Source organism: Ostrea edulis, chromosome 1 (assembly GCF_947568905.1).
Source record: "Ostrea edulis chromosome 1, xbOstEdul1.1, whole genome shotgun sequence".
Lineage (NCBI taxonomy): Eukaryota > Metazoa > Mollusca > Bivalvia > Ostreida > Ostreidae > Ostrea > Ostrea edulis.
In genome coordinates, this window is record NC_079164.1 from 22,718,218 (window position 1) to 23,006,575 (window position 288,358).

Here is a 288,358-nt window from a genome sequence, read left to right on the forward strand (position 1 = left end):
TATTAACGGCAAACTAACAACTCTACTTCATGACAAACGGAATGATTTCAGCTTCTCCATCGTCAACTTCCCATATTCATGTAGCAATTTCCCATTATCACCTGCATATGGTGTGTATATCCCTCAACAGATTAGATACAGAAGAGCTTGTTCTGCTTATGATCAGCTTTTAAATTGAGGCAGGCTACTGACAAACAACTTGATGTTACGCGAGTTTGCACGAGCTACTGACGTATTACATGTAATCATGGAAATTCGCAAGATGTGCATTTTGATTAAATATGCTGAAGTAAAATAACATGAGAATTACCATAAAGATACAGTTGGCATATCACATATAGATCTTGTCATCACTCCGCCCAATGTGTACCGATAGAGTGGTCTAGAGGCAGAGCGTTCGCCCCGCATGCGGAAAGTCGGGGGTTCGAATCCCGGCCGCGATAGACCTAAGTCGTTAAAACAGGTAGTGACAGTTCCATCGCCAAACGCCCGGCATCAAGTGTGAATGTCACGGGTTCTCGGTAATGACCTCAAAAACGGACGGGACGTTACAGTAGGTGTGGCAACCAAAAAATCCTCACTGCTTAATGTCCATAAGCACCTAGCATAGGCCTACATATGAAGCCCTTCCCTGGTCTTGGTGACGTCTCCATATGGGTGACAAATTCTCGAGAGGGACGTTGAAAAGATGCAATCAATAAATCAACCACCCAATGTGAATTAAAAATAGATCTACCCCCACCCATGTTAGGCCGTTCTTGACACAATGATTCTGACTACGTATTACTCCGTTTACCTGATCAAGACGTAAGGCTCTCGGCGGCTGTGACCGGTCGACTGATGATGTATGTCCAGAGGTCTGTGTTTGCCCAACTCTTTATTTTCTTGTCCTTGTGGGAGTTATGAGATCGATCACTGTTCGTTATTTTCACCTTTCATAAATGTGATGTTTCTAAACTAACCTAAATAGAAAAGCAATCTAACACTACAAATAGACTGCAAAGGATGAGAAGAAACAGAACGTCTACATATCAAAACTATCGAATGTAATATGAGAGAAAAGTCTGTTTCTATCGACTATCACGACTGAACTGAACTAAACAGTCTTACAATGGATAGAGTTTAAAACAAAGAATAACTTAACTAATCAGTAATTGTAATCAACATCACGAACAATTCGAAAAGGCCTAGGGACGATTCGTCCCTTCATCATTCTAACTTTCGTCTTTCAAATCATATCATTGTATTGCTTCAGGTTTTTGATTTCCTAAAGAGTGATTCATTCAAATTTAATTTAGTGGTGAATCTAATTCAACGTACGATTTATCTTATCGGGTTGATGGTGGGTGTGACCAGTCGATCCTCCTAGGCACCCGATCCCACCTATGGTGTGTCGAAGAGTCCGTGTTTGCCTGGCCCTTCAGTTATATCTATATTCGTAAAGCTTTTTCGTTTGCCCTGAAGACGGGGCGGGTCGTCCCTCGAACTTATTGAATTGATCATGTCGTTAGTGATATCGATGCTTTTATGATTTGTTTAACGATCTTGTATTCACTATGTGGATCCGACAAATCTAGGATTGTAGTGCTGTTTTGTATCATTCATCAAATGCATAATCTTGACCAGGTTATTGGGAATTCGAGTTGGAATAGGTCCTCAGTATCCTTTGCTTGTCGTAAGAGGTGACTAAAAGGAACGGTCCTTCGGATTAAACCGCAAAAACCAAATCCCCATGTCACAGCAAAAGTGACACGATTAAGATCCCCCACTTTTCAAATGTTATTAGCGTCGAGCATATGTCTACATTTTGCAGCCCTTCACCGGCAATGGTGACATCTCCATATGAATAGCAATTGCTGGAGAGGAATATTAAAGAATATACAATCAATCAATTGATCCGCCTGAATATCTATTTTCCTGTTTGTTTCATAGTTTGTCTCAACTAACCTCCCCTTACACTTCATTTGTTTGCCATTTTTTTCCGTGTATTTGTCTTTGTCGTTTGACTCGTATCTATTGGTTGCCTCGCTTACATTTGATTTATCTAATGCCTAATACAATGTAATTGAACGTATAACTTGTCTTCGTTCGTTTCGGCCTTGGGTGTCGAACATGTGTTTTCATGTTGTTCCATTATTGTATTGTTCCAGATTCGTCCTCCAACACAGTGTTTTCAACGTGTAACTCAGTTTACTTCTTTTTGGCCTTGAGTATCAACCTTGTGTTTGTAAATCGTTCCATTAAATTTAATCTTTTCATGTATTATTGTCTTTTAAAAACAGCAATTCAAGCACAACTCATAATACTTCGTTTCGGCGGTGAGTTCGCAAATCATATTATCATTATTGTATTGTTCCAGATTTTTGTTTTCCTGAACAATGATTCAAGAGGTCAATTGAATTCAACGTACGACTTACCTCATCGGCCTTACAGCGGGTGTAACCGGTCGGCAGGAGATGCTCACTCATCCTAGGCACCTGATCCCATGTTTGGTGCGTCCAGGGTTCCAGGTTCGCTTGGTCCTCCATTTTCATTTATATTAGTATCAACAATTTCATTTGCTCTGAATAAGAGACGGGTCGCCCATAGGGCTTACTGAATTGCTCGTGCCGGTGGTCATATCGGTGTTTTTATGATTTTTAAAAATGATCTTATGCCTACTATGTGGATCCGCGACTTCTAGGTATCGGGTGTTGTTGGATTGTAGTGCTGTTTTGTATCATTATTCATCCACTGCATTATATATATATATATATATATATAATTTTGTTTAATGACCGTGTGTACACTATAGAGAGCCGCCACGTCAAACCCAGGCTTGTTGAGTTGTATATCATGATTAAGAAAACGATGTTAAAAGAAATGCAAAACCCCACGTATTGTTGTTGCATTTTGTGTTCTTATTTTCAACGTTGTTGATAATCTGCGATATCGAGCTATGTTCTTTGATTTGTTTGGTAATAAAACATGATTACATTGCCCTTTTCGATTTTTTGATGCAGAATCGTAAAAATAATATAAAGAGAGAAAACTTATAAAAATGAATACGGGTCTATGCATACACTTATATCGGTGAAGACTGCACAAAGTAACGGTATTTTACATGTACTTAATGCAAGCTAGCATCCAAGTTTTATGGGCTTTTGACTAGGGAGTCTGTTAAATCATTCGTATGCACAGTCAATGCACGACTTTAATAAAGTAAATATATTTAAGATTTAATATATGTATAATAATGGACTGGATTTGTCGAAAAATAATCCCAATTAACCGGGTGTTGCTAAAACGCGGTACGGAAAATGGTACGGGTTATTCTGGGTTCAAGTATTAAATGTCAATTGTTTGCTCCTATACATATTTCATTTTTTACTGCAAGCTGTGAACACAATCTTTGATTAGTTATAATAAGATATCTTTAAAACTACATGTATTGCTATTATTTTGATAAACAAAATGTATCCTTATATACCTTCAGCTATGGTGCTTATTTTCGTGCATATTTTGTGAATTCGCAAACGCATTTCATCCCCATATTAGAACACGCTTTCTAATTTAAATCATACCCGATTAATAATTGAAATGTAAAAATTAATTGATGTTGGTTGGTTGCTCGAGAACCTTTCACTCATATGGTCACGTCACCAATGCCGATGAAGGACTGCAAAATATAGGCCTATGCTCGGTGTTTATGGCAGTTGACCAAGGAGGGATCTTTATCGTGCCACAGCTGCTGTGACACGGGACCTTGGTTTTTGCGGTATCATCTGAAAGACTGCTCCATTTAGTAGCCACTTACGAGAAACAAGAGGTACCGAAGACCTATTCTAAACCCGGGTCCCCATAGGACTGAAAATCAATTGACGATTTTGAAAGAAAAAAAAAAGATTCCCACGACGTATTACGGATGTCGATTGTCATTTTACTGAAATACAACGTCAATTTGATATTGTCATTTGCAATGTTGATTGATTCATTATTTTGCTACCTTCGAGAATTTTTCACTCGTATTGAGACGTCACCAACTGAAAGTGAAGCACCATGAATTTATACCTATACTTAGTGTTCAGGGCCGTAGCAATGAGGGCTCTTTAGCGTGCTATGACCTGACGCGAAACAGGACCTTTGTTTTTAAGGTCATATCCGACAGACCCGTGATTCTCACTTTTAAATGCCGAGTGTTTGGTGAAGGAGCAATCACTACCTATTTTAATACCTTACGTTTGACGCAGAGCGGAGCTCGAACTCACGACCTCCCGGTTACGAAGCGAATGCTCTACCACTGAGGTACCGCTGAGGTACTGAGGTACCGCGACCGGGCATTCTGTGATACATATGCTAGAAGTGGTGTAAATCAAATGTGGATTCTAAAAAAATATGAAGAACATTTAGTAATTTTGAAATCGTAACACCTTTCTAAAAAGTCAACAACATCAAAATGTTTAACTTTTCAACACTTTACACGACCATTCTTCACGATAAATTAAAGACTATACTTCTTGACATCATAGACAGTTGCTTCTTTAACAATAATGGGAAACAGAAATATTCATATCTTATGATCAATCATCCAAAAATTACGTTGTTAAACACCATTCTGATTCCAAACACAAGAACTGTGAAGTTGAAATAAAGAACATGCTGGAGTTCCTCATTGACAATATCTTTGTAGTCTTCGCTGATCAGGTCTTCCAACAATCTGTTGGAATTCCTATGGACACGGAATTGTGCTCTTTTGTTAGCTGACCTGCTTTTACATTCTTATGAAGCTATAATTCATTCAAAACTTCTATGTGAAAAGAAACAATCTCTTGCTGTGGCCTTCAATGCGACATTTAGTTATATCGACGACAATTTATCTATTAACACTAATGATTTTAATTCATATGTCGATTCGATATATCCTTGTGAACTCGAAATAAAAGACACCAGAGAGTCGTCCACTTCTGCTTTATACTTAGATATTTTATTGAAAATAGATATTAACGGCAAACTAACGACCTTTCATCCATGCAGGTAAGAAAAGAGTTAAGTGTTACATGCAGTAAACATAACCAGTTTGAAACTGGCAAATTTACCACGAACATTGCTATTTTATGGATGATTGGATAGGATGATGAAGTTTACAATGGATCGAACACTCTATATCGGGTGAACCTCACTTCTGATGCAAGGTGAAGATAACGAACAGTGATCAATATCATAACTCCTATAAGCAATACAAAATAGATAGTTGGGCAAACACGGACCCCTGGACACACCAGAGGTGGGATCAGGTGCCTAGGAGGAGTAAGCATCCCCTGTTGACCGGTCACACCCGCCGTGAGCCCTATATCCTATCTTCTTATCCTATATGACAAATAAATATCACCAACATAAAGGGATGATAGGTAAATGCATCCCCCACCTTAGTCAAAGTCCGAGTAAAATGCCGACAAATTTATGTTTGAAGAAATAGAAAACTAATGTGATGACTAATCATCAGCGCCCACTAATGTACATATGGTAGGAGTATGTAGTAATCTCAAAAATAATTTTGCTGTCATTTTAATTACTAATTGATCAATGCTAGAATTTACGAAAACAAAATCTGTGAAGAAAAATGCAGAGGCCTTGAAAATAGGAACAATGAATTGAAATTCATTTCAACATATCCTTGTAAACTTCAGGCTTGGATATCAACCAAATCACGAAAATAAAATAAAACGATATAGAGATCGTATTTTGTGTGATGAAAGCGAACTCGTCACACGTTGACGCTGTTGATATATTGTCGACAATGATGTATTACTTGATTTTTTTTTTTTTTTTACAAAATTTTACACCTACGCTTGTAGATGGATAGATAGATATATCTCTATGTGTGTGTGCTTAAATTTTGACGTCCCACCCCGAAAATGAATACATTGAGGGGAGGAAAAGTCGTGATACAGACAGAAGGATGATCCCTGGAAATGGATTCCGTACCTCTATGTTTCCATTGAATCAATTACAGGAAAGGCGGACTTTTTACTTCAGTGAGAGGGAGAGAGGGAGTGCCATATTCTTGACTTATACATAAAAAAAGAATTGAACACCTTATACCACCAGCCCTCGTTCAACAACACTGGAAGAATAAAACATGTTTTTATTTTCCTTTTCATTGTTACACAGTGTATTTCAATCAGTTGTTTCATTTACGTGTATATTAACCAGTACTACGAATAGTAGATTCAATACTATCAATATTTTGTACATGATTACGAGGGTTCTGTTAGAATTAAATTATAAATAAAAATCTTAAATTTAATTTTAAATTTTATCTCCTACCCTTATCTTTTTATCTGCTGTTTTTCAGTGCAAGGTGAAGATAACGAACAGTGATCAATCTCATAACTCCTATAAGCAATACAAAATAGATAGTTGGGCAAACACGGACCCCTGGACACACCAGAGGTGGGATCAGGTGTATTGCGTTTCCCTGTGTCTGTTTTTAGTTATATCGAAGTCTCTTTTTTATGGGTTTGACAGTAGTCCCGTATTTCTAGTTTCAACCAGGTTTCGTAATGAATACCGGTGACAAGTCAAATCTGAGACTTCAAAATTAGTCAGTGACTAAGCCAAATTCACGACATTAGATCTGAGAGTGGACCTCTTTCGGATATGATATTAAAAGCTAAATAACCCTCAAACAATAGCCTTGAACATCTTGCATAAGTCACAAGTTATTGTAATTCTCCTTAAACTGGTAATCATGATATCTCTATACAAGTGCAAAATTCTGGAATGAAATTAGAACATGTTCTGCGTGTGATTAGATCGAGGCAGGTTACTGAAAAATGAGTTGATATTACAGGGGTTTCAACATCGTTGTTTAAAATCAGCATTTATAAATTATTTGCTTGCTATACACAGGCAAAATCGCAACATATACTTGAAAACATACGTTTACCTTGAGTGCTCTATTTACCAATTGCACTTTTGTTGCAATTTTATCAATGTACGGATCACTTTGTTTACCTGATCAACATATAAAGATCACAGCAGATGTGACGATCATTAGGGAATGACTTCTCTCCATACTACGCACCTGCTCCCACCTATGGTGTTTCTAGTACTAGTGGTCCGTGTTTTCTCTGTTCTCAATTTTGCATTCTTTAAATACGATTCATGAGATTGATTGGTGTTCGCTGAATTTACCTTCTTCATACTATTAAACTTTAAGTCAGAAAGGTGCATGGACTGACTTCAACATTTATTGTTAAGGGTTTTAATATCAGAACAGAATTACGTGATAAATCACCACATTTCATATACAGTGGAATAAATATTTGTTACATTATGTTGTAATGTTGTACATACATCTTATTCTTATGAGCTGCACCCCATGTTCATATACAATTATCTATTTTAAGTGAATAAATCATTGTCTTTTCTAAAGTAAACAAGAGATTCGCAAATTTCAAACAGATGTTGAGGTTCACACTTGTCACCCTTTTTCCACGGACACGCCACGTCCTAATGATAGACATAATATTGAACACCTGATGGAAACACTCCAGATCATGATGATAGGTGGGACACTGAACGCCTGATTGAATTAATCCACGTCATAATGGTACGCGGGGCACTGAGCGCCTGATTCAAATACTCCACGTCATAATAATAGGCGGGGCACTGAAAGCCTGATTGAAATATTCCACTTCATAATGATAGACATGACACTGAACGCCTGGTTGAAATACTCCTTGTTATAATGATTCGCGGGAAACCGAACCTCTGATTGAAATAATCCATGTCATGATAATAGACAGGGCACTGAACGCCCGATTGAATAAGTCCACGTCATAATAGTAACATAGCTCAATAAAGTGATTTCCTACACACAAAGAACACCAGAAAAACACTTATAAACAGATATATTCACAAATACACACAAGGGGTTAACAAATACAATGACTACAATGCTGCGCAATTAAATCCCCGTCCGCTTGCCTAGAGTTCGCGGGTAAGAGAGAGAGAAAAACACGTGCAGGCTCAGAGGACTCCGAGCCCGACCAGAAATACCAAAAATCCACCCCCCAAAATCACTACACTCCCCCCTCTTTTGAGGAGGAATGTCCCAATTCCGATAAATTAAACCTGCAACACTGTAGCTTACATTAGATACATACAATCTACAAATAAATGAATGAATTACACCTATGATTTACAGAATGATAAACTTTACTCTATAAAATCATAGCAATTTAGCAGTCCAAAATGTTCACAACACAGAAAGTCACGGTCACACAACGCATCACAGAAAATCCAGTAACAGGAAAGTCACATCACAGAGTCACATACGGTCACAAACTTTCCACATGAAAACGTCACACAACAGGCATCATCTTGGACATCGGACACGGCACATCACACCAGAGGACATCACATATTCCAGGTCAGCAGATCCGGAAACACCACAAGGAAATACACCTGCCCAAGAACGGGCTGGGTTACGGCAGCCTAATCTACCCTTCCCCGCATTTCGGGGTACTGTGTGCACGGAGGAGTTCACACCCCTCACATAACTCATTAACTTTCTTTCGTACCCCCTTGCGATGACCAAACCTGGGTTGCCCCTGGTTCACCGTCAGTTGAACCTGGGATGCATAGCCATCATCCCACGACCAATGGAAACTCGCGAAGCCACGAGCAACAAACACATCCCATTCATTGCTTAGACGTTTATCAGGAGGAAGCCTCTCAGTCAGAGAAGGAACACTGCTATCCCACTAGGCTGAACGGGACAGAGCCACAAATCCCGCATTTGCGGGGTCATCTCCACGAGACGCAACATACCTTCCATCAGACCAACACACAAAGGTACATTTATCAGGTGCCTTGGGGACAGACACCCCCGGGAACTGATAGGCCACTGCTTCAATCATGGCTGGGGCATTGGTAATGATTAGACTGTGCCCCTCAGCAACAGTCTCTAACACTACAACTGAGGCCTGCATGCTTTCACTTTTACATGGAATACCGACACAGCCCTCATCACAAACCTCCGCGCATGCATCGATTCCAACCTGGAATAATCCAGACTCACTAACATGACACTCAACTGCATCCTAGCCCCCAGACTCGTCCTCTGCATCCTAGTACTGGCCATCAACAGAATGCAAAAACCAGAGCCCGTGCCACATCAATTTCCCGCCGTCCAGCACTACTGGTCCAACCATACAAACTCAGCTGATCATGAGCTGAGAGACATGATATACCGACCACACCAGACCGTGCCTCAACCAGACATCCCGACTCGACTGTGGAAGGATCATCATCCACATCGCAGAACACATCAACAGCAATGTCAACATCAAAACCCAGAGAACACTCAGAGCTACCCCGAGAAGTCATAAACTATGACAACCAACACTATCCCCGGTGTTCTCCAGCCCACCACCCTGGTGACTAACACCTGCCTCAGTGTCCTCCGGCCAACCACATAACTTCTCATTTGCGCCTGGCAGCACTCCCGTCTGCGCCGACCCTGTGTCCCTGACGCCTACTTCACTCCGGGCCCTCTGAACAACCACACCCGTCGACAACAAAACACTACTGCCCACCACAGACTCACAACTACTCGGTTTCACTGGCATTCTGACCTCATGACATGCACTGTCGACTACTGACCTTGCTGTAATGGAGCTACCTAATAAGGGTTTACGGAGCACCTGCCCCGACCTATTTTGAGCCCCGACCAACTAACACGCACTGACTAGACAACTTGGGACCATCGTAACATTACCCCCCGCAGTACCCCTGTCACCCAGCGACCCCGTATCCCCTACTTGGGTACCCACCAAGCTTCCCTGCTCGACTGCCTTACCCCCCGGGATGCCCCCGTCACCTATCCATCTCGGACTAATCTGACCAGAATACCAGGTCATCAGAATTACTGCCTAGCCACAAACCAGAAAAATACAAGACAAGGCACAATAATTACATTTAACTATGTAAACTAATAAAATTAACTAAGAAATTCTAACATTTCAAAATGGCTCCCACCTGCGACCACGCGGCCCCCGCAATGATCCGCGGCACCGGTGGGCAAAATATCCTACCGGCGACGCCAATAAAGTGATTTCCTACACACAAAGAACACCGGAAAAACACTTATAAACAGATATATTCACAAATACACAGAACAACTTACAAGGGGTTAACAAATATAATGACTACAATGCTGCGCAATTAAATCCCCGTCCGCTTGCCTAGAGTTCGCGGGTAAGAGAGAGAGAGAAAAACACGTGCAGGCTCAGAGGACTCCGAGCCCGACCAGAAATACCAAAAATCCACCCCCCAAAATCACTACATCAACATTGAACACAGATTGTGTTTAAGTACAAAAAGATATTTGATAAATTTTAGAAAAAAATTGCGCAAGAATAAATACAAAATTAAAAGACAAACCAATCAAACAAATTAAAGACTCTCCACAATAGACTTTTTCACTGCAATTTATGATAAAAATCATTTGATGAAGACGACTGACCTAAACAATTAATTTTATTATTTTGTAAGTCCCTTTCCAACGTTTCTTGCATTAAATCCTTTCGAACTCTCTGATAAGGCAAATAGTTAGCGTGCTTTTAAGCGAACTTTAATAAAGAATAACAAGCCGTAATGCGAAAGTTTTAGATATATGTTTTGAACATTGATACACGTATCTTACAGTTTAATATGAACAATTCGAATTGTTCTTCCTGCTGATCTTACATTTGTTAAACAGATTGTTTTTTTTTTTAAACATTATGGTTAATACTTTACTGTTTAATGTCCCGCTTTAGGACTTTTCACTCATATGGAGATGTCACCATTGCCATTGAAGGGCTGCAAAATTTAGGCCTATATAATGCTCGGCGCTTACGGCCTTTGAGCAGGGAGGGATCTTTATCGTGTCACACCTGCTGCAGCATGGGACCTCAGTTTTTGCGGTCATATCGGAAGGATCGCCCCATTTTGTCGCCTTTTACGACAAGAAAGGGGTACTGAGGACCTATTCTAGCCCAGATCCTCGTGGGACGCCGACTTCCTTAATTCTGTTACTTGGCTATAATTATCTGTTACTGACAATTTGTTTTAATTTCATCTTTCTGATACTGATAATTGCAAGTGTCCTTTACTGACAAAATTATCTAGTTTTAATATTTCTTTACTGCATGACAGATTGTTATGATTAAAGTCATTAAACAAGTTTGAACATAGTCTGTGTTATGTGTATCAGAGAGGAATAAGAAGGCATAATAAATATGTTTGCAACAAAGTGAAAACGAGGTTTTACGTAGTATATGTTAATGCATTGTTAACTACAAAGCATGATAAAACAATACAGAGAAACTACTAAAATGGTATTTATCTATTCCTGGTAGTATCTATAAATGGTATTTATCTATTCCTGGTAGTATCTGTAAATGGTATTTATCTATTCCTGGTAGTATCTGTAAATTGTAGAATGAAAATTCATTTCATGGATAGTTTATTAGAAAATGAATATATATATATATATATATATATATATATATATATATATATATATATATATATATATTTATATTAGAAGTTGATTCGGCACAGTTGTAAATAAATATTGAAAATCAGAATGACACATTCCATAAAAAACAATCATTTACTGATAGCGCTTTCTCCATGTCTGCATGGTTCATCAGGCAGTTCAAATATGTATACAAAAATTGTTTAGTAACGTCTTTGTTATGACGTAAATTAAACGAGTCCTCACTAGGATCTTTTACTTGTTGTTTGTGCACCCTTACTCGCGCATTAAGTTTGTTCGTTTGTCCTATGTAGTTTTCTCCACAAGTTGGGCAAGTGGCACAGTAAATAAGGTTCTCGGATTTACAGTTCAGGTTGGCATTGACTTTCAATATTTTTCCGGATTTAAAAGTAATGGAATCACCCTCTTCTATGTATTCACACGTCCCGCAGCGTGGGTCACCACATTTTTTGACGTATTTGACCTTATTCAGGGAGAAATTGGCTCGAGTTAGTAGTTTTTTTAGGCATGGTGCCTGACGTCGGCTGTTAATAATTTGAGATGAATTCACCACATTTTTCATATTGTTGGATTGTTCCAAAATTGGAAAAAAACGTTTAGCTGTATTTAAGATATTGTGATTCCTTGGATTGTGTGTGACGACGAAAGGCACATTGTTGTTCTGTTTGGTATCTTTTTGGCAGGTTTTCCGAAGTTCTGAAATAGGTATTTTTTCTGCTTGTTGGATTCCAGTATCAATAAGGTTTTCTGGGTAATGCTGTCGTAGCAAATGTATCTTTAATTCTTCTAAGCGTTTTTTACGTAATGTTGAATTTGGAATTATGGTGCATATACGTCTGGCCATATTGTATGGGATATTACGTTTAGTGTGTGACGGGTGACACGATCTAAAATCTAGATATTGATGAGTATCCGTTTCTTTGCTGTATAAATCAGTGGTAATGTGATTGCCCTCTTTTATGATAAATAAATCCAGAAATGGTAGATTTTTAGTGCTCGCTTCCATTGTGAATTGGATTGATTCATGTAACACTAAAATATATAATATATGAATATTGATTAGTTATACATATACACAGTGATCGCAAAGTAATATGAAAAAGCGCCAATACATTGTTATGCTTTACTAAAGTTCCTATAACGAAATTGAAATATGATGATAATTTAAGAAATCAAATAATGAAAAGTAACCTTTCTATCGTAGAAGCCGACCCAGACATGAAAAAAAAAAATCACACGGCCTCTCACCTCTGGTCGGCGCGGGTTCGAATCCCGCTCGCGCCGTTAAGTGAGAACGTTTTCCAGTTTACTTTCGGAAGGTCGATGGTCTCTTCCCAGGTACATTGTATCTGAATTCTCTCTTCCACCAATAAAAACTGGGCGCCACCAGATAACTGAAAAACTGTGTGGCGGAAAACAGCAAAACAATCAATCAAATAATCCGAAGTAAACGATCGACAAAATCCTTCACTTAACTCCATACTAACCAGAGTCAGTTTTACCAGCAATATTAAAGAAACGCCTATCATCACTAGATGTAACAAAACCGAGATACGCTACGTGCCTGTCTATAACTCGAGAGTCGGAATGTTTCCTCAAAAGCGGAAGTAAATTTTCAGTGAAAACGTCAATCACATGTCTTATCTCAAACTTTGTTTATGTAATTACCTGTGCCGGATTCGGCGAAAATAACGTCGGTTAGACAGAACAGATTCGAAAATTTAAATAGCAGTCTACCCATGTAAGCGAACACATTAGAAATTGCACTAAAAACTAATCCGAGTTTTCCCGTTTATAAATTTTACGAAGAAACACCAGAAAAAGAACATGAAACAAAAGAAATAAAACTATTGATTAAAAATAGTAATCTTACTTTAAAGCTACATAAAGCTTGTTCTGAGTATGGTCAGTTTTTAAATCGAGGCAGGCTACTGACAAACAAGTTTATGTCACAGGGATTTCAACAGTCTCCTTTAAAGTCAGTATTTAACAAATTCTATGATATTTATAAAGATCTAGTTTGCCAATACAACCTAACTTTGAGTCAAATGATGTCTGACGTGTTTCATACCGAATGTTAGGCCGCTCTTAGTACATGAAGTTTGGATTACTCCGTTTACCTGATCAAAACATAGGGTTAACGGCGGATGTGACCGATCGACAAGGGATGCTTACTCCTCCTCGGCACCTGATTCCAAATCTAGTATATACAGGGAATCATGTTCTGAAATTTATCATTGTTCGTTATCGTCACTTTCTGAATTTAGTTTTACAAAGTATTGATTTTTACTTTCCCCCGCATTCATGCGATATTACATTTTTCCGTATTATTTTACGAACGTTTTATTATGACGTTATCTTAAAATGTAACAATGTATTGCGCTTTTGATATCACTTTGCAATCATTGTGTACATGTGTAATTAAGCAATACGCATATACTCCTGAAGAACTAGTGAAGCATACTAAACCGGGTTTGTAATATTTTTATCATTAATCATTGACCCAAATCGACCCCGAGACACTTCTGGGATAGACAAACACAAAAAATGCACACAGGTGATCTATCTAATGGAAAATTGCTAGTAACCAAGTACAAAGGCGGTGTTACCTTTATAAAACGACAAGTTTAAATACCTACACAGCATGTGCTGTCATAATAATTCAATAAAAATGTTGGCATTGAAATATTTGAACATGCAACATGATAAATTAAAGCCCGTGTGCTCGGGATTGGGCCAATTAATAACGGAATTCGATTCCTAAACATTGGTAAACATATCAATATATCACGCATGTAGTCGATGTGTATAATGAATATTTTGTAGTATTTCATAATAATGATTAACGCGATATAATGCTGGGCAAATTTGATAAAATGATGAAAATGATCGTATGAGCTGCAAGTGATCTGAATATACAAAGTAAAGAACTAAAGTTTTGTAACAAAGCCAAAGAAAAAAATCGTTCTAAATGCACCTGGATACGTGAATGCAGCAACTCAAGGTACGAATAAATAACGACAATATATGCGAACATGTGCCCTACATATGAAATAAACTGTATTAGATTATGGCGAAACATACATCAATAAATCATTATGCCCAAATTAGTCACAACCATGATACATGTACAAACATCCACACATACTTGAATATTTAATACACGTCCCCTGTGGATCTGATTCCTGCATAATCTATAACATTATCAATGTCAAAATCTAGGTTCACCCAATATCACATTCTTTGTTCATGTATGGCACATAAATATACAAGCTGAATAATATATATAGAATAACGAAGAATTATTTTCCATGGCACATATTACTAATTTTCCTTAACACTTATACCTAGATAAAATCAGTTCATCAGTATAATTCTATAGAAACAGGCAGTATAAACAACCTAAAACTTTACATCCATATGTTATGTATCAGCACTTCATACAATCATATGGACTAGGTACGCATTCTGTAAGTCTGATGACAAAACATTAATGATATCTTACATGCGTTGTTTTTACAGCCCAGAATAATTCAGAGTCTTTTATTCCTCCAAGAGTGCTTCATATCCCAAGAATATCCGACACAACTAGCTAGCAAAAATATCGGCCAAATTGTATAATGTGAAATACACATCCTCAATATGAATTCTTATGCAAGGTGAAGATAACGAATAGTGATCAATCCCATAACTCCTACAAGCAATACAAAATAGACAGTTGGGCAAATTAATTGCACTGGGGCATTGGTAGATGACAAATGATGTTCCTAGCACCGTCTCTTATGTAATGCAATAGTACTGTGGTCACAACGGTCATAAACGCCGAGTATAGGACTAATATATACTAACGCTATTATTGGTTTGTTCACAGGCTAAAACTTCTGTGGTTCTATCATCTTGGGGAGAAGGGAATCGGGATGATTGGTCAGGGTAGTACGCCTAGTAAAAACGACCTCAAAACTAATTCAGTACTGGTAAACATGATGACTTGGTACCAATATATCGGGTCACAGTTTAAGATCAAACATCAAATGTACATTCCCTCGAATGTTACTTATAATCGTCAATTAATGGGGGCGCCGGTAAGGACATGTATTGCTTATGCAATACTCTCAAAATGCTTGTTTTTATTGTTTTTGGCAGGCGATTTATTGTTCTTCACTGCCGATTTACTCAATTGTTCTCTTCTTGGCAGGCAGTTTGTTTTGTTCTTGGTAGGCAGTTTGTTCTGTTCTTTAGAAGCGGTCGAAAACTACTTCCCTCCAGCATCCAATTGTACCCTTTCCATCTGCACGATGGCAATGTCAGCCAAACGCCCGGCCTCATCTTTCTTCGTTACCTTGGTCTGTTTTGCTGTGTGTTTTTATCAAATTCCCGTTCTGAACAGACAGGTGTCTATGTTCTGGGAGGCTCGACGATCGAAATGTTCGGAGAGTTTGATAAGTTTACAGTTTCCTCCTCGTTTCAGTGTCGCTAAGTGTGTCCTCGAACAACCTCTTGAAAGATCTGGAGTCTGGAGAGACAATTGTTGTAAACTCATTTCCCTTAATGTTGGAAGCAGTTCGCGGTGGGGAATGCTCCGTTACATCTCGCGGTGAGGCGTTGGACCGATCTGCGACTGCTTCCAGAGGGGTTGCAGAGATGGAGTGTGATTGCAAAAACGTAGTTGTGCGGGCAGATATCTGGGTTTGGACCTGTCTCCTGGTCTTCCTCATATGGCGAAGTTCAATTGGATGTGTCCTGTTTTTGATCTGGCCAGGGTGCTAGGACTGATTATTGAAGATGAAATACAACTGTTTCATATACGGCTTTGTTTTCCTCGTTCCCTATGGAATGTCGCAAACTCCTTCGCCTCCTCTCAGGTCATGGTGAGTGCAGTTTTCTTAACCCTCTGAAACGTTTGGGCCCCACACCCATGCCGTTGGTATTTCCGCCCCATAGTCACCCCGAATGTTGTGCAACGAAAAATGAAGGCCGAATGGACCGTTGCCATGTGTCTCTCGCAATGCCCCTGCTATTAAAGTGAATTATCTGTGCTCCTCGCACAACCCACACTTAAACTTCGACCTAAAAGATTCAATAGAGATACTAAGGCCCTAATATTCACAATGGTAGGGATAGAAATACGAAGCGAAAACAAAATTTATATCTTTACGATAGGTGTTTGAAAAATACTAGTAAGCTTGTGAAAATTTTGTTTATTTTCCATCTTACTAATTAGGATAATTTTTTTCTTTATAAGACTTTATAATTAATAGATTATAGTGGACAACATTGGATTTACCATTTGTTGTTTTCCATATTTTGCAAACCATATCCTTTTGAGGTTAATAAGGTCCTAAACAATGACATTGTAGCATTGATCCCATTTGATTAGTATTATGGACATAGAACCACACAAGACCCCCTTCATTATAAACTTGAAATTTTTTCTTCGAATTGTATTATTTTTAGTTATTTTCATTTTATCCCTAACAAACTCGTGCATTTATCCATATTTTGAGACAACTTGTAAGCATATTCTGACATTTCCAAAACTAAGTCGGCTGGGAGAGAAACATGCATACCAAGCATCATCTCACATGGACTCGCACCAGTTGTCTCCTGCTGGGTAGACCTATACTGTAACATAAGCAAGGGTAAATATCCATCCCAATGTTTTTGGTTTTGGGATACAAACGACGCTAACATATTTTCTATCGTCTTACCCTCTCCACCATACAATCTATTTTGAGTTTCTAAGGTGAGGTTCGGATTTCCTCAGTCCCGTGTAGTGTACACATATCCGTAAAACATCTTACTCGAATAATCTCTCATGATCACTATGTATTTGCATGGGTGTCCAAAAAATGGAAACCATCAAGTTTATTAACTTTTGTGTGGTATAATTCAAATATTAGAGTGGGTATGAAAACACGGTTATCAAAAGCTGGTATAAAAAAGGTGTAAAACTCATTGACGATATCTTAGATAACAAAGGGAATCTTTTATCACATAACCCTTTTCAACAAAAATTTGATATCCAAGTTTATATATTACAATATAACAGTGTATTGAGTGCAATATCAACGCATCTGAAATTGTTTGAAAACAAAGGTTTAATCAATAGATCTTTTACATCTTATACTCCCTCACGCATAGCTCTTATCCTTAGACGAATTTGACTCCACTTTTTTGACACACTGTTTTTCCTATAATAGCTCTAAAACTTCATTGTTATTTCGGATTTCAAACATTTCGGACAGTGCGAACAAGAAGCGAGGGATTTAACCGTTACGCGTACCGGACAATCTGAGTATTGCCAATAGGCATGAAATTGCCCATAATTTATTATCATTACATTATGAATGTCTATATCAAAAGATCATCAATCTTATACGGTAGACCTAAAGAACAAAAAACACACGTGTATTTTGATCGGTTTGTAATAATATATAATAGGATAAAATAAAACAAAATAGTTCGAACAATGTGGTCAATGATGTCTGTGTTTGGTGTGATGCCGAGCGAAATATAACTAAAATAGTGTTTAATTCCCATACCAAATGCTTCAAGGTGTTTTGAAAGATGTATGTCACTACCATTTGTCCATTGTTAAAACAAATGTTTTACAAGGTGTAATGTTTTCATTAATGTCAGTTTGTATGTACGGTAAGTGGTTGCGAGTTATACTTATTTTTCCTAAATGATACATGAGATTTACATTATACTGCTGCTATCGACAACATCAAAACGTACGCTTTTAAGAGACTTTACACGACTATTCCTCAAGATGAATTAAAGACTAGAATTTTTGCAATTATAGACAGTTGTGTCGTCAACAAAAAATGAAAAAGGAAAGATTCATATCAACTGAGCAGTCATCCAAAAATTTACTTTGTTAAACACCACTCTTATTCCACACACAAGTACTCTGAAGTTGAAATAAAAGATATGCTGGAGTTTCTCATTGACAATATCTTCATAGGATTTGATGGTCAGTTCTTCCAACTGTCTCTTGGAATTCCCATGGGCACGAATTATGCTCCTTTGTTTCAGGACCTATTTTTATTTCCGTTTAAACCAGAATTTATTAAAAAGCTTCTATACGAGAAGACAAAATCTCTTGCTGTGGTCTTTGATTCGATATTTAGATTTATCGACGATGTTTTATCTATTAACAGTAATCATTTTCATTCATATGTCGATTCGATATATCCATGTGAACTCGAAATCAAAGACACCACAGAGTTCTCCACATCTGCTTCGTACTAAGATATTTTATCAAAGAGAAATATTAACGGCAAAGTAGCTAACCGCCGTGGTGGTCTAGATGTTAGAGCGTTCGCCCCGCATGCGGTAGACCGGGATTCGAATCCGCGACAAACCTAAGTCGTTAAAACAGGTAGTGACAGTTCCATCGCCAAACGCTCGGCATTAGGTGTAATTGTCACGGGTCCTCGGAGATGACCTAAAATACGGATGTCCCGTGTCACAGTAGGTGTGGTACGCTAAAGAACCCTCACTGCTCAATGGACATAAGCGCCGAGCAAAGGCCTAAATTTGAAACCCTTCGCCGGTCTTTGTGATGTCTCCATATGAGTGAAAAATTCTCTCGAGAGACGTTAAACAAGATACAATCAATCAATCAACACTCAACTTTATGACAAACATGATGATTTCAGCTTCTCCATCATCAACTTCCCATATTCATGTAGGAATATTCCATTATCACCTGTATATGGTGTTTAGATCTCTCAACTGATTCAATACGTAAGAGCTTGTTCTGCTAATGATCAGTTTTTCAATCGAGATAAGCTACTCACAAACAAGTTGATGTTAGAGGGGTTCAACAGTCTCGTTCAAAGTCAGTATTTCACAAATTCTATGGTTGTTATAATAATTTAAGGGGATATGATTGTGACGTTTTTGAAGTCATTGCACAACTCAAACTGACGTATGTCGTAACATTGATTGAATATGATTCTTGTTGATATTGTATTTTTTTTTTAAAGTATTGATACACAGAATTTAACAATAGAAACCATATCTTGATTAAATAATTTGAAGACAGTACCGAACTGATGTTTTAACGATTGTAATGTATAACGACACAAGCGTGTGATTTTCGGCACGGTGTTTACGTTGACAGCAGACGGAGATTGACAGATGGCTCGGTATCGCAAACACGTATTTAGGTCTGGAAAAAATGTTGCTAGATATTTTAGGATCTCTTCTATTCAGCAGAAACGGTGGACAAAGGAGCCACAACAGTCTGATCACAGTTACTGTGCCAACACGAACAAATATAGAGTCATATAGTTAGATCCGCCCACGTAACGATCAGTCGCTTTGTTTCGGTTCCATGAGAATGCAATAATGTAGACTAAAGTAGGACAATATTTATGTAAATACAATGCCTGGCTACAAGTCTATTGGTCTTTTTCACTGAGAAGTTCAATGCGAATGCACCGGAGGTTGTCAATGTCCTTGAACTACAGTGCATATAAACAGATAAATATATGTCTCATCAATCAGAGAAAATAATGAGATTCCGTGTTCATACTTTCAGAATATTTATTTGCAAACATCTATATAAGCTGGCTTCAAATATTTATTGTGAATTCAAAATTCTGTGACAAGTACTTCGATCTGAAATGAGAGATGGGGTTGTTTCAAAAACGGAGGAAATGCGGAATATACAAAACTAACATTTGTGCATTTTTTATATCAAATATCTTTGCCAAAATATCCAAACACAAACATTATTAACATGATTTAATGTAAATTACAAACTTACTCTATCATCAACTGCTTAGCAGCACTCATCAAATAATTAACAACTTCTTGAAATCCTACATAATTTGTTACATGTAGGACTAATTTACAGACATGAATTAACAGAATCCAGCGTCTGTATACAACAGGAAGTGGTCAAGGGGAGGTAACTAGCCTTAGAGAGTAGTTTTATTTATTTCCTATTGAAAACACATAAAACATATTTGCAAGTGATATTGCAAAAGTGTTTAAAAATCCCATTCAATAAGACACCCACCCACCCCACCCTTTATAATCCCCTTCCCAAAGAACATATCATCTAGCTCTCCCCAAACCATGAACCACCATTAAAAAAGAAATAGTGTTTGCTTGTTTTTTGGGGGAGTGGGGGTGGGTGGGGTGGGGATGGGGTATATTTGTGTGTGTGAATTCCTGTATGTTATGCACTTTAGATTCTGATTATCATTTGTGTTTGCAAATGTTTTGATATTACTAATTTTAATTCACTTTTAATTAATTCTTGCATTTATAAAAGATAATTTTTCTGTTAATGGGTATGTTTTAAAATTGAATTAATTAGCATGAACCCAAACCCCCTCGCCCATTTATAGAAAATATCCAGGGTTCATTTTCATATCAAAATAGCACCATCAGTACCCAGGAGTATATTACGGTAGTAATGGCAGTAACAAAATAGCACCATCAGTACCCAGGAGTATATTACTGTAGTAATGGCAGTAACAATATTTTTGTTAATTTATCAGCAACTGCTGTACATACTCAGCCTCATTAATTCTCAGAGATTAACTGTAAAATTATATACATGTAGTGGTACTATATTTTTTGTTGCGCAGTATAGTGGCTACTTTATTAGTCTTTAATCATCATATGGCACACTGATTTTGACTGCTGATAACTCCGTTTACCTGATCAGGACCGGTCAACAGGGGATGCTTACTCCTCCTAAGCACCTGATACCACCTCTGGTGTGTCCAGGGGTCCGTGTTTGCCCAAATATCTATTTTGTATTGCTTATAGGAGTTATAAGATTGATCACTGTTCGTTATATTCATCTTGCATGTATCTTTATATAATAAAGTATTCTATAATAACACATATGGATGGCATAGAATGGATGGATAAGGGGGATTCGCCTTCACATCTACCTCCTGCTGGTTCAGATTCCTATCTCCCCTTGTTTCCTTTTAAATCTATTCTTCCGGTTGTCTTTCCTCTTCCTAATGAAATTTGTGTAAATGTATTAATTATTCTTTAAATTCATCTGTGGATGTCATAGCAAACTAATTCGCATGATGTCAGTATTTTTTATGAATTGATAGTAATTAATATTTTGCAACAGTTTATCAAAACCCAGGACAGAATGTAAATTTTGATTATAATAACACTTTAATGTTTAATTTAGGTCCTGGTTTGTTAAATGTTCAGAGAAAGGAAGAAGCAAATGAAGACTGGAAATTGGGGAGGAGAATAGTAGAAATGGACATTCTAGCAAAGGGACTCAGTGCATGTGAGGGGTGTGGATTACCTTTGCAGCTCATCCACACAAAGGACATCCAAAGATGTGGTCTTGGATCACTTCTTAAAGTATGAATTTCATCAAAATTTTATCTATATTAACCATCTTGGATTTCTTAAAACATCTCAAAATTAAGTTTGAATTTTGATATTACATGTATTTGAACTGTCAAAATTTGAGTAAAATTTCAGACTTGAATTATTTTTTTTAACTTAATTGATTTTGTAGCCACAATTAATGGTTTTCCTTAATAACATATTATGTATCAATTTTCCTGTACCACAGGTCCAATGTTTCAATACCAGATGCATGGTGATTAATGTTATCACAACAGGCAAAAGGCATGGCAGAGTGTGGGACATTAATACAAAGCTAGCTACTGGTAAATTAAATACAGATTAAAGTAATATATGTACGCCAACGTAATAATGTGGTGGTCTTTTTAAAAATCCAATGGAAGCATCATTGTTCACATAACATGTATATCAGGGGCGTATCTAATTAAATCATACAAAGGGGGGGGGGATAAACCCAAGTTTGTATCTTTTCAACTCACATGGGGGAGGGGTGAAGACCTCAAATAGCTTAACAATTATGGCTATATCTTTTAGTTAAAAATCGACCAATGGGAGTTGGGGAAGGTTGCAACCCCTATAACTTTCTCCATCTAGATTCATTGTATTTTAATTAATAAGCATGTATGAGGTCATACTGTTTTCAAATAATTAATCTTGAGTGCATTAAAGTATCTTATTTTCTCATTACAAGCAAGAAATTGACTACTTGAACTGTCAAATAATAACAAGTTCATTTTTTATTTTAGATAATCCATCTATTATTTGAATTTCTTTCTCATAGATATAGTTCAGTCAGGATTTAGAGAGAGACAAATAAACAATTTACTTGCGGAGTTGAACATCCCACAGTAAGCCACTGCATGATAAATGCCAGGCTGAAGGAGATGGGAACTGTTTTGGAAAATTTTGCAAAAGAGACATCAATTGAGGCTATTAAGCAGGAAGTGGTCACCGTTGACGAGTACGTACTATACATTGCGGATGAGTTTTCAATTTTACATACAATGTGTTAAATTCATGTAGGAAAAAAAACCTTGAAGAATGGTTTTACATACATGTCATAATATACTGCAGTTAATCATGCGAGTCATGTAGGATTTTCAAAAAGATAAGAAAATGAATAATGTACATGCATTTTGATAGATACTGTTATTCATTATTAACATAGTTTAAACATATGAAAAAAACCCTGACCATACCATATTACACATACACTTAAAAAGGAGAGGGTACTGCTGTGTCTACTACCTAATTCAATTCAAGTCGTGTGTGTGTCGATCTGTGTGTGTGTTTTACTTTTAGCAAATCAATCATACACTGAGATATGCTAAATATTCGCATGGATATGTGGTTAGTGATGTATGTGGTTAGTAGGACTGTATGAATGGAATAATACGATATTGTAAAATGTTAAAGTTACACACCTGTACATCATAATTTAAGATTAAACAAGCAACTTCCTTTTAAACTTTTGTTGTCATATTACAGGAAAAATGAGAAGCTTGTGATTGCAGTTGATGCTAGGTGATAAAAGAGAGGCAGTGGGATATCTTATGATAGTCTCTCATGTAAGTAAGTTGTTTGTGTGGTAGGTCAATATATTTCGTAAATTTAAATACCACCTATATAACCAATACTATCATATTTTTCTGTTTTCTCAAAATTTCTCAGTCCCATTATAAGCTCTCACATGAGACTCATAAATTCCTTCATTAACATTCTAATGCTCCCTGGAAATTTTCAGGGGAGCATATAGTCGCTGCCATGCCCGTCCGTCTGTTCATTTGTCTATCTGAGTTCATATCTCCCAAACGTTTCATCAGAAATTGATCATAATTGATCAGAAACATTTCTTGGGATAGGGGACCTTTGGGCCAAGGTCATTTTGGAAATGTCAAGGTCACTCAGATTATTTACCTTATATATGGAAAAAGTACCTTATTTCAAAACGTTTTGAACAGGTATTGATTATATATCTCACTTATTAGTGACAGATAAATGGATTTCAGTCACTTGAAGTTAAATTGTTGAGGATGTAATTTAGGTCACTCAGAATATATATCTTGTATGTGAAAAAACCTTTATTTCAATAATGTTTCAACAGTTATTGATCTTGTGGACCTAGGTCTCTTAAAATCATTTGGAAAGGTCAAGGTCATTCGGAACATATATCATATATGAGTAAATAATTCCTGAGCATGCATCCATCAGTGTTACTGATATTCTTGTTTTCTTTGTTTGACATCAGTGGAACATGTTCCACTTTAAAACACTCTAAATACATGAAATAGTACAGTGTACTACAATTAAATTGGCAAGTCCTGTAGTCATCATTTTGAAATTGTGTCATTCAATTTATTTATCTAGGTCACTGCTCTATGGTGGGTACACAGACTGGAAAAATTATCAATTATTCGCTTTGATCCAAAGATTGCAGAGTCTGCACCTCAGCTGCTTCAAGAAATGAACTTGTTAGACAACACGACAGCTATCGTAATTGGGAGGGGAGTGCAAAGGCCATGGAAGCAGATATTATAACAGATATGGTTCTCGATATTCACAAACAAGGGTTCACAGTTTCTGCAATAGCTGGTGATGAAGATTCTTCAACCATAGGTTGCCTACGAGCAAATGTCAATGATAAGATAGAGAAAATATCTGATCGGTAAGTTGTATTACATGCGAATATATGTATACATATACTGATGCAAAAACAAAGGACATGTACAGCATCATAATTCCAATCTTAATTATCGCAATTGATTTGATTTGACAAAAATAAAGCTAAATGCAAATTTACACATCAATAAATCCAAAAGCGCTATGTATACATACACGCATGAAAGGATATAACATAGTGCGGAGAAACTATTTAAATTTTTGAAATTGATAATACAGGGAACGCAATGGAATTATAAGAATCAAATATTCTTTTTGCAAAGCACTTTTATTAGCTCACCTCAGCCAATGACTCAAGTGACTTTTTCTGATAAAAATTTGTTGTCTTTCGTCGTCTTCGGTGTTGGTGTCGTCGGCGTTGTAAACTTTTCACATTTCCATCTTCTTCTCCAGAACCACTGGGTCAATTTCACCCATACTTGGCACAAAGCATCCTTTTGTAGAGGACTTTCAAGTTTATTCAAATGAAGGGCAATGCCCCCTTCAAAGGGGATATAGTCACAAAAAAGCAAAATTAGGGTAGGGTCATTTGAAAATCTTCTCAACGATAACCATTCGACCAGAAGAGCTGAGATTTACATGACAGCTTCCTGACATTGTGAAGATTCAAGTTTGTTCAAATCATGGCCTCCAGGGGTAGGATGGGACCACAATAGGGGATCAAACTTTTACATACAGATATATAGAAAAAATCTTTAAAAATCTCCTCAAGGACCATTGGGCCAAAGAAGTTGACATTTACTTGAAAGCTTTCTGGCATAGTGTAGATTCAAGTTTGTAAAAATCATGGCCTCCAGGGATAGGTTGAGACCACAATAGAGACAAAGGTTTTACATGCAAATATATTTGGATAGTCTTCAGATATGGGCCAAGGTAACTCAGGTGAGCGATATGGCCCATGGGTCGCTTGTGTTAAGTTTGTGAGTAAACTGTCCGGCGTTTACATATCGATCAATTCTTCAAAAAGAATGTTTAATTCTATGATATTTTGTATTATAAATGGCAATAAGACACATTGAATAAAGCAAACCTTGATTTTTTTGTAGGAATCACCTTTGCAAGCTGTTGGGAAACACACTTTATTCATTGAAGAAACAACATCCGATGCTTACGGTCCACATTATTAAATATCTCCAGAGATGTTTTGATAACATCATTGCTCAGGGTGAAGGAGATCCACTTCAGATTGCAGCAGGCCGTAATGCTCTTACTAAACATCCTTTTGGTGACCATCAGTCTTGCTCATCAAGATGGTGCAAGTTTCTTAACAATTCAAAGTGTATGTATGTACAAGTAATTTCCTCGTGGAAAACCACTTTCCAATTTAAAACTCCCAAGAATCCCTGAAACAAGTTTTCTCCTTTTATTCGTCATTGCGATAAGCTCTCTCGCCTTGGTAGTACCCAAGCCAATGAAAGTTTCAACCGCATGGTAGCATCAAAAGCACACAAGAATGTTCATTATAGCTCTTCAGGGAATCTTTCATACAGAATTGCAACAAGTGTAGCGCACAAAAAAACAACAACACCACGGAACATAGATATGTTGTAAAGTAAGTACATTTTATCAAGATGGTTGGTTTCATTGATAATAATTAAAACGTTTTTGAAAGGCCAGTGTCAAAGTGGATTTATTAAAACGGCCATTAATAGTAGCACTTCATTAATAAGTATCCCCTCTTTCAGGGGGGTATTGTTTTTCTACTTTCTCTCCGTCCATCCATCTGTCTGTCTGTCACAAAATATTGATAATGCTTCTCCTCCTACATGTATATGGCTTATCTGATAGATTGGAAACTTTGTACAATGTTTCATTGCCATTTGTAGATGTGCATATTGTCGGGACAGGAAGATCCAATTGTTATCCTTAAAGTTATAGTGGATCTCAGGTGTGGAGGGTGTAAAATAGTTTGTGAACATATCTCCTACGTGACTTATTGGTTTTCATAATGTCTATGTTCCTGCTCATGCTTTCTCTTCCATATTATGCAGTACATTAAGGGATGGTTTCATTTGGAGCAATTCCAATTTGGGGAGACATTTGTTTTTCATTACTCTTGAGTATTTTCTCTGTTACATTGTGCGTTATGCATGGACAAACGATATAGGAAACAGAAGAGATATATGTAAAAGATCTATATATTTCAGATCAATCGTAGACTAGGGCTATCTCCTGGACATTTTACTGAGCGTCGTGCAAGACTGAGGGACTCGCAGAGGTTAAATCAAAGGGCAACTACAAACTCACATGCATTTAAGAGGAGGAGACTGCAAAAGAAATCAAAACAGTAATAATGATTTAATAGATATTGATTTTTACCAAAGAGTGAAAAGTATAATAATAATTACTTGTCATACATGTTCATGCAACCACTAGCTTGGATCATTAAAATTTAGATAAATAGCAAATCAGCTAATCTCAGGCATGTTCTTCAGTCCACTTTAAAAGTTACAAAAGATCAATCTCTATATACATGCCAAATAATGGATGCTTTAATTAATTAAGAGACAAATATTATTTGATAACAGACATCAGAAGACAGCCTCTGCAGAAATAAGGGAAGGTGTCTCATATCAGACAGGATGCACTCTAAATTCACAATTGTGCACTGAGATTCAGACCATTCCACAACCCCTACTTCAACATCAGTATGAGCCTGTTGATCCAAATATGATGAAAAATTATCACTTCATCTTTTTTGATATAGAAACTACTGGACTAGGTATTGTTTTGAAAAATGAAACTTGACACTGTGGTTTTCTTATTCTGCCAAGCATGACTGTATTTAATACATTGTATATTCTCTCTCTCTAGCAATAATGATACCATGAGCCTGCCACTGTCAGTTTTAGGACTGATAACATTTATCTATTATTATTTCATTAAACGGGACGTGATGAACACATTGTACAGCTGTCGACAACTGACACGGAAGGAACTACGTTTAGTACATACATAAGACCAAGACGACAGAGTTCGAAGAAGGCATCAGAGATCACTGGCATACAGTTTGAGAATGGAAAGATGTACCATCTAGATAAATGTGTTCCTTTTGTAGGAATTACAGAGACCCTTCAGAGTTTCATGCAATATTTAGAGGGATTTAGCAAAAGTACAAATCTTGTTGGACATAATTGCAGAGTGTTTGGCATCCAGGGAAATGAGACATAAACATCGCACAAAATAAGAAATTGTGTTTCGCTAATATTTCGCAATTCAATATCATCATTATCTGTCGCAAGTAAGAAATAAGAAAGGATAATTTCATACTTGGTTTTATCATATAATTATGTTTACAAACAAATACACTTGAATTTATGTCTGTCTTAACAATTGAATGGGAAATGGAGTAAAGTGTAAATGAAATGCCAGGAAATTAAATCTTACAAAACACACATATTTCGGAGGTATTGAGAAGAATGGTACCTCCTCGTAACCTCCCCGAAAAAACTAAGTCTTCTACTAGAAAATAGCTTTCGAAATATCCTAGGCTACTTTCCTTAAATGTTTTAATGGCAAATCTGCTGACGAATCATTAACAGCAGACGTGAAGTGCTACGTATTACAGACAATCCAATCCATTGAAAACACTACTTTAAAATAAGCGAAGAAAGAAAGGGCAAACATGGAACGATGCATCATATACTGCTAAAAATTACAAAGGTAAAGGTCGAACCTGAACCGATGAATCATGTTCTCATATAACTGACATATCATGTACTCATATAACTGACATATCATGTACTCATATAACCGACATATCATGTACTCATATAACCGACATATCATGTACTCATATAACAAACATACCATGTACTTATATAACTGACATACCGTGTACTCATATAACCGACATATCATGTACTCATATAACTATGTATCATTTACTTATATAACTATGTATCATGCCTAGGTTATCTATCCAAACATGACAGCATGCAACTGGTTTTGAGGCTAACACAGGACAGTCTAGGGGTCGTTTGCGGATCATTAACCGTCGTCCAGGCCCATTTTAGCCTTATTCGATGACTACCTATTATTGTGTTGGACAATGTTTACATATCACAGTGTATATATCACAGTGTACTTATCAAATTGTATTCATCACAGTGTACATATCACAATGTATATATCACAATCTACATGTCACAATGTACATATCACAGTGTACATATCACAGTATACATATCACAGTGTAAATATCACAGTGTACATATCACAGTCTACATATCACAGTGTAAATATCACAGTGTTTATATTACAGTGTATATATCACAGTGTAAATATCACAGTGTACATATCACACTGTATATATCACAGTGTATGTATCACAGTTATATATTACAGTGTATGTATCACAATGTACATATCACAGTGTACATATCACAGTGTATATATCACAGTGTATATATCACAGTGTATATATCACAGTCTATATATCACAGTGTACATATCACAGTGTGTATATATCAGTTTACATATCACAGTGTACATATCACAGTGTACATATCATAGTGTACATATCACAGTGTACTTATCAAAGTATATATATCACAGTGTACATATCACAGTGTATATATCACAGTGTTTATATTACAATGTATATATCACTGTTATATATTACAGTGTATATATCACAGTGTACATATCACAGTGTACATATCACACTGTATATATCACAGTGTATATATCACAGTTATATATTACAGTGTATGTATCACAGTGTACATATCACAATGTAAATATCACGGTGTAAATATCACAGTGTATCGATCACAGTGTATATATGACAGTATATATTTCACAATCTACACTTCACAGTATATATATATCACAATGTACTTATCGCAGTGTATATATCACTGTTTACATATCACAATGTCCATATCACAGTGTGCATATCGCAGTGGAAATGCCACTGTGTACATATATCAGTGTATATATCACAGTGTATTAATAACAGTATATATCACAATATATATATTACAGTGTATATACCAGTGTACATATCACAATGTCCATATGACAGTGTACATATCGCAGTGTAAATGTCACAGCGTACATATCTTAGTGTATATATCCCACTGTAGATATCACAGTATATATATCACAGTGTACATATCACAATGTCCATATGGCAGTGTACATATCGCAGTGTAAATGTCACAGCGTACATATCTTAGTGTATATATCCCACTGTAGATATCACAGTATATATATCACAGTGTAGATATCGCAATGTGCATATCACAGTGAATATATCATAGTAATAACCGTATATATATATATCACAATGTACAATGTATATGTTATAGTGTGCATATCACAGTGTACAAATCACAGTGTTGACATAATAGTGTACATATCACAGTGTACATATCACAGTGTACACATCACAGTGTATATATCACGGTGTATATATCACAATGTATACATCACAGTGTACATATCACAGTGTACACATCACAGTGTATATATCACGGTTTATATATCACAATGTATACATCACAGTGTACATATCACAGTGTATATATAACAGTCCACATATCACAGTGTACATATCACAGTGTACATATCATAGTGTACATATCACAGTGTAATTATCAAAGTGTATATATCACAGTGTACATATCACAGTTATATATTACAGTGTATATATCACAGTTTACATATCACAGTGTACATATCACACTGTATATATCACAGTGTATATATCAAAGTCACATATTAGAGTGTATGTATCACAATTTACATATCACAATGTAAATATCACGGTGTAAATATCACAGTGTATCTATCACATTGTATATATGACAGTATATATATCACAATCTACACTTCACATTATATATATATTACAGTGTACATATCTCAGTGTATATATCACAGTATATTAATCGGAGTGCATATATCACAGTGTGCATACCACAATGTATATATCACAATGTACATATCGCAGTGTAGATATCACTGTTTACATATCACAATCTCCATATCACAGTGTGCATATCGCAGTGGAAATGCCACTGTGTACATATATCAGTGTATATATCACAGTGTATTAATAACAGTATATATCACAATATATATATTACAGTGTATATACCCGTGTACATATCACAATGTCCATATGGCAGTGTACATATCGCAGTGTAAATGTCACAGCGTACATATCTTAGTGTATATATCCCACTGTAGATATCACAGTATATATATCACAGTGTAGATATCACAATGTGCATATCCCACTGTAGATATCACAGTGTATATATCACAGTGTAGATATCACAATGTGCATATCACAGTGTATATATCATAGTAATAACCGTATATATATATCAATGTAAAATGTATATGTTGACATCATAGCGTACATATCACAGTGTACATATCAGAGTGTACATATCACAGTGTACATATCAGAGTGTACATATCACAGTGTACATATCAGAGTGTACATATCACAGTGTATATATCACAGTGTATATATCAAAATTTATATATCACAATGTATTTACAGTACCCGCAACGTTATTTTTGACATTCCTATCGTGCTCTATCGTGCGTGTAACATATCGTATCGTATCGTATCGTGCGTGTGTTGTATTCTATTGTGTATCAGGTTTTCCGTTTTCTATCGTGTTTTGCGTTTATCAGGTCTATCGTGTATCGTGTTTTGTGTGTATCAGGTTTTCCGGTTATCGTGAAAATCATTTATTGGGTAGAATCGGAAACTATCGGGATCGTATATTAAATCTAATGAAAAAGTATGATACTTTCCGAAAGCTTTATTAGTTTTGTTAAAGAAGCTATTTTTTAGGAATCGAGGAAAGACAGTATATTTGAAGGAGAACATAAAGCTGTCGATTTTAAGGCTATTTGTCTGTCCAGAGAGGGTATCTCAATTTCATTCTAATTAGTTTGAAAAGTAGGCAGTGGTTTGCCGAGCAAACCGAGGACAGTAAAACTGAAAGCTCCTTCATCTGGAGTTCTTAAACATTTCCTTGTCTAGAAAAAATTATTTGTAATTAACACAAACAGAGAAATAGGAAGTTCAGATTTGAAAGGAAAAATCAGTAAATTACATTGTTTATTACATATATTTTAATAAAGGCTCTTTTTCTTCCGATTTTTTTCACCCGTATTCAACTTATATACCAACTACTGAACTTGTGAGCGTTCTTATCTATCTGATTTTGTGTATCACCCGTGTTTTGACAGTAAACATTCTCAGGGACATTGTATTTCACACATTTAGAAGATTAAGTTTTAAAAGAGTGCAAGGATGTTGGATCTCCCAAAATTCTGCTCAGTTGCGCACGATTCAGCTGTCATCTTTGTTTTTATTTGTACATGTACATATGTACCAATAGTCGTACGTGTAGATACTGGAAATTTATGCTGGTTTTGATGATTATTTGAATTTTTCACATGCTAAACACAAACATTTTAAGCGTTTCTAAATTGCGAATTTAAATGAAACCGGGTTTCGTTTGTTTTTTAATAGTTTATTCATTATTTGTTAACAAAATATCAATTCATATAAATATGATCCAATTACTCATGACTATCAATTATCACTCATAGTGTAGAAATATCTAACATATGAGCATATGATGTAGTGCAGTGGATTGTTTTTAAAGCGGTCATTATGAAAATAATTGTAGTTGTTGAATGAGCGATGAACTCAGAGCTTGATGCAAAATACCCCCCCCCCCCCTCGCTACAAATAAAATATTACTTGGTTTTATTTGATATTCAGGATAATAGACATTAGAATAAGAGAGCGTCTGAAGCATGATATCACTACATTATATTAATTTTTGTTAATTCCCTGTTTAATTGCTAAACGCTCGGCATCAGGTGTGAGTGTCACAGGTCCTCGGAGATGACCTTCAAAACGGACGCCCTGTGTCACAGTAGGTGTGGCACGCTAAACACCCCTCACTGCTCAATGGCCGTAAGTGCCGAGTATAGGCCTAAATTTAAAAGCCCTTTACCGGTCATGGTGACGTCTCCATATGAGTGAAATATTCTCAAGCGAGACGTTAAGCAAGATAAAAATCAATCAATCCCTGTATGATTCATATATTAAACATTAGGTGACAATATACGTTTTAGAATCATTGGCTGAGAAAATTCATATAGATATCAAATAATGAATTAAATACCGTATATAGTTTAGTTTTCTGATTTTAGCTGTAATGGCTAAAAAAAAAAAAAACCCAACACAAATAAAAAACTAAAAAAAAAACTATAAAAATAAATGTACGACCGTGGATAAAGAAATTATACGTTTTAGGTTTATAATGAATATTGAAATCCTTCAATATTATCATCAACATAATGTAATTATTTTATACGTATCACAATTTCGTTCTGTCTAAATTGTTTCTAAATTTACAACATTTCTATCAGGTTTTCCGTTTATCATGAAGATCATTTATCGTGTTTTGCGTTTATCAGGTCTATCGTGAAGATCGTTTATCAGGTTTTGCGTTTATCAGGTTTACCGTGTATCCTATCGTATCGTGCATGTATCCTAACCTATCGTGCGTGTATCGTGTTCTATCGTTTATCATATCAAGAATAACATTGCGGGTACTGTATCACAGTGTACATATCATAGTGTACATATCACAGTGTACATATCACAGTGTACATATCACAGTGTATATATCACAGTGTACATATCACAGTGTACATATCACAGTGTATATATCACAGTGTACATATCACAGTGTACATATTACAGTGTACATATCACAGTGTACATATCACAGTGTACATACCACACTGTACATATCACAGTGTACATATCACAGTGTACATATCACAGTGTATATATCACAGTGTACATATCACAGTGTACATATTACAGTGTACATATCACAGTGTACATATCACAGTGTACATATCACAGTGTACATACCACACTGTACATATCACAGTGTACATATCACAGTGTACATATCACAGTGTATATATCACAGTGTACATATCACAATGTACATATCACAGTGTACATATCACAGTGTACATATCACAGTGTACATATCACAGTGTACATACCACACTGTACATATCACAGTGTATATATCACAGTGTACATATCACAGTGTACATATCACAGTGTACATATCACAGTGTATATATCACAGTGTACATATCACAGTGTATATATCACAGTGTACATATCACAGTGTACATATCACAGTGTACATATCACAGTGTATATATCACAGTGTACATATCACAGTGTACATATCACATATTGTTTGAATATTTTATTTCGATGAAAGGTGGAGGAAAGGAACAGTTATCTAACTTTGAAATCACACACTCTGGTAGTATAAAACTCTCTATAAATTATTCAGTTCTTGAAAGAAATTCAAAACTATGAAAATGTTCATTATGTATGCCCTTATAATACACTTTAGACCTTCTTGAGATTGCTAACCCATCCCATTATATATTTGTATGATATGTTAAATTTCAGAATAATTTTAGTCACACCAATCGCTTCAAACTTCCTCATTGAATGTAGTCTTTAATCGCAATCGAGGATTTTCCCTGTTAAAATCCATTTTTCGTTTGGAAGTGCGACGCTCATGATGTTAATTCTAACACTTTTAGGACTACTGATGCTAAATGGGTATTCAGGCTACGGTAAGTTTAAATTATGCTACTTTTTTCGAAAGCAATACGCAAAACCTTAATGGACAGTCACATCTATCGCGCTGTACCATATGTATAGCTTTGTTTAACGATATGTACAACTCATTAACCGGAAAGGGGTGTTCCTTCAAAGACAAAGAATTGAAAGTACACAATAACACAAATTGTACGATTTATCTCATCCCCCCCCCCTTTTTTTTATAGGACTTTAGTAGTATTTCGTAGTATTTCACCAGCAGCTGTTCCATGTATGTAATCCATCGCAAACATGATAAAATGAGTAAAATTCAATAGTTGAAAATCATGTTCGTTCCTATAACGTCGGAAATATACATTTTATGGTCGAGTTGACACGATATAGATCCCTCAATACTACAGCCTTGAGAGCACAGGCCAACATTTGTGGCACTTCACATACAGTTCATGTCTCTGTGAAAAGGCGAAGATAACGAACAGTGATCAATCTCAATAAGAGGAAGAAAATTCGTGTCCATAATATTCAAAAGATTTAAACAACTTCGCTGTTTACTAAAATTTAGGCAAGTTCTATCCTTGTTCCCTGATATATGAATAAATGAATGTTTAAATGAATATATATATATATATATATATATATATATATATATATATATAGAGAGAGAGAGAGAGAGAGAGAGAGAGAGAGAGAGAGAGAGAGAGAGACGTTCGAGGGTAGGAATATACTTTATTTGATAAGAGAATGACAGATCTAATTGCTTAAAAGGTTGAAAATCTTATTTCTCATTAAAGTAGGACGTTGAGTTATTTTAGCAGATAATGTTACATTCAGAATCAGTATGTGTTTGTTAGGTTTCTTCAGTGTAAAGAGCATGACTTGCCATTACAAATTTCCAGTATATGTTTGTAATACCTACCTCACATCATCTCAAAACTGTGTGGTGCTTAAATAGACTGCCATCTTAAGTTTTTTATTATTAGTTTGCAAATCAGTCATTTCATTACCTCACATTTGATCCAGAGATTCCGTGAAAGTATTGCTATTTATTTTCGTTCTTACATGTTATCCCACCATAAAACAATAGTATATATTATCTCTGTGGTCAGGGTTTTTATGAAAATGCAGTAAAACATGACATAATAGGTGAGAAAGTGTATATTCTGTTTATAGGTAGTCTGTTTCATCAAGTCTTACATTTTAGCTCTTCCAATTACGTACAAGCATAATAGTAGGTGAGTCATTCTAAAATCATGAAGTTAAAATATCAACCTTGTATATGTATATTAAGATTAACCAGTAAATGGTATGGATAAGTCTACTTAAAACCTCTTCTAATGAACGGAAGCACACAGTCTATATAAGCTCTGAAAGTCCAACATGATTTATTTGTATACTCTAAAACTACTTATGATTTTGACGTATGAAGATGTTAGTGTTGGACACTTATTGTATTATTTCAGTGGAACAACAAAGCGATTTTGTGAAACCTTGTGCCCTCTCTAAAGTTTACAAATCTAATATAATTTCGAAATTATTACTAACATTGTTGAATACTGTTCGATTAAGTCTGTTTATAGATATAGATCTATATAACTTTTCCTGATGTTACAAGGTTAGATCAGAAATTTTCTTAAGGTCAGCAATAGATAATGAGAGCGAATTTTTTCAAGTGCTTAAATAAATGAAAAATGATATATCCCCTGGCAGTTATAAAGAGCTAGGTAGGTCATGACGTCGACGTTTATGAACAACGTTTTGGAAGGCAAAAAAAGTATTTCAAACTATCCGACCCTTAACGGAATAGAAAGAAATCTACAAAATAAAAGATAGGTATGTTTAGTTTTAATTTTGATCTGGATGAATACTATTAATCATATCTCCAGACAAACTTTTTATGAGTCTCTCCGAGGCTTGGCATACTATGAATTTTTGTCTCCCAAAATGTGAAAAACCAAGCAATTTCTTAAACATTGACGGCTTATCACTCTACTTAACGTGATACAAATCAAAATAAGGTTGTACTCGTCAAAATATTGAATGTGCCTTAGATGATCGTATTTCTAATATACAAACCGGCTTCATAAAAACCAGATATATAGGTGGAAACACCAGATTTATGCATGACCTTATGACCTACACAGAAACCCTCACACATTACAAATCTTACTTACGTGTATACATTTTCAGAACACAAGACATTTGACTCAAAGTCATGATCGTTTTATAAACAATATCTTAGAATTTGTTTGTTTTGGTAACAAACTAATTATCTGTGTCACAATTTAAAAAAAACCAATGAACAAGTGAAGATAACGAACAGTGATAACTGATAAGGTGAAGATAACGAACATTGATCAATTTCAGCACTCCTATAAAGAAGGAATAAGCATCCCTTCTTCACCGGTCACACTCGCCTCGATTCCTAGGTAAACGGAGTAATCCGAAGTCAATATCAGAATGTAAAGAATGAGTCAATGACTGGTATGAAACACGTCAGACAACGTTCGTCCCAGTGATAGATTGTATTTGCAAATTAGATCATTATAACGACCATGGAATTTGCAAATTGCCGACTAGACAGTTGAAAACCTTGTAACTCCAACGTGTTTGTCAGTAGCCTTCCTCGATTCAAAATTTGTTCATACGTAGAATATGCTCTTGCATATCGAATCAGTAGAAAAACATAAACATCGTATGTAAACTGTAGGTGATACAAAGATATGGAAAGTTAAGGATGGAGAAGATGAAGTCATCTCGCTTGTCATAAAGTGATGTTGTTAGTTTGTCGTTGAAATATCTCTTCAAACATGCAGTAGACATGGAAAACTTTGTGGTGTCTTTTATTTCGAGTTCACTGGGATGTTTCAAATCGACATATGGATGAAAATGACCATTGCTGATAAATGAAAGGTGAAGATAACGAACAGTGATCAATCTCATAACTCCTATAAGGAATACAAAATAAAGAGTTAGGCATATACGGATCCCTGGATATACCAGAGGTGGGATTGGGTGCCTAGGAGGATTAAGCATTTCCAGTCATCATTTATTTGAGCTCGAGTTTGCGCTCTGTTCACCTTTAAGGTTCGCTCACCGTTCACCAACCGTTCAGGAATCTTTGTTCAGTGTTCACACACTGCTCACTCACCTTTCCCTTTGCGTTCGTTCACTGTTCGCTTCCCATTCAAGAGGAAAAGTAGAACGTTTCAGGGATTGAGATTCGTTTCTACAATTCTTCTAAATCAATTGAAATAAATATTCCTAAAAGAGTAAAGTTTGCTAATCCAGGTGTAGCTTCCATCTTTGGTGATGGTAGATACCATAAGAAAACGCTTTGGAGCAAATTATTTCTTGACTGTTTATTTCTATCCCTGGTAGTATTGAAAAGAATTAAAAGTGATTTTCTGTGTTATCAAAGGTTCAAGATGTATCACCAGAATAGTTAGTATTGAAAAAAATTAAAAATGATTTTGTGTTATCAAAGGTTCAAGATGTACCACCAGACATTTTGTGTTGTTTATATCTGATAACTTTTCTTCCTCTGATATGCTTTTAATTTTGAATCTAATGTAAAAAGAATCAATTGACGATACCTTCTATGAATATATGTTCAGAAAGTGTTGCAGAACCGAAGAGGAGATGTAAATCTAATGTGGATTCTCAAAAATTCCAATGAACTATCACAACATTTTCCCAAATTAACAACATGAAAATAAATTACTTTTCATAACTTTCCACGAATATTCCTCATGAGGAAGTAAAGACCGGGTTTTCTCTCTGTTTTGTTTTACATCACATGAACCTGCCTTGTTAATACTAATAGAAAAAGGAAATAATTATAACGTGTGCTTAGTCGTGAAAAACTACTTTGTTAAACACCGCTCTTGTTCTACACACAAGTACTCTGATGTTAAAAAGATGCTGATGTTCCTCATCGACAGTAATTACATAATCGTTGATGATCAGGTTTCCCAACAACCTGTAGGAATGCTCATGGGCACACAATTTGTTCTGTTTTTCACTGACCTGCCTCGTATGCTTTCGAGGAAGAATTCATTCAAAATATCTCTTAATGTAGCCTTCAACTCCACATTTTGATATATCAATGATGTTTTATTCCATTTTCTTTTGCATAATTATGGAGATTATATCTATCAATTGATTCGATACGTAAGAGCTTGTTCAACGTATGATAAAACAAGTTGATGTTATAGAGGTTTCAACAGTCTTGTTAAAGTCAGCCTATCGCTGTCTGACGTGTTTCACACCGATTGTAAGGCAATTTTTTGCACACTGATTTTGACTACGGATTACTCTGCTTACCTGATCAAGATATAGAGCTCACGGCGAGTGTGACCGGTGGGCAGGGAATGCTTACCCTTCCTAGGCACTTGATCCCACCTCTGGTATGTACAGGGGTCCGTGTTTGCCCATCTCTTTGCATTCCTTAGAGAAGTTATGAGACTGATAACTGTTCGTTATCTTTATCTTTTGCTAATATCTTTAACATTTTCCCCACGCCAAATTTTCTATTACATATATGTAGGTACATAATGTATGCATGTATGTATGTATGTATGTATGTATGTATGTATGCATGCATGCATGTATGTATGTATGTATTTGTATAATGTAAATTCGTCTAAGGATAAGAGCTATGCCTGGGGGAGATAACCCTTAATTTTGAAATGAATTCCTAAATTTTATCACAGCAATTAAATATTCATTCGTATTTTCAAGCTAGTAACGAAGTACTTCGCTACTGGGCTGTAGAGACCCTTGGAGACTAACAATCCACTAGAAGAGGCCTCAACCTATGGGTCATAATGTAAAACTTATACGGTACCAATTTCGATGCACCAGATGCGCATTTCGACAAAGTAATGTCTCTTCAGTAATGCTCAACCGACACTTTTGAAATCCGAAATAACAATAAACTTGTAAGAGCTATTTTAGGGAATACAGAGTGCCAAAAAGTGGAGTCAAATTTGTCTAAGGATAAGAGCTATGCCTGAGGGAGATAATCCTTAATTTTGAAATGAATTTCTAAATTTTATCACAGCAATTAAATATGCATCCGTATTTTCAAGCTAGTGACGAACTACTTAGCTACTGGGCTGTAGATACCCTTGGGGACTAACAATCCACCATCAGAAGCCTCGACTCAAATGAAAAATAAAACATAGAACATGGAAGAGTCTAGCAGTAAGGGATAGATACATGTACAACGAAACGGAGTCGCTATATAGATGCTTGGACTTTAAATAGATACACAATACTCATACGATTTAGGTCTTTTTTCATTTAGTCCGCAAGTGAAAAGCCCATCTTTATCAATGCCTTTTTCCTAGCCGTATGAGTAGCTGTGTCTGGCTATATTTCGGCTTCAACAAACATGCCTCTGTTGTCTGTCTTTATGGAACTGACATTCTGCCATACACAGTCGGTCATAACAAATTAAAGTTCTTATGTAGTCTACAATAGCTGGATGGGTGTCTGTTCTCATGTGGTGCCTCTTGTATCACAAATCACAGAGTGGTTATTTGCCTAGATTTACCTCTCATATCCAGGGGTATGTGTTTGCCCAACTATCTGTATTTTGTTGCTTATAGGAGTTATGAGATTGATCACTGTTCCTTATTTTCGCCTTGCATCAACTGCTTTCACTCTTGAGTAATAAATACATCTTTGGTGATATTACGCGACGTATGTTGAAGAGAGTAGGGGGTTCATTATGGTTATCAGAGATAAAAAAGGAGAAAGAATACACCAGCAAATTGAAGATAGTCATTGTTGATAATGATCGCAACTAAAGTGACAGGACGTGTATTCATTTGTATATCTGGTGGTTTCATTTAGTGATATTCTTGTATGAAGCAATATTGAATATCGGAACCATTATTTCGTCCCCGATTCCGTCGCGGTTTTAAGATTCAATATGCGATACAAGATCATGTTTTCTGTGTTAACCTGAGTAAATTTTCAGTAAACAAACAGTTAGTTATAGAGCTAGTGAGTGTAAGCACAGTTTAGTGTCGTTTTTGAAAGTTGATTGTTGGGGGAACAAACGGAGAAAAAAGTGTCGTTATATTTGTAGGACAAATCTTAGAAAGAAAAACAGTTCTGTCCAATCCCTACAATCATAAAGGAGGGTGTGGAAGTGTATCCTTCAGTACATGCATGAGTTCAATTCATGGGTTCATTTCCACTACCCACTACCATTCACCAGTACCATAGCAAGTGGGTGTGATCGTTGAGTCGAGCGAATACCCTTTACATCTTGCAACAACGACTTTAGAATTTTTATCCGCCTATTCATTTAATTAATTAACGCGGGGAATATAACACAATCGATGTAAACAGCATTTTGACGTTATATATAAGTTGCACTGGTTTTTTCCCTGTCAAACCAAGCAACAACAAAACGTACGAATGTATGCGAAAGCTTGTCTGGGAATTTAAAAAATGGCTGTGGTACTTTCCAAACTATTTATTTTATTTACGGGTTGTCTATGAAGTATACCGAAGTGACGACGACATTTTCCACAAACAATTATAGTTAATCCCCTACATTTGTCAGCTGATGAAAAGCAAATCACGTGACTCCTATGTGTAATCATTGGATCGCGTATTATTTATATCATTTCAAAGCGGTAAGTTGTTTTAATGACTCGAGAAAGTCTCGTTAAGTAAATACCCACGTACGCACATACAGTAGAGGAAATAAACTTTGTTTTTTCTTAGCTATTAAACATCAGAAATTAAATTCAATAGCTAATGTTGTTGGTACTAGGGCATTCACTTGCAACATTCTGAAAAAAATAATCTTCAAGCCAGGCAGATATTTTTTTGTATCAGAAACATGTTGTCTTTAGCCATCACTAATTTGTATACAAGAGAAGCCCAAGTGACGCATAATTTTCGTAACTTCTTTTCCTGAAACGTTCCAAAATTATCTACTTCCGATACCTCGTATTGCTTAAAACTTTAATGATAATGCAATGGAATGAGATGATTATGTAATGTGTTTATCACTATCATCAATCATCATTACCACATCGTCACACAACGTAACTTACACATTTTAACACCATGCCATCACTAACATCTTATCATGACGGCAATAGTTCGATAATCTTTTTGCTACTAATTACTTAATTGTTAACACCTTAATGCAACATTTTTTAAACACGCCTCACTCTCTCTCTTTCTGATACAAATATTCACTGAAAATAAGGAGGGTGCAAAAAGTTTCACAAGATTTTAAATAGCATGTATGACCGCCATTTGCACCGATTCATTCTTCCCGACGCATTGAACGAGTCGAGTAATGCAGAAATGCCTGGGGAATGTTCTGTCATTTGTGCAAAAAAGAACAACACAAAGTGTACAATGTAGCAGGGGGTTTGGCTCTTGACGTAGACTTCGTTCAATTTCATCCCAAAGATGTTCTGTAGGCGATAAATCCGGTGACATCGCAGGTCAGGGTAGCGCATTCACGTGTTGCTGCTGTAAATAGTCACTAACAACGCGTGCGGTATGTGTTCGTGCGTTGTCCTGCTGCAGAAAGACATTACCCTGGTTGTTGTGAATGAATGGAATGACGTGCTGATGTACAATCTCGTTACGGTAGTTTACGCTGGTTAAATTAACGTCAACTATCCCCAAAGGGTTCCTTCCGTTATCATAATTCTACCCCAGACCATAACGCTTCCTCAGCTGAATTGTGGGCGCTGAATGACACAGGCGTCAGTCCATCGTCTTCCGGCACGACGGTAAGCCCAAACCCGACTATCACTGCTCTCAGGATGAAATATCGACTCATCCGTAAACAGAACCTCCGTCCAATCTCTGTTATTGAACCGACGATGACTCCTACACCACGCTAACCTCGCAACTTGGTGATGCCATAACATAACATGAGGACGGAAGTTGGTCTCTCGCAACCTGTTCCTTACGGTACATGCACTTTCCGTCGATACTCAGGGATCCGTCTAACGGCCAAAGAAGCTGATTGGAATTGATTATGCAAAGGTGACGTCCATATATATGTATCTTGCCGGTGTGACGTCACACACGGGCGTCCTGATATCGTCTCTATAAAACATTTACAGTGTTAATGTTAACTCCACACTGCCTTGTCATATTAATTTGAGACATCCCGGAATACCACTAGCACGCAAACGATCGTTTTTAATCATGCGAGGTATCTCTCAATCAAAATTGTATTTACAAAAACCAATGTTTTTCTGTTTCAATACAATACATACTGTCAATCAATGCAAAGAATCCTAATCGATTACTAACCACGTGTCGATTAGGCTCAAAATTCCAGAAAAGCGTGTTGTGGCCATCAAGGCGAATCGAGCACGATATTTAACAAAACGAGTACTCAAACACGCGTTTAGTATATTGAACTATGCCTTTAGGAATAACGAGCGATCAAAGAATACCTTTTATGTTGTTTTTTAACATTGTGTGTGAATAATTGTACAATTATGAGCAACCGCATTACGTCGGTTGATGAAAAATAATCATTTTTTTTCACATTATATTTTAGGTATCCCTGGTAACAAGGGTCTTATACTGGGGATATGGAATCCTGCGTCGCTAGCCACCATTACAGAAATACCGAAAAGCCGTGGAAGACACTTCAACAACGTCTCCACAACTCTTAAATCGGGAAATCTGATCACCAGCATTGCATCAGATCCACAAAAGAAAGTTGTTTTTCTCTCCATCAAAGATTCTATTTACAACATGAAGAATTTCAGTATATGGCAGAATACCTCTACCTCGGTTTCAGTCGAGCACAAAGGGAAGTCTAATGCGATAGGCCAAATCGCTTTCGACTATGTTTCAAAGAACTTATATTGGTGCGATTCTTTGCTGAAGTGGATTGCCATGAAACCAGCATACACGAACGATACGATACATAATGTCGTAGTGGATGAAAATTTGAAGCAACCGGAAGGATTGACATTGGACCCTGAAGATGGGTAAGTTGGAAGAAAATGTTGAAACTAACAGAATATGCATATCAGCAAGCCACCATTGTACATCCTTAACGCTGTGTAGAGGATACAATAGCAATTGCAAAATAAAGATAATGAACCTACAGAGATCATAGAGAGTTGTGAGTTCAGTGTTAATGAAAATAAACATGTACATAAGATTTATTTACCCTTCTTATGAAAATACAAATATCCATTTTGTATCAAGATAGCTCAAAATGAATGAAATACGTTTGTGTGGTAAAGCAAAATAATCACTATAGTTACATGTATTGATGTAATGAAGAAAGTGACGTGTTACGTGTGTATTTCCATTTTTTCAAAGACGTATTCTCATGATTATACTAATCTATTTTATGTTGTGAGTCATTATTTACATCTATCTTTTCTTATTCGTCTTTGATATTGACATTATGAACATGTCTCGTACATGTATTATATCAGAACATTTTATCATGTATTTTCAAATTATCTAATCTTAACAGATTGATGTTCTTTTCTGACAATGCCGCCAATTCCCGGATTGAAAAAGCCTCCATGAACGGAAAAAACCGATCTGTCATAGTACATACTGGTTTGATTAGAGTGCTGGCTCTCTCTGTTGACACTGGTACTAATGTACTCTACTGGGCAGACTATGCTAGACACACCCTAGAGGCCTGTAACTATGATGGATTAAGGAGAAGGGTGTTAAAACGTTTAAATCAGGTTTCAGTGACTGGATTGCAATACTATCAGGTATGTTACCACAATTGGATACCGTTCATTTTCTTGTAACAATATGTTTAGAGTCTCGGAGTTAATATACGATCACTTGGTTTTTGGATTGCTTTTCTTTAGTTCATTCATAGCAAAGAATTTAGATTGATGCATTTTAGAATTTAAATTCAACTTTTACACTCACAATAAGTAAATCACATTTTTGCAAGACCATTCGACATTCCCTTCTTACTTAAGAATTATTCACATTAATCTATATCTTTCCTAAATATTATTCACAATGATTTATATTCTACCAACACTTATCTTTCTTGATTTATTTCTTGACATTTTACATTATGATCCCTGGGTCGAGGCCTCTGCTGGTGGACTGTTAGTCCCCGAGGATCTCTACAGCCCAGTAGCTAAGTACTTCGTTAGTAGCTTGAAAATACGGATGACTATTTAATTGCTGGGATAAAATTTAGAAATTCATTTCAAAATTAAAGATGATATCTCCCACATGCATAGCTCTGATCCTTGGACGAATTTGGCTTCAGTTTTTTTGGCACTCTAGTTTTTATTTTATCTCTTACAAGATTGCTATTATTTCGGATTTCCAAAATTGTGGCTTGAGCATCACTGAAGAGGCATTATTTGTCGAAATGTGCATCTGGTGCATCAAATTTGGTACCGTATAAATTCTACATTTATTGATATTCTACCTAAGGATTTTCTACATGAATTCATGTGTTACTTAAGGATTACGTATGTACCCACATCTATCTATATTCCACTTACGGAAGTTAGCTCCTGAGCTTTTGAACCCAACTGCACAGGATGCAGCAACAAAGTATTTACTGGTTTAATACCGATCCTCACATCTATTACTGAACTCTATCCAGTTGAAAAAAAGTTGTGTCAATTCAAAATTTGAAAGGATTTTGCAGTGACTATATTTTGTGGCGGAAAGGATTAATTAATAAAAATAATAATCTGCGTGATATTACAGTTTCTGTTTCATCCAACATATCCTATAGGTACTATATTTTGTGGCGGAAGGATTAATTAATCAAAAAGTTCTAAATCTGCATGATATTACATTTTCTGTTTCATCCAATATATCTTTTAATTTTTACTCCTATACGTGTATTTCAGTTTTATAATATTTGATACAAGTAGTTGAAATGTGGAACTACATGTAGTTCAAATGTTGTCATTTATTTGGTTAATAAATTTTTCCAAACAGAACACCGATTTTTTTAAAAGTTCAAATGAATTTATTCGAAATTTTGTATAAAATTCAGCATTTTTGCCAATAAATAAACAACTTGGTCTTTGACCCTCACTGTTTTTAGTTCCTTTTTACATTTTAAGACAAAACCTTGAAAATTATGTAAAATTTTAGAAATTGACATTACTCCTAACATGTCCTTTTAAACTCTCAAATTTGATATAATGAACGTTTTCGTATATCAAATGCAAAAAGGTCATAATTTATTTCCATTACTAGTATTAAACTTTTTTTTTATCTCTAGTGTCAGAAGACATTATTATGTTCCCCAAACAAAGTTTGGGAACATATTGTTTTTACTCTGTTTCTTATTATTATTATGTCTCCGAACACAAAGTGTCGGAGACATATTGTTTTTGCTCCGTTTCTTATAATGTCTCCGAACACAAAGTGTCGGAGACATATTGTTTTTGCTCCGTTTCTTATTATGTCTCCGAACACAAAGTGTCGGAGACATATTGTTTTTGCTCCGTTTCTTCTTCTTATTATTATTTTCTTCTTCTTATTCTTATTATTCCTCTTCTTTAGTGAGAAATTTGTCCGTCGGATTTCAACCAAATTCAGTTTTTAGGGTTTTTTGAGAATCCTGAGTGCATACCTGGCATCAAAAAGCATTTCTGACATGGGGAGGTGTTCAGAGACATTTGTGTTGGCATCCCAACACAGTTATAGCTCGTTATTATGTCTCCGAACACAAAGTGTCGGAGACATATTGTTTTTGCTCCGTTTCTTATTATGTCTCTGAACACAAAGTGTCGGAGACATATTGTTTTTGCTCCGTTTCTTATTATTAGGGCTTTCCACCTTTCTGTGGAAAGTCCTATTGTTATTGTTCTGTTTATTAGGGCTTTCCACCTTTCTGTGGAAAGTCCTATTGTTATTGTTCTGTTTATTATTATTATTATTTTCCTGCCGTCAAAAAAAATTTTCGTCTTAAGACTTATCGAAAAACTTTAGAGTCCATCCTAGAGCACTTCTTGAGAAACGAATACATTTCACCCTGCGTCATGGAACTTTGACCCCTTACAGAGTTATCGGACCTGTTAGCAGAAATCATTGTTATCGCTACTCCTTTTTAACCGTAAAGGATAGGAGGATGAAACCTTTGCTGAAGCATAGAGGTCAATTAATAGAAGCGAAGAATTTCAAATGAAGGGATTCGGTGTCCCCTAAAGGGAGTTAATGCCCCCTCATGTTTTGCAATTTGTCCCCTACAAATTGACGACTCCTAAAGTCTTCGTCGTAGAGAGACGGAACCCACTGGGACGGGTTGGGTGACCTTGACCTTGAAAAACTAGGTCAAGGTCAAAGGTCAAGGTCATCCAGAATGGCCAGAAAATGGCACTTTTTATACGCTCTTTCACGCTTCAGATAGCATCGAAATATCACATGGGTCAGCTTGGAATTCTAGACCGGTCTCGGTATCACGAATGTCAACTCTGAACTTTGACCACTCTGCGAATGTCGGCGACTTAACGTCAAAAACCCCGTTTTCGCTACTCCTGCTAAACCGCAAGTCGTGGAGACCCGAGACCTTGACCGACGAATTCAAGATAAAACACTCTCGCACAGAGAAGTCGACCCAGGGAAACCGAGAACCCCGAAGCACGGTTCTCGCCCCCGAAAGTCTCCGAAGTCGTCGTTCGAGCCCACAACTTCTTCACGGATGTAGATGGAGACGCGGGACCACTTAAACGAAGCCCCGTGACCTCTCTGACCTTCAAAATGGGGTCAAGGTCAAAGGTCAAGGTCACACTTTCTCTCCCATGGGTTTTAAAGGTTTGACCTTGAAAGTGGGTCAAGGTCAAAGGTCACGGTCACACATCCAGGGGCCAGTCTCCACGAGTAAGGCCAACCCACCCATCGCGCCTGTCGTCCCCAAGGAAGAAATCCCCCACCCTTCAAGTGATCTGTCTGTGATCAGTTGTTTCAATACACTATTTTGACCGGTCTCATGCCATGCAACAATTACAGGATTCTAGCTAATCTGACCTACACCTACACATCTGACCTACACCCATTTCTTCCATTTCTTGACTGTCTTGTCAATCAAACATGAATTCCATTTACATTCATGAAAAGACATAGGCCAGATTCAATTGTCTGCCTACATCAACAAAAAGACTAATTTTTTTGTTGTTGATAATGATGATGCAACTTTACTTGACAGTTGAACTCATTGACATTCCATCCCGACTGTCATTGTAAACAAATAAACACTTACCTGCAGGATCAGATGGGATGCAGTACTCCTATTCTCCGTTCAGATATCCTAGATGCACTCAGACACTTTCTAATTCACCGGCCGCCATTTTGGTTGTTTGTTGTCAAAGCCTATAAATCCGTATATGCATGCCTCCTTGGGTGAAATGACTGAAAGACATTGTCTCCGTGAATTAAAACACATAGGATGAGCCATTAGAAACTGTATATTCAATTCCACAATCCACAACACACACGGTCAAATCCAGTGCATCTTCACAACATCTGACAACATGAGGCTTGTAGACTCCCAGCATGCACCAGCAGTTACTACAATCTAGGAAAATGGCACATCCGGTTTCTTTGCACCTCCAAATATCACATCTAACAGGTCTAAAGTCACCCCAAACACCTGCACAAGTCCTATTACACTTTTACCTGATATGTGCATATGTGCTGCCTACCCAACACCCACACCCCTTTTCTCCCTCAAATTTGACGGGTACTTAATGCGAAACCAAGCATTGAACACACCTCAACACTCAAATTTAGGCGGCAAATTTGAATTTCTTTTCTAGCCAAATCAATTTTTTTTTTGGTGAGAGTGGGGTGGGGTAGAGGGGGGGGGGGGGGGGGGGGCTTTTAGCATTTCAACACTACTGAAAAACCGCTAGAAGGTGGGAAGCCCTCTAATTGTTCGCGAACAATTAGGATCACTAGTTATTATTATTATTATTATTATTATTTTCCTGCCATCAAAAAAATGTTCGTCTTAAGACTTATCGAAAAACTTTAGAGTCCATCCAATAGTACTTCTTGAGAAATGAATACAGTTCACCCAACGTAATTGAACTTTGACCCCTTACGGAGTTATTGGACCTTTCGCAGAAATCATTGTTAGCGCTTCTACTTTGTAACCGTAAACGATAGGAGGCTGAAACCTTTTCTAAAACATAGAGGGTAATTAGTAGAAGCGAAGAATTTAAAATGAAGGGATTCGGTGTCCCCTAAAGGGAGTTAATGCCTCTTTATGTTTTGCGATTTATTCGTAAAACATGTCAGGCTTGAGAACGGTTTGTCGTAGAAACATGGGACCAACTGGAATAGGATCATTGACCTTTGACCTTGAAAATTAGGTCAAGGTCATCAGAAAAGAGGAAAAAATAGCACTTTTTATACTCTATTTCCTGCTTAAGATAGCGTTGAAATATTATATGGGTAAGTATTGACTTCTTGATTGGTTTTGATAGTATGCATTTCAACTTTGAACTTTGACCCTCCTGTGAATTTCGGAGACTCGCGTCGAAAACCTTGTTATCGCTACTCCTACTTAATGGAAAGTCATAGACACACGAAACCTTCGCTAATGAATTCACAGTAAAACCGTCTTGCAAAGAAAAAATAATCAAAGGGATACGAAAACCCTTAAGCATAGTTATTGCCCCTGAAAGTCTCCAATATCATTATCTAAGCTTATAACTTTTATATTAATATAGATAGAGACATGGGACCACTAGCATTAAGACCGATGACCTTTGACCTTCAAAATGAGGTCAAGGTCAAAGGTCAAGATCATCATCAAAATTATTTTTTTTCCATTTTCAATGTCATTCAAAGTATTTTTAGCATTGATAAGCTAACTGAAAGTAACCGAAAACCCCTAAACAAATTATTGCCCCTGAATGTCTTGATTAACATTTTTTAAGCTTATAGCTTTTACATTAATATAGATAGAGACGTGGGATCACTTGCATTAAGACCGATGACCTTTGACCTTCAAAATGAGGTCATGGTCAAAGGTCAAGGTCATCGTGAAAATTATTAATTAAATTTTCTTGTTTATTTTGAGTTTCGTACATCATCTTAAATATCTGTTTTTAAATCATTGTAGGTGGAAAGCCCTCTAATGTTCGCAAACAATTAGGATTACTAGTTCTTATTCTTATCCTTTTCTTCTTATTTTTCCTCTTCTTTAGTGAGAAATGTGTCCGACCGATTTTATGAACATGCTTCGACTGATCAACTTCAAACTTTGTGAGCTAATAAAGGGTCATTAGGAGGGGTGCAATCAACTTTTCAAATTTTCAAAATGGCCGCCGTTTCAAGATGGCGGCCAAAAAACGTCAAAAACTCAAGGTTGTCGGATTTCAACCAAATTCTAGTTCTAGGGTAATTTAGTGACCCCGAGTCCATTTCCACCATAAATTTTTTTTTTCGCCGCCATTTTCAAAATGGCCGCCATATACCGAAATATTTGAAAGTGTTAAAATCTGTACAACATTTGGGTTCTGGGGTAAATTGAGGGTCCACAATTCATTTCTAGCATCAGTATTTCCTTCCAATCATTTTTCAAATGTTTCAAAATGGCCGCCATTGAAGAAAATGGCGGCCAAAAATCAAGTCCGTCGGATTTCAACCAAATTTAGTTTCTAGAGTTCTTTGAGGATCCTGAGTGCATATCTGGCATCAAAAACCATTTCTGACATGGGGAGGTGTTCGGAGACATTTGTGTTGGCATCCCAACACAGTTATAGCTCGTTATTCTTATTATTCTTTTCTTCTTATTTTTCCTCTTCTTTAGTGAGAAATTTGTCCGACCGATTTTATGAACATGCTTCGACTGATCAACTTCAAACTTTGTGAGCTGATAAAAGGTCATTAGGAGGGGTGCAATCAACTTTTCAAATTTTCAAAATGGCCGCCGTTTCAAGATGGCGGCCAAAAAACGTCAAAAACTCAAGGTTGTCGGATTTCAACCAAATTCTATTTCTAGGGTAATTTAGTGACCCCGAGTCCATTTCCACCATAAATTTTTTTTTTTCGAAGCCATTTTCAAAATGGCCGCCATATACCGAAATATTTGAAAGTGTTAAAATCTGTACAACATTTGGGTTCTGGGGTAAATTGAGGGTCCACAATTCATTTCTAGCATCAGTATTTCTGTTCAATCAATTTTCAAATGTTTCAAAATGGCCACCATTGAAGAAAATGGCGGCCAAAATTCAAGTGCGTCGGATTTCAACCAAATTTCGTTTCTAGGGTTTTTTGAGGACCCTGAGTGCATATCTGGCATCAGAAACCATTTCTGACATGGGGAGATGTTCGGAGACATTTGTGTTGGCATCCCAACACAGTTATAGCTCGTTATTATTATTATTTTCTTCTTCTGATTCTTATTATTCCTCTTCTTTAGTGAGAAATTTGTCCGACCGATTTTGTGAAAGTGCTTCGACAGATCCACTTCAAACTTTGTGACCTGATACGGGGTCACTAGGAGGGGTGCATTCAACTTTTCAAATTTTCAAAATGGCCGCCGTTTCAAGATGGCGGCCAAAAAACGTCAAAAACTCAAGGTTGTCGGATTTCAACCAAATTTTATTTGTAGGGTAATTTGATGACCCCGAGTCCATTTCCACCAAATTTTTTTTTTATTTGAGCCGTCATTTTCAAAATGGCCGCCATATACCGAAATTTTTGAAAATGTTAAAATCTCTACAACATTTTGGTTCTGGGGTCAATTGAGGGTCCACAATTCATTTCTAGCATCAGTTTTTCCTTCCAATTAATTTTCAAATGTTTCAAAATGGCCGCCATTGAAGAAAATGGCCGCCAAAGATCAAGTCCGTCGGATTTCAGCCAAATTTCGTTTCTAGGGTTCTTTGATGATCCTGAGTGCATATCTGGCATCAATAACCATTTCTGACATGGGGAGGTGTTCGGAGACATTTGTGTTGGCATCCCAACACAGTTATAGCTCGTTATTATTATTTTCTTCTTATTCTTATTATTCCTCTTCTTTTGTGAGAAATTTGTCCGACCGATTTTGTGAAAGTGCTTCGACAGATCCACTTCAAACTTTGTGAGCTGATAGGGGGTCACTAGGAGGGGTGCATTCAACTTTTCAAATTTTCATTTTGTGTTGGCATCCCAACACAGTTATAGCTCGTTATTAAGGTCTTCCGTCTCAACGGAAGACCTTATAGTGATTCTTATGTTTCTTTTCCTCTATTATTATTATTATTATTATTATTATTGTTCTTTTTCTTACCGATTTTGTGCACGCGATTTCTCAGAAACCGCTGGATAGATTTTCATGAAACTTTCAGGAAAGATGTAAAATAGGATTGTCTAGAAAGATCTTTTTTGGTTTTGCAAAAATCACTTCCGGTCGCAAGTTACGGCTGAATTTCCGTTTTTCAAATGACATTTTGTCCGGGCGTTTTCTCCTAAACGGTTAAAGATTGAGACTTCAAACTTTCAGGGATGATAGATGGTGACTTGTAGTTATGTAATAGAGTATTATCATTGCCATCCGTCACTTCCGGCCGTCACCGGAAGTGAACAAAAGAAACGTCAAATTTCAAAATTATGCTTTTAACACAAAACTTGCATAGATTAATTAGATATCTTTCGGCGTTTCAGAAAATGTTAGTCTTACCGGAAGTTTAATCAGCAACTTCCGGTTTTTAGAGAAAAACTTCGATAAAATGGTCTTTCTTTGTCCTCGTATATCTCGTTTATTTATCAAACTTTTAATACGATATTTACAGATATTATTGACATTATCCATCGTAAGAGAACCCTGAACCACTATTTCAAAATTCACTTCTAGTCACAAGTTACGGCCGAATTTCTGTTTTTCAAATGATATTTTGTCCGGGCGTTTTCTCATAAACAGTTAAAGATTGAGTCTTCAAACTTTCAGGGATGATAGATGGTGACTTGTAGCTGTGCACTAGGGTATTATCATTGTCATTCGTCACTTCCGGCCGTCACCGGAGGTGAACAAAAGAAACGTCAAATTTCAAACTAATGCTTTGGAAACAAAACTTGCATAGATTAATTAGATATCTTTCGGCGTTTCAGAAAATGTTAGACTTACCGGAAGTTTAAACAGCAACTTCCGGTTTTTAGAGAAAAACTTTTAAAAAATGGTCTTTCTTTGTCCTCGTATATCTCGTTTATTTATGAACCATTTTATACGATATTTACAGATATTATTGACATTATCCATCTCAAAAGAACCCTGAACCACTATTTCAAAATTCTCTTCCGGTCACAATTTGCGGCCGAATTTCTGTTTTTCAAATGATATTTTGTCCGGGCGTTTTCTCATAAACGGTTTAAGATTGAGTCTATAAACTTTCAGGGATGATAGATGGTGACGTGTAGCTCTGTAATACAGGTTTATCATTGTCATCCGTCACTTCCGGCCGTTACCGGAAGTGAACAAAAGAAACGCCAAATTTCAAAATTATGCTTTTGAAACAAAACTTGCATAGATTAATTAGGTCTCTTGCGGCGTTTCAGAAAATGTTAGTCTTACCGGAAGTTTAACCAGCAACTTTCTGTTTCAAGAAAAAACGGCCTTTCTTTGTCCTCGTATATCTCGCTTATTTATCAACATTTTAATACGATATTTACAGATACTATTGACATTATTAATATCAATAGAACACTTTAATACTCTTTCAAAAGTCACTTCCGGTCGCAAGTTACGGCCGAATTACCGTATTTCAAATGACATTTTGTCCGGGCGTTTTCTTATTAACGATTAAAGATTTAGTCTTCAAACTTTCAGGGATGATATATGGTAAACTGTAGCTGTGTAATAAAGGTTTAGCATTGTCATCCGTCACTTCCGGCTGTCACCGGAAGTGAACAAAAGAAACGTCAAATTCAAAATTATGTTTTTGAAACAAAACTTGCATAGATTAATCTTACAGCGTTTCTGAAAATGTAAAACTTACCGGAAGTCTAACCAGCAACTTCCGGTTTTTAGAGAAAAACTTCGGGAAAATGGTTTTTCTTTGCTATCATATCTCTTGCTTATAAAGAAGGTGTTTTTGTGATTTTAACATATACATGTATAATTGACATTATCCATCTTCAGAGTATAGTGAATAATTGGTTTTTTTTTTTCAAAATTCACTTCTGTTCGTTAAATATGTACGATTTCCGGGTTTTTCTCTCCAAGTGTTTTCTCATAAATACTCAAAGATTGAGTCTTGAAGCTTTCAGGAAAGTTAGATAGTGACTTGTACATGTGACATACGTGTTTCAACTTTCTTCCTCCCACTTTCGTCATCCGCCGGAAGTACCATAAAAATATGTAATATTTCATTTTTTTAAATTTTAATCCTCAAAAAATTATTGAATAGTGTAATAAGCCATATCACTTCCACCGCAAGTTGGTTGTTTGAAACCGGAAGTTGGTTGTTCGAAACCGGAAGTTGTCCAAAAACTCAGTATTTTTTATGGAAATCTTTAGTGTGGGTTCCTACGTGGTTCAATTGGAATTTTTAGTCTTTTATGGACTCCCGAGATACTTGAAAGTGAATGAAACAAAACCGAAATTGTTTACAATTGATAAATCACGTCTTACATGTACGTGTTTATTTCTTTCATGTATAGTCGTTTTTCACTAATTCACTAATTGAATTCTTCCAGTCAAGGTCCTATCTCGTCAGAAATTGGACGGAATATCTATTCGTTGCTCGCAACGAAATCATTTCTAGTTCTTATTTTTCCTCTTCTTTAGTGAGAAATTTGTCCGACCGATTTTATGAACATGCTTCGACTGATCAACTTCAAACTTTGTGAGCTGATAAAGGGTCATTAGGAGGGGTGCAATCAACTTTTCAAATTTTCAAAATGGCCGCCGTTTCTAGATGGCGGCCAAAAAACGTCAAAAACTCAAGGTTGTCGGATTTCAACCAAATTCTATTTCTAGGGTAATTTAGTGACCCCGAGTCCATTTCCACCATAAAAATTTTTTTTTCGCCGCCATTTTCAAAATGGTCGCCATATACCGAAATATTTGAAAGTGTTAAAATCTGTACAACATTTGGGTTCTGGGGTAAATTGAGGGTCCACAATTCATTTCTAGCATCAGTATTTCTGTTCAATCAATTTTCAAATGTTTCAAAATGGTCGCCATTGAAGAAAATGGCGGCCAAAATTCAAGTGCGTCGGATTTCAACCAAATTTCGTTTCTAGGGTTTTTTGAGGACCCTGAGTGCATATCTGGCATCAGAAACCATTTCTGACATGGGGAGATGTTCGGAGACATTTGTGTTGGCATCCCAACACAGTTATAGCTCGTTATTATTATTATTTTCTTCTTCTGATTCTTATTATTCCTCTTCTTTAGTGAGAAATTTGTCCGACCGATTTTGTGAAAGTGCTTCGACAGATCCACTTCAAACTTTGTGACCTGATACGGGGTCACTAGGAGGGGTGCATTCAACTTTTCAAATTTTCAAAATGGCCGCCGTTTCAAGATGGCGGCCAAAAAACGTCAAAAACTCAAGGTTGTCGGATTTCAACCAAATTCTATTTCTAGGGTAATTTAGTGACCCCGAGTCCATTTCCACCATAATTTTTTTTTTCGCCACCATTTTCAAAATGGCCGCCATATAGCGAAATATTTGAAAGTGTAAAATCTGTACAACATTTGGGTTCTAGGGTAAATGGAGGGTCCACAATTCATTTCTAGCATCAGTATTTCCTTCCAATCAATTTTCAAATGTTTCAAAATGGCCGCCATTGAAGAAAATGGCCGCCAAAAATGAAGGCGGTCGGATTTCAACCAAATTTAGTTTCTAGAGTTCTTTGAGGATCCTGAGTGCATATTTGGCATCAAAAACCATTTCTGACATGGGGAGGTGTTCGGAGACATTTGTGTTGGCATCTCAACACAGTTATAGCTCGTTATTCTTATTTTCTTCTTCTTATTCCTCTTCTTTCCAGAGAAATTTGTCCGCTCGATTTTGTGAAAGTGCTTCAACAGATCTACTTCAAACTTTGTGAGCTGATAGGGGGTCATGAGGAGGGGTGCAATCAACTTCCGAAATTTTCAAAATGGCCGCCGTTTCAAAATGGTTGCAAAAAACGTCAAAAAATCAAGGTTGTCGGATTTCAACCAAATTTTATTTCTAGGGTAATTTAGTGACCCCGAGTCCATTCCCACCATCAAAATTTTTTTTTGTCGCCATTTTCAAAATGGCCGCCATATACCGAAATATTTGAAAATGTTAAAATCTCTACAACATTTGGTTTTTTTGGGTAATTGGAGGGTCCACAGTTCATTTCTAGCATCAGTACCTTCCCATCTATTTTCAAATGTTTCAAAACGGCCGCCATCGAAAAAAATGGTGGCCAAAAATCAAGTCCGTCGGATTTCAACCAAATTTTGTTTCTAGGGTTTTTTGAGGATCCTGAGTGCATATCTGGCATCAAAAACAACTTCTGACATGGGGAGGTGTTCGGAGACATTTGTGTTGGTATCCCAACACAGTTATAGCTCGTTATTATGTCTCCAAACACAAAGTGTCGGAGACATATTGTTTTTGCTCCGTTTCTTATTATTCTTATTTTCTTCTTATTTTTACTCTTCTTTAGTGAGAAATTTGTCTGCTTGATTATATGAAAGGCCTTCGACCGATCCACTTCAAACTTTGTGAGCTGATAGGGGATCAATAGGAGGGGTGCAATCAACTTTTCAAATTTTCAAAATGGCCGCCGTTTCAAGATTGCGGCCAAAAAACGTCAAAAACTCAAGGTTGTCGGATTTCATTCAAATTCCATTTCTCAGGTAATTTAGTGACCCCAAGTCCATTTCCACCATCAAATTTTTTTTTGAGCCGCCATTTTCAAAATGGCCGCCATATACCGAAATATTTCAAAGTGTTAAAATATCTACAACATTTGGGCTCTGGGGTAAATGGAGGGTCCACAGTTCATTTTTAGCATAAGTTTTCCGTTCCAATCTATTTTCAAATGTTTCAAAATGTCCGCCATTGAACAAAATGGCGGCCAAAAATCAAGTCCGTCGGATTTCAACCAAATTTAATTTGTAGGGTTTTTTGAGGATCCTGAGTGCATATCTGGCATCAAAAAGCATTTTTGATATGGGGAGGTGTTCGGAGACATTTGTGTTGGCATCCCAACACAGTTATAGCTCGTTCTTATTATTATTATGTCTCCGAACACCAAGTGTCGGAGACATATTGTTTTTGCTCCGTTTCTTATTATTATGTCTCCGAACACAAAGTGTCGGAGACATATTGTTTTTGCTCCGTTTCTTATTATTATGTCTCCGAACACAAAGTGTCGGAGACATATTGTTTTTGCTCCGTTTCTTATTATTCTTCTTCTTATTAGGGTCTTCCGTCTTCAGCGGAAGACCCTTCTATTATTCCATTGTTGATTTTTCACGTTTCTTCTTATTATTATTATTCTTTTTTTTTATACTTACCGATTTTTGTGCAGAAGATTTCTCGGAGATGGCTGGATCGATTTGCTTCAAATTGTCAGGATTGATGCGTTGCCATTTGAAGTTTGTACCGCCGTTTCAATTTTTGAAAAATCACTTCCGGTTGGAAGTTATCCCCCTTTTATCGATTTTCAGATGACCATTTTGTCCAGACATAAACTCAAAAACGATAAAAGCTAGAGTGCTGAAATTTTCAGTGATGTTAGACGACATGTTGTAGTTGTGCACCTGGGTTTTCAAAATTTCCGGAAGTGCCTAGTATGGAAGCTCGGTAGGGGTCGAAAATGGAGTTTTAAAAAGTGTCCAATTTTTTTTCCACGTTTTAAATCAGAACTTTTTACTCGTAAATATTTTGTTTAGATATATATAACAAAAGTTGTACAGTTTATTGAGATCTTTCGTGTCATATCAAGAAATAGGCCCATGGGCCTCATGGCTCGCCTGAACCATTGAATTTCTGTTACAATGATTAACTTTTTTCTCACGAAACTTTTGATAAAACATATAGAATAAAAGTTGTTCAGTTTTCCAAGATCTATCTAATGATGTCAAAAAATAGGCCTCCGGGCGTCATGGCTCGCCTGAACAGTCGAATTTGTATCGCAATTAATAACATTAATAACTTTTTTCTCGAGAAACTTTTGACAAGACATGTAGAACAAAAGTTGTTCAGTTTAGCAAGCGTTAACTAATGATGTTAAGAAATAGGCCTGCAGGTCTCATGGCTCACCTGAACAGTTGGGTTATTGTTGCAATCTATAACATGTTTGTCAAGAAACTTTTAATAAGACATCTAGAACAAAAGATGTTCAGTTTTGTAAGATTTTTCGAATAACATCATGAAAAAGGCAAACGGGTCTCATGGCTCGCCTGAACAGTTTGATTAGTTTCACAATCAATAACTTTTTTCTGGAGAAACTTTTGATAAGAAATGTAGAACAAAAGTTGTTCAGTTTCGCAAACGTTAGCTAACGATGTTAAGAAATAGGCCTGTGGGTCTCATGGCTCACCTGAACAGTTGGGTTATTGTTGCAATCTATAACATGTTTGTCAAGAAACTTTTAATAAGACATCTAGAACAAAAGTTGTTCAGTTTTGCAAGATCTTTCGAACAACATCATGAAAAAGGTGAAGGTGCCTCATGGCTCGCCTGAACAGTTTGAGGAGTGTCACAATTACTATTTTTTTTTCTCGAGAATCTTTTGATAAGACATGTAGAACAAAAGTTGTTCAGTTTTGCAAGATCTTTCAACCGATATCAAGAAAAAGGCCCACGGGCCTTATGACTCGCCTTAACAGTCTAATAAATGTCGCAATCAATAACTTTTTTCTCAAGAAAATTTCCATAGGACATGTAGAACAATTTTTGTTTCAATTTTGAGAGATATATCTAGAATGATATCAAATTTAGGCCTCCGGGCGACATGACTCGCCTGATCAGTCGATTTTTTATCACAGTAAATAACATTATTAACTTTTTTCTCGAAAAAAGGCTGACCCCTTTAATTAGTGGGCTAGAGGGGCAGAGAGTCTTTAATTTATAACACTTATAATTAAATGATCAATATTTGTAAAACATTACCGAAGCTAAATTGTACGTCTAGACAATATATCTGTATCATTATCTATGAACGAAAATCTCAGTCAAATTCTTATCTCATCACATCTAAAATTGGATGGAAGACCCACTCGTTGCTCGCAACGAAATCGCATCTAGTTATTATTATTTTCTTCTTATTTTTCCTCTTCTTTAGTGAGAAATTTGTCCGACCGATTTTATGAACATGCTTCGACTGATCCACTTCAAACTGTGTGAGCTAATAGAGGGTCATTAGGAGGGGTGCAATCAACTTTTCAAATTTTCAAAATGGCCGCCGTTTCAAGATGGCGGCCAAAAAACGTCAAAAAAATCAAGGTTGTCGGATTTCAACCAAATTCGATTTCTAGGGTAATTTAGTGACCCCAAGTCCATTTCCACCATCAAATTTTTTTTTTGAGCCGCCATTTTCAAAATGGTCGCCATATGCCGAAATATTTGAAAGTGTTAAAATCTCTACAACATTTGGGTTCTGGGGTAAATTAAGGGTCCACAATTCATTTCTAGCATCAGTATTTCTGTTCAATCAATTTTCAAATGTTTCAAAATGGCCGCCATTGAAGAAAATGGCGGCCAAAATTCAAGTGCGTCGGATTTCAACCAAATTTCGTTTCTAGGGTTTTTTGAGGACCTTGAGTGCATATCTGGCATCAGAAACCATTTCTGACATGGGGAGATGTTCGGAGACATTTGTGTTGGCATCCCAACACAGTTATAGCTCGTTATTATTATTATGTTCCCCAAACAAAGTTTGGGAACATATTGTTTTTACTCTGTTTCTTATTATTATTATTAAGGTCTTCCGTCTCCAACGGAAGACCTTCTAGTGATTCTACTGTTTATTATTATTATGTTCCCCAAACAAAGTTTGGGAACATATTGGTTTTACTCTGTTTCTTATTATTATTATTATGTTCCCCAAACAAAGTTTGGGAACATATTGGTTTTACTCTGTTTCTTATTATTATTATTATGTTCCCCAAACAAAGTTTGGGAATATATTGGTTTTACTCGGTTTCTTCTTATTATTATTATTATTATTCTTTCTTTCTTCTTGGGACTTTTTTGTCCACGAGTGTTCTCAAAAACTACTCAAGGGATCAATATGAAACCTTTTTAGGATGATAGTATAGCATATGTAGATGTGCGGAACGAATGTCATTTTGCATGAAAATGCATGCATGTGCATGCACGTGCATTGGAGTTTTTGTTTACAAACTTTGGAATGCGTCTAACTTTTTTATTTTTAAATGAAATCGTTTGCTATTTATATCGTAGGTATAACATGGGACCCTTAACTGTTTGGCATCGTCAAAATTTCAATTTTGCACGCGCATGCACGTGTGCTTCAATTTGATTGGATAATACAAAACCGTTTATAACATTCATACCAATTAAGGAAATTTAATGATATTTACAGGATCGGTAGACATGTCCAATATCTACAGCTCGATGTAATAAAAATTGCAAACGCGCATGCGCACGCACGTGAATTGTCTTTTGAAGGTTCAATTATTTCAATGACCCTAACTTTTTTGTTTTTTGTCAAAATCTTTTCAAACTTGTATTGTATATGTATCTTGATATTCTTAACAAAAGTGTATAGTCATAATTACCATCCGGCACGTGCATGCACGTGTCCTAAATTGTGATTGGACGATTTTCAAATCGCCATAACTTTCTTATAAATGATGGAAACAATATGAAATTTATACTGTAAGTATATCTATCAAATGTCTATTGAATGACATCAACATTGATGCCGAGTCATATTCACGTGCCCGTGTATGCACGTGCATAGCTTTTCTTTCATTTTTCGGGTACTAAAATGGTCATAACTATTGAATTAAAAACTGAAATGAATTCAAATTTACCCTGAGGATCTATGATATGAATGTCTGTGAAATGGTGTCAACAAATTTTCCATTATCAAAATCGCGTGCGCGTGAATGCGCGTGCATTGTAATTTTTGACGTCTAAATTCAAGTATTGGTCTATAACATTTTGAGATTGCAATGAATAGGTTTGAAAATTAGGTTGCAGGTATGTTTTGGGCCTCTCAATTTATTAATAGTCAAAAGATCACTTCCCTGCACACGCATGCACGTGAGCTTAATTCTGATTGGACGATTTTGAAATCCCAATAACTTTCTTACGAGTGAAGCGATCGATACCAAATTCATATAGTAAGTATATTGTTCAAATGTCTATTGATTAGCATCAACAAAATTGTTGTGTGGTACTCATGCGCACGTGTATGCACGTGCATTGATTTCGGTCTTTGTAGTTTTGAGTTGTCGTTAATTTCTCGTTTTTCATTGAACAGTTGTGAAACTTCTCTTGTACTCATATAGTAAGACTTCTAAAATTATTTATATGCACGTGCATGCACGTACGTGCACGTGCACAAAACTCTCAGATCTTTACAACTGATTTGAACTAGTATGAAATGGACTGAACGTTATAAGATAGTTATATATTCACATGCTACACAGTTTCCAATGGTCAAAACAACTTGTACTGAAATAAATGTCACCACTTACTAAATGGGGGAATGTTTGGGGAACATGTGTAACGGTCCCCGTTACAATAAGTACTAGTTATGTTCCCCAAACAAAGTTTGGGAACATATTGGTTTTACTCTGTTTCTTATTATGTTCCCCAAACAAAGTTTGGGAACATATTGGTTTTACTCGGTTTCTTATTATCTTCCCCAAATGAAGTTTGGGAACATATTGGTTTTACTCTGTTTCTTATTATTATGTTCCCCAAACGAAGTTTGGGAACATATTGGTTTTACTCTGTTTCTTATTATGTTCCCCAAACAAAGTTTGGGAACATATTGGTTTTACTCTGTTTCTTATTATTATTATTATTATTATGTTCCCCAAACAAAGTTTGGGAACATATTGGTTTTACTCTGTTTCTTCTTCTTATTATTATGTTCCCCAAACAAAGTTTGGGAACATATTGGTTTTACTCGGTTTCTTCTTCTTATTATTATTATTATTCTTTCTTTCTTCTTGGGACTTTTTTGTCCACGAGTGTTCTCAGAAACTACTCAAGGGATCAATATGAAACCTTTTTAGGATGATAGTATAGCATATGTAGATGTGCGGAACGAATGTCATTTTGTTTGAAAATGCATGCATGTGCATGCACGTGCATTGGAGTTTTTGTTTACAAATTTGGAATGCGTCTAACTTTTTTATTTTTCAATGAAATCGTTTGCTATTTATATCGTAGGTATAACATGGGACCCTTAACTGTTTGGCATCGTCAAAATTTCAATTCTGCACGCGCATGCACGTGTGCTTCAATTTGATTGGATAATACAAAACCGTTTATAACATTCATGCCAATTAAGGAAATTTAATGATATTTACAGGATAGGTAGACATGTCAAATATCTAAACATCGCTGTAATAAAAATTGGAAACGCGCATGCACACGCACGTGTATTGTCTTTTGAAGGTTCAATTCTTTCAATGACCATAACTTTTTTGTTTTTTGTCAAAATCTTTTCAATCTTGTATTGTATATGTATCTTGATATTCTTAACAAAAGTGTACAGTCATAATTACCATCCGGCACGTGCATGCACGTGTCCTAAATTGTGATTGGACGATTTTCAAATCGCCATAACTTTCTTATAAATGATGGAAACAATATGAAATTTATACCGTAAGTATATGTATTAAATGTCTATTGAATGACATCAACATTGATGCTGAGTCATACTCACGTGCCCGTGTATGCACGTGCATAGCTTTTCTTTCATTTTTCGGGTACTAAAATGGTCATAACTATTGAATTAAAAACTGAAATGAATTCAAATTTACCCTGAGGATCTATGATATGAATGTCTATGAAATGGTGTCAACAAATTTTCCATTATCAAAATCGCGTGCGCGTGAATGCGCGTGCATTGTAATTTTTGATGTCTAAATTTGAGTATTGGTCTATAACATTTTGAGATTGCAATGAATAGGTTTGAAAATTAGGTTGCAGGTATGTTTTGGGCCTGTCAATTTATTAATAGTCTCAAAATCACTTTCCTGCACGCGCATGCACGTGCGCTTAATTCTGATTGGACGATTTTGAAATCCCAATAACTTTCTTATGAGTGAAGCAATCGATACCAAATTCATATAGTAAGTATATTGTTCAAATATCTATTAAATAGCATCAACAAAAATTGTTGTGTGGTACTCACGCGCACGTGTATGCACGTGCATTGATTTCGGTCTTTGTAGTTTTGAGTTGCCGTTAATTTCTCGGTTTTCATTGAACAGTTGTGAAACTTCTTTTGTACTCATATAGTCAGACTTCTAATGTATCGAGATGGTCGAATTATTTATATGCACGTACGTGCACGTGCACAAAACTCTCAGATCTTTATAACTGATTTGAACTAGTATAAAATGGACAGAATGTTATAAGATAGTTATATATTCACATGCTCCACAGCTTGCAATGGTCAAAACAACTTGTACTGAAATAAATGTCACCACTTACTAAATGGGGGAATGTTTGGGGAACATGTGTAACGGTCCCCGTTACAATAAGTACTAGTTATTTTGTTCCCCAAACAAAGTTTGGGAACATATTGTTTTTACTCTGTTTCTTCTTCTTATTATTATTATTCTTTTTCTCCGGTACTCTTTTGTCCGGTAGTGTTCTCAGAAACTACAAAAGGAATCGATATGAAACTTTCCAGGATGATAGTATAGCGTTTGTAGATGTGCATAGTGATAGTCATTTTGTTTGCACGTGCATGCACGCGCGCGCACGTGCATTGCAATTTTGGTACAAAAAATGGAAAATCAGAATATTGAAGGAAGCGATATAAAACCTAAATAGGATGATAGTATATCATTTGTACATATGAAAAATAATAGTCATTTTGCCATCATGCGCACGCATGCGCGTGCACGCGCATTACAAAATTTGTACGCTAGCTTTGGAATCAGTCTAACTTTTTTGTTGTTCATTGAAATGGCTTGAAATTCATATCATAGGTAGATATTGAGACCCTTAACTGATTTACATGGTCAAAATTACCAATTTGCACGCGCATGCACGTGCGCTTCATTTTGATTGGATAATGCTAAAATGTTTGTAACTATCTTATTTATGAAGCGAATGAGATAATATTCACAGTATATATAGACAATATGTGTATCTATATGTTGGTGTAACAAAAAATGTCAACGCACACGCGCATGCGCGTGCAACGTTTTTTAAATGTTCAATTTTTAAAGGACGATAACGTTTTTGTTTTTCATCAAATTCTATTCATATTAGGGGTTTAGATGTATCTTGGTACTCCTTACAAATTGCTGTGGTTAGAATTACTGCTCAGCACGTGCATGCACGTGTGCTGATTTCTGATTGGACGATTTTAAAATCGCTATAACTTCCTTATATTTGGTGGAAACGTTATGAAATTCATACTGTGGGTATATGATACAAATGCCTGTCGAACGACATCAACAAAAATTCGGAATCATACACGTGTGCGCGTGTATGCACGTGCAACGCTTTCTTTCATTTCTTGGTACTGAAATGACCATATTGAACGTACTACATGTAATTAAAGGCTAAAATAAAATGATTTTTTCCTATAGATTCACAAGGACATCACTTTTTAATTGGGGGAGGTTTGGGGAACATCTGTAACGGTCCCCGTTATAATTAGAACTAGTTATTATTATTTTTTTTCCCCTTTCGTCTCCGAGACCGTTGGATGGATTTTCCTGAAACTTTCACAGGTTATAGGGAACGATGGTACCTCGAGGCATAGTTTTCATTTTTTCAAAATTCACTTCCGTTCGTCAGATACGTCCGATTTCCGGTTTTTGAAAGAAACTTTGTCCGGGGGTAAACTTGAAAACCACTAAAAATAATCGAATGAAACTTTCAGGGATGATAGATCTATTTTCTCTATGGTGCATGCACGTAATATTTTTTGTCGCCGTCACTTCCGGTCGTCACCGGAAGTGATCAAATAAATCATCAATTTCAAACTTTTTTCTTTCAAATTGAAACCTACTTTGGTTTACTATATCTCGTTCTAATTCTCAAAAAATGTTGACCCCACCGGAAGTTGAATCTCCAACTCCCGGTTATATCAAAGAAAGACTATTCATTCTCACATTTTTCAGTGCCATAAATCTCGGTCATGAAACTAGTTAATGAGTTGAGTTTTACATATATTATAGTCACTATAAATGTCTAGAGTAACGTCAAATATTTTTGTAAAATTCACTTCCGGTCGGCAAATACGGCTTATGAGCTGTTTTCGTTGTCAATCGTTTTTCTCAGAAACGGTAAAAGATAGGGTCACCAAAATTTCAGAGTTAATAGATCTCACATTGTAGGGGTGCAGTAGGGGGGTAAGAATGTCGGCCGTCACTTTCGGTCGTCACCGGAAGTGATTAATAAATCATAAATTTCAAACTTTTTTCTTTCAAATTGAAACCTATATCGGTTTATTAGGTCTCGTTCTAATTCTCAAAAACTATTGATCCCACCGGAAGTTGAATCTCCAACTTCCGGTGATATGAAAGAAAAACTATTCATTCTCTCATTTTTCAGTGCCATAAATCTCGGTCATAAAACAAGTTAATGATTTGAATTTTACATATGTTATAGACATTATAAATGTCTAGTACAAATTTAAATATTTTTGTAAAATTCACTTCCGGTCGTGAGATATGGGGTGGACATATTCAAATCTTGTTTTTTCAGTTTCTCAATAATGAATATAGATAGACGCTTGAAACTTGTAGAGTTGATCAACTATCATTAGTCCATTGAACACATACATTCAATTTTTTCGTCCGTCACTTCCGGTCTATACCGGAAGTATTTGAAAAATGTCGATTTTTCGATTTCTTCGAGTGATTTCTCAGAGATGGTGGATAGATTTTCTTGAAATTTTCAGGAATAATGTCTTATGAAAGGACCTTCCTATAACTATTTTTGTTTTTACAAAATTCACTTCTGGTCGGAAAATATGGCCGATTTTCTGTTTCTCAAAAGGAATTTTGTCCAGCATTTTTCTTGGAAAAGGTAAAATATAGGTTCATCAATTATTCAGGAATTATAAATCTCCGTTTGCAGTCGTGCAGTAGAGGGTTGAACATGTCGACCGTCACTTCCTGTCGTCACCGGAAGTGATTGAAAGAATCGCAAATTTCAAACTTTTTCTTGTAAATTGAAACCTATACTAGTTTATTAAGTCTCTTTGAAAGTGTCAAAAGAATATTGACTCCGTTGGTAGTCAAAACAACTACTTCCGGTTTCTTGATAAAATACCTTTTTACTTTTCATCTCTTTGTCACCATAAATCTCGCGTATATTTGAAGTCTTTCATATGATTTTCACATGTCATAATAAAAGTATCAACTTCTAGAGTTTGGATCATTTTGTTTTTCAAAATTGACTTCCGGTCGATAGTAACCTACTACTTTTTCTTTCTTTAGTCTACTTCTTTTTTGTTGAGAACTCTTTCAGATAGAGACGTGAAATTTTCAGGGAATATAGACAGTAAAGAGTCGCTGTCATTTATAGGAAAACGCATCATAAAAGTACTTCCGGTCATCACCGGAAGTTACGAGAAATGAGTAAAAAATTCGATAATACATTTCTCATTCATTGTTAAGGCACATTTTCTGATATATTTAAATGGTTTTCGTAGGAACAGAAAGCTCTTTACCGGAAATGATCTAACGGAAGACCTACTCATTACTAGTAATGAGTTTCTAGTTAGGGTCTTCCGTCTTCAGCGGAAGACCCTTCTATTATTCTATTGTTGATTTTTCACTTTTCTTATTATTAGGGTCTTCCGTCTTCAGCGGAATACCCTTCTATTATTCTATTGTTGATTTTTCACTTTTCTTATTATTAGGGTCTTCCGTCTTCAGCGGAAGACCCTTCTATTATTCTATTGTTGATTTTTCACTTTTCTTATTATTAGGGTCTTCCGTCTTCAGCGGAAGACCCTTCTATTATTCTATTGTTGATTTTTCACTTTTCTTATTATTAGGGTCTTCCGTCTTCAGCGGAAGACCCTTCTATTATTCTATTGTTGATTTTTCACTTTTCTTATTAGGGTCTTCCGTCTTCAGCGGAAGACCCTTCTATTATTCTATTGTTGATTTTTCACTTTTCTTATTATTAGGGTCTTCCGTCTTCAGCGGAAGACCCTTCTATTATTCTATTGTTGATTTTTCACTTTTCTTATTATTAGGGTCTTCCGTCTTCAGCGGAAGACCCTTCTATTATTCTATTGTTGATTTTTCACTTTTCTTATTATTAGGGTCTTCCGTCTTCAGCGGAAGACCCTTCTATTATTCTATTGTTGATTTTTCACTTTTCTTATTATTAGGGTCTTCCGTCTTCAGCGGAAGACCCTTCTATTATTCTATTGTTGATTTTTTTCACTTTTCTTATTATTATTATTATTATTCTTTTTTTTTCTCCTTACCGATTTTTGTGCAGAAGATTTCTCGGAGATGGCTGGATCAATTTGCTTCAAATTTTCAGGATTGATGCGTTGCCATTTGAAGTTTGTACCGCCGTTTCAATTTTTGAAAAATCACTTCCGGTTGGAAGTTATCCCCCTTTTATCGATTTTCAGATGACCATTTTGTCCAGACAAAAACTCAAAAACGATAAAAGCTAGAGTGCTGAAATTTTCAGTGATGTTAGACGACATGTTGTAGTTGTGCACCTGGGTTTTCAAAATTTCCGGAAGCGCCTAGTATGGAAGCTCGGTAGGGGTCGAAAATGGAGTTTAAAAAAGTGTCTCATTTTTCTCCACGTTTTAAATCATAACTATTTACTCGTAAATATTTTGCTTAGACATGTATAACAAAAGTTGTACAGTTTATTGAGATCTTTCGTGTCATATCAAGAAATGGGCCCATAGGCCTCATGGCTCGCCTGAACCATTGAATTTCTGTTACAATGATTAACTTTTTTCTCACGAAACTTTTGATAAGACATGTAGAATAAAAGTTGTTCAGGTTTGCAAGATCTATCTAATGATATCAAAAACTAGGCCTCAGGGCGTCATGGCTCGCCTGAACAGTCGAATTTGTATCACAATTAATAACATTAATAACTTTTTTCTCGAGAAACTTTTGACAAGACATGTAGAACAAAAGTTGTTCAGTTTCGCAAGGGTTAACTAACGATGTTAATAAATAGGCCTGCGGGTCTCATGGCTCACCTGAACAGTTGGGTTATTGTTGTAATCTATAACATTTTTGTCAAGAAACTTTTAATAAGACATCTTGAACAAAAGTTGTTCAGTTTTGCAAGATCTTTCGAATAACATCATGAAAAAGGCCTACGGGCCTCATGGCTCGCCTGAATAGTTTGATCAGTGTCACAATTACTAACTTTTTTCTCGAGAATCTTTTGATAAGACATGTAGAACAAAAGTTGTTCAGTTTTGCAAGATCTTTCAAACGATATCAAGAAAAAGGCCCACGGGCCTTATGACTCGCCTTAACAGTGATAAATGTCGCATAACGTTATACTCGTAAATATTTTTTTTAGACATATATAACAAAAGTTGTACAGTTTATTGAGATCTTTCGTGCCGTATCAAGAAATGGGCCCATGGGCCTCATGGCTCGCCTGAACCATTGAATTTCTGTTACAATGATTAACTTTTTCCTCACGAAACTTTGATGAAACATGTAGAATAAAAGTTGTTCAGGTTTGCAAGATCTATCTAATGATATCAAAAAATAGTCCTGCGGGCGTCATGGCTCGCCTGAACAGTCGAATGTGTATCACAATTAATAACATTAATAACTTTTTTCTCGAGAAACTTTTGATAAGACATGTAGAACAAAAGTTGTTCAGATTTGCAAGCGTTACTAACGATGTTAAGAATAATTCTTGCGGGTCTCATGGCTCACCTGAACAGTTGGGTTATTGTTGTAATCTATAACATTTTAGTCAAGAAACTTTTAATGAGACATCTAGAGCAAAAGTTGTTCAGTTTTGCAAGATGTTTCAAACAACATCATGAAAAAGGCGAAAGGGCCTCATGGCTCGCCTGAAGAGTTTGATTAGTGTCATAATCAATAGCTTTTTTCTGGAGAAACTTTTGATAAAACATGTAGACCAAAAGTTGTTCAGGTTTGCAAGATCTTTCAAACGATATCAAGAAAAACGCCCACGGGCCTTATGACTCGCCTTAACAGTTTAATAAATGTCGCAATCAATAACTTTTTTCTTTAGAAAATTTCCATAGGACATGTAGAACAAAATTTGTTCAGTTTTGCGAGATATATCTAGAATGATAAAAAAAAAAAAAGGCCTTAGGGCGGCATGACTCGCCTGATCAGTCGAATCTGTATCGCAGTAAATAACATTATTAACTTTTTTCTCGAAAAAAAGGCTGACCCCTTTAATTAGTTGCCGAGAGGTAGAGAGAGTCTTTAATTTATAACATTTAAATGATCAATATTTGTAAAACATTACCAAAGCTAAATTGTACGTCTAGACAATATATTTGTATCATTATTTATGAACGAAAATGTCAGTCAAATTCTTATCTAATCACATCTAAATTTGGACGGAAGACCCACTCGTTGCTTGCAACGAGATCGAATCTAGTTATTAGGGTCTTCCGTCTTCAGCGGAAGACCCTTCTATTATTCTATTGTTGATTTTTCACTTTTCTTATTATTAGGGTCTTCCGTCTTCAGCGGAAGACCCTTCTATTATTCTATTGTTGATTTTTCACTTTTCTTATTATTATTATTATTATTCTTTTTTTTTCTCCTTACCGATTTTTGTGCAGAAGATTTCTCGGAGATGGCTGGATCAATTTGCTTCAAATTTTCAGGATTGATGCGTTGCCATTTGAAGTTTGTACCGCCGTTTCAATTTTTGAAAAATCACTTCCGGTTGGAAGTTATCCCCCTTTTATCGATTTTCAGATGACCATTTTGTCCAGACAAAAACTCAAAAACGATAAAAGCTAGAGTGCTGAAATTTTCAGTGATGTTAGACGACATGTTGTAGTTGTGCACCTGGGTTTTCAAAATTTCCGGAAGTGCCTAGTATGGAAGCTCGGTAGGGGTCGAAAATGGAGTTTTAAAAAGTGTCCAATTTTTTTCCACGTTTTAAATCAGAACTTTTTACTCGTAAATATTTTGTTTAGATATATATAACAAAAGTTGTACAGTTTATTGAGATCTTTCGTGTCATATCAAGAAATAGGCCCATGGGCCTCATGGCTCACCTGAACCATTGAATTTCTGTTACAATGATTAACTTTTTTCTCACGAAACTTTTGATAAAACATGTAGAATAAAAGTTGTTCAATTTTGCAAGGTCTATCTAAGGATATCAAAAAATAGGCCCCCAGACATCATGGCTCGCCTGAACAGTCAAATTTGTATCACAATTAATAACATTAATAACTTTTTTCGCGAGAAACTTTTGACAAGACATGTAGAACAAAAGTTGTTCAGTTTCGCAAGCGTTAACTAACGATATGAAGAAATAGGCCTGCGGGTCTCATGGCTCACCTGAACAGTTGGGTTATTGTTGCAGTCTATAACATTTTTGTCAAAAAACATTTAATAAGACATGTAGAACAAAAGTTGTTCAGTTTTGCAAGATTTTTCGAACAACATCATGAAAAAGCCGAACGGGCTTCATGGCTCGCCTGGAGAGTTTGATTAGTTTCACAATCAATAACTTTTTTCTCGAGAAACTTTTGATAAGACATGTAGAACAAAAGTTGTTCAGTTTCGCAAGCGTTAACTGACGATGTTAAGAAATAGGCCTGCAAATCTCATGGCTCACCTGAACAGTTGGGTTATTGTTGCAATCTATAACATTTTTGTCAAGAAACTTTTAATAAGACATCTAGAACAAAAGTTGTTCAGTTTTGCAAGATCTTTCGAAAAACATCATGAAAAAGGCGAAAGGGCCTCATGGCTCGCCTGAAGAGTTTGATTAGTGTCACAATCAATAGCTTTTTTCTCGAGAAACTTTTGATAAGACATGTAAAACAAAAGTTGTTCAGTTTTGCAAGATCTTTCAAACGATATCAAGAAAAAGGCCCTCAGGCCTTATGACTCGCCTTTACAGTCTGATAAATGTCGCAATCAATAATTTTTTTCTCAAGAAAATTTTGATAAGACATGTAGATCAAAATTTGTTCAGTTTTGCGAGATACATTTAGAATTATATAAAAAAAATGGCCTCCGGGCGACATGACTCGCCTGATCAGTCGAATTTGTATCGCAGCAAATAACATTATTAACTTTTTTCTCGAAAAAAGGCTGACCCCTTTAATTAGTGGCCGAGAGTTGCAAAGAGTCTTTAATTTATAACACTTAAATGATCAATATTTGTAAAACATTACGGAAGCTAAATTGTACGTCTAGATAATATATTTGTATCATTATTTATGAACGAAAATCTCAGTCAAATTCTTATCTCATCACATCTAAAATTGGGCGGAAGACCCACTCGTTGCTCGCAACGAGATCGCATCTAGTTATTATTATTATTCTTTTTCTCCGGTACTTTTTTGTCCGGTAGTGTTCTCAGAAACTACAAAAGGGATCGATATGAAACTTTCCAGGATGATAGTATAGCGTTTGTAGATGTGCGTGGTGATAGTCATTTTGTCTGCACATGCATGCACGCACGCGCACGTGCATTGCAATTTTGGTACAAAAATTGGAAAATCGGAATGCTAAGGGGATCGATATGAAACCTAAATAGAATGGTAGTATATCATTTGTACATATGAAAAATGATAGTAATTTTGTCTGCACGCGCACGCATGCGCGTGCACATGCATTACAAAATTTGTACACTAACTTTGCAATCAGTCTAACTTTTTTGTTGTTAATTGAAATGACTTAATATTCATATCATAGGTAGATATTGAGACCCTTAACTGATTTGCATGGTCAAAATTACCAATTTGCACGCGCATGCACGTGCGCTTCATTTTGATTGGATAGTACTAAAACGTTTGTAACTATCTTATTTATGAAGCGAATGAGATGATTTTAACAGCATACGTAGACAATATGTGTATCTATATATTGGTATAACAAAAAATGCCAACGCACACGCGCATGCGCGTACGACGTTTTTCAAATGTTCGATTTTTTAAGGACGATAACGTTTTTGTTTTTCATCAAATTCTATTGATATTAGGGTTTTAGATGTGTTTTGGTACTCCTTACAAATTGCTGTGGTTAGAATTACTGCTCAGCACGTGCGTGCACGTGTGCTGAATTCTGATTGGACGATTTTAAAATCGCTATAACTTCCTTATATTTGGTGGAAACGTTATGAAATTCATACTGTGAGTATATGATACAAATGCGTGTTGAACGACATCAACAAAAATTCGGAATCATACACGCGTACGCTTTCTTTCATTTCTTGGTACTGAAATGACCATATTAAACGTAGTACATGTAATTAAAGGCTAAAATAAAATGATTTTTTGCTATAGATTCACAAGGACATCACATTTTATTTGAGGGAGGTTTGGGGAACATATGTAACGGTCCCCGTTACAATTAGAACTAGTTATTATTCTTTTTCTCCGGTACTTTTTTGTCCGGTAGTGTTCTCAGAAACTACAAAAGGGATCGATATGAAACTTTCCAGGATGATAGAATAGCGTTTGTAGATGTGCATAGTGATAGTCATTTTGTCTGCACGTGCATGCACGCGCGCCCACGTGCATTGAAATTTTGGTACAAAAAATGGAAAATCAGAATATTGAAGGAAGCGATATAAAACCTAAATAGGATGATAGGATATCATTTGTACATATGAAAAATAATAGTTATTTTGTCAGCACGCGCACGCATGCGCGTACACGCGCATTACAAAATTTGTATGCTAACTTTGGAATCAGTCTAACTTTTTTGTTGTTCATTGAAATGACTTGAAATTCATATCATACGTAGATATTGAGACCCTTAACAGATTTGCATGGTCAAAATTACCAATTTGCACGCGCATGCCCGTGCGCTTCATTTTGATTGGATAATACTAAAACGTTTGTAACTATCTTATTTATGAAGCGAATGAGATGATATTCACAGCATACGTAGACAATATGTGTATCTATATATTAGTGTAAAAAAAAATGCCAACACACACGTGCATGCGCGTGTAACGTTTTTTAAATGTTCAATTTTTAAAGGATGATAACGTTTTTGTTTTTCATCAAATTCTATTGATATTAATGGTTTAGATGTGTCTTGGTACTCTTTACAAATTGCTGTGGTTAGAATTACTGCTCAGCACGTACATGCACGTGTGCTGAATTCTGATTGGACGATTTTAAAATCGCTATAACTTCCTTGTATTTGGTGGAAACGTTATGAAATTCACACTGTGGGTATATGATACACATGCCTGTTGAACGACATCAACAAAAATTCGGAATCATACACGCGTGCGCGTGTATGCGCGTGCAACGCTTTCTTTCATTTTTTGGTACTGAAATGACCATATTGAACGTACTACATGTAATTGCTTGTGTTGTGTTGACACCAACAGACAAATCAAGTTTAATTAAATATATTTTAAGACAAAAACGTCAGGTAGTTGAATGTAATAGTGAATCACGAATTATCCGGGCTTCATTCGGCTTGTTGAACTTTGTATTCTTTTGTGGCTTTTCCCCTGTTCAGGGGTTAATCTATTTACATAATCTCTAACTTGCAATGATAGGTTATATATTTTGTATGGGAAAATATGTCGACCAAGTTTTTTGGAGCGTAGACGGACCGAGTTTGCGAGGTCCGTCCGCGACAAAAAACGTGGTCGTCATATTTTCCCATACAAAGTCTATAACCTTTTTATTATATGCTTTCAATTTCATTTAGAAACTAACAGCAATTATATTTTTAACGATTTCTTTATTGGTTAAACTGAGTAAAAGGTGAAAAACACGAACAATTTAAATAATTAACGGCGTAGTAATTTGCTTGTGAATTGATTGTGACGTACTGTTTGCATATATCGTGTGATATATCCTAGCAAACCTTTAAAGAAAAAGAAGAAACGAAATTGAAAGTATATGATAATATTGATATGTTTGCTTTTCCCTCTCCGTCTGTACAACAGTGCGACCTCACGTGTTTGTTTTCTTTTGTTTAGAATATGCTGCACGCTGTTAGCACTGGAGCTAAAACGGTGTTTGGTATAGACACGACACCAGGATCATCTCTTTACAGCTTAAAGCTCGAGTCAGCAAAGCCATTCGCTGTTCACGTTTACGATGAAGAGACACCCAAGCATTATTTAGGTGCTTATGTCTGAATTTACAAATATTCTATCATATTGTTAAATGAAAAGTGAAGATAACGAACAGTGATCAATCTTTTAACTCCTATAAGTATTACAAAATGGAGAGTTTAGTAAACACGGGACCCTCGATATGCCAGAGGTGGGATCAGGTGACTAGGAGGAGTCAGCATCCTCTGTCAACCGGTCACACCCGCCCTATATGAAATAAACAGATCCTAGTTACCATCTAATCATACCAACTATAGCTAGATAAACATGTCTTAACTCACATCTATCCTATGATGAAAAGGTGAAGATTATGAACAGTGACCAATCTCATAATTCCAACAAAGAACAGAACATTAAGAGTAAGGCAAACACGGGACCCTGGACACACCAGATGTATTGACATTGTGTAACACGGGACCCTGGACACACCAGATGTATTGACATTGGCTAAACCTTGACGAACATATCTCAACTTACAAACATTTCATCATGTTGTCTATACTTACATAAACATTTCTGAAGGATATACGCAACGTTTTCCAGTAATATATATTTTTCGTGACATTTCAAGTATAATTCACTTGCATTCTATCGTTTCTGTAAAACATATTGGGTTATATTACCAAACGTACTTTAGGGTTTAGCATATTTTGAAAGTCCCTGATTGTTGGAAGTAAAAACGTAAAATCATCTCTCATGTATTATAAAAGTTTATATACATGGACATTACAATGCTATTGTAGCACAGAAAGGAGAGCATCTTTGAAACACACGGGGATCAAACCCGGGTCCATTCATTACTAGTTAGGGGATCTAACCGCTGATCTACCCTGACTGATATACGAAGTTTGGTATTATTGCTACAATATAAAATTCGAAAACATACAAAAACTCCTCATACCAAGAATATGAAAAGTAATTTTGGAAAGATGTCAAAAACGTTGTGTATGTCTTTAATTTACACCTATAGAGGGTCTTAACCTAATTCATCATGCCTTTACTTATACCTATAGAGGGTCTAAACCTAACTCATCATGCCTTTACTTATACCTATAGAGGGTCTAAACCTAACTAATCACGGCTTAACTTACATCTATAGAGGGTCTAAACCTAACTAATTACGGCTTAACTTACATTTATGGAGGGTCTAAACCTAACTAATCATGACTTTACTTACACCTATAGAGGGTCTACACCTAATTAATCACGGCTTAAGTTACATTTAAAGAGGGTCTAAACCTAACTAATCACGGCTTAACGTACATCTATGGAGGGTCTACACCTAACTAATCATGCCTTTACTTATACCTATGGAGGGTCTAAACCTAACTAATCATGACTTTACTTGTACATATGGAGGGTCTAAACCTAACTAATCATGACTTTACTTATACCTATGGAGGGTCTAAACCTAACTAATCATGACTTTACTTATACCTATAGAGGGTCTAAACCTAACTAATCATGGCTTTAATTATACGTATGGAGAGTCTAAACCTAACTAATCATGACTTTACTTATACCTATAGAGGGTCTAAACCTAACTAATCATGACTTTACTTATACCTATGGAGGGTCTAAACCTAACTAATCATGACTTTACTTACACCTATGGAGGGTCTAAACCTAACTAATCACGGCGTAACTTACCGTTCGTACATTATCTGTACACAGGATAGACGTTTAAGTAAAATTATCAAAACCAAATATCTATTCAGCATTTTTAAATGATTTATAATTGTTAAATTTGTAGGAACTAATTTTCCTTTTATCGTATTTCATCGTATTATATTTCAAATGAAAATACTATTTGTTTATTTTTGTTTATTGTGAATTAGCACAGTGTGTGTTTGTTATACATGTAGTAAGTTATCCAGCCACCTGTATTGTTTATGATATATCGTAAAGGTATTCAGTTTTATTTAGTTTTGCGGCTATAACTAACTTATCATCAATGATAAAGGTTGAATTGTGAGAAATAACTTCTTGACTTTTTTTTAGCTTGAAAACAGAATCATCATTGAACTTAAAAAATGATGAGGAATTGGTATGCATTGCCTAACATGTAGTATTCGTTAGTAATTGATTCCTTTGTACATGTATACATTGTTATGTAGGAAAAGGTATACTTTTTTTCGTATAGACCCGTGTTCTTCTCGAGGCTGTCAACATATGTGTGTTAACACTCCTACGGGCCCCACGTGTCTCTGTGCCGAAGGCTCCCGACTCTCCACAGACAGCTTGACGTGTACAGGTAACTCAGATGCTTTCTCTGTTAAATGAAAAAATCCAGAGATTTGTAAAATGGCAATTTCATTTGCGTTATGGAATACGATATAGAAGCATAGATTCTTGATCACTGAAAAAGTATTCCATGCTTGCTGTAGGTTATCACATTTTCATCAAATTTGGTGAAGTTTAATAGACTGATACACGGAATACATCTACTTCATTATGTAATGACGTGTTTACTTATATTTGTTTTCATTTTCAACGAATTTCAAGATTGGTTTTGTTCATTCCTCAGAAAGTTCATGGATCAACGAAGATGGTTTCGTCGTAAATAATGCAACAACATTTTTCCTGTTTAGCGTGCTCTCCGTCAATGGAAGACGTGGCCAGATTCCGTATCTTAGCGTTTCATCTTCCTTCATCGAGACCTTTGCTGTCGATGCCAATTTGCATGTTATCTATTATATAGACAGCAAAAATAGAGCATTAAAGGAATTAAACATCGTCAATAAGCAGATCAGAAAATTGGCATCCGTGTCATCCGCTAGAGGTAAAAACACATGAAATATCGTGCGGCATTATCAAAGTTATCGGGATACGGTAAATTAGGTAACAATGGTATTTGCCATAAAGTCACAAGACTGTCTAACAATGTCCAGACAATGAGTAGGAAAGCAAAGTGTAAATTCTGGATGTCTTTGAGTTCGTTAGAACTCCCACTTTAATGTTACACACTTCACATAACGATGTTTAATCGTCTCTCCACTAGTGCAAAATGTTATGGCATCGAAAGTTAACTTAGTTGTATAAATTATAAAACGTGTTGTGGAGGTCCCGAAAAGTGTTTGCCCAAAGTATGAATATTGTCTTATTTGGTAGGTTCTTTTTTCAAAATAAGGATGAAAAAGTCATCAATTTATAAATCTCATATCAATCAATCAATAGCAAGACAAACACGGACCCCTGTACACATCAAAGAAGTGATCAGGTGCTCCGGAAGAGTAAGAATCTCCTATTGATTTATCACACTCGCCATGAGCCTTATATCTTGATCAGGTAAAGGGAGGCATCCGCAGTCAAAATCAGTATACAAAGAACCGCCTAAAAATGCGAGTGAAACACGTAACACGCGGATTCTAAGCAACGAAAGGTTTTATTTGCAAAGTTGATCATGGTAAAGACCATATAATATGCGGAATGCTGATTTCAAAGCATATTATTTCAACCCCAATATTTACATTTGCCAATGCGTTTCCTTTTATGATAATACTAACGAAATTGACATTCAATTTGTGATGACATGAAATCGGTCACGTGCTCAGAATTTCTTGTGTATGAATACAATCACCACTTCAAATGTCTTTCATCTGGCTCTTTGCTTACGAATTGCGGTAGCAGATTTAGATGAGGCCACCTCCTGTTATCGTCATAAATTTAGAAATAATGTGAGTAAAATCCCAGATTGGCACCCAAAATAGCTCCATATTTTGGCTAATAATTGACTTTCATATGTGTTCCTTTCAGAAATCCTGGATCTGCCACTGCAATGAAGGAAAATAAAAAAGAAACACGCATCAAAATTTCTATAAAGAATTTATTGTGTAAACAGACACACATTTCGTCAATTAATAAAACAAATATTAAACATACCGTTCAGGTGTTTTAAGATTTTAAATACCGCCTGCAACTAAGTTTAAAACTGCACCTTCTGCAACATGGCAAATTCATACCATGCTTTTGATTTTGGAAATGAAAAAGTGGAGGCAGACTTGATAATGATAATCTGCTATTTCCGGGCAACATTCATCACGACTATGAATGAGGCTGGTTTCGAGGCTCGAAAAATACGTTCATATCAGGACAACGCTGCGAGCATTCATTAAGATGTGAACAAAAACTCCGTCAGTTTGTGTTTATTTTCTCCTTTACACCTCTTGCAAAGTGATAAAAATATCTTGGAAATTAAGATAATTAATGCTCTTGGTCACAACATATCGCTTAGATAACTTGAAGCAACTTGCACCCCCACCCCCTTTGCAAACGACCCTGGCTCGGATCCTGCAAATGACAATGCATGTGGGTTCATAGCTGTTTTGCTATATTCTTCCTCCTTCTAGACATCCGATTCCACCTCTGATGTATTTGTTATACTTTTAATGACTTTTCTTTATAGCAAATTATATTCTTTATAGTATTTATTAGATTGATAACTGCTCGTTATTTTCACTTGCCGGATATATTATTGAAATACGTATGTAACGATCTGAGACCGCATGAGCGCTAACAACTTAAGATTATGATAAATACTTACTCTTCCGCAGGATATTGATAGATAATGACAGCTAATCACGTATTGTCTGAAACATACCTAAATATTTAGTTTAGATCGGCGGTTGCCCTTTTTTAAAAGAGGTTTTAGAAATTTGTGGGACACATATTTGTTCATAACGGTTGCTAGTCCAATGTCTCGTTATACACATGTTGACGTTATTGTGTTAAGTGTGACGCAAGGCCAATCGTGGTGCAATATATCATTCCATACAGACTGATTCGATATACCGGCCCTTTTATTTGTACAGCTGAATATTCAATGATACATACCACCACCCTTTTTATACTTGTACATTTGCGTGAATGTTGGAATTACGATTGCAATGGTTGTATGACCATGTAATGTTTACTGTCTGTGTGATATAGCGAGAAAAATCCATTGCATTATTGAACAATTCTAATATATCATGTCATTTTCCCGCGAGATAACGAATGTCCTCACTGGCACAGCGCACTATTTCATTGTGACATCATATACTACTGAGTACCTTGAAATTCGCATGATTAAATCGTAAATATTGTAATGAAGTTTATTTCATTGCATTATGATATTCTCTTTATTCGTTGTAATCCAAAGCCCGAAATTGAAACCAAAAGAATTATGACCTAGCCTTTATGTAGGATTTAACCATGAATTTAAGAATATGTTGAGCTGGGATTGAAATCAGAAACTATAGAATAGAGAAGTCGAACATAAAAGTACATTTTTATCGAAATATAGTCCTTTAAGATATCTGATTTTTTTTTATATCAAATTTAATAGAATATAATTCAACAATTCATGCAGATCTCATTTTTGACTGGATTTCCAATCTTCTTGGATGGATTGAACCTCACCAGTCTAGCATCAGGACCTTCTCCCTGAATTCTCGAACAATTTCAACAATCTATTCTGGACTTCAACGGCCCGTTTCACTAACGTTGGATGCACATAATGGGTCTGTTGAAATTTTACAATGTTTCACAAGCTAATTCTCTAATTCAACGTCAAAGTAATACAAGTATTGATTTCTCCTTCATTGTTTCATAGTTATCCAGTATCATATTTTGTCTATTCTAAAAGATTTAATTTCGATTCTAAAGAACCATCTGGATATAAATATATTTGAATACGGTTTAGGTATCTTTTCTGGATTTCCGGATCATCAGGGAAGTCTATAATGCGAGGGACATGGAACAGGGATACTCCCAAAATCATTGTGTCGTCTGCAAATATGGGCAATCCCAGTTCTCTCCATTATGACGTCACAAGTAGCAGGTAATTTCTAATTCTGTGGAAAATGAATGGATTAGCATTAGATATTTCAATGATGAAAATCGTTCAATTCGTATCTTCTATGCAAAAACTGAAGGAAGACAGTGAAAAGTTTACCATCATTCATCAAGAATGCAAAAACGATTTAAATCTTGGAAACATCGTGTTGACGATGTATTTCCATCAACACTTCTTGCTAAGTTTTCATCCTAGAATTACGTGATATCATAACGAACTATAAAACAATACAAAATTTTCTACATCCTTTTCAAATTTGAATGTTTTACTGAACAAAGATATTAGCGGTAAACTAACAACTAAACTTTATAACGAATGGAATGACTACAATTTTGTCACCGTCAACCTCCAATGTCTATGTAGTACTATTCCATTATCATGTGTATGGAGTCTTTCAACTGATTGCACACGCAATATCACATCTGTTTGTATCAAGTTCTAAACCTGGGCAAGCTACTGATAAATATGTTGATATTACAGGAGCATCAACATTGGAGTTCAGAAACTGCAGTTTGCACATTCTATGATCATTCTAATGATATCATTTGCAAACACAGTGTGTCATCGGTCCAGTGTTTTCTCACGTGTTTCGTACTAATTGTTAAGGTGTTATTTTCATGCTGATGTTTTACTACAAATTACTCCATGTCAAAACAGAAGGATTGATGTCGGTGTGACAATTCAACTGGGGATGCGAAATCTTTCTGAACAACTAATTCCATGTCTGGAGTTTCTAGGGGTCCATATTTTTCCTGACGGCATTGTGCGGTCGCACAGTGTTGTACACCAATCAAGCATGGGACGGTCAGAGTACGGGAGTTATGCCGAGCATGTTTGATCAATATTAACGACAGTGGATTTGCCTCTCTAACTAGTTTATATTTGAATGCTATAAGATTTTCACTTGTGCAGAAGCAATATATTGAAGGAACTTTGAAATGTATACACATCGGGTTACATGACTGATACGATCAGGTGGTAATATGAGATGTTCCTCTCTGGTATATCAAATGCTTATAATTTTGTGTAACTAATGAACATCCACGTAGCGATATAGGTTTTGGCTACATATTAATATGATAGAATTCAAGTAACGAACAGTGGGTATTCTCATTAATCCGGCAAAGAATTCAAAATCAAGAGTAGGACACACACGGACCCCTGGATATACTAGATGTTGTATCAGGCTCCTAAGAGGAGTAAAGATCCCGTGTTGATGAGTCACACCCGTATTGGACCCTCTATGTCCAGGTAAACGAAGTAGTCACAATACGTATAAGGCGTAACAATAGATATGAACCACGTTAGACAACATTCAGCCTAACATATTATATTTTTAAATTAGTTAATTTTTAAAGTATCAATTTTGATGATTTATATCATCCTGGTAAACTTCGCATCGAAAAACCACAGCGCTCTACAGAAATATACCTCATTGTACTTCACACTATATGACGTCACATTAAATACGGATGCATATTTAATTGCTGTTATACAATTTAGAAATTCATTTCAAAATCAAGGATTATCTCCCTCATGCATAACTCTTATCCTAGAACGAATTTGGTTCCACTTTTTGGCACGCTGATTTTGGCTATATTTAGCTCTAAAACTTCATAGTTATTTCGGATTTCAAACATTTCCGTTGAGCATCACTGAAGAGACATTATTTGTCGAAATGCGCATCTGGTGCATCAAAATTGGTACCGTATAAGTTTTACATTAAAAAGTACGTCACGAGGTATAAAGTAGTATCGAGGGGAAAATGTCACGTGGCAATAAAGATAAGACTTTTCTTTGGTACAATATATATTAACTGAAGAAAATTGACTTACATTGTAGCGATATGGAGTTTAGCAACATAATGACATATCTTCTTAAGTGTCAATTTTCCTAACTTTATAACGTTTGGGTAATCTTATTACTTCTGCATTCTCAATGGATCGGTGGTAAAGTGTGGTATCGTCTAATGTGTAAGTGTGAAGCTTGATTTTTGGTTGAAAACTCAGCAAAATTTTATGACATTTCTGGGATACTATAAGAAATAGTCATTGAAATTTAGTCTTTAAAAATGGATGTTAAACTAGGCAGTTACCCAAGCCGTAACTAAAATGCACTCACTAAATTTTCGAAGGATTTACAATCTTAAATCTGATATATATACATGTATTATACACAGTTTTATTAATCTTTTCAGAATATACTGGCTTGATGGTACAATTATTAAAAGCTGTATGGTCAATGGATCTGACATTAAAAGCCACATCATCGCAGTTGGTGCAACGCAGGCATTTGCATATAAGGTTTACATTTTCTGATTTAAAAAAAAATTCCTTTATCATTATTAAAATAAAATTATAGCTTGACTCAAACACTGGGTAAACAATGCATTCATGTGTATCGACATTCAAAATCTTGGAGGGAAATCAGCATGGAGCGAATTAAAACTGGTGTATAATTGACTGTCTGCATAGACACGAATATATTGTCCAAATAAAGAGGACAAATAGAGAGGGGTCAATAAAGATGCATGCTGCATTAACTCCCCTGGCTGTATAATCCTTACTATGATTTGGTTGCAAGCAAAAGTAAAGATACATGCTCAATATTTGAGAAAATAGTAGAACGTATAAAACGGTACAGATTGGGTTCTTATAGACACTGCTAGATGATAGTAAATGTCATGGCAAATGCGCTATATATAATTCAATTATTTGCTATAAGGATACACAATTAATCATAATTGATAAGTCATTTCTGTTAGTGACGCAAGGGAAGGAATTTCTGCGATTTGAAAATTTATCGAGTTATATATATTTGCATACAAGTACAATGAAAATATCTAAACCATTTTCTTTATATAGACTGGATTATTTCACATTCCCTTCAACTACATGAAAGTTAAAACTTCTCCAGAAAATAACCATCATACATATTATTTGAATTTTGTAGATTCATTAGCACAGTACCAAACACTCAGCAAAAACTTCTTATACACGCTTATAAACTTATAATTGTTGTAGGATTTCTTTGGTTGGATATTTGGGAACAAACTTCATTTTGCCAGAAAATCAGCATTGACTAAGGAGGTTGATGTGAATGCAGTAGAAAACGCAAAAAAAAGTCACCGTGTACGATTCTTCTCTACAACAGGACAGAAGAGGTTCATTTTATTCACAAAAGATTGGCAATATATAGTCTTGCAAATTTAGTGGTTCATTATATTCACAAAAGAATGGCAATAGAATAGAATATGATTTATTTCCAAATTAGGCCCTCTCGGGCATACAGCATACATGATTGTTAACATTTCAATGTGCAATGACGATAAAAAGAAAAACAAAACAAGAGTAAAATATGCACTATTAGTATGAGCAATGTTCATACACGAGACATTTGAACATGATAATACTTATTTGTATTATATGTAAGTACTACCGTGTATCCTAATGCAAAACAGTCAGAAATACACATAGAAAAAAAATATATATATATAGATGTCTATATATATATACATGTACATAACAACTCTACATGTAATAATAGTAAAGGTAGTATAAGTACATATGATTAACTCCACTGTAATGCAAAAGATACCACGGGACGGTGCATTGGTACTAGATCCACATGTTATGTTTATAATGAGTGCATATGTGCAATATGGTTTCATATGGTTCACACATAATATACAGTAATACTAGTAGTATGAGCTTAGACAATGTACTTAACATGAGACATTACTTGATGTAATATATGTAAATACCACCGTGTATCCTAATGCAAAACAGTCAGGAATGCACACAGGAAGAAAATAATAACAATATATGCAATGACACATAATAGTAATAGGCACGTAGTACAAGTACATATGATTGAATGTAATGCAAAAGATACCACGGGACGGTGCATTGGTACTAAGTCAACATGTCATGGTTACAAGGAGTGCATAATTATGTATAAACATATTGGTTTGAACTTTCGCATGTTTCAATTTATATTGCTTCTTTAATCAAATCGCAAAGGGCTACAAGTACATCAGTATTTTCACAATTGAGTAACCATATTAATCTATTCATGTTGTCAAGACTGGAAAAATGTTCACATTGTTGTTTTATAATTTCATACATGTTCTGCCTGAGTGAGTTATAAGTTAAACATTCAAAAATTAGATGAATTTCATCACCAATTCTACAAGAAGAACACTTTGTGCAAAATCTTAAATGTCAAGGGATTCCTGAATAACGACCTCGTTCTACTGGTAAATTGTGCGCTGATGTACGTAATCTTGCAAGTGCTTTACGTTGTGCAGGTGGTAAGAGTGTTAAGTAGTTTTCAAAAACAAAATTAGTTTTAAATTTAACATAAGTTTCAAGTTTTCCATATTGTAAACTTCTGATATGTCCCCATTCTTTCAAATAATGATTGCATAACAATTCCTTGCATTTTTTTCTTAAAAAATGATAGGTTATTGATTGCAATATGATTGTTTCTAATTCCAACAATTCCAAATAACTTTTGCACCACACCATACCATGATTGCGATTTTAATGTACAAGCATTATGCTTACTTTGCATATATGCAGCATTTAGTACAGAAGAAGTACCCAGATTTTCTAATCTGTTTACATATTTTATTATATTTTTCACTACATCAAAATGTAGTGGAAACCTGCCAAGTTCGGATAGTGTTGCAAAGTTTGAGCTTTTTCTATGAAGACCTAGAATAAATTTACAGAATTTTACATGCAGGTTTTCACATTTTAATTGAGAGTAAAAATCATGTAAGGAGATATCATTGCGATTGAAAAAAGAAGGGCGATTAAAAATTCCCCAAATCTCACTGCCGTAGAATAAAATTGGCTTGATTGTGTGATCATAGACATGAAGGGATGTTTTAATGCTAGGTTGTAATGATAAAAAATCTTTATGTAGTTTGAAATATGCTTTCATTACCTTTTTGTACAGATCCTCTTGAGCATTAGAAAAATTTCCAGCTGTATTGAAATATATTCCCAAATATCTGTAAGAGGGGACACACTGTATTTCCCTTTTCTCCAAAATAAAATTTTGCTTGAGAAATCTTCCTGCCTTGTTAAAGATTAAAACTTTAGTTTTATCAATATTGACTTTCAAGCACCAATCAGAACAGAATTTTTGCAATTTATCAAGGTTACATTGTAAACCAACTGCTGAGTGTGACAGTAATATTACATCATCTGCATACATTAAACAGTGTATTATTTTATTGTTTAGAACTATTGGGTCACTTGCATCTTTGAAGTACTCTGGTAAATCATTGATAAATATATTAAACAAGTTGGGACTGAGGTTGTCTCCCTGTTTTACACCGAGTTTAATTTGGAAAAAGTCTGTATGATGACTTTTTATCTTAATCATGATTTACTATTGTTGTACATACTTTTAATAAGCATATAAAATTGGGTTCCAACACATAATTTGAGTAGTTTGTATTTGATACCCGAGTGTATGACAGTATCAAATGCTTTTCTAAAATCTACAAAACAAGCATATACTCGCCCCTCTTTATTATGGCAATAAGTTTCAATGCTATTTTTAAGAATAAACATGTGGTCTGATGTCCTTGCAGATTTTGTGAAACCAATCTGGCATTCATTAATTATTTTATGCTTTTCAAGAAATTTTTCTAACCTCCTATTGAGGATACTATTTAATAATTTACCTATTGCACTAGTTATGGTTATTCCACGATAATTGTTTGGGTCATGAGCATCACCAGACTTATGTAGTAAAGTTATAATACCTTATGACCATTGATTAGGATAAATACCTCCCACTAAACAGCTATTAAATAGTTTATGTAAGCTATCGATACATGTACACGACACGAGTTTTATGCGTGTTCCACGCAACGCGGTGGAACAAATTTGTCCCTAACACGGTGGACCTTTAAAATTGTCGGCACCTTTGAAGTCCTATTTTTCCGCGCGAGCTAGACATTGAAGTCCACGGAGGATCTCCGTGGATGCCACCGCGCATCTCCGTGGATGTCACCTGTACCTCCGTCGATTCCACCGTGTACCTCCGTGTGATAAAACAAAGAAATAATTTCCGAAATGATTCACCCAAAAACCCTTTTCGCTTGGCCAGCATACATGCCCTCACCCCATTACTTATTTAGAAATTAGCTATAAATCATTCATTTCTTGTAATTGTTGTTTAATGATACGTTGGTGTTTTCGGTTCATATCCGTATGTAGACTTCCCTGCAGACGTTCACACCTTTTTATGAAACGCCCAAATTCTCTACATCCTGTATATAAACACCTGTGTTATTCCTACCACTCGTCGGTACATTGTTTCACGGCACGTGCAGCACAATTTCACCAAATAAAAGAAGGGTCATGAACAACGACAATCACATGCCAGTAATTTCAATTTGATAAACAGCAGTTCAAAGAAATGTGTACCATAAGCAATAGCTTATTTTTACGTAAAGTTTTCATCGTAATTAGGAATATGTGATTAAGGTCAGATATATACATGTACATGATTACATTGGATATGAATTTCATTATGTACTCAACTGTGAAGCAATGTGAGCAAAGAATCAAATTTTTATCACTTAAACAAATAAATATTAAAACTATCTTTACTTTTAAACAAACCTTTAGAAAACTCCGTACTTTCATTAAGAAAATTTCATTAGAATGCCCATACTTCACATTGATCATAACACGGTTTTTAAGGTTTTTTTTCTAACTTGATAAATACTTTATTACACGCATGTATTATTTACTAAATATATATATAACAGCTATTTGTCTTTATATTTTTGTATACCATTGCATAATGGTGATGAGATCCAATAAATTGAATTGAGTACATGTAGTCTTGAAATATCACAAAGTAAAGAGTTGACAACGATTGAAATAAAAATGCAGACGTTTTCTCGTTTATTCAATAACTCAATAACTTGCGCGTCTTCTGAATGAAAGTTGTAAAACAAACGTACTAGGTTTTGGTCAGTTATAACATAATGCGGGGGTAAAATTCATCTAATCTCCGCTAGCAATGGGTTTTGAGTCAACTGTACCTTCGTGCACGAATAATCTCGGCTAACGAAGATGAAAAAAAAAAGAAGCCTAGATAGTCCGCTTGCATTAACATGTATTATGAAGGTGCAATCGAAGAATTATCCAGTAAATCCAATGATGTTGCAGTATATATAGCATGCATTTATTTTATTTTTGACTGAGAGGGAGATAGACAGCTAAGCACGTAACATCGTTTTAGAAGGGGGGGGGGGGTACTCATTCATTAGTCCTAACCCGAACCAGCCGAAAAATTTAACATGTAAAGAAAACAAAATGGGAAATAAAAAAAATATCAGAATGAAAGGAGATGGATAATTAATCAGAAAGAAATTGTACTTTCAAGATTTATACTGAACGTATTAAACTTCCCGTATCTGCATACATTCATGAATATTATAATCAATGATTACCAATGCTCTCTCTCTCTCTCTCTCTCTCTCTCTCTCTCTCTCTCTCTCTCTCTCTTGCTTTCATTATCTAATGCATCTAAAGATTAAATTAAAGATTTTAATAATCGATAGCGTATATGAATAAAAGCAAATAATCGTTAAGTCATTTCTGTTTATATTTATATTAGTTTTTTTTTCTTTCGTGAACTAGTTGCATTTGACACCGAGGATTTACATCCTTAAATGTTGATACAAGCATGTAGAATCGGAGAGGGTGTACTTTGAAAACTTGAAAGGTTTTCGTAATCGGAAAATTTAAGCACCATTTTTGTTGTTATTTTATTGCTTGTCAAGAAATTTATACAACTTAACCGGCAACATACCCCTTCTGATACATTGAAAAATATAAGTAATGTTAGCACGGGGCTCTATAAAGTTCAATCTGCAGTTTGGTCATACTTCGTCATTCAACAACTCATTCAAAATATAAAAAAAAATGTTTGTCGGATTAGCGGTACTATGATGTATGACTATAACAATGACCTGTGTATAACTTGTACATTCCATGCAAATTCGAAGGGGTTTTCGCCTCAGTAGAACAATGGGGGTCAGCTAATCCGTGTATTTGAAATCAACAGAAGTGCTTAGCTTCTTGCGGAAAGTATGAAATATATTGGGTCGGCGTAAGATACTCGTGATCTTAGACTAGATCTGATATCGCGCCGACCCAATATATTTAACACTTTTCATGAGAAGTCAAAACCCAAACTAGCTAATCGTAATTTAGTTATACTGTGAGAAAGACCCTAGGAATTTGCATGGTATATACTTATTATACAAAATTCATTGCATTATCCAGACACTCCCTATGGACATTTATTTTAATGAAAACCTCTATCAAAGTACATCGAACATAAGTCTCGGTCAAATGTAATTAACTCGGGATTTTAAAAATAAATCATTCGATGGTTTGTATTTTTGCTTCTATTAATTACGTAATAAATTAATTCCAATTTGTTAATCATCGACAATGCTCTAATTTCTATATTGGATCACGTTATATTTGTCAAGATGCATATCAACACAATATGATGGAGGTAATTATGTTAAACAGCACATTTGTCACACACACACACACACACACACACACACACACACACAGAGAGAGAGAGAGAGCACATCGGTAATTATTAAATATCCCTATCACATGTTGTACATGTATGTTTTTCATTTACTGAATATACTAATTCACATTCAAAACAGGAATTGCCTGCAAGTACGCATTATTTAAACATAGAATTTAAGAATATTTTAATGAAGAAAGAAGACTAAAAGAAAAAAAGTCAAAACCAGGTTTTCTTAAAAACATAATATATAGTGTTTGGTATCGTTGGAATCGGCTCAATATGCTGAAAAACAATATAAGTATCATTTTTTCTTTTCTTAAAATTCCACCCTTATCTTGATTATTTGGCCTGCGGCACATTTTCACATCTCCCGCAAGGCGCCCGTGGCCAGAACAAAGCTCTTAGCAGCTGTGTGTATTCGCAAATAACACACACCGTGGAACACAGAGGACACGGTGTATTTCCGTGGATTTTCCACCGTGGTCTTTCCACGGTGGGGTGTATAAAACTCGTGTCGTGTACATGTAAGTGCGGTTTGTCCATGTTTCAGCATGTGATTAGTTATTCTTTCTAATCCTGGAGATTTGTTACATTTTAATTTACATATTGTTTCAGAGATTTCTGTTTTAGAAATCCTAAAGTCTAATTCATCAAAACATGCTTTAGATTCAAGTTTAGATACTTGTTCATCCAAACTAGCAATGCGAGATTTGAAAGAATCTGTAACAGTATTTAACATAATGAAATGGTGTAGCCAATCTTTAGAAGATATTTGGGATCCTTGGTCATCCACTTTCTCATCTGAGAGTTTCTTTATTAATTCCCAAAACATTTTCGGATTATTATCATGCAGTTCATCAATCTTTTCAAGCATGCTGTTTTTGAACTGTCTACATTTAAATTTCCTAAGTTTTGCATAGTTTCTCCCAAGTTTAAAGAAGTGTCCTCGAACCAAAGGATCTTTCGGGTATTTAGCAAAAATTTCTGCACATTGTAATAGATCTTTTCTTTTCTTAAATAAGTCGTTATCAAACCAATTTTTGGTTTTTTTAATGTGTGTGTTTTTATTGCTGGACACATTTCTTTTCTCTTTCAGAGATTGTTTAGCTGCAGATAGTATAATGGATGTCAAATCATCACAGGCTTTGTCTATTGAATCTTGTGTGTTTTCAATAATTTGATCATTCACAAAATAATTTAATTTCTTGCTTAATTCAGTGCTGCTAAGTGCTAAACAAAACTTCTCATCAGAATTATCATCCCATATAAATATAAAGTCTTACAAATCTAGTGGTTCATTATATTCACAACAGATTGGCAATATAAAGTCTTACAAATCTAGTGGTTCATTATATTCACAGCTGATTGGCAATATAAAGTCTTACAAATCTAGTGGTTCATTATATTCACAACAGATTGGCAATATAAAGTCTTACAAATCTAGTGGTTCATTATATTCACAAAAGATTGGCAATATAAAGTCTTACAAATCTAGTGGTTCATTATATTCACAAAAGATTGGCAATATAAAGTTTTACAAATATAGAGGTTCATTTTCTTCAGAATAAGTCTTACTAATCTAGAGGTTCATGTCCTTCAGAATAAGTCAATATAAGTTGCATTTTCTCGCATGAGAGTATGGCTTGCAATGTCCTTAAACAGAGCTTTATTACCCTTTTACTCTGATGCTTCAGTTTGTTCTTCAGATCCCAAAATCAACAAAATTTACACAAGCACGCGATTTTCTTCTTTTTCACTGTACACATCTCACGATCAATTTCAGTTATATTAGTCAGAGTAAATCCAACACGCTGAGTGTACTTGATCTTTGAGCTTATTACGAAATACACAGGAGATTGTATAGGACATTATTATATAAATGCCTCTCAAATGTATAAGTGTGCATCTGGGCAGTCTGCACTATAAATCTTCACCATCGTCGTAAGTGTGCAAATTGAAAGGTGATGAGTTAAAAGGCTCCTCGTCAAGTGTATGTTAAGTAAGTTTTATATAAATGCACGCCATTGTAGAAATCTATCTTCTCATGTTACTCATTCTAATGATCTAATTCATTTCAAGGATTCCTGATGACCGGTAATGATAGAATAAATTAATTTTGGTAGCGGGAGTGTTTGTTTGTTATTTTGCGCCCCATTCGAAATATTTTCACGTATATAAAGATGATACCGGCTTAAACGGAAGTGTCACAGATGTAGACCTATACATGACACTTAAAGAAGTAGTAGCTTGGTTCATAATTGTGCCAATGCCTTCCGTGACAAGATATTTACGTTCACTGTATCGTATTTGAAAGGATCGTGATATTCACATTCAATAATGACTGGCGGAATAACATTCATTGCCGATTTTAAATGTCTGCGTCTAGGAATCAATGAATGATCGAACCGAGATCTCAAACCGATCGCTCTAACCACGAGACTACCGCTATATTATGACATGATATCATCATTCAAGTCTGGTGTTATCGCAGCTACGTAATGGTTATCTTCTAGCATCCGAGTAATATTCACATTATCAAATAGATGGGCGGACAGGTCTTCTGTCACGAGTGCGCGGAGCGCACGAGTGATAGAAGGACCGCCCACCTCTTGATAATGTGAATTTTACGAGGATGCTAGAAGATAACCGACTTGTCACATATTTCAAAAGCTTCTCATTTTACATTATTGAACCATACATTCAATACAATGGTAGATTGCCATAGATGCATGTGTATATAAAATTCAATACGCTTTACCCGTAAAACAGCAAAACTAACTTAACGAAAATTGATTATCCCTGTAAGTATCAATCACATATTGGTGGCTTCATAAATGATTTTTCAGGAATTTAATTATATACATGTATTTTGTACAACTGTTTTAAGAAAACTTGTATCACACAAATATTAAAGTAGGGAATGTATTAAAGACTTGCATTAGCAAACTATGAAATGAGAGAGAGAGAGAGAGAGAGAGAGAGAGAGAGAGAGAGTTAACAAATACTGACTTTAACAAAACACGGTCACAGGTATGTGTATATCTGTTACATAATAATTCCTGTCTGCTTCAACACCCATCATCAATCGGCGCACGCTTTACCCGTAAAACAGCTTCTGTTTGAGATACCACATGGATTATAAATTCAAACAATAGTAAAAAAGCATAAATGAGTTATTGAGATATTTCTATTTATAATTTATCAGGGCTTTATATTGAGAGAGAGAGAGAGAGAGAGAGATAGAGAGAGAGAGAGAGAGAGTGTGTGTGTGTGTGTTACTGAGATATTTCTATTTATAATTTATCACGGCTTTATATATATATATATATATATATATATATATATACATAGAGAGAGAGAGAGAGAGAGAGAGAGAGAGAGAAAGAGAGAGAGCTATTGAGATATTTCTATTTATAATTTATCACGGTTTTATATTTATAAAGAGAGAGAGAGAGAGAGAGAGAGAGAGAGAGAGATTGAGCTATTTATAATTTATCACGGTTTTATATTCATAAAGAGAGAGAGAGAGAGAAAGAGAGAGAAATGTGTAAAACTGTAGCAATAATATAGATGAAATAATATGGCATGTTGCATACGTATGACAATAGTTACTCATTTAGTCAATGATTGAGAGTAAGGGAGAGAGAGAAGGGGGGGGGTAGACTAACTATGTGCCAACTTCTGTTTGGGATACCATCGTTACACAAACACTACGTCCACAGAAACCCTAAAGAAAGAGAGAGGAAGGGGTGTAGATTTCGTGTCAGCTTCTGTTTGGGATGTCATCGTTACACAAACACTACGTCCACAGAAACCAGAGAGAGAGAGAGAGAGAGAGAGAGAGAGAGAGAGAGAGAGAGAGAGGGAGTAGACTTCGTGTCAGCTTCTGTTTGGGATACCACCATTACGCACACACTACAGCTACAGAAACCCTACAGACGGTCTATATTGAGGGGTATCTTGATCATTCTTCATTTGGTTGTACATGTACACAGATCTACTTGGATTTATTCATTCTCTCGAAACATGGATATTTTACCTACTACACCCACGACACCGCGAACTCCCAGGACAACAGGAAGTGCCCGGAAAACGCCGGATAATATTATATTTAGGAAATTATTTATATACGATATATAACAATTTAATTAGAAGTTTTAAAAAGCAAAGGTTTAGAAATGGGCTAAACCTGTCATTTGCAATACATAGATATGACCAAGTTTGAAGGTTTACGGGAAATAGAAATGTGGTATGCATGTAGGTAGAAATTTCAATTTTTTTTTGCACAAATCAAAACACTAAGCATAATTTGTAATAACCTGAGAAATTTCCTGAGTATATCATAACAATATACACAACAACTATCTCTTGGCCAGGTAAATTCCAGGTAAATAACATTGACCATGGAAACTGATTATCCCTGTATCTATCACATAACACAAGAATTAAAGTGGGAAAAGGATTAAAGACTTGCATTAGCAAACTCTTTATAAAATGAGAGAGAGAGAGAGAGAGAGAGAGAGAGAGAGAGAGAGAGAGAAAACTATTTAACATTACTGACTGCAAAAACGGTCACAGGTATGTGTATACATGTATTTGTTACATAAGACTTCGCGTCTGTTCCAACGCCCCAGACATCGATCGGCACACGCTTCGCCCGTGAAACAGCAAAAGTAACTTCACCAAAACTGAATTATCCCTGTCTTGTTTCTACTGTGTAATTCTGATGTTAGTACCGCCCATGCGATAACAAGGTGGGGTGAGCTCGTTTTATTACATATGCGACAACAAAACCCTATTGATGATAACCAGATACAATTCCTGAACAACAAAAGAAACCACTGTAAGTATGTGACAAATACATTTATCACGTCTTCAATTACAGGTAGTTGTTATGTCCTGAACGGTGGTTGTGAAGATATATGTATACCGACACGGAGCGGGCGGAAATGTGAATGCGACCTTGGTCTTCAGCTTCAATCAGATTTGAAAACATGTGACAGTAGTGAGTAATAACTTAGTTTAGTATCCAACTTTTCAGACATTGTTGTCATGTTTTTATCCTTCTTTGTAAATTATGAAAAATGTGAAAAAGTATGTTCAAAATAATTAAAATCCATTAATAGCAAATTATATGTTTTGTTGCATTTTGTAGGCGTGTTCTCGACCAATTTCATTCTGGTCGCGGATTACTCACACGGAAGAATCCTACAGATCGACATTAGCACGGGGAATCTGGTTAAATTACCAATAAGTATAAGGACGGTTCCCGGGATCGCATTTGATAAAACAACAATGGAAATCTTCTACTCCGATACCACGACGAAAACTATTATGTCCACTTCGCTACATGGACAGAACACGACTCTATTCTACACAACAGGTATGCTATTATACATATACACATACGCGTTCTCCCCGGCCCCATAGCTATAAAGTGAGATCAAAAATCATTAAACTTTTCAATTTTATTAATGAAAAAGTGAAGATAACGAACAGTGACCAATGTAAAGGTGAAGATAACGAACAGTGATCATTCTCATAACTCATAATATGGAGTAGAACATAAAGATCTGGTAAAACCCGGACCTGGTATCACGTGCCTAAGAGGAGTAAACATCCTTTGTCGACCTGTCTATCTAATAAATTGTATGATGCAACTTTAAAAAGACAAAAACAACAACAATATATAGTTTTGCCAATTCCTAGTTACCTCAGTTTAATATCATTTATGTCTTTCTTATGTATTTATTGTTCTTTCATTTAGTATTCTGTTTATGTAAAGAGCTTTAGGGTAATTTTGTTGATTATATAAAGCTCTATATATGCTAAAAAATACTAATACGAGTACTGGTAAACTTTTGTAATTGATATGATACAAACCGCCCACATCTAACTTTCGTTTTCACAGGTTTTGCTTATGCTGATCGTTTGGCGATTGACTATTCAACAGGAATCATTTACTACACCGCAGTGGGACCAACCCCCAGTCAGAGTTATATTGGAGTGGTCCATCGAAAAATATCCCTTCATAAGACTTTGTTGTCTAACCTGCACAGACCAAGAGAAATTGTGCTATACCCATCAAAAGGGTATGTCCACGACTGGCAGTACTTGATCGTATATATGCACAATTTCATAGAATATCTACGTAAATAAGACTGGGTTTTAATAAATTACAACCACATTGAACGAGGACATTTATTCTATAAGCCTGTTTACTTTCATTTCTTCTTTCTGAGGGTGTGTAATAACTACAATAATTATTGCATCACGAAGGCAAAGTTACAATATGTAATTCTTTTGATTTCCTTTTCCATGTTTAGTTTCTTGTACTGGACAGAGTTTGGAAATATAACTGAAATAGGTAGAGCATATATGGACGGAACGTCGAAAATTTATATTGCAACAACTGATCTTAGATGGCCTAACGGTCTTGCAATTGATTATACATGTAAGGAAATACATCTCAAATCCTGCATTATCGTTGCTTTTTCAGTAATGCCTTGAACGAAATTATGTGGTGTAATGTGTATAATTCTGTTGTAGCTGAGAGACTCTACTGGACGGATGGACTAAAGAACCGCATCGAGTATTCTGATTTGAATGGCGGAAACAGACGAGTTCTGACGACGGATAATGAAGCTCATTTAATGAATATTGTGATGCATGGGCAATATCTGTATTACACTGCATGGAATCGACAGTCCGTATAATTGAAATAATAATTCTTATTATATCACAAATCGCATGATCTTGGTCGACTTGATAGTCTTGCTATATATGCAAATGATATGAATGATGGTAAGAAAATTAGCGTCTGGAAAATGCATGAGATGTATAGTATGATACTTGATTCATATTACGCCAAACGTTCTATGTTGTAGTGAGCACAACTTGTTTGAGGAAGAACGGCAACTGCAGCACATTTTGCTTTCCTACGCCATTCGGAAGAACATGTGGGTGTCAGGACAATGTGGATCTACAATCAGACCAAACCACGTGTCAAGGAGGTTTACTGTCTTGTCATTTTTTTTTCACAAAAATAATAAATCACTCCTTGACACGTGGATTTTTCCAAGATGTTAAAGTATGAGGGAAACTGATAAGATGGTATAACGTTTGTGAGATACAGATTTCAAACTTTTTACATGTATTTTCATATGCACTACTCTGTAGCCTGGACGATTGTTGAAATACACAGGTCTCTGGTGTTCTTAATCATTGGTACATTTGGTGATATAAAACTGCCAAAATATACATGTTCATCCCCCAAACACACCTCTCCTTCTGACAAATAATTAGCTAACCCTTAAGTTAAGTAAATTCACTACAAATAATGGTACAACGTGAGATGGGAATACTAGAATGCAGAGCCCTATTATTGACGTGGATTAGGTGAAAAAAAAGGGTTGATCTGTAAATGTTACGCTAAATGATAATACAATTCGTGTACTGTCCGATTTTCTCTTCTCCTTTTTTTTCAAGAAAAGAATTCTTAAAGTGGAAATAGGAAAGAGAGAATGACTGGTACATTAAAGTGGTTCGATTTGTTAAATTGTTGAATTGGGACTGTTATGATTTCACACTAGTGTCTGGTTTAGGGCATTTTGTGTCTATTACATAACACATCAGGAGAAAAACACTTTTATAATAACTACTTTTTTTTCCAAAAATAACTTGTCCGTTGGAAATTAGTAATGGTAATTTGTCTGCTTCCTGTGGAGGACGAGTCGGAGAACAATGCAGGGTCCTTTGCGCAAAGAATTTTGTATCTGTCTCTCTACAATTAGTTTGTACAAATTCAGGATCCTGGAATAGCGAAACACGCAATATTTGTATACAAACTGCTCGTATGTGTTGATAATCATGATCCTCGATTTTGTCCATTTCATATTGTTTAGGTTAAACTTTTCGGATACATTTTCAGTAATTATATGAATCCAAATCCTTAGCATTTGTATTATAATTGTTGTTCCATATTCTCGTTACAGAAAACGCAACTGCACAGCAAATTAAAGACGGCGTTCAAACGTACATTTATATCGGATCATCGATTGCGGGGGCTACTGCAATAGTGATTGTAATAGTTGCTGTTGCGTGTTACATCAAAAGAAAACCATATCGGTAAAATATGTGACATCACAAAACAATTAATGTAGTGTCTGACTGTATTGGAAAATAACACATACTTTCAGGTCCCCAGTCTACCTCTTTTGACCTTCTGTGATCTGTTTCTGTCAGTACTTATTCGAAAATATTTAAATCTTTTGAAACCACCTATCCCCTTTTTACTAATTTTGGTATTGCGATTACCAAGATCATTATCCCTTTTTAGCCTTGGGAGTGGAAACGAAACATGCAAATTAACAAGAGGCTAACGCAACAGTTACGTGTGTATCAAACAAGTAGATAAGATTAGTAGTGGTTCATGATTACATTGCAGTCATTGTATATTCAGACTCAGAGATGTAAGGGTTGTGTGTAGTGGAGGATACCATCAGAGATGTAGGGTTTGTGTGAATGTTAGGGGAGGAGACCATCATTACTTGTAATGTGTTTCTTCATTGCAACACTAAAGTCTTGATAAACGTATATCCAATGACTTTGACCTTGAAATAATTATTTTGGTTCAGGGGTGACGTGTTACACTAACTGGCCATGACGATATGATTTAAACTTCTCTGGAAAGACAAATATTTTACTAGTGACTTAGACCTTGATGATATATATTTTTCAGTGCTTTGGCACAGTTTTTGGTAATAGTAACGGTACATGATTTTAATGTGTTTCCATTACAAATATCATGATGACCATTTTTAATCAGGAATCCTGAAGACTTTCACTTGTCAAGAGATACCTCACGTGCACACATTTTTAGTCATAGATTTTTGCACTGAGTGGAACAGTCATGGTAACGTTTGTAATGAGGGTGCTTGTTTCGCAACCAGAACGTTAGGCTTCGGTTCTTGATCTCGGTGTCTCGAGCACACAACCGGAACGATCGACCTCGGTTCTCGATCCCTGAGTGTGTCAAACACAAAACGCTTAACATTTTCCAAGCTTCCGGGATTAGAAGTGAAGGTCACGAGTCTTTTGGAACGAAAGTCCCTCGTCATTGTATATATATATTGGCATGAGAAAAAATCTTCACTGCTATAGCCTCGAATAATCTTTACCACTGTAGTAGTTACTTGTATATTTAGAAAGAATTATTGCTATCTATCTTAAATGTTTATCACACACACACACACACTATATATATATATATATATATATATATATATATATATAATACAGAATTCTACCCGGATATTATAAAGCAAGGAAAGAAGGTCAAGTTAGGACTTCATTCCACGATATTTTGTTGATATCAAAATCATTCAGGAAGGAAATTAAGGGATTTTTAAAGAATACTCTCAAAACAAAAATTAATGAAGGGAGAGGTACAGATAGAGAGGGGAAGAGACACACAGAGATAGTGGAGTGTGAGAGAGATGATGATCAACAACCTAGGTCTGTCATAGGTCTTGGAGATCTCGAAAGCTTAACACTCTTATCAAAATATTTATGATCAGCATTATATATACAGTACAATGAAAAATTGCAGGTTAAGAAGTGTGATCAATTTCATAAATCCTATGAAGAATACAAAATCAAATGTAGGGCAATCACGAATCTCTGGATACACCAGAATTTGGGTCAGACAGCCGTTTCACTAAGCGATCGTAGATCGTGAACTTAGATGTAAATGTGAACGTAGTACTTACGACCGTTTCACTAAAAGTTACGAGTTCCGATTTACGACCAATATCAATCGTAACTCTACATTGTCGTAAGTGCTCCTACATGCAGTTAAATGAGCAAAATAGCCTCCATGATGGCTTTGCTCGATATAATTTTGTAGTAGTATTTACGTGACTGATTTTGTTGACACTGTGGAGGAAGAAAACAAACACATTGACTTGTAATCTACTTTTGTACGAGAATAGGGTGCTATCCGAGCCCGAATTTGAAATTAATTAGAGTTATCCTTCTTTGTTAAGAACAAATGTTTACAAAAGTAATACATTCATCGCTCCACTCTTATATTTCCATCACCAGTGATTACTACGTTTAAAAAAGTGAAGAGGAGCAGTCAATATACCGAACTTTGCATGTAAAAATCAAGAAAACAGTTGTAAAAAATGGAGGAGGGGTGTTGCTATATGTGCCTGCATCACCATTTTATTAGTGTACATATGTGTATAGTTATATCAGATTAGGCAGAATGTTCAAGATATCTTAATTCTTATAGACATGTTCAGAAGTGAAAACCTTTTTCGGTAACAGTTAATTTATATCGGAGACTGGTCACATTTATGATTGATATACCTTTGATGCAACTGACTAAATGCATAACACATATACATTCAACTGATACACAATACAAATTTGCAGCTAGGGAAATATGATATTATCATATTAAAATTCCGATTTTGCAAGTAAAACGTTTCTGAAGAGTTTTATGAAGGTCGTTAGATATTGAATATACAAACTAGATACACAAGAACGGGATGAGTCGTTGTCGGACCTTTTAAGCTCCAATCCCATGTTATCAGTAATAGTTTTTGATAAATAACATCACGCTTACATGACTAAATCATAAAATACAAATACAATGGAAAAATAAATTTCAAGTCATTTCAAGGGACAGGAATAACAATATTGATATGCTTTCTAGATACATACACCTTCATCTTTTCTTGGAACGAAATCAACTATATTTTCATACCGCCTTGTTTACAGGAGAATCTCAAAATAGAACATAGAGAACTGTTAAACACTGAAGTATATATGATATAGTGGGGGTCGTGAACAATGCTCAATCAAAATACTCGGCATAGTCTGATTTGATATCATTAAGATAAATCTCATATTTGTGTTATCAACACTTTTGGTATTAATACCTTGTTAGGTGATACTCAGGTGACCATGAAGACCCGAAGGTATCTTGTTTGATCACCAATCCTCAGTTTGATTGTCATTGACGGCTTCATGTTTAAATCTATATTTTGTGCGTCATATTACTAGTTTCAATCCCCATTGAGCATTAAAGTTGATATACATTCAAATATTTAACAAACGTACTTCAACGTAAATGAGAGGACCGGATACAGATGAGGGGAAAGGAAATTTAATAAGGAAGGGAATTTGGAAGGGGAAATAGGGAGGGGATGGAGAAACAGAAAAATAACGGAAAGAAATAGAGCTGGAACACCTATTCCTAAACACCAACCCCTATATTAATCGTGTTCTTACAGATGCTAGTTCAAAATTGTTTCTATGTCATGACAACAATGCGTCATTTCAAGTAGTCTGTCTGAAAAATACAGATGTTGATAAAGAAATCCATTGGGATCTTCATTTGTTCACTCATAAGGTATCATTAAGAACTCTATAATCAAAATAAAATTGTATCCAGATATTAGAAATATATAATTCAGTATTTCTTAATCTAGGTATTTTCTCTCTCTCCATCCATCGAAATCTGACGTTACCATATTGTTTTGTAGATGCGTTTACAAACGATCGTCTACAACGGATGCCAATTCTTTCTTAACGTTCAGAAATGGCGGATACTTGACAGGCAGTAACATGCCAGAACGTCCGGGTTCAGATCAGTACGTTACCATTGTCGACACATTCACTTCCGGTTACGAAGATCCAGTGAAAGGAACCTATCTCCACCCCATATCTGGTCTCTAACTGAAACGATGCTAATTCAACAGCATGTCATCCTTCGTATTTAATTTGAATGTTTTGATTTATTAAACTTGCTATTAAGTCAATGACCATTTAGTCAATCAAATCTATGGGATTTAATTCAACAACATCGTGCATTTCATTTAATAACATTGTTTATCATATAGCATATTAGAGACAGTGTGATGACCAATCATTTTCTATGTCATTTGTTTGGTTTTACGTCATTGGGATTAAGTTGTTTACTGTCCAATCTTTTTAATACCAAGATCTATCAAAGTTTTCACGTCAAGGAACTCCTTGTTTTATATGTATCAAGTAGGAGTGTTTACAAAGTAAGTTACAGTAAATTTGGAGTGTTTTGCTGCATCTTAACATCACTAGTGTTATGAGTTTGTTAAATGCAGTCAATTTGGAATGCTTTGCTGTATATAAATTTTACCAGTACTACGGGTGTGTTGAATATTTCCATTTTCAGTTCTGAAGATCTGTTCAATTTGCTAAACCAAACGAAATCTGTGAAAAAATCTTAGAGAATGTCCTTTAGCAAAGTATACCCCAGCCCCACAATATATTTAAATGTTAATTTAAAGGGGAATGGACACAATTTGAGTTGAAAACTTTTACATTTTATTTTTCCATTCTTACTGTTTACAATGCTTAACTAAAGTATTTATAATGTTCAACCAAAATAAACAAGGCTCGTGTCATGTTTTTGTTTACAATAGACTGCTTAATAGAAAATAGCGTGTTTATAACAAAATGAGATGTGTCAAACACTACAAACTATTTAATTGTGTTAAGAATTCACTTACACTGTATAAATTGAAAAATGAATCTGCTTTAAACGAAACTTTTACTCGTATATTTAATCTATGTAAACAAAAACATGGCATGAGTCTTATTTACATAGCAAGGACTTGTGACCTCTGTATCTCCCATGTACCTTGACTACTGACATTCAAATTTTTGTAAATCATTAGTAATATCTTTGTTAACATTCGAAACATTAAAAATCAAAAAATAAAATTTGAAAATTTTCAGCTCAAATCATGTCAATGTCCCTTTAAAGGTCACACTAATTATTTTATACACGCACTTTCTAAAGAAATTTCGGACATAGTGTTTGTTACTCTGATACTTCCGTCTGGCACACTTTTTTTCTTCCTCAAACTCATCTTTTATTTCAAGCAATAACCAATTAATTTTCGGAATTTGATAGGCGGTGCCATGTAGATATGCAATAAGGTTTCGGACTTTTTCATTTTACCCTCAAAATGGGGTAAAAAACGACGTTATTTCTACAAATACACCCGGGTTTCCAGAACTCCTCTAACAATTTACGCAGAAGCCACATTATCGATTGGAAAGTAATTGGTGGTTTCCCATATATGGTTTTACATGTATTCTTATGAAGCAGAATTTATTAAAAAACTTCTATGTGAGAAGAAAAAAGTATCTCTCTTTGGCCTTCAATACGACATTTAGATATGTCAACAACGTTTTATTCATTGAAAATAATAATTTTCATTCATATGTCTATTCGATATATCTATGTCAACTCTGAATAAAAGACACCAAACAGTCTACTTCTGCTTCATACTTAGATATTCTATTGGAAATAGATACCATCGACAAACTTACAACTTGACTCTATGATAAACGGGGTGATTTCAGCTTTTACATTGTCAACTTCCCACACTTTCGCGCAATATTCCATTATCACCTTCATATGGTGTTTATATATTTCAAATGATTCGATACGCAAGAACTTGTTGTGCATATGATCGGTTTTAAAATCGAGGTAGGTTACTTATAAACAAATTCGTGGTGCAGTGTAGAAACCGCTAATGAAACAATTACGCTTAATGATACAAACTACATTAAGGGGTGTATTTGCAACGCTTAATGATGCAAATTACCGCATTAACACACAATATAAACCGTTAATGATACAATCCCTACTAATGATTGATTGTATCATTAAGCGTTCTACTTGCAGTGTTGTTGCAAAGCTTAATGATACAACCACAAATTTGCAGGCCAAACAGCTAATGATACCCCATGGGAAAATTGGGTTACCAGAAAAAAAAAGTTCAAAGAAACACTGTATATTTGTAACGTTAAGCGTTGCTATTGTGGCGCTTAATGCTACAAATATGCAGTGTTTCTTTGAACTTTTTTTTCCAGGTAAACAATTTTTCTATGGGATCCAACCGTTTTTGGGGTGCATAGCAGTGATGATTTTTTTAACCCTCTATCCTCCTCCCTTCGCTAGATCTGCTACATGATTTAATTATCAAGCACACAGATCAACTTTTAGTTCGCCTGAGTCAAAGGCTTAAGTGAGCTTTTCTGATCAAATTTTGTTCGTATGTCTGTCTGTTCGTAAACATTTGATCTTTTCGACTTTTTCTGTATAAATGCTGGACCAATTTCAATCAAATTTGTCACAAATCAGCCTTGGGTAAAGGGGATTTAAGTTGTTCAAATGATGGAACATGCCTCCTTGAGAGGGGAGAAAATGAAGAAAATGCACAAATATGGAGGGGTCATTTAAAAATCTTCTTAAGAACTACTTATTCAGAAAAGTGGAGATTTACATGAAAGCTTCCTGATATAAAGTATATTCAAGTTTGATAATTAAATCATGTAGCAGATCTAGCGAGGGGAGGATGATAGGGGGTTAAAAGTTTTTACCACTGCTATGCACCCCAAAAACGGTTGGATCCCATCGAAAAATTGTTTACCTGAAAAAAAGTTCAAAGGATTCTTGAGACATTGAGTGGTCGATATATTCCTATGTCCAGTTTGACCCTTGACCTTTGACGATGTGACTTCAAAATCAATAGGGGCCATCTACTCCTTAAGATGTACCAAGTCTGATGTCTGTCAAGCAAAGCGTTCTCAATATATTGAGGGGATAGTATATTCCTATGTCCAGAGTATATTGGCCCTTGACTTTAACCTTTTGACCTGAAAAACAATAGGGGTCCTATTCTTTTCATATCCAACCCACATTTGAAATATCATTACGATCTAGTGAATGGTTCTCAAGATATTGAGCGGACAATATGTGGTCTACCGACCGACCAACCGACCGACCGACAGGGGCAAACCAATATGCTCCTCTTCTTTGAAGGGGGACATAATAAATCATTGATTTTTCAAAATCTGATGACATCACAGGAGGGTGGAATTACTTTAAATGCATACTTAATTACTTTAAATGACAAGTTATTATGGACCATATGCATTTGTGCATTTTCTCAATTTTTCTCTACTTATTGAATTGCATTGAATGTGTTGCGGAGTTTGTGTACAGTATAAAGGCGGGTCATTACAGCCTCCTGACATTGAATCTATTGCGGAGTTTGTGTACAGTTTCTATTGCAGAGTCTGTGTACAGTTTAAAGGAGGATCATTAAAGCCTCCCGATTTCTTGAATCATAAATGTAATCAAACGATATTCAAGTATTGCCTTTTTCACCAGGAGCGGATCCAGGATTTCAAGAAGGGGGTGGGGATAGTAGGTCATCGGAGGAAGTCCTAGTGGGGGGTCAAGAGTGAAGTCCACGGAAGCCATCGGATTCTAGTGCTTTTGTAAGGCAAAAATTTCAAAAATACATATTGACCATTTATTTTAGTCATGCATGATTAATGGTGAGCATGATAAAATTTACCCTAAATATGACATTTGTAGAGAGTCGTGCGCTGTGTGCATTCCCCCTTATCATTCCGCAACTGCATACTCTTTCTTTTTGATTTTTTCCCTAATTTTTCACCGCACAAACAATGAAGTAGTGTATGGGTGTACATGTACAAATGTAGAATTTATTCCGTTTCAAATTTTGGTTTATTTCTGGATAAATTTCGGAGATATTGATTAAGTTAATCATCGATAATAAACTCCTATTTGAAAACTTCATCCAAATGCAATGTGTATTTATTCAAGCAAAGAGACAATTTCTCGTCCGACTTGCGCCATTCATATACCAGCATTAACGCATATATATTTTAATAAAAACAGATTCTGAAAACAATCGGATAATGGTTGAAACACATGTATTGACGGAACGGCATCTAGCCAAAATAACTAAAGCAATCAGATACTTTTTATGCCCCCGAGATCGAAGATCGGAGGGCATATTGTTTTTGTCCTGTCTGTCATTCTATAAATCTGTCATTCTGTCATTCCGTAATTATGTCTGAAACTTTAACCTTGCTAATACCTTCTGAACAGTAAGTGATAGAGCTTTGATATTTTACATGGATATTCCTTGTGACAAGACCTTTCCTTTGGTACTAAACCTTTTGACCTTGATATTTGACTTACTTTAAAAATAATAATATTGGTCATGACTTTTAAATAGTAAATATTAGAGCTTTCATATTGCACATGAGCAGTTCTTGTGACAATATCTTTCTACTGGTACCAAAATATTTGTCCTTGTGACCTTGACCATCTTCGGAATTGGCCATTATCAGGGGCATCTGTGTTTCACAAACACATCCCTGTTGATAATTATATCATAGATTTATAAGTTCTTCTCAATTTGAAAGTTAAGTGCATGTAAATAAGGACAATTAACTGTCGATATGATTATAATGATTTTGAAAATTATTGTCAGCAAAAGATTAAAAATCAAAATTAAATTTCACTTGATTGATTCAAACTACAATTAAGCGTTGCTATTGCGACGCTTAATGATAGAACTTGTTGTATCATTAGCGGTTTGGACTGTCAATATGTGGTTGTATCATTAAGCGTCGCAACGACACTGCAAGTGGAACGTTTAGTGATACAATTGTTTCATTAGGGAGATTGTATCATTAACGGATTATACTGTAGACCGTTAATGCGATCATTTGTATCATTAAACGTTGCAAAGTTCTCTACCCCTAAATGTAGTTTGTATCATTAGGCGTACTTGTTTCATTAATGCTTTCTAAAGTGCAGGGATTTCAACAGTCTCGTTTAAAGTCAGCACTTCGCAAATTCTTATATTGTTAAAACGATCTATTTTTCAAATACAACCTATCATTGAATCAAATGATGTGTTTCATACCGATTGGTAGGGCGTTCGTGACACACTGATATTAACTACAGATAACTCCGTTTACCTGATCAAGATATAGGGCTCACGGTGGGTGTGACCAGTCGACATGGGATGCCTTTTCCTCCTAGGCACCTGACCCCACCCCTGGTATATGCAGGTGTCCGCGCGTGCCCAACTCTTTATTTTATATTACTTATAGGAGTTATAGGATTGATCAATGCTCGTTATCTTCACCCTCCATATATAGATGTGCAATAAGCTTTCTGAATTTTCATATTCATCTTGTGACCATATGGGGATAAAACACGATATTCTTCGACAAAGAAAATTCCTGGTTCCCAGACCTCTTCTTACATTTCATGCAATAGCCAAATCATCTTTGAAAGGTAACTGTTGGTATCCTATATATGTGTCATGAGGTTTCAGACTTTTAATTTTCGGGTGGTTCATTTATACATAAATACCATTTATCCTACGTTGTGGGGAGGTTAAACAATATGCAATCAATGAATTAATCCTACATTGCGTGATGTGCAAACATGACTGAACATCGAGTTAGTCTACATAAGAATATTAATTTTGACATAGAAGAAACCCATGCCAAAGTTATTTGTATTATGAATGTATAACAGCAATGAAAGGATGGAGTAGTCTATTTATATCCGAATATACAGAAAACACATGATGTTTCGCCATGTTTTATATTGCTCATCACCATGATACAAACAGCCTAAAATTCATATTATTTTCTTATTCATATATGAATATCTATTTATACCAATGTTCTATCAGTAATGATGTCACAACAACCGTCGCTAGTCTCATCAGTCAGGCAATAAAGACTAAAGGATCAATATATTTAAATTTTTTATCTATATATAAAATTGATCAATTTTACAAATATACAAAACATGCTATACTTTACAAATTATAAAAAAACAAAGAACACTAAAAGTCCGTAACACCGTGAAATCGCCAGGGTTGTCTGCCCTTCCTAGGCCTTTGTGTAATGCTCCTATGTTTCGTCATGTGAAGACGACCCCGCCCAATGCAATGGCTTACAGTGTTATTCAATGAATACAAAAGGAGAGTAATTTCATTGGAATGGTCCACTCATGGAAAACTGTTTGAAGATTACTGAAGTTAGTTAGAAGGTTGTTGGAAGATATACAGGGAACCTTGTGAACGAATGAGTACAATGAACCTTAAGGTAAAAGTTCTACATACATATTTCCTTATTGCCTTAACTGCGTACAATACAATCGTGCAAGTAACAAACTGTACAACACTCGCTGTACTACATCGTTAAGTGTATAAGACTCTTTAACGTTATAAAAAACAGTCAATACTTGATAAACACCGTATCAGACGGCACACTGCAAAGTTAGCAAACAGATGTAGCACGAACCGCTTGTAGAACAAACGGAAAATAAACATGTACGTAAACAATAACTAGAAAAATACAATCGAACACGTATACAACTAAAAATACCTTAAGTCTTAAAAAGTCACTCTACATACAAGACTTAAATCATTACAAAAATCGAACTTACCCCCACTGGGGATTGGTTAACCCGACTCGCTCACCAAGTGTATTTATAGTAGGCAAACAAGAAACATAGAATATCCCGAGTTAACCCCATTTTTGACCAATACCTGTAATGCCTAAAACGTGAGGCACCAAAAGGGTTACAAAATTTGAGATAGCCCATTGGAATATCTATTTATATATGAAAATGCATCTATTGATTGTGACAAATGAATATGACAAGTGGTGATGCAATATATCTTTGTCTCGATAAAGGAAATTACCATTCAACAAAACATAGAAACTTTATATACCTATAAAAAGAAACAAACAGAATTACGGTAATTTTATGAAGAATAATGAGGTGCTTTCATTAATGGAGATAGACAAATAATCGCCGCTTATGTAAATTGCCCATATATTTTCTTTGTTCTACACTCCCATATTACAAACAGCCTACAAATCTATTCCTTCAATATCATTGCATTTTATGAATCGCAATATCTTCATGGAGAGATTTCTCAAGTGAGGCTCCGGGTTAGTATATATTGTAGGTCCTCAGTACCTCTTGCTTGTTGTAAGAAGCGACTAAATGGTAAAGTCCTTCTGATAAGACCGCAAAAACCGAGGTCCCATGTCTCAGTAGATATAGCACGATAAAGAACTCTCCCTGCGCCAAGGTTGTAAATGCTGAGTAAAGGCCTAAAATTTTCAACCCTTCAACGGTAATGGTGACATCTCCATATGAGTGAAAAATTATCGAGTGGGACGTTAAATAATATACATTATTATTCATGGAGAAATGGAAACCATGATATAACAAATGTCAATTCAGAAGAATACATATTGGTAAATGTAAATAGTATTATTGATTTATGGTAATAATCCGTAGAATATTTAATATAAAATAGCCATTATCATATGTTCTATTTCTATACAATTAATGTAATTTGTTTTTCATTATTGATGGCTGATACAAAGTTATATAAATGAAGTATGTTTTCATTAGAATCAATACTGTGTAAAATGATTAATCATACATGATTTAATTAGCTTGCAAATGACCTTTTCCAATGTACTTGTACACTCGATATTATCAGAATATGCTATGTCATTATATCCAAAAAGATGCTGAATACACATACATGTATACATGTATATCATAATGATCAATCAATTTTCATTAAATGCTCAGGAAATTTGATGATCTAGAGAGGGTCTCTTCTAGGGTTCATGTATATATCAAAATTCGTTCTTCTTTAGGGGGTTTCTTTGGATTTTCCTTTTTGACAAACAATAAGTACGGTGATATTTTTTATCGACCTGTGTGTTTTAAATCATGTATCGCTAAATCAAATTCAATGCCTAATATCGCCTTGCAAATATTGCTACAGTGCAATTATGTCCATATCACTAATAACCACATTGTAAGAAATTAGAATACATTTATTCCTGTTGGGGTTTCTAGGTTTTGACTTTCGAAATATTGTTATATTGTGTTGTATTAAAACGCACATGCTTTTTAAAGGAAATATATTGTAAAATCTATTGAAAATTCCAGACCATTTGATGAAATAATTATTGACATCTAATTCAGTCTCTCCGTGACTGTACGGACGTGATCAGGCATCTGTTGACCTCGGGCTGGGCGTTGGCCAGCAAATGGCTAATCAGGTCGTATAGACATTTGTAACCCTATCAAAATTAAATAACTGTATAGTATACCCCCTTACATATTTTTAAGTACTTGTTAACAATAAATTAATTCCTAATTAGCACAAATACATACACAGTGACATTATTTTCTATGTATACAATCCTCTCTGTGACGAAGTCGATCACTTTTCACAAAACGTGTTCGAAGAATATCTAAGAATACACTGAGTATACATGTAAGTGTGTACATACTATTAGTACAGTATCGCAACTCGAAGAGTCGGATCACGACGTGTCTTGTTCAATTGTTTGATCTGTGCCTCCCACGAGATGTGATCCAACTCTTTCGATCAAGTTACTGTACGAGAAATAATGAATTCATTATATACATCCTTGTACAGTAAAACACGGTTCTAGCGAACCTCTACGGACACAAAAAAAAAAAAAAAGAAAAAAAAAAAAAAAAAAAAAAAAAAGAAAAAAAAAAAAAAGAAAAAAAAAAATCAGTTCGATATAACCAAACTTCGTTATATCAAATGAATATTTCGTTTATATTTTCCTCTCAGAGGAGAATAGATATAACTTTGTAATAAGCGTGAATTTGTTATGAGCGTGTTCGTTATAAATGTGTTTTACTGTATATTTCAAGGACTCATTTAGGAAAAAGAATTTGATTCTTAATAAGCAAAATAAACAACAACAAAAAATGATAAACAAACAGACAAATAGTGCAATTCTTTTTTTGTGTCCGTAGTCCTGTCTGAGAAGCGGTTGGTCATTTTCCCAAACAAAAATGTTTGTTGATGTTTTGTCACAATGGTGGTACGGGTTCAGAAAACTGCAATGTAGTCATATGGAAAGTCATCAATACATACAAAAAACATATCTGTACACGATAAAAATAAATATTCAGATATCAATCCTCATCAATGTTTGTTGATCTAATCTAAGAGATAATATTTTTACCGGACAATTTATAAATGTGTATCCTCAATATCCAGTTCGTCTGCTTGAATATAGTTTGAGTTTTCTTCAACTTCGTGTTTTTCAGGTAATCCATTAAAACGGAGGTGATTTTTCAAGAAAGACAACCATGCCTTACACACTTTCACATCCGAAGTTTCAAAAACTACATTCTCCTCTCTTAAGCATTGCAATCGTAATCCAAAATGACCTACAAAATTGTGATGTGAATATATTGAAACGGAAATCGCAATTGCAAGCATCAAAGTAATACTAATTTAAATCTTTAATGCCTGCTATAGTTTCATTGGAAAATTCAGATTTTATCTTTAAGATATTTGGGAATTTTTCCTGGACAAAAGGGTACCGATAAATTTGTAAATTGACAGCATTTGAAATGATATACAAAGACAGGATAACTTTAAATCAATGTGTATCACATCTGACATTTTTATAAATATCCAACAAAGCGTTTCCAAAAATTCCATATCACAAAATCGTTAGCACAAACGCGGTAAGATTTGCATTGAAATAAAAAATGGAAAGATAATTTTGTGGCGGGTAAGGGGACGGAAGATTTAATCATTTAATAGTGAAACTGTTTTATTAGTAAGAGGTCTTCCGTAAAATCTTCAAAATTAAATTCTAGAACTGTTTACCATTGACTTGCGACATGTGAACATCTTTTATTTCTGTCAGTTTTCTCTGTTTGCCTGGTTCTGTGCCCCATGAAATAACTGGAGGGAATCCACGTTGAAACGCCACAACAACAGGTTTTCTTTTGCCGTTGTGTTTGACCAGAAGAAAATGTCCTTGAAATAGATAGCATGGCATCAATATAAGATACTATCTATTTAATGTCGGGTTTAAAAATAGAACTAGCAATTCTTAAGAGTTATTGTCCTACTAATATATTCAAAATAGCAATGTCTCACCTTTTGGGGATGGGCTCATGCTTTTCTGTAATGTAGCCTCAAGCTGCAGCTGGTTCAACATTTTCGTTAAGTTCATAGGAATAGTCTGCATCAATTCCCAAATACAATCTGTCAATATGGACGCAGTATATGTTGAAACGCGCTGAGGGCAGAAATGGAACTCTATCGACATAGATTTTTGTGTTTCGTAATGTTGTACATGGAACATTGTTTCAAAACTTGGATCTCTTTCAGTCTGAGTTGAAATTAGATTAATGTACTGATGATCAACATTGTCCATTGTTTGAAACAGGAAGGCGTGCGTTTTGTGCAATTTGGTGTCGAATTCTTGAAGCTCCATTATGTCAGCAATTGAATAAAGACTATGTGAATTGGTCTCTTCTAGAATATTTTTGTTTTCATCTATAACATCTTTAATCGTTGCATCAGGTCGTAGAAAGTTTGGCGATACCATTGGGATGAAGTTGGTACAAGGTGAAATTTCCTCCTGGCATTCCTGAATATGTAAACGCAAGTCAACTTCCATCAATAGTGGTACTCTTTCTGCATTAGTCATTTTATGCAAAGCGATTTGAAATGCACTACATACAATAGTGCTCATCGTCCATTCATTATCCAATGCAAGATTCTGCAATATACGAACATCAGCGAGTGGGAGAGATATTTTAGTTATGTCATCATTGGAATCAAGCAGAGGAGCAATGCTTTTCAAAGTTGCTGAGGTTTTACACAAACGAAGTCGTTTCTTCCAGTAATCTTTGGATTTATCTGCAACAGCATGGACTGATTTAGTATACAACGAAAAAAAGTCCATGTTTACTTTATCAAGCCACGCAGGAACTGGCATTCCTGCAACGACATATGCCGAGATATTTTGTAAGTCTTTTTGAACAATTCTTCCACAAAATACATCACAGTGCGTTCGATTGCAAAATATATGAAGAATGGCTTTGTTGCCTAGATCTTGATATACAACAGATACCGGAACATCTTTGTCTATGATCTTCATTTTGAATGCTTCTTTCGTTTTAGCATGCTCGAATGGAAGAATGAAATCCTCAACGTCTACATAGCTGGTAGATAAATTCGCATGACCAGGTATATCTACTGCACCACGCAGTGTCGAATTTATTCTTATCATAAATTGCATTGCTACTCTCCATATTTCTGGTTTCCTCATGTTGGGGGATATTGAAAATGAGAATCCAAGACAAGATTTATGTTGTTGGACGTTTGCCATGTGTCTTGTAATCGGTGATAAACTCTTTGAATTATCTTGGCCATCATCCAACAATTCCTTTGAGTTGACTGTGGATATTTTATCAGATAGAAACCCTGCCAGTTCCTGAACGCTATAATCACCAGATAACAGCAACAGAATGGGGATCTTCACTTTTGTGATTGAAAATATGGCATTTATGATCTCAATAGCATTTTGCGAATCTAGTCCAAAGTGGTCTAATGTATGACTATCTTCTATTTCAGATGCGTCAATCATCAAAACTTGTGCTGAAGTTTCTTTTACAAGATTTAACATGTCTCCGGATTCATAGGTCTTTTCGTCTACAGACACTGACTTTTGGAGCGATTCGGTTTCAACAGGAATGATACCCTTGTATTTTGATTTTGACCATTTCAAGTTATTTGCAGTTAAAAACCTCTTGATATCAAAATCTACAAATATTCCCTGAGTTTGGTCTGACAGAAACATTTGTGTAAGGGCACGACATATTTGATCAGCGGATATCAAGTTTATACCTTTGTGAAAAAAGATGTCTTTCAATGTGGGGTCCGATCCCATTCCGATATCCAAGGCACCCCAGTTAATTACCTGTGCAGGGAGTCCTAAAGATCTTCTGTAGTATGCAAAGCTGTCTTGAAATGCATTTCCTGCTGCGTAATTTGTTTGCGAGTAGTTTCCAAACACAGATGCAATACTAGAATGCATGGTAAATATGTCAAGGTCCATATGTTTGGTAACAACATGGAGATTCCACGTACCAAGTACCTTTACAGTAAGCGGCAAATCAAATTTTTCCTGTGCCATTTTCGGTACTGTGCTGTCATTAATTACAGCGGCGCCTTGGAAAACACCACGGATGGGAAAATCTGGTATCTCTTGCTGAAGTGAGCGGATGACTTTTGTGAGATCGTTTAGATTTGTGATATCAACAGCTTTGTGAATGACTTCAACTCCATACAGATTCTTGATATTATAAATTCTCTTTTCCGCATCACGTGTTAGAGGGCGCCTTGATAGTGATACTATTTTCTTAGCGTTTCTTTTAGAAAGGTATTTGACAATGAGCCACCCTAAACCTGTTAACCCCCCTACAACAACGTAGGCACTGTCGCTTCTAATAAGACATTCCTGTGTTGTCCTCATCTCGACATTTCTTAAAATTTCTTTGATCTGCAATGGCCTTTCATGTACGGGAACGTCTTGTCCTTTTGTCTTTTTCAAAACAGACATTAGAATTCGGAATGCTCTTTGGGATACACCGCGTAATTGTTTGGGTTTAAATAAATCAGAGACGTCTATAAGACGAAACGTGATTGAACGATCTTCAGCCATCAACACTGATGGCAGAGTACCTCTTAAAGAGATACATTGCTGTGCATTTGGAAATAATAGTCGAAAAGTGTCCTTGTCTTCGTATCCATAACCCGATAACAACACTAGTTCAGTTGCACTTGTGTTTTGCGTGTTCTTGCTCCAGGGATTCTTCAGGTAGGATACATTGCATTTCTTATCCTTAAGCAGGTGAAAAAGGAAATTGAAAATTGCCAAATCTTTCTGATTGAAAGCTACAAACACGTTCGATTTCTTTTCTATACGATCAGCTATGGTCAATGCAATAATTATGGCATGTAGATGTCCAACTTTATAGCCGTCGAGACCCGATTTAGCAAGGACACAATTTTTGTCAATTTCCATTTTTGTCTTCAGTTCCATCTGACAGCATGCGACTACTTCGGTGTCTTTACTTCCAAGTTTAGCGGTGCCAATGAGTTCACATATTGTTATTTCTTTTCCAGTGACTTTGGTATCTGAACAATGCAGTTCAACAGAGTCATTATTGGGAAAGAAAAAGGTGCCTGCTGTGCATGGAAGTGCATGGGCTGGTATTACACAAATGGAATTAGAATTTGGAGTAATGGATACTGCTGGACAAGGAATGGCAAGGAAAGATGGTGCACTTCCATCAAGTTCATGTCGAATGTAAACTGGTTGTTGCACTTTCTGAAAACTTTGTTTGTATAAACATGTGTGAAAATTTTCAGGCATCTTTAAAAGTTCATTAGCATATATAGTATTTCGTCTAATGGCATATTCACACGGAACTTGCCTACTTGTCGCAGTTCCATGCATTTCGGAACATATTTTCATGATATTTTCCAGTGCAAATTCACTTAGACTGTCTATGTCTAGTAATGTAAAAGAGAGTTCTGTTCCCTCTTGCGACACAGATCGAACCATGCCCCATAATTCTGCTCCAACTACTCGTGTTGTCTTTGATACACAGGGTTGTGTCTCGTTTGTAACGACCAATATGTCCCACTTCTCCTTGAAAATTGATTTCAAAAGTTGTAAAAAAACATAGGTTGTTTTTCTCATGGAATCCATTAGGCGTTGCCCAGTTGTAGTTTCATCTATTCCTGGAAGCCCCGGGGCAAAAATGACAGAAATATTCGGTGTTTCTGCAATTTCATGAAGAGTTGACAATAATTCATTGTCAAAAGTTTTTGTTAGATGGAAGGAGCAAACTTTGACACTTTTTCGGGTTTGGCGAAATGACTGTTCTATACAGGAAAGGTAGTCTGTGTTCCACGACAGAACAAAGGTCGTCATTTCTGCAGGTTTCGGAGCAGTCAAATCGATTGGTTTCCAAGTTTCATAATACGATAAAGCATGTATATCATCAGGTGAATTAACCTTTTCTATCTCAAAATTGTACATTTCAGCAACAACAGTGCCATTCATTTGTATCAGGAGAATGTTGAAGCATGCATTATTTGCGTTGTCATACACAAGGGTTGTGTAGCAAATCATATGCTGCAATGGCCGCTGCCTCTGTATCAAATTCAAGACTTTAACCGGCAAAATTCTTGTTTTTTGACAATTTCCATTCACAGCTTTAATCCCAAAGCATGACTGAAACATGGTGTCTAGAATGACAGGGTGTAGACAGGTTCTGGGAATTTCTTTCATGACTTCATCGGAGAGATAAATTTCACAGACAGTTTCTCTGTCCCTAATCACACATTTCTTTATCGTTTGATATACTGGACCATGTTGAAATCCTAAACTTTGCAGCATCTTGTATACAATGCGAGATTCCTTTTCTGTGTTGAGCAATGAGAGGAATCTTTGGACATTTAAGACGGGAATTCTTGGTAAGTCAACTTCTGTTATTCTTCCTGATGACAATAATGTTTGACTTCCCGAAGAATATGCATCAAAGTGAATGACGTGTTGATTATCCTGCCTTGTCTTTACTACAATGTTTTGTTCGCTGTCTTTGACTATGAACGCCCTATGGATAGACCACGAAACACACACTTCTGTAATTCCACTTCTTGCTCCGAGATAATTCCCAATTTCCAAACCAATTTCCCCATAAAGGGCACCAGGAACTACTGTACTCCCGTCTACAACATGTTCGTGGACAAAGGGTGTGTTTTCTTGACTTATTACAATATCAAACTGCGCTGCACGTCCAGGGACCTGTGTTATCAGCATGATATTTCTATTGCTTTGTTCTCCATTGAGCAAACTTCGAATTTTCTCAGATTTCACCAGGTGTTTCCGTTTACTGAATTGATACTTTGGGATTGGAAGAATATTGTTCCGACATGGGACAATATTATCCCACCGAAGAGGAATGCCTTTTCCAAATATATCAATGAACGATTTTCGAAAAATTTCAATTTCGCAGTTTCTTTTCATAGAGGGAAGGGCTTCCTCAATAGAGTCAGGAAATATGTTTGATAAATGTGCTCGCAAAACCGGATTTGGTCCTATTTCAAGAAAAAAAGCATTTGGGTTTCTCCTTTTCGCTTCCTCTATTGCATGACGAAAGAGAACTGGTTTAAATACATTTGCAGACCAGTAGGATGGAGATCCGAACGTATCGTCTGCCAATCTTCCTGAAACTGTTGATATGACGGTCGTCTTTGGGCACTTCCATTCAAGTTCAGATAATATTTCCTCTAATTTCAAACTGGCATCTTTAATTAAATGGCTATGATATGCACATTTAACGTTCAAAGGAATGATTTTCGCCTGATGAGAAGCAAGTTCCATTTTCAACTCGTCAATAGCTGCAATGTCACCAGATACTGCACAGGAAAGATAACTGTGATAAACAGCTATGTTAGCTTTTCCGTATTTGAGATTACTGCATTTTTCTTCAATGACTTCAATTGGACAGTTCTGTACCACTATCATTTTGCCGACACTTTCGTTCGCCAAATTAAGAGAGCGAAAATAAATCACTCTAACTGCATCTTTTAGAGACAGTGTTCCACATGCATATGCTGCTGCCACTTCGCCGACCGACTGACCTACAATAGTATCAGGGCAAATTCCAGCATATTCCCAAAGGTGGGTAAGGGCTACTTGACAAGCAAATATTGCAAGATGATTTTTCAAAGGGTCTAAAATGTCCTCTTCGTTTTCAAAGATTGATTCTATCGACACAGTAGTCAAAGAAGACAGGTAATCGTCAATCTCTTGTGTTGTTTTCCTGAAGATCTGATCATAGGTAATAAATTCTTTGCACATTTTTCTCCAAGTTGTGCCGACTCCACAGTACACAAATATGATTTTTGGTTTTTCTTTCCAAACCACTTTCACTGGCAATTCTTCACTTACGAAGCTTTCAATTTCATTGGTTAATTCTGACATTTCTTCTACGACAAAAACTTTGCGATATCTATAATGATTTCTGAAATGTGTCGTTGTACTTGAAAGATCTCTAAGATCAACGTCTTTATGCAGCGAATCTAGTAGATGTTTAGCTAAATTGTACAATGCAATTAAATCCTCAGCAGATAAAATGACATAGCTTTTCAAGCTTAGACTCGTATTCATTCTGTGGATAATCATATTTTCATTTTTCTGAAAATCTGTTATTATTGCATGAGAATTTGTTCCTCCGAATCCAAAGCAATTAACAGAAGCTATTCTATTCCCCGTTTTGTTTTTGAACCATTTTTCAACCGATTGACATACTTTTAGTTTGCATTCACGAAACGGAATTTTAGGATTCAACGACTCAGCATGAATTGATGGCACCAAGAGTTCATGTTTCATCATCAAAAGAACTTTAATTAATGCAGCTGCACCTGCACCCGACTCCAAGTGACCAATATTTGTTTTGACTGAGCCTATCGGTATGTCTTGATGGGCATATTTGGAAAAGAAAGATCCCAATGCACTCACTTCCGTGAAATCGCCGACGGATGTTCCAGTACCTATAACCAAGGAAGATTTCATGTCTTTTTTATACACACATTCATATACTATATGTATAGTCAGTATCCATATATTTATAGGTAATGTAGAAGAAATTACTTTTCGACTTGATTAACTGAAATAAGAAGATAATGATATTTCAATATCTTCTAGAGAGACCGAAATCTGACATCACAAATTGTAGTATCTCTGTTCTTGATAGCATGTTAAACGATTTTTATTTATAACAATCCTGATGTTGAAACCAGTATTTGAATAGTTAAAGTTAATCATAAGCTATGGCGATACCATATGTTTCATTGATGAAAACTTTATAGAGGAAATATTGCATTGGACAACATCTTTTTTACGATCGCTTCGTTACTTAGACCTAACATCGGATTAATTTTGATTTAAAATTTTAAGCCAGTAACTCTAGAATACGGTGTGGTAAGTTTGATTGAAATTGGCTACATGGAGAAATGAAACCTTAACAACAGGCATCCAGGCAGATGAAAGACAAAATTAATTTTATCAGAAATAATTGGTTTTATTTAAGATATTTTAAGTATATGGCTTAGGTGAGGTAATTTTTTTCTAGATCTCCCAAGAGATAGAATTGAATCATTTCGATGCTATTGACTCTTTACTTTAGGTGATTATTGACAACAATGCATACATTTGAGAGGTTCATGTATCTACTGCAGATAGTATCGAATGTTTTCCTATACAACTATATCAAAACAAATACCAAAGCTGTTTTTTTGCAAAACAAAGATATGTTAAATCACATTTTTATCCTGAACACGACCTCTCCGTACATCAGACTAAATGACGTCACAGTGAAACAGTGCGTCACGGTTGTCAAATCCACTTCTACATCATTTGGAAAATGGCATACAATAGTAGCATTTAATAACGCAATGTATATGTATGTAAAACTTATACAGTACCAAATTTGATGCACCAGATGCGCATTTCGACAAATAATGTCGCTTCAGTGATGCTCAAGCCGAAATTTTGGAAATTCGAAATAACAATAAACTTGTAAGAGCTAAAAGGAAAACCAGAGTGCCAAAAACTGGAGCCAAATTCGTCCAAGGATCAGAGCTATGCACGAGGGAGATAGTCCTTAATTTTGAAAAAACCAAAGTGCCAAAAACTGGAGCCAAATTCGTCCAAGGATCAGGGCTATGCATGAGGGAGAAAATCTTTAATTTTGAATGAATTTCTAAATTTTATCTCAGCAATTAAATATACATCCGTATTTTCAAGCTAGTAACGAAGTACTTAGCTACTGGGCTGTAGAGACCCCCGGGGACTAACAGTTCAACAGCAGAGGGCTCGACCCAGGGGTCGTTATGTAAAACTTATACGGTACCAATTTTGATGCACCAGATACGCATTTCGACAAATAATGTCTCTTCAGTGATGCTCAAGCAACTGGAACCAAATTCGTCCAATCAATTGTATGCGCTACTGATATATCGTTCCAAACGGGTACAGACAATCAAAAAAGAAAATGAATTGTATGGAGGTGTGCGAATAAGGAATTTGCACATGTGAAAGATGGGAATAATTTCCTGATAGTTTTAAAGAATCCAACATGCAGAGGAGACAAGAATCTGAACGAATCTTGCTAGACAAAGTGTGATTTGTCGCTATGTTGTTTTAAAATTGATTTTAGTGCAGGTACTTTTAAAAATGACAATGTTTGATTCTATTTCTTCTAATTTTCTATAATTTCACCAGTACCTTTGTGTTGGTGTGATTGCGCTTTTTATTAACAGGATTTCAATTATCGAATAAATTTAACCAGCTTGAAATCTTGATTCTTCTGGTGGATAAAGAAAGCTTGTCAAAATTAAAACTGCCAAAATGACTATTCATATAAATATCGTAATGCTTTGAAAATAAAAATAGCACCAAAACTAAACTCTAGAAAAATTAGCCAAATATTCTCAACGCCGCAATTACCTGATCAACTGTAAGTTATATGTCAATTTAGTGGCATTTTCCATTGTATAGAGGCAATCCAATGTAGTATTATATCGTATCAGATGACATACTCGATCACGTGACACTGGATAATGTGTCCCCATGAAGGCATTAGCTACTCTGCACTTTATTTCAGTATGATATCCCATATAAAGGTATATATTTCGATGACAGTAGATATGTTAAGTGTCATTTTTACTCAATTAACACTATCTCGGGTACCCTCAATTACACAATATTGTCTTAAATGGCAGTATATTTTACTCACCATGGGCTTCTATGTACTGTACAGAGGTGGGTGGAATTTTACTTTTTCGAAAAATGGTTTCCATTAACTTCTCTTGTTGTTCACCAGATGGGGAAGTAATCGGAGAACTCAAGTGACCATCTTGGTTAAGCCATGTAAAAACCGTACCCCATATCTTGTTCTTATCGCGGATTGCCTAAAGTGAGACAATATAATAAATGTTAACGATTGGTTTTGTTGAGAACAGGTAATACTAATCTATTATCGCAAAATACACGTATCATGAAATACAAGCGAAAACATGAAATTTACATCTACAAGTCTTTTCAGTATTACAATCCCACATCCTTCCCCGCGGGCATATCCATCTGCATCCTTTGAAAACGCATGACACTTTCCAGTTGGTGAGGCCATTCTTGCTGATGATAAGGTTATGAAAGTTTCTGGGCCAAGGATAAAACTCACACCTCCAGAGATTGCTAATGAAATTTCACCTGAAGCAAAATGGGCAAATGTTCAAGAAACGACATATTCTAAACAACTAGTTTACTTTATCATAAGGATGGACTTAGAAACGTCTTGAATATAATTTATGTAATGAAATTCAGTTGCTGTAATGAATATTGCATTTGTTATCAAAATACCTTCAAACATTTTCAAATTTTACTACATATATTGAAGAACAGCAACAATTCGGACGATGTTTTGCGATAATTAAACATATTCATTTGTCCTACATCGCGACGATCTATATTTAGTATCAAACATTGCAAATGATTGAAAACCATTTTATGAATTCAAAAGATGTTCTATGCATTTTTGATGTTTATATCGCTCAACTGATTCGATAGGGAAGAGCTTGTTCTGAGTATGATCAGTTTGTAAATCGAGGCAGGCTACTGACAAACAAGTTGATGTAGAGGTGTTTCAACAGTCTCGTTTAAAGTCAGCATTTCACACATTCTATGGTCGTTATAATGATCTAGTATGCATATACAACATATCATTGGATCAAATGCTGTCTGACGTGTTTCATACCGATTATCAGGGCGTTCTTGTCACACTGATTTTCACTACGGATTACTCCGTTTATCTGATCAAGATATAGGGTTCACGGCGGGTTTGACTGGTCAATAGGGGAGGTTTATTCCCATGGCACCTGAATCCACCCCTCGTGGTTTTTATTCTTCCGATTTTCATTCCAATATCAATCAGTTGGAAGTTGTGTCTCGGCAACAAAATTATTTACGTAAAGGTGCTTTATTTTGATAAATTAAGAATATGTGCAGATCAAGAATCAAGATATTGTATCAAGTTTTGTCTATGGAGTCTCCAATCGATAGATGTAAATAGTAAATGAAGCTTCTACAAATTTAGTAGTCCGGGGTAATCGACAATCAATAAAGCGTACATCAGTACATGTTTAAGATATGCTTATCCGTGCGTATCCAGTAGACAGGAGATACTTACTCATCCTAGGCACCTGATTCCATCTCTGATACATTCAGGGTCCGTGTTTGCCCAACCCTCTATTTTGTATTCCTTGTGGGAGTTATGAGATTGACAAGTGTTCGTTTTCTTCACCTTTCATTGATATATTCAATTGACAAGAGTAAACATGTCTTTGTATACTATAGTGCATGAAGGAAATGTGATGATAAAGAAGAGTAGTCAGTCTCAACATTCCTATAAGAATACAAATTTCAGAGTAGGACAAACACGGACCCCGGGCACGCCAGGGGAGGGACCAGCACTCAGAAATCCTTGGATGTCTTGCCCTCGTTAATACGATAACATCCAATGATAAATTTGATGCATGTTTATCTATGACGCTACAGCCTACTGCACTACGTACAGAACATAGTGCAATAGGGAGCGATGTATTATTCCATACCGTAGTGCAGTAGTCTGTGACGTATGCATCAAATTCTCTCTTGGATGCAATCGTATTACATCCGAGGTCTATGTCCAGTACTCTAAACATCCGAGGAGCTCCGATTAATTTGACTGGGTACCCGGGAGGAGCAAGCATCTCCTGTTGAACGGTCACATACGCTGTGTGCCCTAAATCAGTTACCAATCTCAGAAATCTCATAAAACTACAAAATTAAGTGTAGGACAAACTCGGACCCCTAATAACACATGTAGTTGGGTAAGGTGTCTAAGAGAAGTAAGTATACCTGGCCATATCCTTGTATAGTTAGATCATTCAGTAGTGCATTGAATAATTGCTTTAATTTTGTCGTACGAATATCTGCTTACACTTGTATTAACACACCGATTAATCTAACATGTTTACAAGCATGAAAGGTGAAGATAACGAACAGTAATCAATCTCATAACTCCTATAAGCAATACAAAATAGAGAGCTGGGCAAACACGGACCCCTGGATATACCAGAGGTGGGAACAGGTGCCTAGGAGGAGTAATAATCCCCTGTCGACCGGTCACGTCCGCCGTATATGTATCTTTCGCTTTCGGTGCTTTCAAATTATTGATAGTTGTTAAATGTCAACAATGTTATGATTTATCAAATAGAACGAAATTAAGGACGTACATTAAAGATAATGGTTGTGCGTAAGAAGGTATGACAGATGCGATTAAGATTGATAGATATTGTGTTTATTTGGACGACTTCGATTGTATACAAATTATCCGAGTGATGTTTCACAATATTTAAATTTTCTGTTCGTAAATGTGTGCCAACTACACAATGCTATAGACGAAATTAAAAGGAGAGTTTACAAACGTCCCTATTAACAAGGTGTATCCCGTAGCGTGAATTATCTATTATTAAAATAATGTGAACCGTCATTTTGCAAATAGAAATATTTGATGTCGTAAAGTCAGTTAAGATACCATGGGACTACATATAAGATACATGTAAATGTGTGTGCTTTATTTCGCTCCAGCTTAAATATTTAGAGTAGTTATATGTATCTAATTCTTCTACAATCTTTGTCGGCCAATTTCTCAAACCGATCTTGGACTATTTTCAGAGTTGATTATCCTTAGAAATTTGACTTAAAAACACACATCCTCAATTGTGGGAATTCATACACTATGTTTTAAGATGTTCGATACATTTGATTCTCATTTCCAAACAAAACCTAATTTCTAACCGGGATATGCTATTTTTCTGCAAATCATGAAACGTTTTAGACGTACATTATATCTACGTTTTTCTTTTATCCTCTATTCTTCATTATAAATCTTATAACTGTGTCCTATACGGTAGCACTTGTGATAGGCGTAGAATATATCATGATCATACAATATCTAAGTAAAAGTGATTACCATTCCTTAACGCCTGTGATGCCGTATGTATAGCAACCATGGAGGAGGAGCATGCTGTTTCTATGGTCATTGCTGGTCCAAGTAAATTGTAGTAGTAAGCCACTCTTGCTGATAGAATACTACTGGCAGTACCTGTGACTGTTGTATTTGAACTGTTAAGTTTTGCTGAGCGTACCATGCAATCCCAGTCATGATTCATTGCACCTATGAGAAAAGAAATAATTTTATTTGTATGACAGGTGAAGATAACAGTGATCAATCTCATAACTCCTATAAGCAATACAAAATAGAGAGTTGGGCAAACATGGACCCATACCAGAGGTGGAATCAGGTGTGTAGGTGGAGTAAGCACCCCCTGTTGACCAATCACACCCGCTGTGAGTCCTATATCTTAATGAGGGTATGTGTTTGTTGTATATTATTTCGAGAAGTATTTGTTCACATCGAGACTTTAGAATTATGAGAGGTTAACTTTTTGACTTTGGGTGAAACGTTTTTCGTCGTTGTAACATATACCTATGATGACTTTTACGCTTTCCATACAGACCGGAGTATCCTTTTTCCAATCTCAAAATGAATCATTTTTCTACTTTGTTAATACACAAACGCACGTTTTCAAAATGGTTATTCATTTCTTATGCATTTGAGATCACCCAAGACTACGAAGATATTGTTAATGAGGAACTCCAGCTTATTTTCACATCAACCTCAGAGTGCTTTTGCGTATAATCTGCGTGGTAAATAGCAAAGTAAATTTTGAATGACTGCCAACTAGATATCAATATTTCCTTTCCCCATTTTTGTTGAATAAACAACAGTCTAAAACGTCAAAGAATCTAATCTTTGATTCATAGTGTGGAATAGTCGTATAAATTGTTGAAAACTCATAAGTTTTGGAGTTGGTGAAGTGAGAAAAGATTCGAAATTTACGAACTTTCTTTATTACAATTTTCTTCATTTCTCTCATTTACACCACTTCTTGCAGAGGTTGTGGCACAATACAGTTGAAGTTTCTCCTTCATAACAGGATCCGTGGGAATCCGGTTTAGAAGTCCCCAGTACCATTTGCCTCTCGTAAGAGACAACGACACGGGTCGGTCTTTCAGATGAGACAACAAAGACCGAGGTCCCGTGTCACAGCAGGTGACAAGATTGCTCCCTGCTCAAAGGTGGTAAGCGCCGAACATAGGCCTAAATTTTATAGTCCTTCACCGGCAATGGCGGCATCTCAATATGAGTGCAAAATTCACAAGCGGTAGGTTAAACCCTAAACAACAAACAAACATTCACAACAGTTAACATTTTGGTGATGATCAATGGATCAATGATTTGGGATGGGGTAGAGCATGTGTGTATTTGTTAACATGGTTAACCATGTCAGCATCCGTGTGTCATCACCTCAAAGATTCCTAATTTCGATTTGAATACAGTGATAAGAGGAAAATTAGAACTGGAGAGAGAGAGAGAGAGAGAGAGAGAGAGAGAGAGAGAGAGAGAGAATAACGATTGAATATATGTATGTAATAAACATTAGGTACTGAAAAATAAAATCAATTCTGATAACTACATGCATGAATAAACTTAAACTCTTTTTGGTGGGAGTTTTTTAAATGAAAGTGTATCTCTTTACTTGTTGGATAAACGGAAGTCTCCAATTAATAGTTTAAAATTGAGACATAAGGAAACATTGTAAATAAAACTTTTGAAAATGTTCGATCCATTTTCGGTGCATAAAGAGGAATGAGGGAGAGGAGGAGAGTGTTATGGTGTCGCAATCTGTGTACTAGTCGTTTAGTTTATTTTTAATTGTATGCTATAGTAACTAAATGTATATTTAGGCAGGAAGATATCACTATGTAGAAAAAGACATTTATAGTGATGAGTCAGTTTAGTACGAGTCGTTGAGAAAATGTGTTCTTCAAACTGTGAGCGCTGAAGTTATATCTGTGTGTCCTTTGTGGTGATAAAGTATTGCCTGTTGGTAGCTGTCGTTGTTTTTTCTCTTTTTGTATGCACACACCGTTACAGTTATATGAGACAGCATCTTTCAAAAACTAAAAATTGATAGCTTTGATCTACGCCGATCGGATTCTGCATAAACAGAGTATGTGTCCTAGGCAACGTTGTACAATATGCAGCTATTTTAAGGTTTCCCGAACTAAATAATTAAAAATGACACTTCTTAAATTTGTTATTATATTGCCAGAATCCATGTTGCCACGGAAATGATAGACGAAATTATAAAAATATTTGATACATCAGAGAGGACACCCTTTTATTGTCACACGATCGTATTAGTCACGTGACCCGATAATTATACAGTTGTACATTCTAAAGGTCTTGCAAGTAAAAGATCCCCATATCATTCAATTTTTCATGTTACACGCTTTTTCATTGGTTGAAAAATTACTGGAATATCGTATCCAACGAAAAAAAAAATGACCGGAACTACTTTCTATTGGAATGTTGGAGATTCCTCTGGATGCTCCATATTTATATATAGATTAGGGAATCCTGAAAAGAATAACTTAACAATTCTATCGATCTATATAAATTTATGAAACAAAAAACAAACAAATATCAAATACAAATAATAATTAATCATGCAAAATTAAATAAACATGGCTATTTGAGGACACCCCCCCTCCCCCAATATAACAAAACACGCCTGCTTCTGCAATGCCAGGCTGAGAGTTAAATGTATTCAACCGGGGATGAAAATAGTCCAGTTTGTACCTTGCGACAACTTCCTTCTTGTCATGTCACAAACCCAAATACCAGATACACCACACACTGCCTCAGAGATACTGCGATATCGTAGCCCTTGACGTTTATGGTTTCGAACTCCGGCATAGGTTTATTAGTGGGCACCGAAACGAGGCTTCCGTATGACGTTACAACAGCTGTGACGCCTTCGAAATTCACTGATAAAACACGGAAAACCCTCTGTAACACTCACTTGCCCACCTGGAAGCCGTGACAACCCTCAAGAGAACCCTACCCAGTGTTTGAAATTAACCATAGACCGATAGACCGAGTCTTTGTCAAATTGTCTATGCCGATTTTCTAGTCTTAAAGCAATAAAGTTATCCCAAAGGACCCCTACATGGTCAGTTGACATCTGATAAATGTTATGAGGAAAGGAGGATATTGTTATGGAAATGGAAAGAAAGTATGCTATCCAAGTATGCTTTCCAAGTACATTAGAAGTAAATGAAAATGTTTTTTTTTGTGATATTTTTTTTCAATGTTGCAGTCTATGCAAATTTGATAAGGTCTATGTCATCTTGTTTTGACATAGACCCGTGGTCTATACCGAGTTTTAAACCAATTTCGAACACCGCATACCTGGCATCCCACATTATGATTATGCACGTGTCACACGCTTTCCGTTAGTACCGACATCGAACTTTGCACTTAATTCCAGTTCCACTAAACAAAATTCCAGCAATTCTCTCTCAACAGGACTTATCACTAACTCATCCTTTTAAAACTGCATTCTTCAATCCACAAGAAACCCGTTTGCTCAACAGTACACAACGAAAAAAAAAAGACGAAAAACTTTCGCATCATGCGCTACGCGCAATAATGCAATCTTCCGTCTTTTTTTTTCGTGGTATACAGTACCTCCATCCAACAAAAAATAATAAATTCATTCCTTAAATCATTGAAATACAAAATAGTTAAAGCGGTAAATCGTGATTGAATTTGATTGAATTTGCTTTGGAAATTCATAAACTCATGCGTTCTTAGAATCGTTAATGCTAGAACAAAATTGTTGAATATCATCAAATTGGAGGTTATTTTTCGTAAACAATGATCGATTACAACAGTACTAGAATAAAGCGTACCTTTAAATAAAGCGCAAGATTCAGACAACTACTTGCTCTCTGTCCTAGTTTCACATTTTCAGTAAACCTGCATCAACTCGTTAATTATGTGCACATGATTGACTTATCTTATTCTAAATGCCCATACCTAAGTGCATTGGGGTAATTGCTATTGGCCGATTTAAAGGGCGCAGCCGGCGCCCCCCCCCCCTCCCTAAAATTTTCAAACTTAAAGTAAATTGTGGTCTCTCGTTCAAAAAATTGTAAACGATTAATGTAAACAGAGATTTCTCAACTTCTTGAGAAGTAAATGACAAAATCTTTTGATTTTATGAATTACCTTTATTGGGATAATTTACGGGTTTTTTTCAACAACAAAAATCAATTTGCGTCATTTTATCAATTTCATATTATTAAAATGACAGAAAATAGTAAAAATGACTACAAACTAACAACTCAACTTTATGACAAACGGGATGATTTCAACTCCTCCATCGTCTACTTCCACTATTTATGCAGTAATATTCCATTATCACCTACATATGGTGTTTACATCTCTCAACTGATTCGATACGCAAGGGCTTGTTCTGCGTATGGTCAGTTTTTAAATCGAAACAGACTACTGACAAATAAGTTGATGGTGCAGGGGCTTCAATAGTCTCGTTTAAAATCAGCATTTCGCAACTTCTATGGTCGGTATAACGATCTAGTTTGCCATTACAACATATCATTGGGACAAATGCTGTCTGACGTTGTTAGGCCGTTCTTGGCATACTAATTTTGACTACGGATAACTCCGTTTACCTGATCAAGATATGGAGCTCACGGCATGTGTGACCGGTCAACAAGGAATGCTTACTCCTCCTAGGCACCTGATCCCACCTCTGGTATATCCAGGGGTCCGTGTTTGCCCAACTCTCTATTTTGTATTGCTTATAGGAGTTAGGAGATTGATCACTGTTCGTTATCTTCATCTTTCATAAGACACATATTACAAGCCCTATAAAATCTTTGAAGTCCAGGAGCTCCCGGGGGTTTCGTCCCGTGGGCCCCCACTAAGGATTCGCCGTGGTCCAACTAGGGGCCTCAAGACCCCAGATACCGTCTCATAAAGTTGTGCTCACCCTAATCGTAATTCCTGGATCCGTCTCTGATTTCAAGGTGACAATGCAAAATCGCAATTAACGTAGCGCATATTATATATTAGATTGTAAATGTTTCATTTGTGAAAGGAAAGGCCACCATAACGAAAGTGATCAATCTCATAACTCCTATAAGCAGTACAAAATAGAGAGTTGGGCAAACATGGACTCCTGGATATACCAGAGTTAGGATCAGGTGCCTTGGAGGAGTACGCATCCCCTGTCGACCGGTCACACCCTCCGTGAGCCCAATTTGTGTAAAGAAATTTAGTGAATAAATATATTTCTTATTTATGTTTGTTTTTTTCGCAAACCGAGGTTTAGTTTAAAAACAATGGATTTTGCTTAACTCTTACCAAAAACTGTGACACATACGAACAAGCGTACGAAAAAAAGAAAAACCTTACCTATATAAACTCCGGTTTCAGAGCCACTAAGTTTCTCTCTTGTTATCCCACTGTCTTCAAGGGCCATATGAACAGTTTCTAAAATAAAGTGCTGTTGTGGATCCACGTGTTCAGCCTCCCTATCACTAATTCCAAAGAACTTGTTATCCCATTCGTCGAATCTAAATCATAAATATGCAAGTGTAACGATTATGAAATAATTCAGTCACCTAGTGAATAAACGGTTAAAGATTGAGTCTTGAAACTTTCCGGGATGATTGGTGGTGACTTGTAGCTCTGTAATAAGATTTATCATTGTCATTCGTCACTTCCGGCCGCCACCGAAAGTAAATGCAAGAAACGTCAAATATAAAATTTACGCTTTTGAAAAAAAAAATGTGCATGGCATAACTAAGTGTCTTTTGAGTTTCAGTAAACGTTACACTTACCGGAAGTTTAAACAACAATTTCCGGCTTTTAGAGAAAAACTTCGAAAATATGGTCTTTCTTTGCTATCATATCTCTCGCGTATAAATCAAGTGTTTAATATGATTTTCACATATGTAATTGACATCATCCATCTTTAGAGTATAGTGAATTATTATTTTTTTTCAAAATTCACTTCCGTTCGTTAAATATCTACGATTTCCGGGTGTTTTTCTCCAGGCGGTTTCTCATAAATAATCAAAGATTGAGTCTTGAAACTTTCAATAATGTTAGGTGGTGGTTTGTAAATGTGACATACGTGTTTCAATTTTTTTGCCGTCGCTTCCGTCATCCACCGGAAGTATGTTAAAAATATGTTTTTTTAAATTCTAATGCTCATAACATTATTTAATAGAGTGTAATAAGTCATACCATTTACACCGGAAGTCAGATTTTCAAAACCGCAAGTTGTTCCAAAAGTCAGTATTTTTCATGGAAATTTTTAGTGTGGGTTCCTATGCGGTCCATTCGGAATTTTTAGTTGTTTTATGGACTCCCGAGATACTCGAAAGTGAATAAAACAAAAGCGAAATGGTATATAATTGATAAATCACGTCCTACATGTACGTGTTTATTTCCTTCATGTATAGTCGTTCTTCACTATTTGAATTCTCGTAGTCAAGATTCTATCTCGTCATAAATTGTCACAAAGATTGAGTCTTGAAACTTTCAATAATGTTAGGTGGTGGTTTGTAAATGTGACAAAGTGTCGGAGACATATTGCTTTGCTCCGTTTTCTATTAAGGTCTTCCGTTCTTCACGGAAGGCCTTATAGTGATTCTACTGTTTCTTCTTATTAAGGTCTTCCGTTACCAACGGAATACCTTCTAGTGATTGTACTGTTTATTACGGTCTTCTGTCTCAACGGAAGATCTTATAGTGATTCTTATGTTTCTTTTCCTCTATTATTAAGGTCTTCCGTTCTTCACGGAAGACCTTATAGTGATTCTACTGTTTCTTATTATTATTAAGGTCTTCCGTTTCCAACGGAAGACCTTATAGTGATTCTACTGTTTATTATGTTCCCCAAACAAAGTTTGGGAACATATTGGTTTTACTCTGTTTCTTATTATGTTCCCCAAACAAAGTTTGGGAACATATTGGTTTTACTCTGTTTCTTATTATTATTAAGGTCTTCCGTCTCCTGCAGAAGACCTTACTATTATTGTTCGCGTTCTTCTTCTTCATTATTAAGGTCTTCCGTCTCCTGCGGAAGACCTTACTATTATTGTTCGCGTTCTTCTTCTTCATTGTTATTATTATTATTATTTATTATTATTATTATTATTTTCCTTGATAGTACACGCGTTTGTCTCAGCCATTTCTGGTTCGATTTTCACGAAATTTTCAGGAAAGATGTCTTTTGGTGACGAGACTTTGCTTGCAAAATTTCGTGCTTGACGTCACTTCCGGTCAGGAGTTATCTCTCTTTTAGTGACTTTTTGAAGGGCCTTGTTGTCCACGCATCTCCTCCGTTAGTTTTGAAGCTAGAGTCTTGAAATTTCTACACAAGATAGAGTAAACATTTTAGAAGATTTGTGGGGGATTCGATTTTACCGGAGGCGATTTGCCTAAACGCTCGCCTGGACCTGAAAAAATGGATGCCAAAATTGTTCGCCGATTTCGGCGATTTTTGACCTTTGATCTCCAATATCTTTTTTCTTGCAAATATTTTGTTAAGACATGTAGAACAAAAGTTGTGCACATTTACGAGATCTTTTCGAAAATATCAAGATTTAGGGGCTAGCCCCTTAAATTAGGGATCTAGAAGGGCTCAAAGTCTAGATCAAATATTTCAAAAATCGTTAATATTTTGGTATAAGTCAAAGAACAAAAAATGTTCATCTCAACAATCCAAATCTATTAATATAAAAATTTAGGTCATATGTTACGTAATAAGGGATTTTAAGGGCCAAAATCATCAATAATTGACGCCTCATATCTTGAAAACGACAAATATTTTGAAAAGCATTATTGAACAAAAGTTGTTCAGAATGATAATCTAAACAATATGTACATTTCGTTTTTTCCCTATGTGGCCCCGTTAGGGAGCTACAGTTTGGCCCCTAAATATTTCTTGTAGAGATAACTCGAGAACGGTAAAGAATTTCTAAATACTTGTTGAGCAAAAAATGTTTATAATGACAAGGCCTTTCTTACGATATCAAGCAAAACGGGCTGGCCCTTTAAATTAGGGGTTCAGAAGGGTCCAAATGTTTTTGAGAATATCTCAGAAACTATTAATATTTTATAATAAGTTGTAGAAGCGGAAATGTTCATCTCAACGAGCTTGTTCTTATCAAATCAAAAAGTAGGTCATATATTACGTAATAAGGGATTTTAAGGGCCAAAATCATAAATAATTGACGCCTCATATCTTGAAAACGACAAATATTTTGAAAAGCATTATTGAACAAAAGTTGTTCAATGTGTCATAACCTATCGATCAATATCAAAATATGGGTCTGTGGGCCTCATGGCTCGCCTGTAGAGTCGATTTTTGTCGATATCAGTCGATTTCAAAAACTTGTAACTGGTAAATATTTTGTAAGGACATATTGAACAAAAGTTGTTTAGTTTATCGAGATCTATCGATTGATATCAAGAAATAGGCCTATGGTCCTAATGGCTCGCCTGTAGAGTCGATTTTTTGTCGATATCGGTCGATCTCAATAACTTTTTACAGGTAAATATTTTGTAAAGACATATAGAACTAAAGTTGTTGAGTCTATAGAGGGCTAACAAATGACATCAAGAAATAGGCCCGCGGGCCTTATGGCTCGCCTGGAGAGTCGAATTTCAAACGAATTTCACCGCAACTTTGCTTCAGAAGCTTATGATATGAAAAATTGATTATATCTAAAGTGTCTTAAAGTCGGAAACTAAATTGGGACTCATTTGTCTTTTTTTTTTTTTTTAACTCCGAGTGCATCAACAAATCGGAAGGAAGACCTACTCGTTGCTCGTAACGAGATCGTGTCTAGTTATGTTCCCCAAACGAAGTTTGGGAACATATTGGTTTTACTCTGTTTCTTCTTATTATTATTATCATGTTCCCCAAACAAAGTTTGGGAACATATTGGTTTTACTCGGTTTCTTCTTCTTCTTCTTATTATTATTATTCTTTCTTTCTTCTTGGGACTTTTTTGTCCACGAGTGTTCTCAGAAACTACTCAAGGGATCAATATGAAACCTTTTTAGGATGATAGTATAGCATATGTAGATGTGCGGAACGAATGTCATTTTGTCTGAAAATGCATGCATGTGCATGCACGTGCATTGGAGTTTTTGTTTACAAACTTTAGAATCAGTCTAACTTTTTTATTTTTCAATGAAATCGTTTGCTATTTATATCGTATGTATAACATGGGACCCTTAACTGTTTGGCATCGTCAAAATTTCAATTCTGGACGCGTATGCACGTGTGCTTCAATTTGATTGGATAATACAAAACCGTTTATAACATTCATGCCAATCAAGGAAATTAAATGATATTTACAGGATAGGTAGACATGTCAAATATCTACAGATCGATGTAATAAAAATTGCAAACGCGCATGCGCACGCACGTGTATTGTCTTTTGAAGGTTCAATTGTTTCAATGACCATAACTTTTTTGTTTTTTGTCAAAATCTTTTCAAACTTGTATTGTGTATGTATCTTGATATTCTTAAAGAAAGTGTACAGTCATAATTACCATCCGGCACGTGCATGCACGTGTGCTAAATTCTGATTGGACGACTTTCAAATCGCCATAACTTTCTTATAAATGATGGAAACAATATGAAATTTATACTGTAAGTATATCTATCTAATGTCTATTGAATGACATCAACATTGATGCTGAGTCATACTCACGTGCCCGTGTATGCACGTGCATAGCTTTTCTTTCATTTTTCGGGTACTAAAATGGTCATAACTATTGAATTAAAAACTGAAAGGAATTCAAATTTACCCTGAGGATCTATGATATGAATGTCTATGAAATGGTGTCAACAAATTTTCCATTATCAAAATCACATGCGCGTGAATGCGCGTGCATTGTAATTTTTGACGTCTAAACTCAAGTTTTTGTCTATAACATTTTGAGATTGCAATGAGTAGGTTTGAAAATTAGGTTGCAGGTATGTTTTGGGCCTCTCACTTTATTAATAGTCCCAAAATCACTTCCCTGCACGCACATGCACGTGCGCTTAATTCTGATTGGACGATTTTGAAATCCCAATAACTTTCTGATGAGTGAAGCAATCGATACCAAATTCATATAGTAAGTATATTGTTCAAATGTCTATTGATTAGCATCAACACAATTGTTGTGTGGTACTCACGTGCACGTGTATGCACGTGCATTGATTTCGGTCTTTGTAGTTTTGAGTTGCCGTTAATTTCTCTTTTTTTATTGAACAGTTGTGAAACTTCTTTTGTACTCATATAGTCAGACTTCTAATGTATCAAGATGGTCGAATTATTTATATGCACGTACGTGCACGTGCACAAAACTCTCAGATCTTTATAACTGATTTGAACTAGTATGAAACGGACTGAACGTTATAATATAGTTATATATTCACATGCTACACAGTTTGCAATGGTCAAAACCACTTGTACTGAAATAAATGTCACCACTTACTAAATGGGTGAATGTTTGGGGAACATCTGTAACGGTCCCCGTTACAATAAGTACTAGTTAAGGTCTTCCGTCTCCTGCGGAAGACCTTACTATTATTGTTCGCGTTCTTCTTCTTCATTGTTATTATTATTATTATTATTTTCCTTGGTAGTACACGCGTTTTTCTCAGCCATTTCTCGATCGATTTGCACGAAATGTTCAGGAAAGATGTCTTTTGGTGACGAGACTTTGCTTGCAAAATTTCGTGCTTGACGTCACTTCCGGTCAGGAGTTATCTCTCTTTTAGTGACTTTTTGAAGGGCCTTGTTGTCCACGCATCTCCTCCGTTAGTTTTGAAGCTAGAGTCTTGAAATTTCTACACAAGATAAAGTAAACATTTTAGAAGATTTGTGAGGGATTCGATTTTACCGGAGGCGATTTGCCTAAACGCTCGCCTGGACCTGAAAAAATGGATGCCAAAATTGTTCGCCGATTTCGGCGATTTTTGACCTTTGATCTCCAATATCTTTTTTCTTGCAAATATTTTGTTAAGACATGTAGAACAAAAGTTGTGCACATTTACGAGATCTTTTCGAAAATATCAAGATTTAGGGGCTAGCCCCTTCATTTAGGGATCTAGAAGGGCTCAAAGTCTAGATCAAATATCTCAAAAATCGTTAATATTTTGGTATAAGTCAAAGAACAAAGAATGTTCATCTCAACAATCCAAATCTATTCATATAAAAATTTAGGTCATATGTTACGTAATAAGGGATTTTAAGGGCCCAAACCATAAATTTTTTACCCCTTGTATCTCGAAAACGACAAATATTTTGAAAAGCAATAAACAAAAGTTGTTCAGAATGATGATCTGAACAATATGCATATTTCGTTTTTACCCTATGTGGCCCCGTTAGGGAGCTACAGTTTGGCCCCTAAAAATTACTTCTAGAAATAACTCGAGAACGGTAAAGAATTTCTAAATACTTGTTGAACAAAAAATGTTTGAAATGTCATGACCTTTCTTACGATATCAAGCAAAAGGGGCTGACCCTTTAAATTAGGGGCCCAGAAGGGTCCAAAGGTTTATGAGAATATCTCAGAAACTATTAATATTTTGTAATAAGTCATTGAAGCGGAAATGTTCATCTCAACGAGCTTGATCTTATCAAATCAAAAAGTAGGTCATATGTTACGTAATAAGGGATTTTAAGGGCCAAAATCATCAATAATTGACGCCTCATATCTTGAAAACGACAAATATTTTGAAAAGCATTATTGAACAAAAGTTGTTCAGAATGATAATCTAAACAATATGTACATTTCGTTTTTTCCCTATGTGTCCCCGTTAGGGAGCTACAGTTTGGCCCCTAAATATTTCTTGTAGAGATAACTCGAGAACGGTAAAGAATTTCTGAATACTTGTTGAGCAAAAAATGTTTAAAATGACAAGGCCTTTCTTAAGATTACAAGCAAAACGGGCTGGCCCTTTAAATTAGGGGTTCAGAAGGGTCCAAATGTTTTTGAGAATATCTCAGAAACTATTAATATTTTATAATAAGTTGTAGAAGCGGAAATGTTCATCTCAACGAGCTTGATTTTATCAATTCAAAAAGTAGGTCATATGTTACGTAATTAGAGATTTTAAGGGCCAAAATCGTAAATATTTGACCCCTCATATCTTTAAAACGACATATTTTTTGAAAAGCATTATTGAACAAAAGTTGTTCAATGTGTCATAACCTATCGATCAATATCAAAAAATGGGTCTGTGGGCCTCATGGCTCGCCTGTAGAGTCGATTTTTGTCGATATCAGTCGATTTCAAAAACTTGTAACTGGTAAATATTTTGTAAGGACATATTGAACAAAAGTTGTTCAGTTTATCGAGATCTATCGATTGATATCAAGAAATAGGCCTATGGTCCTAATGGCTCGCCTGTAGAGTCGATTTTTTGTCGATATCGGTCGATCTCAATAACTTTTTACAGGTAAATATTTTGTAAAGACATATCGAACTAAAGTTGTTGAGTCTATAGAGGGCTAACAAATGACATCAAGAAATAGGCCCGCGGGCCTTATGGCTCGCCTGGAGAGTCGAATTTCGAACGAATTTCACCGCAACTTTGCTTCAGAAGCTTATCATATGAAAAATTGATTATATCTAAAGTGTCTTAAAGTCGGAAACTAAATTGGGACTCATTTGTCTTTTTTTTTTTTTTTTTTTTTTTACCTCCGAGTGCATCAACAAATCGGACGGAAGACCTACTCGTTGCTCGCAACGAGATCGTGTCTAGTTATTATTAAGGTCTTCCGTCTCCTGCGGAAGACCTTACTATTATTGTTCGCGTTCTTCTTCTTCATTATTATTATTATTATTTTCCTTGGTAGTACACGCGTTTTTCTCAGCCATTTCTCGATCGATTTTCACGAAATTTTCAGGAAAGATGTCTTTTGGTGACGAGACTTTGCTTGCAAAATTTCGTGCTTGACGTCACTTCCGGTCAGGAGTTATATCTCTTTTAGTGACTTTTTGAAGGGCCTTGTTGTCCACGCATCTCCTCCGTTAGTTTTGAAGCTAGAGTCTTGAAATTTCTACACAAGATAGAGTAAACATTTTAGAAGATTTGTGGGGGATTCGATTTTACCGGAGGCGATTTGCCTAAAGGCTCGCCTGGACCTGAAAAAATGGATGCCAAAATTTTTCGCCGATTTCGGCGATTTTTGACCTTTGATCTCCAATATCTTTTTTCTTGCAAATATTTTGTTAAGACATGTAGAACAAAAGTTGTGTACATTTACGAGATCTTTTCGAAAATATCAGGATTTAGGGGCTTGCCCCTTCATTTAGGGATCTAGAAGGGCTCAAAGTCTAGATCAAATATCTCAAAAATCGTTAATATTTTGGTATAAGTCAAAGAACAAAAAATGTTCATCTCAACAATCCAAATCTATTCATATAAAAATTTAGGTCATATGTTACGTAATAAGGGATTTTAAAGGCCAAAACCATAAATTTTTTACCCCTTGTATCTCGAAAACGACAAATATTTTGAAAAGCAATAAAGAACAAAAGTTGTTCAGAATGATGATCTGAACAATATGCATATTTCGTTTTTACCCTATGTGGCCCCGTTAGGGAGCTACAGTTTGGCCCCTAAACATTACTTCTAGAAATAACTCGAGAACGGTAAAGAATTTCTAAATACTTGTTGAACAAAAAATGTTTGAAATGTCACGACCTTTCTTACGATATCAAACAAAAGGGGCTGACCCTTTAAATTAGGGGCCCAGAAGGGTCCAAAGGTTTATGAGAATATCTCAGAAACTATTAATATTTTGTAATAAGTCATTGAAGCGGAAATGTTCATCTAAACGAGCTTGTTCTTATCAAATCAAAAAGTAGGTCATATGTTACGTAATAAGGGATTTTAAGGGCCAAAATCATAAATAATTGACGCCTCATATCTTGAAAACGACAAATATTTTGAAAAGCATTATTGAACAAAAGTTGTTCAGAATGATAATCTAAACAATATGTACATTTCGTTTTTTCCCTATGTGGCCCCGTTAGGGAGCTACAGTTTGGCCCCTAAATATTTCTTGTAGAGATAACTCGAGAACGGTAAAGAATTTCTAAATACTTGTTGAGCAAAAAATGTTTAAAATGACAAGGCCTTTCTTACGATATCAAGCAAAACGGGCTGGCCCTTTAAATTAGGGGTTCAGAAGGGTCCAAATGTTTTTGAGAATATCTCAGAAACTATTAATATTTTATAATAAGTTGTAGAAGCGGAAATGTTCATCTCAACGAGCTTGATCTTATCAAATCAAAAAGTAGGTCATATGTTACGTAATTAGAGATTTTAAGGGCCAAAATCGTAAATATTTGACGCCTCATATCTTTAAAACGACATATTTTTTGAAAAGCATTATTGAACAAAAGTTGTTCAATGTGTCATAACCTATCGATCAATATCAAAAAATGGGTCTGTGGGCCTCATGGCTCGCCTGTAGAGTCGATTTTTGTCGATATCAGTCGATTTCAATAACTTTTTACAGGTAAATATTTTGAAAAGACATATAGAACTAAAGTTGTTGAGTCTATAGAGGGCTAACAAATGACATCAAGAAATAGGCCCGCGGGCCTTATGGCTCGCCTGGAGAGTCGAATTTCAAACGAATTTCACCGCAACTTTGCTTCAGAAGCTTATGATATGAAAAATTGATTATATCTAAAGTGTCTTAAAGTCGGAAACTAAATTGGGACTCATTTGTCTTCTTCTTTTTTTTAAACTCCGAGTGCATCAACAAATCGGACGGAAGACCTACTCGTTGCTCGCAACGAGATCGTGTCTAGTTATTATTATTATTATTCTTTCTTTCTTCTTGGGACTTTTTTGTCCACGAGTGTTCTCAGAAACTACTCAAGGGATCAATATGAAACCTTTTTAGGATGATAGTATAGCATATGTAGATGTGCGGAACGAATGTCATTTTGTCTGAAAATGCATGCCTGTGCATGCACGTGCATTGGAGTTTTTGTTTACAAACTTTAGAATTAGTCTAACTTTTTTATTTTTCAATGAAATCGTTTGCTATTTATATCGTATGTATAACATGGGACCCTTAACTGTTTGGCATCGTCAAAATTTCAATTCTGGACGCGTATGCACGTGTGCTTCAATTTGATTGGATAATACAAAACCGTTTATAACATTCATGCCAATCAAGGAAATTTAATGATATTTACAGGATAGGTAGACATGTCAAATATCTACAGATCGATGTAATAAAAATTGCAAACGCGCATGCGCACGCACGTGCATTGTCTTTTGAAGGTTCAAATCTTTCAATGACCATAACTTTTTTGTTTTTTGTCAAAATCTTTTCAAACTTGTATTGTATATGTATCTTGATATTCTTAACAAAAGTGTACAGTCATAATTACCATCCGGCACGTGCATGCACGTGTGCTAAATTCTGATTGGACGATTTTCAAATCGCCATAACTTTCTTATAAATGATGGAAACAATATGAAATGTATACTGTAAGTATATCTATGAAATGTCTATTGAATGACATCAACATTGATGCTGAGTCCTACTCACGTGCCCGTGTATGCACGTGCATAGCTTTTCTTTCATTTTTCGGGTACTAAAATGGTCATAACTATTGAATTAAAAACTGAAATGAATTCAAATTTACCCTGAGGATCTATGATATGAATGTCTGTGAAATGGTGACAACAAATTTTCCATTATCAAAATCGCGTGCGCGTGAATGCGCGTGCATTGTAATTTTTGACGTCTAAATTTGAGTATTGGTCTATAACATTTTGAGATTGCAATGAATAAGTTTGAAAATTAGGTAGCAGGTATGTTTTGGGCCTCTCAATTTATCAATAGTCTCAAAATCACTTCCCTGCACGCGCATGCACGTGCGCTTAATTCTGATTGGACGATTTTGAAATCCCAATAACTTTCTTATGAGTGAAGCGATCGATACCAAATTCATATAGTAAGTATATTGTTCAAATGTCTATTGAATAGCATCAACAAAATTGCTGTGTGGTACTCACGCGAACGTGTATGCACGTGCATTGATTTCGGTCTTTGTAGTTTCGAGTTGCCGTTAATTTCTCGTTTTTCATTGAACAGTTGTGAAACTTCTCTTGTACTCATATAGTAAGACTTCTAATGTATCGAGATGGTCGAATTATGTATATGCACGTACGTGCACGTGCACAAAACTCTCAGATCTTTATAACTGATTTGTATTAGTATGAAATGGACTGAACGTTATAAAATAGTTATATATTCACATGTTTCACAGCTTGCAATGGTCAAAACCACTTGTACTGAAATAAATGACACCACTTGCTAAATGGGGGAATGTTTGGGGAACATCTGTAACGGTCCCCGTTACAATAAGTACTAGTTATTATTATTATTATTATTATTATTATTCTTTCTTTCTTCTTGGGACTTTTTTGTCCACGAGTGTTCTCAGAAACTACTCAAGGGATCAACATGAAACCTTTTTAGGATGATAGTATAGCATATGTAGATGTGCGGAACGAATGTCATTTTGTCTGAAAATGCATGCATGTGCATGCACGTGCATTGGATTATTTGTTTACAAACTTTGGAACGAGTCTAACTTTTTTATTTTTCAATGAAATCGTTTGATATTTATATCGTAGGTATAACATGGGACCCTTAACTGTTTGGCATCGTCAAAATTTCAATTCTGCACGCGCATGCACGTGTGCTTCAATTTGATTGGATAATACAAAACCGTTTATAGCATTCATGCCAATTAAGGAAATTGAATGATATTTACAGGATAGGTAGACATGCCGAATATCTATAGATCGATGTAATAAAAATTGCAAACGCGCATGCGCACTCACGTGTATTGTCTTTTGAAGGTTCAATTGTTTCAATGACTATAACTTTTTTGTTTTTTGTCAAAATCTTTTCAAACCTGTATTGTATATGTATCTTGATATTCTTAAAGAAAGTGTACAGTCATAATTACCATCCGGCACGTGCATGCACGTGTGCTAAATTCTGATTGGACGATTTTCAAATCGCCCTAACTTTCTTATAGATGATGGAAACAATATGAAATTGATACTGTAAGTATATATATCAAATGTCTATTGAATGACATCAACATTGATGCTAAGTCATACTCACGTGCCCGTGTATGCACGTGCATATCTTTTTTTTTTCATTTTTCGGGTACTAAAATGGTCATAACTATTGAATTAAAAACTGAAATGAATTCAAATTTACCCTGAGGATCTATGATATGAATGTCTGTGAAATGGTGTCAACAAATTTTCCATTATCAAAATAGCATGCGCGTGAATGCGCGTGCATTGTAATTTTTGACGTCTAAATTTGAGTATTGGTCTATAACATTTTGAGATTGCAATGAATAGATTTGAAAATTAGGTTGCAGGTATGTTTTGGGCCTCTCAATTTATCAATAGTCTCAAAATCATTTCCCTGCATGCACATGCACGTGCGCTTAATTATAATTGGACGATTTTGAAATCCCAATAACTTTCTTATGAGTGAAGCGATCGATACCAAATTCATATAGTAAGTATATTGTTCAAATGTCTATTGATTAACATCAACAAAATTGTTGTGTGGTACTCACGTGCACGTGTATGCACGTGCATTGATTTCGGTCTTTCTAGTTTTGAGTTGCCGTTAATTTCTCGTTTTTCATTGAACAGTTGTGAAACTTCTCTTGTACTCATATAGTCAGACTTGTAATGTATCGAGATGGTCGAATTATTTACATGCACGTACGTGCACGTGCACAAAACTCTCAGATCTTTATAACTGATTTGTATTAGCATGAAATGGACTGAACGTTATAAGATAGTTATATATTCACATGTTGCACAGTTTGCAAAGGTCAAAACCACTTGTACTGAAATAAATGACACCACTTGCTAAATGGGGGAATGTTTGGGGAACATCTGTAACGGTCCCCGTTACAATCAGTACTAGTTATGTTCCCCAAACAAAGTTTGGGAACATATTGGTTTTACTCTGTTTCTTCTTCTTCTTCTTATTATTATTATTATTCTTTCTTTATTCTTGTCACCCTTTTTTGTCCACGAGTGTTCTCAGAAACTACTCAAGGGATCAAAAGGAAACCTTTTTAGGATGATAGAATACTCTATGTAGATGTGCGGAACGAACGTCATTTTGTCTGAAAATGCATGCATGTGCATGCACGTGCATTGGATTTTTTGTTTACAAACTTTGGAATGCGTCTAACTTTTTTATTTTTCAATGAAATCGTTTGATATTTATATTGCAGGTATAACTTGAGACCCTTAACCGTTTGGCATCGTCAAAATTTCAATTCTGCACGCGTATGCACGTGTGCTTCAATTTGATTGGATAAGACAAAACCGTTTATAACTTTCATGTAAATTAAGATTATATGATGATATTTACAGCATAGGTAAAAATTATAGATATCTACAAATCTATGTTTAAAAATTGAAAACGCGCATGCGCACGCACGTGCATTGACATTTGAATATTCAATTCTTTCAATGACTATAACTTTTTTGTTTTTTGTCAAAATCTTTTCAAACTTGTATTGTATATGTATCTTGATATTCTTAACAAAGGTAAACAGTCGTAAGAACTATCCGGCACGTGCATGCACGTGTGCTAAATTCTGATTGGACGATTTTCAAATCGCCATAACTTTCTTATAAATGATGGAAACAATATGAAATTCATACTGTAAGTATATCTATCAAATGTCTATTGAATGACATCAACATTGATGCTGAGTCATACTCACGTGCCCGTGTATGCACGTGCATATCTTTTCTTTCATTTTTCGGGTACTAAAATGGTCATAACTATTCAATTAAAAACTGAAATAAATTCAAATTTACCCTGAGGATCCATGATATGAATGTCTATGAAATGGTGTCAACAAATTTTCCATTATAAAAATCGCGTGCGCGTGAATGCGCGTGTATTGTAATTTTTGACATCTAAATTTAATTATTGGTCTATAACATTTTGAGATTGCAATGAATAGGTTTGAAAATTAGGTTGCAGGTACGTTTTGGGCCTCTCAATTTATTAATAGTCTCAAAATCACTTTCCTGCACGCGCATGCACGTGCGCTTAATTCTGATTGGACGATTTTGAAATCCCAATAACTTTCTTATGAGTGATGCAATCGATACCAAATTCATATAGTAAGTATATTGTTGAAATGTCTATTGAATAGCATCAACAAAATTGCTGTGTGGTACTCACGCGCACGTGTATCCACGTGCATTGATTTCGGTCTTTGTAGTTTTGAGTTGCCGTTAATTTCTCGGTTTTCATTGAACAGTTGTGAAACTTCTCTTCTACTCATATAGTAAGACTTCTAATGTATCAAGATGGTCGAATTATTTATATGCACGTGCATGCACGTACGTGCACGTGCACAAAACTCTCAGATCTTTATAACTGATTTGTATTAGCATGAAATGGACTGAACGTTATAAAAGAGTTCTATATTCACATGTTTCACAGTTTGCAATGGTCAAAACCACTTGTACTGAAATAAATGACACCACTTGCTAAATGGGGGAATGTTTGGGGAACATCTGTAACGGTCCCCGTTACAATCAGTACTAGTTATTATTGTTATTCTTTCTTTATTCTTGTCACCCTTTTTTGTCCACGAGTGTTCTCAGAAACTACTGAAGGGATCAAGATGAAACCTTTTTAGGATGATAGAATACTCTATGTAGATGTGCGGAACGAACGTCATTTTGTCTGAAAATGCATGCATGTGCATGCACGTGCATTGGATTTTTTGTTTACAAACTTTGGAATGTGTCTAACTTTTTTATTTTTCAATGAAATTGTTTGATATTTATAATGCAGGTATAACTTGAGACCCTTAACCGTTTGGCATCGTCAAAATTTCAACTCTGCACGCGCATGCACGTGTGCTTCAATTTGATTGGATAATACAAAACCGTTTATAACTTTCATGTAAATTAAGATTATTTGATGATATTTACAGGATAGGTAAAAATTATAAATATTTACAAATTTATGTTATAAAAATTGAAAACGCGCATGCGCACGCACGTGCATTGACATTTCAATAATCAATTCTTTCAATGACCATAACTTTTTTGTTTTTTGTCAACATTTTTTTAAACTTGTATTGTATATGTATCTTGATATTCTTAACAAATGTAAACAGTCATAAGAACTATCCGGCACGTGCATGCACGTGTGATAAATTCTGATTGGACGATTTTCAAATCGCCATAACTTTCTTATAAATGGTGGAAACAATATGAAATTCATACTGTAAGTATATCTATCAAATGTCTATTGAATGACATCAACATTGATGCTGAGTCATACTCACGTGCCCGTGTATGCACGTGCATATCTTCTCTTTCATTTTTCGGGTACTAAAATGGTCATAACTATTGAATTAAAAACTGAAATGAATTCAAATTTACCCTGAGGATCCATGATATGAATGTCTATGAACTGGTGTCAATAAATTTTCCATTATCAAAATCGCGCGCGTGTGAATGCGCATGGATTATAATTTTTGACATCTAAATTTAATTATTGGTCTATAACATTTTGAGATTGCAATGAATAAGTTTGAAAATTAGGTTGCAGGTATGTTTTGGGCCTCTCAATTTATTAATAGTCTCAAAATCACTTCCCTGCACGCGAATGCACGTGCGCTTAATTCTGATTGGACGATTTTGAAATCCCAATAACTTTCTTATGAGTGAAGCAATCGATACCAAATTCATATAGTAAGTATATTGTTGAAATGTCTATTGAATAGCATCAACAAAATTGCTGTATGGTACTCACACGCACGTGTATGCACGTGCATTGATTTCGGTCTTTGTAGTTTTGAGTTGCCGTTAATTTCTCGGTTTTCATTGAACAGTTGTGAAACTTCTCTTGTACACATATAGTAAGATTTCTAATGTATCGAGATGGTCGAATTATTTATATGCACGTGCATGCACGTACGTGCACGTGCACTAAACTCTCAGATCTTTATAACTGATTTGTATTAGCATGAAATGGACTGAACGTTATAAAAGAGTTCTATATTCACATGTTTCACAGTTTGCAATGGTCAAAACCACTTGTACTGAAATAAATGATACCACTTGCTAAATGGGGGAATGTTTGGGGAACATCTGTAACGGTCCCCGTTACAATATGTACTAGTTATTATTATTATTATGTTCCCCAAACAAAGTTTGGGAACATATTGTTTTTACTCTGTTTCTTATTATTATTATTATTATTATTATTATTCTCCGGTACTTTTTTGTCCGGTAGTGTTCTCAGAAACTACAAAAGGGATCGATATGAAACTTTCCAGGATGATAGTATAGCGTTGTAGATGTGCATAGTGATCGTCATTTTGTTTGCACGTGCATGCACGCGCGCGCACGTGCATTGCAATTTTGGTACAAAAAATGGAAAATCAGAATATTGAAGGAAGCGATATAAAACCTAAATAGGATGATAGTATATCATTTGTACATATGAAAAATAATAGTTATTTTGCCAACACGCGCACGCATGCGCGTGCACGCGCATTACAAAATTTGTACGCTAACTTTGGAATCAGTCTAACTTTTTTGTTGTTCATTGAAATGGCTTGAAATTCATATCATAGGTAGATATTGAGACCCTTAACTGATTTACATGGTCAAAATTACCAATTTGTACGTGCATGCACGTGCGCTTCATTTTGATTGGATAATGCTAAAACGTATGTAACTATCTTATTTATGAAGCGAATGAGATGATATTCACAGCATATGTAGACAATATGTGTATCTATATGTTGGTGTAACAAAAAATGCCAACGCACACGCGCATGCGCGTGAGACGTTTTTTAAATGTTCAATTTTTAAAGCACGATAACGTTTTTGTTTTTCATCAAATTCTATTCATATTAGGGGTTTAGATGTATCTTGGTACTCCTTACACATTGCTGTGGTTAGAATTACTGCTCAGCACATGCATGCAAGTGTGCTGATTTCTGATTGGCCGATTTTAAAATCGCTATAACTTCCTTATATTTGGTGGAAACGTTATGAAATTCATACTGTGGGTATATGATACAAATGCCTGTTGAACGACATCAACAGAAATTCGGAATCATACACGCGTGCGCGTGTATGCACGTGCAACGCTTTCTTTCATTTCTTGGTACTGAAATGACCATATTGAACGTACTACATGTAATTAAAGGCTAAAATAAAATGATTTTTTCCTATAGATTCACAAGAACATCACTTTTTAATTGGGGGAGGTTTGGGGAACATCTGTAACGGTCCCCGTTACAATTAGAACTAGTTATTATTATTTTTTCCTTTCGTCTCCGAGACCGTTGGATGGATTTTCCTGAAACTTTCACAGGTTATAGGGAACGATGGTACCTCCAGGCAATTTTTTCATTTTTTCAAAATTCACTTCCGTTCGTGAGATACGTCCGATTTTCCGGTTTTTCAAAGAAACTTTGTCCCGTGGTAAACTTGAAAACCACTAAAGATAATCGAATGAATCTTTCAGGGATGATTGATCTATATTCTCTATGGTGCATGCACGTAATATTTTTTGTCGCCGTCACTTCCGGTCGTCACCGGAAGTGATTAAATAAATCATCAATTTCAAACTTTTTTCTTTCAAATTGAAACCTATATCGGTTTACTAGGTCTCGTTCTAATTCTCAAAAAATGTTGATCCCACCGGAAGTTGAATCTCCAACTTCCGGTTATATCAAAGAAAAGCTATTAATTCTCTCATTTTTCAGTGCCATAAATCTCGGTCATGAAACGAGTTAATGAGTTGAGTTTTACATATATTATAGTCACTATAGATGTCTAGAATACCGTCAAATATTTTTGTAAAATTCACTTCCAGTCGGCAAATACGGCTTATTAGCTGTTTTCGTTGTTCAGCGTTTTTCTCAGAAACGGTAAAAGATAGAGTCATCAAATTTTCAGAGTTAATAAATCTCACTTTGTATGCGTGCAGTAGGGGGTTAAGAATGTCGGCCGTCACTTCCGGTCGTCACCGGAAGTGATTAAATGAATAATAAATTTCAAACTTTTTTCTTTCAAATTGAAACCTATATCGGTTTACTAGGTCTCGTTCTAATTCTCAAAAAATGTTGACCCCACCGAAGTTAAATCTCCAACTTCCGGTTATATCAAAGGAAGACTATTCATTCTCTCATTTTTAAGTGCCATAAATCTCGGTCCTAAAACAAGTTAATGATTTGAATTTTACATATGCTATAGACACTATAAATGTCTAGAGTAAATTTAAATAATTTTGTAAAATTCACCTCCGGTCGTGAGATATGGGGTGGACATATTCAAACCTTGTTTTTTCAGTTTCTCAATAATGAATATAGATAGACGCTTGAAACTTGTAGAGCTGATCAACTAACATTAGTCCATTGTACACATACATTCAATTTTTTCGTCCGTCAATACCGGAAGTATTTGAAAAAATGTCGATTTTCCGATTTCTTCGAGTGATTTCTCAGAGATGGCGGGATATATTTCCTTGAAATTTTCAGGAATAATGTCTTATGAAATGACCTTGTAAGAATTATTTTTGTTTTTACAAAATTCACTTCCGGTCGGAAAATATGGCCGATTTTCTGTTTCTCAAAAGGAATTTTGTCCAGCATTTTTCTTGGAAAAGGTAAAATATAGGTTCATCAAATATTCAGGGATGATCAATCTCCGTTTGTAAGCGTGCAGTATGGGTGTTGAACATGTCGACCGTTACTTCCTGTCGTCACCGGAAGTGATGGAAAGAATCGCAAATTTCAAACTTTTTCTTTTAAATTGAAACCTATACTAGTTTATTGACTGTCTTTCAAAGTGTCAAAAGAATATTGACTCTGTCGGTAGTCAAAACGACTACTTTCGGTTTCTTGATAAAATACCTTTTTACTCTTCGTCTCTTTGTCCCCATAAATCTCGCTTATATTTGAAGTCTTTCATATGATTTTCACATGTCTTAATAAAAGTATCAACTTCTAAAGTTTTGATAATTTGGTTTTTCAAAATTGACTTCCGGTCGGTAGTAACCTACTACTTTTTCTTTCTTTAGTTTACTTCTTTTTGTTGAGAACTCTTTCAGATAGAGACATGAAATTTTCAGGGAATATAAACAGTAAAGAGTCGCTGTCATTTATAGGAAAACGCATCTGAATAGTACTTCCGGTCGTCACCGGAAGTTACGAGAAAGGAGTAAAAAATTCGATAATACATTTCTCATTCATTGTTAAGGCACATTTTCTGATACATTTAAATGGTTTTCGTAGGAATAGAAAGCTCATTACCGGAAGTGATCTAACAGAAGACCTACTCATTACTAGTAATGAGTGTCTAGTTATTATTATTTTTTTTGGACCAAATTTATCTCGAAAACTATACAGTGGTTTTCAATGAAACTTTCAGGAAAAATGCATTATATTATGAAAGTTGTTAATCACAAAACAAATTTGGAAAATTCCATTTCAGTTCCAAGTTATGGACAATTTTCTGATTTTCAAATGAAACTTTGTCCGTGGGTGCTATACAGGAAGGGCTAAAGATATGAACTGGAGATTTATTAGAGATCATAGAACATGACTTGTAGATTTGCGTGAGCACTATTTCGTACGTCGTCATCACTTTCGGTCGCTACCGGAAGCAAATTTAAATCAAAGTACTTAAAGTACTCGTGGGAGTTGAACATTGTGGAAATTCAGTTAGAAAAGATAGTACTGGAAGGGTAGGGGGATAAATGACTGAATATTATCTTGATTTTAGATACAAATCAACTGTTGTTGTTTCAAAACGTTACAACAGCAAACATGGATAATGGAAGGCCCATGGGCCACAACGCTCCTCGAGTAACTGAAGTCGTGTTGTTGTTTTCTAGAATTTCACCCCTTTATATTCTCATGAAAAATGTGACCACATATTATGGCCCAAACATTCAAATCAATATGGTTATCAATGTCTTGCAGTTATGAAGAAGTTTTTCCCCTGTATATATACATTCAAGTTTAATCCTAGTTATAGCTAATTCTAAGGATTCATTACTTGAAAAGGTAGTCCAATATGCTAAACTGTCACCTGAGTATACTACAGTCCTGTAGAGGATCAATGGAATGGTAAATAATTGTATAATAACTCAAAATAAATGAAATGCAAAAAAAATTAAAAATTGTCGGGCATCGGAAATGCACAAGTCGAGTTGCGCAAGGAATGGGCATAGAGGGAACCGGCAGAAAAGTTTTCAAGAATTATCAAGCAGGGAGCAAAATTTTGCGTACATAAATTTCAGCCGACTTAAATCCTTTGTGACCTTGACCTTTAACCCTTTGTCTCATCAAGGGCGATAATCCATCTAAGTTTAATTGAGATCCTATAATTTGTTAAAAAATTATAGTGCAGAAAACAAAATTTTCTCCAAATTTCAGTCTATTGTGACTTTGACCTTGTGACCCCGGAATCGATAGGCTTCTTGTCTTACTTAATCGATCTAAGTTTGATTGAGATCCTATAATTCGTTCAAGAGCTATGGTGCGGAAAACAAAATTTTCTCCAAATTCCAGTCTATTTATAGCCAGTGACCTTGACCTTTGACCTAGTGACCCCAGAATTGATAGGCTTCCTCATCTTACTGAGGGTGACAATCCATCTAAGTTTGAATGAGATCCTATAATTTGCTCAGAGCTATGGTGCGGAAATGAAATGTTGATGCGTGCCCGCCTGCCCGCCCAAAGGCACTTCATCAGATCATATGCCGAGTTCGACTTCATCGCAACTCCGCTAAAAATGAAACACTAGTCAAATAATGTTATTTATTGCCAAGGTATTTGGGATATTATACTGTGGCTCAAACAGGGGGTGAATGAACCTGACAGTATGGAAAGCATATAGTGGAATCAGACTTGTGATGCTGGAAATCTATAGTGATTAATAAACTATACATGTACAAGATCCATAACTCTTTTTTTTTTCAGTTTGTGAGGGAGAATCCTCATGTCTCTTTCATCTGTAGACAAATAAACAATGTGTTTTGACCAGAGCAATTTCCAATCCTTTTTGCAGCATAAATTCAACATTGTGGCAACTGGGTTAAACTTTGATAGTGAAGTAATACATGGCAGCACCTTATCCCATGCTCTTAAAATTTCTGTTTGACACACTCATGACATCCACTCAAACATTACAGAGTGCAGCAAAATCCCATTGTAATAGGGGATTCAAAATGGATAACTGGTACAAAATATGGTACATACTATTCAAAAAGGATAATGAATTTGACATATTGATGTCTTGGAAAAGGAAATTCTGACGTCGGGGCTCTAAGCGTTTTCAAACATTGTCATTTGATAAAAGTGTTCTACATTTTTAAAAATAGAGATTAATATGTCTTTACATACATAGGTGAGAAAGTTTCCATTATTCCTAGCCGAGACATACCATGTATGCGCAAAAAATTCATAAACAAATATCACACTACTCACGTAGAAAATGTGGACCTTACCGTCAGATCATCAAGCGCAGCGAAACACGCCATTTCGAGATTATAGTCGACGAAAGCTCGGTAACAGTAATGAATAAGGTACACTCATTTTGTATCTATTTTGTGACTTTCTTTATTAAAAGGAACAGTTCTCTAATGTGTAACGTGCAATTACTACGTAATTCAATAACTTGAAGCATGAAGCAGTTTCACTTTGCCACCGGATATAAGAAATTTTATTTCGTATTCCGATCCCAATCGAAAGTTGTTGACTGGGAATGACATGTTTCAATTCAATCTACATGTAATATCAAGCATTTTTCATATCACATTAAAAAAAAAACCAAATATATACACATACACAATGTTGTAGAGTTATTTCTTGTAAATTTTCTGAGGTTTCGCACCATATTCGATATTTCGCGCCACGGTGTCAATAGGGCTTGTGTGCAGTTGTCGTTCGTTTCCCTATCAATGTTTATAGGTGACGCTGTGCTACAAACGACAATTTTCAACCTTATCTTTTATTTTTCTATGTCTATCAGTATCAATTTGATCGAAATCTTGTATTCAAATTGATTTGAATACAATATCATTGCATTTATTTACATGTCAATTATCAAAATTAGATTAATTCAGAAAAGTTACATGGATTATTTAATGGCGGATGTTTATAAAAGTTTATGTTGATTTACCTAGGAGTAAATCAGCTGACACAGAACCCCCGCTGACGACCACTATACAAATCAATACAAATTACTGCGCAGAAAAGTGCGTGATGACCCAGGGAGATTGAACATAGTTCAACTCCCAAAAATGGATTTATTCAACTTTTTTGTTTTTTAATGTTTTTCTTTGATAAAGGTAAGATAAATAGAGACTCTTTATAGAATGCTGAATATGATATTTGTTTTTAAATTGATCAAACCAAACTCTAGATATTCGTAGTTTTAATTTTGAAGCGAGGTCCTCGCTAGCCTAATGGTTAGCGTGGTGGATTTCCATGCGGGCGACCCGGGTTCAATCTCCGAGATTACTCGAATATTTTTTTCCCACTTTATAACAAATGAAGAATCTAAGGTGATCTACTGGACACGGAGAGCACGGAAGACCTTCTTGTTGCCATGGCAACAAGTTTCTAGTTATTATTATTATTGTTCTTTTTCTTACCGATTTTGTGCACGCGATTTCTCAAAAACGGTTGGATAGATTTTCATGAAACTTTCAGGAAAGATGTAAAATAGGATTGTCTAGAACGGTCTTTTTTTGGTTTTGTTAAAATCACTTCCGGTCGCAAGTTACGGCTGTATTTCCGTTTTTCAAATGACATTTTGTCCGGGCGTTTTCTCATAAACGGTTAAAGATTGAGTCTTCAAACTTTTAGGGATGATAGATGGTGACTTGTAGCTCTGTAATAAGGTTTATCATTGCCATCCGTCACTTCCGTCCGTCACCGAAAGTGAATAAAAGAAACATAAAATTTCAAAATTATGCTTTTGAAATAAAACTTGCACAGATTAATTCGGTGTCTTTCGGTGTTTCAAAAAATGTTATACTTACCGGGAGTTTAACCAACAACTTCCGGTTTTTAGAGAAAAACTTCGAAAAATTGATATTTTTTTGTCTTCGCATATCTCGCTTATCTATCAACTTTTTACTACGATATTCACAGATATTTTTGACATTATCCAACTCTGGAGTACCCTTTAATCCTTTTTCAAAATTCACTTCCGGTCGCAAGTTACGGCCGAATTTCTGTTTTTCAAATGACATTTTGTCCGGGCGTTTTCTCATAAACGGTTAAAGATTGAGTCTTCAAACTTTTAGGGATGATAGATGGTGACTTGTAGCTCTTTAATAAGGTTTATCATTGCCATCCGTCAGTTCCGTCCGTCACCGAAAGTGAATAAAAGAAACGTCAAATTTCAAAATTATGCTTTTGAAATAAAACTTACACAGATTAATTCGGTCTCTTTCGGTGTTTCAAAAAATGTTACACTTACCGGAAGTTTAACCAACAACTTCCGTTTTTTAGAGAAAAACTTGGAAAAATTGATATTTCTTTGTCTTTGCATATCTCACTTATCTATCAACTTTTTACGTGCATGGAATAATTAAGTCTCTTTCGGAGTTTCAGAACATGTTAGACTTACATCCTATCTCGTCAGAAAGTGGACGGAAGACCTATTCGTTGCTCGCAACGAGATCATTTCTAGTTATTATTATTTTTTTTTCCCTTTCGTCTTCGAGACCGTTGGATGGATTTTCCTGAAACTTTCACAGATTATAGACAACGATGGTACCTTGAGGAACTTTTCCATTTTTTCAAAATTCACTTCCGTTCGTGAAATACGTCCGATTTTCCGGTTTTTGAAAGAAACTTTGTCCGGGGGTAAACTTGAAAACCACTAAAGATAATCGAATGAAACTTTCAGGGATGATAGATCTATTCTCTCTATGATGCATGCACGTAATATTTTTTGTTGCCGTCACTTCCGGTCGTCACCGGAAGTGATTAAAGGAATCATGAATTTCAAACTTTTTTCTTTCAAATTGAAACCTATTTCGGTTTACTATATCTCGTTTTAATTCTCAAAAAATGTTGACCCCACCGGAAGTTGAATATCCAACTCCCGGTTATATCAAAGAAAGACTATTCATTCTCTCATTTTTCAGTGCCATAAATCTCGGTCATGAAACTAGTTAATGAGTTGAGTTTTACATATATTATAGTCACTATAAATGTCTACAGTAATATGAAATATTTTTGTAAAATTCACTTCCGATCGGCAAATACGGCTTATTAGCTGTTTTCGTTGTTCAGCGTTTTTCTCAGTAACAGTAAAAGATAGAGTCACCAAATTTTCAGAGTGAATAGATCTCACTTTGTACGCGTGCAGTAGGGGGTTAAGAATGTCGGCCGTCACTTCCGGTCGTCACCGGAAGTGATTAAATGAATCATAAATTTCAAACTTTTTTCTTTCAAATTGAAATCTTTATCGGTTTACTAGGTCTCGTTCTAATTATCAAAAAATGTTGACCCCACCGGAAGTTGAATCTCCAACTTCCGGTTATATTAAAGAAAGACTATTCATTCTCTCATTTTTCAGTGCCATAAATCTCGGTCATAAAAGAAGTTAATGATTTGAATTTTACATATGTTATAGACACTATAAATCTCTAGAGTAAATTTAAATAGTTTTGTAAAATTGAATTCCGGTCGTGAGATATGGGGTGGACATATTCAAACCTTGTTTTTTCAGTTTCTCAATAATGAATATAGATAGATGCTTGAAACTTGTGGAGTTGATCAACTAACATTAGTTTATTGTACACATACATTCAATATTTTCGTCCGTCACTTCCGGTCTATACCGGAAGTATTTGAAAAAATGTCGATTTTCCGATTTCTTCGAGTGATTTCTCAGAGATGGTTGGATACATTTTCTTGAAATTTTCAGGAATAATGTCTTATGAAATGACCTTGCTAGAATTATTTTTGTTTTTACAAAATTCACTTCCGGTCGGAAAATATGGCCGATTTTCTGTTTCTCAAAAGGAATTTTGTCCAGCATTTTTCTTGGAAAAGGTAAAATATAGGTTCATCAAATATTCAGGGATGATCAATCTCCGTTTTTAGGCGTTCAATAGGGGGTTGAACTTGTCGACCGTCACTTCCTGTCGTCACCGGAAGTGATGGAAAGAATCGCAAATTTCAAACTTTTTCTTTTAAATTGAAACCTATACTAGTTTATTAACTCTCTTTCAAAGTGTCAAAAGAATATTGACTCTGTCGGTAGTCAAAACAACTACTTCCGGTTTCTTGATAAATTACCTTTTTACTTTTCATCTCTTTGTCCCCATAAATCTCGCTTATATTTGAAGTCTTTCATATGATTTTCACATGTCTTAATAAAAGTATCAACTTCTAAAGTTTTGATAATTTGGTTTTTCAAAATTGACTTCCGGTCGGTAGTAACCTACTACTTTTTCTTTCTTTAGTTTACTTCTTTTTGTTGAGAACTCTTTCAGATAGAGACATGCAATTTTCAGGGAATATAGACAGTAAAGAGTCGCTGTCATTTATAGGAAAACGCATCTGAATAGTACTTCCGGTCGTCACCGGAAGTTACGAGAAAGGAGTAAAAAATTCGATAATACATTTCTCATTCATTGTTAAGGCACATTTTCTGATATATTTAAATGGTTTTCGTAGGAATAGAAAGCTCATTACCGGAAGTGGTCTAACGGAAGACCTACTCATTACTAGTAATGAGTGTCTAGTTATTATTATTTTTTTCTTATTTTTCCTCTTCTTTAGTGAGAAATTTGTCCGCGCGATTTTATGAACATGCTTCGACTGATCCACTTCAAACTCTGTGAGCTGATAAAGGGTCATTAGGAGGAGTGCAATCAACTTTTCAAATTTTCAAAATGGCCACCGTTTCAAAATGGCGGCCAAAAAAACGTCAAAAAATCAAGGTTGTCGGATTTCAACCAAATTCGATTTCTAGGGTATTTTAGTGACCCCGAGTCCATTTCCACCATCCAATTTTTTTTTGAGCTGCCATTTTCAAAATGACCGCCATATACTGAAATATTTTAAAGTGTTAAAATCTGTACAACATTTGGGTTCTGGGGTAAATGGAGGGTCCACAATTCATTTCTAGCATCAGTATTTCCTTCCAATCTATTTTCAGATTTTTCAAAATCAAGTCCGTCGGATTTCAACCAAATTTAGTTTCTAGAGTTTTTGGAGAATCCTGATCTGGCATCAAAAACCATTTCTGACATGGGGAGGTGTTCGGAGACATTTGTGTTGGCATCCCAACACAGTTATAGCTCGTTATTATTATTATGTCTCCGAACACAGAGTGTCGGAGACATATTGTTTTTGCTCCGTTTCTATCGGAAGACTGGCTATGGCATTTAGTGAGTCACCCCCTTTGAGGGGTGGCTATATCCCCTAACCCTAGTAGTGAAACTTCCCTACATACACATACGTGGTTGGTTGCAATTTCATTTATATCTTTGATATATTGATTAAAGGGGTAAATTCTTTTGGCAGTCGTTGAACTACTGAATTGAATGCTCATTGCGCTTATGAAGGATCATTTTTTAATAAGATGCATTTTGCTATATAGCCAAATTTATTTAGGGGTAATACTGATAGTTAGCCAGGTTTCTGGTGGATTTGGTAGGGCTGCTTTATAGCCAGAAGTTCGGGGGGGGGGGGGGTAAATAGCTTGGGGGAAAAGCTATTCTTGTACTCTGTACAAGGACACAATGCATGAGCAGACGAATACATTTACTGTATATGTACATTTTCAATATCCACGCTTCGTCTTTTCATCAGACCTTATTTTTATTTGATATTATTGTGTAACACATGGCATATTATGAAATCCAACTTATACTATGACATAGAAATTGTTAAAAAAAAACGGATATTGAACCAGTATTCGTGATTCGATGAAAGGCTCTATATTGTCGAATGATAAATGAACCTTTTTCAAAATTTATGTCGGGGAAAAATACGAGTTTTTCTTTTATACCAAACACATAAAAAAAAAATAGTTTCATCTCAATATTTAAAAGGACTTTCATACAACGATAGACGATTAATAAAATGGTAAATAGAAATGTTTTAAATTTTAAACCTAGGACGTAAATATTCATCTGGATCCTCCATTATCCTAAATTCTCTGAAAGTAATTACTAAATGGCTAGGCATAAAGCAAATTTTCCGGAGGATGAACCTACTGAAGGGGGTATACGCTACAACACCGGGTGTCTCATCCCATGCCCCACCAGGGCTTAACCATGGACGCACTGAAGGCATAACGTCGGACTATTAAGACCCATTGCCTCTGAGGATTGTTACACGTCCTCCAACCCTTGCATCCACTCCTTGGTAGAACATCAAATACCTTTAATTAACTTATGATCAAATAGATAGGTTACAAGGTGACACTTCAAACCGAGGCCCTCCTTCGGATATGAAGTCATTGAAATATGAAAATATTCATTGCTAAACACAACCTCATGCACTGGCTGAGAAGCCATATCGTCTTATATAAAAACTAGTTCTTTTAAAGGTACCAACTTTCCGGATAATATTTTGTGATAAACTGAAGTAAAACAATGCATAAAGACTTGGATTTTATTTCAATAAACACATGTAAATTATAGCGAACAGGACTATTCCGTATACTAAAGTAAAGCCCCCCCCCCCCTTACTTTAGTATCCGGAATAGTCCTGTTTGCTGTAAAGGGGGAGACTGTAAAATAAAAATTGTTGGTTTTTTTTTTAAATGGTTGAAATGCTTGAGTTTCCTGTGCTCTCAATCAATCGCCAGACTAAATGTAGTGACTTTCGGGTAATATATCACGTTTAAACACTCTGTAGTGAGTTCCCCATGTGTTCACATGAGTCATGTGACACCGTGTCGTAGGTATCCGGTGTAAATTCAATATTTTTAGAGAGGGCTTTTCTATATTTCAAGTATCAGAACAATATACAGATGTCCCACATTACGTAAAAATGAATTTATATTCTGGTTATCATAACTAGAACATAGTGTAGTCTTGTGTAGTGAGTTTCGACATTATACACATGTGTGTGTGTGTGTGTGTGTGTGTGTGTGTGTGTGTGTGTGTGTGTGTGTGAAATACAAAAAAAATCCATCAAAATTTGTTTCAGAGTTTTGAGTAGTGATCAAGTCTCAGCAATCATCAACAGCTAGGGTATGAATCTGTACACTCCTCTCTGTTAATTTCTAAGTGATTTAAAAATACTTTTGCATTTCAAAGTAGTCAAGTGTTATGTGAAGGAGATTTGAGGAACAGATGTTCCTGCTAAATGTTTGTGGTCATATATTTGGGGTGTCAATGGATGGAAAATCATCTGATTAGAAGATGTTTTGAAGAAATTGAAATACTTTTTTGAATATAAATTAATCTTATTTTCATTCTAAAATCATGTACTCAATGGAATTTTCTTTAAATTACATATGTAAGTGCATTAAATTGAATTATTTTTCTATTTCTGACTTACATTTAACAATTATGTTTTTCATTTTGTTTCTCAAAATAGAAAATATTTTCATGTAGATTTTTCTTCCAAAATTAATATTTATTAGATTTCAATTTAGAACTTTCAAGTAAAAGAAAATAAGACTCTAAAAAAGGTCTCCATGTGGCTTGAGAGACGGAAACGGAAATTATAAATTCTGTGGTGAAATTAAATTTCATTTCATAATTTTGCTAGCTATAATAAGGTATGATATGAGATTCAGGGTGGTACATTTATGTGCCTACATTTTATCTCCAATTGAAAATGGATTGCTTTAAATCAATTTCAACAATATGAATATCCTATAAAAGCAAAACACCATGAATTAAAGTTTAAAAAACACATTGTTTCACTCCTGAAACCTTGACTTCACATGGATATTGGTATTTAATGTTGGTAGGTTTTGGTTCTTTTTGGGTGGATTTTGGATAATGTAGTGAATTTCAGTTAGTTGTAGCACTGTAACATGGATCGAGCGTGCTTGCTTCCTGATATCTAGTCAATCACTTTTTAAGACATACATATTTTTCAAACTCGCAGTGCACATATTTGTTTACATTTTTTGCAGGAGTGTTTTATATGCTCACTATATATGTCATCTTCATATATATATGTATATTGTTTGAAAAATAGATGACATCTAAATTCCTGATAAAAATGATAATAACAATTAAATCATAATTGTGCACCACATGTACTTTTTCCATGCAAAATCATTTCATATAATTATATGCTTTTTGTACTTTCTGTCCATATCTGTAAGTCTGTCTGTCACAAAGTCTTGCATGTGCATTAACGCTTCTCCTCCTGTATGGATTATCTGATATAAACTTGAAACTTTGTACAATGCTTCATTGCCATTTGCAGATCCAGTATAAAAAGGTGTCACTCTGTGGAGTCTATAAGGGACACAGGCTCCTACAGATCGGTTGGTGTTCCTCGGATTATCCTTCGAGATATCAAAGATTTGTCGTATGTACAATCGTCAGATTGTCAGCTTTGGTACAGAAACCAAAATTCTTATACCCAAATTAAAGACTGTTATGTTCCTTTAAGAGATATATTTGATAATTCCTTTTCAGACCTCATGTGTTCAACCTCAAAATGTTCTGTAAAAAATTACAAAACTTGTGATATACTGATCACTAAAAATTCATTTAATAGTAATCTAACTGGACGTAGTTTCTGTACCAAAACGTTTGATAATCTGACTTGTAAATCTTCTAACGTTGTCTACGCCATTGAGTGTAACCTGTGTGGCTTAAATTATGTGGGAGAAACCAAGGGTTCACTTAATAAAAGAATATCGGGGCACATATTTCAAATTAATAATGGTGGTAACCAACTTCTTTACAAGCATTTTAATGCACCGGACCACTCCATCTTGTCCATGAGGGTAAGGATTTTAGAAAAAAAATTATCATCACACAAACAATCCTACATTAAGCACCCCTTTTCGTAGACAGCGAGAAGATCACTGTATCAGGACCCTAGGCACTGCATTTCCATATGGATGCAATGATAATGTATATGATATGGGAAATTTGACTAGTCCACAAGGAAATAACGTTAATGTGATGGGACTCTTTCCCAATACCCAAAGACGAAAACGCAGTCACGGACATCGTTCATATAAAAGACCAATTATAAATGATGTCACGTTTGATTCACTTTTGCCTCACGTCAACAGACAATTGGGTCCACATCATATTCGTACAAAACTTTACTCTATTCCATTGAGGGTTTTACATACGTTAATTGAAGAAGCTATGGCTAGTCTATACTTGGATTTTTCAACACCTGAATATAGACTGAACTCTATGATTATGGATGTTGTCTACCACAGGCTATATAAACCAGCACGGACCATGGATGATATTCCTTCCAAATCATGCCGTCAGTTCCATAAGCTCAAATTTACAAACAAAGGAATAGATGCCGTCAACATAAGCAACATTCTTCGTCATAAAAGGGTTCAGTCGTGTATTCCAACTTATTTCAAGTTCAAGTCTACACCCTGTATTTCCTACAGCTATACTTCTACTATTGCATCCAAACTTTTTAATTATAAACAAACTTTGCAGTGCTTAGATATAGACCATCTTATACGTAATCCACCAACATGTTCTTGTTCTTCATCTTCTTTCAACTACAGTCCAGCTGGACATGTCATTACTGGTGATGTTGATATAGTTGAAAATGAGGACCTCAAATCACTTATTCTTAAAGGTCCTAAATACAGAGAACCTCGGTCTTTTAATTGGCGACAGAACTTCATCTCTATTATGAGTTCTATCGAAGATTATGCCAGACGATGGGCTAAATATGAAAAAGAAGAACTTGATACATTGTCAGAATGGGTTAAAAGCATAAGAGGGAAATTAAAATCCCGCATTAGACACATGAAAACAAAAGTACGTACCATCTATCCTTCTGTGTTTAGTAAACCAGAAGTGATAAAAGAATTAGATAGGTTACATCAGGAATATGTTTTGGTTCCAGCTGACAAAACTAGTAACAACATTGTCTTTGTTTGTAAGGCTCATTATTACAACTGTATTTTAAACGAACTTGGCATTAATTCCACTTTTGGTAATCATACTTATACTCCAACTGTCCTTTCAAAAGACAAAATTCTTCAAACCCATGCTTCAATTTTAGACACATTTAATATTCCAGTCAATGGGTCGAATGAATATGAGTTACCGTACCTATACTGGATTCCTAAACCACATAAAAACCCTTACAAACAAAGATACATTGCTGGATCCAGTAAGTGCTCTACCAAGCCCCTATCTTTGCTCCTCACGAAAATGTTAACAGCTTTGAAGGAGAAACTTCAAACTTACTGTGCGACTACATATGCCAGAAGTGGTGTTAATCAAATGTGGATTCTAAAAAATTCTAAAGAACTTTTAGTAAACTTGAAATCACAGAATTTTTCCCAAATCAATAGCATTAAAACCTATGACTTTTCAACACTATACACGACCATTCCTCACGATAAATTAAAGACTATACTTTTTGACATCATAGACAGTTGCTTCTTCAACAAAAACAGAAAACGGAAATATTCATATCTAGTGATCAGTCATTCAAAAACTTACTTTGTTGAACACTACTCTGATTCCACGTACAAGTACTCTGAAGTTGAAATAAAAAATATGCTAGAGTTCCTCATTGACAATATCTTCGTTGTCTTTGGTGATCCGGTCTTCCAACAGTATATTGGAATTCCCATGGGCACGAATTGTGCTCCTTTGTTAGCTGACCTGTTTTTATATTCATATGAAGCAGAATTTATTCAAAAACTTCTACGTGAGAAGAAAATATCTCTTGCTGTGACCTTCAATTCGACAATTAGATATATCGATGACGTTTTGTCTATTAACAATGATAGCTTTCATTCATATGTCGATTTGATATATCGCTGTGAGCTCCAAATAAAGGACACCACAGAGTCGTCCACTTCTGCTTCATACTTAGATATTTTCTTGAAAGTAGACATTAACGGCAAACTGACAACTCAACTGTATGACAAACGGGATGATTTCAGCTTCTCCATCGTCAACTTCCCACAATTATGTAGCAATATTCCATTATCACCTGCATATGGTGTTTATATATCTCAACTGATTCGATATGCAAGAGCTTGTTCTGGGTATAGTCAGATTTTAAATCGAGGTAAGCTACTGACAAACAATACAACCTCGCATTGGGTCAAATGCTGTCTGACGTGTTTCATACCGATTGTTAAGCCGTTCTTGGCACACTGATTTGACTGCGGATAACTCCGTTTACCTGATCAGGATATAGGGCTCACGGCGGGTGTGACCGGTCAACAGGGGATGCTTACTCCTCCTAGGCACCTGATCCCACCTCTCGTGTGTCCAGGGGTCCGTGTTTGCCCAACTATCTATTTTGTATTGCTTGTGGGAGTTATGAGATTGATCACTGTTCGTTATCTTCACCTTGCATGTGTACATTGTTGGGAAAGGATTCATTGTTATTCTAAAAGTTGTAGTGGATCTAAGAGGAATGGGGGTGTAAACTAGCTTCTGAACATTTCTCCTATTTGCAGATATATTGGAGAGTCTTGATTTTTTTTTTTTTTTCAATACTTCATTATCATTTAATGATGTCTAGATTTCTCTGACCCAGGGATCTAATATTTCTTACAGTCTACAGTGGATCAAAGACGAGTATTTTGAAGTTTTTTTTATGTATATTAAAGGATTTGTTCACTTTCCTTAACTGGTACTAATTAAAGCATGACATAGAGAGAGAAAGAGAGAGAGAAAGCAATGGGCTGGTGAACTGAAGATCTTGAGTTCAAATCCGCCAGTCTTTTGTTCAGATGTGTTGAGATAATATTTTTGAAAATCATGCTTTTATCCAAATTTGCATTTTTGCCTGTTTGACATATATACTTATCGTATATCATCATATCTTTTATGATTAAATCAATTTGTACTGATTTGAGAAACTATTTCAGAGTGTAGTGAGCCACCTTAAAAGTACGGAAGCCGATAGGTGCCAGGGTATAGAATTAATATTTATTTAACTGCCGGCCGCCACTTATTATCTGGCCAGTTAATCTATGTGGAGGCCGCCAGTTAATTATATGGCGGTCGCCAGTTAATTTAACTGGCGCCCGCCATATAAATTAACTGGCGGTCGCCAGATAAATTAACTGGAGACCGCCACTTAATTTATATGGCGGCCACCAATCAATTTAAATCATTTATATGGCTGTCACCAGTTATTCAATTCCTCTCTCTTTCTCTATCTCTCTCTAAAAATGAAAGGGGTGTAATCCTTCCCCAATGCTTAGTAATATGTATGTGATATAGGCCTATATATACAATTAAGAGCTTTAAATTATTGTTTTTCGATTGTACTGTTAAATACGTAGACCACGGGGCTGACCCTCCATTTTTTTTATAACGTTGAATTTCTATTTTTTTCACATGCAAACTAAATTATTTTCACATGTGAAATAAGATTAATTGGCGGATTGGCCCCCACCCCATTCTTTTGGTGGTAGTAATGAATGGTAAAAATGTAATAATAAATGAACTGATCAATTGAAGGATGAACGGAGCCCCCTCCCTCCAATTTAGAAATACAAAGTTTGGACAAAAGAGACAATTTAGGTTCCTTTTCTGCTTGTTAACAATTGTAGAAGACAATTTCGCCTCCGACTGTCCCTATACACTTTGAAAAAACGACGCTGCGTGTTTGCGTACTATTCTAAATATTTCCAAAATAATCACTCAGCGATACGAATTACATTGTTTTTGCAATTGGCAGCCGTCATATATAAATTAAGTGGCGGCCGCCAGATAAAATAACTGGCGCTCGCCAGTTAATTAATATGGCGGCCGCCAGTTAGATTAAGTGGCGGCCGCCACATATATTAAGTAGCGGCCGCCAGTTAAAGAAATATTAATTCTATACCCCGGCACCTATCGGCTTCCGTATAAATGTGAACATAAAAAAACTCGAGTCTTTGTTTACATAACACAGAGTTAAGGCTAAAATATTGTTTTTATTCTTGCATCCAGAAGGTTAAAAGTTTGGCTGTTAACACAAAATCAGTTATATTTTTAATGTTTAACATTAAAAAAAATGAAAACAAAATTTTCAAAAAAAACCCAACCCGTAAACAACGTCCTGCTTGAGAATGTTTCACTCGTATGGAGACGCCACCATTGCCAGTGAAGGGCTGCAAAATTTAGGTCTATGATCGGTGCTTACGCCCCTTTGAGCAGGGGTGGATTACTATCGTGTCACACAAAAAGATCTGGACACATTTAGGTAATGTCATATAACTGTAAACAATGTCTCTAGAGGATTTTGGGTGTTGCTCAACTGGAAATTTAATAAATTAATGCATGAGATTGGACCACACTTTTTTTGAACTAGAACATCCAGGACTGAACTTTCTTAGGGTCGAGATGTCTGTTAACCGTTTATTTGTATTTACCTGTCAAAGTCGTTTTGACACTTGGGGTAATATTACTTGAGAATGAATGTGATTGTCAGAGGGAGAATGATGGACCGAAACATGTATTTTGTAAATTGATTCTTTTGTTGTTAAATCTTCGAGAATCTTGTTGGAGATGTCTGATTCGGTTCACGAAACAACTTAGCATCATCTAGCAGTAGCAGATTTCACCGTAACGGCGTAAGCACTTCACACTAAATTTTAATATGTATACGGTGTGACCGTTGGACCGAGCGAAGCATGTACGTAATGGTCATTGGAATGTCCCAAGTGGTAATCATAATTCCGTTAAGTACGATAGATTATGATTCATTTAAAATATATATATATATATATATATATATATATATATATATATATATATATATATATATTGAATGACATTTCCTTGCGCTAAACACCCAGTAACATCTCAATAATATGTATACGGTGTGACCGTTGGACCGAGAGAAAAATGTAATGGTGATTGGAGTGTCCCAAGTAGTAATCATAATTCCGTTAAGTACGGTAGATTATGATTCATTTAAAAATATATATTTTGAATGAAATGTTCCTTGCGCTAAACACCCAGTAACATCTCAGTATTAAAGGGGTTTATATGGGGACAACAGTTTTACGGGATCCGCCTGTTCATTAAACGCGGGAAATAAAACGCAAGGCGACGTAAACTGTGCATCGTGACGTCAATTTAGCCTCGACGTTTTTCTATTTTTTCAAAACAAATAATTATAAACAACAATAATACATTCCGTATGCAATGAAAAAGGCCGTTAAAACTAAACAAAATTAACCAATGAATTCAAAATGGTAAAAAAGTAACAGCAATTTTATCGTATATTCTTATTCATAGAAACTCATGAACTCGTTCATCTATTTAGTCATATTACGGTTTATATGTATTGATGTGCTAACACCTATTACAATGATAATCATACTATTCACTTTGAACAAACTGAGTGTTTGAATTAGAATTGCACGTCAGAGTCTTCTATTATTGGCATTCAAAATAAAACACGAATAACTGTTGAAGCAGGTCATGAAAAAATAAATGGCGGCGCCCATATGGATCACGAAAATTTCAGTGAACGTATATAGAGATTATCTCTTTTTCTTTTGCTGATTTTGACTAAATTACATGCTTGTTACCTTTAAAGCCTTGCTTCGCGGACGGGCCTTTGGCCCGTCCGAGCTTCTTTTATATATATATATATATATATATATATATATATATATATATATATATATTCATTTATTTCTCAGAGCCTACTCTATAACAATTTTAAAATAACTAACTAATATAATAGGGCAGCTGCCAGGGATGGGGTCCTGACTAAGCTCCCTCAATATATAACAAAGTTTTTACTAAAGTACCACGCAGGGTACATATTAACTAATTTAGATGTACATTCATTGAATACATAAATTTCATTGCATGTCAGAGTAATATTGTCATAGTAGACATTTAAATATATAGGTTATACAGTATTCATATTGTATGATGATCAATGTAACAATGAGTTAGTAGATTACAACAATGCCATAATGTTAAATATAATAAAGCTAGGGATTTTCTTAAAACATAATACCACTCATCCTGCCTCAGGGTCCACACACACACAAACTAGAGTCCAGAGATGACCCTAGGGCAGCCTAGCCGGGATACCATTTTCTCCCAGTAGAGGTGGATTTATATCATACGTAAAACTACATTTACATAATTAAATACATGTTGTACGTGAACATATCGATTACAAATAAATACAGATATACGAATAGTAAGAAATATATGTATATTAATTAAAAGTATGTTACAATACTGATAATGTCTCACTCATTGATTTAGTTTTATTAAAGTTTATCCGAAATTCCTAATATAATGTCTATATAATTCGAGTTATGAGTGTTACATTTCTTAAGTACTTTATGATATGTTAGCAATTCATATTTTATATGTTGTTTAACTCTTTCTTGTGTTTCATTTTTGCTATTGAGTCTACATAACATTTTGAATTTGTATATACGATAAGCAATGGAAGAAATTAAAATATTAAGAACTGATATTTTGTCATTTGTTTCCTGATAGAAGCCAATAACAATATGTTTCCAGCTAATTTCAAATTTTAATGAGAAACTTATCAAATTCCAAATATCTTTGACATTTGAACAATCAAATATTAAATGTTTACAATTTTCTGTTTCATTTGGACATGAGTTGCATTTACTGCTTATGTCTTGGCAGCATTTTCTTAAGAATAAATTATTGCTGAGCAAGTTGTTCAGAAGTTTATAGTTGAACTCCGCAACCTTTTTATCAAAAATATTTTCAATTTCATGTCTATATATTTTTACCCATGATGATTTACACTGAATATGAAATTCCCTTTCATAGAATGACTGATAAATAGGTGTACGTGATTTTTTATTGCATGAAATTTTGTAAAATATTTTTGAAATACCTTTGCTTAAGTCTAATAGTTTGTTACCGTACTGAAAGCAAGGGATTATTGGAGAGTCTGTGATAAATGGAACAATTGAAAGATCATATTTGTTTATAAATTCTCTAAAGACTGAATATAAAATCTTATATTGGCAAATCTAATTACTATTGTATTTTAAATTATCAAGAAACCATTTAGCAGGTTTTTGACCACTTGAGTCACAAATATCTTTGACATAGAGCAGATTACTTTTAATCCAATCAGGGAAATATAGTGTCTTACCTTTATATGTCAATAATTTATTATTCCATATTGGTTGTTGTAAGAATTATGTAGCTGATAAATGCATTTGTCTCTGTTTACATTTATTGTAACATATAAAAATTTGTTGATAGAAAATTGGAAAGTTTTTGATTAAGCCATACTTTTTCAAATCTGTTTCATTGGTAATTAGAATATATTTAAAGTAAATATTATTTTTCAGACATAAGGATTCTACATATGACTTCAATTTTCCCTTTGAATTTAGTAATTTTTCAACCCAAGATACTTTTATTGACATTAATTTTGACTCAACGTCTATCACACCAATACCTCCTTCATTAATGCTACGTATTAAAGTATTTCGTTTTATACGATCTGTTTTATTCCATAGGAACTTAAATATAAGTATATTCATTGTTTTTATTTCTTCATTGCATGGTAAAGAGAGAACAGAGATTCTATATAAAATCTTAGATAGAGCTAACGTGTTGATCACGCAAGTTTTTCCAAAAAGAGTGAGGTTTCTTGTTTTCCAAGCCTCAAAAAGTTTTTCCATGTCTTTTATACAATTCAAAATATTATTTTTATAACAAAGTGTTTGATCATGACCGATGTAGATTCCTAAAGTTTTTACACAAGAGGAATTTATATTTATTCCACAAATATTATCCGTATAATTATGTTCTAGGTTTCCCATTAAGATACTTTCCGATTTGGATGTGTTAAGAATCATTCCCGAAACGGAGCTAAATTTATTTATGATATCTAGAGCATTATTCATTGAGACTTCATCTTTTAAAGGGAGTGTGCAGTCATCTGCATGTTGGACAATTCTAATTTCATTATTTTTGTCATTATTAACCATGTTAATACCTTTGATGCTATTGCTTTCTCTAATCTGAATTGCAAGAATTTCAGTAACAAACAAAAATATTATAGCAGAAATGGGACAACCCTGACGGATGCCCCGGGATATTTTACAGGGTTTTGATATCCACCCATTATTTTTCATTCTGAATAAAGGCTCTGTATATAAAATGTTCAGCCACTTTAAGAAATTAATACCGAAATTAAAGGATTTAAGTGCTTTAAACATAAAATTCCATTCCACTGAATCAAAAGCTTTTTGAAAATCAAGAAATAATAATATTCCGTCCTCATTACAATTTTCACAATATTCAAAGATATCAGCTATTATTCTTGCGTTTAATCCTATAAATCTACCTTTAATATATGCAGACTGGTCATTTGATATTAAATTATTAATTACTTTTTGTAATCGTCTTGCAAAAGTAAATGCGATGATTTTGTAGTCAGTGTTAGTCAAACTAATTGGTCTGTAATTTTCTAGCAAATTTTTATCTCCTTTTTTGTATATAATGGATAAAACTGACAATCTCTGAGAAAGTGATAATTTATTATCATCAAAAGATTTTTGAATGGTAGAAAAGAAATGTTTTTTAAGTTTAGGCCAAAAACATTTTATAAAACTCACTTGGTAGTCCATCAAGACCAGGGCTTTTATTATTTTTCATTGCAGAAAGTGCATCTGAAAACTCTTGTAATGTTGGGAATAGTTCAAGTATTTGTCTATCATTTTCATTCAGGATATTTTCAACACTTACATTGGAAAAATATTCTTCTATCTTATTGTCTTCAATATCGTAAGATTTATAAAGAGTTTCATAAAAAAACACTCATTTTGGGTAGTATTTCATCGTTATCAGTAGTTAAAGTATCATATTCATTTCTTAGCTGTTTAATAGTATTGCATGTTTGCCTTTGATTCTCCAATCTTAAAAAGTATGAAGTATTTTTTTCACCCTTTTCTACCCAATTTGCCCTTGATCTTATTTGCGCTCCCTTTGATTTCTCATTTATGAGGTTTGATAAAGATTCCTCTAAGAAACGTTTTCTGTTCATATCAATTTCACTAGAGTGTAATATTTCAATTTTATTTAGTTCATTTTCAGCTTCTTTAATTTTTAGATTATATGATTTTCTGATTCGCTTAGAAAAGTTTATACAAAATGTTTTGATTGAGGTTTTTAATTTTTCCCAATGTGTATGTGAGTCATCATCACTATCTTGAAAGTTTTCCAAAAATGAGTTCATCGAATTTATAAATTCTTTATTTTCAAGTAGAGATGTATTAAATTTCCAATACCCTGGCCCACGTATGTTACCTGATATATCTAATGTAAGTTTTAAACACATGTGATCAGACATTCTAATACCATTGGAGTGAGAGCCAGGAACTCTCCTCACAGTTACATTATTTGGTATAAAACATAGGTTAGAAGATATGAAAATGTAGTCGATTCTAGAGGTTGGTATATTGTCACCATTGCACCATGTAAAACCTTCTTTATTATACAGTGATCTCCATACATCACTTAATTCAAAACTATTAATAAACTGTTTGAGTGTACATGTATATAAACTCTTATCTGCACTATTTTCATTGTCTAACTCACAATTAAAATCCCCTCCTATGACAAAATTTTCTTTGTTAATTGTATATTGATTACACCATGTTGAAATTCTTTTTTAAAAAGCATTTCTTTCTTTTATCTGATTTGGTGCATAAATATTAACAAAAGTCCGAGCTTCGCTTGGTATTAAAGGAGTTTATATAGGGACAACAGTTTTACATGATCCGCCTATTCATTGAACGCAGGAAGTAAAACGCAAGGCGACGTAAACTGTGCATTGTGACGTCACATTTAGCCTCGACTTTTTTATTTCTTTTTCAAAGCAAACAATTATAAATAACAATAATACATTCCGTATGCAATGAAAAAGGCCGTTAAAACTAAACTAAATTAACCAATAACTTCAAAATGGTAAAAAAAGTAACCGTAATTTTATCGTATATTCTTATTCAAAGAAACTCATGAACTCGTTCATTTATTTAGTCGTATTACGGTTTTATATGTATTTATTTGCTAAGCCCTGTTACAATGATAATTATACTATTCACTTTGAACAAACTGAGTATTTTAATTACGAATTGCACGTCAGAGTCTTCTATTATTGACATTCAAAATAAAACACGAATAACTGTTGAAGCAGGTCATGAAAAAATAAATGGCGGCGCCCATATGGATCACGAAAATTTCAGTGAACGTATATAGAAATTATCTCTTTTTCTTTTGCTGATTTTGACTTTTTTCTTTTACATACGTGTTACCTTTAGAGCCTTGTTCGCGGACGGGCCTTCGGCCCGCCCGAGCTTCGCTCGGTACTATTATGTAAACAAATTGTAAGCTAGGTTATTCCAAAATTCCACAACATATCACAGGAACCGGTAATTTAGCCTGTACATAATGATAAGAGTAAGGGTCTATACCATACCCCCTAATAAAAGCACTTGGATTACTGGAGGAGAAAGAAAATTGGTTTGGGTGACGATAAAAGCAGAATTTTCTATCTATTTTGAAGCGAAGTTTTGAGTAAAAAATTGGGTCATTCCTTTTGGGTTTTTTTCCATTGGGGATGGTACCATAGGGCCTACTATTATTATTACAGACAAAAATACCGGTTCCTGTGAATATTTACACCTGACGACCTGTGAAGGTTGTAAATAGTGAATGTGAACAGCTGCATGTGAATGAGTTAGTGTTCTTGCTGCATACTTTAGTAGTGTAGTAATTCTGGGCAACTCAACGTAGGTTGAGCTGTCTATACCAACCGGAAGTTCAGTGTGAACTGTTAGTACCCCAGTTGATTGTGATTTTCCTACCAGAGCAGACGTGTTCCACGGACCAGTTTCCTAATACGCCGCTGCCCTTGGGATACTTCTTGTTTTGACAATAATTTGGAGTGAAAGGAAGCCAACCATAATTCTGCCATCATATTTTGTTTTGACAATCATTAATATGTAGTATACTAAACCAAATGATCATAAAGCTTATTTTTATTTAATCTCTTTTTAAAAATCAAAATAATATTTTACAATAAATATGATAAAAGGAATAACAATTTTATGATTATCAAAATCTCATAGAAAATATAAATTTTGCATATATATTTTCTTAAATTTACAAAAAGAACGATGTTTTAAAATATATTTAAAAAATCAATACTTTTTATTTTCTTATAAACTGTGACTTTTTGTCCTGTGATATTTTGTCCTGTGATATTTTGTCCTACTTTTATAAAATTTCTTATTGCGACTTTTTGTCCATGGTCATTTTGTCCGTGTCTTTTTGTCTGTGACTTTTTCTCCTGTGACTTTCTGTCCTACATTCGATTGACACACGCTTTACCCGTGAAACAGCAAAAGTAACTTCACGAAAACTAATTATCCCTGTTAGTATCAATCACAGATTGGTGGTTTCATAAATTATTTTTCAGGAATATAAGTATATATATGTATTTGTACAAGTAATAAAAAAACATGTATCACGCAAATATTAAAGTAGGAATAGGAGAGCCTAGCATCATCAAACTCTATATAAAATTTGAGAGGGGGGAGATAAAACGTGTAAAGTGAAGACAATTTTTAACCATTTGACAAAAATCTGCCCAAGTTACTTCCATAAACGTGACCCGCAGCATACGAAAGATGTAGATACAAAATGTTAGATTAGAGGGGACAAGTGGTGTGAGGATCTGTTCTAATTAATATTCTCCCAAAGCCATTTTTTCCCCAATTCGAAAGAGAGTATTAGATAGGTGTCCCTATAGCTATACCTAACACAGTACATTTTTGCCTTTACAGTAACATGCGTGTATTCTCTTCTAGAGATTGTGAAAACGTCCTAACTTAACAGGTTTCATTGTGTAAAGAAAGTCTGGGTTATGTGTATATCTGTTACATAACACTTCCTGTCTGCTTCAACGCCCCAGACCAGATAAGACAACATTAGACTAGCCACACGAACACCGCTTGGTAATCAATACAAATAAAGCATCAATCTAATTAAAATGAAATATTAAATGAATCAAAATTCTCAAATTTTAATTACATTTTTGGGGCTTTGGATATCTGAGAGAGAGGGAAAAAAACGCAATGCATATTTTAAGGGAGGTAATATTATAACCAGGCTAAAGCTAGCAGCCACTAACCAACTAACCAGCAGCCAATAAGCACGTAGAAGCTAGCAGCCACTAAGGAAAATCATCAAAGGACTGAAAGTACTCATAGAAAAATATTTAATTTGAAACCTATTCCAAAGGAAATTTTTAATTTAATTAATGTTTTGAATTAATAAATGTCAATCGCAACACTCATGGGCAATTTAGATCACATGAGAGATTGTACATCAATGGTGAAATGAATTTATATCAGTCATTTGTAATGAAAGGATGAAAGGAAATAAAATTGACCACACATTTCATTTTCTGATCTTTTTGAACAATTAATTTCTCAGCTTACATGCACGAAAGTATGTGCACATTGATAATTTAGCTACCAGAATATTACAATCTTAGTCATTAAGTACCTATGAATAGATTGATATGATAGGGAAAACTATATGATGTGGGGTGCTTTATTATCTCAAGACTGATCCTATTTTCATGTGCCAATCCATTTGAAATCATATTGCATTCAAAAATCTTTTCTGTAAATTAGCTCACCTGAAGAGTGATAACCATTGCTTTGTAACAAAAGAAATCAACAAAGGAAATCTTTTGAGCAAGTGGTGTAAGGAAGCAGGATTAAATAATGAAACAAACACTTTCTCTATGATATCTGGTGAATAATACCTCCATCCTGTGAGACTGCTATCAAAAATTGTGCATTAGCTCACCTGATTTTGACATTGCGCATAGCCTACTGAAAAAAGTATAGCACAAATTTTATGACTGCTTTTAGAGTTGTAATGTATGACGACAAGGCAGAAGGAACATCAAGGCAATATAAAGGACCCCTAGAACTATCATTCACCACTTTCAGGTTTGGGCCGTAGTGGTACCACCCGGTGGCTCCCGAGGGTCGGGACAGATTTCGAGTCCCCATTTGTACTCTAGGAGGGGTGACAAGGACAATGTATCCTTTGAGGTAGAGAGTACTAAGGGGTACTCGATGTCATGTAAAGAAGAGCTCTGGGATACCCGGAGGTATTGTTTAGCTCACCTGAACTTTGACATTTTTCGTTTCTCGTAATGAAAGAGGGGGTTTTATTACTGCTTTTAGAAAATTAATCTTTGAAGACAAGGCGGAAGGAACATCAAGACAAGGTAAAGGACCCCTAGGACTATCATTTACCGCTTTCAGTTTGGGGCTGTAGTGGTACCACCAGGTGGCTCCTGGGGGTCGGGACAGATTTGGAGTCCCTATTTCTGCTCTAGGAGGGGTGACAAGGACAATGTATCCTTTGATTGCGGTTGAGAGTACTAAGGGGTACTCGATGCCATGTAAAGAAGAGCTCTGGGATACGCGGAAGTATTGTTTAGCTCACCTGAACTTTGACATTTTTCGTATCTCGTAGAGAATAAAGGGGTTTTATGACTGCTTTTCCAGCATTAATCTTAGAAGACAAGGCGGAAGGAACATCAAGGCAAGGTAGAAGACCCTTAGGACTATCATTTACCACTTTCTGTTTGGGGCTGTATTGGTACACCTCGGTGGCCCCCGGGGGTCGGGAAAGATTTCAAGTCCCTATTTCTACTAATTGATGGGAGACAAGGACAATGTATCCATCGATTGAGGTAGAAAGTACCACGGGGTACTCGTTGCCATGAAAAGAAGCGCTCTGGGATACCCGGAAGTATTGGTTACCTCACCTGAACTCTGACATTTCCCGTTTCTCGTAATGAAAGAGGGGGTTTTATGACTGCTCTTCCAGCATTAATCTTTGAAGACAAGGCAGAATGAACATCAAGGCAAGGTAGAGGACCCCTAGGAATATAATTTACCGCTTTCAGTTTGGGGCTGTAGTGGTACCACTCGGTGGCTCCCGGGGGTCGGGACAGATTTCCAGTCCCCATTTCTACTCTCGGAGGGGAGACAAGGACAATGTATCCATTGATTGAGGTAGAGAGTACTAAGGGGTACTCAATGCCATGTAAAGAAGAGCTCTGGGATATCCAGAAGTATTGTTTAACTCACCTAAAGAAGAGGTTTGTGATACCGGAAAGTATTGTTTAGGTCGTCTGAATTTTTCATACATAATTATATCTCATGTATAGAGACTACTTGGTATAATGCATTTCGTCTTTCCATCGTAAAGATTCTCCATTTCTAGACTTATCAATCCACGCATTCTGTTTGAAGCCGTAGAGGTACCACGTGGTGGCCCTAATGGGTCGTGACAGATTGATGGTCTTTACTTCTAGTCTTTCATATACTCAGGAAGGGTAAAAGAGAAATGAGGTGATGGGTCGTTGAGGAACAAGCAAATTATTAACAAAAATGCAATGATTTTCCTTAGAAAATTGTGCGTAGTACAACGTATCCCTAGTATTGTGAACGAACATTGGTAGGTACTATGGAGAATTGATATAGATTTAGCTAACGACCGCCATTTAAATGAGCTGGCGACCGCCATTTAATTTAAGTGGTAACTGCCAATCATTATCTGGCGGCGCAACTTAATTTAAGTGGCGGAAGCCACTTCTTGTATGACAACCGCCACTTATTATCTGGCGGTAGCCACTTAAGCTGAATGGCGTCCACCACATAATTCACCTGTTGTCTAACTGCCGGCTGTCACTTAATTCAGTTGTTGGCCGCGAATTGAGGGACTATTGACAATGTGTCCTTTTTTTTTTAGTTTTCTAAAGTGTTTCCACTTAAATTTGGGAAAGGGTAATTGCATGGGGTTCCAAGTAACAGTTAAAAAAAGCCATGTTGTTAAGATAGGGGTAAACTCGGGTATCATTCTTTTGTAAACATGATAGAAAGAAATATCACTGGGACTCTAAGATTAGGACAATTTTATAAGTCACGATCGTAGTCAAATTGAACATTAGAAACGAAAAAAATCATAACACACCGAATGCAGTATCTATGAGATATTCCTTCTCTACAAAATATCTATGTAGTCTATTAACCACGTGAAAAGTAGGAGAAAATAGTGTAAGTTTCCTCCTCGTGACAATTGTAATTTCCCCGTCCTGTGACCAGAAACAGTTTTCGGAATTTGAGATTGCAAGCGTGAATAATGGGTTGAGGTAAAAAGCATGGTTGAAATATAAAGAGCTTGTTATTCATTGCAGAAATATTTGACTGCAACTTGATATCACAAAGGAATTTTTAAGTGTGACAGTGCAGGTTTTCCCGATGTAATGATCAGGGTCCAGTTTCAAAAATGAAATATTTGATGACAAAAATCTTTAGACAAAAGTAGTCATAAGATCCCTTCATACCTGTACCAGGCTGAAGCTAGCAGCCACTAACCAGCAGCCAATAAGCACGTAGAAGCTAGCAGCCACTAAGGAAAATCATCAAAGACTGAGAATACTCATAGAAAAATATTTAATTTGAAACCTATTCTAAAAGAAATTTTTAATTTGATTAATGTTTTGAATTAATAAATGTCAATCGCAACACTCATGGGCAACTTAGCTTGGTGAAATTTTAACATATCTGTTAAACATGTCTATAAAAAGTGGTGTGGTTGCATCCGAATGGAAAAAAGCTAGAGTTACCCCTCTTTTTAAATCTGGTGACAATTTTATGGTGAACAATTATCGACCCGTGTCAGTTTTAGCAATCGTGAGCAAAATTATAGAAAGGCATGTTTTTAACTCATTTTACGAGTATTTGGATAAAAACAATCTTTTAATTGAACATCAATCCGGTTTTAGACCAAAGCATTCTTGCGAAACAGTACGTCAGAACATTATTGATACACGGTTAAGTAATATAGATAGTGGCAAATTAACAGGTGTTCTTTTTATTGATCTTAGTAAAGCCTTTGACACTGTAAACCACCAGGTATTGTTACACAAGCTTTTATCATTTGGTATTTGTCAAAATTCTTTTAAATGGTTTCAGTCTTATCTTAGCGGAAGATCACAATGTGTTAGATGGAAAGGTGTTTTGTCAGATGAAAAAGATGTTACAATAGGAGTGCTTCAGGGGTCCATATTGGGTCCATTGTTCTTCATCTTATTTGTTAACGATTATCCTAAATGCCTAAAGCACTCAAATGTCTCTATATATGCAGATGATACATCTCAGGATGTTTCACATCAATCTACAATGTATTGATGTTATTGAGCAAAGGTTACATGATGATCTTTTAAACTCTATGAAATGGATGGAAAGTAATAAACTTACGATGAATTTAAAGAAAACACAATGTATGTTGATTGGCACTGCACAAAAACTCTCAAAGTGTAGAAAAATGTGTATCAAAGTAGGAGATATTGTTTTAGATACTGTTAAAACGGCCAAACTTCTTGGTGTACAAATAGATGAATGTCTAACCTGGTCTGTACACACTGATTCTTTATGCAAGAAACGTTCACAGAAAATAGGCATTTTACGTCGTCTGCAAACTTTTATGTCAAATGCAGCATTATTGAAAATTTATAACACTGTTATATTTCCTCATTTTAACTATTGTTGCACAGTTTGGTGCTCAGCCAAAAACAGGGTTTTTATTGACAGACTTTTTAAATTACAGAAAAGGGCAGCCAGAATTATATTGAAGGTAAAGGTAACTCAGACGTCTACAGCTGATATTTTTAGTGTTCTTAAATGGATGCCTGTTCATGATTATGTTGTATATAGAAAACTAGTGCTTGCTTTTAAGGTTCTTAATAACATGGCACCAGAATATATGAACGTTTTTAGTTTTGTCAGCCAAGTTAGTTCCAGAACAACAAGAAGTAGCGATAGTGGCATTTTATATTTACCAAAAGTTCGAACTGAATATTATAAACGGTCTATTAAGGTATCCTCCACAATTTTATGGAATCAGTTGCCCGAGTCTGTCAGAAGCTGTGGTTCTATTACATCTTTTAAATCAGCATATTTGCAGCATTATTACTCAAATAAGTGATATATAGATATGTATATATTTATTTTCCCCCAGTGATATCGTGTGTATATTTTATGTATATATTTTATATTATGTTATCTATTTTTATATTCTCTCATTTATCTGTCTGTGAATATGTTTTATACAGGACCACAATTTAAACTAGTCATGTGTACTAATTGTGTTATCCTGTCAAAATAAAGAATTTATTATAATTATTATTATATTAGCTCACATGAGAGATTGTACATCAATGGTGAAATGAATTTATATCAGTCATTTGTAATGAAAGGATGAAAGGAAATAAAATTGACCACACATTTCATTTTCTGATCTTTTTGAACAATTAATTTCTCAGCTTACATGCACGAAAGTATGTGCACATTGATAATTTAGCTACCAGAATATTACAATCTTAGTCATTAAGTACCTATGAATAGATTGATATGATAGGGAAAACTATATGATGTGGGGTGCTTTATTATCTCAAGACTGATCCTATTTTCATGTGCCAATCCATTTGAAATCATATTGCATTCAAAAATCTTTTCTGTAAATTAGCTCACCTGAAGAGTGATAACCATTGCTTTGTAACAAAAGAAATCAACAAAGGAAATCTTTTGAGCAAGTGGTGTAAGGAAGCAGGATTAAATAATGAAACAAACACTTTCTCTATGATATCTGGTGAATAATACCTCCATCCTGTGACTGCTATCAAAAATTGTGCATTAGCTCACCTGATTTTGACATTGCGCATAACCTACTGAAAAAAGTATAGCACGAGTTTTATGACTGCTTTTAGAGCTGTAATGTATGACGACAAGGCAGAAGGAACATCAAGGCAAGATAAAGGACCCCTAGAACTATCATTCACCACTTTCAGTTTTGGGCCGTAGTGGTACCACCCGGTGGCTCCCGAGGGTCGGGACAGATTTCGAGTCCCTATTTGTACTCTAGGAGGGGTGACAAGGACAATGTATCCATTGCTTGAGGTAGAGAGTACTAAGGGGTACTCGATGTCATGTGAAGAAGAGCTCTGGGATACCCGGAAGTATTGTTTAGCTCACCTGAACTTTGACATTTTTCGTTTCTTGTAATGAAAGAAGGGGTTTTATTACTGCTTTTAAAGAATTAATCCTTGAAGACAAGGCGGAAGAAACATAAGACAAGGTAAAGGACCCCTAGGACTATCATTTACCGCTTTCAGTTTGGGGCTGTAGTGGTACCACCAGGTGGCTCCTGGGGGTCGGGACAGATTTGGAGTCCCTATTTCTGCTCTAGGAGGGGTGACAAGGACAATGTATCCTTTGATTGCGGTTGAGAGTACTAAGGGGTACTCAATGCCATGTAAAGAAGAGCTCTGGGATACGCGGAAGTATTGTTTAGCTCACCTGAACTTTGACATTTTTCGTATCTCGTAGAGAATAAAGGGGTTTTATGACTGCTTTTCCAGAATTAGTCTTTGAAGACAAGGCGGAAGAAACATCAAGGCAAGGTACAGGACCCCTAGGACTATCATTTACCACTTTCAGTTTGGGGCTGTAGTGGCACCACCCGGTGGCTCCCGGGGGTCGGGACAGATTTTGAGTCCCTATTTCTACTAATTGATGGGAGACAAGGACAATGTATCCATCGATTGAAGTAGAGAGTACTAAGGGGTACTCGATGCCATGTAAAAAGAGCTCTGGGATACCCGGAAGTATTGGTTACCTCACTTGAATTTTAACAGTTTTCGTATCTCGTAGAGAATAAAGGGGTTTTATGATTGCTTCTCCAGCATTAATCTTTGAAGACAAGGCAGAGTAAACATCAAGGCAAGGTAGAGGACCCCTAGGACTATCATTTACCGCTTTCAGTTTGGGGCTGTAGTGGTACCACTCGGTGGATACCTGGGGTCGGGACAGATTTCGAGTCCCCATTTCTACTCTCGGAGGGGAGACAAGGACAATGTATCCATTGATTGAGGTAGAGAGTACTAAGGGGTACTCAATGCCATGTAAAGAAGAGCTCTGGGATACCCAGAAGTATTGTTTAACTTACCTAAAGAAGAGGTTTGTGATACCGGAAAGTATTGTTTAGGTCGTCTGAATTTTTCATACATAATTATATCTCATGTATAGAGACTACTTGGTATAATGCATTTCGTCTTTCCATCGTAAAGATTCTCCATTTCTAGACTTATCAATCCACACATTCTGTTTGAAGCCGTAGAGGTACCACGTGGTGGCCCTAGTGGGCCGTGACAGATTGATGGTCTTTACTTCTAGTTTTTCATATACTCAGGAAGGGTAAAAGAGAAATGAGGTGATGGGTCGTTGAGGAACAAGCAAATTATTAATAAAAATGCAATAATTTTCCTTAGAAAATTGTGCGTGGTACAAAGAATCCCTAGTATTGTGAACGAACATTGGTAGGTACTATGGAGAATTGATATAGATTTAGCTAACGACCGCCATTTAAATGAGCTGGCGACCGCCATTTAATTTAAGTGGTAACTGCCAATCATTATCTGGCGGCGCAACTTAATTTAAGTGGCGGAAGCCACTTCTTGTACGGCAACCGCCACTTATTATCTGGCGGTAGCCACTTAAGCTGAATGGCGTCCACCACATAATTCACCTGTTGTCTAACTGCCGGCTGTCACTTAATTCAGTTGTTGGCCGCGAATTGAGGGACTATTGACAATGTGTCCTTTTTTTTTTTAGTTTTCTAAAGTGTTTCCACTTAAATTTGGGAAAGGGTAATTGCATGGGGTTCCAAGTAACAGGTAAAAAAAAAAAGCTATCTTGTTAAGACAGGGGTAAACTCGGGTATCATTCTTTTGTAAACATGATAGAAAGAATTATCACTGGAACTTTAAGATTAGGACAATTTTATAAGTCACGATCGTAGTCAAATTGAATGTTAGAAACGAAAAAGTCATAACACACCGAATGCCGTATCTATGAGATATTCCTTCTCTACAAAATATCTATGTAGTCTATTAACCACGTGAAAAGTAGGAGAAAATAGTGTAAGTTTCCTCCTCGTGACAATTGTAATTTCCCCGTCCTGTGACCAGTAAACAAATTTCGGAATTTGAGATTGCAAGCGTGAATAATAGGTTGAGGTAAAAAGCATGGTTGAAATATAAAGAGCTTGTTATTCATTGCAGAAATATTTGACTGCAACTTGATATCACAAAGGAATTTTTAAGTGTGACAGTGCAGGTTTTCCCGATGTAATGATCAGGGTCCAGTTTCAAAAATGAAATATTTGATGACAAAAATCTTTAGACAAAAGTAGTCATAAGATCCCTTCATACCTGTACCAGGCTGAAGCTAGCAGCCACTAACCAGCAGCCAATAAACACGTAGAAGCTAGCAGCCACTAAGGAAAATCATCAAAGGACTAAGAGTACTCATAGAAAAATATTTAATTTGAAACCTATTCTAAAAGAAATTTTTAATTTGATTAATGTTTTGAATTAATAAATGTCAATCGCAACACTCATGGGCAACTTAGCTTGGTGAAATTTTAACATATCTGTTAAACATGTCTATAAAAAGTGGTGTGGTTGCATCCGAATGGAAAAAAGCTAGAGTTACCCCTCTTTTTAAATCTGGTGACAATTTTATGGTGAACAATTATCGACCCGTGTCAGTTTTAGCAATCGTGAGCAAAATTATAGAAAGGCATGTTTTTAACTCATTTTACGAGTATTTGGATAAAAACAATCTTTTAATTGAACATCAATCCGGTTTTAGACCAAAGCATTCTTGCGAAACAGTACGTCAGAACATTATTGATACACGGTTAAGTAATATAGATAGTGGCAAATTAACAGGTGTTCTTTTTATTGATCTTAGTAAAGCCTTTGACACTGTAAACCACCAGGTATTGTTACACAAGCTTTTATCATTTGGTATTTGTCAAAATTCTTTTAAATGGTTTCAGTCTTATCTTAGCGGAAGATCACAATGTGTTAGATATAAAGGTGTTTTGTCAGATGAAATATCTTAAAAACTACAAAAGTTACAAGTGTAAATGTTGGTGCATGTCTTGTGAACATAAAATCCCATCTTTTTTGTAAAGGGTTTATTTGTATCCTTAATAAAAGGGTTGGCGAAACTCTGGACTTTTGTCGTGCCCAGAGTTAAATGTCGCACTGTTAAATATGAATTATCACATAAAGAATTCGTGAAAGATATCTCACTGAGTGACATGTGTTCCCTTTATATTTGTATGTACTGTTAACTTAGTATTTGTTTTCCAGCACAGACAATTTCCAAAATTCCATCCATTATTGTGTAAGAGTTTGTAATATTGTCATTCTTTGGAAGTATACTTTTGATTTCTACATTGAGGGGAAATTAAAAAAATCAAAAAGAAAAACTTGGGTTATATTGCTTGCTTTTAAGCTACAATGTGCTATCCTTTACCTTATTGCACTTAGAATTTACTTTTTTTTGTGTGCATAACCTTCAATTGTCTGTTGGTGTCAGCAGAATATAAGCAATACAAATGAATCAATCATTAAATCAATCAAATACATAGGCGTACATTCTAACAATATAGATATAGTAGATTGGAAATAACTAATGATATTTTTACAATTGATATATCGAAAAAAAAAATCATCATTTTGAATTTGAATACTGACTAGAACATATTAGTAATAATGCCGATTTTTAAAACTTCACTCAAATTACAAAGTCTTGTCTTAGAATGAAAAAAAAGTTTTTAACCTATTTTTGAATTATTGTTGAAAATACTGTATTTTCCTATTTATTTTGCTGTTTGTTTGGAAAATATATCAAAGTAATGAATTACAATATTCAAATCAGTTGCAAGTATTAACTTCTTTTATCATAAAGTATGAATTTGAAATACGCACCTATTGGGTATACATATTGAATATATATTGGATAAATCAGAAACTGTAAAATCGCGTGGATTTAGCGCATTTTGATTGAACAATCCTTTTGCCACGAAATGTAGTCCTTTTCAAAGCATTTTAAAATCTAAATTCACATAACATTTTAAGTGAATATTTTGGACCAAAGAAATAAGAAGTGAACCATTATCTACACAGTTATAGCATTCTGTGCATTGTCCTCAAAGACTGATAAAGTAGTTTCCTTAATCACCAAACCTTTCTGTAATTGTGCAATAAGAATACTTATCCTAGTATGAAATGGGGCTCACGGTGGGTGTGACCGGTCAACAGGGGATGCTTACTCCTCCTAGGCACCTCATCCCACCTCTGGTGTGTCCAGGGTCCGTGTTTGCCCAACTATCTATTTTGTATTGTTTGTAGGAGTTATGAGATTGATCACTGTTCGTTATCCTCACCTTGCATACACTTATATAAAGCCATGACGAACTCAATCTAATCTCCATGGATGGGTACATCCTCATTTACATAAAATCAATAATATGTCAATATTTTAGAAAGTCGATTATTTGGCAATATATCAGGATAAACCAAATGGTGAATATAATGGTTTAACGGCGATAAAAAGGGGTGTGTTCTCCTCAAATTATTCATATCTTCAATTTGATGACTCGTACTTGACAACCCGTGTATGCCGACCAATCGTAACTAATCTTACTGAAACATGTTTCAAGACAAAAACGTAAGACGCCCTCGTAAATCTTTTGCGATATCAAACGCCATGAAATTGGAGCTCCAGGCTCGTATCAGAAGACAGGGCAAGATTACATATCTATGTTCAAGATGAAAACATTTAGTGTTAAAAGAAATTAAACAAATGTTGCTCTTAAAATACTTTGTTGTATTGTTGACTTTGTATAATATTATCTATATTAAGTGCTTTGTTTGTTTGATATTCGTGGGATTGGTTAACTATATATCGTTAACCGATTGGTTTATTTTTAAACCACGGGACAACCCATACGTCCCATACGGAGCATATGTATGTTACTACAACACACTTCATCTTCACTATGTTGGTGCATTTGGGAGGTGTTGGAGGGTGAGGCTGGATCGCAATGAGATGGATAGTATTATGGCAGATAATACAGTCACCATTTGGTTAACGATATATAGTTAACCAATCCTATGAATATCAAACAAACAGAAAATAATTTGTTGTATCGTTTACTTTGTATCTATAATACGTAGCCTTTATCATTATATTTAAAGATTTTGGGGTTTTAAGGGAAAGTGGACATTCGTATTTCGTAATATGCCAAACTGAGACAATTTTTATAAACCATTTCCAGAACGTATCCAATTTTTGCGACATTCTTAGACAACCTTTGCTGATCTAAAGTCTCTAAACTTTAAGAAATCGGTATCTACACGTAGAATTGACGCACATGAATAAGGACTCCTCATCATTCACAATATGTTTCTATTTTATTCGAATTGTCAAGGATACGCGGTTTTTAAAAACCACATACTGTTAAAACTTTCGCGAATTGTAGCTTTACAATATAAAAGAGTTTGATGTGTATATATTTATGTTTAATTTTTTAAAGTTTACATTGTTCAATTTTGACACAAAATAAAAATCAATGCGAAAGCTGTTTTTGTTCAATATCATACAAACAGGTATGTAGCGAATGGTGACTGAAAATTTGGAAGTTGAAATAAATTCTAAAATGAAAATACATCTACTTTTTAAAAAAAATGTTTGATACGATTATTTTGTAGTAAATAGACAGATAATTTTAATAATGAAATCCGCATTTCACATTCAGAAATATTTTGTTGTTTGTTTAAATGCAAATTTTCCAATTTATCAGTATGCAGTATACATGGATCTAAATTCATTTTCCTAGAAGTAAATACATTGTCACAGAGAGAACATATATCCTCTGTTTATTTCCTTACTGTTTACTTTTAGTTTTGAAATCGGGGCAGGCTATTGACAAACAAGTTGTTGTTAGAATGGTTTGAACATTCTTATTTAAAGTCAGCAGTTTGCAAATTATATGGTCGTTATGATGATCTAGTTTGCCAATACAACCTATCATTGGGTCAAATGCTGTCTGATGTGTTTCAGTCAATTGTTAGGCCGTTCTATACAGGCTGATTTTGGCAGCGGATAACTCCGTTTGCCTGATCAAGACATACAACTCACGGCGGGTGTGACCGGTCCACAGGGGATGCTTACTCCCAGGCACCTGATCCCACTTTTGATATATGTAGGGGTCCGTGTTTGCCAACTTTTAATTTTGTATTTATCATGAGAGTTTGAGATTGATTGCTGTTCTTTATATTCACCTTTCATAGTAAATGTAAATATCAAAATACACTTGATGAAGAACCCGTAATATAAAGAAGGGAGGACAGCGACCCTCCATGTCCGTGAGTTCGTTTCCATTAGCGAAATGAGAAGTCGGGCATATAAGGACACATGGATGCTAATAGTAAAGGATGACAATTAAGTCATAAACTGATAGCACTATTTTTGATTTTGAATAGACAAGATTCATACCGGTATATTTTGCACATGAATTACGTCAATGGCCAGATCTGAATGGTATCAATCCAATGTCCAATATAGACCTTTCTGGTATTTGAAGCAAAATTATTATTCCCAAAAAGTATAAGAACATTTGAAAGAAAAGTCATGTTATTCATTTTATGTGCCTACTATAAAAATTCATCGAAAGAGACGGAAGCAAAGGACATGGAATTCGTTTTTCAAACCATATCAATAAAAAACCATCGTAATAACATGGTTACAAATCTTTCAAAACCCCTGTATCATTTCTAAACTAATTCACACACAATGTACTATATGTAAACATGTCTAATGCTATAAACAATCTTTTGAATTAATTTTGACTAAAACATCATAGATATACAACCGTTACTATGTATTTTACTTTGTAATATTTCTGTGCATGACATCATACATTTTTAATGTGAAGAATTAGTAAGTTGTGAGAAAGTTTTTCCGATCATATATCAATATACAACATCTTCAAATCAAATCAAGCAGTTATTCAAATCAAAATAAAGATATCTATTGTTATGCTGAAAATCTTTAAGAAATAATCCGAAAAATCAAAACCTTTTAATGAGTCCAGCCTTTCTGACGTAGGTCTTGCGAGGGTTATCGGGATCAGCATCATAGAACGCAGCAGTGTTGAACCTTTCTGGGGGAATATCCTGAACATGGTCTTCTCCATTCACAAGAACTCTCCAGAACTCGTCAATGTTGTCAGCTCCTGGAAACATGCAACCAATGCCAACTACGGCAATGGTCGAGTCTTCATCCATCGCTTGAATGTATATTGAAAATGTGTTGATTTTACATTGCAGAACTGTTTTACTCCATTTGAAACAAAAACGACTTGATACGATTGGAACATATTAATGTTACTGCACCTTACCGTGTATTTAAATATATAATGCTTCGCAGAATTTATGACGTTGGAATAATTTCACGGGTCATTCTCATACAAATTATAAATTTTCTCCTCTTGAGTCACTACATTACGTAGCTCCCTAACAGGACATAGATGCTTTTTTCATAACTAAGGGAATGACTCACCTCGCAGTAGAACATAACTGAGGATTGTCAATTCTAAATTTCTTGTTAAATAATTCATTTAATGAATAAAAGCCCTTTCTTATCAAAACAAGGGGATTTAAACATTGCTCTAAATCACAACTTACATTAGTACTACATGTAGTATCAACCCGCTTCTCATTATCTACAGTGTATCATAATGTACGTTTCATACTACGAAAATATGAAAGATAATACTACGAAAATATGAAACATACCTGACTTCCAAACAACGGCAGTGTCAATAGATACATGTACTCATTCTGCTCACCTGACATTGGTAATTTTGTATATACTAGAGGCACAGTAGAGATTGGCTATCGTTATTTTTCTTGCATTAACTATAAATTTGTCATGAATTATGGTATCAACAAACCTACTGACTTCACCAGGATGAATACGGGCTAAACCCTTACTAGATTTTAAGCTTCATCTAGACCTACTCGTCTGATCATGTCCCTAACAGTGGTACTATGACCATTTTTGAACAATTTTTTTTTCTCTTTTCAATTCTGTTTACAATCAGTCCATCTTTTTTATTTTTTTTGAATTTCATAACCGATTGCTTACATGTAAAACCCATTTATCAGATTCCGTGATTCTATGTTTTTCTTACACATCTACCCTAGACATGATCAGTACGGGAATGTCTGATGTTGATTCAATTTCCTGGGCTGCCTATTCTTTGTTTTTGTTTGGAGTTGGTCCATTTTGTTAACTTATTCAAACTTGTCGTTTACATTATCTTTCTCTCAAACTTTGTTCATCTCTTACTTCGTTTACATAGCTTATTTTCATTTATTTATTTATTTTTTTTTTTTTTGTATTTGTTACTTACTATTATCTTTTATAAATCATGCATGGTTAAAATATAATCTCTCTGGGTACGAGTTAGCTTTACTATTTGTCAACGTAATTGGGTTAACTCGTTCCACTTGAGATTAATTAAGTTTATCGTTTTTCTTTTCGGACATTTTGGATCAACTCTTTGGACAAATAAGGCATGTCCTAATTCGCTCCACTTTTAACATAGACTGGCAAGCCTAAAGACCAAAAACATGTAGTCTGCGTTGTAAATACGTTTGTAGATTAGTGTAGTTGTAGTGCTAGATGCATTTATATGTAGTTTTTGTTATTATGCTCTGTTGATATTGACCACATTATGTAATTGTTTTCGTTTGTCCTGAAGAAGGGACGGGTCGTCCCGAAAATTTGACAATCTCGTTGTTCGTGTCGTTGGTCATTTTAGTGCTTTGTATATATATATATATATATATATATATATATATATATATATAACGTCGCCTGAGAACCAATCTGTTCTATCACCAAAAACTGATTTTGAGAAAATTGACCTCAAAGTTTGGTACCCTATATTTGTTTATCCTTATGGCGTGGTGAAGCAAACTTTTAAAGATAATGAATCAAAAGGTGTATATTTCGCAAATTTAAATCCTGATTGATTGTACAATCTCCAGAAATACAAAATCCAGAGCCTTTCAGTTGGAAATAGAACATTATTGCATTCACGTTTTGCACTTTTGTTGAGAACTATTTTGAGTTTGGAAATAGCACACAATGGTTCTATGTAATTCATAAACAAAATAAGATGTTACTGGAGTTACAACATTTGCTGTTTACAGTAAAGTTTCCTTTCTTATCATATAATATGTGTATTTCAAATCAGAATTAAATATACGCTTTGGGAACAATATTATTTGATTTTTTATTATTCACAAAATTATGGTAAATTTAAACACGTAATGTTATGTAAATTCTGATATTGATTCACAGTGATTTTTAAAAAGAAAAACGAAACCTTTGACAAATCCTTAAAAATCAACTTTTAATACCAAAACATCAAAACACAGAGTTAATTTACTCGCTTTGCATTATCCTAAATATGAACTTTTCAACAACAAGAAACTTCAAAACATTGAAGTTCAAAGAAACATGAAACATTTGTACATAATCAGGTTTTTCGCCATCAATTTTCTGTTCGTATTACTTAGCACATTTCTTGGTTTTAATTTTTTTTTTCAATTGACAAAAAAAATCTCAAAGATTTCACGATCTTGAAAGGGCATGAATTTCAACATTGATCGGAAATATGTTTTCTTCTCTTTAGAAAGTGCTGGGGACTTTGTCATGTTCTTTGGTATGGGAAGAAGTACATTCGGTCATGGTTCCTTATTTCTGGTAGCTTGTCCTCTGATTGATACTTCTGTGAATTCCTTGTCAACAAATGATGTTTTGAATTGTACATGGAATGGTTTCTCTGACACATACGAGAGCTCTTTAACCTTCGAATATGGCACTCCGCAAAATTTCATTGTTTTTGAAACGTTCTGAAAATTGTAGAAAATTGTTTTTTGTAATTGCATCTCTTTTGAATGCTTAGGTCTAATGTTTCTTAAAACACGTATCAAACTGACAGGACTGTAGATTTCGGATATCCGAAGGCCCTTCTCTAGATGACTGTGGATGCTGTCCACCTCCTGTGTTGATGAGTGTCCGGGGGTACAGTACTTCTGTATTATCTGTGTGATAGAAGGATTCTGTATCATGAAAGTTTTCAAGGCTAGAACCATAACAGAATTACGATTCTGAGGAACGCAGTAATCTGACCAAAGAATGATAGAGTCCACTGTAGGGTGGTCCTTCAAAATAGTACAAAGAATGACTTGAAGGGCACTTGCTATTTCATTTGCCCCTCTGCCTGCAATACATTCTGCCCAGAGAGCATTATAAGCTTTTTTGTCAAGTGAACAGTGTGCAGTCAAGTTGTATATGTTTAATTCTCTTTTGTAGAAAAAACTAGATACATTTGCCCGAGGACATGTGATGACATTCTGCAAATCGAAACAAATAATAGCTTCGGTTGTGCTTTTTGATTTCCTATCCTTTTCTCTTTCTTCTTGAGTCTCAGCCCTATCTTTCTGGTGACCATCAAATTTTTTTTGAAGTGCTCTTGTGACTCTGTTTGCGTCTGTCTGAGTCTCATACTCCATGCACTGATCACACCTATCCTTCTTTGGAATATGGAATCCTATGTTAAACTCTGTATTCATTATAACGATCTAGTTCGTCAATACAACCTCGCAATGGGTCAAATGCTGTCTGACGTTTTTCATACCGATTGTTAAGCCGTTCTTCGCACACTGATTTTGACTGCGGATAACTCCGTTTACCTGATCAGGATATGGGGCTCACGGCGGGTGTGACCGGTCAACAGGGGATGCTTACTCCTCCTAGGCACCTGATCCCACCTCTGGTGTGTCCAGGGGTCCGTGTTTGCCCAACTATCTATTTTGTATTGCTTGTAGGAGTTATGAGATTGATCACTGTTCGTTATCTTCACCTTGCATTAAAGAAATTGCGATAAAAGTGAGACTTCACAGGTATCATGCCATTTTCAGTACACTTCTCAACATACAGATTGTACATCTTTGTCAGGTTCAGATCTGCATCCTTGGAAAAGACTCAATATGTTCACTTACGAACGTTTTTGCATTATCTGCAGTTCGTGATCTCGTGTGTTTATCCCTCTGGTTTGTAAATTCATTGCGAGCTGCTTTGTCGTGGAACCATTTTATTCTCTTTTGACTGATATCAATGGTACTCAAGTAAAATTCTTTGCAAACTCGAACATTTGCCTCATCCTTTATAAAAAAGTATTTCTATGAGTATTTTCTTCTCGATTTGGTAGCTGAAGTCCGTACCCGTTCCTTTACCGCCCGTTCGGTTGTTTTGGCATAGAAAGTCTGTTTTCCATCATCTGATAGATTCCAAAACTCAGAAAAATAGCTTTTCTTTCATCAGCTGTAATATTTAAACTACATCTAAATTTACATTTTCCTTCACAATCCTTCTTGCTTTTCACCTCCCTTTTTCGTTGTACATTTCCCTTTGAATCCTTGTACTGTTACCCTGACTGACGTTGTCTTTTCCTGATATTCTTTCTCCATTGATATCTTTTTCATGTCCGCTTTATGCTTCTTTTATCATTAATACTGGTATCCTCTCTTGTGTCTCCATTAACAAGAGAATCATTCTGTGAAGTATCATGCCCGGTGTTGTCTATTTTCTGTGTATTTTCCGGAAGAGGATTTTGCAATATTTCACTATCTGTCGTGACTTCATCAGTAGTATTCACGTTAGTATCATCATCGGATAAATCATCTGCTTCATTGCTGATACTATAATCTGGGTCATTGGGGTCTTCAATAAAGTTTTCTTCGAGACTTTCAAATAATTTTTTCGGATTCCTCAATGTTAAAAGAATTGTTGTTGGTGTCGAGTGTATTAGAAATAGCATATTCTTTGACAGGATCGAGTGGAAGTTCGTCTTGATTGTTTATAGGAAATGTTTCATCAGAATTCAATGCAATAACAGGGTCAACTTCATATGTCTTATTGTTTGAGGGGTCATTTTCACATAAGCGGTCAAGCAACATCAACGCTTCTTCCACATTCATTTTCGGAAAATGTTAAATTGACAATCACCAAAAACTGATATGATTCCACGTTCAAACGAAAAGGAATCGACCGATGAAGCTAATGATAATGAAAAGTACTGAAGGTTTCGGCAATTCCCATTTAGAATTTTCTCACACACCTGCATATGGTGTTTATATATCTCAACTGATTCGATATGCAAGAGCTTGTTCTGGGTATAGTCAGTTTTTAAATCGAGGTAAGCTACTGACAAACAAGTTGATGGTACAGGGATTTCAACAGTCTCGATTGAAGTCAGCATTTCGCAAATTCTATGGTCGTTATAACGATCTAGTTCGTCAATACAACCTCGCAATGGGTCAAATGCTGTCTGACGTGTTTCATACCGATTGTTAAGCCGTTCTTGGCACACTGATGTTGACTGCGGATAACTCCGTTTACCTGATCAGGATATGGGGCTCACGGCAGGTGTGACCAGTCAGCAGGGGATTCTTACTCCTCCTAGGCACCTGATCCCACCTCTGGTGTGTCCAGGGGTCCGTGTTTGCCCAACTATCTATTTTGTATTGCTTATAGGAGTTATGAGATTGATCACTGTTCGTTATCTTCACCTTGCATTCAGCTGTATACCACACCCGTCCAATGTAATAAGATTATGTTTTGCTGTTATGTCCACAAATGTTTTCGGTGTTATATTTGTAAATGATAAGTAAAAGTGGTCTAGATTGACACAGTTATGAATTTCCTATAAGTGTTTTAACTGCCCTAGAATTACGAAACAAACTGATGTATGTTATATATGAAAGATTCATAGGAATGTAATAAGCAGACTATCTGGAAGAACGCCTAGTCACCGTGATTTTCTGTGTGACAAATGCAGACATATATGCAGGTCCCATGTATAGAAATACGGCAAGTCAAATCCAGAACTCAAGAGGAGTAATCTGTCATCTATAAACCAACCATCATTTTCTACGTCCCTTAGTCCTCCTTCTGTTCAATTGTCATTCCCATGTACAGCTAGAGGTCACTCTTCTTGCATACTTAAGATATTTATTTTAGTTGATACAAAAACTTTACGCGGTAGCCGAGAGGTTAGATCGTTCGTCCTGCATGCGGTAGGCCGCGTCAGACCTAAGTCATAAAAACGGGTAGTGACAGTTCCATCGCCAAACGCTTGGCATCAGGGGATATCCCATGTCGCAGTAGGTGTGGCACGCTAAAGAACCCTCACTGCTTAATTGCGGTAAGCGCCGCGCATAGGCCTAAAATTTGAAGCCCTTCACCGGTCTTGGTGACGTCTCCATATGTGTGAAAAATTCTCGAGCGAGACGTTAAGCAAGATATAGTCAATCCATCAATCAATCAAAAACTCTAATATCTTATGTATAATACCGTCTATTTAATGATAAGAAAGGATGATATCATGAATCTGTATCTTAATACCAATAGTTCATAACCAAGTTTTTAAATGATTAACCCAGCTAGTCTGCAATTCTGCATATATTTGCATAACAATAAAATATCATCAAATGATATAAATATATAAAAGTCGCCGTTTTATACGTTTTAATTTTCACCCACTAATAACATTTCGCTTAGAATTTATTTCTTTGTTTTATCACACGGAGGTGCACAAAGGAGGCACAGGTGACGTCCACGGAGTTCCTCCGCGGACTTAAAAGTCTACTTCGCTCAGAAAAATGACTTCAGATGTGCCTACAATTTTAAAGGTCAACCGTGTTTTATAAAAAAAAAAATGGTTCACGAGGAGAATGTTTCAAAAATCCATTTTCCTAATCAGTTACTATAATTACTCAAGTTTAACGAAAATTATAGAGTTGTCTCTCTTTTTATCATCAATTTAATGGAAATTGATATAAATAGATATACAACTTTAAAAAAATAAACTCGTCTCTGAGGTAGACGGTAAAACAATATTGTTTACTGTGGTCCTTTCACCGCATGGAATTTTGATTTTTGATCACGATTTTTCAATTTTGTCCAATACAGCGAGAAAAAAATGTAAAGTGGGGGGAGGGGGCAATATATCTCAAATCTAAACGTCGTGATAGAAAATATACAAGTTCCTAGTATTTTAACAGTTCTGATTTACAATCAGAATAAGCCCCAAAAATATATATTAACTTATACGTCCATTTTTTTTTGGTGTTTTACACTGTGATTCTCATAACGTCAACACCATGACGTAAGCATCATGACGTTATTTAGTTTTCATGCTGAAAAACAATACAAAGTTTAAACGACTGTAAAACGATAACTAGAAAAGATATTGTTATAAAATAAATTGTTCTATGACCTATAGATCTTAGAGCATCATCTGTGAAAGTCTCATTTATTTTTGCGAATGGGCCAATTGTAGTACTTTGTGGCTCTAGTCCTTTGCAGCCTGTAAGGTCTAACACATCTAGTTCAGGTGTCTTTTGAAGAAACGTAGTGATGAAATTGAACTGTCAGATAGGTCCAGCCAATATAGGTACCTACACTTCTCCAATGAACTCTCAATCAAATTATTAGGAACAGGGACTTCAAAATGAGGGTGTGGCAATAAAAACCTCATGAAACAGCTTGAATGCCGTACTATTCTTTTAATATCAGAAGACTTCACATAAACTTCTGAGTCAAAATCGAAAAATCGCCACAGTATAGAGTTTTCTTCAACAACTGAGTTCAGCCGTTTGCATGTCCTGTTCACAACTTGTAATAAAAATCGTAAATCCAGAAATTTTAGAATAGATACCAATACGTTGTCCGGTAGTTCTGTTATTTTGAGCCTAAGGCAGATAAAACATGTATGCATAAATTACTTTTAAATGTTCTTATCGAAGATAATAACTTTTTAGAAAAAGCAATATTCATAGAGAATAGTATTACTTTAAAATCAAAGTTACTTTAAAGACTAATTGTTCTAACTACTCTAATAAGTTTGAAAACGTTAATGACATAATGTTCTATCTCCATTTAGAAGTTTCCGAGTGTCTATGTTGATCTTACTGCATCTTTCAAATATGTGAATATAATTTTATACTTTTAACCATTATCTCTCTTGTAATTTGAAATTTTGTTAAAAATAATGAAATATAAACTAAAATCAATAGCATTATACTGACCCATTCTTGCTGTCTTTCATTTTCATTGAAAACATATAGTCACATGCAGTCAGGGTGTTCTGTCATTGGTCCATGGACACAGAACAGTATGGTTTTGATGAATTTATGAGTTAAGGAAATAGAACAGAAAAGAATTGCTTATATCTCTAAATTTATCATTGGTTGACTATACAGAGTAGTGTAATATAATAGAGCTGATTCTGAGGTTTACAACGATATATAGAACTCATGTTTTTTCCAAAATGGCACATAGAACACTATGGTTCTCAGGCGACGATATATATAATTTAATAAAACAGCGGGAACATATGCAGTTTCAAAATATATTTAAATCACTAGCGCTTTCTGGATTTTAACATCCATCCTCAGGTGAATACAAAAATTGAAAAAAAAGTTGTTTATCTTAGAGAAAACTTTGTTTTCAATTTTCGTGACCTGCATATGGTGTTTATATATCTCAACTGATTCGATATACAAGAGCTTGTTCTGGGTATAGTCAGTTTTTAAATCGAGGTAATGGTACAGGGATTTCAACAGTCTCGATTGAAGTCAGTATTTCGCAAATTCTATGGTCGTTATAACGATCTAGTTCGTCAATACAACCTCGCAATGGGTCAAATGCTGTCTGACGTGTTTCATACCGATTGTTAAGCCGTTCTTGGCACACTGATGTTGACTGCGGATAACTCCGTTTACCTGATCAGGATATGGGGCTCACGGCGGGTGTGACCGGTCAACAGGGGATGTTTACTCCTCCTAGGCACCTGATCCCATTTCTGGTGTGTCCAGGGGTCCGTGTTTGCCCAGCTATCTATTTTGTATTGCTTATAGGAGTTATGAGATTGATCACTGTTCGTTATCTTCACCTTGCATGTAGGTGAAAAATTGTCATTCTTTGAATTATTTCTCAAATCGGTTTGTAAATTATCGCAAATTCTTTCTGAACTCTACACTTTAACAAAAATCCATTTAAGATTTAGCATATTCATTTTTCACAAGAGTCTAGACATAATGACACTGAGGTGAACCCTTGCATAATAGTTAACAAATATTTCAAAAACATCGGCAAAGTTGAATTTAAATCATGGTCCTTCCACTGTGAGATAACAAAGGAGAAACCACCAAATCGTGACGGGTTCTATTCATAAATGACTTGGATCCGGGTGCAGTCTATATATTAAAATCGTAACATTTTTAAATGTCTAGATTTTTAATAGCTAATAGTACACCTGCTTGTCTTGAAGCCGGGTGGATTATACAATCTGACAATGGCAGGTCAATATGAAAGCAGCGTGGGGGGAAGCAATTTGAAGGAACAAAACAAAATCGGCACAGCACTTCGCATTTAACGACCTTTTCTAAAATTAATGTCTCGACTTCTCATCAGTTGATTTGCATTCATGTCATTACAATATATAAATGTATTCTATTTTCATAAATGGGTGCTCTCCTACCAGCAATTTATAAATTCACTGAATAGATTATCCAATTCTTTTTAAATTGGCATATCTTTTATCCTCGACGATGAATACAAGTTTGTTGCAACTTAGTTTGATCCGGTTTCTTAGTATCACCTGTTCGTGGAATCATGACCAAATATGGAGCGTCGTCAAGGTCAAAGGATGTACTGGCTGTTCTGTTTAAAGTAACGAACTGGTCAACAATGTGGTATTTTAGGTATTTCAATCTAGTTTATATTTTGCATAATGTAGGTTATGTTAAGATGTTTTTTAACAACAAAAAGCAAGAAAAAGTTCATAACACGCATGAGCCGTTTATCCTTTGTTCTGCAATGGTTGTTACATTCATCACTCGGTTAAACAAGAAAGTTTATAAATCGTAATCCACAAACAAATCTGATAAGTACATCGCTGAATTCGGTTGTGCGGATCTACAGTCTCTCACGGGTTTTTTTTTCTGAGCATGTATTTTGAATATTTCTTACATTTGACCTGTTCATGAATATATACAAATGTCGTATTACACTGTTGGCAAGATCATCTTATTTGTAATCATAATTAGAGTTTTTTATTTTTTGTTTATTTATTTGTACATGGACTCTTTAATATACAGCCCCGAAATGACCCCCCAAAAAGACACGAGTGACTGATATATATCAGAGATGTATTTAAAATGGGTGGTTTGTTTTGTTTATTGATTTTAGTATAGTCAGTATTTTGGGAATAATAGGGGTATAATGACTTGTCAAGAGTTTTACATTTTATTCAACGTTACAAAGTTTTAAATTTGTCTGCTTCAAACATTATTTCTACCCATCAAAATTATTATAATCATGTTTTTAAATCACCTTGATCGTGTTGAGTTTGATATTAGGTATTTAAATATTTTATGGATGCACTTATAACTTAGATTCTACATCTGTTCCACATTTTGTGTCTGTATATTACTGCTGCGAGAATGTGTGTTTTCAGGACCACAATGTGATCTAAGTTTGTAACCTAATTGTACAATTATGTATGGATAAAGCGCATTATTATTAGCACATGTATAATTATTTCTAATTCGAAAATTAGAAAAATAATGCTGAATCTCAAAGGTAGACAACTCATCAAGATTTCATTAATTCAGATATAGATACAAGATTTTAGATACCAGTACAACAATAGACTGAGAGTAAAGATGTTATCATTTTAATATAGCTATTCACATTATAGAAATATTATGAAATTTGTTTTTTGCAATGCATTGAAACAGAAATGATTTCTTATTTGCAGTATAAAGCAACCCTTACCTATTGTAAAGAATATAACAGATTAGTGCATTGATTCCCTATAGTGAAATTCTACTACAGTAAAAAGCAACCTTTACTATGACAGTTCAGTACATGGATTAAGTATAGTGAAATTCTACTACCGTAAAAAGCAACCTTTACTATGACAGTTCAGTACATGGATTAAGTATAGTGAAATTCTACTACAGTAAAAAGCAACCTTTACTATGACAGTTCAGTACATGGATTAAGTATAGTGAAATTCTACTACAGTAAAAAGCAACCTTTACTATGACAGTTCAGTACATGGATTAAGTAGAGTGAAATTCTACTACAGTAAAAAGCAACCTTTACTATGACAGTTCAGTACATGGATTAAGTATAGTGAAATTCTACTACAGTAAAAAGCAACCTTTACTATGACAGTTCAGTACATGGATTAAGTAGAGTGAAATTCTACTACAGTAAAAAGCAACCTTTACTATGACAGTTCAGTACATTGATTAAGTATAGTGAAATTCTACTACAGTAAAAAGCAACCTTTACTATGACAGTTCAGTACATGGATTAAGTATAGTGAAATTCTACTACAGTAAAAAGCAACCTTTACTATGACAGTTCAGTACATTGATTAAGTATAGTGAAATTCTACTACAGTAAAAAGCAACTTTTACCTATTATAAATAATTCGACAGTTTAGTACATTGATTAAATATAGTGACATTCTACTGCAGTAAAAAGCAACCTTTACTATGACAGTTTAGTACATCGATTCCCTATAGTGAAATTCTACCTTGAGTTACTACAATGCAGAACATTCTTTGTGTATATTATTCACTTTGACTTACAAAGTAAAATATAAAGTTTGAAATCTCTTTTAGTGAAAGGTTTCATTATTAAATACGTGGATAGTCAAACATCACACACAATAACCGATCTCAAAAATCTTATCATTTGCAAGCATTTTTTAGGTCATTTCTAACTATCGTTTTGACAACAAATGAATACGACCCGTTGATCTTAGATGAAAGTGTTCATGACAGTGACCAGTCCGGAGGATGACCACTCCCCCAAGGCACTTCATTTCACCTCTGATGTTTTCCGTGTTTTCCCTAGGCCTACTTCATCATGATATTTATGAGTTTGATCACTGTTCGTAATATTTACTTACTTTCATAGGTAGAATGGGTTGTTATTAAAACAAACTAGCAATCCATGATTATTAGAATAAAAACACTGATATTCAAAGAATTTTGAAATTATTGACTTTGAAAACGTGTAATGATCAGACTATTTTGTATTCTGTTTAATATTGTCCGCGAATTTAATGCAAGCTAGCTGTTCATTTGAAAGGGGGGAAACTTCGGAATAGTTAGTAACGTTTCTTAGGATGATGGGAAATTCAACGAATGAAAATTTTTGCGATCATTTGTCTTTCTCTCATTTCCTCCACATCAAATTATATTTAAAATATATTACACTGATATATGTTTTTTTTTTCCTAATGGACATGGTTTTGAAAATTTTATACATAAATTGGAAAACAATGACAATGTTTTAATTTTTCATCAAAAAAAAAATATTTTAAAAAATAGGACATCTATTTGAGTTGGGTGAGGCATTGTTTATTCAAATCAAATCACAGCAAATGTTTGATTTTAGAATCTCGTATTTGCAAACAAAACACAGTTTTATCATTCCGAACAAATCACAAAAAATTCATGTAAAATAATTGAAAGCTTTATTCCCCGGTGTGTCTGAGCATGGCAGAAAGGAAATCCCTCACTGCTACAATCCTAAGCATATCGGTAAGTTGTTAGCATATCACCTTAACAGGTTTATATACATATGTATATATATATATATATATATATATATATATATATATATATATATATATAATAGGTGCACATTTATAGATACACATATATAACAAAGGCAATTGGGCAGGATGTACATGTGTATATATACATGTTAAGATAAAAATATTCAGACACCGTAGTATCGAGGAGGGGTTGTCCCTCCATTTCAATTCGGGGGGGGGGGGGGGGGGGGCATGTCGACCATTTCCTTGCTATGGGAACAACTTGACCAGCCTGATGACACTTCAAGTTTTATCAATCTTTTAAAATATATAATATATGTGTTGTGATGATTGTTACTAAAAGTTTATATTAGTATTGACGTACGCCCCCTCCATGATTAGGAACACTGAGTATAACTGAAAGGTGAAGTAGACACTTACACGAAAATGGGATATCATTTTCTTTGGTACATCAAAACACGTGAAGTAATATGCATGTAACTTCAGATGGTATATTTCATATAGCAAATGTATTTAAAAACATCACAAAAATGTGTCCGTGTAAATATCTTTACATACCCCTAAATGGTCAACAAAGAGTAGTTCCAACTCTCTCTCTCTCTCTCTCTCTCTCTCTCTCTCTCTCTCTCTCTCTCGTCAAGGTGTTCTGCATAGTCCTGGCCCGCACATTGAAAAACGAAAAAACATGCATGGTATTTATTAAATTCATTTTTGAAGGAGGTGTGTTGTAGTTACATATACTGTCTCTTGGAAATAGACACTTAGCATCATTTATCGGGGGGGGGGGGGGGGGGGGGAGTCGGAGGATAAGTTGGTAGTTAATTTGCAAATGAAAAAAAAACTTTCTGCCTGATATCTTCGAATTCTTAAATCGAGAGGGAGGGGGGTATTTCACTCAATATATCCTTATTCGCATATGGAAATAAGTGCCCTGGAAAAGCTGTTAAATATACCACATTGTCTATACATGTACTCAAACAGCTTCCCAGAGTCCGTTCTATATTTAGACTGAATATCGGTAGATACAATGACATGCCCACTGACTGATGTCATTTTCATTTATCAAAGACGAACACTTCCTGGAGACTGGAGAGAGAGAGAGAGAGAGAGAGAGAGAGAGAGAGAGAGAGAGAGAGAGAGTTGGAAATACTTTTTGTTGACCATTTAGGGGAATGTAAAGATATGATTACGGACACATTTTTATGATGTTTTTAAATACATTTGCTATATGAAATATACCATCTGAAGTTACATACATATTACTTGACATGTTTTGCTGTACCAAAGAAAATGATATCCCATTTATGCAACATAAATTTGCATCGTTTAGTACATGCACATTATAACAATTTATTCAATATATTTCGTAAATACCCACAGCAGGCAGACATATTTTATTCGTATGTACTAAAACATGTATATTGCATACACATGTAAACAGACCTGTTATATAGTCCTTGGTGTACATGGCATAAACGACTCTATCAACGTTTTTAATCGAAGTGTTTATAGTTATAACCAAAAATAAAAAAAAAAAAACAGTAAAAAGAAAATTTAAGAGCCATTTTATTTTCCAGATTTCATTTAAATAGGAGGACATTGAACAGTACCTTCGAAAATATGAATGCGTTCTACTCAACAATTGTTGACAAATACACGCATTATTTTCCTCACTCTAATTAACACAAGAATCTTCCGCAAAATGTCTATGACCACGATAAAGTTACATGTAAATGAATAATGTATTTTCAATAGGATGCCAGTTTTCAATAGTCTTTGATCTCAATGAGTATTTTTATATAAAAAGTTAAAATTGTAACTTTTAGAAAAATATTCTAGAAGAATAAGGGGACTGCAGATCTTATAAGGTCGATGAGGTCGTTCCGAAAAAGCGACCGTTGGAAGATAGCGTCAGAGTTAACAATGCAATATTGTAACGTTATTTTCTAAATATCAGCAACAAGTAAATGGTACGTGCTATATATGAATGAAACGAGAAAATTATCACCTTTCTACCTGCAAAATATGGTCGTTTTTTGAAGCGCGGCCAATTTTGGCCAATAACGTCCCTTGTTCTTACTTATTATCATTAAATAGGTATTAAACATTAGATACATTTCTTGTATCCACCACTGTAAATTCTACCAATCTGAATACAAAGGAGTGTCACAAATCACAAATAATTCATGTACAATAATTGAAAGCTTCATTCCACGGTGTGTCTGAGCACGGTAAAAAGGAAATATCTCACCGCTACGATCCTAGGCATCATCGGTAAGTTGTTAGCATCTCACCGTACATGTAACAGATGGTGAAGTCTCACCATGAGTGAACTATTTTCTATTGGGACCCAAAACAGGAAAAAAAATTGGAAACAACCGCTATTTGGCTTAATCCCTTGTATATTTCATTCCTTTTTATAAAAAAAAAACCCCAGCACTTGGTGACTTCATCTTTCAGTCTCCCTTCTTAATGAAAACTAATAACACAGCTCAATCTTGCAACTTTATTGAGAAAATTATATATACAAATATAATCCAGAATTAAGTATATGAAAATCTACACAAGATGTACAATAATAAAAATATCACAAAGCTGTTTTAGTATACGTTATTAGTTCCTTTACTTCTTTAAGAGTATTATGGATATATATATATATAAAAAGCACAGACATAGCAATGAACTCTTGAAACTGCCCTAAGTGAAGAAATATTTAATATAAAGCACAGAGAATTTCACTTTATTTGGATACCCACTTCCGCCCCTACCCGGGGTTGAACTCACGACGTGCAGAACCAAATCTCCTAGCAGCATGTAACCAGCGCGCTAGACCATCTAGGCAAGTCAAAAAACTTGCTTTTGATGACGATGGAATTCTCGTCACGCTGTCACACGCGTATTATCAACCATGGATATATATATATATATATATATATATATATATATATATATATATATATTATACACGTCCAGGTAATTTGTATCGAATACTCAGAATACAGCCATAAAAGTGTTAGGCTATTTCACCAGTATCAAGATGTAGATTTCTTACCCTTACTAAAAAAAACCCAGATATGTTTAATCTCATCAATCCTATCAAGAATACCAAACTTAATAGTATGGAAAACACGGATCCCTGGACACACCAGAGGTTGGATCGCGTACCTAGGAGGAATAAATATACCCATTTATCTAATTGTTTTGAATAAAAGTTGCAATACATCTAACATCAAAATGATTAAAAGACATAAGTATACTTCGCACGTTTACTATTGCCCCACCATAGTTTTTCTGTAGGGTCTACATTCAAAACTATTTATAAATTGATTGTACAAACTGTACGTAAAACTCTTTAAGTGTACCTGATTGCATGCATGTCAAACTTGAATCGATATGAGTTGATACACACTTTGAAGTATAATCACGATTATGATTTATCGCTTCTCCTACATCTCTATGTTAAATAATCCCAGGGGGGGGGGTCCGAGTTAGAATATATCATCAGAACCTCTTGGTTGTTGTAAGAGGCAACTATATAAGGTGGTCCTTCAGATGATACCTCAAAAACCGAGGTCCGCTGTCAGAGCAAATATGGCACGATAAAGATCCATCCCTTGTGAAAAGTCGTGAGCGTTGAGCAAAGACTTAAATTTTGCATCTCCATTTAAGTGAAAGATTCTCGAGAGGGACGTTAAACAATATAAAAGCTATCAATCAAATATATGTTAAATTTGCTGCGCTTTATTAAGAGCAATGTTCATATCCTCACTCTATGATTCTTTGTGTTTGAATATCAACCAGTGGGAAATGGCAATATGAAGTGTAGACAGTTTAAACAAAATGTTACATAAAAAGAGGTACGGTGGATATACTTTGATTTAATATATAAACAAAATATTGTCAAACTTTAAATGGATGTTATATATTGTTTTGCTCAAGATGCGTGATTTTTGTGAGGTTGGTACATCTTATACCCATCACCGATATCTTTAACTATGCCTTGTGGAATGTTTTCATCATGTTGAGAACGACTGTTAGGTCTCGACGAGTTTGGTTTTGGTAAAGGTTTTGGTAAAGGCCTTGTTTGAGATACCGGTATATCTCCATTCATAGAAGATGTTTGCTTATCAATCGGTGTTTCCTTATGTTTTTTATCGTTGTCAAATGATGACCAAAATACTCCTGACGAAGCTCTTTGGGACCTAGAATCGACTGACGAATCGATTACTCTTCCAGAGTCTATAGTGTGAAAGCAGGGCAACAATGCATATAGTAATAAAGGAAGAAAGAACGCCGCATGTATCAGTCCGAATCCAATTACCAAAAACATCAGGATACCGAAAGATTGAAAAATGTAGCTACTGGAAAATGCAAGCATCAGTATCCCCAATAGCGTGGAAAAAGCCGCGTTGACGACAGGGCCACCGGATCTATCAATAGCGTTTTTTAGGATTGTGTCGCGACTGTTTCCCTCAACAGACATGAAGGCGTGACAAATGTGGACGCTGAAATCGACAGAAAACCCTACACTCATTACCAAATGAATCATAGTTATTGAGCTCAATGTCAGATCCCAGTAGTACATAAAACCCAATATTCCGGACAGGATGCTGATAAGTGTGATGCATACAATGGCAACGACTCGCAAATTGGGCATGAATATAAACGTTACGATCAGCATTGCAGCAACTGCAATACCCAGAGTTTGGAGAGTACTAGGCATGATTTGTACGTATTGTTCGAAGAAAACGAAAGCCGGGGTATAGAGTATACAGGGAAGTGCTGTATTCTCCGTGATTTCCCTCATACGTTTCATGAAATCCCCTTGTTCATTTGATGTTTTCATATTATTTGCCTTAACATAAAATTTGGATGACAGCACTTTGCTTCTAGAAGAATCAAAAACAATGTCGTTTTCAAAGGATTGTCCACTCTGTGTCGCCAAGAAGTCCTTCAGACCACTAACAAAATTTGATTCGGTGGCGGCATTATAATGTGCAGATTGCTTGTAACTTGTAAGCCAATTTATCTCAACATTGTCATCAATATAACTGTCCAATTTAGTCTTGGATAACACAGAATTTATAAGATTTCGTGTTTCACTCCTGTGGTATTCCTGTTCTGAAGTCACACAAAGCGTAATCATTGGTTCAGTGGTGAAATAATTTTCGTCCCACACACTATACTTGTAGTAATAGGAATCTTTTGAAACTAAATTGAATAGCTGAAGGCCTTGTTGAAGATTTACACATCCATATATTGAAGAACTTAGGTAAGCGAGGAATACAACAACGACGACAAATTTCCCGATAGTATGATTTAAAATGAAAAGGATAAACTTTTTGGGATATTTTTCCATTGGACTTTCCACATCAAGTCTCGTCTCAGGGGGCAATCCAGGAACACATAAGAGAAAACATTTCGACTTATTTTCATATTGGTTTCTCGGTTTTACAGTTTTACAAGAACAACAGAAATGTTTGCTCCCCTTCGTTCTATGTTCATTAATCGTTATAGCCGGACACAAAAAGAAAAGTTGATTTAAATAGCAAAAGAACACCGACACACCTGAAAGAAATGAGATATCAAATGAAATATAATTTATTAAGAAAGCATTCAAGCATCATCATATTTTGAAGGTGTATAACTTAAAACCAGGCCTGAATTTCTCTGGGGGAAAATGGAAACGAAACTTTGCGGGTATGTTAAGGCAGGTCATGCTTCATTTATGCACGTATACTGCATAATTTTTAAAATCTGTCTTACACAGAGAGAGGGAGCTACTAACTTTTAAAAACTATTTTGGTTGTTTACATGAGAACATGTTGTATCATAATAACATGACAAACATTCGCTTCTGCATGACGTCATTGCATGACTGTTATAAATAGATCATGGATGTACCTTAATAGAAAATGGAAAAGTAGCACGCTACCCCAAGACTTAAATATTGGTCTAACTGGCGATAATGACGGTAAAACACCCATAGTATATCAGAATTACTGATATAATCCTACCACTTTCAATAAGAAATAATTATTGAACATTTAAACACGAAACCATCTAGCCCATGGTTTACATTTTGCATTGGTGCTATGCAGTTTTCTTTAAAAGTTTTCTTAACAGACAATTCTATCAGTAATTGCCGTGTACATTAGTTAATGACCTTTCACACGATGTATATAAAGCCTCTAAAAGTATGCGGCCTAATGTGCTACTTTTGCAGTTTTATTTCAGTGTGTGACAGAGAAAAATCGGATCGACATGCTAACTGGAATGTTTTCCCCGTTAAACAAAATTGTCAATGAATGATATCAACATACCTTCTTAATATCATTAAATTCTCAGCGTTTCACATCTATATTCTATATATCCCATGTCATATAGATTTCAAATACTCCACATTTTGTCGATAATTGCATGGCACACATAAACAAATTCCTTGCATGTGTCAACGTCACTCGATGTATAGTCATGACGTCATCAGTTTACTTTCATTATTGATCAGACAGAAATTGCACAGCAGCAGTATAACATTTCGAATTTCGTTGGATCTTAGTAGCTGCATGGCTTATCTTATGCATCAATAAAACTTTAATAAAAAATAAAATCGGAATTTAATATATACTTAGTGATATACTTATTTCAATTATGACGTCACATTGTTTCGTGGATTTTATCCCAGTAAAGATTTTCATAACGTGCCTTAACGTACCCGCGTTGGACTTAAGTGTGGTATTTGTTATAAATTTTGACTGCTTAACGTAGTTCCACACTCCTGTGACGTCATAAGATTGTGCAAAGTCAATAATTTAATGACTGGAACATAAATTTTGTTGGAGTCTTTTTCAATAGTTATTGTAAAAAATCTTGTTAGCCATAAAATATTTCAAAAGTCTTAGTTATATTTGAATAGTCAATGATGCGTTTCAAAATATTGAATCCAAGGACAATAACTCTGTTTTCATTAAATTATTTATCAAGTCCATTATGCAATAGATTTCCTATATTTTTCACAAACATTTTACCAAGGTGATAAGGAATCATTATCGGTGTCTTTTCATGAAATTACATAAAATTTTAATCCATGAGTGGTTTTGAATAGCTCAGTTGTATGGTGCCAGACTTAGGGTTTTTATGGGGGTATACATACTCTGGAAGCTATAGATTTGAAAGTATTAAGGAAAGGTGTGGATGTTTGTTCATAAATAACTATAACAGATGTACATTTATTAATATAAACAGAAAAAATGATATGTAAACCATGCTACAAGAAAATTGTGTCCGTATTTGATTGTTTTTTAACATTTTGGAGAATAAGGCTAATTCGATAATTTTGCACTTATTATACTAAAACTTGATGAACATATTGAAAATGACATGTGTTTTAGTTATTGACATGTTTACTGATCAATAAATGCAATTTAAAATTGTTGTTGTTGTTTTTATTTTAAAATAACAACAGATAACTCTTTCCAATGGATTTCATAAAAATCTACATAGGGGTACATTACTTCAGTAGTGTCTATAATGAAAATAAATCTGGAAATCCTTAACTAATTTGCCTTTTCTCATTACTCTGAATGTTAATATATTGATTCCAAACAAAACAATTGCTACCTAAACCCCAAAAATCCAGGACTAAGGACCCACCTTAAATGATAGTTAATTCAAACAGAAATTCAAGTCGGACAAACAAAAGAATTATTGTACCTGTGTAAATGCAGAAATTCCGAATACTTTTGAATACCGACGATGCTCCAACGACAAAAGCCAGCAAATCTGTCAGTGACGTAATCGTTATGGCAACTGCGCCCTTCTGCATCATGAAGATCACTCTTTGTTTAATGGATACTTCAGACAGAGGTGGGGCGTCCGCCATTCCGGACATGAGGATGAACATATCATCTATACCAATCCCTGCGATAATTGGAGACATGGGTAAATAATTGATATCATTTTAATTGATACTTCACTTAGAATTTACACTTCTAAAAATTATTTTTATGAAGGAATGGTGGGGAATGTAGTTGCACAATGTTGCTCCATCTCTAGGCTTCTCAAGTCCACTATTAATGTTTTGCTTTGTTTCATTATCTATTTATTCTGCCTAGTTTTTAATGATTGATAAAATGTATAAAATGTTGGAATGTATTACCTAATGTTTAAAACGGTAAATAAATGAACAATTGTTAATGATGATTGTTTTAAAGTATCATTCAAGAATGTAGGGGGGGGGGTCACAAGCTGTAAGCGACACTGATTTTGATCAATGAATATTGGCCCCAGGTTCATGGAAGTGATGGTTTGTTATCGTGTGAACATCCAGCTACCATGACACGGGACCTTTATCTGAAAGATCCATTATTTTTCGTTTTTACTACTTGCCGTTTGGTAACGGAACAATTACTATCAGTGCTAAAAATATTCTAGCTTTAACATAGAAGCCGGAAAAAAAACCCATGACTACCCGGATGCGAAGTCAATACCCTAATCGCTAGACTACCATGTCATTGCTATTAAATGGAAATGAAAGTATTAGAATCATTCACAAATGCCTAGATAAATGCACAAATAAGATATCAATAAGATACATAAAAGATTCTAAAATGAATAAATAGCTAAATAAATAGAAAACATAAGGAAATAACACACATAAAAAAATAAATGGTAATCAATCACACTGACAAGTGATTCAACGTCTATATTTTTACAATATACATGTAGCCAATGAAAATGACAATTTTTCTGAATAATTTCATAACAGGGGATGCTTACTCCTCCTAGGCACCTGATCCCACCTCTGGTGTGTCCAGGGGTCCGTGTTTGTCCAACTATCTATTTTGTATTGCTTGTAGGAGTTATGAGATTGATCACTGTTCGTTATCTTCACCTTTCATAAAATAACCTATGGCTAATTTATAGAATCTATTAAAACACAGATGTCTTCAGTTTGTGGTCTCATTGTCCTATTTTTGCTGAGCAGCAATACATATTTCATGCCTGTAAGAACATCACACTCAATGACATCATTCCATTCTTACAAAGGACTTTACAGGTAAATAAAGTGGTAAAGGTTGATGTCAAAGATCCAGTAGTCATCATTATCCATTTTTGGTAAAACTTTAAACTTCAAAAAGAGAATTAATGTCCATATGTTTTATAACAAATGCTTTAGATTTCATAATAATCAGAGCAAGAATGAATTCATAAATTTTTGCCTAAAAAAAGGTTTGTTGCAATGAAATATATAGCGTAAAACACGAAAGTTTACTAATTTACGGCACTATGCTGTATATAGCATAACATCGAGAAGCATAACATGCAATATTTTCTGACACATTTTTACTATACATTTTATTTAAAAACATTTGTTTAAAAGATATATTACAATTTTCATAAATATTTAATTTTATTCAATCTATTTATCTAACAGCTCTATCACATTTTTAGTAAATGTTGCATTTTATTCAATCTATCATCGTTTCATGCAGAATGTCATATATTTTTTAAACATGATAATTATAGACTTAGGTACATATTAGTAATGAATTGCAAAATAGTGGCCAGGTAGCTCAGAGTAATATTTTCGATCAACACTTTCACTATGAAAGACGAACATAACGAACAATCTCAATATCGTATACGGAACACAAAATAGAGAGTTGGGTAAACATGGATCCCTGTATATACATGTACCAGAGATGGGATATAATCCAATATATTATAACCTCAGCTATTCTAATCAAGATCCAAGCAAATCACTATTATTGATCTGTAATCCTTTTCTTTGAAAAATGTTTTTTGAAATATTTATAAATTATCATTATCAATTCATAATCCTAATGAAATTATGGTCATTATTATTGAATTATTAACATTAATTTATAAATGCAATTTTTTTTTCAACATAATTTGCTATGACTTATAGTACAAAATGAAAATATACGCATACATATTGCATTATACTGCATATTTGTGCAGCATCATGTACATAGGTGTACAGTGTATATGAAGAAACTTACCGACAACCAAAAACGGCATTACACCAACGATGTTGGTGAACTCCACTCCAATTGCACTCACAAATCCGAAGGCTGAGGCGATGGCCAACACGGGGGCAATGACACCTGCTATTCCTAAATTCATACGATTAGCTACATTGTTGCAATTGATGGTCAACGAAGCAATAGATGCGTATGTCATCATGAGCGTAAACGTAACGGAGAAAAATTTTATGTCGCTATTTGTGTTTTTGTCCAATTCTGTTCCGAGGGAATCTGAGGATGTGTAGGCAATATCTGTTAGATTTGTTTGCAGGTTTTCCATTTTGGTAACAAATGCCTTTTCCCATTTCTTTGAAAGTTCCTTTACACTTGTCTGACTTTGTCGAAGATAGTACTGCAATTTTACTCCAATTGCAGAATTTAACATTCCGCTAGCAGAACCTGCATGCGCAAGAAAAGGCGACAAGATATATTCCCCATAAACTGGGTAGGTTATATTAGGGATTATGAAATTGTCTTGAAATGTATTCAATAGTACAACAACACTAGCGATTCCTTCGTTAGGATTCGAACCTGCACTCAGATCATCATAAGTATAGGTTTGTCCAGAGGAATCGCTAACAATTATAGTGTTTCTGATTATAATATTGATGTTGTTTATTTCATCAACATAGGCTTGGCTCATTATTGTAGTCTTATTTTTAGAGAGAATCATTACATCGCCATACAGTCCAAAGTCTGAAAGTTGGTAAGAACGAAAACTACTGTTCGTGGAATCTCCGTATAGGTTTCGTAATACAGACCGGTCTTTTATTGCTTGACTATCCATCGGAGTATAGAGTGTTTCCACATCATTTTCGACTTCTATATTCATGATTCCAATGGTCAGAAGCAAGTTGACAACAATACACACGATCATTATTTTCACGGAATATGATGAAATGAAAGAACCGAGCCTGCCAAATGCATTCTCTATCAAAGATTCCCATTTTCTGTGACATATCGAACAACAGGAACAACACGAACTTCCCTCGCATGCCATTGTCTGAAAATACAGCATAATTATTCTTGAATCATTGCCATTTCTGCCAGTACTATTAAGGTTGATCGATCCTCATGTGATGTCATAGGTTTATACAAAAATCTTAATAAATTAAACTTTACACATGATAGAAATATATCTTTCTGAGGAATGTTATTCTCTGGATATAATAAAATATCTGGTAAACTAATAATACTGAAAAAGTTTATATTTTCCATAGATAATTAAATATTTATGATTAAAAAAATGTTGCCAAGGGCAATAACTCCTATGCCGGAATTTCCTCTACTGGATGTCTATTATACATTGATTTCCCTAATATGCACAATTAATCTATACATATTTATGAATTAGCAGTTTTTTAAAACTTGATATTCAAATTTGTCATTTCAACAAGTTTTTATCTATTTTTATTATTCTGTTTAACGAAAATCTGTGATTTTCTGATGTTGATATATATTTCTGTTTTTGTATGTCTGACATCTTTAAAAAGGTGGTAACATATATATTTTCTTTGGTTATTAATTGAATTAAACTATATCGAGTGGAAATTAATTAAGTTTTTCCACTTTTAACCATTAATATTGATAAGTCACATGAGGATGGAGCTACCTTAAAATCAATCAATGAAGTATATGAGGTAAGCTACTGACAAACAAGTTGATGGTACAGGGATTTCAACAGTCTCGATTGAAGTCAGCATTTCGCAAATTCTATGGTCGTTATAACGATCTAGTTCGTCAGTACAACCTCCCATTGGGTTAAATGCTGTCTGATATGTTTCATACCGATTGTTAAGCCGTTCTTGGCACACTGATTTTGACTGCGGATAACTCCGTTTACCTGATCAGGATATAGGGCTCACGGCGGGTGTGATCGGTCAACAGGGGATGCTTACTCCTCCTAGGCACCTGATCCCACCTCTGGTGTGTCCAGGGGTCCGTGTTTGCCCAACTATCTATTTTGCATTGCTTTTAGGAATTATGAGATTGATCACTGTTCGTTATCTTCACCTTGCATAGTCCTCATAAAAAATCAAAGTGTATCAAAAGTTTATTAACAGTAATAGAATCATAGAATTTATCCTGATCGTTTGTATTCAGCAAACCATTCAAGTTTTTATATTTCTTTGCTTCACTTTTTTTCGTTGATAATTTACGTTTTGAATAGCTGAAATGTTCACTCGATATGAATATTTCATCAAGTAAAAATTATATACTGCAGATAATTTTATTTCACGAGACCTATGTTTTCGTATGAATTTAAAAATGCATGTATTGAGGAGACAAAATGTTCAAATTCACACATTATTAGCAATTGTTTAAATCTTCTATTTGCAAGAATTTAGTCACAAGAAATGAATTTTCGTTAATGGCTGAATAATACGTATATGGTGTTAATGGAAACACTCGTGATCCCTTTAAGTCCTTATTATGAGTTATATAACAAAATATTGTTTGTCAATAAATGATCAGAAGCTACGACAACAGGTTATTTATAATGGGATCCAAGCTATAGAATATGCGACAATAACTTAGTTCCAATGAGTTACAGATAATGTATGGTACAATATAAAGCAACTTAACGAATGTATAGAACAAAAGTACCATTTTTGGCCTACTTTATGTGAAATGCTGTAGCCTATGTATAAAGTTGTTTTATATATTTTAAAAAAATACCGTTGAATAAAAGTAATGACAGATGGATTCAAGTGATTGATGTCGTTGCTTAAGTAACTAGGTTAAATCAATTGATTAGAATAACAAAATAATTCATTAATGAAAAGATGAATAAAGAAAAAGCACAGTTACACGAGACACGTTACAACTACCTGTCCATTGTACCTTTATATAATGATGACCTGTATGTTACAATTTCAACTCTAATTCATACTTACCTGTATATTATGATTATATGTATACGATTTTTATACATATTTACAAATACCTGTTGTACACAATGATAATAGCATTCCTTTGTTTATAGAGAAGTGCACAGCTAGTTATACAAACTAATTTATATCGTGGATCTATTTTTAACCTATCTAGTTATCGAAAACATCCATCATAAAAGATGCAAATATAACATATAATTCACATACATATAATCTACATACATGACATTTGTAGGTCTTAATCCAGTGTCAAGATATTTGTGTCTTATCCTGTATAAAATCCACGGCCTTGCAGGAAGTTGTCACTAATGACGGTGGATACGCATAACATTATACGGTGTATAGGGCTATGCGCACGAATGAACCCGGGAATGAAGGACCCATTCACAATTACAATCGATATTACAGATATAGACCTCCAATGATCACGTGTTCTACACTAATTACCAATCTCGAGATTGTTTGTTAAATCAGGCTTCTAAGATTGTATATCCTTAATTCTACATCAATCATACATATTTCTGTCCATTCTTGTTATGCCCAAGTCTTCATTGAAACAAATATCTTCAAATTTATATTATCTCCCTCGTGCATAGCTCTAATCCTTGGACGAATTTGGCTCCACTTTTTTGGCACGCTGTTTTTGGCAATATATAGCTCTAAAACTTCATAGTTATTTCGGATTTCAAACATTTCGGTTGAGCATCACTGAAGAGACATTATTTGTCGAAATGCGCATCTGGTGCATCAAAATTTGTACCGTATAAGTTTTACATTATGAAGTGATCGATAAAAATGGCTGATGTAGTTTTTAACAGACACAACTCCCGCTACAACAACGTTTGAAATGAATAAATGAGTTCAGTAAAAATTTTATCTCTGTTCTATAATAGTTTATATTTTGTGGTAATCACACGATTGTATTAATACTTTACTATTATAGTTACGTCAAATCTCTTAAAGTTATGCATGATTTGGCTTTGCAAATTGAAATATTCAGCAAAATTCATCGTTGTTGTAGAAAGATGATAAAATATATGTGTCTCTTTGCCCGCTAGAATCGGGTTCAAAGACACAGCTGAGGGATCCGGTAGCAGTGCGTATAGATATATTAACCTATATCGCACCTGAGATACACGTCATATATAGGACACGTGTATTGGAAATCAATTGTACGTCATCTCTAATGCTTTGTCTTTTTTTCCAGTTCACAAATGGCTTGCCTTAGCAACACACTTTGTTGTCAATAGTGTACTGAAAGTAAAATTTACTAAATGTCATGTTTTCCTATCGCGTTTGAGTTCTTTTTCTTTTCTTGGTTTAATGGATGTTTCGGAAATATGATGCTTAAGTTTTCTTTGAAATGTTTATGTACATTATGTTATGAAAACATTATGCAAATTCCTTTATTTTATTAGCTTTACGCAAATTGACAAACCTATGGATTGAAAGTATGACAAGGGCAATAAATCCTATTTCAAAACCATGCACTTTTTAGCGTTACGGTCACACGTAAGATAAACCATCAATACACATCTTCAATTGATACTTGAATTTTAGGAGTCTGTGTGTCATGTAAAAAAAATACTTCATCGTTAAAAAAGATATTCACAATTTATTAGATACGCGAGAGTGTATATTTCTGTTTTAAATCGAGACAGTCAATTGCCATAAAAGTTTATCTTAGAAGGGTCTCATCAGTCTCAATTAAAATCAGCATTTCGCAAAGTCTATGGCCGTTATGATAACCTTACTGGTATGTACATGATGCCATTGAGTGAAATGCCGTCTTACGTTTTTCATATCAGTTGTTAGGCAGTTCTTTAACTACTGATTTTAAAGCTGACATGAATTAATAAATACGTACACCTTTCTCATCTTATCCGCCATATTTCTTTCAGGTAGCCTAATTTACTCTACCCGTATATACCCCAAATGTGATTGTCACACCTGAGTGATTTTTCTAGGTGGACTCGACCAGTGCACATCTCCGATAGTATTATATAGGGAATGAGAAACAAATAAAATAACATTTTATAACATTATGCTTTGCTCAAAATTACAAAATATTGATTGTATACTAATGCAACATTCTGGACGTTTAGATAAGTTAGACAAAAATGCAAAAAAAAAAAAAAAAAGAAGCTTTTCTTGCATACTTGTAAGTGCATGCAAGTATTTGCATTTTCTAATAAAATGAATGCGGATAAATCATTTGCCAATTATATACTGATAGAATGAAATAGGCAAAGAGCATAAAATATATTATTTATATCAATTCTTGCAAAATAAAGGTGCATGCCATATGCATAATATGCAATGCACAAGGTATAATTGCCAAAAAAAAGTATCAAATACAGGCGTCTATTCAACAGGTATCGGAGATGTGCACTTACCGAAAATATTAGATTCTCTTTATTCTGATAAATCCACGAAACAAAATGATAAACTCCATTTGTTTCTCGTTAGAACTTTACAACACGTTATCATTCCATTAGACAAACTGCGACACACTTCACCCGTGCCAAAGTGTGTCTTCAATCAGGGGAGATGTCAGAGTCGAAAATTGTTCCTGTATTGAATGCTTGTCTGGTCGAGGTTTTGCAGTTTATAAAAATCGTGAATCTAATATCTGGTTGGATATATTGCGTGCACAATTCAAAATTTCTCGATGATCATATACAAACTTGGATATACACACTGCTTGAAAAAAAAAACGGCTTTACAAAACGTTACTGCAGTTGTAAATTTCATTAAAGGTGATTCAAAAGCAAGTTCATCTTTTGTATTAAATTTACTTAAAGAAACTATGTAAAGTTCATCTTTACAATGGCTTTACAGAAAGTAAATCTTTAAAGGTCATATGTATATTACCTTTACTAGACGTAAATTTGTAAAGGTCATGTTTGTTTATTAACTTTACGGAAAGACGACCTTGCCAGTACTAAAATACAATTATTTATGTACTTAGGTTCTATCATAATAAACCATATAATGGGCATTTTCTGCAGTTGTACATTTTTGCGGATAGAGAAAATCCACAAAAATTATCGCACTCTCTCTCTCTAGAGATAGAAATGTTATAAAACCGCAGAATAAATTCTGCTACCTCTTCTGGATCGAATCGCAAATTTTCATCCGTAGGAAATGTCCCTTATACGATATGTTTAGGGTAGGGCTGTGCGCAATTTCACACACACACACCTGTGTGTGTACACATATGCCTTCATTTGGTAGATCAGCATTTTCATATCTATTTATCCACTTTTTCAATTTCGTCATATTGATACTAATGTATGAGTTTCAAATTATTCCACAGTAAAATCCAAGAGGCCCATTGGCCACATCACTCATCTGAGTCACCTTATCTAAGACTTCCATTTATGTAAAACCTTAGTCCCTATCGTGGCCCCAACCTACCCCTGGAGGCCATGATTTTCATAAACTTGAATCTGTACTATGTCAGGAAGCTTGCATGTAAATGTTAACTTCTTTGGCTCAATAGTTCTTTAGAAGAAGATTTTAAAAGATTTCTCTATATATTTCTATTCAAAACTTTGATCCCATATTGTGGCCCCAACTTATCCCTGGAAGCCACGATTTGAATAAACTTCAATCTGCACTATGTCAGGAAGCTTTCATGTAAATTTCCACTTTCCTGGACCAGTTGTTTTTTGAGAAGATTTTTAAAGATTCCCCCCATATATTTGTATGCAAAACTGAACCCCCCCCCCCCCTATAATTTACTTGCGCATCTTGAATTCAGTTAATATTTCTAAATTGAACACATAATTCACACACCCATTTCATGTCTATTATTTCAACATAGTATACATTTACTTCACACCTATTTCATGTCAATTATTTGAATATTGTATATTTACTTAGTACATATATATTCAATAAAATAACAAAATTCAAAATGGTGAAACAACATAACAAAGATTAAGTCATGCTTTTGTAACAATTACAAAAATTAGCAGGAATTTTTTTTAACTTTAATACTAAATTTGAATATGGATCATACAAATACCAGGTAAAATATGTTTTTTTAAAAACATAGAAATAATATTTGTACATTGCAGCTTTTGAAGATAAAAATAACAATCACTGCATGAAAAAGTGTGCCAATAATGAACAAAATCATGAAAATGGACACGTTATGTTAAAAATGTAAAAAAAAAAATAATAATAATTATGAATATGTATCAACATGTATATTGGATACATTTATTGTTTTTATGTGTCAAGCTTCATACTTGAAAAAGTGTGTGCTGACTTCACAAAGCGGTATTGTGTATTTGGTGATGAAGTGGCTGTGTCAATACCATGTGCTCTATGTGTCAAGCCTCACACTTGAAAAAGTGTGTGCTGACTTCACAAAGCGGTATTATGTACATGATGCCGTGATAAAGTCAAAACAGTGCCTTACGTTAAGTAAATGAATCGTGTTTGTGAATATATGTTGTCCTTGCCTGAAACATTTATGCATAAAAATATATTTTTCTAGACTGCCAACTGTGTTTCCAACAATGCCAACAATACAGGAATCCATAAACATAATATCACATAATGTTTGCATAGCAAAAGTACACATCATTGTAACGGTCTAGTGGTTCGATCACTGGATCGTGAATTTATTTTATGAGATTACTGTTGTTGTAAATATAATTTAACAGACTCAACAGAAACAATTGTTAAATGTCGAGTATATTAGAATATATCGGTTGATCATTCGCGATGAACTTCACATGAACATAGATTAGTGCTTCACTGCACAAAAAACAAGTGTTCTGAAAAATTGTCTAGTGTCTAACAAAAAGGTACGATATAGTGCTAATGTGACTTAATTTAAGTTCCGTATTTCCTATAATGCATTGTTTTTTTCCCAAAAACTAGGTATTTCGTCAATAATCATCTCCAAGGCAACTCTTATCCAAAGCTTCTACTATCAAGTATCTTCAATGTGAGTTCGGGTATGCATCTTCTGAGGGCATTGGTTGCTGAAAAATATATAACATACATTAATGATCAATGATATACATTTTTAACATAAATCTTTAATTTTGTGAAATAAGACACCACATTACAATTATCTTTAATAATATCAATCTTCTAATAAACAAGTTATTCAACATTATAGTATACAATGACCAGATATTTAGATTTTCCTAAAACATTCACTGATCTGAGAAATTCACTAGTCCATAACTTTAAGGTAGACCATCCATAACTGATCCATTTTGTATCTAATAAATGGATGGTGGGATTTTTCTTATCTTTGTATCATTTTGAAGGGTTGGTAAAATCAAAATATTCTACCACAGGATTTCTCAAAATTTTCATTACTAATCGATAAATCACGCCTTAAAGTTTACATCGAAGTATGTGGGAAAAGCATATTTCATTCAAATAATTTTTAATACGATTTGACTTTAATCCAGATAATTTGGTAAAAAGTTGCACAAACTTACTCTTTTATCAAAATATGATTTCAAATTAATAGTTTACCACAGAAATATTTAGAAAATTTTGGTTTTTTCCACTTCTTATTTTCTAAACGGCAGATAACTGTTTAAAGTAAAAAATTTAAAAAAAATTTAAGTAAAAAAAAATCAACTTCTAATCTATAACTAGTCCGAGAATTTCGTTAAATTCACTTTCATAAAACGCATTCAATTTGCTTTCAATCATTAAGTACACGCTTCCTTCCAAAATGTTTTCATTGTTTTACTTTTAAAATATTGTTTTCTGCTTGATACTGCTGGTCTGACGGACTATTGGAGGCAAATGGAGGGTGAAAATTAACTAGTCCACCCCATAAACTTTAGATCGCAGACCTCGGACCACTGTATTTTAACATGACATATATACTATGAACCATAAATTATTTATGGAGCATTATCAATATACACAAATTATAATTAACATTTGAGAACTGGACTGTAAAATGTGTGTATTGCAGAGAATACAGTGTGCATCTGAAATATGATACTTAGTTCTCACCCATTTCAAAATGACAGCTCTGCCAGTGTTCACACGATCTTCTTGTTGGATCAGATGCTTTCTCTTACACACTAGTTTGCGAGTCTCAGGACTGGCGGGCCATAATGCATGTATGATATCTGGCACTGCAATAAAACACCACCTGTTTACTTGATAATTTCCATTTTACTGAGGACATTATGATAAAAGTAAACATACAACTTCATCTGACTGTAAAATGTAAATCACCAATTCTTTTCACCCAACCACAATGTAGCTATTGTAAAGATGATGACCTGTGAGCCATTCTCCCAACTGTTGAGCACATGATGTATATTGGCTACTCGCTTGGCTGTCATTTACTAATTTTGTTTCAGCCATTTGCACAACCGTCGTGTACTTATTTCATATGAGTGTGGCTACATACACAACAGTCGTGCACTTCTTTCAAACTGGCTGTCTTCACGACTATGATCAAACCATAATAAATAAAATTACTACCTATATGTATACCAGGTGGTCATGTAACATTACTATACATAAATGATACATATCACCGGTCAAGTTCACTGTCATGTCCATGATCAGCTGATGATAAGATACCATAAGCAATGATAAGTGACTATTCTAAAGTTTAAGTAATAAATTGGTGTTGTTAATATATATGTACTATGTCATGTTATCACCCTTGCCGCGTTTTTTAAAAGTGTGACCCACCTCTCAAGATCCGCCCTTGATGAAATAACCACACATTAGGTTGATGCAAGTTGGCACTCAGTCACAAGTCACAGAAACATTGAACCCACTACACGTATCAGACTCTCTAGGCACTGAGTGTGTACACCGTTTATATCTAGCACCAATTGTTCAATGCAAAGCCTGGAACACATGCTCATGATCCTGAGGTCAGTATTTCCCTTTATCTACAGGCCTACAAATACAATCAGTTAGATTGTGAAGCAATATGACCCAAATGATCTGAAGCTTCATATCAAAGAATAAAAAGTAGCATCGTGGAATAGCACGCTTTTGTACTTACTTTTCTCCCTTTGTCTTTGTTCTCTCATTTTGGCGGATTATCTTGTTTACATCCAATAATGCATTTCGGTTCGACAATCACATTCATTCCTTTGGTAATTCGGTTTATTATTTCATTAATCAATTTAATTCAATACGTCTACATATTCCTGTGAAAGTTCGGTAAGATCTTATAAAATGTCTAAATGATATAAATTTGGATCATCTCAATATTTTCCCCACTCCACTCCTTATTGAATCTCACATGGGTTTAAACTTTTGTTGGATTCATCGAATTAATATTTGAACGAGTTAGCAACTACGTTGTTTACCTCACCATATTTGGTGCATTGGAATTCAGACTCAGAGAACCAATCAATTTTAAACGTGCTTTGCGCGAATTGCGCTGTTTCTTAAAATGTGGAAAGAAGACATAGAAAGGGGTTTTTATCTACTGAGGTGGAGACTCCCATCGATCGACTTCGGGAGACCAGGTAGGTAGCTGAAATTTGTTTATAAACAAGCACTTACTATTCAGGGCTCGAAATTAACATATGCCCGCAGTGATTTTTTGGGGGCTAAAATGCCACTTATATTCGGCTGTTTCCCCTCACTAAAATTAGCTATTTTTTCCCAATTATATATATATGTTTTTCCCAATTTCAAATCTAGGGAAATTAGGCCATTTAAAAAAAAGGTTACCGTATATTTCTGACAGAGTAAATACGTTTTTTTTTCTTCAGTTTTATTCTCCAAACCACTGCACATGCAAAAGGTTTTGTAAAGAATATGTAAAACAATAGAGGCATCCATATAAGCAGATATACAGCGAAGTATATAGCTTCCAGATGCACATTAAGCCATATTGTTTACAATTTATTTTGACCGCCATTTTTTGTAGGGTCAGGCTAATAACAAGAAGTGGCCAACAGTATAGGGTTTTACTAAAATTCGAAAAATACAAAACAGGAGAGACATTCTGGAAACTTGATTATTAATATAATACTAGTATTTACAAGATTATGGGTACAAATGCTGGTGAATTAATAATTTATTATTTTCTTTATGAAATTAGACAATAAGTATTTCTTAGAAAAAGTAAATAATATATATACAAGGTGTGACACCTTCCAATACATATTTAATGTTAAATAATGATTTATTTTATGATTTTAAATCAGATCTGAAATAAAACTCAAACAACAAAAAAATGTTATTTGATTATTTTATGCATGTTTACCATTTTCATTTGCTATGAATGATTTTTCCCAATTTGAGGAAAATGTCGCTAATTTTTCCCAATTAAAAAGGAGGGGTGGTAGTTTGAAAAACAAAAAAAATCAATGGCCCGTCAGTCTGTGACTGGTTAAAAGTATGGCGGACTGACTGACATTTGTTTTAGTCAGTCCGATGAGACTGGTTAATTTCCTAAAGCATCATTTTGGAAAATATACTTATGAAATTTTATACACACATTTGACATGCTTCGATCTGTAGAAATCAGACGAATCTGATTCGTAAATATAAATCCCACATTTAAGTGTTACAATATTGTCCGAGGCATATTGAGTTTAATTTCATTTTAATAACATTAACGAAATATGTTTAATTATTTCTGGAAAACTCTGTTGGACTGGTAAAATTTTCTGCGGACTGGTTGAAATTATACCCCATCAGTCCGACTAGACTGGTGACATAAAAAGTTAGCTTCAAGCCCTGCTATTACTATTAGAAAGGAGAGTTACTCACTGTAACAAAGACTTTTGACAGTCTGATATATGTATAACGTCGAACGTTAGTTCCTTTCAGAGGACGTGTTAACGCAGGGTTGGTATAACATAGTGGATTGGTATAAGTACATTGTATGATTTATTAATCCGAGTTTACTCATACATTTCTTGTCCATTTCCACTACAGTTCTGTATTACTATTATCTTGCATGTACAATGGGTGATCTGGAAAGGTGGTGCTCCCTACTTTTGTTGAATATTTTTAACAAAAATGTAAATTAATTTATCATGTGTCATTATCTCCTCTGAGGACGAAAAAGGTACATTTAAAACCCTGTGAAAATGTTCTAGATCCGCTTCTGAATTCTATATAGTGCAAGTACAAGCGAAACAATGGATTAATAACTGATTTACTTCTTAGCCGTATTGTGGAAAAATGTAAATATTCATCAGCATATAATATCGCACCTTTTATTTCTATTAACAGGTTCTTTTTCAATAGCCATCACAAACTAGAATATTGAAAAATGAAGGGAGTGGAGCTGCTTAGCACTTCAATGAGGTAACTTATGAATTTGATATTCTATATGTAATGAAAAGTAAATATTTGTAGTAGTTAGAGCTATATGGACCATGAATATCGACTTTGGTAGCTCAGTAGTTAGACCACCTGACTAGTAATGCAGGGGTCCCAGGTTTGATTCCTGGTTCGTTCATACATTTGATTTCCTCTTTTCCTTTATTACAGTTAAGCCCAATGTCTTGGTATACTGAAGGTAAACGTTTAAAAATTAACCATTAGTTTTTATTTTGTAATTTAGCAAATTAAGGTACAAGATGAAAAGCTCAATGTCTGATGAAAATCTTAATTGAAATAGTTTGGGGGAGGGAAGGGGGTAAAAAATCCCACAAGTTTCGGTCACTCATCCAATATTCTATTTATTATAATACATGATATGAATAATTGCAGCACTTCAGCAGGAAGAAAGTGATCAGGACTGAAGTGACCTATTGGAAATTTGGAAATAACATTTATTACATTTTGATGAACATTTAAAATAAGAATTAGAAAATGTATATAGTCTTATTTAGTACTATTGTGTTATTGCATGATAATCGATTTGGGTCAACATGAAAACTGTGAATTTTTTTTATCAGACTTTGAACTTTTGATCTTGCCCAGGCTAACAATGTGTCATATTTACCTGTATGCATCTAATATACCAGTATATATATGTAATATTACTCCAAATTTTTATTTCAGTTCAACTGAAATTTGATTTACAAGAGTAACTTGGAATAAGAGAACATTATAATAAAGGAGGACAGGTAAATGGTTAAAATACTCTTTGTTTTAACGATTACAAGCTCTCAAAGTAATTCAATACAAATCAATCATCTGAATATAACTTGAAGATTTGATGCAATGCACTGAGTTGTGTACATGTTTAATATTAAAGTTATTAACATACGATAGTCACCATTTCTATTTTTACATACATGTACACATAAAAAAATCTAAAGTAAATAATCAAGTACATCCTCTAAAGTAATATATTGCAATCGATTACAGGGCAAAGTTGACTGTACTCAATTAGTAATCAATTGCACAAAATTTCTTTAAATTGTTGATTATTGATCGATTACATTTTTGAGTAATTGTGACTGGTCGCAGTAGCTCAGTGGTAGAGTGTTTGTCTCGTAACCGGGAGGTGGTAAATTTCAGCCCGCTCGTAGCCATGTCAAACCTAAGATGTAAAGATAGGTAGTGATTGCTCTTTTGCCAAATGCTCAGGATTTTGAAGTGAGAATCACGGGTATTTCGGATATGACCTTTAAAAAAGAGGTCCCATGTCGGGGCAGGTGTTGGCATGTTGAAGAACCCTCACTACTACACCCATAAGCGCTATGCATAGGTTTAAATTTGTGGTACTTCACCTACAACCGATGACGTCTCAATATGAGTGAAAATTTCTCGACGGGACATAAAACAAACAACCCATGCCTATTCCAAATATAGTACAGTTTTTATTTTCCGTATGAATATAAATGTTCATTTGTAATTACAGAAACCAAGAAATGGGCCATTGGCAAAGAAAGTGGACAGAAGGGAAGAAGAAAAAGGTTACAAATTTTACAAAATCCAAGTGTGCTAATGGAATAATGCCAAGCAATGAAGAAGATGACGAGGGCTTCTTGACATACCGATATTCATAGGAAAGCAACTCCTTTAAAACATACATAGAAATTTGTCTTGCAAGAAGAAATAGACTCGTTTAAACAAGAACGGGGGATCTATAAAAGACAAAGACAAACCCAATGCTGCAGATGAGTTCTTTTGGATAATTAGATGAGATCTTCATTGGGACTTGGACAATAAACCTATTTTCTGTATAAATACATATCACAATATTTGCACCATGATCCATTTTATATTAATTAAAGAATCCGCCTGATAGATAAAACAAAAAACAAAAAACAAAAAAAAGTGGCTGCAATAACAGTCCATGACTCGTTGCAGTGAATAACAGACACAAGCAACGTTTACCAATTTATTCATATAACAGCAATGACACATTCGGGATATACTGAAATGGACAATATCGGCCGCATGTGAAAATTTTGTGGGGTAACTGGGGAGTCGCCCAGTGAGCCAGTTTAACTTAACTTGTAAGGGGTACACTGGGGGGCCCGAGTAAAACATTCAGTGCCCAGACCTGAACGGACGCCAGCGTTCTAAGGAGGTAAGCGAGACCCGCCCTTCTCACCCTGTCTCCTGCAGTGCTACCTGGTATGTACATTATCATGTTGGACATAAGCCCCAAACATGCATCAGACTGTAGCATCCCCTCACTGAAGTGATGTGGATGTGGGCCCAACCGTCCCCGGTGGTGGCTCCACTATTAGTTTACTTGTTTTAACTTGTACGACTTTTAGTACTGTAAATTGCCCCCTGCTTTAGAAGCAGGTGGGGGAAACAACCAGGTTTTGGAGCAGAAACAGTCATCACATTTCATTACCGACTCCCCAGTCCCCAAACCCCCCTTAAACATGCGACAGTCTAATTAATTAGACTCAAATACACTGTATCAACAATTTGCCTTAAAATTAAAAATTCCCCCTTAACATTTAAAAAGTTGTTATTAAGGCACTCCATCCCGAATGGCAATGCAGTCACACTTGGTGTGGTCCAGGCTTTACCATTTACGTTATCCAGGTAACCTGTTGGGAGTCTTCGTCTGTTGCGAAACCTATGAAAGAGAAGAAAACAGCAGAACCAAAAGGAAAGAACATGTATATACAAATTAAAATTGGAGGAGGGTGGGTGGGTACTTCGGTTGGAAAAAGTCTAATGAATGGGTTCGATCACAGGGAGTACCGAGTGTGACGTAGTGCATACAAATTAACTTGTACATCTAGCCGCTAAAGTCACGTAGACCCGACCTACAGGATGTATCAAAATTAATACGGACTATTTGATATAAACTCAAATAATCTCGATTAATCTGATTTTGACATTTACAAAGGTGTTCTTTATACATTTATTCACTATTTTGAATAATTGGTCTGAAATTATTGCTACAGTAACTTTTGTAAATGTTTTCATCTTAAATTTGATGTTTTCCTCACATTAATCTTCAAATCAAAATACTGAAAAATGATAATTTTGATTACAGGCAATTTTCTTTGTGAATTGACAATTTGAAAAAAGAGTAATGTGACAAGGACTTAATTGTATTTTAGTTTGCCCTGATACAAGTATATGTATGTTGTACTTAATAATAGTAGAATAAATATTTTTATATGTACCAGAAAATATCTTTGATAGTTTACTTTGAATAAAAAAAGCTTATTGAAATCTCATTTTTTGATCATTTTTGATTAATCTGAATTTGATAAGTTGAATGAAAGATGACAAATGATCAAATTTATTTTTAAGTAATGATCAAATTTACTTTCAAGTAATGTCAATTAAGAATAATTAAAGATGAAATTTACTTCCAAGTAAAGCCAGTTAGGAATATTAAAGATGTGTAATGATGAACTTTACTGTCCAGTAAATTCAGCAGAAGTTAACTTTATGACAAGTAAATGTGAAATTTCAGGACATCACATATCTGCTTTACTTGATTAAATACTAAGTTTAATGAACCTTAAAGTCCCTGAAATTTCATATTAAATTTACATTGAAGTAAAGTTAAGACAATGTGGGACATTATATTACCTTTAAGTCAAATTAAAGTTAATGTTTACCAACTTTGCCTTAAATCAGCAAAGTTATTCAAAGGCAATGTAAATATTCAATTTACATTGCATTTACTTGCTTTGTAAAGCCGTTTTTTCATGCAGTGACGTATTTTGTTTCGCCATCCTGTGTAACATATTCCGAATTCGAGAGACAAATCTGCTGGTTTTCTTACATAAGGCAACATAACTAAACATTTACATTTAGTGAGGTACACGTGTAATCGTCAGTAAATTCATATTTTTTGTTTTGTTATATTTTTGTTTTGTTTTTGTGTGTATGAGTGTTGTTGTGTGCATGCGTATGTATGAGTGTAGACGTTACTTGCTATATTAGTGAGCACGATAATAAACTTATTTGCACATACTCTTGATCTTTCTTCAAAGACCGGTTTGCAGCGAGGGATTATTTCCATGCCATTATCACAAGTTGTGATAGCGAAATAATCCTTATTTATGAAATAAATTTCTAAATCTTATCACATCAATTGAATATACATCCGTATTTTCAAGTTAGTAGCGAAGTACTTAGCTACTGGGCTGTAGAGACCCTTGGGGACTAACAGTCCACCAGCAGAGGCCTCGACCCAGGTGTCGTAATGTAAAACTTATACGATACCAATTTTGATGCACTAAATGCGCATTTCGACAAAGAGAAATGGCGGATGCACCTTTTGTGACGAAAGATGAAATTCAATTAGTTCTTGAATTTAGGGACAGAAAGAACATTAAAAAAATATTTGTTCATCTTTTACTAGAATTAATTGTATAAAAGCAAATTTACATTCTTGTTAAAGCTGTTATACGTAAGTCACGTCATTCTTGGTCTTCTGATTTGTTTACGTGATGGTTTGACTGATGATGAAATACAGAATTCATTAGATGAAAAGCAGAGCAGATACACGAAAAATGTTATTATCAATTAATTATTGGGTATTTTTTCTTTTAAACTAGTGGAATCGGTGACAAATGTACACGATCACATTTTCCCGTTTAACGTTCGAAGTCAATAAAGCCGTTAAGACAGGCGACAAATTGTTGCCAAGTATTTCAATGTATTTGTCGGCATTTATACCATCTTCTACATCAGTCAGTGTTTCATTTTCTTTAATATGCTGTCTGACATGTTTCAAACTGATTGTTAGACATGTTTCATACCGATTGTTAGGCCGTTCTTGGCACACTAATTGTGACTACGGACAACTTCGTTTACCTGATCAAGATATAGGGTTCACGGCGGGTGTGACCGGTCGACAGGGGATGATTACTCCTCCTAGGTACCTGATCCCACCTTTGATGTGTCCAGTGGTCCGTGTTTGCCCAACTATCTATTTTGTATTGCTTTTAGGAGTTATGAGATTAATCATTGTTCGTTGTCTTCACCTTTCATACAAATACAACCCAAGTTCATGACACTTATTCTTCGTTGTGATGAGGGACACACCAGTTGGGCAGTATGCGTTTTTCATTTTTTCCAGATATAAGCGTTATCATTTTTATAATTACAATCTGACTTTCATCATTAAACACCCATATATTCAATTCGTGATCAACTTTCCAATTTGTTCTTTCCTTACGCCACTTTCTTGTTGACCTCGCGAATCAATTTTTTCTTGGCAACACTTCGTTTGTATTCCATCTCCTGACTTTTTCCTTTTATAGTTTTGGTACAAAGTCTATGAGTGTTTCCCTCATTCACAATACCAGTTATTTGTTAGTAAGATTTTCGTCTATTTCTTTAACTTCACATGAAAGTTTGTTCATATCTCTATCTGTAAACACTTTCATCCTTCCTTTTCCTCGCTGATTTTGTTATGATGCTACGTATTGTAGATTTAGGTATTCCTAATAGTCTCTCCAAATCTGTTGTGTTTCCATTCTCTATATACGCATTTACAATCACATTTCGGACGTGAATGCTCAATTCTTTTCCTTTCCAACCCATGTTGTTTTTTGAAACGTTATAGACAAACAGTATAGCAGACGTCATAAATCTTATGCATATGTCATCAATTTTAATATGACTACACAAAGATAAGAAATAGATTGGAGATATATTGTATCTAAAGATAGCGCGTAGCCCTAGTTCTGTGACCATGCAAGAAAACGTGTCGCGATTTGCTCATAAGTGGCGAATAATTATGTTCCTTGACTGTAGTTCGAGAAAGAAAAACAATCACAACTTAGATAATACCGTATATTAGGTTTTTTCCGCGTGTATCTAATTTCCGCTTTGTTCGCGACGATTTCCGAATCGCGGAAAATAAATCCGCGTAAATTTGATACAAAGTTTTGTTTTTGTAATAGAGTTATATAGCATACATGTATTAGTACGGTGGAAGTTCTGTGTTCAGTGTTTTGTTTCCCTTATACCCGAGAAGCGCCAGGTAACGGGTATGTAAGCCTCGGTGTTTATTCAATAAAGGACAAACTAATTAAATGGGCCACGTTCTGTGCTTCAATCACTGTATAATTATACCCGAGCAACTCATACATGTAACGGTACATGGTGTATAGTTGTTTTAAACTGAAAATAATTATCGATGAATATTTTGTATTAGTACCATTATAGCTAACGAACAGTGATTTACGTTACTATACCACCAAATTGCAATATACTTGAGTGTAAACAAAAGTGAAAAATTGTTTTTGAAAACTGGTACGCGGCACAGATGTGTAATCAGCTGAGCGTGTCTTCCTAAACTTGGAGGAAAATGGTTGACAAAGCTCTATGATTACATGCGAACAAAACTCGATATCGTCAGATATGGATTCAGAGAAGCAGGGATATCATCCTTATTGAGATTTGATTATAATTGCTAGAGTAAGTCAGAAATCAAGTAAATCGTTTCATTGACTGAATTTTTGCATCAATCATTAAGAGTTATACGCACAGGTGCTTGTGGACAGGACTTCCGGTACCCCCTTCTTGTATTTTTCAATGTTCAATTCCTTGGGTATTTCGGACGTATTTCCGGGGGTACCGGAAGTCCTGTCCACAAGCACCTGTGGTTATACGTACTGTTTTCGGTTCTGATTCGCAGAAAAACATGACGCGGAAAAACCTGATATACGGTATGTTATGTCCTTATATCCTTATCGTTATTTAAATATTTACATTAAGATCTTAGCTCGTATCTTATGTGATGTCCAAAATTGTTGCAAAAACCTTTACTCAAATATTATCCTTTGTGCTTGATAGATATATATAATTTGTAGGAATTTTAGTCACTAGCTACAATAAAAAGGTAACCTATTTGATACTAAAATTTTTTCTATTTATTATTTATATTGAAAAACGTTCAAGGTAATAAGTCCTATGTTACCATATTCTTTATCATTCGCCTCAATGATTCGCCTGATTGTTTTAATTGTTGAATGTAAAACTTTTTCATTTCGACTGTTTCTTTCTCTTTCTCACCCTCTATCTCTTATCACTTGCTTACTTGAACCAAAGGCTCTAGTTAGCTTTTCTACTACATATTTGTCCAGCTTTTGTTGTTGCTGTTGATGTCGTTATCATTAAATTTTCGCAAGAACAGTGCCATGATTAATGATATTGATATGTAAATATCGTCAGGTGGTTCAGAGTCAATTTTGTTTAAATTGTGGTCTCCTGGGGATCCAATATTTTACATGCAAATATTAAGAGAAATACATTTTAAAATCTCCATGTCATTAACCGCAGGACTATGATTTATCATATTGGTATACAAACATCCATAGGTAAATGACATTCAAGATTGTTCAAATCATGACTTCGCAGGGGTAGGTGAGACTACAATAGGAAAGTTTTATTTTAGAATATGAGGAAAAATTGTTTTTGAAAAACAGCAAGTCATAATTAGTAATGAAAGGCCAATATAACGAAGAGTGACAATGCTTCCCCAAGTAGTGTAAATTTAATTATTTTTAACTCATGACTCCCTGGAGTAGGGTAGAATTACAATAGCGATCAAAGTGTTATATGAGAATAATTAGGGAAACATATTTAAAAAATATTCTCAAGAAGAGCAAGACATTGATTTGTCATATAATATGTTGATCGAGCGAAGCATAAAATGGTCATTAGCGTGTCATAATTGATAATCATAATTCGGTTGAATACTGTAAATTTGAATTCACTTACAATATATATTATCTTTGAAATTCCCCTTGCGCTAAACGTCAAGTAACATCTAAATATCAAAGGAGGAATATATGAGGATAAATACATGATCCACCTATTCATTTAACGTGGGGAAGATAACGACAGGCGACGTAAACCGTCCATTGTGACGTCACATTTAGCCTCGACTTCCTTTTCTCTTTCAAATCAAACAATTACAAACAACAACACATCCCATTTTCAATTTCAAAGACAGCTAAAACTAAACAAATGTAAGCAATAAAATTTTAATTTGTAAAAATGTAAGCGTAAATATATCGTATATTTGTATTTGAAGAGACTCATGAACTCATTCATCATTCTAGTCGTATTACTGTTTTTCTACTTAATGAAAAGTAAAGATAAGGAACAGTGATTTGTTACAAACTGTTACAATAATAATACTACGACTTAGTTTTAACAAATTGAGTGTTTGAATTCAAATTGTAAGTCTTGTATTTTTGGAAATCAAAATTTAAACACTAAGAACTATTGAAACAACTAAGGAAGAAAAAATTTTGGCGTTGATATGGATCACAAAATTTCCAGTGAACGATGGTAGAGATTATATCTATCATTTGGTGAGTTTGTCATTTTTTCTTTTACGTGTATATACACGTTACCTTTAGAGCCCTAGCTTGTTTCGTGGACGGGTTGTGGGTAGAATGGTACCACAATAGGATATTTTTTTTAGTTTTATATAGAAATATTCATGAAATTAATTAAAATATTCTATTCAAGAGTAGCAAATGGTCTTAATATGTGTAGATTCAAGTTTATTTTTATCCTTCTACGAAAGTTGGAGGCATATTGTTTTCGTCCATCTTGTCTGTATATGTGACCACATTTTATAGATTCCTTGTAGCAAAACATTACGTTTCATGTCATGATCTTTGACCTTGTGACTAAGGATAATTCCGTTTACCTGATCAGGATATAGGGCTCAGGGCGGGTGTGACCGGTCAACAGGGGATGCTTACTCCTCCTAGGCACCTGATCCCACCTCTGGTGTGTCCAGGGGTCCGTGTTTCTCCAACTCTCTATTTTGTATTGCTTATAGGAGTTATGAGATTGATCACTGTACGTTATCTTCACCTTTCATTGACCTCTGTTCGTGATTTTCACTTTTTCATGCTTCAGAATTCCTAAACATTACAACTAGCGGGATTTGTCTACGCTGGAATATTTAGTACTATGGAAGTTATGCAAATATAGACAAATAATCTGAAATGAATGATTCGTCAGTCCATTCAGTAAGGTTTTTAGGCTTTCGGTGTAAGTTCAGGTTTGATTTTGAACAGCCGCCCATTTTGTATCGATATTCAATAACATTTGTACTCTAAATTGTCCTCAATATTTAATTATACGCAATCACTTTTAAACACAACTAGATAGATTTGAACATGCTTGAATAATGATACAATCTTTTGAATAGTTTTAGTGTTGACAGGTAGTTCAGAAAATGACCTTCTTCACAGTAACAGGACACTGTCTACACACCATGTATAGGATTGTAATTATAATTGTTCACATACTAGTATTTCAAAGTTTTTGCATTAAACTGGAGGTGAGCTATAAAAACTTAATATAGGACTTTGTTAGACATCTTATGTTTTCCTACATCAAACTAATACGATTTATAATCCATGTTTAACCAACTCTCACACTCGTGGTCAACTGTTGGCCGGACAATAATCTGCCCTATGTTTATTGGCTGTCACATCATTCTCGGTCAGCTGCTTTGTTTACATAATGACAAGGTTTACTGATTTGATGGTAATGAAACAAACAGCAGAGATGCGAAAAATGTAATCAACGTTACATAAAATATATTCAAACTTTATATCAACAAAAAGCTGTTATATTAATTAGAATATTGGGTATATTTTCTTTTATACGAGTGGATACAGTGATGTGTCCAGGGTTCCGTGTTTGCCCAACTATCTATTTTGCATTGCTTATAGGATGAGATTGATCACTGTTCGTTATCTTCACCTTTGATGTACGCAATCAAACTGTACTGTTTAACATTCAAAGTCATGTGGATTTAGGAAAAACAACATGAAAAGTAAAAATGTATAATAAAACAGTTGTCGACTGTGTCCTCCGACAGCTGTTTTTGTTTGACACTCGAATGGATCTGCAACAGGGCCGTTTTCTGGTCAAACAGATAGCTGTTGTCCTCGGACCCAGTCAATAAATGTATACCGTTGCTCATTAATCATCGTTAAACCCTGTCACAGTGTCACTGAATATTTCCTGATCTTTGTATATATTTTCACAGAATCTACAAAGAAATGAATGCGACCAGTCCTGTCTTTGTGTGCTGTTGTGCCTATTATCAATTTGTTGCATCTCGGAAGGTATGAAATGGTATTGAAATAAGATTGTACCATTTTTAGGAAAGCAAAGGGTTTTGATTTTTGAAAAATGTTATTAAACACCCTTTAAAGAATTTCAATATCGAAGGTTCATTGTTAGTAGATGTTGGAAGAAATGAGTTATTTGAAATGAAAATGTTAGTCCATTCATGTAAATAAAAATCTTTCACTATAAAAATGATATTCCACATTTTGATGAAAGATATATCATCTCTTATTTTCAGCTACTCAGGAAATATGTACAACGGATACTGATATATATGGCTGTGATGAGTTGGTGGTGCATGCCCTCTATTCATTAGAGGAGTACTTAGTTACACGTTATCTCTTTCCTCCTCTAGGAGTAACACAAATCATTGCAGAAGCAAACTCCCTGGCAAAGAAAATATCATACCGTGTTTTTTATAAAGCTTCTAAAACTGGATCAAAGATGGAAACGTTTTTTCGTTTTTGTTATAAACTGTAGACACTCTTTTTGATCTATACTTAGAAAATATGGTTTTGTCACTTTTTAAAAAGGTTGCAGGTGTAGTCCCATTTGGTCGAGATATTTTGGATGCCATTCACTATCTTAATGCTAAATTAATGGCGAATCCTGTTTGTCAAGTTGCGAGGTTGATTATCTATAAGATTACAGATCGACTAACATTCTTTGAGAAATTTTCATATCGACTGAATAATTTCTACATTTGGGTTGTGGAAAAATTGAGAAGATTTTGATAGATATCAATGGGGATGAAATTAATCATTGAGGTGTTTGTAAACGTTATTCTCTATACGGATGCAAGATGACAGTCTGAAAATTTCGGTGTATGTTATGTTGTTAAAGTATTTGTAGTTAATTGTTTCCAGTCAAAACTTTAGTATTACATCTAATTTAATCTGCAGGATTGTCAAAAGTATCTATAAATTTCCTGTAAATCATGTTTTTATACATTTGCTATGAATAACAAAATGTTAAAGAAGAATTAATCACTATGCGTTAGGCTAAACTTTCGAGAGGGTCGTCATGTAAATTAGACACAATCTTTGAAGGACATTTATGGTACACCATACGAAGGTAATGGATAACTTTCTTTAACCTAAACGATAAGTGTTGTTAGAATTCAGATCGAAAGAGCGGATCAGAGCGGGGAAATGGAGAAGCATAAGAAGAAAAGAAATTGGTCGAATTTATTAAAAATATATCAAAATTAACGAAATTTTATATGATCTAAACAAATTAAACTGGGTCAATCTTGCTGTTTTTGTTTCACTTCACCAGAAGTACAACCACCTAACAGGAAGTTTCAGAATCCACATCACTATAGAGTTGGGATGAAAAAAAACCGTCATAATAAAATTGCTATGGTGTTAATGTAACAATTCTCATGTTTTGATAGTAGTGCTATTTTAGGTAAACTTTGTATTAATATGTATATATTTTATTAATATTTCAATATGCGTCAATTATGTAATTTACACTTATTAATAATGTTATATAGTTTTATATTAAAAGGGCTGGATAAAGGATTGGTTTTGAGTGCACGTGAATTAATTTGTAGAATATTTTTGTTAAATGCTGTCACTGTTTCATTGACTGTGTACTACTTGAATTGTCTTATCCTATTATTAACAATTTCGAACATTTGTACTTGGGATTTAGACTTACTCTATCTCGCACTAATTGTTACTTTGTTTTGTAGAATCACTCTTGTACACTGATTAAATCTGAGTATAAATTAACTTAGTGCATTGTTCGCTTTGTTACATAATAACATAAGGCCTTTATTTATCCAGGATTACATCTTTAGCGATAACACTAGTTTTCACTATGGTCCTGCATATAGCATGGTGATGTTGATATAGTTGAAAATGAGGACCTCAAATCACTTATTCTTAAAGGTCCTAAATACAGAGAACCTCGGTCTTTTAATTGGCGACAGAACTTCATCTCTATTATGAGTTCTGTCGAAGATTATGCCAGACGATGGGCTAAATATGAAAAAGAAGAACTTGATACATTGTCAGAATAGGTTAAAAGCATAAGAGGGATATTAAAATCCCGCATTAGACACATGAAAACAAAAGTACGTACCATCTATCCTTCTGTGTTTAGTAAACCAGAAGTGATAAAAGAATTAGATAGGTTACATGAGGAATATGTTTTGGTTCCAGCTAACAAAGCTAGTAACAACATTGTCTTTGTAAGGCTCATTAATACAACTGTATTTTAAACGAACTTGGCATTAATTCCACTTTTGGTAAGCATACTTATACTCCAACTGCCCTTTCAAAAGACGAAATTCTTCAAAACCATGCTTCAGTTTTAGACACTTTTAATATTCCAGTCAATGGGTCGAATGAATATGAGTTACCGTACCTATACTGGATTCCTAAACTACATAAAAACCCTTACAAACAAAGATACATTGCTGGATCCAGTAAGTGCTCTACCAAGCCCCTATCTTTGTTCCTCACGAAAATGTTAACAGCATTGAAGGAGAAACTTCAAACTTACTGTGCGACTACATATGCCAGAAGTGGTGTTAATCAAATGTGGATTCTAAAAAAATTCTAAAGAACTTTTAGTAAACTTGAAATCACAGAATTTTTCCCAAATCAATAGCATTAAAACTTATGACTTTTCAACACTATACACGACCATTCCTCACGATAAATTAAAGACTAGACTTTTTGACATCATACACAGTTGCTTCTTCAACAAAAACGGAAAACGGAAATATTCATATCTAGTGATCAGTTATTCAAAAACTTACTTTGTTAAACACCACTCTGATTCCACGCACAAGTACTCTGAAGTTGAAATAAAAAATATGCTAGAGTTCCTCATTGACAATATCTTCGTGGTCTTTGGTGATCAGGTCTTCCAACAGTCTGTTGGAATTCCCATGGGCACGAATTGTGCTCCTTTGTTAGCTGACCTGTTTTTATATTCACATGAAGCAGAATTTATTCAAAAACTTCTACGTGAGAAGAAAAAATCTCTCGCTGTGACCTTCAATTCGACTTTTAGATATATCGATGACGTTTTGTCTATTAACAATGATAGCTTTCATTCATATGTCGATTTGATATATCCCTGTGAGCTCGAAATAAAGGACACCACAGAGTCGTCCACCTCTGCTTCATACTTAGATATTTTATTGAAAGTAGACATTAACGGCAAACTAACAACTCAACTGTATGACAAACGGGATGATTTCAGCTTCTCCATCGTCAACTTCCCACATTTATGTAGCAATATTCCATTATCACCTGCATATGGTGTTTATATATCTCAACTGATTCGATATGCAAGAGCTTGTTCTGGGTATAGTCAGTTTTTAAATCGAGGTAAGCTACTGACAAACAAGTTGATGGTACAGGGGTTTCAACAGTCTCGATTGAAGTCAGCATTTCGCAAATTTTATGGTCGTGATAACGATCTAGTTCGTCAATACAACCTCGCATTGGGTCAAATACTGTCTGACGTGTTTCATACCGATTATTAAGCCGTTCTTGACACACTGATTTTGACTGCGGATAACTCCGTTTACCTGATCAGGATATGGGGCTCACGGCGGGTGTGACCGGTCAACAGGGGATGCTTACTCCTCATAGGCACCTGATCCCACCTCTGGTGTGTCCAGGGGTCCGTGTTTGCCCAACTATCTATTTTGTATTGCTTGTAGGAGTTATGAGATTGATCATTGTTCGTTATCTTCACCTTGCATACATACATACACACATACATACATAGTATTACATACATACATACATACATATATACATACACACACATATATACATACATACATACAGAGAAGTAGAATACATATAAACTTAAGAAGTAATTATGAATGTAAGATAAATAGGTACAGAATAAAACTTAAAAAGTATGGCGATGATCTCTAAGATGATAGGTGAAGATAACGAACAATGACCAATCTCATAACTCCTATAAACAATACAAAATAGATAGTTGGTCAGAGACGGACCCTGGATATACCAGAGGTGGGGTCATGTGCCTAGGAAGAGTAGGCATCCCCTGCCGACCGGTCACATCCGTTTTGAGCTTTATATGTCGATCAGGTAAACGGAGTTATCCGTAGACAAAATCAGCGTGCAAAGAATGGCTTAGTAATCGGTATGAAACACGTCATACAGCAGTTGACCCAATGATAGGTTGTATTGACAAATCAGATCCGTTATAACGACCATAGAATTTGCGATATGCTGACTTTAAACGAGACTGTTGAAACCCCTGCACCATCAACTTGTTTGTCAGTAGTCTGCCTCGATTTAAAAACTGATCTTACGCAGAAGAAGTTTTTGCGTATCGAATCAGTTGATGTGAATTTCATCTACTTCACTTTCATGATTAATTGACAAAAACATTAATGGTAGTCTAAATCCTTCAAAATTTTTCATTATCCTTTCGTTATACATTGAATAATAAAAATTAGGTCTTGAAACTACTATACATTAACCCGTGCATGAAAGTTAATTTTAATGAATTTGGAAGTAAAACTCAGACATTGAAGTTTTGAAGCCTTAATTGAATAAAAGTAGAAATTACATATAATAAATTATTATTTAATTAAAAATGGAAGTAGTGTACTGAATAATCCATAAATGTGAGGTTTCCTTATAAGTGAAATAGTTTTAAAATGTTATAAAACTATCTTTTCATAAAACCTATCTTTAACATTATTGAACATATTCCTAAACGAATAAAAGATACGTTAAATTCAATAAATAAACATTGATTGACTACGGATAACTCCGTTTATTATATACCCATCAATGTTTTTTGATACTCTAGATTTCACAGAGTGTGATCCAGTTTTTTACCTGATCAAGATATAGGCTCACGGCGGGTGTGACCAGTCGACAGGGGATGCTTACTCCTCCTAGGCACCTGCTCCCGCGTCTGGTATATCCAGGGTCCGTATTAGCACAACTTTCTATTTTGTATTGCTTATAGGATCTATGAAATTGATCACTGTTTGTTATCTTTACCTTTCATTGATTGAATTTTTAATTCGAAATAGGTAAATTTTCTTGAAATTCACCTGTTGAGTTCCTATATGTCCACCTGCACTACATTTCCGCTTGCACTAAATGTCCGCCCAATTTTGGTCTAAACTGTCCTTATGTGTCCGCCTGCATTATATTTCCGTCTGTATTAATGAGGAAGCAATGAATTATTTTACGACATAACAACCCCTCACACTTAAAGTTTTTTAAAAAAAACATATATACGTAAGGAAACATAACACGGTTGCATCACACTCATTCAACTTAACATTACGTTATTCTATAACAAAACAACGACTCATAGTTCATGTTTCTTATGATGTGCGTTAGGGTACCAAACATAACGTAACACCACCCCACGCATTTAACAACTCCAAACAATCGATGGGAATATGGTTTAGTAAAACTACACTAAATTGTGATGAAAAAAATCATCGAAATGCGACAAAATTACCTGGAGTGAATAAGGTATTATCAGTAAAATATCAGACAAAATAATCTGTGACCAATGATTAAGTGATTTTAAGAATTGTCAATTGATGACTTTTCTCCACGTTTGTTCCAAAATAAATATCAGGAAATTAATTCAACCACATTAAATATGGAAAAGTGCTGAGCGACTGTTATTTGTTGTCATGAATATAATGGATTTATTGTAGAATTGAATGTTTTAAGTTCTTGCAATCTTTTCTGTTGATAATTCCAATGGTATTTTTTTTTTTTTTTACAATTGTTTTGATTGGACAAAAATTAAGCTAAATGAGAATTTACACATTAATAAATCCGAAAACGCTTATATACAGGCCTGAAAACAAATAACAGTGCGGGGAAACTATTCAAATGTTTAAAGTTGATGAATTGAATACAGGGAACAGATTGGAATTGTAAGAATTAAGCATTCCTTTTTAAGAATTTATCGATGTGTAAAGTCGATTTATCGATGGAATTTGGTTTTGTAAAACTTCATTTAAATTTGATGAAAAAAAATCATTGAAATATGACAAAATTACCCGTCTTCGATTTATGCAAAGCACGTTTATTCAGTTTGTGAACAAAATGTCAAGAGTTTACACAGAGACAAATTCTTTTGATAAATTCTTCAAAAAGAATGTTTAATATCTAAATAAAAATTTTCAAGAGGAAGGTTAATTGATTGATTGAATATTGTTTTACGTCCCTCTCGAGAATATTTCACCCATATGGAGACGTCACCACTGCCGGTGAAAGGCTGCAAAATTTAGGCCTATGCTCGGCGCTTATGGTCATTGAGTAGGGAGGGATCTTTATCGTGCCGCACCTGCTGCAATACGGGATCTCGGTTTTTACGGTCTCATCCGAAGGACCGCCCCATTTAGTCGCCTTTCACAACAAGCGAGGGGGTACTGAGGATCTATTTTAACCCGGATTCCCACGGGATTTTAAGAGGAAGGAGTCAACTTTACAATAACTCATTATATACTGATTATCCGTAACTCACAAATTACAGTGTATATGTATATTCTAATTAATATATTGATAATGCACTGTACAATATTTCACATTTAATGATATGACATGTCAACAACATTAATATTTCACGCTTGTACGAGGCATCCTGTTAATCCTGCAGATTGCAGAGTTGCTAGATAGACTTTTTGAACCAGAACCCTTGCTCCGTGACGGCATATCAGAATTTACTGCTTTCTTGCTCCCTGTGGAGTTTGATACTGGTTGAATTCTTCTGCGGTCATTTTGAAACTGCCACATGTTGGGAAGCCCTCGGGTACAGGTTGCATGTCTGAAATATCGCCCTCCTGGAGAAGGACGGCCATACCTGCGATTTGATGGAGTTCGATGTGGCAGTGCATAAACCAAAAACCTGAAATAAGCACAGCAGAGTGATAACATCCATTCCTGGTCATTTTTACTCACACTGTGTTCTTGAAACCCAAGACCTAGATAGATATGAGTCTTTGTGGAAAATATCAGGAAAACATTTGTGTGGAATTAAGAGAAAGCGCATTGTCCAATTAAAAAAATCCATGGATAGTTTTCTCAAATAAAACATGTACGTGTACATGTGAATTGGTAGCTCAATAGGACTTCATATCTAAACGTTGAATCTGAAAAGAAATAAAATAAAACGGCGTTTCAATCAACAGTTACCTGGATTGTCCGCTTTCAGTCTGAGTACAACGTAGCCATTTCTCGGCACTGCTATCGTGTCCTTCTGTGGTGGATCCTCAAGATTCAGTCCAGGAACATTTCCAAATCTCCAACTTTCATTTCTCCAAGTTGCATCGTTACAACTTTTAGTATTACATAGAATGTCTCTATTTCTGTTCACAAACCTCCCAGAAGTGGCATTGTATGCAGGATATCCAGTCTTTACGACATGAAAATGGTGACCGTGCATATGAACGTGATGTGGCATACCAAAAAATGCATCATCTGTATATAAATAAACATGCGTAAGTGATAATAGTCAATTATTTATTACATTTTCCTTCATACAACGAATATATAAATCTTTAACTTCCCTTTTAAGAGAGAAATACTCCAAATGACTGTTTGCATTGACAAACTCAATAGAAAATAATTATTTATGACCAGCACTATCCATACCCATATTGAGCAGAATCATTTGAACCGTTTTATCTTTTTCCAGATTCACGATATACGTGCATGCACAGTGATCTGTGCAATCCAGCGTATCGCAGTTGACTGTTGTGTTGGCCTGCTTTGGGTAGATCTGCAAAACGTACACGAGAACCATTATCATACAATTCAGAATTGACCCCCCCCCCCCCCCCTCGAATTTCATCACAGTTCAACATGCAACAATTTGTTACATTCGGTATATGGAAGTCATGTTAAATCCTCTAAACCGGACATTCCTCCCCACAGTGATTTGTCATTACAAATGTCTGATGTACGGAGTGTTGATACAGTAGCGTATCAGTATGAATTGTTTACCTGAGGTGGGGATGTGGGTGGAACAAACACCTGGCCGTTTACTGCCGCGGTAAAGGGGATTTTTGCAGTAGCTAGAGTAAATGAACAGTAAATATACATAAAACTGAATGGGATGAATTACACTTTCTGTAATAATGCTCAGTGGCCTGCATCATCAATTCATTTCTTTGTCATACTATTTAAGCGCAAATCTATTTCTCATATGTAGCACTCAAATCAATTCAGTAATCTATTCTTTAAGATATATGATTTTTAAAAAAGATTTTCGCAAATCAAACTATGTCAATTGACACTGCTCAACTTACAAGAGAAATGAAAGTTCAGAAATATTTCTTGAATCTCATCAGCAGACGTGGCGATAGGAACTGGATGGGCCTGCAACTGTTCTGCTGTTGATCGCAGATCGGAGGCGGCAACACACTCAATAGTGTGGCTATCGGGATACTGTCTGCAAATAAGACATATATAAATTATAATGAGCGAATCATTGAATTTCATGAAGATAAAGTAATATAATGGTTAACAGTAATTAGGCGTTAGACAAATAAATAATGATCATGTAGGAAATAAGGTTATTGAGTATCACAATAAAAAAAATCTTATTCGTCATTGTACAGCGAATCGTCGATGTAATGAATTTTGGCAACTAGAATGCATTTACTGAACGCTTCTGGGAGAAAGATGCTTGGAAAACTAATGTGAATCTAATATTCAAGAACCAACAACAACAGAATAACACATTTTGAATATTCTCATGAAGCAAAGTTTATTCAAAAGATTTTACAAAAGAAGAAAAAAAATCTCTTGCTGTGACCTTGAACTCGACATTTAAATATATCGACGTTTTTTCTGTTAAAAAGAATCATTTTCATTTACATATTGATTCGACATATCCCCGTGAACCCGATTCCAGATAGTCCTCCACATCTGCTTCGTACTTAGATATTTTAATGAAAATAAATATTAAAGCAAAATAACAACTTAACATTATGACAAACGGAATGGTTTTAGCTTCTCCGTCGTCAACTTCCCATATTCATTTAGCAATATTCCTTAATCAGCTGCATATGATATTCATGTCGTTCAACTGATTCGATACATAAGAGCTTGTTCTGCGTATGATCAGTTTTTTAAATCAAGGCAGGCTACAAACAAGTTGATGTTACAGGGGATTCAACAGTCTCGTTTAAAGTCAGCATTTGGTAAATAGTATGGTCGTTATAATGATCTAGTTTGCCAATACATAATATCATTGTGTCAAATGCTGGCTGGCGTGTTTCATACCGATTGCTAGGTCGTTGATGACACGCTGATTTTGACTAAGGATAACTCTGTTTACCTAATTGGGGTGTGACCGATCGAAAAAGGATGCTTAATCCTCTTAAATAACTGATCCCACCTCTGATGTGTCCAGGGGTCTGTGTTTGCCCAATTCCCTATTTTGTATTTCTAATAGGAGTTATGAAATATATCACTGTTCGTTATCTTCACCTTGCATATATGTAACAATGCTGCACAGGTAACGTTTGTGGATTGTGTATAGGTAACATATAAACACTTGTTTTTATTCAGGGGTGTGTGTGCTAAGATTTTGTTAGAATTCATTAATAAAGCAATGTATGTTGCATAAGAAGAGTTTTACTCACCCAAAAGGGCAGTTGATAACCCGACAGGGATCTCTGGGTCGGCATTGGTTTCTCCTACTTCTCGGATTAACATCACGGGTGCCGTTATATCTCAAAATAGCGAATCCAGTGTTAGGATTTATAGGCTGAAAAATGAAAAGTTAGATATTTCATTTGAGATCTTGAAATCTACATTAAAAAGATGAACAACTTAACGAGGTAAAACCACCCCTGCATTGTTGGCTGCTTCCAGGGTCTCCATACGTATCCAGTAGTTGTTGATGTCCTCTGAAGCCAACACTATGAAATCCACTCTCTCACCTCCAAACACCATCACCGATTCGGCGCTAGTCATGATTACCTCATTGCCATCCACAGATATCAATTGGATATTATGCTAAATGTAAGAAAAAGTGAGACAAACGAAAGATGAATTGACTATAGACATCCCAAGGGGATGAAGGTGAAGATATATAAAATAAAAATATTTTGTTTAAAGAAGTAATGTTTGAATATGATTAACTAAATCGGTTACCTTGTCTACTGAAACGCGGAAGCCATACAGCATGCTGACGTTGATGACCCTGAACCTGTAATAACCGTACCGGTTAACGGTGAAGGATTCCAGCGGTAGGTCGGGGATGCCCGGCTGCTCCAGGTTATCTTTGTTGAGATAGTGATTACCTAACAGAAAAAAAGCAACAGGTGACGTAAATAATTGATACTATGAATTGTGTATGAATGTTCAATGCAACTACATGGTATTTCTAAAGCTATTATACTGTTGATCACTGTACGTTATCTTCACCTTTCACTGTTATCAAATTGTTTCCCATATAGGGCTCATGGAGGGTGTGACCGGTCGACAGGGGATGCTTATTCCTCCTAGGAACCTGCTCTCACCTAGGGTGTGTCCAGGGGTCCATGTTTGCTCAACTATCTATTTTGTATTGCTTATGGGATTTATGAGATTGATCACTGTTCATTATCTTAACCTTTCATTATCATCACAGTGCCGGATGCATCATCATTGAGTACTCATAGCTTAAAGACTATATTATATATTGACAATGGGCGGAACGTGTTTAAGCTCGATGGGATGTACATTGTATATACATTACATAGTTCTTTTATCTGCTAGAAACATTTGTCGGCGTCGAGTCAAATATTAAACATTAAAAGTGAACAAAGGTGCCACAAAGATTTTTTACTCGCTAGTAAAAGGTGAAAGTGCAAATTTTGAAGAAATTGACTGTGTGAAATTGGACAAAAGGTTAGAATATGTTTACATGGATATGCGTAAAGAGGATGAATTAAATTGGAAAGTGAATTCACTGGACACAATTTCATATCGTGATTTTCAGGAAACTTCGTGTACAGACAGTAACAAATGTTTGAGAGATATTTTATCTGAAGCGAAAAGAATTAGAAAGGGGAATTGGTTCACCGCCCTTTTTATCTCAGACACTGACTTGCAAGCGCTGTATATTAGTATGAACCTTACGTTTATCGTCATTACCATTGAAATTTCAGTTTTCTAAACTGTTTATATACAAACATACTGTTGAAATATTGGTTTTTATTAACAGAATTAAATACAAGTACAGTTGTAAGAAGAACACCATGGCTAATGGCGATAGCGAATTCGGAGTTTTAACGAGAATTTTAAGTAATAGGAAATTATTCTTAGTAAATAGCGTTATAACGAAATTGAGTGGCGATAATGAAAGAGGTAACTCTACATCATTTAACTATCCGATCGAGAATTTTTCTCATATGGAGATGGCACCATTGTCGATGACGGGTTGCAATATTTAGGCATATGCTCGGCTCTTAGGGCCTTTGAGCTGGGAGGGATTTTTATTGTGTCACGCGTATGCGCTCAAGTATATTAATTTACCTACCATACATGTACATGTTAAAAACATCAAATTTGACGATTCCCACGAAGCAACCTTATTTTTCGCATTGAAACCGGACTGTATATTGTTTAACGTCCCTCTCGAGAATCTTTCACTCATATAGAGGCCGTCACCATTGCCAATGAAGGGCTGTAAAATTTAAGCCTATACTAGGCACTTATGACCTTTGAGCAGGGAGGGATATTTATCGTGCCAAACCTACTGTGATACGGGGTCTCGGTTTTTGTGGCCTCATCTGAAAGACCGCCCCATTTACTCGTCTCTTACGTCAAGCAAGGGATACCGAGGACATATTCTAACCCGGATCCCCACGGTTTCAGAATGAAAGGTAAAGATGACTAACAATAATCAATATCATAACTCCATGTGAAAGTAGAATATGAAAGAATTTCTGTTTGCCATTAAGTTGAGTTATTAGTTTGCCTTCAATATCTATTTTCAATAAAATATTTAAGTACGAAGCAGTTGTGGAGGACGCTGTGGTGTCTTGTTAGATTTTATAACTATATAAGATGTTCGTATGATTTTTCGAAATATGAAAATTGAATTCATCTACTTCATTTGATTTCGCGTCGACTACAAGAAAAAACTTAAACTCCCCCAAATGAAACTCATGTGATAATTTTCAATGACGGTAGAGGATTTAATGAAATGTCATGTATTTTTTTGTTTACTGAATAAAGCCATGTGGATATCATCTTACCTCTACCGTTAATAAGAGCTGATTCGAAAGGAAACAAACTCACTGACCCACCAGTCGTATCAGAGGTGATTCGGTAACATTCCGTTTCATTGAATCCTTTAGAATATCTGTTATGAAATATGATACAATAAAAATAGATTTATATGTAGAGGATGTCTTTACATACCTTTTTGTTTAAAAATTCTAAAACACCTACCTGTTCAGACCCCAACCCGTTTCGCTTATGATTTCAATAGAAGAATCCAACTTCCAATCTGCCAGTATCATGACGAAATCACCTGCGACTTCCAGTAAATCACTGCTTGTGCTCTGAAATATTTACATTCTTCAATTTTTTGTCGAAAAGAAGTATACAAGGTTTTCGAAATATCATATTTTCTATAGAAACACAGACTTCATTTCGATTGAAAACTTAGATCATAATATAACTGATGCTAGGGAGTAATTTACTTATGTCGGTTTCCGTTGTACTTCCATAATGCCAATAACCAAGGTATTTATTCCTCGAATAGCTCAACACGAAATTTCATTGCAATCGAATCAAACATGTTTATGATGTTACATCACATAAAGTTAAATTTACATCTAAACATATAACACGAATTCAAAGAATCTATGACTAACCTCTGGATTGTTCGGGTTAGGGAGCACGACAAGTGCCCCTGAGATTCCATCAGTACGCTCTGTACCTAAGTGAGAGTGGTACCAATGTGTTCCTGGTGGATCAGCCAAAAACCTTTCAAGGGATTTATAAAGAAAACAAAGTCACATAATATTGGAATTCTTTTTTTTAAAAGCGCTTACTCACTCTCGTGAATATCAGTAGGACCATGTATTGACTTGCCTATACTGGAATGTCTCACCCGGGTTAATAGGACAGTGTGACACAGTTCCAACTCCGTCCATCCAGGGTGTGTGCCACTGCACCATTCCATGCCAGTGAATAGTAATGCCCTCCATCAGTAAATTGTTCTTGATATTCACAACCACCTAGATCAATTTCCAGTGATCATGGTAAATTCAACTTTGAGTCACGTCGAATTGGTTTAGCGTTTAAGGCATTTATGAATGTTAAAAAGCAAATAATACAGAAAACAGCTACAATACTTGTTAGCTTTGTTTTAATTCACGAAATCTCTTTTTACCTGTTGGCCTTCGTATACTACAACTGAAGGTCCCGGATAATTACCATTGATGCCGTAAATCAACTTATAAGATCCGTCTGCAAAAATGGCTTTATTCGCGTCTATGGGAGATAAATGAAAATATATGCAAGGTATCAGAGTAGTTTATTGTTCGTGTACATTTTAAACACCATTTTCTACATTAAATATCTGCTGTTAACAAAATATTAGACACTCTTTCCTTTATATCTCCATTATACAAACAAACCAGATATTTAGCATAAAACTACTAGAATGAAGGACGATCATTTCTGTAAATGAAAGCAGAATAAAGAATCAAAGAATTTACCTTCATTGATATGAATTGGAACAAACTGATTACAGCCTGTCCGCTTAAAGAGAGAACCATTTCGGACAACAATAGGTTTTCCGGAGCCATTTTCATCGTAATAGATCATTGTCTCGATGTAGTCGATGACCCAATCAAACTCACAGATTTCTTCATCTGGAGGACAGTGCGGTTTCACAGAATGATCAAAACCTAACACAGTTCTAGAAGTAAAGAGAAGTAAAATAGATATTGACAAGAGAGTGAGTAATTTCTCCATATCGAGACAACTTCCTATGATGTGAGATACAGGTGAAACATTCAATTTATATTGTTTGAAAAGCACGTTATTCACGTCAAGGATAAAACTGAATACATGTACTATAATGTAAAACTTAAACGGTACCAGTATTGATGCACCAGGTAAGGTAGACAAAATCTCCCCACTACAAAATATCTAGTATCCATTAAAGGTGGTAATAACATTAGTGTTTGAAATACCATACATTAAACCGTTCATGCACTTGTGAATTTAAGATAATTACAATGAATTTGGAAGTAAAAGTCAGGAACTGCAGCTTTGAAGCCTAAAAAAGTAGAAAGTACACATATCATTATTATTTACATGAGGGTTTGTTGTGATTGGTGTGTATGAAAGAAAGTTTATACTGAATGATGCATCAATGCATCTGCTAAGTACTTAAATATTTGATTGAAAATGGATATTAACGGCAAACTAACAACTCTACTTCATGACAAACGGAATGATTTCAGCTTCTCCATCGTCAACTTCCCATATTCATGTAGCAATTTCCCATTATCACCTGCATATGGTGTGTATATCCCTCAACAGATTAGATACAGAAGAGCTTGTTCTGCTTATGATCAGCTTTTAAATTGAGGCAGGCTACTGACAAACAACTTGATGTTACGCGAGTTTGCACGAGCTACTGACGTATTACATGTAATCATGGAAATTCGCAAGATGTGCATTTTGATTAAATATGCTGAAGTAAAATAACATGAGAATTACCATAAAGATACAGTTGGCATATCACATATAGATCTTGTCATCACTCCGCCCAATGTGTACCGATAGAGTGGTCTAGAGGCAGAGCGTTCGCCCCGCATGCGGAAAGTCGGGGGTTCGAATCCCGGCCGCGATAGACCTAAGTCGTTAAAACAGGTAGTGACAGTTCCATCGCCAAACGCCCGGCATCAAGTGTGAATGTCACGGGTTCTCGGTAATGACCTCAAAAACGGACGGGACGTTACAGTAGGTGTGGCAACCAAAAAATCCTCACTGCTTAATGTCCATAAGCACCTAGCATAGGCCTACATATGAAGCCCTTCCCTGGTCTTGGTGACGTCTCCATATGGGTGACAAATTCTCGAGAGGGACGTTGAAAAGATGCAATCAATAAATCAACCACCCAATGTGAATTAAAAATAGATCTACCCCCACCCATGTTAGGCCGTTCTTGACACAATGATTCTGACTACGTATTACTCCGTTTACCTGATCAAGACGTAAGGCTCTCGGCGGCTGTGACCGGTCGACTGATGATGTATGTCCAGAGGTCTGTGTTTGCCCAACTCTTTATTTTCTTGTCCTTGTGGGAGTTATGAGATCGATCACTGTTCGTTATTTTCACCTTTCATAAATGTGATGTTTCTAAACTAACCTAAATAGAAAAGCAATCTAACACTACAAATAGACTGCAAAGGATGAGAAGAAACAGAACGTCTACATATCAAAACTATCGAATGTAATATGAGAGAAAAGTCTGTTTCTATCGACTATCACGACTGAACTGAACTAAACAGTCTTACAATGGATAGAGTTTAAAACAAAGAATAACTTAACTAATCAGTAATTGTAATCAACATCACGAACAATTCGAAAAGGCCTAGGGACGATTCGTCCCTTCATCATTCTAACTTTCGTCTTTCAAATCATATCATTGTATTGCTTCAGGTTTTTGATTTCCTAAAGAGTGATTCATTCAAATTTAATTTAGTGGTGAATCTAATTCAACGTACGATTTATCTTATCGGGTTGATGGTGGGTGTGACCAGTCGATCCTCCTAGGCACCCGATCCCACCTATGGTGTGTCGAAGAGTCCGTGTTTGCCTGGCCCTTCAGTTATATCTATATTCGTAAAGCTTTTTCGTTTGCCCTGAAGACGGGGCGGGTCGTCCCTCGAACTTATTGAATTGATCATGTCGTTAGTGATATCGATGCTTTTATGATTTGTTTAACGATCTTGTATTCACTATGTGGATCCGACAAATCTAGGATTGTAGTGCTGTTTTGTATCATTCATCAAATGCATAATCTTGACCAGGTTATTGGGAATTCGAGTTGGAATAGGTCCTCAGTATCCTTTGCTTGTCGTAAGAGGTGACTAAAAGGAACGGTCCTTCGGATTAAACCGCAAAAACCAAATCCCCATGTCACAGCAAAAGTGACACGATTAAGATCCCCCACTTTTCAAATGTTATTAGCGTCGAGCATATGTCTACATTTTGCAGCCCTTCACCGGCAATGGTGACATCTCCATATGAATAGCAATTGCTGGAGAGGAATATTAAAGAATATACAATCAATCAATTGATCCGCCTGAATATCTATTTTCCTGTTTGTTTCATAGTTTGTCTCAACTAACCTCCCCTTACACTTCATTTGTTTGCCATTTTTTTCCGTGTATTTGTCTTTGTCGTTTGACTCGTATCTATTGGTTGCCTCGCTTACATTTGATTTATCTAATGCCTAATACAATGTAATTGAACGTATAACTTGTCTTCGTTCGTTTCGGCCTTGGGTGTCGAACATGTGTTTTCATGTTGTTCCATTATTGTATTGTTCCAGATTCGTCCTCCAACACAGTGTTTTCAACGTGTAACTCAGTTTACTTCTTTTTGGCCTTGAGTATCAACCTTGTGTTTGTAAATCGTTCCATTAAATTTAATCTTTTCATGTATTATTGTCTTTTAAAAACAGCAATTCAAGCACAACTCATAATACTTCGTTTCGGCGGTGAGTTCGCAAATCATATTATCATTATTGTATTGTTCCAGATTTTTGTTTTCCTGAACAATGATTCAAGAGGTCAATTGAATTCAACGTACGACTTACCTCATCGGCCTTACAGCGGGTGTAACCGGTCGGCAGGAGATGCTCACTCATCCTAGGCACCTGATCCCATGTTTGGTGCGTCCAGGGTTCCAGGTTCGCTTGGTCCTCCATTTTCATTTATATTAGTATCAACAATTTCATTTGCTCTGAATAAGAGACGGGTCGCCCATAGGGCTTACTGAATTGCTCGTGCCGGTGGTCATATCGGTGTTTTTATGATTTTTAAAAATGATCTTATGCCTACTATGTGGATCCGCGACTTCTAGGTATCGGGTGTTGTTGGATTGTAGTGCTGTTTTGTATCATTATTCATCCACTGCATTATATATATATATATATATATATAATTTTGTTTAATGACCGTGTGTACACTATAGAGAGCCGCCACGTCAAACCCAGGCTTGTTGAGTTGTATATCATGATTAAGAAAACGATGTTAAAAGAAATGCAAAACCCCACGTATTGTTGTTGCATTTTGTGTTCTTATTTTCAACGTTGTTGATAATCTGCGATATCGAGCTATGTTCTTTGATTTGTTTGGTAATAAAACATGATTACATTGCCCTTTTCGATTTTTTGATGCAGAATCGTAAAAATAATATAAAGAGAGAAAACTTATAAAAATGAATACGGGTCTATGCATACACTTATATCGGTGAAGACTGCACAAAGTAACGGTATTTTACATGTACTTAATGCAAGCTAGCATCCAAGTTTTATGGGCTTTTGACTAGGGAGTCTGTTAAATCATTCGTATGCACAGTCAATGCACGACTTTAATAAAGTAAATATATTTAAGATTTAATATATGTATAATAATGGACTGGATTTGTCGAAAAATAATCCCAATTAACCGGGTGTTGCTAAAACGCGGTACGGAAAATGGTACGGGTTATTCTGGGTTCAAGTATTAAATGTCAATTGTTTGCTCCTATACATATTTCATTTTTTACTGCAAGCTGTGAACACAATCTTTGATTAGTTATAATAAGATATCTTTAAAACTACATGTATTGCTATTATTTTGATAAACAAAATGTATCCTTATATACCTTCAGCTATGGTGCTTATTTTCGTGCATATTTTGTGAATTCGCAAACGCATTTCATCCCCATATTAGAACACGCTTTCTAATTTAAATCATACCCGATTAATAATTGAAATGTAAAAATTAATTGATGTTGGTTGGTTGCTCGAGAACCTTTCACTCATATGGTCACGTCACCAATGCCGATGAAGGACTGCAAAATATAGGCCTATGCTCGGTGTTTATGGCAGTTGACCAAGGAGGGATCTTTATCGTGCCACAGCTGCTGTGACACGGGACCTTGGTTTTTGCGGTATCATCTGAAAGACTGCTCCATTTAGTAGCCACTTACGAGAAACAAGAGGTACCGAAGACCTATTCTAAACCCGGGTCCCCATAGGACTGAAAATCAATTGACGATTTTGAAAGAAAAAAAAAAGATTCCCACGACGTATTACGGATGTCGATTGTCATTTTACTGAAATACAACGTCAATTTGATATTGTCATTTGCAATGTTGATTGATTCATTATTTTGCTACCTTCGAGAATTTTTCACTCGTATTGAGACGTCACCAACTGAAAGTGAAGCACCATGAATTTATACCTATACTTAGTGTTCAGGGCCGTAGCAATGAGGGCTCTTTAGCGTGCTATGACCTGACGCGAAACAGGACCTTTGTTTTTAAGGTCATATCCGACAGACCCGTGATTCTCACTTTTAAATGCCGAGTGTTTGGTGAAGGAGCAATCACTACCTATTTTAATACCTTACGTTTGACGCAGAGCGGAGCTCGAACTCACGACCTCCCGGTTACGAAGCGAATGCTCTACCACTGAGGTACCGCTGAGGTACTGAGGTACCGCGACCGGGCATTCTGTGATACATATGCTAGAAGTGGTGTAAATCAAATGTGGATTCTAAAAAAATATGAAGAACATTTAGTAATTTTGAAATCGTAACACCTTTCTAAAAAGTCAACAACATCAAAATGTTTAACTTTTCAACACTTTACACGACCATTCTTCACGATAAATTAAAGACTATACTTCTTGACATCATAGACAGTTGCTTCTTTAACAATAATGGGAAACAGAAATATTCATATCTTATGATCAATCATCCAAAAATTACGTTGTTAAACACCATTCTGATTCCAAACACAAGAACTGTGAAGTTGAAATAAAGAACATGCTGGAGTTCCTCATTGACAATATCTTTGTAGTCTTCGCTGATCAGGTCTTCCAACAATCTGTTGGAATTCCTATGGACACGGAATTGTGCTCTTTTGTTAGCTGACCTGCTTTTACATTCTTATGAAGCTATAATTCATTCAAAACTTCTATGTGAAAAGAAACAATCTCTTGCTGTGGCCTTCAATGCGACATTTAGTTATATCGACGACAATTTATCTATTAACACTAATGATTTTAATTCATATGTCGATTCGATATATCCTTGTGAACTCGAAATAAAAGACACCAGAGAGTCGTCCACTTCTGCTTTATACTTAGATATTTTATTGAAAATAGATATTAACGGCAAACTAACGACCTTTCATCCATGCAGGTAAGAAAAGAGTTAAGTGTTACATGCAGTAAACATAACCAGTTTGAAACTGGCAAATTTACCACGAACATTGCTATTTTATGGATGATTGGATAGGATGATGAAGTTTACAATGGATCGAACACTCTATATCGGGTGAACCTCACTTCTGATGCAAGGTGAAGATAACGAACAGTGATCAATATCATAACTCCTATAAGCAATACAAAATAGATAGTTGGGCAAACACGGACCCCTGGACACACCAGAGGTGGGATCAGGTGCCTAGGAGGAGTAAGCATCCCCTGTTGACCGGTCACACCCGCCGTGAGCCCTATATCCTATCTTCTTATCCTATATGACAAATAAATATCACCAACATAAAGGGATGATAGGTAAATGCATCCCCCACCTTAGTCAAAGTCCGAGTAAAATGCCGACAAATTTATGTTTGAAGAAATAGAAAACTAATGTGATAACTAATCATCAGCGCCCACTAATGTACATATGGTAGGAGTATGTAGTAATCTCAAAAATAATTTTGCTGTCATTTTAATTACTAATTGATCAATGCTAGAATTTACGAAAACAAAATCTGTGAAGAAAAATGCAGAGGCCTTGAAAATAGGAACAATGAATTGAAATTCATTTCAACATATCCTTGTAAACTTCAGGCTTGGATATCAACCAAATCACGAAAATAAAATAAAACGATATAGAGATCGTATTTTGTGTGATGAAAGCGAACTCGTCACACGTTGACGCTGTTGATATATTGTCGACAATGATGTATTACTTGATTTTTTTTTTTTTTTTTACAAAATTTTACACCTACGCTTGTAGATGGATAGATAGATATATCTCTATGTGTGTGTGCTTAAATTTTGACGTCCCACCCCGAAAATGAATACATTGAGGGGAGGAAAAGTCGTGATACAGACAGAAGGATGATCCCTGGAAATGGATTCCGTACCTCTATGTTTCCATTGAATCAATTACAGGAAAGGCGGACTTTTTACTTCAGTGAGAGGGAGAGAGGGAGTGCCATATTCTTGACTTATACATAAAAAAAGAATTGAACACCTTATACCACCAGCCCTCGTTCAACAACACTGGAAGAATAAAACATGTTTTTATTTTCCTTTTCATTGTTACACAGTGTATTTCAATCAGTTGTTTCATTTACGTGTATATTAACCAGTACTACGAATAGTAGATTCAATACTATCAATATTTTGTACATGATTACGAGGGTTCTGTTAGAATTAAATTATAAATAAAAATCTTAAATTTAATTTTAAATTTTATCTCCTACCCTTATCTTTTTATCTGCTGTTTTTCAGTGCAAGGTGAAGATAACGAACAGTGATCAATCTCATAACTCCTATAAGCAATACAAAATAGATAGTTGGGCAAACACGGACCCCTGGACACACCAGAGGTGGGATCAGGTGTATTGCGTTTCCCTGTGTCTGTTTTTAGTTATATCGAAGTCTCTTTTTTATGGGTTTGACAGTAGTCCCGTATTTCTAGTTTCAACCAGGTTTCGTAATGAATACCGGTGACAAGTCAAATCTGAGACTTCAAAATTAGTCAGTGACTAAGCCAAATTCACGACATTAGATCTGAGAGTGGACCTCTTTCGGATATGATATTAAAAGCTAAATAACCCTCAAACAATAGCCTTGAACATCTTGCATAAGTCACAAGTTATTGTAATTCTCCTTAAACTGGTAATCATGATATCTCTATACAAGTGCAAAATTCTGGAATGAAATTAGAACATGTTCTGCGTGTGATTAGATCGAGGCAGGTTACTGAAAAATGAGTTGATATTACAGGGGTTTCAACATCGTTGTTTAAAATCAGCATTTATAAATTATTTGCTTGCTATACACAGGCAAAATCGCAACATATACTTGAAAACATACGTTTACCTTGAGTGCTCTATTTACCAATTGCACTTTTGTTGCAATTTTATCAATGTACGGATCACTTTGTTTACCTGATCAACATATAAAGATCACAGCAGATGTGACGATCATTAGGGAATGACTTCTCTCCATACTACGCACCTGCTCCCACCTATGGTGTTTCTAGTACTAGTGGTCCGTGTTTTCTCTGTTCTCAATTTTGCATTCTTTAAATACGATTCATGAGATTGATTGGTGTTCGCTGAATTTACCTTCTTCATACTATTAAACTTTAAGTCAGAAAGGTGCATGGACTGACTTCAACATTTATTGTTAAGGGTTTTAATATCAGAACAGAATTACGTGATAAATCACCACATTTCATATACAGTGGAATAAATATTTGTTACATTATGTTGTAATGTTGTACATACATCTTATTCTTATGAGCTGCACCCCATGTTCATATACAATTATCTATTTTAAGTGAATAAATCATTGTCTTTTCTAAAGTAAACAAGAGATTCGCAAATTTCAAACAGATGTTGAGGTTCACACTTGTCACCCTTTTTCCACGGACACGCCACGTCCTAATGATAGACATAATATTGAACACCTGATGGAAACACTCCAGATCATGATGATAGGTGGGACACTGAACGCCTGATTGAATTAATCCACGTCATAATGGTACGCGGGGCACTGAGCGCCTGATTCAAATACTCCACGTCATAATAATAGGCGGGGCACTGAAAGCCTGATTGAAATATTCCACTTCATAATGATAGACATGACACTGAACGCCTGGTTGAAATACTCCTTGTTATAATGATTCGCGGGAAACCGAACCTCTGATTGAAATAATCCATGTCATGATAATAGACAGGGCACTGAACGCCCGATTGAAATAGTCCACGTCATAATAGTAACATAGCTCAATAAAGTGATTTCCTACACACAAAGAACACCAGAAAAACACTTATAAACAGATATATTCACAAATACACACAAGGGGTTAACAAATACAATGACTACAATGCTGCGCAATTAAATCCCCGTCCGCTTGCCTAGAGTTCGCGGGTAAGAGAGAGAGAAAAACACGTGCAGGCTCAGAGGACTCCGAGCCCGACCAGAAATACCAAAAATCCACCCCCCAAAATCACTACACTCCCCCCTCTTTTGAGGAGGAATGTCCCAATTCCGATAAATTAAACCTGCAACACTGTAGCTTACATTAGATACATACAATCTACAAATAAATGAATGAATTACACCTATGATTTACAGAATGATAAACTTTACTCTATAAAATCATAGCAATTTAGCAGTCCAAAATGTTCACAACACAGAAAGTCACGGTCACACAACGCATCACAGAAAATCCAGTAACAGGAAAGTCACATCACAGAGTCACATACGGTCACAAACTTTCCACATGAAAACGTCACACGACAGGCATCATCTTGGACATCGGACACGGCACATCACACCAGAGGACATCACATATTCCAGGTCAGCAGATCCGGAAACACCACAAGGAAATACACCTGCCCAAGAACGGGCTGGGTTACGGCAGCCTAATCTACCCTTCCCCGCATTTCGGGGTACTGTGTGCACGGAGGAGTTCACACCCCTCACATAACTCATTAACTTTCTTTCGTACCCCCTTGCGATGACCAAACCTGGGTTGCCCCTGGTTCACCGTCAGTTGAACCTGGGATGCATAGCCATCATCCCACGACCAATGGAAACTCGCGAAGCCACGAGCAACAAACACATCCCATTCATTGCTTAGACGTTTATCAGGAGGAAGCCTCTCAGTCAGAGAAGGAACACTGCTATCCCACTAGGCTGAACGGGACAGAGCCACAAATCCCGCATTTGCGGGGTCATCTCCACGAGACGCAACATACCTTCCATCAGACCAACACACAAAGGTACATTTATCAGGTGCCTTGGGGACAGACACCCCCGGGAACTGATAGGCCACTGCTTCAATCATGGCTGGGGCATTGGTAATGATTAGACTGTGCCCCTCAGCAACAGTCTCTAACACTACAACTGAGGCCTGCATGCTTTCACTTTTACATGGAATACCGACACAGCCCTCATCACAAACCTCCGCGCATGCATCGATTCCAACCTGGAATAATCCAGACTCACTAACATGACACTCAACTGCATCCTAGCCCCCAGACTCGTCCTCTGCATCCTAGTACTGGCCATCAACAGAATGCAAAAACCAGAGCCCGTGCCACATCAATTTCCCGCCGTCCAGCACTACTGGTCCAACCATACAAACTCAGCTGATCATGAGCTGAGAGACATGATATACCGACCACACCAGACCGTGCCTCAACCAGACATCCCGACTCGACTGTGGAAGGATCATCATCCACATCGCAGAACACATCAACAGCAATGTCAACATCAAAACCCAGAGAACACTCAGAGCTACCCCGAGAAGTCATAAACTATGACAACCAACACTATCCCCGGTGTTCTCCAGCCCACCACCCTGGTGACTAACACCTGCCTCAGTGTCCTCCGGCCAACCACATAACTTCTCATTTGCGCCTGGCAGCACTCCCGTCTGCGCCGACCCTGTGTCCCTGACGCCTACTTCACTCCGGGCCCTCTGAACAACCACACCCGTCGACAACAAAACACTACTGCCCACCACAGACTCACAACTACTCGGTTTCACTGGCATTCTGACCTCATGACATGCACTGTCGACTACTGACCTTGCTGTAATGGAGCTACCTAATAAGGGTTTACGGAGCACCTGCCCCGACCTATTTTGAGCCCCGACCAACTAACACGCACTGACTAGACAACTTGGGACCATCGTAACATTACCCCCCGCAGTACCCCTGTCACCCAGCGACCCCGTATCCCCTACTTGGGTACCCACCAAGCTTCCCTGCTCGACTGCCTTACCCCCCGGGATGCCCCCGTCACCTATCCATCTCGGACTAATCTGACCAGAATACCAGGTCATCAGAATTACTGCCTAGCCACAAACCAGAAAAATACAAGACAAGGCACAATAATTACATTTAACTATGTAAACTAATAAAATTAACTAAGAAATTCTAACATTTCAAAATGGCTCCCACCTGCGACCACGCGGCCCCCGCAATGATCCGCGGCACCGGTGGGCAAAATATCCTACCGGCGACGCCAATAAAGTGATTTCCTACACACAAAGAACACCGGAAAAACACTTATAAACAGATATATTCACAAATACACAGAACAACTTACAAGGGGTTAACAAATATAATGACTACAATGCTGCGCAATTAAATCCCCGTCCGCTTGCCTAGAGTTCGCGGGTAAGAGAGAGAGAGAAAAACACGTGCAGGCTCAGAGGACTCCGAGCCCGACCAGAAATACCAAAAATCCACCCCCCAAAATCACTACATCAACATTGAACACAGATTGTGTTTAAGTACAAAAAGATATTTGATAAATTTTAGAAAAAAATTGCGCAAGAATAAATACAAAATTAAAAGACAAACCAATCAAACAAATTAAAGACTCTCCACAATAGACTTTTTCACTGCAATTTATGATAAAAATCATTTGATGAAGACGACTGACCTAAACAATTAATTTTATTATTTTGTAAGTCCCTTTCCAACGTTTCTTGCATTAAATCCTTTCGAACTCTCTGATAAGGCAAATATTTAGCGTGCTTTTAAGCGAACTTTAATAAAGAATAACAAGCCGTAATGCGAAAGTTTTAGATATATGTTTTGAACATTGATACACGTATCTTACAGTTTAATATGAACAATTCGAATTGTTCTTCCTGCTGATCTTACATTTGTTAAACAGATTGTTTTTTTTTTTAAACATTATGGTTAATACTTTACTGTTTAATGTCCCGCTTTAGGACTTTTCACTCATATGGAGATGTCACCATTGCCATTGAAGGGCTGCAAAATTTAGGCCTATATAATGCTCGGCGCTTACGGCCTTTGAGCAGGGAGGGATCTTTATCGTGTCACACCTGCTGCAGCATGGGACCTCAGTTTTTGCGGTCATATCGGAAGGATCGCCCCATTTTGTCGCCTTTTACGACAAGAAAGGGGTACTGAGGACCTATTCTAGCCCAGATCCTCGTGGGACGCCGACTTCCTTAATTCTGTTACTTGGCTATAATTATCTGTTACTGACAATTTGTTTTAATTTCATCTTTCTGATACTGATAATTGCAAGTGTCCTTTACTGACAAAATTATCTAGTTTTAATATTTCTTTACTGCATGACAGATTGTTATGATTAAAGTCATTAAACAAGTTTGAACATAGTCTGTGTTATGTGTATCAGAGAGGAATAAGAAGGCATAATAAATATGTTTGCAACAAAGTGAAAACGAGGTTTTACGTAGTATATGTTAATGCATTGTTAACTACAAAGCATGATAAAACAATACAGAGAAACTACTAAAATGGTATTTATCTATTCCTGGTAGTATCTATAAATGGTATTTATCTATTCCTGGTAGTATCTGTAAATGGTATTTATCTATTCCTGGTAGTATCTGTAAATTGTAGAATGAAAATTCATTTCATGGATAGTTTATTAGAAAATGAATATATATATATATATATATATATATATATATATATATATATATATATATATATATATATTTATATTAGAAGTTGATTCGGCACAGTTGTAAATAAATATTGAAAATCAGAATGACACATTCCATAAAAAACAATCATTTACTGATAGCGCTTTCTCCATGTCTGCATGGTTCATCAGGCAGTTCAAATATGTATACAAAAATTGTTTAGTAACGTCTTTGTTATGACGTAAATTAAACGAGTCCTCACTAGGATCTTTTACTTGTTGTTTGTGCACCCTTACTCGCGCATTAAGTTTGTTCGTTTGTCCTATGTAGTTTTCTCCACAAGTTGGGCAAGTGGCACAGTAAATAAGGTTCTCGGATTTACAGTTCAGGTTGGCATTGACTTTCAATATTTTTCCGGATTTAAAAGTAATGGAATCACCCTCTTCTATGTATTCACACGTCCCGCAGCGTGGGTCACCACATTTTTTGACGTATTTGACCTTATTCAGGGAGAAATTGGCTCGAGTTAGTAGTTTTTTTAGGCATGGTGCCTGACGTCGGCTGTTAATAATTTGAGATGAATTCACCACATTTTTCATATTGTTGGATTGTTCCAAAATTGGAAAAAAACGTTTAGCTGTATTTAAGATATTGTGATTCCTTGGATTGTGTGTGACGACGAAAGGCACATTGTTGTTCTGTTTGGTATCTTTTTGGCAGGTTTTCCGAAGTTCTGAAATAGGTATTTTTTCTGCTTGTTGGATTCCAGTATCAATAAGGTTTTCTGGGTAATGCTGTCGTAGCAAATGTATCTTTAATTCTTCTAAGCGTTTTTTACGTAATGTTGAATTTGGAATTATGGTGCATATACGTCTGGCCATATTGTATGGGATATTACGTTTAGTGTGTGACGGGTGACACGATCTAAAATCTAGATATTGATGAGTATCCGTTTCTTTGCTGTATAAATCAGTGGTAATGTGATTGCCCTCTTTTATGATAAATAAATCCAGAAATGGTAGATTTTTAGTGCTCGCTTCCATTGTGAATTGGATTGATTCATGTAACACTAAAATATATAATATATGAATATTGATTAGTTATACATATACACAGTGATCGCAAAGTAATATGAAAAAGCGCCAATACATTGTTATGCTTTACTAAAGTTCCTATAACGAAATTGAAATATGATGATAATTTAAGAAATCAAATAATGAAAAGTAACCTTTCTATCGTAGAAGCCGACCCAGACATGAAAAAAAAAAATCACACGGCCTCTCACCTCTGGTCGGCGCGGGTTCGAATCCCGCTCGCGCCGTTAAGTGAGAACGTTTTCCAGTTTACTTTCGGAAGGTCGATGGTCTCTTCCCAGGTACATTGTATCTGAATTCTCTCTTCCACCAATAAAAACTGGGCGCCACCAGATAACTGAAAAACTGTGTGGCGGAAAACAGCAAAACAATCAATCAAATAATCCGAAGTAAACGATCGACAAAATCCTTCACTTAACTCCATACTAACCAGAGTCAGTTTTACCAGCAATATTAAAGAAACGCCTATCATCACTAGATGTAACAAAACCGAGATACGCTACGTGCCTGTCTATAACTCGAGAGTCGGAATGTTTCCTCAAAAGCGGAAGTAAATTTTCAGTGAAAACGTCAATCACATGTCTTATCTCAAACTTTGTTTATGTAATTACCTGTGCCGGATTCGGCGAAAATAACGTCGGTTAGACAGAACAGATTCGAAAATTTAAATAGCAGTCTACCCATGTAAGCGAACACATTAGAAATTGCACTAAAAACTAATCCGAGTTTTCCCGTTTATAAATTTTACGAAGAAACACCAGAAAAAGAACATGAAACAAAAGAAATAAAACTATTGATTAAAAATAGTAATCTTACTTTAAAGCTACATAAAGCTTGTTCTGAGTATGGTCAGTTTTTAAATCGAGGCAGGCTACTGACAAACAAGTTTATGTCACAGGGATTTCAACAGTCTCCTTTAAAGTCAGTATTTAACAAATTCTATGATATTTATAAAGATCTAGTTTGCCAATACAACCTAACTTTGAGTCAAATGATGTCTGACGTGTTTCATACCGAATGTTAGGCCGCTCTTAGTACATGAAGTTTGGATTACTCCGTTTACCTGATCAAAACATAGGGTTAACGGCGGATGTGACCGATCGACAAGGGATGCTTACTCCTCCTCGGCACCTGATTCCAAATCTAGTATATACAGGGAATCATGTTCTGAAATTTATCATTGTTCGTTATCGTCACTTTCTGAATTTAGTTTTACAAAGTATTGATTTTTACTTTCCCCCGCATTCATGCGATATTACATTTTTCCGTATTATTTTACGAACGTTTTATTATGACGTTATCTTAAAATGTAACAATGTATTGCGCTTTTGATATCACTTTGCAATCATTGTGTACATGTGTAATTAAGCAATACGCATATACTCCTGAAGAACTAGTGAAGCATACTAAACCGGGTTTGTAATATTTTTATCATTAATCATTGACCCAAATCGACCCCGAGACACTTCTGGGATAGACAAACACAAAAAATGCACACAGGTGATCTATCTAATGGAAAATTGCTAGTAACCAAGTACAAAGGCGGTGTTACCTTTATAAAACGACAAGTTTAAATACCTACACAGCATGTGCTGTCATAATAATTCAATAAAAATGTTGGCATTGAAATATTTGAACATGCAACATGATAAATTAAAGCCCGTGTGCTCGGGATTGGGCCAATTAATAACGGAATTCGATTCCTAAACATTGGTAAACATATCAATATATCACGCATGTAGTCGATGTGTATAATGAATATTTTGTAGTATTTCATAATAATGATTAACGCGATATAATGCTGGGCAAATTTGATAAAATGATGAAAATGATCGTATGAGCTGCAAGTGATCTGAATATACAAAGTAAAGAACTAAAGTTTTGTAACAAAGCCAAAGAAAAAAATCGTTCTAAATGCACCTGGATACGTGAATGCAGCAACTCAAGGTACGAATAAATAACGACAATATATGCGAACATGTGCCCTACATATGAAATAAACTGTATTAGATTATGGCGAAACATACATCAATAAATCATTATGCCCAAATTAGTCACAACCATGATACATGTACAAACATCCACACATACTTGAATATTTAATACACGTCCCCTGTGGATCTGATTCCTGCATAATCTATAACATTATCAATGTCAAAATCTAGGTTCACCCAATATCACATTCTTTGTTCATGTATGGCACATAAATATACAAGCTGAATAATATATATAGAATAACGAAGAATTATTTTCCATGGCACATATTACTAATTTTCCTTAACACTTATACCTAGATAAAATCAGTTCATCAGTATAATTCTATAGAAACAGGCAGTATAAACAACCTAAAACTTTACATCCATATGTTATGTATCAGCACTTCATACAATCATATGGACTAGGTACGCATTCTGTAAGTCTGATGACAAAACATTAATGATATCTTACATGCGTTGTTTTTACAGCCCAGAATAATTCAGAGTCTTTTATTCCTCCAAGAGTGCTTCATATCCCAAGAATATCCGACACAACTAGCTAGCAAAAATATCGGCCAAATTGTATAATGTGAAATACACATCCTCAATATGAATTCTTATGCAAGGTGAAGATAACGAATAGTGATCAATCCCATAACTCCTACAAGCAATACAAAATAGACAGTTGGGCAAATTAATTGCACTGGGGCATTGGTAGATGACAAATGATGTTCCTAGCACCGTCTCTTATGTAATGCAATAGTACTGTGGTCACAACGGTCATAAACGCCGAGTATAGGACTAATATATACTAACGCTATTATTGGTTTGTTCACAGGCTAAAACTTCTGTGGTTCTATCATCTTGGGGAGAAGGGAATCGGGATGATTGGTCAGGGTAGTACGCCTAGTAAAAACGACCTCAAAACTAATTCAGTACTGGTAAACATGATGACTTGGTACCAATATATCGGGTCACAGTTTAAGATCAAACATCAAATGTACATTCCCTCGAATGTTACTTATAATCGTCAATTAATGGGGGCGCCGGTAAGGACATGTATTGCTTATGCAATACTCTCAAAATGCTTGTTTTTATTGTTTTTGGCAGGCGATTTATTGTTCTTCACTGCCGATTTACTCAATTGTTCTCTTCTTGGCAGGCAGTTTGTTTTGTTCTTGGTAGGCAGTTTGTTCTGTTCTTTAGAAGCGGTCGAAAACTACTTCCCTCCAGCATCCAATTGTACCCTTTCCATCTGCACGATGGCAATGTCAGCCAAACGCCCGGCCTCATCTTTCTTCGTTACCTTGGTCTGTTTTGCTGTGTGTTTTTATCAAATTCCCGTTCTGAACAGACAGGTGTCTATGTTCTGGGAGGCTCGACGATCGAAATGTTCGGAGAGTTTGATAAGTTTACAGTTTCCTCCTCGTTTCAGTGTCGCTAAGTGTGTCCTCGAACAACCTCTTGAAAGATCTGGAGTCTGGAGAGACAATTGTTGTAAACTCATTTCCCTTAATGTTGGAAGCAGTTCGCGGTGGGGAATGCTCCGTTACATCTCGCGGTGAGGCGTTGGACCGATCTGCGACTGCTTCCAGAGGGGTTGCAGAGATGGAGTGTGATTGCAAAAACGTAGTTGTGCGGGCAGATATCTGGGTTTGGACCTGTCTCCTGGTCTTCCTCATATGGCGAAGTTCAATTGGATGTGTCCTGTTTTTGATCTGGCCAGGGTGCTAGGACTGATTATTGAAGATGAAATACAACTGTTTCATATACGGCTTTGTTTTCCTCGTTCCCTATGGAATGTCGCAAACTCCTTCGCCTCCTCTCAGGTCATGGTGAGTGCAGTTTTCTTAACCCTCTGAAACGTTTGGGCCCCACACCCATGCCGTTGGTATTTCCGCCCCATAGTCACCCCGAATGTTGTGCAACGAAAAATGAAGGCCGAATGGACCGTTGCCATGTGTCTCTCGCAATGCCCCTGCTATTAAAGTGAATTATCTGTGCTCCTCGCACAACCCACACTTAAACTTCGACCTAAAAGATTCAATAGAGATACTAAGGCCCTAATATTCACAATGGTAGGGATAGAAATACGAAGCGAAAACAAAATTTATATCTTTACGATAGGTGTTTGAAAAATACTAGTAAGCTTGTGAAAATTTTGTTTATTTTCCATCTTACTAATTAGGATAATTTTTTTCTTTATAAGACTTTATAATTAATAGATTATAGTGGACAACATTGGATTTACCATTTGTTGTTTTCCATATTTTGCAAACCATATCCTTTTGAGGTTAATAAGGTCCTAAACAATGACATTGTAGCATTGATCCCATTTGATTAGTATTATGGACATAGAACCACACAAGACCCCCTTCATTATAAACTTGAAATTTTTTCTTCGAATTGTATTATTTTTAGTTATTTTCATTTTATCCCTAACAAACTCGTGCATTTATCCATATTTTGAGACAACTTGTAAGCATATTCTGACATTTCCAAAACTAAGTCGGCTGGGAGAGAAACATGCATACCAAGCATCATCTCACATGGACTCGCACCAGTTGTCTCCTGCTGGGTAGACCTATACTGTAACATAAGCAAGGGTAAATATCCATCCCAATGTTTTTGGTTTTGGGATACAAACGACGCTAACATATTTTCTATCGTCTTACCCTCTCCACCATACAATCTATTTTGAGTTTCTAAGGTGAGGTTCGGATTTCCTCAGTCCCGTGTAGTGTACACATATCCGTAAAACATCTTACTCGAATAATCTCTCATGATCACTATGTATTTGCATGGGTGTCCAAAAAATGGAAACCATCAAGTTTATTAACTTTTGTGTGGTATAATTCAAATATTAGAGTGGGTATGAAAACACGGTTATCAAAAGCTGGTATAAAAAAGGTGTAAAACTCATTGACGATATCTTAGATAACAAAGGGAATCTTTTATCACATAACCCTTTTCAACAAAAATTTGATATCCAAGTTTATATATTACAATATAACAGTGTATTGAGTGCAATATCAACGCATCTGAAATTGTTTGAAAACAAAGGTTTAATCAATAGATCTTTTACATCTTATACTCCCTCACGCATAGCTCTTATCCTTAGACGAATTTGACTCCACTTTTTTGACACACTGTTTTTCCTATAATAGCTCTAAAACTTCATTGTTATTTCGGATTTCAAACATTTCGGACAGTGCGAACAAGAAGCGAGGGATTTAACCGTTACGCGTACCGGACAATCTGAGTATTGCCAATAGGCATGAAATTGCCCATAATTTATTATCATTACATTATGAATGTCTATATCAAAAGATCATCAATCTTATACGGTAGACCTAAAGAACAAAAAACACACGTGTATTTTGATCGGTTTGTAATAATATATAATAGGATAAAATAAAACAAAATAGTTCGAACAATGTGGTCAATGATGTCTGTGTTTGGTGTGATGCCGAGCGAAATATAACTAAAATAGTGTTTAATTCCCATACCAAATGCTTCAAGGTGTTTTGAAAGATGTATGTCACTACCATTTGTCCATTGTTAAAACAAATGTTTTACAAGGTGTAATGTTTTCATTAATGTCAGTTTGTATGTACGGTAAGTGGTTGCGAGTTATACTTATTTTTCCTAAATGATACATGAGATTTACATTATACTGCTGCTATCGACAACATCAAAACGTACGCTTTTAAGAGACTTTACACGACTATTCCTCAAGATGAATTAAAGACTAGAATTTTTGCAATTATAGACAGTTGTGTCGTCAACAAAAAATGAAAAAGGAAAGATTCATATCAACTGAGCAGTCATCCAAAAATTTACTTTGTTAAACACCACTCTTATTCCACACACAAGTACTCTGAAGTTGAAATAAAAGATATGCTGGAGTTTCTCATTGACAATATCTTCATAGGATTTGATGGTCAGTTCTTCCAACTGTCTCTTGGAATTCCCATGGGCACGAATTATGCTCCTTTGTTTCAGGACCTATTTTTATTTCCGTTTAAACCAGAATTTATTAAAAAGCTTCTATACGAGAAGACAAAATCTCTTGCTGTGGTCTTTGATTCGATATTTAGATTTATCGACGATGTTTTATCTATTAACAGTAATCATTTTCATTCATATGTCGATTCGATATATCCATGTGAACTCGAAATCAAAGACACCACAGAGTTCTCCACATCTGCTTCGTACTAAGATATTTTATCAAAGAGAAATATTAACGGCAAAGTAGCTAACCGCCGTGGTGGTCTAGATGTTAGAGCGTTCGCCCCGCATGCGGTAGACCGGGATTCGAATCCGCGACAAACCTAAGTCGTTAAAACAGGTAGTGACAGTTCCATCGCCAAACGCTCGGCATTAGGTGTAATTGTCACGGGTCCTCGGAGATGACCTAAAATACGGATGTCCCGTGTCACAGTAGGTGTGGTACGCTAAAGAACCCTCACTGCTTAATGGACATAAGCGCCGAGCAAAGGCCTAAATTTGAAACCCTTCGCCGGTCTTTGTGATGTCTCCATATGAGTGAAAAATTCTCTCGAGAGACGTTAAACAAGATACAATCAATCAATCAACACTCAACTTTATGACAAACATGATGATTTCAGCTTCTCCATCATCAACTTCCCATATTCATGTAGGAATATTCCATTATCACCTGTATATGGTGTTTAGATCTCTCAACTGATTCAATACGTAAGAGCTTGTTCTGCTAATGATCAGTTTTTCAATCGAGATAAGCTACTCACAAACAAGTTGATGTTAGAGGGGTTCAACAGTCTCGTTCAAAGTCAGTATTTCACAAATTCTATGGTTGTTATAATAATTTAAGGGGATATGATTGTGACGTTTTTGAAGTCATTGCACAACTCAAACTGACGTATGTCGTAACATTGATTGAATATGATTCTTGTTGATATTGTATTTTTTTTTTAAAGTATTGATACACAGAATTTAACAATAGAAACCATATCTTGATTAAATAATTTGAAGACAGTACCGAACTGATGTTTTAACGATTGTAATGTATAACGACACAAGCGTGTGATTTTCGGCACGGTGTTTACGTTGACAGCAGACGGAGATTGACAGATGGCTCGGTATCGCAAACACGTATTTAGGTCTGGAAAAAATGTTGCTAGATATTTTAGGATCTCTTCTATTCAGCAGAAACGGTGGACAAAGGAGCCACAACAGTCTGATCACAGTTACTGTGCCAACACGAACAAATATAGAGTCATATAGTTAGATCCGCCCACGTAACGATCAGTCGCTTTGTTTCGGTTCCATGAGAATGCAATAATGTAGACTAAAGTAGGACAATATTTATGTAAATACAATGCCTGGCTACAAGTCTATTGGTCTTTTTCACTGAGAAGTTCAATGCGAATGCACCGGAGGTTGTCAATGTCCTTGAACTACAGTGCATATAAACAGATAAATATATGTCTCATCAATCAGAGAAAATAATGAGATTCCGTGTTCATACTTTCAGAATATTTATTTGCAAACATCTATATAAGCTGGCTTCAAATATTTATTGTGAATTCAAAATTCTGTGACAAGTACTTCGATCTGAAATGAGAGATGGGGTTGTTTCAAAAACGGAGGAAATGCGGAATATACAAAACTAACATTTGTGCATTTTTTATATCAAATATCTTTGCCAAAATATCCAAACACAAACATTATTAACATGATTTAATGTAAATTACAAACTTACTCTATCATCAACTGCTTAGCAGCACTCATCAAATAATTAACAACTTCTTGAAATCCTACATAATTTGTTACATGTAGGACTAATTTACAGACATGAATTAACAGAATCCAGCGTCTGTATACAACAGGAAGTGGTCAAGGGGAGGTAACTAGCCTTAGAGAGTAGTTTTATTTATTTCCTATTGAAAACACATAAAACATATTTGCAAGTGATATTGCAAAAGTGTTTAAAAATCCCATTCAATAAGACACCCACCCACCCCACCCTTTATAATCCCCTTCCCAAAGAACATATCATCTAGCTCTCCCCAAACCATGAACCACCATTAAAAAAGAAATAGTGTTTGCTTGTTTTTTGGGGGAGTGGGGGTGGGTGGGGTGGGGATGGGGTATATTTGTGTGTGTGAATTCCTGTATGTTATGCACTTTAGATTCTGATTATCATTTGTGTTTGCAAATGTTTTGATATTACTAATTTTAATTCACTTTTAATTAATTCTTGCATTTATAAAAGATAATTTTTCTGTTAATGGGTATGTTTTAAAATTGAATTAATTAGCATGAACCCAAACCCCCTCGCCCATTTATAGAAAATATCCAGGGTTCATTTTCATATCAAAATAGCACCATCAGTACCCAGGAGTATATTACGGTAGTAATGGCAGTAACAAAATAGCACCATCAGTACCCAGGAGTATATTACTGTAGTAATGGCAGTAACAATATTTTTGTTAATTTATCAGCAACTGCTGTACATACTCAGCCTCATTAATTCTCAGAGATTAACTGTAAAATTATATACATGTAGTGGTACTATATTTTTTGTTGCGCAGTATAGTGGCTACTTTATTAGTCTTTAATCATCATATGGCACACTGATTTTGACTGCTGATAACTCCGTTTACCTGATCAGGACCGGTCAACAGGGGATGCTTACTCCTCCTAAGCACCTGATACCACCTCTGGTGTGTCCAGGGGTCCGTGTTTGCCCAAATATCTATTTTGTATTGCTTATAGGAGTTATAAGATTGATCACTGTTCGTTATATTCATCTTGCATGTATCTTTATATAATAAAGTATTCTATAATAACACATATGGATGGCATAGAATGGATGGATAAGGGGGATTCGCCTTCACATCTACCTCCTGCTGGTTCAGATTCCTATCTCCCCTTGTTTCCTTTTAAATCTATTCTTCCGGTTGTCTTTCCTCTTCCTAATGAAATTTGTGTAAATGTATTAATTATTCTTTAAATTCATCTGTGGATGTCATAGCAAACTAATTCGCATGATGTCAGTATTTTTTATGAATTGATAGTAATTAATATTTTGCAACAGTTTATCAAAACCCAGGACAGAATGTAAATTTTGATTATAATAACACTTTAATGTTTAATTTAGGTCCTGGTTTGTTAAATGTTCAGAGAAAGGAAGAAGCAAATGAAGACTGGAAATTGGGGAGGAGAATAGTAGAAATGGACATTCTAGCAAAGGGACTCAGTGCATGTGAGGGGTGTGGATTACCTTTGCAGCTCATCCACACAAAGGACATCCAAAGATGTGGTCTTGGATCACTTCTTAAAGTATGAATTTCATCAAAATTTTATCTATATTAACCATCTTGGATTTCTTAAAACATCTCAAAATTAAGTTTGAATTTTGATATTACATGTATTTGAACTGTCAAAATTTGAGTAAAATTTCAGACTTGAATTATTTTTTTTAACTTAATTGATTTTGTAGCCACAATTAATGGTTTTCCTTAATAACATATTATGTATCAATTTTCCTGTACCACAGGTCCAATGTTTCAATACCAGATGCATGGTGATTAATGTTATCACAACAGGCAAAAGGCATGGCAGAGTGTGGGACATTAATACAAAGCTAGCTACTGGTAAATTAAATACAGATTAAAGTAATATATGTACGCCAACGTAATAATGTGGTGGTCTTTTTAAAAATCCAATGGAAGCATCATTGTTCACATAACATGTATATCAGGGGCGTATCTAATTAAATCATACAAAGGGGGGGGGGGATAAACCCAAGTTTGTATCTTTTCAACTCACATGGGGGAGGGGTGAAGACCTCAAATAGCTTAACAATTATGGCTATATCTTTTAGTTAAAAATCGACCAATGGGAGTTGGGGAAGGTTGCAACCCCTATAACTTTCTCCATCTAGATTCATTGTATTTTAATTAATAAGCATGTATGAGGTCATACTGTTTTCAAATAATTAATCTTGAGTGCATTAAAGTATCTTATTTTCTCATTACAAGCAAGAAATTGACTACTTGAACTGTCAAATAATAACAAGTTCATTTTTTATTTTAGATAATCCATCTATTATTTGAATTTCTTTCTCATAGATATAGTTCAGTCAGGATTTAGAGAGAGACAAATAAACAATTTACTTGCGGAGTTGAACATCCCACAGTAAGCCACTGCATGATAAATGCCAGGCTGAAGGAGATGGGAACTGTTTTGGAAAATTTTGCAAAAGAGACATCAATTGAGGCTATTAAGCAGGAAGTGGTCACCGTTGACGAGTACGTACTATACATTGCGGATGAGTTTTCAATTTTACATACAATGTGTTAAATTCATGTAGGAAAAAAAACCTTGAAGAATGGTTTTACATACATGTCATAATATACTGCAGTTAATCATGCGAGTCATGTAGGATTTTCAAAAAGATAAGAAAATGAATAATGTACATGCATTTTGATAGATACTGTTATTCATTATTAACATAGTTTAAACATATGAAAAAAACCCTGACCATACCATATTACACATACACTTAAAAAGGAGAGGGTACTGCTGTGTCTACTACCTAATTCAATTCAAGTCGTGTGTGTGTCGATCTGTGTGTGTGTTTTACTTTTAGCAAATCAATCATACACTGAGATATGCTAAATATTCGCATGGATATGTGGTTAGTGATGTATGTGGTTAGTAGGACTGTATGAATGGAATAATACGATATTGTAAAATGTTAAAGTTACACACCTGTACATCATAATTTAAGATTAAACAAGCAACTTCCTTTTAAACTTTTGTTGTCATATTACAGGAAAAATGAGAAGCTTGTGATTGCAGTTGATGCTAGGTGATAAAAGAGAGGCAGTGGGATATCTTATGATAGTCTCTCATGTAAGTAAGTTGTTTGTGTGGTAGGTCAATATATTTCGTAAATTTAAATACCACCTATATAACCAATACTATCATATTTTTCTGTTTTCTCAAAATTTCTCAGTCCCATTATAAGCTCTCACATGAGACTCATAAATTCCTTCATTAACATTCTAATGCTCCCTGGAAATTTTCAGGGGAGCATATAGTCGCTGCCATGCCCGTCCGTCTGTTCATTTGTCTATCTGAGTTCATATCTCCCAAACGTTTCATCAGAAATTGATCATAATTGATCAGAAACATTTCTTGGGATAGGGGACCTTTGGGCCAAGGTCATTTTGGAAATGTCAAGGTCACTCAGATTATTTACCTTATATATGGAAAAAGTACCTTATTTCAAAACGTTTTGAACAGGTATTGATTATATATCTCACTTATTAGTGACAGATAAATGGATTTCAGTCACTTGAAGTTAAATTGTTGAGGATGTAATTTAGGTCACTCAGAATATATATCTTGTATGTGAAAAAACCTTTATTTCAATAATGTTTCAACAGTTATTGATCTTGTGGACCTAGGTCTCTTAAAATCATTTGGAAAGGTCAAGGTCATTCGGAACATATATCATATATGAGTAAATAATTCCTGAGCATGCATCCATCAGTGTTACTGATATTCTTGTTTTCTTTGTTTGACATCAGTGGAACATGTTCCACTTTAAAACACTCTAAATACATGAAATAGTACAGTGTACTACAATTAAATTGGCAAGTCCTGTAGTCATCATTTTGAAATTGTGTCATTCAATTTATTTATCTAGGTCACTGCTCTATGGTGGGTACACAGACTGGAAAAATTATCAATTATTCGCTTTGATCCAAAGATTGCAGAGTCTGCACCTCAGCTGCTTCAAGAAATGAACTTGTTAGACAACACGACAGCTATCGTAATTGGGAGGGGAGTGCAAAGGCCATGGAAGCAGATATTATAACAGATATGGTTCTCGATATTCACAAACAAGGGTTCACAGTTTCTGCAATAGCTGGTGATGAAGATTCTTCAACCATAGGTTGCCTACGAGCAAATGTCAATGATAAGATAGAGAAAATATCTGATCGGTAAGTTGTATTACATGCGAATATATGTATACATATACTGATGCAAAAACAAAGGACATGTACAGCATCATAATTCCAATCTTAATTATCGCAATTGATTTGATTTGACAAAAATAAAGCTAAATGCAAATTTACACATCAATAAATCCAAAAGCGCTATGTATACATACACGCATGAAAGGATATAACATAGTGCGGAGAAACTATTTAAATTTTTGAAATTGATAATACAGGGAACGCAATGGAATTATAAGAATCAAATATTCTTTTTGCAAAGCACTTTTATTAGCTCACCTCAGCCAATGACTCAAGTGACTTTTTCTGATAAAAATTTGTTGTCTTTCGTCGTCTTCGGTGTTGGTGTCGTCGGCGTTGTAAACTTTTCACATTTCCATCTTCTTCTCCAGAACCACTGGGTCAATTTCACCCATACTTGGCACAAAGCATCCTTTTGTAGAGGACTTTCAAGTTTATTCAAATGAAGGGCAATGCCCCCTTCAAAGGGGATATAGTCACAAAAAAGCAAAATTAGGGTAGGGTCATTTGAAAATCTTCTCAACGATAACCATTCGACCAGAAGAGCTGAGATTTACATGACAGCTTCCTGACATTGTGAAGATTCAAGTTTGTTCAAATCATGGCCTCCAGGGGTAGGATGGGACCACAATAGGGGATCAAACTTTTACATACAGATATATAGAAAAAATCTTTAAAAATCTCCTCAAGGACCATTGGGCCAAAGAAGTTGACATTTACTTGAAAGCTTTCTGGCATAGTGTAGATTCAAGTTTGTAAAAATCATGGCCTCCAGGGATAGGTTGAGACCACAATAGAGACAAAGGTTTTACATGCAAATATATTTGGATAGTCTTCAGATATGGGCCAAGGTAACTCAGGTGAGCGATATGGCCCATGGGTCGCTTGTGTTAAGTTTGTGAGTAAACTGTCCGGCGTTTACATATCGATCAATTCTTCAAAAAGAATGTTTAATTCTATGATATTTTGTATTATAAATGGCAATAAGACACATTGAATAAAGCAAACCTTGATTTTTTTGTAGGAATCACCTTTGCAAGCTGTTGGGAAACACACTTTATTCATTGAAGAAACAACATCCGATGCTTACGGTCCACATTATTAAATATCTCCAGAGATGTTTTGATAACATCATTGCTCAGGGTGAAGGAGATCCACTTCAGATTGCAGCAGGCCGTAATGCTCTTACTAAACATCCTTTTGGTGACCATCAGTCTTGCTCATCAAGATGGTGCAAGTTTCTTAACAATTCAAAGTGTATGTATGTACAAGTAATTTCCTCGTGGAAAACCACTTTCCAATTTAAAACTCCCAAGAATCCCTGAAACAAGTTTTCTCCTTTTATTCGTCATTGCGATAAGCTCTCTCGCCTTGGTAGTACCCAAGCCAATGAAAGTTTCAACCGCATGGTAGCATCAAAAGCACACAAGAATGTTCATTATAGCTCTTCAGGGAATCTTTCATACAGAATTGCAACAAGTGTAGCGCACAAAAAAACAACAACACCACGGAACATAGATATGTTGTAAAGTAAGTACATTTTATCAAGATGGTTGGTTTCATTGATAATAATTAAAACGTTTTTGAAAGGCCAGTGTCAAAGTGGATTTATTAAAACGGCCATTAATAGTAGCACTTCATTAATAAGTATCCCCTCTTTCAGGGGGGTATTGTTTTTCTACTTTCTCTCCGTCCATCCATCTGTCTGTCTGTCACAAAATATTGATAATGCTTCTCCTCCTACATGTATATGGCTTATCTGATAGATTGGAAACTTTGTACAATGTTTCATTGCCATTTGTAGATGTGCATATTGTCGGGACAGGAAGATCCAATTGTTATCCTTAAAGTTATAGTGGATCTCAGGTGTGGAGGGTGTAAAATAGTTTGTGAACATATCTCCTACGTGACTTATTGGTTTTCATAATGTCTATGTTCCTGCTCATGCTTTCTCTTCCATATTATGCAGTACATTAAGGGATGGTTTCATTTGGAGCAATTCCAATTTGGGGAGACATTTGTTTTTCATTACTCTTGAGTATTTTCTCTGTTACATTGTGCGTTATGCATGGACAAACGATATAGGAAACAGAAGAGATATATGTAAAAGATCTATATATTTCAGATCAATCGTAGACTAGGGCTATCTCCTGGACATTTTACTGAGCGTCGTGCAAGACTGAGGGACTCGCAGAGGTTAAATCAAAGGGCAACTACAAACTCACATGCATTTAAGAGGAGGAGACTGCAAAAGAAATCAAAACAGTAATAATGATTTAATAGATATTGATTTTTACCAAAGAGTGAAAAGTATAATAATAATTACTTGTCATACATGTTCATGCAACCACTAGCTTGGATCATTAAAATTTAGATAAATAGCAAATCAGCTAATCTCAGGCATGTTCTTCAGTCCACTTTAAAAGTTACAAAAGATCAATCTCTATATACATGCCAAATAATGGATGCTTTAATTAATTAAGAGACAAATATTATTTGATAACAGACATCAGAAGACAGCCTCTGCAGAAATAAGGGAAGGTGTCTCATATCAGACAGGATGCACTCTAAATTCACAATTGTGCACTGAGATTCAGACCATTCCACAACCCCTACTTCAACATCAGTATGAGCCTGTTGATCCAAATATGATGAAAAATTATCACTTCATCTTTTTTGATATAGAAACTACTGGACTAGGTATTGTTTTGAAAAATGAAACTTGACACTGTGGTTTTCTTATTCTGCCAAGCATGACTGTATTTAATACATTGTATATTCTCTCTCTCTAGCAATAATGATACCATGAGCCTGCCACTGTCAGTTTTAGGACTGATAACATTTATCTATTATTATTTCATTAAACGGGACGTGATGAACACATTGTACAGCTGTCGACAACTGACACGGAAGGAACTACGTTTAGTACATACATAAGACCAAGACGACAGAGTTCGAAGAAGGCATCAGAGATCACTGGCATACAGTTTGAGAATGGAAAGATGTACCATCTAGATAAATGTGTTCCTTTTGTAGGAATTACAGAGACCCTTCAGAGTTTCATGCAATATTTAGAGGGATTTAGCAAAAGTACAAATCTTGTTGGACATAATTGCAGAGTGTTTGGCATCCAGGGAAATGAGACATAAACATCGCACAAAATAAGAAATTGTGTTTCGCTAATATTTCGCAATTCAATATCATCATTATCTGTCGCAAGTAAGAAATAAGAAAGGATAATTTCATACTTGGTTTTATCATATAATTATGTTTACAAACAAATACACTTGAATTTATGTCTGTCTTAACAATTGAATGGGAAATGGAGTAAAGTGTAAATGAAATGCCAGGAAATTAAATCTTACAAAACACACATATTTCGGAGGTATTGAGAAGAATGGTACCTCCTCGTAACCTCCCCGAAAAAACTAAGTCTTCTACTAGAAAATAGCTTTCGAAATATCCTAGGCTACTTTCCTTAAATGTTTTAATGGCAAATCTGCTGACGAATCATTAACAGCAGACGTGAAGTGCTACGTATTACAGACAATCCAATCCATTGAAAACACTACTTTAAAATAAGCGAAGAAAGAAAGGGCAAACATGGAACGATGCATCATATACTGCTAAAAATTACAAAGGTAAAGGTCGAACCTGAACCGATGAATCATGTTCTCATATAACTGACATATCATGTACTCATATAACTGACATATCATGTACTCATATAACCGACATATCATGTACTCATATAACCGACATATCATGTACTCATATAACAAACATACCATGTACTTATATAACTGACATACCGTGTACTCATATAACCGACATATCATGTACTCATATAACTATGTATCATTTACTTATATAACTATGTATCATGCCTAGGTTATCTATCCAAACATGACAGCATGCAACTGGTTTTGAGGCTAACACAGGACAGTCTAGGGGTCGTTTGCGGATCATTAACCGTCGTCCAGGCCCATTTTAGCCTTATTCGATGACTACCTATTATTGTGTTGGACAATGTTTACATATCACAGTGTATATATCACAGTGTACTTATCAAATTGTATTCATCACAGTGTACATATCACAATGTATATATCACAATCTACATGTCACAATGTACATATCACAGTGTACATATCACAGTATACATATCACAGTGTAAATATCACAGTGTACATATCACAGTCTACATATCACAGTGTAAATATCACAGTGTTTATATTACAGTGTATATATCACAGTGTAAATATCACAGTGTACATATCACACTGTATATATCACAGTGTATGTATCACAGTTATATATTACAGTGTATGTATCACAATGTACATATCACAGTGTACATATCACAGTGTATATATCACAGTGTATATATCACAGTGTATATATCACAGTCTATATATCACAGTGTACATATCACAGTGTGTATATATCAGTTTACATATCACAGTGTACATATCACAGTGTACATATCATAGTGTACATATCACAGTGTACTTATCAAAGTATATATATCACAGTGTACATATCACAGTGTATATATCACAGTGTTTATATTACAATGTATATATCACTGTTATATATTACAGTGTATATATCACAGTGTACATATCACAGTGTACATATCACACTGTATATATCACAGTGTATATATCACAGTTATATATTACAGTGTATGTATCACAGTGTACATATCACAATGTAAATATCACGGTGTAAATATCACAGTGTATCGATCACAGTGTATATATGACAGTATATATTTCACAATCTACACTTCACAGTATATATATATCACAATGTACTTATCGCAGTGTATATATCACTGTTTACATATCACAATGTCCATATCACAGTGTGCATATCGCAGTGGAAATGCCACTGTGTACATATATCAGTGTATATATCACAGTGTATTAATAACAGTATATATCACAATATATATATTACAGTGTATATACCAGTGTACATATCACAATGTCCATATGACAGTGTACATATCGCAGTGTAAATGTCACAGCGTACATATCTTAGTGTATATATCCCACTGTAGATATCACAGTATATATATCACAGTGTACATATCACAATGTCCATATGGCAGTGTACATATCGCAGTGTAAATGTCACAGCGTACATATCTTAGTGTATATATCCCACTGTAGATATCACAGTATATATATCACAGTGTAGATATCGCAATGTGCATATCACAGTGAATATATCATAGTAATAACCGTATATATATATATCACAATGTACAATGTATATGTTATAGTGTGCATATCACAGTGTACAAATCACAGTGTTGACATAATAGTGTACATATCACAGTGTACATATCACAGTGTACACATCACAGTGTATATATCACGGTGTATATATCACAATGTATACATCACAGTGTACATATCACAGTGTACACATCACAGTGTATATATCACGGTGTATATATCACAATGTATACATCACAGTGTACATATCACAGTGTATATATAACAGTCCACATATCACAGTGTACATATCACAGTGTACATATCATAGTGTACATATCACAGTGTAATTATCAAAGTGTATATATCACAGTGTACATATCACAGTTATATATTACAGTGTATATATCACAGTTTACATATCACAGTGTACATATCACACTGTATATATCACAGTGTATATATCAAAGTCACATATTAGAGTGTATGTATCACAATTTACATATCACAATGTAAATATCACGGTGTAAATATCACAGTGTATCTATCACATTGTATATATGACAGTATATATATCACAATCTACACTTCACATTATATATATATTACAGTGTACATATCTCAGTGTATATATCACAGTATATTAATCGGAGTGCATATATCACAGTGTGCATACCACAATGTATATATCACAATGTACATATCGCAGTGTAGATATCACTGTTTACATATCACAATCTCCATATCACAGTGTGCATATCGCAGTGGAAATGCCACTGTGTACATATATCAGTGTATATATCACAGTGTATTAATAACAGTATATATCACAATATATATATTACAGTGTATATACCCGTGTACATATCACAATGTCCATATGGCAGTGTACATATCGCAGTGTAAATGTCACAGCGTACATATCTTAGTGTATATATCCCACTGTAGATATCACAGTATATATATCACAGTGTAGATATCACAATGTGCATATCCCACTGTAGATATCACAGTGTATATATCACAGTGTAGATATCACAATGTGCATATCACAGTGTATATATCATAGTAATAACCGTATATATATCACAATGTAAAATGTATATGTTGACATCATAGCGTACATATCACAGTGTACATATCAGAGTGTACATATCACAGTGTACATATCAGAGTGTACATATCACAGTGTACATATCAGAGTGTACATATCACAGTGTATATATCACAGTGTATATATCAAAATTTATATATCACAATGTATTTACAGTACCCGCAACGTTATTTTTGACATTCCTATCGTGCTCTATCGTGCGTGTAACATATCGTATCGTATCGTATCGTGCGTGTGTTGTATTCTATTGTGTATCAGGTTTTCCGTTTTCTATCGTGTTTTGCGTTTATCAGGTCTATCGTGTATCGTGTTTTGTGTGTATCAGGTTTTCCGGTTATCGTGAAAATCATTTATTGGGTAGAATCGGAAACTATCGGGATCGTATATTAAATCTAATGAAAAAGTATGATACTTTCCGAAAGCTTTATTAGTTTTGTTAAAGAAGCTATTTTTTAGGAATCGAGGAAAGACAGTATATTTGAAGGAGAACATAAAGCTGTCGATTTTAAGGCTATTTGTCTGTCCAGAGAGGGTATCTCAATTTCATTCTAATTAGTTTGAAAAGTAGGCAGTGGTTTGCCGAGCAAACCGAGGACAGTAAAACTGAAAGCTCCTTCATCTGGAGTTCTTAAACATTTCCTTGTCTAGAAAAAATTATTTGTAATTAACACAAACAGAGAAATAGGAAGTTCAGATTTGAAAGGAAAAATCAGTAAATTACATTGTTTATTACATATATTTTAATAAAGGCTCTTTTTCTTCCGATTTTTTTCACCCGTATTCAACTTATATACCAACTACTGAACTTGTGAGCGTTCTTATCTATCTGATTTTGTGTATCACCCGTGTTTTGACAGTAAACATTCTCAGGGACATTGTATTTCACACATTTAGAAGATTAAGTTTTAAAAGAGTGCAAGGATGTTGGATCTCCCAAAATTCTGCTCAGTTGCGCACGATTCAGCTGTCATCTTTGTTTTTATTTGTACATGTACATATGTACCAATAGTCGTACGTGTAGATACTGGAAATTTATGCTGGTTTTGATGATTATTTGAATTTTTCACATGCTAAACACAAACATTTTAAGCGTTTCTAAATTGCGAATTTAAATGAAACCGGGTTTCGTTTGTTTTTTAATAGTTTATTCATTATTTGTTAACAAAATATCAATTCATATAAATATGATCCAATTACTCATGACTATCAATTATCACTCATAGTGTAGAAATATCTAACATATGAGCATATGATGTAGTGCAGTGGATTGTTTTTAAAGCGGTCATTATGAAAATAATTGTAGTTGTTGAATGAGCGATGAACTCAGAGCTTGATGCAAAATACCCCCCCCCCCCCCCCTCGCTACAAATAAAATATTACTTGGTTTTATTTGATATTCAGGATAATAGACATTAGAATAAGAGAGCGTCTGAAGCATGATATCACTACATTATATTAATTTTTGTTAATTCCCTGTTTAATTGCTAAACGCTCGGCATCAGGTGTGAGTGTCACAGGTCCTCGGAGATGACCTTCAAAACGGACGCCCTGTGTCACAGTAGGTGTGGCACGCTAAACACCCCTCACTGCTCAATGGCCGTAAGTGCCGAGTATAGGCCTAAATTTAAAAGCCCTTTACCGGTCATGGTGACGTCTCCATATGAGTGAAATATTCTCAAGCGAGACGTTAAGCAAGATAAAAATCAATCAATCCCTGTATGATTCATATATTAAACATTAGGTGACAATATACGTTTTAGAATCATTGGCTGAGAAAATTCATATAGATATCAAATAATGAATTAAATACCGTATATAGTTTAGTTTTCTGATTTTAGCTGTAATGGCTAAAAAAAAAAAAAACCCAACACAAATAAAAAACTAAAAAAAAAACTATAAAAATAAATGTACGACCGTGGATAAAGAAATTATACGTTTTAGGTTTATAATGAATATTGAAATCCTTCAATATTATCATCAACATAATGTAATTATTTTATACGTATCACAATTTCGTTCTGTCTAAATTGTTTCTAAATTTACAACATTTCTATCAGGTTTTCCGTTTATCATGAAGATCATTTATCGTGTTTTGCGTTTATCAGGTCTATCGTGAAGATCGTTTATCAGGTTTTGCGTTTATCAGGTTTACCGTGTATCCTATCGTATCGTGCATGTATCCTAACCTATCGTGCGTGTATCGTGTTCTATCGTTTATCATATCAAGAATAACATTGCGGGTACTGTATCACAGTGTACATATCATAGTGTACATATCACAGTGTACATATCACAGTGTACATATCACAGTGTATATATCACAGTGTACATATCACAGTGTACATATCACAGTGTATATATCACAGTGTACATATCACAGTGTACATATTACAGTGTACATATCACAGTGTACATATCACAGTGTACATACCACACTGTACATATCACAGTGTACATATCACAGTGTACATATCACAGTGTATATATCACAGTGTACATATCACAGTGTACATATTACAGTGTACATATCACAGTGTACATATCACAGTGTACATATCACAGTGTACATACCACACTGTACATATCACAGTGTACATATCACAGTGTACATATCACAGTGTATATATCACAGTGTACATATCACAATGTACATATCACAGTGTACATATCACAGTGTACATATCACAGTGTACATATCACAGTGTACATACCACACTGTACATATCACAGTGTATATATCACAGTGTACATATCACAGTGTACATATCACAGTGTACATATCACAGTGTATATATCACAGTGTACATATCACAGTGTATATATCACAGTGTACATATCACAGTGTACATATCACAGTGTACATATCACAGTGTATATATCACAGTGTACATATCACAGTGTACATATCACATATTGTTTGAATATTTTATTTCGATGAAAGGTGGAGGAAAGGAACAGTTATCTAACTTTGAAATCACACACTCTGGTAGTATAAAACTCTCTATAAATTATTCAGTTCTTGAAAGAAATTCAAAACTATGAAAATGTTCATTATGTATGCCCTTATAATACACTTTAGACCTTCTTGAGATTGCTAACCCATCCCATTATATATTTGTATGATATGTTAAATTTCAGAATAATTTTAGTCACACCAATCGCTTCAAACTTCCTCATTGAATGTAGTCTTTAATCGCAATCGAGGATTTTCCCTGTTAAAATCCATTTTTCGTTTGGAAGTGCGACGCTCATGATGTTAATTCTAACACTTTTAGGACTACTGATGCTAAATGGGTATTCAGGCTACGGTAAGTTTAAATTATGCTACTTTTTTCGAAAGCAATACGCAAAACCTTAATGGACAGTCACATCTATCGCGCTGTACCATATGTATAGCTTTGTTTAACGATATGTACAACTCATTAACCGGAAAGGGGTGTTCCTTCAAAGACAAAGAATTGAAAGTACACAATAACACAAATTGTACGATTTATCTCATCCCCCCCCCCTTTTTTTTTATAGGACTTTAGTAGTATTTCGTAGTATTTCACCAGCAGCTGTTCCATGTATGTAATCCATCGCAAACATGATAAAATGAGTAAAATTCAATAGTTGAAAATCATGTTCGTTCCTATAACGTCGGAAATATACATTTTATGGTCGAGTTGACACGATATAGATCCCTCAATACTACAGCCTTGAGAGCACAGGCCAACATTTGTGGCACTTCACATACAGTTCATGTCTCTGTGAAAAGGCGAAGATAACGAACAGTGATCAATCTCAATAAGAGGAAGAAAATTCGTGTCCATAATATTCAAAAGATTTAAACAACTTCGCTGTTTACTAAAATTTAGGCAAGTTCTATCCTTGTTCCCTGATATATGAATAAATGAATGTTTAAATGAATATATATATATATATATATATAGAGAGAGAGAGAGAGAGAGAGAGAGAGAGAGAGAGAGAGAGACGTTCGAGGGTAGGAATATACTTTATTTGATAAGAGAATGACAGATCTAATTGCTTAAAAGGTTGAAAATCTTATTTCTCATTAAAGTAGGACGTTGAGTTATTTTAGCAGATAATGTTACATTCAGAATCAGTATGTGTTTGTTAGGTTTCTTCAGTGTAAAGAGCATGACTTGCCATTACAAATTTCCAGTATATGTTTGTAATACCTACCTCACATCATCTCAAAACTGTGTGGTGCTTAAATAGACTGCCATCTTAAGTTTTTTATTATTAGTTTGCAAATCAGTCATTTCATTACCTCACATTTGATCCAGAGATTCCGTGAAAGTATTGCTATTTATTTTCGTTCTTACATGTTATCCCACCATAAAACAATAGTATATATTATCTCTGTGGTCAGGGTTTTTATGAAAATGCAGTAAAACATGACATAATAGGTGAGAAAGTGTATATTCTGTTTATAGGTAGTCTGTTTCATCAAGTCTTACATTTTAGCTCTTCCAATTACGTACAAGCATAATAGTAGGTGAGTCATTCTAAAATCATGAAGTTAAAATATCAACCTTGTATATGTATATTAAGATTAACCAGTAAATGGTATGGATAAGTCTACTTAAAACCTCTTCTAATGAACGGAAGCACACAGTCTATATAAGCTCTGAAAGTCCAACATGATTTATTTGTATACTCTAAAACTACTTATGATTTTGACGTATGAAGATGTTAGTGTTGGACACTTATTGTATTATTTCAGTGGAACAACAAAGCGATTTTGTGAAACCTTGTGCCCTCTCTAAAGTTTACAAATCTAATATAATTTCGAAATTATTACTAACATTGTTGAATACTGTTCGATTAAGTCTGTTTATAGATATAGATCTATATAACTTTTCCTGATGTTACAAGGTTAGATCAGAAATTTTCTTAAGGTCAGCAATAGATAATGAGAGCGAATTTTTTCAAGTGCTTAAATAAATGAAAAATGATATATCCCCTGGCAGTTATAAAGAGCTAGGTAGGTCATGACGTCGACGTTTATGAACAACGTTTTGGAAGGCAAAAAAAGTATTTCAAACTATCCGACCCTTAACGGAATAGAAAGAAATCTACAAAATAAAAGATAGGTATGTTTAGTTTTAATTTTGATCTGGATGAATACTATTAATCATATCTCCAGACAAACTTTTTATGAGTCTCTCCGAGGCTTGGCATACTATGAATTTTTGTCTCCCAAAATGTGAAAAACCAAGCAATTTCTTAAACATTGACGGCTTATCACTCTACTTAACGTGATACAAATCAAAATAAGGTTGTACTCGTCAAAATATTGAATGTGCCTTAGATGATCGTATTTCTAATATACAAACCGGCTTCATAAAAACCAGATATATAGGTGGAAACACCAGATTTATGCATGACCTTATGACCTACACAGAAACCCTCACACATTACAAATCTTACTTACGTGTATACATTTTCAGAACACAAGACATTTGACTCAAAGTCATGATCGTTTTATAAACAATATCTTAGAATTTGTTTGTTTTGGTAACAAACTAATTATCTGTGTCACAATTTAAAAAAAACCAATGAACAAGTGAAGATAACGAACAGTGATAACTGATAAGGTGAAGATAACGAACATTGATCAATTTCAGCACTCCTATAAAGAAGGAATAAGCATCCCTTCTTCACCGGTCACACTCGCCTCGATTCCTAGGTAAACGGAGTAATCCGAAGTCAATATCAGAATGTAAAGAATGAGTCAATGACTGGTATGAAACACGTCAGACAACGTTCGTCCCAGTGATAGATTGTATTTGCAAATTAGATCATTATAACGACCATGGAATTTGCAAATTGCCGACTAGACAGTTGAAAACCTTGTAACTCCAACGTGTTTGTCAGTAGCCTTCCTCGATTCAAAATTTGTTCATACGTAGAATATGCTCTTGCATATCGAATCAGTAGAAAAACATAAACATCGTATGTAAACTGTAGGTGATACAAAGATATGGAAAGTTAAGGATGGAGAAGATGAAGTCATCTCGCTTGTCATAAAGTGATGTTGTTAGTTTGTCGTTGAAATATCTCTTCAAACATGCAGTAGACATGGAAAACTTTGTGGTGTCTTTTATTTCGAGTTCACTGGGATGTTTCAAATCGACATATGGATGAAAATGACCATTGCTGATAAATGAAAGGTGAAGATAACGAACAGTGATCAATCTCATAACTCCTATAAGGAATACAAAATAAAGAGTTAGGCATATACGGATCCCTGGATATACCAGAGGTGGGATTGGGTGCCTAGGAGGATTAAGCATTTCCAGTCATCATTTATTTGAGCTCGAGTTTGCGCTCTGTTCACCTTTAAGGTTCGCTCACCGTTCACCAACCGTTCAGGAATCTTTGTTCAGTGTTCACACACTGCTCACTCACCTTTCCCTTTGCGTTCGTTCACTGTTCGCTTCCCATTCAAGAGGAAAAGTAGAACGTTTCAGGGATTGAGATTCGTTTCTACAATTCTTCTAAATCAATTGAAATAAATATTCCTAAAAGAGTAAAGTTTGCTAATCCAGGTGTAGCTTCCATCTTTGGTGATGGTAGATACCATAAGAAAACGCTTTGGAGCAAATTATTTCTTGACTGTTTATTTCTATCCCTGGTAGTATTGAAAAGAATTAAAAGTGATTTTCTGTGTTATCAAAGGTTCAAGATGTATCACCAGAATAGTTAGTATTGAAAAAAATTAAAAATGATTTTGTGTTATCAAAGGTTCAAGATGTACCACCAGACATTTTGTGTTGTTTATATCTGATAACTTTTCTTCCTCTGATATGCTTTTAATTTTGAATCTAATGTAAAAAGAATCAATTGACGATACCTTCTATGAATATATGTTCAGAAAGTGTTGCAGAACCGAAGAGGAGATGTAAATCTAATGTGGATTCTCAAAAATTCCAATGAACTATCACAACATTTTCCCAAATTAACAACATGAAAATAAATTACTTTTCATAACTTTCCACGAATATTCCTCATGAGGAAGTAAAGACCGGGTTTTCTCTCTGTTTTGTTTTACATCACATGAACCTGCCTTGTTAATACTAATAGAAAAAGGAAATAATTATAACGTGTGCTTAGTCGTGAAAAACTACTTTGTTAAACACCGCTCTTGTTCTACACACAAGTACTCTGATGTTAAAAAGATGCTGATGTTCCTCATCGACAGTAATTACATAATCGTTGATGATCAGGTTTCCCAACAACCTGTAGGAATGCTCATGGGCACACAATTTGTTCTGTTTTTCACTGACCTGCCTCGTATGCTTTCGAGGAAGAATTCATTCAAAATATCTCTTAATGTAGCCTTCAACTCCACATTTTGATATATCAATGATGTTTTATTCCATTTTCTTTTGCATAATTATGGAGATTATATCTATCAATTGATTCGATACGTAAGAGCTTGTTCAACGTATGATAAAACAAGTTGATGTTATAGAGGTTTCAACAGTCTTGTTAAAGTCAGCCTATCGCTGTCTGACGTGTTTCACACCGATTGTAAGGCAATTTTTTGCACACTGATTTTGACTACGGATTACTCTGCTTACCTGATCAAGATATAGAGCTCACGGCGAGTGTGACCGGTGGGCAGGGAATGCTTACCCTTCCTAGGCACTTGATCCCACCTCTGGTATGTACAGGGGTCCGTGTTTGCCCATCTCTTTGCATTCCTTAGAGAAGTTATGAGACTGATAACTGTTCGTTATCTTTATCTTTTGCTAATATCTTTAACATTTTCCCCACGCCAAATTTTCTATTACATATATGTAGGTACATAATGTATGCATGTATGTATGTATGTATGTATGTATGTATGTATGCATGCATGCATGTATGTATGTATGTATTTGTATAATGTAAATTCGTCTAAGGATAAGAGCTATGCCTGGGGGAGATAACCCTTAATTTTGAAATGAATTCCTAAATTTTATCACAGCAATTAAATATTCATTCGTATTTTCAAGCTAGTAACGAAGTACTTCGCTACTGGGCTGTAGAGACCCTTGGAGACTAACAATCCACTAGAAGAGGCCTCAACCTATGGGTCATAATGTAAAACTTATACGGTACCAATTTCGATGCACCAGATGCGCATTTCGACAAAGTAATGTCTCTTCAGTAATGCTCAACCGACACTTTTGAAATCCGAAATAACAATAAACTTGTAAGAGCTATTTTAGGGAATACAGAGTGCCAAAAAGTGGAGTCAAATTTGTCTAAGGATAAGAGCTATGCCTGAGGGAGATAATCCTTAATTTTGAAATGAATTTCTAAATTTTATCACAGCAATTAAATATGCATCCGTATTTTCAAGCTAGTGACGAACTACTTAGCTACTGGGCTGTAGATACCCTTGGGGACTAACAATCCACCATCAGAAGCCTCGACTCAAATGAAAAATAAAACATAGAACATGGAAGAGTCTAGCAGTAAGGGATAGATACATGTACAACGAAACGGAGTCGCTATATAGATGCTTGGACTTTAAATAGATACACAATACTCATACGATTTAGGTCTTTTTTCATTTAGTCCGCAAGTGAAAAGCCCATCTTTATCAATGCCTTTTTCCTAGCCGTATGAGTAGCTGTGTCTGGCTATATTTCGGCTTCAACAAACATGCCTCTGTTGTCTGTCTTTATGGAACTGACATTCTGCCATACACAGTCGGTCATAACAAATTAAAGTTCTTATGTAGTCTACAATAGCTGGATGGGTGTCTGTTCTCATGTGGTGCCTCTTGTATCACAAATCACAGAGTGGTTATTTGCCTAGATTTACCTCTCATATCCAGGGGTATGTGTTTGCCCAACTATCTGTATTTTGTTGCTTATAGGAGTTATGAGATTGATCACTGTTCCTTATTTTCGCCTTGCATCAACTGCTTTCACTCTTGAGTAATAAATACATCTTTGGTGATATTACGCGACGTATGTTGAAGAGAGTAGGGGGTTCATTATGGTTATCAGAGATAAAAAAGGAGAAAGAATACACCAGCAAATTGAAGATAGTCATTGTTGATAATGATCGCAACTAAAGTGACAGGACGTGTATTCATTTGTATATCTGGTGGTTTCATTTAGTGATATTCTTGTATGAAGCAATATTGAATATCGGAACCATTATTTCGTCCCCGATTCCGTCGCGGTTTTAAGATTCAATATGCGATACAAGATCATGTTTTCTGTGTTAACCTGAGTAAATTTTCAGTAAACAAACAGTTAGTTATAGAGCTAGTGAGTGTAAGCACAGTTTAGTGTCGTTTTTGAAAGTTGATTGTTGGGGGAACAAACGGAGAAAAAAGTGTCGTTATATTTGTAGGACAAATCTTAGAAAGAAAAACAGTTCTGTCCAATCCCTACAATCATAAAGGAGGGTGTGGAAGTGTATCCTTCAGTACATGCATGAGTTCAATTCATGGGTTCATTTCCACTACCCACTACCATTCACCAGTACCATAGCAAGTGGGTGTGATCGTTGAGTCGAGCGAATACCCTTTACATCTTGCAACAACGACTTTAGAATTTTTATCCGCCTATTCATTTAATTAATTAACGCGGGGAATATAACACAATCGATGTAAACAGCATTTTGACGTTATATATAAGTTGCACTGGTTTTTTCCCTGTCAAACCAAGCAACAACAAAACGTACGAATGTATGCGAAAGCTTGTCTGGGAATTTAAAAAATGGCTGTGGTACTTTTCAAACTATTTATTTTATTTACGGGTTGTCTATGAAGTATACCGAAGTGACGACGACATTTTCCACAAACAATTATAGTTAATCCCCTACATTTGTCAGCTGATGAAAAGCAAATCACGTGACTCCTATGTGTAATCATTGGATCGCGTATTATTTATATCATTTCAAAGCGGTAAGTTGTTTTAATGACTCGAGAAAGTCTCGTTAAGTAAATACCCACGTACGCACATACAGTAGAGGAAATAAACTTTGTTTTTTCTTAGCTATTAAACATCAGAAATTAAATTCAATAGCTAATGTTGTTGGTACTAGGGCATTCACTTGCAACATTCTGAAAAAAATAATCTTCAAGCCAGGCAGATATTTTTTTGTATCAGAAACATGTTGTCTTTAGCCATCACTAATTTGTATACAAGAGAAGCCCAAGTGACGCATAATTTTCGTAACTTCTTTTCCTGAAACGTTCCAAAATTATCTACTTCCGATACCTCGTATTGCTTAAAACTTTAATGATAATGCAATGGAATGAGATGATTATGTAATGTGTTTATCACTATCATCAATCATCATTACCACATCGTCACACAACGTAACTTACACATTTTAACACCATGCCATCACTAACATCTTATCATGACGGCAATAGTTCGATAATCTTTTTGCTACTAATTACTTAATTGTTAACACCTTAATGCAACATTTTTTAAACACGCCTCACTCTCTCTCTTTCTGATACAAATATTCACTGAAAATAAGGAGGGTGCAAAAAGTTTCACAAGATTTTAAATAGCATGTATGGCCGCCATTTGCACCGATTCATTCTTCCCGACGCATTGAACGAGTCGAGTAATGCAGAAATGCCTGGGGAATGTTCTGTCATTTGTGCAAAAAAGAACAACACAAAGTGTACAATGTAGCAGGGGGTTTGGCTCTTGACGTAGACTTCGTTCAATTTCATCCCAAAGATGTTCTGTAGGCGATAAATCCGGTGACATCGCAGGTCAGGGTAGCGCATTCACGTGTTGCTGCTGTAAATAGTCACTAACAACGCGTGCGGTATGTGTTCGTGCGTTGTCCTGCTGCAGAAAGACATTACCCTGGTTGTTGTGAATGAATGGAATGACGTGCTGATGTACAATCTCGTTACGGTAGTTTACGCTGGTTAAATTAACGTCAACTATCCCCAAAGGGTTCCTTCCGTTATCATAATTCTACCCCAGACCATAACGCTTCCTCAGCTGAATTGTGGGCGCTGAATGACACAGGCGTCAGTCCATCGTCTTCCGGCACGACGGTAAGCCCAAACCCGACTATCACTGCTCTCAGGATGAAATATCGACTCATCCGTAAACAGAACCTCCGTCCAATCTCTGTTATTGAACCGACGATGACTCCTACACCACGCTAACCTCGCAACTTGGTGATGCCATAACATAACATGAGGACGGAAGTTGGTCTCTCGCAACCTGTTCCTTACGGTACATGCACTTTCCGTCGATACTCAGGGATCCGTCTAACGGCCAAAGAAGCTGATTGGAATTGATTATGCAAAGGTGACGTCCATATATATGTATCTTGCCGGTGTGACGTCACACACGGGCGTCCTGATATCGTCTCTATAAAACATTTACAGTGTTAATGTTAACTCCACACTGCCTTGTCATATTAATTTGAGACATCCCGGAATACCACTAGCACGCAAACGATCGTTTTTAATCATGCGAGGTATCTCTCAATCAAAATTGTATTTACAAAAACCAATGTTTTTCTGTTTCAATACAATACATACTGTCAATCAATGCAAAGAATCCTAATCGATTACTAACCACGTGTCGATTAGGCTCAAAATTCCAGAAAAGCGTGTTGTGGCCATCAAGGCGAATCGAGCACGATATTTAACAAAACGAGTACTCAAACACGCGTTTAGTATATTGAACTATGCCTTTAGGAATAACGAGCGATCAAAGAATACCTTTTATGTTGTTTTTTAACATTGTGTGTGAATAATTGTACAATTATGAGCAACCGCATTACGTCGGTTGATGAAAAATAATCATTTTTTTTCACATTATATTTTAGGTATCCCTGGTAACAAGGGTCTTATACTGGGGATATGGAATCCTGCGTCGCTAGCCACCATTACAGAAATACCGAAAAGCCGTGGAAGACACTTCAACAACGTCTCCACAACTCTTAAATCGGGAAATCTGATCACCAGCATTGCATCAGATCCACAAAAGAAAGTTGTTTTTCTCTCCATCAAAGATTCTATTTACAACATGAAGAATTTCAGTATATGGCAGAATACCTCTACCTCGGTTTCAGTCGAGCACAAAGGGAAGTCTAATGCGATAGGCCAAATCGCTTTCGACTATGTTTCAAAGAACTTATATTGGTGCGATTCTTTGCTGAAGTGGATTGCCATGAAACCAGCATACACGAACGATACGATACATAATGTCGTAGTGGATGAAAATTTGAAGCAACCGGAAGGATTGACATTGGACCCTGAAGATGGGTAAGTTGGAAGAAAATGTTGAAACTAACAGAATATGCATATCAGCAAGCCACCATTGTACATCCTTAACGCTGTGTAGAGGATACAATAGCAATTGCAAAATAAAGATAATGAACCTACAGAGATCATAGAGAGTTGTGAGTTCAGTGTTAATGAAAATAAACATGTACATAAGATTTATTTACCCTTCTTATGAAAATACAAATATCCATTTTGTATCAAGATAGCTCAAAATGAATGAAATACGTTTGTGTGGTAAAGCAAAATAATCACTATAGTTACATGTATTGATGTAATGAAGAAAGTGACGTGTTACGTGTGTATTTCCATTTTTTCAAAGACGTATTCTCATGATTATACTAATCTATTTTATGTTGTGAGTCATTATTTACATCTATCTTTTCTTATTCGTCTTTGATATTGACATTATGAACATGTCTCGTACATGTATTATATCAGAACATTTTATCATGTATTTTCAAATTATCTAATCTTAACAGATTGATGTTCTTTTCTGACAATGCCGCCAATTCCCGGATTGAAAAAGCCTCCATGAACGGAAAAAACCGATCTGTCATAGTACATACTGGTTTGATTAGAGTGCTGGCTCTCTCTGTTGACACTGGTACTAATGTACTCTACTGGGCAGACTATGCTAGACACACCCTAGAGGCCTGTAACTATGATGGATTAAGGAGAAGGGTGTTAAAACGTTTAAATCAGGTTTCAGTGACTGGATTGCAATACTATCAGGTATGTTACCACAATTGGATACCGTTCATTTTCTTGTAACAATATGTTTAGAGTCTCGGAGTTAATATACGATCACTTGGTTTTTGGATTGCTTTTCTTTAGTTCATTCATAGCAAAGAATTTAGATTGATGCATTTTAGAATTTAAATTCAACTTTTACACTCACAATAAGTAAATCACATTTTTGCAAGACCATTCGACATTCCCTTCTTACTTAAGAATTATTCACATTAATCTATATCTTTCCTAAATATTATTCACAATGATTTATATTCTACCAACACTTATCTTTCTTGATTTATTTCTTGACATTTTACATTATGATCCCTGGGTCGAGGCCTCTGCTGGTGGACTGTTAGTCCCCGAGGATCTCTACAGCCCAGTAGCTAAGTACTTCGTTAGTAGCTTGAAAATACGGATGACTATTTAATTGCTGGGATAAAATTTAGAAATTCATTTCAAAATTAAAGATGATATCTCCCACATGCATAGCTCTGATCCTTGGACGAATTTGGCTTCAGTTTTTTTGGCACTCTAGTTTTTATTTTATCTCTTACAAGATTGCTATTATTTCGGATTTCCAAAATTGTGGCTTGAGCATCACTGAAGAGGCATTATTTGTCGAAATGTGCATCTGGTGCATCAAATTTGGTACCGTATAAATTCTACATTTATTGATATTCTACCTAAGGATTTTCTACATGAATTCATGTGTTACTTAAGGATTACGTATGTACCCACATCTATCTATATTCCACTTACGGAAGTTAGCTCCTGAGCTTTTGAACCCAACTGCACAGGATGCAGCAACAAAGTATTTACTGGTTTAATACCGATCCTCACATCTATTACTGAACTCTATCCAGTTGAAAAAAAGTTGTGTCAATTCAAAATTTGAAAGGATTTTGCAGTGACTATATTTTGTGGCGGAAAGGATTAATTAATAAAAATAATAATCTGCGTGATATTACAGTTTCTGTTTCATCCAACATATCCTATAGGTACTATATTTTGTGGCGGAAGGATTAATTAATCAAAAAGTTCTAAATCTGCATGATATTACATTTTCTGTTTCATCCAATATATCTTTTAATTTTTACTCCTATACGTGTATTTCAGTTTTATAATATTTGATACAAGTAGTTGAAATGTGGAACTACATGTAGTTCAAATGTTGTCATTTATTTGGTTAATAAATTTTTCCAAACAGAACACCGATTTTTTTAAAAGTTCAAATGAATTTATTCGAAATTTTGTATAAAATTCAGCATTTTTGCCAATAAATAAACAACTTGGTCTTTGACCCTCACTGTTTTTAGTTCCTTTTTACATTTTAAGACAAAACCTTGAAAATTATGTAAAATTTTAGAAATTGACATTACTCCTAACATGTCCTTTTAAACTCTCAAATTTGATATAATGAACGTTTTCGTATATCAAATGCAAAAAGGTCATAATTTATTTCCATTACTAGTATTAAACTTTTTTTTTATCTCTAGTGTCAGAAGACATTATTATGTTCCCCAAACAAAGTTTGGGAACATATTGTTTTTACTCTGTTTCTTATTATTATTATGTCTCCGAACACAAAGTGTCGGAGACATATTGTTTTTGCTCCGTTTCTTATAATGTCTCCGAACACAAAGTGTCGGAGACATATTGTTTTTGCTCCGTTTCTTATTATGTCTCCGAACACAAAGTGTCGGAGACATATTGTTTTTGCTCCGTTTCTTCTTCTTATTATTATTTTCTTCTTCTTATTCTTATTATTCCTCTTCTTTAGTGAGAAATTTGTCCGTCGGATTTCAACCAAATTCAGTTTTTAGGGTTTTTTGAGAATCCTGAGTGCATACCTGGCATCAAAAAGCATTTCTGACATGGGGAGGTGTTCAGAGACATTTGTGTTGGCATCCCAACACAGTTATAGCTCGTTATTATGTCTCCGAACACAAAGTGTCGGAGACATATTGTTTTTGCTCCGTTTCTTATTATGTCTCTGAACACAAAGTGTCGGAGACATATTGTTTTTGCTCCGTTTCTTATTATTAGGGCTTTCCACCTTTCTGTGGAAAGTCCTATTGTTATTGTTCTGTTTATTAGGGCTTTCCACCTTTCTGTGGAAAGTCCTATTGTTATTGTTCTGTTTATTATTATTATTATTTTCCTGCCGTCAAAAAAAATTTTCGTCTTAAGACTTATCGAAAAACTTTAGAGTCCATCCTAGAGCACTTCTTGAGAAACGAATACATTTCACCCTGCGTCATGGAACTTTGACCCCTTACAGAGTTATCGGACCTGTTAGCAGAAATCATTGTTATCGCTACTCCTTTTTAACCGTAAAGGATAGGAGGATGAAACCTTTGCTGAAGCATAGAGGTCAATTAATAGAAGCGAAGAATTTCAAATGAAGGGATTCGGTGTCCCCTAAAGGGAGTTAATGCCCCCTCATGTTTTGCAATTTGTCCCCTACAAATTGACGACTCCTAAAGTCTTCGTCGTAGAGAGACGGAACCCACTGGGACGGGTTGGGTGACCTTGACCTTGAAAAACTAGGTCAAGGTCAAAGGTCAAGGTCATCCAGAATGGCCAGAAAATGGCACTTTTTATACGC

The 288,358-nt window shown here is 35.3% G+C and overlaps 5 protein-coding genes and 1 pseudogene across 6 annotated transcripts in view; 2 read left to right on the forward strand and 4 right to left on the reverse strand.

Annotated features, from left to right (window-relative positions):
- LOC130047473 (uncharacterized) overlaps positions 1 to 9,617 on the reverse strand; it is a 17,603-nt gene extending 7,986 nt beyond the window's left edge. The window contains exons 1-3 of the mRNA XM_056142696.1: positions 9,393 to 9,617; positions 8,818 to 9,047; positions 8,587 to 8,718 (exon numbers count right to left, since the gene is read on the reverse strand). Coding sequence (XP_055998671.1) covers positions 8,587 to 8,718; positions 8,818 to 9,047; positions 9,393 to 9,617 — 587 coding nt within the window. The remainder of the gene's footprint in view (positions 1 to 8,586; positions 8,719 to 8,817; positions 9,048 to 9,392) is intronic.
- A 24,490-nt stretch (positions 9,618 to 34,107) lies between these two features.
- On the forward strand, positions 34,108 to 101,283 carry LOC130051276 (low-density lipoprotein receptor-related protein 6-like; annotated as a pseudogene).
- A 7,338-nt stretch (positions 101,284 to 108,621) lies between these two features.
- LOC130047474 (uncharacterized) lies at positions 108,622 to 182,532 on the reverse strand. The gene is made up of 9 exons (XM_056142698.1): positions 182,280 to 182,532; positions 127,342 to 127,502; positions 121,963 to 122,166; positions 118,978 to 119,159; positions 118,687 to 118,861; positions 109,961 to 116,440; positions 109,685 to 109,837; positions 109,029 to 109,236; positions 108,622 to 108,900 (listed from the first exon to the last, which is right to left on the reverse strand). The coding sequence occupies exons 1-8, from the start codon at positions 182,486 to 182,488 to the stop codon at positions 109,037 to 109,039; spliced, it is 7,764 nt and encodes a 2,587-aa protein (XP_055998673.1). The 5' UTR covers positions 182,489 to 182,532; the 3' UTR covers positions 108,622 to 108,900; positions 109,029 to 109,036.
- Positions 182,533 to 197,824: 15,292 nt separating this feature from the next.
- LOC130051275 (patched domain-containing protein 3-like) lies at positions 197,825 to 208,197 on the reverse strand. The gene is made up of 4 exons (XM_056153077.1): positions 208,091 to 208,197; positions 204,951 to 205,977; positions 202,639 to 202,845; positions 197,825 to 200,493 (listed from the first exon to the last, which is right to left on the reverse strand). The coding sequence occupies exons 2-4, from the start codon at positions 205,972 to 205,974 to the stop codon at positions 198,860 to 198,862; spliced, it is 2,865 nt and encodes a 954-aa protein (XP_056009052.1). The 5' UTR covers positions 205,975 to 205,977; positions 208,091 to 208,197; the 3' UTR covers positions 197,825 to 198,859.
- Positions 208,198 to 233,781: 25,584 nt separating this feature from the next.
- Positions 233,782 to 251,393, reverse strand: LOC125678858 (uncharacterized). The gene is made up of 17 exons (XM_056142702.1): positions 251,169 to 251,393; positions 250,594 to 250,823; positions 250,363 to 250,494; positions 241,074 to 241,276; positions 240,746 to 240,846; positions 240,445 to 240,590; positions 240,225 to 240,336; positions 239,797 to 239,909; positions 239,601 to 239,707; positions 237,511 to 237,659; positions 237,205 to 237,372; positions 236,997 to 237,121; positions 235,656 to 235,798; positions 235,351 to 235,421; positions 235,000 to 235,126; positions 234,541 to 234,825; positions 233,782 to 234,253 (listed from the first exon to the last, which is right to left on the reverse strand). Exons 1-17 carry the CDS (start codon positions 251,391 to 251,393, stop codon positions 234,069 to 234,071), a joined length of 2,622 nt encoding a protein of 873 aa, XP_055998677.1. The 3' UTR covers positions 233,782 to 234,068.
- Positions 251,394 to 275,889: 24,496 nt separating this feature from the next.
- LOC130051273 (low-density lipoprotein receptor-related protein 4-like) overlaps positions 275,890 to 288,358 on the forward strand; it is a 160,410-nt gene continuing 147,941 nt past the window's right edge. For both annotated transcript variants that reach the window (XM_056153075.1, XM_056153074.1), the window contains exons 1-3: positions 275,890 to 276,034; positions 284,556 to 284,994; positions 285,495 to 285,747. In XM_056153075.1, coding sequence (XP_056009050.1) covers positions 275,977 to 276,034; positions 284,556 to 284,994; positions 285,495 to 285,747 — 750 coding nt within the window. In that variant the 5' untranslated portion in view covers positions 275,890 to 275,976. The remainder of the gene's footprint in view (positions 276,035 to 284,555; positions 284,995 to 285,494; positions 285,748 to 288,358) is intronic.

What these genes read in the sequence shown, in the direction of transcription:
- LOC130047474 (XM_056142698.1), bottom strand. Translation starts at nt 182,488, where the DNA reads ATGGATGAAGACTCGACCATTGCCGTAGTTGGCATTGGTTGCATGTTT. An exon ending in AAGGCTGGACTCATTAAAAG is followed by an intron (nt 127,503 to 182,279) that starts GTTTTGATTTTT and finishes TTTATGATTTAG; the next exon opens with ATTCGACGAATGGGATAACA. An exon ending in CATGAGCCCATCCCCAAAAG is followed by an intron (nt 109,838 to 109,960) that starts GTGAGACATTGC and finishes ATCTATTTCAAG; the next exon opens with GACATTTTCTTCTGGTCAAA.
- LOC130051275 (XM_056153077.1), bottom strand. Translation starts at nt 205,974, where the DNA reads ATGGCATGCGAGGGAAGTTCGTGTTGTTCCTGTTGTTCGATATGTCAC. An exon ending in AATGCCGTTTTTGGTTGTCG is followed by an intron (nt 202,846 to 204,950) that starts GTAAGTTTCTTC and finishes CAATTATCGCAG; the next exon opens with GGATTGGTATAGATGATATG. An exon ending in GAATTTCTGCATTTACACAG is followed by an intron (nt 200,494 to 202,638) that starts GTACAATAATTC and finishes CATTTCTTTCAG; the next exon opens with GTGTGTCGGTGTTCTTTTGC.
- LOC125678858 (XM_056142702.1), bottom strand. Translation starts at nt 251,393, where the DNA reads ATGCCAGTGAAACCGAGTAGTTGTGAGTCTGTGGTGGGCAGTAGTGTT. An exon ending in ACGGGTTGGGGTCTGAACAG is followed by an intron (nt 239,708 to 239,796) that starts GTAGGTGTTTTA and finishes ATTTCATAACAG; the next exon opens with ATATTCTAAAGGATTCAATG. An exon ending in GTTATCAACTGCCCTTTTGG is followed by an intron (nt 235,799 to 236,996) that starts GTGAGTAAAACT and finishes TCTTATTTGCAG; the next exon opens with ACAGTATCCCGATAGCCACA.